The 243,793-nt window shown below is 40.2% G+C and overlaps 4 protein-coding genes across 24 annotated transcripts; 2 read left to right on the top strand and 2 right to left on the bottom strand.

Annotated features, from left to right (window-relative positions):
• The first annotated feature begins 9,139 nt into the window (after positions 1 to 9,139).
• On the top strand, positions 9,140 to 108,445 carry SEMA4D (semaphorin 4D). Of its 7 annotated transcripts, none has more exons than XM_075019936.1 (21): positions 51,165 to 52,246; positions 52,479 to 52,575; positions 64,741 to 64,804; positions 71,457 to 71,852; positions 74,148 to 74,293; positions 75,492 to 75,554; positions 78,025 to 78,123; positions 79,328 to 79,421; positions 80,353 to 80,466; positions 81,410 to 81,561; positions 83,293 to 83,468; positions 83,582 to 83,738; positions 84,527 to 84,749; positions 85,196 to 85,311; positions 89,521 to 89,693; positions 89,921 to 89,964; positions 91,095 to 91,421; positions 93,944 to 94,150; positions 105,195 to 105,404; positions 106,806 to 106,899; positions 107,471 to 108,445. In XM_075019936.1, exons 4-21 carry the CDS (start codon positions 71,759 to 71,761, stop codon positions 107,592 to 107,594), a joined length of 2,613 nt encoding a protein of 870 aa, XP_074876037.1. In that variant the 5' UTR covers positions 51,165 to 52,246; positions 52,479 to 52,575; positions 64,741 to 64,804; positions 71,457 to 71,758; the 3' UTR covers positions 107,595 to 108,445. The 7 variants fall into 7 exon arrangements, with proteins under 7 accessions (XP_074876040.1, XP_074876039.1, XP_074876038.1 ...); XM_075019941.1 differs by having other exon boundaries at positions 51,168 to 52,246; positions 106,806 to 106,903; XM_075019939.1 differs by lacking the exons at positions 51,165 to 52,246; positions 52,479 to 52,575 and adding an exon at positions 9,140 to 9,174.
• On the bottom strand, positions 97,688 to 139,903 carry SECISBP2 (SECIS binding protein 2). Of its 15 annotated transcripts, XM_075019924.1 has the most exons (26): positions 139,775 to 139,863; positions 137,965 to 138,110; positions 135,920 to 136,112; positions 133,852 to 133,981; positions 133,218 to 133,441; positions 132,055 to 132,142; positions 128,926 to 129,074; positions 128,208 to 128,366; positions 124,666 to 124,767; positions 122,370 to 122,492; positions 121,048 to 121,180; positions 120,785 to 120,940; positions 117,688 to 117,857; positions 116,000 to 116,138; positions 115,414 to 115,543; positions 113,415 to 113,635; positions 112,522 to 112,676; positions 111,880 to 112,081; positions 109,289 to 111,070; positions 106,761 to 106,887; positions 105,171 to 106,005; positions 102,672 to 102,815; positions 99,714 to 99,838; positions 98,634 to 98,789; positions 98,223 to 98,451; positions 97,688 to 97,901 (listed from the first exon to the last, which is right to left on the bottom strand). In XM_075019924.1, the coding sequence occupies exons 1-19, from the start codon at positions 139,814 to 139,816 to the stop codon at positions 110,961 to 110,963; spliced, it is 2,772 nt and encodes a 923-aa protein (XP_074876025.1). In that variant the 5' UTR covers positions 139,817 to 139,863; the 3' UTR covers positions 97,688 to 97,901; positions 98,223 to 98,451; positions 98,634 to 98,789; positions 99,714 to 99,838; positions 102,672 to 102,815; positions 105,171 to 106,005; positions 106,761 to 106,887; positions 109,289 to 110,960. The 15 variants fall into 15 exon arrangements, with proteins under 15 accessions (XP_074876025.1, XP_074876030.1, XP_074876029.1 ...); XM_075019929.1 differs by having other exon boundaries at positions 102,672 to 106,005; positions 128,208 to 128,363; positions 139,775 to 139,865; XM_075019928.1 differs by having other exon boundaries at positions 102,672 to 106,005; positions 133,852 to 133,978; positions 139,775 to 139,864.
• Positions 139,904 to 141,761: 1,858 nt separating this feature from the next.
• CKS2 (CDC28 protein kinase regulatory subunit 2) lies at positions 141,762 to 145,228 on the bottom strand. The gene is made up of 3 exons (XM_075019808.1): positions 145,055 to 145,228; positions 143,408 to 143,535; positions 141,762 to 142,189 (listed from the first exon to the last, which is right to left on the bottom strand). Exons 1-3 carry the CDS (start codon positions 145,111 to 145,113, stop codon positions 142,137 to 142,139), a joined length of 240 nt encoding a protein of 79 aa, XP_074875909.1. The 5' UTR covers positions 145,114 to 145,228; the 3' UTR covers positions 141,762 to 142,136.
• A 30,832-nt stretch (positions 145,229 to 176,060) lies between these two features.
• Positions 176,061 to 240,524, top strand: SHC3 (SHC adaptor protein 3). The gene is made up of 12 exons (XM_075019661.1): positions 176,061 to 177,186; positions 197,902 to 197,972; positions 217,080 to 217,143; positions 219,860 to 219,979; positions 223,105 to 223,158; positions 227,429 to 227,480; positions 231,610 to 231,736; positions 232,881 to 233,034; positions 234,021 to 234,117; positions 235,039 to 235,233; positions 237,457 to 237,752; positions 240,396 to 240,524. Exons 1-12 carry the CDS (start codon positions 176,647 to 176,649, stop codon positions 240,522 to 240,524), a joined length of 1,899 nt encoding a protein of 632 aa, XP_074875762.1. The 5' UTR covers positions 176,061 to 176,646.
• Positions 240,525 to 243,793: the final 3,269 nt, after the last annotated feature.

Below are 243,793 nucleotides of genomic sequence, written 5' to 3'. Positions count from 1 at the left end.
GCAGATGACAGCATCCTACAGAAATTGTTGGCCAGGCTAATGCATGAAGACCCTGAAGAGGATGGTCTTTCCCTTCTGAAGACATCAGCAAATGCCATTACAAAGCCCAGAAAAGGGCCTCGTATAATACCACTACTATTTGCCTTCTCCATTTCACTGAAAACAAAATAATTGGGCAAGACTTAATAAGGCCACAAGACAATAATGCCCCCCCCCCTCCCCCAACCAGGACACGGTACTGATAGGCTTAAAATCCCTTGGAACAGCAGTTGGTTATCCCATTTTTTTAATCTGTTAAATAATTAGATTGCATGAAGCTTTAATGATACATGGTACAAGTGCATATTAAGCCACCAGTCCATTGCATTGAGGTTGGAGGTAATGTAGCTCCTCATCCTGGTCTACTCTATCACTGTGACTCTTTTCCTGACCTCCTACCAATGGTAGTTTACTGCACAAACAGGCAATCCAAGCCTGCTTTCTGGATCTATGTTTAGTCTTTGGAAGATCTATCACAACATTTGTGAAAGTATCTGTTGTTCTTGAAAAAACAGCAGGCAACTTAAACCATTTGGATTTGGGCTTGGCTTATTTTTTTCTTTGCTTCACACAGAGAATCATGAGCAGCTCTCTTGACGCTGTTGGCTTTTTCATCATTCCATACTATCTAGTAATTTCATACTACCAGACTTCCTTGGCTGTTACACGTAAAATGATTTCCAAGTGACTAACTTGCAGACAAACAAATGAGGTTGGGCTCTGGACCAGGTAAGGGAGCACCAGCTGGACAGCCCAGCTCTGCATGCGTCTTGCCTCAAAACAATGAGATTTCATGTGGAAAGAAGGCAGGAGCATCTGTATGAAGTGTGACAGTGACTGGAAGGGACCGATATGATACCGATTCCTAAAATCCATTCAGACTGTCTTTAAGCTATTTGTTCAGCTGCAAGGTCATAGGAGAAGTGGGCATGGAAAGCAATAAATACCATTTTCTTATCCTTTGTTGTAGAGTCATGTACTTTTTTCCAATAAAGGAGTGTACACAGTAGACATAGACTGAATACACAATGCAAGCAGACTACTGGTGACTCTAAAAAGCATTGCTTTAAAATGCCTGCCCCTAGGCATATCACACAAAAAATCCCAGAAGGTGGAGACTCCAGGCCTGCCCTAACATTGAAGACAGATATAATAACCAGAAACAACAGGCCTTGAAAGCAACTTCAAAACCCCAGGAAGTCTGGGAGTGAATTTTCTTTATTGCTCCTAATTACAGATATTCCTTATCTTTCTCTTTATCTCAGTGCAAAAATGTATTTTATATGTGAGAAACATATAAATAACAGGCCCAGCTGAGTCATTATATTTTTCTAACGTTCTTTGGTGATCTTTATTTCTCCACCTCTTTTTTTCTTTTTTTTCTTGGCTATTTCTTGGTAAAGATGCTTGCTCCCTACTAGACTTTTCTTTCTCTGCCTATTTTCATTCCTAAAGCCAAAACAAACAACAGTGATTATCAGGTGATAATGTCCTTCATGATTCCTTTGTTGACATTTTTCTTAGCCTATTTCTTATCTCTGTTATCCTAGAATAAAACATTAGTCAAATAAAAAGAAAGAGTAAATATTATGTCACCCCCCCTTCTGGGTTAGTCCTGAGGTGGCTATAGCTAAGAGCACCTGATGATTGAATTTAAAAGTCAGGGTGCCTCAGCAACGATATTTAAGGCAGCAGTTCCGCTTTTGTCCAGCAAATAAGCGCAAAGGTGCAGTACAGCTCTCCCATGCTCCTTCCTGCATCCTCCTTCATGCCAGCAACAAGATTGCGGCAGCTCTACAGCATGCCGAGTAAGGGACTGGTCCATCTGGAAACCCACTTTTTCAGCCAAGGAGGTTTTTAGCCAGATCAGTTCCCTGATCTGAGCTGCCATACAACCTCCCAGGTGTTAGTGCCGGCACGCGAGAGGTTTCAGGAGAAAGCTGCAGAGGGAAGAGAGAACTAGCTGTCTGGGTAACAGACCACTTTAATGTCATATAAAGGGGGTGGAAAATGTTGAACCAAAATCAGAGCTAACAGATTTTACTTAACAGTTTTGCCAGCCTCAGCACAGGTATATTAGTTACCATGGTCCAGCTGATGGATGGCAATGTGCTAAGTGACCATACTCTGCATCTCTAATGTAATTTGCCATGTAGTTGTGTCACACTGTCATGAAATCACGAGACGTAAATGTCAGTGACCAAGAGGCTTTTGTTATCTGCTATCTATCATGTTGTATTACGCAGAAGACTCCTACGAATTTTGGACACCTCCTTTCTTGCCCTAGAAAAGTTCCCTTGATTTTAAAGTGTTACCAACTCAAAACCAAAAGATCACTATAGAAATTGTTCCCAGACAAATGGTTAATCAAATTACTTCATTTGTAATTGAGGATTTTTTTATAGTGTTAATTAACAAAAATAAAACGTTTCAAAATAAGAAATCCTTCAGGATAAAAGCTTTTGGCTAAGGATGTCTTGATAATTTTAAGCACAAAATAAATATTTAATCACAATAACTGAAACTGTTTCCTTGTAAATGGTTTTGATGTTAACCAATAGAGAATTTCCTGGATTATATAAAAAAAAATTCCCAACTTGCTCTACAATAAAACTTTTGCTTCCTCTTCTTCTGTGATTTTTTTTTTTTAACTTCTCTGTATGATCCCACAGTTCTGCAGAAACATGAATAAAGAACTTCTATGTGGGGCAATGTTTTACACAGCTAAAAGATATATTTTGCAGATAGCCAGACCGCTCAGTGCACATTAAATGCAGTAACCATAAGTCTTTGCATTTGTTGTATTTCTGGGGAGACAGAAAGTTACAGATGTGAATTTTGGTATTGTGCACTTCTACTCACTTAGATTGTTATGCAAGGCATAGAAAAGCTATAAAATGTTCCCAATTTCTGCATGCCTAAAGTGATCTTTTGTATCTTTGTAAGTCTCTTGTCAAAGACTATCCTTGGTCCCTTCCACCCTATCTTTTATTTGCCTTTTTGTTATTCTTTGCAACAGAGAGCTGTGTTCCCAAGGGGGTTTTGTTAGTTACAAATTGCTCATATCAGCTTAGAAAATCCCATCCTTTCCTGTACTGTGTGTCCTTTTATTTAATGTATAATAGTGAAGCAATTGGATCCTTTGCTTTTGTTCTCTATACAAAATTAACAGAAACCCAATAGGACCAACCGGTGGAAAGGAAAACCTTACTGTAGGGCAGGAAAGAAATGTCCCTGTAACATCACACTGGGAAATCATGACCTGGTTTAGCTTCAGCAAGGGGGTTGTTATTAGGGCAACTTAGTTCAAGCAGCAAGTTACATCAGGTTTTTGCATTCTTTTGGAGTGAGAAGGACAAGGGATGCCAGCACAAAAAAACACTGAAAAAAAAAGAAGAGGGCACGCAAGGAGAGAAGAGGAGTCTGCTTCACCTTTTATTCATGGTGTATTTCCATTGCTGACATCTCATTTTGCAGGTTCGTGGTTGTCTGAGTGTTGACAGGAATTAATTGGCTTGTGCATTAGTTGAGGCAGATGCCCAGTACAAAAACGGCGGCAAGTACGAGATACATTTTTCAAAGTTAATCTTTTCTTATTAAGGCCTGGACTTGGAGTCTACAGGTTTTAGCTGGGTAATTCAGCTGAAGTTACAAGCATTGGTACAAGTCAAAGAATCTCACCAGCCTTGTGACCCTCTCTGAGTAAAGCGGCATGTGTGGAAAGAAATTGGATTAAGATGCTATGCTGAATGATAAAAAGGCAAACTCTTCACTCACTACATAAAGGAGACGGATCTGTGGCCATTAACTCTTACAATCAAGTTTGTCACCAGATAAATCCCTTATAATTCCATTTCTTAATTTGTATTTGTGAAGTGTGATATGAAATTTCTAGTCTATAAACACAGTTGTGGAAAATATGAAGAAGTCATAGGGTATTGTAATAGTGCAGGCAATAAAAATGTAGGGTTCATATAGGAAGACTGCAAGCTTAGTATAAAGTTTACAAATGTCTCAATCCATTACTGTCAAACCCTATATTTGCTTTTCCTGTGTTAACAACAGAACGGCTTTGTTACCTTTCTGGTTTCATACTGGCCCCACATCAGTTGTTTGATATTGACTTGCGTGAAAAACATGTAATCAGAAATAATTCCTGTGATTGGTGATGACTCCATTTAAAAATTTTCATTAACTTTGATCTTTTTGTAAATGTAATTGCATTTTCAAAGGAGATGAAAAACAATATATTGAGTTTTAGTTTCTTCATTATTCTTCATGTACTACATTATTAATGTTGCCTCATTGACCTTGTCCCTTGAGGCAGGCACTGCTGACACCTTTTTTATTATTTTTCTCATTAATAAACATGTTGTGCCTCCTCCACTAGCCCATGCACTTCTTCCACTATGTAGAGTGGATAAAATGTCTTTTATTATTCGTCATCCTATGACTGTTGATCCTATGTCTTTCCATGCAAGCTTGCTATGAAAAGACCACTTGAGTGGTTAGATTCTTCATTTTGTACCCATACACATCACCTTGCTGTTTGAATAAGAATTATAGGCTCCAAATTTGGACACTGATAAGTGAAAACTATTAACACAAAATATTTGTTTGAGTTGTTGCTATTTTGTATAGGGGCAAAGCAAGTCAGTAATGTAATTTACTAGTGAGTTCTCACTGTAAAATACGAATGCTTACACGGAACCAGAATGAGGGGAATTCCTACCACTTTTGCCATCCTTCCCTAGATTCACCCCATCCCTCATTCCTTTAGCAAAGTTCTTATCAGGTTTTTTAGTGAGATTTAATGGAGACTGGACTACAGATAACTCTTTTGTCCATTGGTTGGACACTAACCTACAGTGTAGCTCCAGTAAATCTGTTATTTGGATTAGGAAGTAAAAAGAAAAGAAAGGAAAATATTCTCTGTGGCCTTTATGGGGTTCTTGGCCACTAGAACCATCAAAAGAAGAAAAACAGACCCTCCTCTCCCATGTCATCCAGCCATGCACTTCTGTGCACTACATAATCTAAATCCAGATGCCTGTGCAGCACCTATTTAGCTCCTTCTCCTTCTGTCTTATACATACAGACACGTGGTAAATACAGGGACAGTTTTAAAGTCTTAGAGTGTATCCTCAACATAATTGCCATGTTTATCCGTAATGATATAGGAAGTGTTCAGACCAAAAAAAAAACCCCACAGGATTAGGAGATAACGCCCCTTAACTATTATAATTTAGTTCCATTGCCTCTGTAATTGCAAAAGTGAAGGCAATGCATTTTCTCTGCCTGATGGGGAAGATACAGAACTAAAAGGGCAAGGTTTTATCTGTCTGTAGTTCTGCTGCTGACTTACTGTATAATCTTGCACAAACCACTTTGAGCTGTTGTGTATCATGTTGCTAGCTAGGATAAAGAGTTAATGGTGTTTTTCCTACTCTGCAAATAATTTTAGCTCTATGTCAATTTTAGTAGTTTCATAATGTTAATCAACATTAATTTACTGGACAGTGCTTTTAAATGCCTTTTGTGTGCTTATTTTTCTATATTAAGGTTTCCAAAACTGTTTTTATTGTCATGGCTGTAAAGTGCATTTAAAATCTGTATTTTTATCATGCTGTTTTCTCAAGATTGTTAGTTGAAAAGGTTTTTTTTTCAGGAACGCATGTTTGTTTTCCTCTAGCACTGATTGAGATGAGTGGCAAATGATCTAAAGAGTCGTGCCATCATAGCAATATAGCAACAAAACAGTATAGCTTGAAACTTTGACTTTGGTTAGAGTTGTTCACATAGTCACATTCATTCAACACAACTATTTATTCTTTTATCCTCTCATCCATTCATTCTCTCACGTACTCTGCTACTGACCTATTCATTGCATTATATATTGGTCTGCAAACCTCCGGGCACGTTCACTGCCCTTTTCACCGACTTACTAAATACCTACCACCTGTTCACTCACTCACTCTTGGACTGATCTGCTCCCAGCCTCAGACCTGGCTTCCAGGCCAGCTTTGGTCTTCCTCTCATTCCCTACTCTCCTCTGGTATCTTCTACCCTGCAGCTTATTTCTTCCTTAGTTTAATTAAGGAGTTCAGGTTTAAGAGCACAGTCAGTTGTTACAGCTTTAGCTTTTTCTTGCTTAATTGCTGCCTTTTTTTTTTCCTGGCACAGATTTGATACAGCTTGCCTAGGCTTTAAATACCCATGTGTATATTCATCCCTCAACATGATTTCTGAACTAGGTATATTATGACTGAAGCAGTCTTTACATATTATTACTTCACAGCATGCATTATATGTACTTTCAAAGATTATACTTTATTATGCTTATAATGGAGGTTTTTAAAAGTATGTTTCATGCTTATCTTTGGAATACCCATTATGGAGTTGCTGTGGACATGTATTAATAGCTGTTCATTATATGATCTCATTGCTGCAGCATGTAGTATCTGAAAGATGACAATCTTTTTTAGCAAAACAAATTCAGTTATAATTACTGCAAGGACCAGTGTTTTTAGCCCTACACCACTAGTTCACATACAATCCACGCTAATGGTACAGACCTTTGAAAAACCTCCCAAATTTGTGTCCATCATGTCTCGGAGGCCATTTGTTTTTAAATCCTGTCAAAGATCTTACTTACAATGGGAACTGATAGGAATTTTCAGTGGTGCAATTTATGCTACCTGCTACATGTTCCTAACACTTATTGTTAGGGCATTTCCTTTTTCTCAACAAATATCTGTTGGTGATGACGCATTTTACTTGAAAGAAGATCCTGAATGTGACTAAGAATCTGGTGCTTGACAAGATCCAAATATCAATTCCTTGTTTTACCTTTGACCTTTCAGTCCGTGATACTCCACAGGTTGTACTGGGCATAGAGATTGAAAACTATGCTGTACAAATGAACAATATAATTCTTAAAGGTTGCAAAATCTAACCTGGGAAGAGACAGCAGAAGTAATGGAACTTTTGTCTTGGTGTTAGCCTTTGTTCCAGTTCCTTTCTGCTACTCGGGGGTTTTGGAAGCTGGTGCAGACCGTAAGCTCCCTGGGGAAACCTGACAAAACCCCTGTGGTTTTCCAACTGTATGCTAAGAACTGCCCTAGCCTAGAATTTGTGCAATGCAAAAGAGATTGAAAAAGCACCTTTGTTTCTTCCCTTGGAATATCATTTCACAGCTGTATCCCTCAGGAGATGCTTAAAGTCTTGTCTACTCTAGGAAGGTTTTGCTGGTACATTAATAACAGCAGCCAGTCCCAGAAGAGTTGCAGCTTATTCTTCTGCTGGTATAAACTCCAGCAATTCTCCAAATAAAATATGATAAGGATTTTTTTATCCTGCTACTGTATTCGCACTAGGGATTTTCCGGCATGGCTTCAGCATTTGATCCTTCTTCACGCTCCTGGCAGACGCGGGTAAATTGTTGGCAGTGATTCTCCCCCTTCCCTGGCGTCCTGGGCTCCTCCTGCTCCCCGCTGCTGTTGCCTCCCAGAGCTGGGTGTGACTACTTGCTTCGCCCTGCCTCCGATCTAATGTTTTGGTGGTGTGTGACCCTGTTGGTTGTTAATGGTGTGATGGATGCTGGTGGCCCAACGTTAAGCCGGCCTAAGTTAAATCACCACCGTGAAAATGTAATGAGGGGAATTCACTGGATTCCCCAGTGTTTTCCACACAACAACAAACTGTTCACTGGCTGTGTGCTAATATCCTCCTTCAAACCCTACGGTTTCAAATACCCTGAAATATCAAGGTGGCCAGGTCTTGCCTTTCATGTAAACTTTCTTCTTCTGAGGTTATCGTCATGACTCTATGTCTTTAAGAGGCTCTATCTCCTCAATAATTTCATTTTGACAGTATTTCTCAGCTATAGCTAATGGGAATTATAGAGACTAGAAACTGACTGTTGTGTTATTGTAACAATACATACATATTGTGTAGTGCTGGAATTAGAAGGTCAGCCAGTAAAGCAAACGCCAACATCTGATAATATTTTGTTCAGCCTTGCTTAAACAATGTCTGTTAACCGACCTGTCGCAGTCAAATGACATTGAATATCACCTGTTCGACAGCAATAAAAAAGCCCCCGTCATCCATGTGTTGGTTCATGTCATTCATCAGAAGAGTCACCACAGGCGTGCATGGACATGACGGTAATCAATAACTCATCAGTGACTCAGCAGAAGCATCCTGGCTGAGATCTGTGCCGTCACTGACCTATTTCCTTTTTTGTGCCAAGCTGCTCCTCCTTTAATATTACTAAGCAGTCACCTACGCGGGCCTATGCTTTAAGGTACAGTAATTCCAGTAACGTTTGCTTTCAGTATAAATCATCTGTATTCCCGCGGTGCCAAGGATGGATGCGATTTGCGCTGCGGTCTGCAGCGAGTGGATCCATCCTGCCCGAGACGAGACGGGGCAGGAGTAGGACCAGGGGAATGGGAACGGGAATGGGAACGGGAACGTGACGAGCAGCACTAGGTGCGAGGAGGCGAGGCAGCTCTTGCATGGCCCGATTAAATTGCGGGGGCATCGCATCTGCTTTCGGCAGAGATGCCTCAAAACCTTTCCAAGCCACGCAGCCCTAAATCACAAGGGAGGAGCGGATGCGCTGGCACCTTTTTACCAGGGGTGTCCTCGAGTGGGCATCATCAAACTCTTGCCCTCTGCGGCCGGCGCCTGCTGGCATGCTGCCGTCCATGGGGGATGCGCTGGGCAGGGAGGGGGGGGCGAGAAGGAGAAAGAGTTTATTGAAAAGAGGGTGGCGCAGCCCCCCCCCCCCCGATCCCGGCCGAGCCCCGGCGGTGCGGGGTCAGCCCCCCGCGGGCGAGCGAGGGCCGGGTCCGCCCCCCGGGCGCCGCGCGGCTGCGGCCCCGCTCCGGGCGGGCACCGCGGCCCCGGACGCCCGCCCCTTGCCGCCATACTGCGGGGCAACCCAAACTTGTTACACACGGGCACCAACTCCTCCTCCTCCTCCTCCTCCTCCTCCCCCTCCTCCCGCCGCCGCCCTGCCCCCGCCGGCGCGGGGAGGAGGGGGCTGCGCCGGCCCAGCCTACCGCGGGGAAGGCGCCGAGGCGGGCAGGGGCCGGGGCGAGGGGAGCGCCGGCGGACCCCCCGCAGGTAGGAGCGCCCGGCGGGGCGGGCTGCGCGCCGCCCAGGGCCGGGGCAGGGAGGGGGGCGGCGGGGGGCGGGAGGAGGAGGCGGCGGCGGCGGCGGCTGTGGAGGAGGAGGCGGCGGCGGAGGGAGAGGCAGAAGCAGAAGCGGGGCGGTCGCCGCTGGGGCGAGCGTCTGGCCGTGCCCGCCGCGCCTACTCCCGCCGAGGTGGGTGCGGGGGCTGCCGGGGCGTTGGGCGGGTTCTCCGGGCAGGGGGCGGGGGGGGGGCAGCAGCAGCGGGGCTCGGGTCTGCACGGCGGCGAGGGGCCGGGCGGGCGGTGCCGGCGCACCTGCGGAGCGGGGCCTCCCGCCGGCGGGGCCGAGCCCGCCGCCGGCTCCGGGAGGGGGCGCGGGCGGCGGCGAGGTGGGACCCGGCGCGGGCGCTGGCAGCCGCCGCCAGCGGCGCGGCCGGAGCGGGGCGGAGAGGAGGAGCCTCCCGCAGCGAATGAGCGAGGGCTGGCAGGTTTATAAATGTGCTTTTTCTCCCACCCCCAGCAAGCCCCGCTGACTCCGGCGGCGGCTCCCTCCCTCCCTGCCCGCCCGCTAGCCGGCGGCGGCGTCTCCCCCAGGTGCGTCCCGGGGCGGCGGGGCAGCGCCCGGGCCCCCGCTGCCGGTCCCGGCTGCACCTGCCGCGGCGGCGGGGCCGGGCGGGGGCCGGGGGTTCCTCCTGGGGGGGGTGTGTGTGTGTGTGTGTGAATACGGATGCCAGGCGTTTTCTGCCGGGCGGGAAGCGGCCCGGTCGTCTCCGCGTAGCCAGCGCAGGTTGCCATTGGTGTGCCCGGGCCCTTGAGGGGAGGCTGCTGTCCGCCGCGAACCGCCGTCCCTTGCTCGGCGGGTGGCCGGGCGCTGTACTGGGTGCTCGCTGTTGGGGGGCCGGCTGCGTATGTGCTGAAGAGCTGTTATCGGCCGTTCTGTTCCTCAGCCGTCAGGAGAGGGTACGTCAGGTCTGCACAGAGATGCAGAGCTTGCAGGGGGTGGGAAAAGTGACACAGGAGTTTCCTGCCCGTTCGCATTTGCCCTCCAGCTAATTATAAGGGGGTGTCTTCACCGCTTCGTGGAGGTGTGGGCTGTTGGCGGTGTTTTCTCCGTCTACAAAGCCACGCAGCATCGGTGTTCAAGGGAGAAGGAGTGAGGGGGTGAACGCAGTGTTTGTAACTTCACTGTTGCGGCTCGTTTCTGTGCTGTGACTGCCATTAGCAGGGAGGGGAACAGGAGCTGGTTCCTGCCCTGGTGTGGGAGGGAACCTGGTGGATCCGCAGGTTGAAGGGCCTTTTCATGTCTGCTCTCTGGTTTCATGCTGAGACATTTTCCTGCCTTCTTCTTAACCTGCTGTCTTTATTATCACGTACCTCCTGCAAGGAGATGCTTCAGCTGAAAAATGTGAAACATCAACTTTAAGTCTATGACACCCAAATATTTTCAGTAGGCTCAGGAAATCAATGCAGTAGTAAAGCTTGGTGTTTTTGTTTTGTTTTGGTTTTTTTTAATTGAATTCCTACAGTAATTAGTGGTAGGCTTTTGACTTCTTTATGACCATCAGGGTCAGAAATAGCTACTGATCTCATACTCTTTTTTGGATACCTATACGGAGGTTTTGTTAGAGAACTGTTTAATGACTTCTTTTATTAGAAGGAGTGCGAGCTTAGGCAGTTATGCAAGTGCATCTAAAGGAAGCTGTGCGGATGGCGTATGTGGAGGCCATGCCGGAGTGGGAGTATCATTTACAAACTGGGTTAGAAAGGGGCATTGTAAGAGAGAGAACCAGTAGCTCGCGTAGTGGGGCAAAACACTGCATGTACCATGTTCCCTGCTGTGCAGGGACATGAACAAGTACAGTGTGCTGTCTGGGATGAGCAGGCTGTGGATGGGCACCCCTAATTCTTTCAGGTAGCTGAGGTGAGGTGCAGGTGGCTCTTTTCCACTGAAAGCAAGTGAGTGGCAAGGGAGTAGGTTTCTGCAGGTATGTTCAACAAGGAAAAAAAAAAAGCTTTGTAAATGTGAAGCTGGATTGACAGATGAAGTCTGAGATTTCTTGGCCTAGAAAGGAGGTAATTCAGGCTCCCCCCCCCCCCCCCCCCCCCCGCAGTTACTCTGTGTACCCTTTGTGATGGTCAGGGATTGCTACAGAGTCTGCTGACAAAAGCTGCTTGCATTCATACCTACCAAAATAGGTCTATATCTGGTTTTTTTGTTGTTGTTTGTTTGTTTGTTTGTTTTCAGAAACAAAAGCTATTGTAGCTGGTTGGGGGGGTAGCTCCTTCCACAGTGAATGAAGCGTTTGATGTAAGTGGATTTCTTTGAAAACTGTAAGACTGATTTCTAGACTTTCGTGGAGACTAAGTACAGGTGAGCCTGGAGATTTAGTTTCATGTGCTGTATTGCCTTCTCTTTGCTGTTGTTACGATTCAGTCCCCTCTCCTCCCCCAATATAAACAGCTATTACATTAAACATTTGATAATCTTTTGTTAACTTGCTCTCATGGATACGGCTGTGCCCTGCCATAAGTGTGTAGTGTTATACCACTTAGAGGTCCTGCAAGGAGGAGAGGTGGTCTGGATGCTCTGGTGCTTCCCTTGCTGGCCCACCTCCTGAGCAGCTGAGCTTCAGTATATTACCTGCTTCACCCAGCCTCTTACTGGGGAGGAGCTGGAGACCTCTTGAGAGGATCTGTAATCTGCCCAGGGCCACTTGGCTGGAGTTGGAGACTGCACTGTTCTCACTCTGCTGCAGGCTCGCACGGTCTCTCCCAGACATCTTGGGAGGTGCGCGTTGAGTAAACATTTTGATGTTAAAATATGTTGTCTTAGATGTTTTCTTGCAGTGAAGTAAGTGGGGGTCTCTTTCAGTCATGCCAAAATTAATTCTTTATCTGGGCTACTAGCATTAGCTCTAATACTTGCATGTGCCCACCTCGTTTGCAAAAGGTGTTCGATAAATTAGTAGATGGTTGTGCCTGACTCTGATTCTAAGGATGACTTTCCGAAGTGGACCTCTTATTTAAATCAGTGGAAATAACGATGACAGAAACGCTCCAAGATTTTATGTTATCTCTGAACTCCTCACGTGTTTTGTTTTAGTTTTTGTTTTCTCCAGGAAAAATGGAATCTCAAGCCACAGTTCTTGCAATAGGGATTTTGTGGATCGGAAGAAAATAAAATATTTCCCCTGAATGCTCAGGGATGAGGTTATATATCCCAGTTTTTGCTCTGCAAAGGTAACTTGAAAAGAGTAGTGACAGGGGAGGCAAGATGTAATTGCCAAGGTTGACTAACATTTCTTGTAAGCCTTTAGTGCTTCTGAGTGTTGGATCTTGTAAATATTCATGTTATTCTGTGCTTTAAATGAGTTGAAAAGTAGTTTCTGAAGGTGCATGACCATGAAAGTCTTATTCATGAATAGACGCTGATCTACTATGCTTCCCACTAAACCGAGGTTTAATTACTTGTAGACATGATTGAGAGAATTTTTCACAATGTTTTACTTTTAGAAAAATGCATGAAACAGTCATGTATTCCAGGTAGCATGTGACAGTAAGGATGGAGACTTAAAGGTAACAACAAAAAGAAGCAAAGCAGGTCATAACTTCCCTGAGTTACCCTTTAAAGGTTCCTTTTTTCACACCCGTGTATAAATTACTGTGTTGGAAGTTTAAAATGAGAATTCAGATTTTCATTATTGTGGTAATATTAAACAGTTTTGGGTTGTTCTTTGTTGTGCCTAATACTCAGCTGGTGTATGCCATGTTTAGTTAGCTGAAGAAAGGTGTGCCCAGTTGGGAGGCTGTATAATAAACAAGGAGCTGGGAAGTGCTTTTGGTTGGTTTACTTAATTTTTCTTTCCCTGAAGCTTTCCCCCTTTTCCTGTCTAACTGGTCATTTCTCTGATGATAAAGTAGCATTTTATAAGGTTGTCTTCATCTGGCTTTGCATAGTCCTGTGCTTGAGTGTCTAAGTACATAGGTTTATCAAAAAGAATGAGGAAGGTCCCACTTATTTTACTGCGGTTTTGAGTTTTGGAAGGTGAAGTGGCTGCAGTGTAGCATACAACTGGAGCATACAAGAGGAGCCTGTGAATGCCAAAAGAATGCTGCTGCTGCTGCAGCTGCCATTTGGAGAGTTAAGTCACCTGTGCATTGATGCAGCTGTACAAGTGAGGTGGAAGCTGTTTTAATTGGTTTCCTTCTGATACGAGAGTTTTGTCTTTGTTTCTTGGATCAGTTAACGAAAGGAAAGAAAATGAATTTTTCTGTTCCCACAACTGTTCAGTTGCAAGGCAAGAAGTAGCACCTCATATTTCAGGGTAATGTGTGCCATCATCTTGGATGGGGAGGTTACAGGTCTTGCTGTCCAGAACTGGATTAACGGAGTCTTGCATTTAATTGTGTTCTGGCCAAAAAGCTTTTGTAATCTGTCTTTTATCTACCTCTAAAGTTCTAGGAATGCAAAGGGCTGCTCAGCTTTCTGCAGGTACTGCTGCAGCCAGCCTTTGCTGTGAGGAAGGTTAGTGCCTGTAGTAAGAGGGGTGTTGTGCTCCACTTCTGCTAACATAGGGTGTCCAGGGGAGCTGCTGCTCTGTCCCCTCCTGCTCCCTCCCACACCAAGCTGTGCTGCAGCAAGCTTCTGGGTGCGTGGACATGTTTCTGAAAATGGCATGAGTAAATAAGAAAAAACTTTTTTTTGATACTGTTAGTATTTTTTTTATGATGGGATGGAGGAGAAAAAAAAAGGCTTTTTTCAGTGAGGAGGCATGCATGTTGTTTGCAGTACTGTGACTCTGATTTTTGACGAGTGTTTTTAAAGCACCAAACAGCAGCCTTTACTTCAAGAGTATGTTCTTACAGTGCCTGAGGGGAAGACAAAACAGATGGCAAATTAATAAAAACTCGGGCTATAGATGTGAGCAGATAAGGAACTTTTCTAAGGACTACAAATAAAGTTAACTGAAGCCCATGTATCAAGGTTAGAACAAGTTTGTTGGTAATATAGAAATAATATCCACTTTACTGTCTTTCCCTCCTCTTCCACATATTTCTTTTTCCCTCTGTTCATGTACAGCAGTGAACTCATAATCCACCAAGCATTTTCTGCATTGATCCTCTTAAAAAACTAGTATTAGCCTATATATGAGGCAGGCCAAAGAGGATTGAACACTGTGCCGCAAAATTAGTACCTGTTGGCCTCATTGCAAGGACAGGCGGGTTCCCTCTCTCCAAAGGGTGCTTTTGGTGCTGTGGTACAGCGTGGGCTTGAGAGGAGGACAGGTGATGGTGCACTGCGAGGAGCTTGATTTGTGTGTTCCTGTGCAGGGTTGTGTGTGCCGAGCAGGCATCCAGGTGATGGAGCGCTGGTACAAAAGTGAGTAGGGAACATCTGGCATTAGCAGACTGGGAAATCGTGACGTCCTTAGTGCATCTGATTACTCCGTGGAGCTGGGAGAGGGAAGAGGATATGCAAAGCAGGGGAATGTTTATGGAGATGGGCATTTCTGCAGGGAAAGCAGGCAGGGGAGTAGAAACTTCTGCAGACGTTGTTAGTTCTTTGCTGGTATGCAATGGAGAGACCAACTGGTGTCTGGAAGCTAAAGCGGGTCTGACACGACTGCAGTGAGGTGAGAGAGGGTGGGGAAGCTGCTGTTACCCTGTGTTTGAATATGGCCTGCCAGCTCCGGACAGATTTGCATGTGCTGCAAATGGGAGAGCTGGAGGAAAAGAGGGAAAAATGCATGAAACGTGATTATAGTTCTTGCTTTGTTCAAGAGTAGTTTTCAAGGGCAGGATTTGACCATGTTTCTGCTGAGTTTTTCCTCCTTCCCCCAATATAAAGCAGGTATTCTTCTTGCCCCAGATGATTGGGTTTTATATGTATATGCTTAGTTGTGCTTGATATTTTTTTTTATAAACAAATGATGCTCTATGAACTTTGTCATTGTATATACAAAGAGATGCATAGAAAAGTGGAGGCTATGTTTTTTTTTCTTTTTAAAGAATGTTTTTGTTCTCATTTCCACTGAAACAGATAATCTGTTATGATTGGTTGTTACTGGAAAAACAATGCAGCATGTAGGGAAGAGACCTAGAAATGTGAAAGTTCTTGGATTTGTATTTGAATTCTCTCTCAGTGTAAATTTGATGCATTCTGGGGAGAACGGAACAATATAGACTTTTTTTTTTAAAAAACAAGGTGTGCTATGAATTTGTGTCTTAAATCAGGTCACTGAGGTTGTGCTTGGCTTTGCTTAGGTTTGTTGTAGTTAAACTCCCAAGTTTGAAATGCTTCAGAAGGAGCTAGCTGTCTTTTGCATTGTTTAGCATAAAATAGGCTGGTCAGAGTTTGTGTGAGGACACACTAAATTTGGTAATTTTTGAATTGTAAAATGCATTATTGTACCTTCCTGGTTTGCAAGTCACATCTTGTGACAGTAGGAAAGAATAAACAGGCTATGCCTTGTGGTGTTTGGGACTGTCATATGTGCGTGGGTAGCACTGGTTTGTTCACCAGAGTTATAGTAACTTGTAAGAATGTATATTGATATATTTTAGAGATACCCTTCTCTGTGCTTTTACCTCATCCAGTAATGCTTGAATTTATTCAGAAGACATTTATTAAATCACATTTAAGAAATAAAATCCCAATTGTTAATGCAAGCAGAACGCTTGCCTGTTCAGTGAAACTAGATGAGATTCCTCTTGCTCACTCGAGGATATAAGGAAGACAGAGTTTGTGGGGAGAGGCTATACTGTTCATTGGACCACCTGATATAATTGGGAAAGCAATGGGAATATAGAGAGGCTTTTGGACAATCAGTCTTTTCCCAATCTAATAAAATATTTATCATCCTTCTCTGTAAGCCCTATCTTGGATGTTCTTGCTAGGCTCTGCAATTCTTGCCAGACATTGTGGTGTGGGCCATGAGATATTTCTTTGTGTAAATTTGTACTTAATTTGAGTATGATAAGAATTGTCTGCAAAGCATTTGAAAACAGAGGAGCGTTCTGCACACAGTAGTTAAAATAGTCAGGGCCCTGACCTTGCTAGCAGGTTTGTGTGGGGGGAACGTAGCTGAGGTTGGGGGTATGCATGCAGAGTTTTACCTGTAGGACAGGGGCCCTGCGCAAACATACTGTCCTGACCTCTCAAAAAAACTCAAAACAAAACAAACTGCAGTAGTAACAGGGCAGTAATACTTTAGTTGGTCATTTTGCATGTAGAAGTCTGCTGGAGCAATGCTGTGCTCAAAGCTTTTTTTTTTTTTTCCTCTTCCACATCTGTTGTTTCTTTTAACAAAAAGCATGTAAAAAGGCCAGAGGCAAGAAATTATGCATTCCTGTTTCCACTCAGCAATTGCATAATTACTAAGGATTTGCTAGAGATGCATATGTATGCGCACACAGGTCCCCTTCTATGTTTGGCTGTAGATGTACCCTACCTGAAGGGTCCATTTGTCAGAAAATTAGTCATTCATCAGAACTGTAGTTGTAAAGAAAATAACTTTGATAGAACTAATATCCCCCCCCCCCAAGCCCACCAAGAACCCGAAACAAAACAAAAAAAACCCCAACCCGGCAAAGCCACTAAAAAGTATCTGTCTTTTGCTAAGGAGTAAGAGTTAACCCCCCCCCCCGTTAAAATCTAGTGTTACTTAGGTGAGAGAATGGCTACCTCTTCTTGAAATTATTGGGTTTGTTAAAAATCTGCAGTTACATGTTCAGATGCTTGGCCTTATTGAAGTAAGCTTACTATTCAATTGAATCTGACTAGGTTTTTACTCAGTGCCAGTGAAATTGATAAACTGCCTTGAAAGGAGATCCTGATTATCTGCTAGGTAAGTGAGACATAGAATGGCCTTTTCGTTTCACTTTTGCACAGGAATTAGTTGTGAGGGATTATATGATAAATATGTAAGATGGACCTTTTCATAGGCTTAAGAGCTTTCCTCTCTGTGCAATTCTATCCCCCCAAAGAATCTAAAAAAACCCCAAACCAACCGATATGTATTCATTCACAGCATATTAATTGTTTAAAATATTTGACTAGCTATTTTCAGTGAGGGTGGATACTACTGAAATACTTTTGTCTTAAAATATGCAAATAAGCAAAGTAATTCTAAGTGTATCTTGAATCTCATATTTTATGTGTCTAAGGGATTTATTATTACAATGGCAGAGAGAGTGTGACATAAATCTTTCATACAAACACATACGGCTGCATGAATTAAATGTGTGTATTTGTATTTGCTTACAGAATTAAGATGTTGATAAGAAGACATTCTGAAATGGTTGAATTTCCCTGTTTGGAATTGATTTTTTTTTTTTTTAAAAAAAAAGGATCTGCTTGCATCTGCTCCTACGTGCATAGATTGATTGTGCATCAAATGGTACATGCTGATATTCAGGAATTCCACTGAGGTTTTTAAGAACTTCTTTTTCTTGCTTTAGTACTGACAGCCACCAGGGGAAAAAGTAGCCATTATTCAGAGCCTGTCTTCTGTTCTCTAATTTAATTGTTGGCTTTTATGAGAGTTCAGTTCCTGTTGCTGCATGTCTGCCTCTGTTTTTCTTTGTAGCTTCATCTTCTGGAACAGGATGCAGATTTATTATATGTCAGTTGTTTTGGAAAAAGAAATTTCTCAACAGATTATGAAATGATGCTTTTGATCAGGTGAAGCATCTGATGGCCTTTGCACCCTCTGGTTTCTGCTTCGTGTTTGCTGAGAAGACTGTACACATTGAAGATCGATTTGCTGCTGTATGAAGGATGGTGCTGAAATAGGGCTAGGAGCGTGTCTGGGAGAAGGGACGAGTGCAGCAGAAAATACGTTGAGCAGGAGTGGTTAATGTTTGTCTGTGGAAGGCAAATTGAGACAGCTGTGCTAATTTCTATGCAATAAATGGGCTTTGGGAGTCAAAGGTGTTAATGTGACCCTGTCATTACATGGCGCTCAGTAGTGAAGGGAGCTTTGAGGTTCCCACAGAGAGATCTTGGGCTGCATATTTCCATGGCAACCACCATCACTTACACATTTACAACCTTTGATTAAAGATACAAAAAGGAGGGGAAAACCTTTTAAACATTACAAATGTAAAGCTTTAAGTAGATCTTTCATTTTAACAATATCCCTTATTTACATTCCTTGGAGTGTGGAGGTTTCATAAGGAACGCAGCTGTCCTTTCCCCATTTGGTAGACTTTGAGATGACATTTCGGGGCAAATGTGATGTTCTGGAGATAGCTATCTGACTTTGATCATAGCTGCGCTGACATCACTCCACCAATTCACTTTCTGTTTATTTACATTAGTGTATTTTGTACCAAAATCATACTTGAAGTCTATTACGCAGGGAGATTTGTGTGTCTGATAAAAGAGTTTGTGGAAAAAACCTAATTCTCTGTTGAATAAAACTTATTTTTAAAGAGGAGGAACATGAGGTATACCCTAAATTATAGTCTCTTAAGCAGTACAATGGCAAAGCCTTATGCTCGTGGGGAGAACAAGCTGTTCCTGCAGAAACTGAGGCTCTCTGTTGGCTTGCAAACTGTGTGGAAGGGCATGTTTATGCTTGGTGCATCTTCCCATCTCTCCCTCCTCTACCCCACCTGCGTGTTCTTCAAAGTATTTTACTTCATGCTGTGGTGGCCAGGTAGCAGTGCTGTGAAAGGAATGCTATCCATTCAGGTTGGGTATTTTTGTGTCTAATGCTCATGTGCAGCATGTTGCAGTTTCTGGGAATTTCTCACTGCTGGAAAGCAATGGTATTTTGGAAGCAAATTGATGAATTTTCCATTATATTTTTCTGTTGTGTTTTTTTTTTTTTTCCCCACCTGCCACTATTTTTGAATCATCATTGGGGAGATGGAGGAAGTAATGAACTTGCTAGTGGATTTCAGGGTTATGCTACCAAAAGTTGAGCTGTAATGTCAGGACTAGCACAGTGGGAGCTCTGAAGAGAGATGAAATAAAGCTGTATTTCTTCTGTGCCTTTACTTTGGGCAGCTGAAATCTGGTTTTGGATTGGACTAGTCAGTACTGACTGTAGGTGAGGGCAGAAGTGGCTGGCCATGACTGACTCAGTGAGAGAACATGACAATGTAAAGGGCTGTTTTGCTAGCGACTGTATGCTGAATTTCTCCAGCATTTCACCATCACATCTCTTCTTTCAGAAGGAAGAATTGTATACATACTGCTAAGCCTAATGCCTGGTGATTGGTAGTTTAAATGGACAGGGCTGGCTACGGTTGCCAAAGTAGGGAGTTTTAATGCTACAGATGTGTTGTTCCATCTGAATTTCTAAGGCTGAGCACACTGTATGGTTATTAGTAGCCTCATGTGCTGCTTCTCCTGGGACTGTGAAGGGCCCTTCATGCTGCTCTTGTACAAACCCTTAACATTCCTTGAGAAAGTTTTTTAGTACGGAAAGACCTGGTTGGTTACTGTGCAGAGTTCATAACAACTATGCAAATGTGACTGGAAAGTTCATGATACTGGGATATGTATAAGGATGTCCTCCATTATAAAAGAGAAGGGGGGGAAAAAAAGGAAGAAAACTTGGAGGAAAAATTAAAAGGAATTGTGAAATACTTTTTTTTTCATCCAGGCTCGCTATGGTTATTGGTGCTGTTATTAATCCACGCAATTTTGGGTTGGGAATGGTTTTCAGTAGCTGTTGTGATATGAGTAAGTACTTCTGGCTACCCTGTGAAATAAGAGAAGTAACTGCTGCCTGCTTGGGATCTAAATATGCTTTTGAAAAGCAGCAGCATACGGAGGTCAGCCTGATGTCAGGACTGTATGTCAGAGGGACTTCTTGGCGTAGTTACAACATTTCCCACCATTTTCATGAATCAGAAAGGTGGGGTTTGGGATTAGTCATTGGGGTTTTTTTTTTGGTTTTGGGGTTTTTGTTTGTTTGTTTTTTTAAATAGTCAGAGGATGAGGCATTGTTTGGGAACTTTTGTTTTTAACCAGAGTTGAACAACTGCATTTTAACGATGAAGCAACTATTGGATCAAGTTGCCTTACCACCTGAACACAGGACATCATGTGAGTGTATCCAGTTACACCCATGAAGAGGGTGGTCATTTGTCTTCTGATGGAACAATGCTCTCAGTGAAATGCCAAAGTCACAAACCCCCTTTCTAAGGTGGTTTTGTTCTCATGGTTACTCATCAAAGAATGAAAGCTGTGAGGTTTTTGTCAGCTCCTGTGATGGGGCAGCAGAGCACTCCCATACCTGTTGTATGGTGCAGAGTGGATTGTGTCAGTGCTTGAGGAAAGGAAACCTTATTTGTTAGCTTGCTTCTGTATCATTTAAAACTAAGATTTTAACTGCTATATTAGGGTCCTGAAGACTTGTTTAGGAGCTTTGTGAGGTTTTATGTCCTGTTTAATCACTGAGGAATAACAAGAAGCAAGCTCCAGATACATAATACTATTTGCAACTTCCTAAAAGGCAGATGGAGATGTGGACAGGTGTGGAACCGAGTTGTCAAAAATTAAGGATCTTGAAAGCGCATGTTGAATTTGGAAGATGGGCATGTAAAAAGTGGGACGGACCCTGATGATCTGAGCATGTGCCTCCAGTTGGAAAGGTGCTGCGGCAGCTCTGAACTTGTGCGTTCAGAGTGATGTCCGGGGAGTTTCGGTGATCAGTTCGTCCAGATCCTGAAGTGTCTGTCTGGATAAAGCTCAGCTGGCATAGGTACGTACGTAGCAGATAATATTGTAGCCTTTGTTCAGAATTTGCATGTTTTTATGTTGGCTTCTGAAAAATGCTTTAATGGTTTCACTAAAAAGAGCAGTGTGGATTTTTAATGTAGTACTTTCATTACAGCCACTAGCACTGTGAAAATTTTTGTTTAGATGCCATGTAGGGTTGTGATTGCTGCAGTGGCTTCAAAAGCTCTTCACATGACTTTAGTAGTCTTTTTTGAGACCCTTCCTGTCGTGTTGAAAGTCCTTTGTGATTACATGAGTTCAAGATGTTCAAGCCTTGACTTTTAAGACTTCATGCACTTTAAAATTGTGGATGTGGTATTAATACTGAGATGCTATATTTAGTTATCCAGGCAAGATGCTATATTTAGCTATCCAGGCAATATGCTGTAACTTTTTTTCTTTACACGTTGCCACCTGTGAGTGTGCCTTCCCTTCACAGATAGAGGAACCTTTGGTTAGGGTTAAAATTAATCAAATACTGACAGTAAAGCCATAAGCATTTTGTAGGCCATGCCATCTAATAATGGCATACATTAAGATTCTTGTGGGAAGCAAGAAAATACAAAGTTTTACTGCTGAGGTAGTGACAATAATGATGCCTATTGATTTCAGCATGCAAAGAGGAAAAATACAGAGTTTTGAGCCACTGTGTTCATTTCAGCAAGTCATTTTTTGAAAATGTATTGGTGGAACTATTTGTACTGTTGTGAACCAGAACACTGTCAGGTGGGTACTGCCTGTACTGGAACAAGCAACTTTATTTTTTCCTGAATCACCCTGAGTATAGGAATGTGAAGGCCCAAACTGTAATAAAACTGGATGATTATTTCTTTTCACTCAAAGTGAAAAGCTGTAGCTAAAATGAAATGTAGTTTTAATTCTTGATGTTTCCTTTCCTTTACTTTGAAGCAGTTGATAAAACCATTCATACATTGCTTTTAGAGACAAGTATATTCCGTGGGACTTAGAATCAGGCTTTATTAAAATTAACATCACTTTAGTCTAAATTTTAATATGAAGCAGCTTAGATATGTACATGGGTAGAGCAAAGCTGGTATTTTAGTTAATTTTTAGTGACTAGTATTTGTAGGTTATGTAAATCAGGTTAGATATGTAGCATTTCTAACACCTAGGACAAAGAAGAATTGTACATAAGGTTTGCTTTTTGGCTGCCTAAAATTCCCAATGCTGTCATGTACAACAAGTGTACACATAGCCGTCTGTTCTTTTTGCAAATGATGTGCTACAGATAGCCATATTGGCACAGATTTTCCAGACTCATCATGCTGAACCAACAGTGGGACGCGTGCCAAAGGGTTAAGTGTGTAGAATAAGAGGCAGGGCAACGCAATATCCAGCACAGCACCAGCGGTGTAATGATCGTCTTTTCTGGGGCTCTGTTGTGATTTGTAAAGCTTGTGCAATAATCTTTCGAAACCTTGTATTTATATTACTACTTTCAGTGCCTGGGTTTGCAGCAGAGGCAGGGAGTGGGAAGGTGAAAGCTGTTTGCTTTTGTAAAATGCACAGCAAAACGCAAAGTTCAGCAGAGGCTCTGACTCGTTAGCCCAGCTGTTGGCCAGTGGGCTACTCATATGAGTAAAATACTCGTGCTTGTTTCGGGATCTGGCTCTGTGGCAGGTGGAAATTGGAGTTCATGGAAACAGCCAAGCGTTGGCTGCAGCAGTTGCGGCATGCTTCTGGACTTTGGCTGTAACCCCCTGCTCAGCTCTTTGGCAGGAGGACAGAGCAATGTGGTCTAGAGCCTGAGGTCAGCTACTCAGGCTTTTACATCTCTGAGGTGCGTGCGGAACAGCCTAGCTCTGAAATTGGTAAAGGGGAAGAAGCTGTGACAGCAGTGAAGACCGGTAATGAAGCTTTCCGCTTCTTGTCGTGGCCATCTGTGGAGTTGAAAACATGTCTGTGAGCTTTAATCTGTGCTGTGTAATGGCTGTCTTGGTACACAGAGGTCATGTAGGCGTGCATCGAACAGGAATACATTGATTAATCAAGAAAGCGTTCCAGTGTGAACAGGAAACTGTTAAAAACGTGGGCTTTTCAGCAGCGCTTCTCTGTCTCAGCTCTGTCTACTGAAATAATGCAGTTTATTTGCTTCTTGACTTGAATGTTTTAAGCACTCAGCAAAACTTGCATGTAGTCAAGATTTCTGTATCTACGTACATTGCTGCCATGTTTTTCCACTTAAGTTTCTTAAGGTGCCTATGATCGTTTTAAGGTTATAAAGCACTTCTTATTTGGGATATCCCAAAGCAAGAATTGCTTTCTCCATTCTCTAAACTCATTGCTTTACTTCTAATACCTAATTATATTTGTTTTTCAAACTTTGTGTGAAGAGATTTAAAGATTTTTGTGTGACTGTGGTGTGGGATGGACCAAAGGCAGTTTAATCTTCTACGGTTGATGAAGACGTGAACTTTTAAAAATGTTTGGGAAGCAGAGAAGAAAGCAAACTGAATCTTTGAGAGGTTGTGGAGGAGACTATGAAGGCTCCTGAAACATTGATCCCAACAATCAAATGCTGTCTAATATAACTAAATTCGGTAGTTGCCTATGTGTGGAGAGGAGGGACTTGAGGGTTGGGACAGGACAGTCTTTGTCACTTTCTCAATTAATGATTTCCATTTCCTGCAAATATCCAAAAGACTCAAGTGTAATTGATGGTTTTATGATACTACCAGGGCTGTTGTGTTCTGGAGGCATTCGAGGGCACCAAGAAGAGCTTTGGTGTGTTAAGAGTTCATGGTATATAAACACCTGTGGGAGACACAGTCCCTCCCTCAAGAAGTTTACAGCCTAGTTTGAAACAAGGAGAAAGTGAGCCTCAGGGAAGGGGGAGAAGCAGAATTTGGAAGAGCTGGTTGAAGGTAACTTGTGTGGTCCTGCTGCATCCAGTCACTGAGCTGTGCCTTTGGCTGTTGTATCTGAAAGTGATTTCCTGTAAGTCTTGCTGCAGATGTGGATCACAAATGCGTGGGGGAGAGAAAGAGGGCAGTAGCTGTTAGTTTATTGAGTAAGCTGCAAAACGAAATGGGTGCAGGGCAGGGAATATGAGTGTCAGCCACAGGTCTGAGCTGTGTGGCTTGGTGTCAGACTTCAGGAGTGGGTATCTAGTAAGGGGGCAGAGTTGGGAAGGATGGAAAACTGGATAAAAGGAAACAATTACGGGATTTAAGTGTCCTCACAGAAAAGATGATTTTGGTGGCTCTTTGAGAATGAGGATAGTGAGGATCATGTCTAGATTTTCTTTTTCAAGTAAATGTGTGATGTGGGGAAGAGAAGGTGACTTGTTTTGAAGGAATACACCTGTGCAATTTGTAGATGCTGAGGTTCTGTTCTGGAGTGAAACTCAGGATGTGTCACTGATCTGATGAAAGCTGAACTTTGTATTATTCTGTTTCACACATTTCCTTCTTGGTATACACACTGCAAGTGTGTTAGCAAAGCTCACAAGCATGTTTTTTCTCTCCATCGCTCCAATTTATTGGGAAATAGGTATCTAGTTTTATTTTTGAAGGTATTTCCACAGAGAGGTAAATTTGTCCCATTTTGTAAACCCAAGGAAACCTACTGATATCCTCCTTCTGCCAGGGCACAAGAACTTGCAAATCTACTGCTGCTTATTATCAAGTTCACAATGTGATAAAAATTTAAAGAGAACACAATTGATTATTGCTCGTGTGTATGTATCTAGGTATAGCAAATGTGTTGTGAGTTCATTTCTACAAATGGATTTTCCCTGAGGTTTGCATGCAGTCTGTGCTGATTGATCCTCAGTGATAGCTGTATCGATAAGCTAAGTCCTAATAGGCAGCTGGTATAATAGTGTGAAGTGGGTTTTTGGAGGGCAGCCTTATTGGAATATGGCTCTCATTAGAGGAGAGCACCCCATTTAAAGTCATTTTAGTTATTGATGTAGCAGTAGTGCCTTGTGGAGACAGTGCTATTACTCCAGGGAGAAGGTGGAAATGCCTCACATCACTCAGCTGTCCTCCTGCTGATTAAGGAGTGACACTGTCCAAGATGCCTTTCAGAGGCAGGCAATTATTTTCAGCTGGAGAGATGTTAACCAAGAACTGAAGCCTTAGGGAAGGAAAGGGTGAACAGGGCTGGAGAGGGGTGGGGGCACTCACAAAACACCTAGCGTTTATTCTGCTGCTTCTGAGTATTGGTCCCTCTTTAGAAAGCTTTCACCATTTGCATGGTGAAGCATTTCTTGCTTGCGGCTGACTGCACAGAGCTAAGTGTTCTGTTTCATATTCTTATTTTTACACTTGCTTAAATATAAAACAACTTAGTGCTAACTTGCATCCTACTGTATAGTTAGTGAGACCAGCACAGATGCTTCTTATTCTTGCTACTCTTTTCAGATAGTATTGGGGGTTTGGTTTTGTTTTTGTTTTAATATTGATCCAAAATCTAGTTTTAAGCAGCAAAGGGATTTATATCCAGCAGGCTGCTGCCATGCAGTCATTATTTTTGCAGCAGACTCATTAGTTGATAACAAAATTCAGGCCATTGCCAACTGCTCAAGGCAACCTTTTGCTACAGTCTTTGTAAGAGAGCTGTGAGAACAGCCATGCAGCTTGGGTTGCAGGTAAGAAATTAATTTTTTAGATATTTTGCAAGGCAGTATAAATTGAAAGCTCATTTAAAGATTCTTTATCAAGTAAATTAGTTGTCATAATAGAGAAAAATTTAGTAGGAGCAGAAAATAATTGTCTTAACTTGTAAAATGCTGTAATCTAGGCTCCAAATGAGAGAGGTTTATATAGTGTTGTCACTGTTGACTGACCGATTTCATTACATCATAACTAATAGTGAAGCTGTTTGAATTACTCAGGAGATTGAGATTTCTTAAACTGACTGTGAGTCATATTGCCTACATGGAGATTAACTGTAAGTGATTTTATGTGTATGTGTACATTGGAAGGGCATCTCTTTCTCTGACTAGTCGTCTTAATTTCTGTAATAGCCTTGGTCCAGCCTCAGAGTAATCCGATACACACAGGTAGGTGTAGTCCCTGCAAACAGCAACGCCTGAGCGGGTGCCTCAGTGGTGTTGTGAAAAGACCTATTGGGAAGCTGTCATCTTTTGTTGGTACGTTGTATATAAATGTACTGTATGTTTTGATTGCCATACAGCTTAAATATGAAGAATGAATGAAAAACCCCTCTGATGTGTGTATTATTTAAATTGTAGCTGAGCAGGCGGCTGCTTTGTTTACACTTTGAGCCTGCAAAACTGTAGTTTGAATCTTGAGATCTATTTTGAAGTCATCAGATTTAGGAGACATCAGACTTTGAAGTGATCTGTGTTGGTGTATACAGAATAATCTGTGTTTATGTAAGTAACTGGCAGTTGAATATCAGTATTTTTTTCCCAAAGAACAGCCATATTGAAGTTGGAAGAATAAATGGGGCGGATGATGGGGACAGGGACAGACCTCAGTAGTGGTTGTACTCTAGAATGTAATACTGGGTTTTCTGGTTATTGCTATTAAATCTTGCTGATGCTTTTGTTTTAATAAAAAACTTAGGGTATGTACTGCATAATTAGTATATGCTTTTTCTGGTTTTGCACATTTAAAATCTAACTGTACCTTGATTATTAGCATCACTGAAGCTCACTTGAATAAGCAAACAGAATTCACTCCACGCAAATCCAAAATCAGTAGGGTGTTGTTTGCAAATATGTGCAAAACAAAAGGCAAACCAAGAATAAAATCTGCCTTTTAGGAAACATCAGAATAATCTTTTATGCTTCTGAAAGTTCTCTTTTCCTTAATAGCAAGAATCTATTAAAATACTGAAAGGATGCTGTTATATTTTAATGACATTGATGCTTTGTCTAATAAACAGAGAAAACAAAAGGGGATGGGAATCTGTGAGCATTTTGAGAAGCTAAGAATTTAAGTAGAAACTTGCCTTATGTTCAGTTAAGAGTTTTTTTTTTTTTAATCTGTTGGAATGTTTCATTACCTTGATCAAGGTCTAAGTGAGCCTATTAATTCTTAATTAGTTGTTTTTGTTGAGTTTGGTTAGGAAAGGAAAATTGAAACTGTTGCACTAAGAAAAAGAGTGGAGTGAGAGAAACGAACCTTTGTCACTTTGGGTTGTTTTGTGGTGGCTGGGCATGTACTGCTGTCTGAGGCTTGAATGTCTTGAAATGACTTCTCCCCTCCTATAAAAACATACGTGTGTGTGTGTGTATATATATATTTATATCTGGGGAGATGAGCAGATGGCAGACAAAATAAGAGCTGAGGATGTAGAGTGCAGAATGGGGAAAGCTTTTATATTAAGTGAGAGCATGGCACAAGAGTCAGATACCTCTCTTGAGGAAGTCCACTTTTCTTGAGATGGGATTTATTCCTGAAAAATGTTGTGACTGAGTAGACGGTGGCCATGGGTCAGGGTGCAGCAAGCACAGGACAGGTGCAGGCAGGAGAGCAGCATTTGGCCTGGAGGTGGTAGGTCCTTCAGAAAGAGTTTGCTCTTGTCAGGCTTTTCTTGGTTTTGGTTTGGCTTTCGGGGCTGCTGGGAGATGTGGTTTGTTTTCATGGGTGCAGGCGGCTTTTCTCTGTGCTCAAAGTGATTTGAGAGGGTGGTCCCATCTGCTGGTGGGAGATGTGCGTGGTACAGACCTGCTTTTCTCCTGAATGGCTGAAAAACTGACACACGGCAGTGTGGCAGTCCCAATTTTGGGGAATGGTAAGCTGATACTTTTGATCTGGAGTAGCTGTCTTTGGTGCCTCACTCTGCGGTTGGTGCTGGTTACCCCATTTTCTGTCTGGGTATGTAGCTGTGTCTGCTTTTTTTTTTTTTTTTTAGCTAACCAGATGCCATATGATTGGTGTCTTGTGTAACTCACTCTTTCTAGGGCCTAGTTTATTAATGCACTTCAGTACAGAGTATTCTGCCTTTGCTTTTGTACCTGTCCATTACATTGTAATTAGTTTTCCCCTGAGCTTTGCAGGTGCTGGAAGCCAGGGGCAAAGGTACCAGGCTGCAGCGTGGCTCAGCAGGTCCTCTGCTGACCTGGTGGCAGTGGCTGCCGCTGTGGGAGCCTCGCCAGGGCTCCTCTGCCTCTTCTCCCAGCCTGCCTCCAGACCGCCCGCCTGGTGAGTACAGACACCCCAACGGGGCTGTTACAGAGGCTTCGCAAAGGGGCCCGCTGGGCCGCCCAGGGTGTCAAGGAGTGAGCCGCAGTGAGAGGTAGCAAGGAGAAACAAGTGTTCCTCACGTTAAAGCTGTGTCCCCTTCCACTGCTTCTCTCTTTTTACGCAAAGCACGTTTTGCTGGAGCATTTATTTATTTATTTTAAACCCACAAACCCTTGTATTTGCAAAGTATTTTTCATGATGCAATTTCTATTTGTGTACAGAGAATTACTGCTTTTTAGTGGCAGATTTGTGCTGTAAGTGAAAGCTGAAGAAATGTAGTTGCAGATTTGGAGTGGACAGTGTTCATATTTCCTTTCTTCATTACTCTGTCAAGAGCTTACTAACGAAATGTGGCTAACCAAGAAGTTGGCATCTGCTATGAGAGAGGGTGAATGGGATAGGGAAGTATCAGTTTTATGACTTGGTAGTGCAGTAAAACTTAGCAATTTCAGCAATTCAGAACGATCCTGGCAGTTTCACATTGTTTTACTGCATGAACAAAGTAGCTATTGTTCTTCTGGTTGTTGCTGTTTGCCTTCATCGGTGTAAAATAAGGTCCGCAAGAACTGCTGTGAAACTAAAGGTCTCCTTTGAAAGAATTACAAACGTTTGGGATTAGTCCGGCACTGCTTCCGCAGGGTGAACAAGGACCAGATGGGAGTGTGTAGCACAGCATGCCAGAGCAGGAGCCAGGGGTGCATGCTGGCTTTTGGAGTTAGGATGGCTTGTAAAAACAGTGCTGACAAAGTCGCCCCATTGCACTAGCTTCCAGAGATGCAAACAATCAAAGAGGCTTGGGGAGGGCTGCAAGGGCTGAAGTGCCACATCTCGTTCCGCCTCTGGGAAAGCCACAGTATAACCAAATACAAAATGAAGAAGTTTGTTTTTAAAAGTTTTGTGGGACTTTGGGTGATAGCCTCGTGGTTGTGAAACTATGCGGATGGCACAAATCTGCAGTTTGAATCTTACAACTGGAAGGAAAATTTTCAAAAGGCTTAAAAAAGTAAGATGCTTAAATTTGCCTGAAAGACCGAAGTAAAATAAGTGTATAACCTGACTTTCATGCTTGTTACATTTTCTCCTTTTATATTACATGTTGCTTTAAACTTTAAAGGCATCGGTCAATTAAAAAAGTCTGTACCTTTCTAAAATGTTTTTTAGTAAATATAACTAATTATATTATTAATATATATTGTAGTACCTAACATATAATATATATACTAATATGTATTATTATAAGTAATTATAGTAATTACGTTATTAATCATGTAAATACAAATTTTCTTGTCTGGAAATCTAGTGGAGGACAGGATCCTGAAGGGCCCTATTTGCTTGAAGTTCAGATGTTATTCTGAGGATGCATGAGGAACTTCGAGAAGAAGTAACAAGTTATACCTGTTTCTTTGATTTGAGAAGCTACTAGTTACAAGCTCAGGAATCTTACACCTCTTATTACAGGATCTGCTTTCTTGCTTTGGATTTGCGGGTGACAGAAGCAGACAAAATGTTTCGGGAGGTAGTCAAGAATGGAGAAGGGAGGCTGCTTGAGCTCGGTGCCAGCTGATAGGTTTTGTCCATGTTTCTAGGTGATGGAGATTATTTCCTGAGGGGACCACCCATGCCTTCAGAGGCTTGAGGCTTGCGGGGCTCCTGTGGAGCATGTTTAACTGCATGTTAAGAGTAGCACTTCCACACCAGGTACTAGATCAGTGGTCCTGTCTGCTTGAGAATTTGCCGTCTTCTGGAGGGAAAGACTGGCAGGGGAAGAAAGACCCTTACGTTGTGCTGGCCCATACTGTTGGCTTCAGTCTGGTGGATGATTTCCAGAGCGATGGCTTCTGCTAGTGTATTTTCAGTAACCCTTCAGCCCATGTGTCTTCATCAGAGTAGCAGTAGCAGCGAGAGCACAAATGCTTTGGTTGAATGATAATTTGAGCAGAGAAGTGTGGTACCAAGAGAGATGAGACAGTTCCTCCAAACCATTGCTACCATAGGCAAAACACCACATACTGCTGCTCTCCTTTTGCTCCAGACTGTCCCGATGGCTTCAGATCCTGTGTCAAGTTTTAAGAGAAAGTTTTCTGAGGTCTGGCATGCATGGAGAACACACAATGTCTTGAGGCTGAAATTTACCTTCCCATTAATTTTGATTTTACAGTCTATCACTTTCCTGGCCTACGATGGGATTTTTCTCCACATGGGATTTCTCATGAAGGCTCTTAATTATCATGTGCAATTTGGGGAGTTCCCTTTGCATTACCTTCAGCTGATGTTCTGTCATTGTACTTAGGTTGTGATTTATATTGTGTTATAATTGCTGTTTATGAATTACACCTGCACTGTGCTAGAGTTTGTCTAGAATTTGAGAAGTAAATGGCATAGCACAATGTAAGCAAAACATACAAAATAAATGTGTACTGAAACACTTCCTTTGCATTAGTATGAAATGTCTCTCAGTTAAATATGCAAAAATATGCAGAGAGAACACTTGCAATTACGCCATGGAAGTTTGAAGGAGTTAGTATGGAGAACTTGTATTGAAATGATTCATGGCGAATAAGAGCAGACTTAGAGGAGTGCGGCTTTGTGAAGGAGACTTTTTAAAATCTACGTGGGATTTTTCAAAGCTGTTTATACAGCCAAAGAGAAATTAAGAAGAGTTTTTTCAAAATAATTTTCAGATAGTTGACTAAGTAGAGCTTTGCTCTATAATGACTAGATTTTATGTTTCCAAAGCATGTATGTGCTGATGCTTGGGTTTAGCTTCCAACTTGGTAATGGATCGGGCAGTCATACTGCGAAAAATCTGTGCTGTAATGAGGAAATTTTTTTGTTTGTTTGTTTTTGTGGAAAAACAGAGAAGTGTATTCAAAACAGCCATAAGACTGATGGCTGCCTTGGTCTTTGTTGTCTTTCTCAGAGGTCTATGCATGAAGTATTTCTGAGTCCTGCATGGGATCGTGAGGTTTTCTCTTTCTAAGGCAAGAGCACTCGGAGCTGTGGTCAGGTGAGCGGGGTGCTGCCCTTAAAAGGGGTTATGCTGCAGAGCCATGCATGCTACTGCTACAGGTGTGCTGCAGCTTTCCTTGCTTCTGGAGCTTGTAGCTACAGTTGTATTGTAAAAATACTCAGCAAAAATGTAAAAGTTAGGAAGAATCTTGATAAAGCCAGGCAAACATCTTGGGAAAACAGTTGTCTTGTATCACAGCAGAATTACAGCAGCTAGTATCCTGCCTGCCTCTTCAGTGCCTCCTCTTTTGCCTGAGACAAGAGGGTGGTGAGGTGGGGTGGTGAGCTTCAGCTTGTCTGAAGTGAAAAGATAATGTGGTGAAAAAAGTAACCCAGTACTTCCTGAAGAAAAGCAAATTAAAGGTGTTACCTTAGCCCCTAAGTAGCATGGACCTCTGGAATGACTGGGTGAAATTCTGTACGGAGCCCTTGAGTTTGTCCACTACTCTCATTTTCCTCATCCAGAAAATGAATCTCTCCTCATTTTTTTACTAATGATTGCAAATCCTGTACATCGTCTTATTTCCAATGGTTAATTACTCTCCGCCTTGAGAGTCTGCACATTTTATTGTTGATCTTCAGTTTCTAGCTGCTGAATCTTTTCTCTAAGCTCTACGTTGCTTGTATATTGCTTAGTCTGTAATTTAAAGTGTTGTTTTTTTTTTTTTTTTTAAGCAAATGGTTTACTGTTGAAAATGTGATCTCTGGGTTTGGAGAGGTGTATAAATGTCTGTTGTTGATAGTGTTAAAATTCCAGAATACAGTGTCTCAAAGCTGGAAGTCTTCAAATACTGTAAAATGAGCTTATAGGAAGGAATAAGTGACAAAGCAAAATCAGTAATAAGTCCTGGTTGGTTTTTTTTCTGTTGACTTATTAAATGTTTTAAATACAATGCTAAGTAGCTCACTGCCTAAAAGCACAGTTCTAGAACAATAAAACTGATTATTTGGTTTTAAGTAAATTATTAATTTTGCTGCTTTTACCTTTCTCTGAGAGGGTTGGTGGGAAGGATGGATGATTGTGTTACTGAGTGGACTAGTTAAATAACCTAGGCTATTTATACTGTAACTAATATTGATGCCAAATAACTGGGAATTAATTTGTTTTTATTTAGTGTCAGTAGAGAGCTATAGTAGTTGCATGCTATATTAAACATGAAAACAGTGTTTAAATACAGGTGGAGTAGAAATTTCTGAACAGCAAGTGCAGCAAAATGTGACAAACTTCTTGTTCAATTAATTGTGTGTTGGTAAGTGTACACTAACCTGTGAGCTGGAAGCTGTGTGGTGTGCTGCCTCTGCTCCCTGTAAAAATATAAGCAACGTGTGCCTTTAGCAGACTCGGCCCATGTCTGCTTTAAGTCATACTTTTGCTAGCAAGGGGGAGCAGGGTGTTTTAAAGAAAAAGCAAGCCCCAAGGGGAACAGCAGTTGACCTGTGATGGGCAGCAGAGGCTTGAGGCAGCACGCTGCAGTCGATGGTGCCTGTGGTGGATTTGGGTCCCCAAGAGAATTAAGGTGGGGCAAAAGCTGCTTGGTGCATTGCCTATAGGTGTGCTCTGGCGATGAAGTAGACCCAGCAGGCAAAGTCCTAATTCTGGAGCAATAACCTCTTACTCAGTTTTTCTGTAGTATTGATTTTAGTACAGGGAACAGTTGCTCTGCTCCTGATCATATTTTGTTTTCTTTAAATTGATCTTATCTTGAAGCATGTTTCTGAACCTGGGACCAACCTTGGTTAGTTTTTGAAAAGCTTTGCAGAGAAATATGTATAAAATCAATTTAGGAGGAGGAAACCATTGCTAGCAGTTGTGTGAAACTGTTCATGCAGATGATGCTGACTTGCAATGAAAACATGGACTCCTGTATTTATATCCTTAAGTTCATGATGCTGATGTGCTTAAGTGGTGATTCTCAGGAGATGCAGTCTCAAGTGTTCCCCTTCACAGTAGCTTTTTGTGACATATAGTCTGTTTTTCAGTGCAATTTGCCTTGACGTTTACTCGAGTAGGGTTTTCTGTTGAAAAGGGTATTTCAGCTATCTTATCTTAAGGTTTACAAAAGAATTGCCTTTAATTGCTCACACTGAAGTGCTCACCCCTCCCCACTTGCACACACTGCCCATGAAACGTGTTAATCCCCTCCCGCCCTCCCCCCATTGAAGAAGCCTGATACATTTCCTTTTGCATTAGTTAGGCCTTCTGGGAAATACATGCAGAAATAAAAGGCTTTTCTATAGCCCTTTCTCCCTCAGGAATGCATAGAAACCAGCTCCTTGGATCTGGTCCACAAACTTGAAACTTGATTTTAGAAAAAAAATAAATCTATAATCCTGTGCACATGTTACTGAGCAAGTCCTAATTACAAATTGAGTTAGAGGTATAGGATCTCGTAAGATCTCATGGTACTTTAAAAAAAAAAAAAAATCATGTTCCTTATTTGCAATATCTAAGTTGTGCTGAGGTTTGTTTCCAAAGCAGTTATTTAAAACTCTCTTAGCTTTGTGACCTTTGTTTGTCCCTCATCTTTATTAGCAGTGTGTACACAGACAGTCTACATAGGAGAGGCTTATTTTGTTTACCAAGATTACTCAAGTATGGTGGTGGTTTCTCAACTACCAGTAGTACTCAGACAATTTACCCTTAACTCTAGCAAGAAGTGTGCCCTTTGCCTTGGGATAACTGTGTGTGCATACTAGTTACACATGCATGAAAACCCACGAGAAGAGGAACTGCAGGTTTTTACAGTGATATTGCTGTATTGATAATTAATATCAGTACTGTACCACAGGCAGAAAGGCCAGGCTGAGCCTGGTGCAGCCTCTACCCCTCTGTGCACTGGGACCTGTAGGAATGCCTGCAGCTTGGGGTGGTTGACCATCATGTTATGAATGACCCTGAGCTTTGAGCTACCTGTGTGTCTCGGTGGCTCTGGGGGCTCACAGGTGCTGCGCCGTGTGAAGAAAGACCTCATGAGGAGCTAACTTGGGGTTAGCCATGTTGGCATAGTGATGCTGCCTGGGCAGGGAGGATACACAGTGGTGGGATGGCTTGGGCACACGGCTTGTCCGTGTCGTTGGGCATATGCTGGTGTCTGTGTGCTCCTCCTCCTGCTTAGAACAGATGTCAGAGTGGCTTGAGACACGTGAAGCATGAGCACAAGCTCTTATTGGCAGGACAGCGTGATTGTTTGCAGTGTATGCTTGCCTGTGGCTTCATCTTTACCATGGGCAAAACCAGAGCTGCCTTTTTCTCCACCATGATTGTATGTATTATTATTAAATGTAGCTTGAAAATTGCACAGCAGACTGTTTTATTGTGAATACATATGCAAATATGCAGTGTCACTGCTTACTCAGTAGACTGACTCGAGAGCAGCAGTGGTGGTGTTTTGCGTGGTTCAGGTGGTCATCGCATTCGTGGAGGCTTGTGCTTCTCAATGTTGGTGCACCGCTGCGGTTACATGTGCCAGAAAAGCCAGCCTAAACTTCTTTTGCCAATTCCCACTCCTCTTCCTTGCTCCCATGCAGCCTTTTCAGAAGTGGTGATACAGTTGCTTGGAGGCCTGATGCTGCGCCACATCAGTGCTGCTTGCTGATGGTACGGCCCCACCAGCAATGAAGCAGCTCCGCTGTGGGGGCAGGAGCTGCTTCAGCTGGTTTTGCCAGCAAAGAGGAGTGTTAGTGAAACCACGGTGTGATCCGTGCTGTGGTGAGCTGGAGCATGAAAATGGGCATCTACAAATTAGGGGTGAATCTGACTTGACTGAAGTGACAGTTTCTTTCAGCTGATAAAAATATTTCATAAATACTGGCTTTCTTTCAGTTGTTATCTAGTGTGGAATTTTAGGTCATGTTCCCTGGCAGCCACCAAAGGAGAAAATTATTTTAATTCCACGCCTCTCCCCGAAGCAAGAGATGATAATCTCTGTGATGACAGGTTGTCAGGTTATCTCTTCTATTCCCGCCCCCCCCCCCCCCCCCCCCCCCAAGTTTTAGGATGGAATTGCAGAGGATGGAGTGTAGGATACCTGTTGTACAATATCCCCCTCTTTTTGATGCCAACATCTTTGCCTCACAGCTCGGTGATCTCTGCTCCTTGGCTTCCATTACAGCTCAGTTTAATAACAGCAACCGGCACCCTAATGTCTTCTGCTGACAGTTTCTTAGAGTGGGCTGTGTATTTCGTGTTCTCTCTGATTTTAATTTCAGGTTAGCAGTTAATCTTGTTTTTTCAGGCACTGGTTTTTGCCCTCTTGTTTTCTCTCAGTAGGTGGCATTTTGTTCTGCAGGCTGTCTTGGTTTAAAAATGGGCCTTCATTGCAGAGGAGGGCTCTCCATAAGGTGACCAAAGGTGGTGTAATCTGGTCTGTAGGCTTTTGGGTACACTTTCCAACACTGACCTACTTGCTGCGATTAATGGCTTTGCTACCAATGAATTGGGGGATGTTTTCTGTATTTGTGTTATTGTCACTGCGTGGTGCTTTTTCGCAGCTCACATTCTGCTGCTTAAGTAGTTTCCCCAAGATGTAGTATGCTGCTTCCAACCTATATTTTTTAATTATGTTGAGCAAGTTGCTGATTTTAATAGGGAATAGTCATTCAGTAATGAGTTTGCAGGCAGTAGGCGGTGGTTTGCTACAAAACTATGTTGCTTTAGCTCACCCTTACATGACAGTTACCACGCAAGTTTGTTGGTCCAGTTGACGCAATGCTGGACTACATCCTAGGTAAGAAGGCTGAAAGCAGAACTTTTTGTTTTAATTTGAAAACTGCTAACTTTCTGTGGATTGATATACTTTTCATAGAACCACATAGTATGTGAATATAGCACGTGGTTAATCTTATTTGGGAGCATTGTTTCCTTTTGAATGGTGGAAAAATTCTAAGAAAAATGTGTTGGAAATCACAGCTGTTTAATGATGGGGGTCTTAATTTACTCCTTGATTTGAGGTTTTTATTTTTAGGTGTATAGGAACCTTTCTGCATCAAAACTTGCATCATAAATGATGTGCAGCTTCTTCTCTTCAGTCATCTTCCTGAAGGAAAGAATGCTATAGGCATGATGAGTCTTGAATCTATTTGTTGAAGAGTGCCTGGAGAATAAAATGTTCTTAATCAAGCTGAGTATGTTTATTTAGCACTTTAAACTCCTAATTTGCTGGGTTTGTATTCTTTAGACTGGTTTTATTTCAAATAATGTTTGTCTGTGGAACAGCTTTTGGGAATGCGGAATGTACCTTCTTCTTCTACAAGGGATACAGAGTTGTTTTGCATTCATGGGTTAGAAGAATGTGTAGATCAGCTGGGTTTCTTCAAAGCTAGAACTGGGTAACAGGGCTTTTTTATTTATTATTTTTTTTAATTCTAATTAGAAAGCATTTGTCAGTCAGGTTCTAGGTGAAAAACTTAGGCAAGGGTTTGAAGGTGTAAAATGTGAACTGGTAAAAGCTGTCTTTGTGTGCCCTAGGGAAAAGAGTGTTAAACCTCAATGTGAAACAAACTGATCAGTTAACATATTCAGCAGGGATAAGATGCCTTTTAAGGGTCCGATAAATGAGTTGTGTGGTTTAACATTGAATAAAGACCTTTTTTAAAATAATAAAAGTGTCTGATACTGTGCTTCAAATTATTACTGGTAGATGATGGCTGTAGACCTCCTTCCTTCTTCTGCAAGGTATTTTAATGTCAGTCGTGTGGGGACTGTGGCTGTTGCAGCAGTCTTAGCCAGCCAGCAGCTGGTGGCATTGTGTGGCCAGAGTCCTCTGGGGCAGCCAGAGGGTGATCGGGGATGTGAGTTGTGGTGAGGATCTGGGGAGACTTTGACCCAAACTCTTCACTGAACTGAAACGCAGCAGGGCATCCATTAAAGAGGGAATAACTCCTACTGTGATGGCAGGGTCTTCCAGTTTGTATAGTCTGAGGATTTTTTTGAAGAGTGTGGATTTAATTTTCTTTCTAAATTAGGTGTGGAGTTATTTACCCTTCTTGTGTTTGACAGTGACTCTTCTTTTTAATCTCTTGATGTGGATTTTTTTGTATCCCCCTTTATAAGTATGAGGAATCTGACGTAGCAACGTCAGCCCGGTGGCGGTAGGGCTGGCCTCTGTGGCATTTAGGCCCTTCTTGCAGGCATTGAGGGATGGGGAGGAACAGCCGCCATCCCTTCCCTGCTTGTGGCTGGTGTGACAGGAGAGCTGTGCCCCTGCGGTGCCGTCTCCCTGAAATGCCGGCCTTTGTGAAGGGCCGCTGGAGCTGAACGGGGCCGGGACGCACCCGCTCTGACTGATGGGCAGGAAGCACGTTGTTTTTCTTCCCCCTTGGTTAATGATTGAGAGAGGTGCAGTGCTGCTGTTTCTAGTAATTTATGCCTCTTACCGTGTTTTTTCACATCACGGTGTTTTCTGTCCTGAGCACCATCTTGATGAGTTTCCTGCCCCACTGAGCCCCTGCGTACTCGTCTGCTCCCTCCCAGGTTCCCACTGCCTGCCAGAGGGAGCAGGCCCTCAGCCTCTGGGAAGAGTGAACTCCATCTTTTGCCCTCCCTGTGGTTTTGGGGGGAACGGTGTTGCATGGCGCAGTTTGGCGTGTGTGGGGAACGGCTGGAATGACGGTTTGTGGGTGTACGGATCCAGGCTGGCCTTCCATCCAGCACAGGGGAAGGAGAGCAAACCGAACCCTCTGGTGCAGGGCTTGTTCCCTCTGGCCCGGGCAGGTGAGACCGTGTCTGTCACAGCAGCGTCAGTGGCCTGTGTGCCCCTTCTCATGTCGGTGAAGAGCTGTGAATCACCTCTTTGTGTCTGTAGAAATCGGATTCATCAGAAATGGCATCAAAAAGCAGGTTAATGACTGAGATGCCTTCTTGGAGGATTCATATTTGGTACCAGGTGATGACAGGGCCTGTTGTGAGAGCTGGGCTCTGTCGCGTTTGGGTAACAGTGCTGTTAATAAGGTTTGCTTCTGTGTCATCTGGGAGTATTCTTTGTCCAAACTGACATGTTTTTCCTGAATGCTAAGTTGTGTTATCTGGGCCATCAGGTTTCTGCGATTTGCTGGGCTCACTTATGAGACAAAATTGCATTGGATTTTATTTCTGCTTTTCCCATTTTGGTGTTGCTGAGCTCTTTCTTGAAATCCTTTGGGTTCTGTAGCCTATTTTTTAAGTATGTGTTTTTACCTGTATTCTTGAGGAGCTTTCTAGAGCAGACACAGTAGCCACTACCTTAAATCCCTGTGGCCTCTGCTTTACTGATGCACTGGAGAACTGAACCGAGATGACGTCGGTTACTTCTTAAATAAGTCAAATTCTAAACAAAAATGCTTCCCCAAAAAAGTCACCAGAAAGCTGACTGGTGGAAAACACAATGCCTTTTCTCTTCCCTTGTTGTCTCTGCTCTGTTTTCCTCTCTGCAGTCAACAGAGAGCTCATGTCTGGGAGGACAGGGGCTGGGTGCAGTGGTGGCTGGGCTGGCTGCGGGACGGGGGGGCAGGTAGGGCTGTGTTGGGGGGGCGCGTTGCAGCATTGGGCAGTGTGGCGTGGGGGGACTCCAGCCCCTCTGGTGTTGTGCCCTGGGCAGCCCTCCCCTCACCTTCCTGCCTGTTCGTACCCACCCTGAAATTTTAATTTACTTCTGTCCATGTAAGGTTTTGAAGGTCAGCAGAGAGGAAAGTGTTGGGATTCTCGCTGCCTGAAGAAGGTACGTGCAGATGGTAGTTAATCAGAGTGATTTCTGCTGAGTGATGAAGGCAAGAGGTTTGCTGGCTTGTAATGGATGAAAGGGGAAGAAGGAAATGCGTCAGAAGGTTTTAATTTCATTTTTAGTAATCCCATTTGCTTCCCTGCCTCTTGGAAACATTTATGTATGGTTTATTTAGCTGATGGGAATAAGAGGATGAAGGGTTTTTTCTTTGTCTTTTAGCAATACAAGAATTGGACTCAGGTTGAAGAGAAGTACATGTATTCATGGTGTGGTCAAAGTTGGATCATGAGAAAAATCTGTTGTAACTGTCTCAGTAACTTGTCCTTACTTAGGCAGAAGGATTTCTGCTTCTTGACTCAGAACCCGTGTGAATTGGTATACTAGACTCAAAAAAAGAATGCATAAGTGCTCTAAAGCTTACTTTTATGCTTCTCCACTCTAGGAGTGTTCCTTCTGTGCTGATCTGGTTGAAGTTGCATCACTTAATGAAAGATCTTGGTGTGGTGGAAATAATAGCTAATTAAAAAAAAATAATCAAAAAACCCCAAGAGATGGCCTTACCTATGCCCCTTGTGTTGTAAAACAAGAGTGTCTCTGTCTCACAGATTCTGGAGAGTAAATGCTTGCTGGAGGTGTCTTCCTTTCAGTAACTCTAGAGCTACCTAAATTGACTTGACATCAGAGGAGCCCAGTGCTGACAGTCCCCAGAGGCTGCTGGTCTGAGTTATGACTTTTCATTCTGAACCTGGTTCCTTTGGGAGGATGAGGTTTTGAACAGCCATTGACCGAACATCTCAAAAAAAAGATTTAAAAGCCACTGCCAAGGACATATTTGAAAGTTTGGGGTTTTTTTAGTGTCTTAGCCATTGTGGACTGGCTCTGTGTACCTTTTTAATCTGTGGTGCTTGTAATGCATATTAGTTTAGCTAAGCTCACAAAAAAGCTGGGTTTAGTCTCGTTCCTTTGTATTGTTTGCCTGCGGACAAGTATAGGATATTACCAGAGTCCTGGATGGTTGATAAGTGCTAGAAAATATGCTTATAGCGGGACAAATTCAAGAAGCACTACCTGTATAACTTACCAAAGAAAGGTAATGGGCATAAATTGATAAATACAAATGGGGGGGGGCTGGGGGGAGCGGAGGAGGGAGGGGGAAGGGGAGGTTGGAATTTAGTTCACTCCTCAGGGTGAGGTATGTAGGACCCTGATATTTAGAAGCTGAAGGCAGGCATTTCAGACCAGTAATAAAGCACACTTACGTAACAGAAAAGTGGTGATGGATTCTACCTCTGCAAGAGCCTGTATGTTGGGGACTGTCTCCTTTTCTAAGAGCAGAGTTCCACTTCAGCTGACTCATGGGGGGTTTTAGCAGCCTCTGTCACCTAGGAGGGCAAACCAATTTTCAGTGACAACGTTTGGCTTTGTAGCTGCATGTTTTTTCTGTCTGTATTTTCCCTCCTGTAAATGCTTAACCTGTATTAATTGTTCTTTGTGGTTTTGTTTTGTTGCTTACAGGTTTCTCCCCCTCTTAATTCATAGCTGTTGTATTACGTACCTCTGTGTTTCAGCTTTAGGCATCATTTCATCTGTACCCTAATTTGGAAGCAGAGATATTTGAAAGTAAGAGAAATGCTTGTACTTGGGCAGAATTCCAGCTTACATCTACTCTTCTAATTTCTTTTGGTTTATTTTGAAGATAGTGGTAAGGCATGCCTTCATAAACTTAGGGTCATAAAAAGTAATGAATTTTAAGCCATTATTTAAAGTCTTTGTCTGTCATTTTCTTGAGATTATCACTTAGAAGCACTTGACATCAGCCAACCCAGATCCATATTGCTAATTGAAAAACATTTTCACCCTGGCTCATTACATAACCTGACACTAACAGACTCTGATAGAATAAATTACTACTATTAGAGACCCTTTACTTGTCTTAACCTGTTATTTCTTTTTGTTCAGGGTTTTCTTTCTTTGCTCATTTCTGAAGCTTTGGACATTCTTTCATCTGTTTTCCTCTTCTCAGGAAAATTGGGATCAGAGTATTTATTTTGCTCTTTTTAGTTGGTCCGCACATTATGTCAGCTGTGATTGCTGTTTGTAGTTAGTGCAGTTGATAAAACATAACAGTTAGAAACAATGTTTATATGAGTATGAATCAATTTTTGTTTTTAAATGTGTTGCACAAATCCATGGAACACCACCACAAGTTCAAAATCCCCCTTATGTTCCTTTACCTTCTTCTGGTAAGTGTTTTGCAACTTCTTGTTATGTCTGCTTTTTATTGAAGAATAGCTCTGTTGTATCACAAATGTTTTGGAAGAAGTGGATATCTTATTGTTTGAGACATTTGTCTCATTCAAATGTCAAAATATATTTTATTCATATGTTTGAAAACTTGCAAAAGAGCACTAAATGTGACAGCTTGGGAGGAGGGAAGGAGTATAAACTGTCCTTCCTTGGGAGGCATTTTGTGCTATCTTTTCTAGCTAATGGTAGTGGCTAAGTGGTATGATATTGAACTTAAAAAACTGACAGTGCTTATGAAAGGGTGCTGTTCAGTGAAAAATTGTAATAGAGAGATTTTAAGGTTGTTTTTTTTACTAAGTTTTCACCTCTTCTTTCAGTGCAAGTTCTTGTTTGCTGTTGTGTTTGTCGAAGCAATACTACCTGCAGAAGTTCAAGTCCTTGTTGACTGTACAACCGTCACCTTTTGTTCTGCAGTTGAATATGTAAAGAAAAGACTAACAATGGTTTCATTATGTGATGGCTCCTGAATGCACTGTTGCCTGATGGGCAAAGAAGCATCAGCTTTAATTAATGGACAGTCTGTTAGTATGGTTTGTTTGAACTGTGCGAGCAGGCCCATTGCTCAGTGATACACTAACCTACAGGAATATTTAGTCCTCTGCCTTGGCAGTCTTTCAGACTGGTGTATGAATTGCAGCATCAGAAATCCGCTGATAGAAAAGTTAGACTCGTGCCAGTAGCTGTGAATTATGATTTATCTGCTCTGAAGCTCCGCTTTTGAATGACAGGCTTAGCATCCAGCTTTCCTGACAGGGAAATAAATGGGTACCATCCACCCTTAGTTAGGGTTTTAATCACAGACCTCCTGTTTCTACTTGTCAAGACGGTAGTACCCACCTAAACTGATGTAGTAACTATAATGCTTTCTCTGTGGGACCCCCTCCCTGATGGTGTACATTTATAGTGAGGTAGACATACCTTTTAAAACAAAGTAGCGCTTATCCATTACTCGGGTGCATAGCATGAAAAGCAAAGGTTAATGAAATGCCCCTGTTTGTGAAGGTCTTAGTTGTATGTTAACTTTTGCTTTGGCAGCTCTAAGCTTTCCTGACTGTTGCTGTGGAAGAAAGCAATGTTTTCTGTCTGCTGCAGTCCTGCTGGCTATACTGTGTGTCTTGGTCAGTCCGTCACTGTTCATTGATCTGGAGAGGGCAGCCATTAATTACTCATTTCACTCCCTGTTTCTCTAGCAGTTTTGCATTTAGGATTTTCTGATGAAAATAACCAGTGTAACTTTGATAGAGTGAGGTGGAAGTATTTGATTAAGCATTAATTCATTTAAAATCAGTTTATTTAAAGTTGTTTCTTAAATAACCGTGTCTTTCAGATTGATTTTTTTTGTTTTGTTTTGTTCTTGCACTCTTTGCTTGCTGCCTGAAGTTGAATCAAGCTGAAGGCTCAGACTTGTGTAACTATAATGCAGATAGTTTGCATGTTTGCTGTACCAATTGCCTTGGTTTGTAAATGATCCTTTATGGTACATTTGCAGTCTTCAACATGTGGCAGGTAAAGTTTAAACATGCAAACAGTTGTTGTTCATACTTTTCTGTAATACCCATGTAGTGAAACCAACTTGTGGTAGAAATTGTACTTGCTAAACTTGTGGTTCAGGGGTTTATCTGCTCTATCTCACAGCACTCAAATGGCATTTAACATTCTGAAGTCAGTGAAGTTGGAAGGCAAATAAAAGTAAACAGGCTTCAGCACAGGTGACTTGTCCCGTTCTCTTCCTCCTCAGTGGTCCTTTTTGGGTCCTGCTACTGTCCATTTTGAAGCGTTATGTCCCTGCCACAGGCTGCTAGCTTTCATCAGCATGGAAAATGAAGAGGGCTGTGGGAGAGCTGCTGTTCAGTGATTTTGTAATCCTCTGTGAGCAGCTCAAGTCAAGGCTGGGGGTGGGAATAGAGTAAGAGAGGCCAAGCATCCCCTGTGCACTGCCACAGAGACAGTCTTTGGAGGCAGCTGAAGCCTGCACTGTCTGTCCTTGTTTCAGTCCTTTAAGTGGACTTATCTGCGGTAAGTCCTGCTGTTCTGAACTCCAGATCTTCTGCTTTTTAGTACATCTGTGTTACAGGCTTTGATGTGTTGTTGATACTATTGTAGATCAGAAGCCTTTAGCTGTGTGTGGTGAGTGTTTTTCAATGATGCTCAGGTTGGTGTTTTCGAAGTGGACTCCTACCATGTGTCACAGAAGCACAGCTTGTGCATTTGCACTTGTGTTTATTCAGTCCTCTGGCATCAACATGGAGCTTTCAGAGCCTGCGTGGTCCAGCCTTTCTGTATGCTTCTCACCTTCACTGGAGTTCTAACACAAGTTTACACAGAGTTCAAATAAAATAGGTTGGTGTTTGGCAGCGTTTTCTCACTTGGTTAGCAAGAGTGCCCTAGGAGCTGTTTAACTCTGTGTGTGCTGTGAGCCGAAGAGGCGTGCTTCAGAGTTCACATCAAGTCTCTGGTGCAAGTGCCAGAAGGAAAATTATATACAACAGAGTCAAAAGATACCCTAATGCAAGTACAAATTAAGGAGACAAGTGGATCAGTAGAAAGCCCAACTTGTGAGGAATGCATTAAAGATGGTTTGTTCCATGGCAGCAACTGGTCTGGTAGCTTCCAATCTATTTTCTCTGGTTGGCAGAATTTCAGTCAAAACCTTAATGCTTTCCAAAACTGCAGTTCTGCACAGTGAAAGAGACCAAGCATATTTTCCTTGCAAATCTGCAGTTAAATGAGCTTTTACTTGTTTCCCTGCGCTAGTATTAAAATTTGTCTGGCTGTGCAGTGAGCAACATTCAGAAACTGATCTGGCTGCAAAGTGGCATCTCACAACCTCCATTTCTCCCCATAAAAGCAAATGGTGTAGTTTTTCAGCTGGATAAGTTTCTTGAACCAGCAAAAACTTTAGTATTTTTATTTATTTCTAAGAACAAGGGAAGAAAACCTGCGCACACCAAGCTTTCTGCATCTCTCGTACTACCATATAAGTTACATATTTTCTGCTGTTCGGGTGTCATTCCAGGCGCTATCAGCCTGGTGGCTGTATAAAGTCTCCTGTGAATTTTTCTGCTGGCGTGCCTGGTCCTGTTCTTCTGGTCCCTTGGGTGATGGTATTCTGCCCCTGGTTGTGGAGGTGGAGAGATCGTGTCTGCTGCTCGCAAGTCTCTGCATCTCCATTAATGCTCTACTAATATTTGTTCAAATTCTCTTCCCTGTCTTGTGTGACACACTTCAAACAAGTGAGCTTTGGGGCTTTTCCAACTGAGCAAACTTCAAGCAGTTGGTACTTTACAACCTCTTTAATCCTTGATAGATAATGCTACTCAGACACCAGACCACAAGGGGAAGAAAAAATTTGCATATGCAGATGTGATTCTAGCACTAGCCTGGAAAATAAGTTTTTGCTTAAATTGTTTTTATATATCTCAGAAATATATTCTCCAGAACATGTCCAGTCTGAGAAGTACTAAAACAAGTAGCAGTATGGGTTCCTGCCTTAATCCTTCTAGCTAGGATCCCTGGTTAAAAAGGAAATGTGTTTGTGGGAGCACTGTTTCTCTTTTTGCTTTGTTGGTAGGGAAAGGCAGCTGTCTCCCCAGGTAGTCTAGGCTGGTACAGTATGCAGCAGGGGATGATGCTGGGAATTTCCCTTGCATGTTAGAAGAGGAAGAGGAGTTGGATGAAGGTGCTGTTTGAACAGCAGTTTGCTAAGTAGCCACTGACTAACAAGCACAGATTCCTGTGCCACCTTTGATGGGAGGATCTTTTGCTTCCCTTTTGCACAGTGATGAGATAAGTGGTTTTGGCTGCCTGTTTTCTGGCCTGATACCAGGAGTTTTTAGGGACTGTTTCGTGGAAATGCAGGGCACAGTGTCATGGATGCATTTGCAGTGCTGATGTCCAGATGATTTGCAGCAAGGCCCATCCTGCTATCTGTCTGCCAGATGTGCCTTACCACACAGAGGGTGGGGCTGAAGTGGGTCAGTTAGTAAAGCTTTTGCCATCAGGGCACAATTTCTCAGGCCAGTGCAGAGGAGGAGGGGTGTGTATGTTCATTTGTTTTAAATCAGTGAGTGTAGCAAACACCCTCCTTAGACCATTTCCCTCTGAATTACAGGGTGGTTTTGCATCTTAGAACAGGAGATGCTGCATGTCTTCAACACTCATGGCATCCAGTTCCTGTTGGTGCTTTCTGCTTTGATTTTCATGAACCTCATGTTTCAGTCACCCAACACATGCAGAATGAAGAAATGGCACCATTTGCAATGGGAGAACTAGTTTCTCATAGAAGTTGAGTTTGGGGCTTATAAAGTCCTTTGGTAGCTTTGGGCTAATTTGGGAGCGGTCTCTGTCAGCCATGTATTATTTCAGATGAGTTAGCTGTGCCTGTGACAGTAGCAGCATGCTTGCTTTTGGACAATCCCAGCACTGGAAAAAAAAAAATATTTCTTAGTCACTGCAGTACCATTTCTACTTCTGCATTTCCCTGGTATGAAATCCAAATATTACAGCCTTGTTTTTGTTGCTCTATGAAGGTGAAAAGGCCAGATTTGGAAGGCACACTTTTTTAATGAATACAAGTCAAGGACTGTTTTTTATTACAGAGAAATCTGGGAGAAAAAAATCAAGATGATAATTTTTTTTCTTCATGCTACAAGAGGCTTGGCTCTGTGAAGAAGCAGCTATTTGACAAAATATTCTGAAGTATGAGTGCAGAACTGGGATTTTGTCACTCCATGCTGCAAGAGCAGAGCAACTGTTCACACTCAAGTTTTGGTGTGGAATTTTGCTGAATTTTTTATAGCAGTTTTACTCTGATTTTTTGCCTGTCCTGTGCTACTGCTGTAACTCTCCTGGGCACCAGATGATTACTGAAATTTTGAATATGCAGTCTTACTATGTTAGATATGACTCCCACTGAGAAACTATACCTCTTGAAAAGTGCTATAAAAAAAAAAAAACATTTGGAAGAGAGATTCTTCTCCCTTTCTTGTCCCCTGCCTCCCAGAAAGTCTTGCTGTGGAAACAGTGAAACCCAAAACATGAATGTTGTGTACTCAGGCTCTTGGTTGTAGGCTCTGCTGCCCTACAAATAAAGTTCTGTGTTTTTTATTATGCTGCTTTTAGTTTTTTGCTGGTTTTTTGGTGACGATGTTTTGTTTGTAACTGAACACAATGATTAATTGTGTTTGAAAGTGATATAGAAGCACAAGGCAAAATTGAAGGCTCCATTGTGCTTGGTACCATGATGAATGTATTTTCTGTTCCTAGATGACTTGCAGCACTATTAATTTCAGAGTCATCTTGGAAGCACAACGAAGCAGGTTATTACCTTTTTGAACTTGCATTGTGAGTAAAGGGTATATTTTTCGGTTGGAAAAGCACACTTAGGCTTATTTACACTGCCAGGTGCAGCAGAACCTAATCCTGTGCTGCAGTGTATCTCCTTGAAAAATCATGTTTTAAGTCTACTGCCAGAGGGGTGCTAACAGACGGGAAATTGGAGAAATGTACCTCTAACTATGGAGGTGTTAAAAGTCAATATATTGCGTATCTCTATTCTGTGTAAAAGCAGTAACTTCATGTAGGAGACGTACCTGTACTCAGGGTTCGTTTTTGCCTGGTTGTGCCTCTTCCAGTACTCTTACCCCATACATCCCTGAAGGATACGCAGCATCCTGTCAGCTGAAACTGGCCACTGCAGGTGTGTGGCAGTTAAGTCGTATGACAGCCCTTTCTTATAGTCTGTATAGCAGTTGTTTTGAATCTGTATCTCTGGGTTGGTATTTCACAGATGGGTTGGATAGAGTTTTTGGAAACTAAATGAACATAAGCTCTTAAATTTCTTGGTTATGCTTATATGAGGCTGTAGCACTGAGGTATTTTAAAATTGTGGATCAGATAGTTAGCTTCTGTGGTTTGACATTTGTTGACTTTACAAAATAACATATTCAAATACTTAAAAACAAGCATTGCAAGATTCAATTTTATATGCGCATTGCAATTTACTGTTATATTGCCTTTCTTTAAAATACAAATATTGCCAAAAATGTTGTAAATAATATGATATCTGCATATGATATATGTAGTTACTGAAGTATTTTAATGTACGTATGACCAACATGTTTTCAGTAATGCTTCTTTCTGCTTCTTGCTTTGCTTTTTGCAAAGGTTGTAGCCTTGGGATGCTAGCCAGGCTTTGAACTGTAAAAAGGAGCATAAAGAATGCAGGATGTTTTTAGAATACTCAACCACAAGCAGATGGCTTCATTAAATTCTCTTTAGGAGCAAGGAGAGCAGTTGCTGCTTTTGGAAGAAAATTGGCTAGAGCAACTGCTTTTACATTGCGATCCCAAGTCTGTGGCAGGTAACAAGAATATTTGTACAACAATTTTATGTAAAGCAATTGGTCCATGTACCTTCACACAATAGGTGCAGGAGAGTGGTGCCTCTATTCTGTAAATGGATAGGTACAAATTAGAACAAAAGATTGAATGTTTCATCATTAAACTTCCTGTGCATGTTTTAAATTTTGGGCAGGGGAAGCTCTGCTAGTTGCTTTGCTTTTTACTCCTCAGTCCCAAACATTTCATGTAGTTCTGTTCTTTGCCATAAAATCTTCTGTTTGTTTTACTTTTTTGCCTTCTTTCCTGGAGAACACTGAGGAAAACTACATTTATAACTAAGTGTAGTTATAAATGACTCGTGAAGGAGAGTGGTATACAAAATGTAGTTTTCTTCCTGTAGAATACAGAGACTTCTGGCAGAAGTGTATCAAGAGTCTGGTTGCTCAGGGTTTCAATGTTCTTGGCGTGGATCAAAGTTAAGCATGGACAATGTGAGCAAATTTTTGCTTTGCTTGGACCTAAGCTGTAATTAGGTACTTCATGCTCGATTTCCTCCCTACCATTTTGCCCTGAAAGTTAAACCTAAAACTTCTGAGGTTTGCGTCAAGGCAAATACTCTCAAGTTGTGATATCTTTTTTTGAGGCTGAATAGCCTGCTAAAAGCATAAAAATATCTCTTGGTCTTTGAAGATGGGGATGGAGTTGAGGAGAAGAATTTGAAGCTGACTTTTCTTCTTGCAGATGAGAAGTCAGAGTTGTTAAAAAATGTTGTACCTGTTAAGCCCTTTCAGAGTCATATGTTTCCTTTAATTTGTTGTTTTTAAAATTAGATTTGAAGGCAATAGACCTGGGAAGCAGGGAAGACAGTGTCCTGCTGTAATGGTAGATTTTATCGGTATTGATTATTGCATATTCATGCTTTTGCCTGTGAAATGCTTCTTTATTACAAATTAGATATTAGCCTGTCTTAGTAGCAGAGGAGGACTGGTGGGTCTGCTGCTGGTAGGTCTGAACTCCCATGTTGAGGCTTGTCTGTTGCTATATGGTATATTCTGGGGAAGATTTGGGCTCTCACCAAGCTGCTTGACCGGTTTCAGCTCTATGGTCTGTTAAGATGGTAATCTGTGACGGTGACATTGAGATGCATTTGGTGTGTGAGATCACTGAGAGGGGAATGCCTTTTTCTATGAAAGTGGTTGTGGATCAGTTTTTTTCACCATATTGAACCAAATACTTCTGTGTAATAGCTGTGCAGAGATTTGTATGTGCATATTTAGACATTTTTATAACATAGCAAGTCCATGTTTTTTTTCCCCAAGCTGCTCTTTAAGGGTAAATTTGTAATGTACAATGTATTGCAGAAACTGTCTGAACTAGACATCATATTAACCACTATTGCTGCAGGAAAATTTGTGCTTAATTAGAATCAATACATTTCACAATGAGAGGAGAAAATGACCTTGTATTTGGCAGGGTGAGTTATTGGTGTGTTATTGGCCTTGTTCTGAGGTTTTCCCTGTGTTTTTCTCACCCTGAATTCTTCTGTTAAGTTTTGTACGTCTATGATACTTGCTTTTAAAATACTATATTTTGTGTGTGTTCTCCAGAACCATGTGGTACTAAGAGGAGCTGGACAGTACTATTATTTTGATAGAATTATGTGAGCAGACACACTGTAAATAAAATTATGGCCCTAGTTATCTCACACCTGCCACTATCTGTAAGACAAACTTTCCGGACTTACCCTGGTACACCTTTATCAAACCTGAGGGTCTCTATCAAGGCTGTAAGTGGAACACTTCCCCCCCCACCCCATGGTGTATCGGGTATTTTCCAAGATGCTCAGGATTGGCAGCATTTTTCACGTCTCATTTCTCTGCTTCATCTCCTTGTTGCCGATGGGTGCAGCAGTGCTGCATAGGGGCAAGGGGACCCTAATGGGCAGGTGTTTTACAGCCCAGGTTTTATCCCATTTTCACCTTTTGTTGAACAAAAACTGAACGTTGTATAACTGTAGTTGTGGTACATCAGTGAGTTTTAGCAATACGTGCTACCAAAAATAGTCTTGTTAAACTCCAGGCCTTGCACGTCCTCTGGACAGGATTTCAGTCATGCATTTGTGTCTGTCTTTCTTTTTTTGATGTTTTGCAAACATCTCACAACAAAGACTGCTAAGCTATTCGGACATCTGGGCTGAATCACATCTAACCAGCTTATGTGAGCAAATGTTTCTACCCATTCACATAGAGAAATGTTAGCTGCAAAGCCTGGGACGTTCTACCACAGAGATGAATGGCTTAATGTGGTTATGATTAACTAGATTCACTCAGCTTATTCTGACTCTGGCTTTTTCCTGTGGAGGCAGAAATGATTGCCACTTATGCAGTGTAGGTTTCTTTGATTTTTAGACCTGTGGCAATACTCTTACTTTTGCACTTCCTCTGTTTAGCTTTTGCCAGTCATAGAACCTTTATAAGTGGAAGAAAAGGCAAGACTGCAGACCTATTGCAGAACAGGCGCTTCTTGTGTCCAGTCAGCCTTCATTTGGACCAAATAACACACAACGTGTGAAAACATCTTTTCTTGATGATGATGATGTTTTCCTGTGCTGGTGGAGTGAGTCAACTACCACCTTCCTTGAAACTGGAGCCGTAATAGTGGCCTGTATGTTAAAAAGATAAAATGTCTGCTAAGACCATAGTATAAATAATCCTCAGTTGGAGTTACAGTCTGCCTTGTTTTCAGAGCTTTCCTAATATGCAGCAAAGGAAAATGGACTGGAGGTCTCATATTCACTCCTGCAGCTCGGAGCTGGTTGTCAGCGCTGGAGGTCATAGGTAGGAACAGCTTTACACTGCTCTGAGCCGCTGCAGGAAGCAGCCCAGGAGCGGGGCAGAAGGAAGGCCAGCCCTTCAAGGATGCAGCCTTAAGTCATGGCTTCATGTTATGCTTAATTAAGTAACTGCAATTGCCTGTTCCTTGTTGTGTTTCTCCCCTCCCCAACCTTCTGTGCCACTGCTGCTTCCCTTCAATGAGATCTTAATGATGATGGGACTGTAGGGTGTCCTGGTTAAATGTACTCTTTGCCTTATTCCCCTGAATTAGCTTTCCACTGAAATAGCTTTCTGATTTTTTTTTTAATTATTATTTGACTTTACTTTTTATCCCCACTATACCCTGTGGCCATTGCTGCATGGTGCATTACTTGCCGAAGCAAGCCATGCTTATTCTGTTCTTGCATTGCAGTGTTCTCTTCAGTGCTGAATGCAAATCCTGCTAATTAGCAAGGAGTTGTTTACTGTCCAGGTGAAAAAATTGAGGCAGTTTTACACTAGCTTCCTCAAGTCCTGATTGACAGGCAGAATCCACTGTGTAGGCTGAGAGTCTGAACTGAGGCCTATGCTCCCTGTCCTGGGTGCTGTTTAAACCCTGGCCTGACTATAGTCTTGTCTGCAAGAGTTGACTGATACTTAACTTTCGGGCCTGTAGACTTGCCTTATCCTCCCTCTGCTGGTGATCAGCCTTCTGCAGTCTTATGGATATAATTGTCACAGCTGGGCTTTTCTAAAAGTGACATGTCACCCTTACTAATCCAATAGAGTTTAATCTTTTGGACTACGAGCAATTGACGTTATTGAAATGGGGTTTGACAATAATATATGTTCTCTAAGCATTTTTATTTTCTATTTACTGTTTAAATTCAGCAAACCAACAGCAGAAACAACGCCATGCTCTTCTGCGGTACTCTGGAGCTCTGAAGACCTCTTCGTTTGAGAAACAGGATTTGTGTTTTGGTCACATCTTCCAGCTTGCTGCAGTAACACATTGAAGTGTTTGCTTCATCTGCTTTAATAGATCACTTTAAGATTGTGTAATCTTACTTGTGTCAGTTTCACAGTTATTGAGGGCAAGGAGTGGAGGACTGGAGGAGTTTTATTTTATGAACCTTTCATCTGGGAAATGTCATCCACCTCTAGATTTTGTAGTGCCTTTGTCCCACTCAGGCAGTGAGGTGATTCAAATGATCATGTGTTTATTTCTTGAATGCGTCTTTGCAGGTGTCCCAGAATAGGCCACGCACTGAGAGACAGTGCATCTTGTTGCTGTCAGTCTTAAAATTTTTCACCTATCCAGGAGGCAAAATGATGAAACGGGACCCTGCGTAGCAGTGGGAAGAGTTGCCCACCTGGCCCTTGGCTCTTCTGGCAGTGTAGGCGCTGGCGTGGGGCCCTTGCTTGTACCTGTGTCTCTCACTTATCAGAGGTGTGTAGAGCTGGGTTTATTTAGGGCACAGGGGAAGTCTGAGGATGCCGTTTTAGCCACAGCTCCTTGGGAAGCAGATACCCTGCCACTTTAGCCACTCCCCTTAATGTCTGTTATAATGATGAGTTGAGAAGAAGGTAGATGATACCTGCTCTTCTAAGGTGGTGACAGAATTTGATTGTTGCTGCTGGGATACCTTTGCATGCAGTGCAGCGTTAGTCTGTTTGATTTCCATGTGCAAGCTGTTAAAGACCAGATAGGGTGAAACTGTGAGAAGAGGCACTTTTTCAAACCTGCCTGTATTCATATGCATAAGACTGAGACTGTAATGTCTCTGTTGATGGTGTTTTCTGATTTTGCTTGTAAGTACTGGAAGTATGATGACACAGCCCCATGGGAGGCATGGGTCATTGGGTGCAGTTGGAAGAGCCCCGTGGTGGCGAAGGAGTGGCTGCTGGGATGAGACGGCTCCAGGAGACATGGAGGAGGACAGCAAGTGGCTGGGAGATCCTTTCAGATGAGAACAGTGAGCAGTGGGAGATTCTTGCAGGCTGTGCTGCCAACTTTTCACCCCTTAAAGAGCCAGAAAAATAATGTGTATTAAACTTGTTTTCCCCCATGAAAACTTATGAAGTGTCTTAGGTGTAGGAGAAAACTATTTGGTGAGTGACATAAGCATTAAGATGTTTAAGCTGAAAGTGGTGCAAACTGTGTGGTGCAGACTTTCACTGAAAGGTGCAAATTGTAATTTTTACAAGTGACACGACAATCCTCGTTACAGTGCTGTGGATCTCAGTAGGCAGTCTGCTCACCTTCTTTCTACTGAAGTTGCTGAAGACTTCTCAAGTCTTCCTGGTAAGTAAAATTTTTCGTATTTGAACTGTTGTTCCTGTGCTCTACCAAGACGAGCCTTTCCTTGAGTCTATCATGACACTTCTTTTGGCTTCTTGAGCCTGGCTTTCACCGGGAGCCTTTGCGTACCACGGGAGCCTTTGTACACTGCAGGAGCTGGTGGGGCTCTCTGCTGAGCAGCTGTTTTCCCAGGCATGGTCACCTTCTCCTGGTTATGCAGTTACCATGTCCTTCAGAGGTGAAGCAGTTGATCCCAGGCTTTTAAAAGCACTCTTTCTTAGGTGTGGAACTGCCAACTGCACTGGCACGTGTGAGGGAAGGTTAAACCTAACACGTCTGTGAGAGCTGGAAATGTAGCAAAGCATTGGGCAGGAGATACATGCCATTGAGAAGTTCTGGGCCTTGGATGGAAAAACCCATCACCCCTGGAGTGGTTTGAGAGACTTAGTCAGCAGCTCATCTTGGCCAGGATCTGACCAGATTGTCTTTAGGGCATGATTTCTCAGGAGGTGTCCTGTGAAGCCTCACTCATGTCAGACAGGAAGGACTTCCGTAGAAAATCCTGTAAAAAAATCCTGTAGTAGGGAGAATGAAGCCACGTATTTTCATATCCTGAGAAGCTGCAGGCAATAGGAGTTGTTTGGTTCCCTGTGCTTCAGGAGTGGTGTGGTGAACCTGGGTGAACATCAACAAGATGAAGCATTTCACGTACGTTACGGCAGTGATATAAATCTAATTTTTTAGCTTTCCGCTAGTATGTCATTGTCTTGCAGAAGGTTAATTTTGAGCAGTACTTTCAAATGTTAACGTTTAAATTCCTTATTTAATGCTAACAAAAAGATAAGTAAGCAAGGGCTTTTTTCCTGCTGAAGAGTGATGTCAGTTCGTATCATCCACGACTACCTGCAGCATGATAGTGTTTTGCTAGAAGTCTTGAGGGAGGGGTCAGCTGTAGTGAAATTGCATAATCATTGGTGGTTGCTTAAGTGTTGGATGTGTCACTTAAATGTTGTATGTGAAGATACAGTCTTTCAAAGCATGTTAGAATTTAAAAAACTTTAACCTATTCAGATATTTTTTAAGTGGCATGGCTTAAAAGAGCTAACAATAAAATGCACGGTACCCACTGTGTTAGAAAGAGAAACTGTCCGAGCATAGATGCTTGGTTACCTATGTTTTTTCTACAGAATGACTGTTAGTTTTAGGCTTTCTCAGAGAGGAGTCATGGAAGCTTTGGGGTCAATAAGGAGCGGCTTGTGTTGTGCCTTGAGGTGTTCAGTAGGCTGGCCTTCCTGGTGGAATTCTCAGACCATTGCATGCAAACCAGAGTGCAGTTTCTTGGGTGTCACTGAACAGCAAATCTGTTAAAGACGGTAAGCTTTTTTGCCAAGCAGAAATACGTCTGCAGCCTTTAAGAACACAGAAGCTTAAATGAAGCTTGCTTTTTAAAATCTGCTGTAATAAGTGAGGACCATCAGCAAACAGTCTGACAGGTATCTTAGCAACAGAAATAATGAAAACTGTCATTCGGTCTTTAATTGTGGAAGAGCAGTAGGAAAACAGCTAATAAATGGTTGTTAATCTGGAGTACTGATATTCAGCTTGTAGTCTATGTACTCCTGGGTACCATGGATGATTTCTAAGAGATCTGCAAAAGCTACTTAAGAAAAGCAAGCTGATGGTTAGTAGACTTAAATTCTCAATGCAAGTCTGCACATGCTGTAGGAACCTTGAAGATTAGTGTTTTTCAATTTCTAAGAAAAAATTTTCCAGACTTAAGTCTAAATAATAGTTTGCTGGAAAGAAGACTGTATACAGAGACATTCCTGTGTTCATAAATAAATAACATTACCTAGCTAAGCTCATATTTCAATACTGGGGCATTGTTTTGCTTTGCTGTTACATACTTTTGCGGTAGTTTAAAGCTAATATTCCAATGAGAGAAAACTGGGGGAAGCATCAAGGGAGAGCGAGAAGGAAACTAATGCTTAGTAAGAATCATTGTTTTGTTTACTGTATTAAATCTGCCCTTACTAAAAACAAAACAAAAAACACCAAAACAACCAAAAAAACAGCCAACCAACCAAAGGAAAACAGCAAACCTTCAGCAAATGAGCGGTGTAACAGTTGAAGTTTAAACTTAGGAAATAACTATATCCACAGAGAACTTTGGACTTAAAAGTTTAATTGACTTGAATTAATATGGAATGATGATTTTGGTTTTTTTAATTAGAAGTGGCCCATTTATTTTTACAGGCTGTATAGGGACTTTGGTTTGTTTCTTGCTCTGTTAAGTGTGCTTTGGAAGAGAAGTGTATTTTGCAGTGCAGAATGGCGCTTGGAGTATAGACAATGACTGTATCTTCTTGAGTCCTGTCTTTGCCTCTTCTTGGACATGCAGCAGGAAAAGAGGACTAGCTTTCTCAAGGTTGTTCTCCTTTTTCTTTGTGTATCTTTTGGTGATGTGATACCTGTAGCTGCCAACCTCAGAAGGTTATAAAGGGATACAGGGAAGCAGCTAATAGCTTGAGCACCTCTACAGAATGGTTCACAATTCACATTAATTGTCATTGAATTCTCTGACATATCTCTCTAGGCTGGGATTAATTTTTGCATATGGCTGAGCTTAACCCAATTTTTCCACTGTGACATTTGAAGTATGAAAGCTCTGAGTGGCCTGAGGTTGGGATCTCTGGTTTGAGGTAAGACGTGGGTGACTGCTGCTGCATGGGGAGGTCAGCTTTGCTGAGGAAGACTTTGTGTTTCACTGTTGAGCCCTAAACCTTGAAGGAAACATAAATCTTGTCTTGCCTCTAATGCTTTCATAAAATTTTACAGTTCTTTTCTGTAATACTAAACCCCTCAAATTTAGCACTCAAGGACTGGAAACTTGCAGTAATTACCTGTCTTACCAAAAAACTTTGAGGCAGAACCTCTATAGTCTGCAGCTCTCACATCTATCTTTCCCTTTCATACTGTCCTTAATGATTGTGCAAACAAGATTCTTGAAAGTTAATCATCAAGAGTAATAATGACTCTCTCTGCTACATTTCATTTGGCGTAAGAAAAAGCTCATTTTAGGCTTGGCAGGAGTTAAAATCCCAGTAATGCTCATGAGAATGTTCTGCAAGCAAAGCTTCTGTTAATCCCGTTCCTGACATGCTCACACATAATTTGATGTGAAATCTGAAGCACTTACACTGAAAGATCTGCACCTGTGTTTTTGAATGTAGAGAAAGCGGTAATACGGGCACAAACCAATACCCAGTTACTAGCTAAAGGTCAGAATGACCTTTGGATTGTTAATATCAATACAAGGGTTGTATTGAGGCAGGAGCAGATATGATTGATGCTCTACAACCTCATTGAGTGGATGTAGCAACACATGATAAATCACTGCATTTGTGTAAGTTCAGTCAGAGTTGTTTTTTCAAACTCTAGAGTTAGTCATAGCTAACTGAGTTGTTGCTAACCAAATTCTGCAGTGAAATGCCTATGTTTGTGCAGAACAAAACTTGTTAAACTTTCTTGTAGCTGCTGGTATGTATAATTTATTTGTATATCTTAGAAGTGTGCAGACTCCTGGCTGTACACAGTTTAAAAAATAGCAAAGGTTAGTGAGTGACAGTATAATAATCCAATGATGATTAGTAAAATTCGTGCCCGTGCTACTTATGGAAAGCACTAACAGCTTTTTTCAAAAGTATGGTTGTGTTGCTTTTTAGCATTAAAAATGCCAGGGTTGTAGAGGTTTTAGCATGGAAAAAAAGGCAAACTCTTTTCTGAGCTAGCATAACCTTAAACACAGCAAAACCCCAAATGTTTAAAAATGCTTGCCACTGAAGCTGTTTGCATTAGGTATTTTTGTTATGGTGAAATTATGATTTCTTAAATTTTCATGCTATTTTACTGTATTTCCACGGTGCTTGCCAAGAAAACAAGCTATTGGAGATACGCCTGTCAAGATCTGGAGTATTTACAATGACCTTTGCAATGTGGTGTGAATTCTGGATTTTGACCCTAAACCTGGTATATACTGATATGCATGGGGTTGGCTGGGACATGCAGTTGTCCCATGGTGCGTGCTCTTTGCCAGTCCTTCAGAGGCAGCTGAATATCTTGAATATGTGAGTAAATGTAAGGGTAACACGCTTGTGGCCAGGGTTTAGCTGATGCGAAGGAACTGTAGTTTGTTACTCACCACTGGCAGAAAAAAGTAAATTGTTTTCATAATGATGCTGCAGCAGGAAAAGAGCAATGTTTACCATTGGGGATGTAGCCCTACCCTGGGGTAGTTCTGACTTTTGTCTTTTCAAGATCTCTTCCAGCAAGCAGTCCTGCAGAAAGGTCAGTCACCTGGTGGGTGCTGTGCAGCATCAGAGGGGAGAAATGCATCATGTCCATCATGGGCCTAATCCTGGACAGGCCTCACTCAGTCCTTCAGGGTTTACTTTTTCAGGCCAGGATCCTCAACTCTTCCTTGCTTTTTCTTATTTTGGTTCTGAAGTGAGGCTGTGAGGATGGAGAGTGAGTGTAGCGCTTACTGGACTTCCCACTCCATTTTTTTCACCAAGGGAGGCTCAGACTTCATGTCTCCAAAGGTGTTGCACATATATTGCATCTGACACAAGCTAGCACTGCTACTGAAAGAGGGTTTGTGGATGGATTTATACTACCCTGACCTCCCCCCCCCCCCCCCCCCCCCCCCCCCCCCCCCGCCCAAAGTAGCTTTTAACCCATGGAAGTTGATCACTTGACTCCCGTAACTGCTTGCACAGAGGCACAAATTTGGGCTGGGAGGTGGGCATGGATGGAGACCAGGGGACACAAGTGGCCAGAGGTAGCAGGTAGGCAGGACAACTTAAGTAGGCAGGCTGCACCCCTCATAACTGCAAGGGGGAAGAGCAGTTATCTAGCTTGTTTCCTCCAGCCTTGTTTTCAGAATCCAGGGGTTAATTTTTAAGCCATTCACCCTGGCACACTGCTACATTTCTGATGTGTGTCTTAAAACTAAGATGTTTGCATAATTCCTTATCAGTGTACAGTTGCTGTGTAGGACCTATAAAGCCTAAACATGCTGTAATTAAAAAAGAGTATGGATAGAAGAGCAGGTTACCACATACTACAAGTGGAATGCTGCAGGGGAAAGAGGAAGGCAGCAGTAACCTGGTGATAGGTCAGGTGTGAGAGCTAAGCATGTCAAACTCTTCTCATGTCAGTACAGGGAAAACTGCATTGCTCCTTGGTGCTGTTGGTGCTGTGGCTGAAAATAAAACTTGACATTTGTTGTCTGAGGGCTAGATACCAAAGGATGGGAATGAAAGGTAAAAATGTTTCTACATTTCTTCCATTAATATGGGGATGACCTGAGGGGAAATTATCAGTTTTAGTGGGGCCTTTTTTGTTGTTCATCTTCAACCTGTAACAGGTTCTCAGTGGAAGTCAATTTAGAAACTCAACTGGTTTTAGTTTGAGAAGGTTCCCTGTGCAACTTCCATCCCACAACTGGTTGATGGGGGAGAAGGAATTGATGTGCTGTGTAACTCAAAATGCCCATCTCCCTGTCTCATACGGAAATGTGAGTGTTGAAACTTGCTGCAGAAAAAGCAGCTTACAAGAACACCACCATCTGTATGGAGGCACTGGCTTCAGCTTGGTATTTAGGAAAGAGAATTGACAGCACTTGATGGTGACTCTTCAAGTAGCTGCCGTACAAATGCAATATATTTTTTTATTAATCAAGAAAAAACCTGGCATTTCAAAAGAGGGCTTTACTGCACCGCCTTCAACATATGTACATGCCTGATGTAGAAAAAATTGCCCGCTTTTACTGTTCAGCCAGCATGATTCATGTTAAATGCAAAGCTGCTTCTATGTAGTGGGCAGCAGAAGCAGCTCCACGGACTGACAGGTGAAGCACTGGGAGCAGCAACGCTGCCATCTCCTTGCTGCATCCAAAACTGAAAACTCAAAATTGCTATCGCAGGTCCATTTGCCAGTTGGATATTGTAGTTCTTTGTTGCAAATTAAACTGGGAATGTGATACAGGAGGATTCAGGAATGTATGAATTTCCTGCAGTGAGTTCTGGTTGTTTTGCTGTCCAGCGGGCATGTTTTTAACATGATATGAAGTATCACCCTAACCAGTCTAATGACATTCTCATTCTGTTATGACTTTGTGCAATTGGACAAGAGAGAGAGGAAGATAATTTTAAAGGGGTGTGTGTGATGAGGGAGTTCTAATGCATGATCAGTAAGATAAAGATATTCAGAAGCAGAACAAATTTTACCTGTGTTCATAAGTCAGAGATGTCCTTACATAATTTGTAAAGCTTGAGGAAATCCCTTTTTATAGCTTTTTGTTTGGTTTTTTTTTTTTGGACATGAACGGTTTTGTTTTGTTTTTTTTTAAAAAAAAGAGTAAATTCCACCTGTGAATTTTAATTGTTTTTTAATAGTAAATACCGCTGCAAGGTTCAACTTCTGAATTTCATATAGCCAAACATAGCAAAGTTTTGTTTTTGTTATTTCTCCACTGTTTTGAATAACTTGGTTCAAATCCCCTACTTCAGCAACCTTGCACAGCTCCCTCGGGGAGGCTGTGCTGTGACTTACACAACCAGGGAGCTGACTCTCTAGCTCCTTGAACTGAAGTTGCCTGTTTTCTCAGCACAGAAGCCTTTACTCAGGATGGTAACCTCTAACAAGGTTTCTCTTTAGTAAGTTGCAAAATGTCTTGCTGTGCAGGTTGGAGAAGTGCTGTTTTTTAATCTTGTATGCTGAGATGAAAATTGCTCTTCCTTTTCCTTGTCCTCCGCCTAATGTTAATTCGTTGGTGGTGGTGGTGAGAAGAAAAGGGCAGTGATTCTGACATGCTTTTAAAGGTTAAGAGCTGTCTTTGCGTTTTGCTTTCTTGGTGTAGGTGCCCCTGAGCAGTGCATGCTGTTCACAGTGTGTATGGGTATGTATAACTTAATAAGCTGGGTATTTTCAGTGGGCAAACTGGCTGAGGTTGTTTTGGTACTGAAAACTTTTGCTGTGTGGACAAGGTGGCTTTTGTATTTGTGTCTTTTGAGAGTGAAGAAACTTCAGGGTCTGGCACCTGTCAGTAACTGGCATAATTTGTTACACTGTCTTGAAAGCCTGAATATGTTACTGAATAACAGGGTTTTCCTATGCTATCATGATGGTAAAATACTCTGTTCTTTATGTCTTAAAGACTGGCTTCCATGTCTTCTCATTGCCTGCATTTTTTTGGAAGAGGCCATGCATTTCTCAAGGCAAGAGAGAAAGAAAAATGTCCAGACAACATTGAAAAATGCTAGATAACAGAACACTGTGAAGTAACACCTGGCTGTTTTGTAATCTCAAGTTCAGATAATTCTCTTGAATATACTTAGACTATCGCCTGTAAACAGTGGTAAGTGCAATTCGTTGAAAAGCAATGAAAGGTGTTATGTGAAAGTGACAAAAGGTGATCTAAGCTCTTAAGTTAGTTGGTATAATACAGCGTGTTGATTTTAGCTTTAGTTTTTCTGGGTTGCTGTATTGTCATAGTGAATATGGAAACACATGACATTCATTCACTTCTCTTTTTAATATTACGAGGTGTTTCCACATAATTGGCAGCTGATAGTCTTTTGGGGAAGACACATCTGTGAAGCAAAGCTTGTAGTATAGAATTCCTGGTTGTTGGTGTGGTTTTTGGTTTTGGGCTTTTTTTGGTTGATTTTTTTTTTTTAACCTCTTGATTTTCTTGTAGTGTGCTTCATTCATTCTGTTAAAGAACATTAGCCAAAAATACAGGCAGAATTTAAACTTTGTTTTTTGTTATTTTTCTTTGAATACTTAGAGTAAGATTTGGAGGCTCCTCTGCTGTTTCTTCTTGCCAGGTTTTAGCACCAGCAAATAATTTTCTGGATTACTACTTTTGTGATAGGAGAAGGAGACCTTGTAGGATAATAAGGGATGATGCTTGTATGGTGAGAGGAGAGATAATTGTCTCCTTCGTACTGACCTTGTTGAAGTAAAAATGTGTTGAATGTGGGGATGCTCCCAGTGACCTCTGCTCTTCAAAGACTGTTGTTTGTTGACCACATAAAATATTCTAATGCTGCCTCTGAAAGAACATTTGCTTCCCTAAGCAAATGCACCCTGTTGCGAGTACATATAAATTTTACATGTCCCTAAAGTGGTCGTTTAAAGAGTTCAACCTGAAGCCAAAGTACTGGTATTTCCTATTTTCTTTCTACAGTTGTGCATCCTCATTTCCTTTCTCTAGTGCTCTGTGGCTCTTGGTCTTACACAGTTGTAGTGCTGGTGCCCTCTGTCTTTATTGGAATTTGAGTCAGAACCACTACCATGTTTTTTATTAAAATTTTATTAAAATAATCTTTTGTTGATATTTGCATAATATTGTAACTGAGATGTGAGGAGTGTCAGGGTGGCAGTGGAATTGAAAGCTGAAGATCCCAGTCCAGTTTGATCTAAATTAAAATGACTGTTTGAGACCAAAGAGGGCTTTACTGTTTTGTTGCTCCAAAACCTGGTTTAGCACAGGCTCTGCTGCGGGTTAAAGCTGATGTGCATGAAGGCAGGCCTGAGGCAAACCTATCTTTCCTTTAACTTAACGTTTAGAAAAAGTTGGGGGATGTTGATAGGCCAGTAAATGGTTCTGTGAAATAAAGATGTTTTTATGAGAAGTGAAGCTTCACAGGTGGGAAAGGGGGAAGAACATTTGTGGCTTTGCTCTGTAAATACTGTAGCGTATTTGTTACTTGACTTTCTTCCCCACAGTGTCTTGCACAGGTGATTAGCGGATATCATCACCAGTCCCACTGAGAGAGGGTGGAAGCTGTGGAAAAAAACACTCATAGCATTCACAGGAATGTTTTTAGTGTGCTGTCTGTGGGCAGTGTGTACAGCCTTAGTTATTCATAGCTATATGTTGGCTTTACCTGTGGCTTCTGTACAAGCATTTAAAATAGTTTTTCTAAAAAAACTAGCACATAGAGGTTGTGGCTGACTTCAGATGTGAGTAGCAAATATACCTCTAGTTGCAATCATCAAGGTATTGATCTGGAAATTGTATTTCAGTAAGGTTGGTGAATAGTGCTGTAATACTACATTCTTGAACTGAAAATTTGTCTTCATGGTCTCCCAGGGACTTCTTTGAGTAATGAAAATTCGCTTATAAGCTAGTATTCTTCTGTGTTTTCTTTCTCCTTCTTCTTATTTAGAATCCCTAGGACCTGGTTACAGCAGGCATATGCTTGAACAGAGGATTAAAAGAAATGTTTCTGATCTGGATGGTAATTGATATGTAGAAGGAAGTAGTACAAGTTATATGGTGGTGGTGGCGGCGGGTTTTTTTGGTTGTTTTTTTTTTTAAATACAAGTGGGCTGTGACAGCCAGAAGTACCTTGTAATAGATTTATGTGCTTCTGAATTTGACAGATCAGAAGAAAGTCCTCAAATAAATTAAATATATGCAGACACACATATATGAAGGATTGTGGCTCTTTAATGAAAAATTTCCTTAAGGTGACTATCATGTTATTCTACATAATATATTCCAGGCTGTCTTCTATTTATAATCCAGTAGGTGTTTTCTTTCATCTTTGAGGACTTAGTCACAGTTGTCAAAATAATGAGCTTTTTGTGGTGTAATTTTTTGTTGTTCCTGTACCCTCCCCCCCAAGCTTAAGTAATTGTTACCAGAAGAAACAGGGTTTTTTTCCCTTAAGTTTACACTGAAATATGGTTATCCCTCTTAAAACCCAACAGCATGTAATGTTTGTTAGGGAGCTCCGGCAGTGCTCGCTTTAAAGGATCACCTGGGAGGCTTGGGTCAAACAGGAGGACCTGAAGGGTGCCTGCAAGCCTGCAGTGCTTACATGGATGTTAATTTCATACTCAAGACCTGGTTGAATTAAAGGGTTTAATTATGTCGTAGCTTTTGGCAAGCTGTGAGTTGTTACTCCTGTGTGTAGTGTGATTACAGGTGTTGTCCAGACAGGCAGCCAGTAGCGGTGTGATCAAAGGAGAAGAATCAGCCACTACTTGCAAACCACCCTTCACCTGAGCCCAGCCGCCCTCACACCCAATCCCATGTCTGTGGACTTCTCTGCCACAAACACCAACGGTTCGCTGCCCATTCCCAAGAGGCAGACCGAGGAGGGATGCACTGTTCTTGGGAGCCGAGTTCTTGAGCTGAGGTGCCACAACTTCAAAGTCCTTGCAGCTCTTCTGCCTCTCCCCACCTCTGCAGAGATCAAGGGGCTGGCGGAGAGCTGGCCTGGGCTCCAGCCACCTGCCTGTCTGGCTTTTGGGTCCCCAGTGGCCTCAGACCCTAGCTCAGAAACCTGGAGCCACTTGTGAAAACAGGGAAATCTCCATGACAGGCTGTTTCTAGAGCTAGTGAAGTCTGCAGGTCAGCTAATGTGCTGCAATGGTTTTTGTGGGCAGTTGGACCCTACTCTAGCGGTTTATTTAGATGCAAGTGCTTAGTTATAATGAAAGTCCTTGTACAAGCCATAGGCTGCTAGAAGTCCTTTCTCAGCAGAGGCAGAAGAGAATTTTCTTTTCCCCTTAAGGTACCTACAACTAAAGTGGATGATTATACCTTTGTTTGCTCTGCAAGCAGTAAGCCATAAGGAAGCACACTGGGATCTGAAAACTCTGGTTAGCGATAGTGACTGTGGCGATCAATGGCCTCTTGTGGCAAGCAGCAATTTTTGTAAAATTTTAACTCTCTACTTAAATATTGAGTAGCTACAACCATAGAGATGACTGGTGTAAGCTGATTCATGGAGAGCTTCATAATTGGTTGGATGATTCACAGTTTGCCTGCTCTGTTTTCTCCAGCAGAATGAAAGGTAGATATTTTTACAGCAAAAATAAGTCAGTTATATCCTGCTAGGGCTTGTGAAAAATAGCCAGTGGATAATAGCATAGATGGGCAACGGATTTCCATGGGGTGTCTTGTTGAAAAGGCATTGTGGGGAGAGTCAGAGTAGATTCCCCTATGTATAATGCAGAAGATCCAAAAGATTTTGAAAAGATTTTTTTGTAGGCAAAAAGTGGGTGTAATGTACCTGTTTGATACCTGCTACCATACTGGCAGCCACAAAACATGCACTGTACGTTGTACCTTTGAAAAAAAAATCTGTATAGGCTCTTGCTTTCTGTGCAGACATGCAGTATTGATCTGTTTCTCTTAACTTTGTCTGGCCTGTTTCTTTTGGGGCCTTCTGTCTTGTGAGCCTTTCATGATAATCTTCTGGATCAAGAATGAAGTCTTCAGATGTGCAGTGGAGATTTTTTTTTTAGGTGTACTTTCTTTCCATTTGGATCTGTGGGAACCCTCTTACTGTTGACTTACTGAAATCCAGCTCAGACCCGTGGTGACTTGCATTTAAAAGACACTATCCCTTCAGGTAGCCCACACCCTTCTAAAAGCAGTTGGGCGAACAGTTTGAAGTATGTATGCTAAATACAAGCTGATCTAACAGTATTATAAGTCTGCATATTTAGAAGTATGTTACCTAGAATAGTGTTGGGATAAATGCGTCTACCCCATTGTGATTGGTGTTCTCTTTTGATTACACCAAAATAAATATGAATGCATGAGGTTTCATCGTAAATATGCAGATACTCTTGTTCTAAGCTTGTGCATAATGCAGTCATTCAGTAACGCAGGAGAGTGGTGGAAGTGCTCTATATTAATTTAGTAAAGATAATTTGTGGGGCAGGCTGGTGCCTGACCTTTCTGAGCTTTCTTTGTACATCCCGTACCAGCATAAGGGGGTCCCAGACTCTTACCGGGATCAATAACTGCTACTCTAATGCAAATGCTGAATAATTTTGTACTGAGTAGTTGCCGGCTAGCTTGGAATAGAGGGAATGAATTGAGTTTGAAAAGGGCTGGTGTGCATGCTTTTTATCAGGACGGCTTGATAGTTTTTTGTGTTAAGTGGTGCATCAGGATCTTGGCTTGTTGGATGCAAATGTGTTGGTTCTGGTTTCTGTCAGAAATGGTCTGCCCTGGTAATCTGGGAAATAAAAGCCAAACTTTTGTGGGAGGATTTATTATAATTCCCATATCAAAACTTGCCCTTTGGGTTTATGTGGTAATGATGTCAAACCCTGTTTCTTATCTCTTTGCAGAAAGGATGTGTTTCTGACAGCTCCCCAGCTCCAGGGGTGTGTGGGAGGCTCCAAGGGGCGGCAGGTACGTACAATGAAACTAGGTGTATCACCACCCCCGCCCCCTCCCTGCCGCACGGGGTCTGTGGTGGATTCGTGGTGGCTGTATTACCGGTGTCTTTGTTAGTAGAGCAAATAAATACGCTGCAGGAACACTAGGGACTTAATTCATATGGAAAAACATAAAATAAGGATTTAATGATAAGCTCAATTTATTACTTTCTTTTGCTTCAAGACAAGAATACTTCTCAAGAAACATCAGAAAAGGGACTTTTTTCCACTCAGAACATACTGTATGTTTACCTGTACTTTAGTTACCACTGAAAGGTCCTGTTCAGGATTGCAGCTCTCCTGTGTTACACAGTTTATGTGTGTGAGGGTGTACTGGGCTTGCTTTCAGAGGTGTTTGAATCTTCAAGAATATTGCAGGTCACCTAGGATAGTTTTGTTTTTTTTAAAAGCATACATGCCTGTTAATTTAGACATGGAGGTACTTTCATGAGTGCTGTTAGTTGGCAGTAGGCATCCTGAAGTAACTTTGATGACTGACTGAGTCCTATGAGCTGGAGAAGAAATGAGGAAGAAGCTGAGCACTATTTTTTTATTGTGAGAGTATGTTTAAGAGGTAGGGGAAGATGGACTTGGAATTTCAGGGACATTATTTATTGGTCATTTGAACAGTTACTACTGCAACACTGACACTGTCACAGCCCAGGTTCAATATCTGGGAGAATCCAGTGAGGCAGAAAAGGATTGTAAAACATCTGTCCCCTGGGCAGCTCTTGAATGCTGGATTTGGGATGGCTCAACATTGAAGTTAGCAGAAGGTACTGGTACTGCAGCTGTGGTTGAGTCCCACTGATCATCCATGTAGTTTTATGTTAATAACTTCTGTTAAGCTTGCTTCTGTTCAGCCAGGCTGAGGACCCACAACAGTGCCTACAACCTCTGAGAGCTCAGAAGTTGACTTGTCCAAGGCCAGAGTTCGCTTTCTTTTTGTTAAAGAAAGACAAAGTAAGCAGAAGCAAACCCATTTACTCTTTCCTGTTGCTCTTTCAAATTGAAGGCTAACATGATATTTCTAACAATCCACCCCCAATAATCTGAAAAATAAGAATTTTAATCTTCTATTTGTCATCTTGTAATCTTTGCTTTGGGGGGGAGGGGGGCATAATATTTTGTCATCTTGTCATTTTTGCCCCCGAAAAAAATTGCATAGTAGTAAATGAAAAAGGAATGTGAGTTTAAAAAAAAAAGGATTTCTTCAAGTATTCCACAGAAGATTATAAATATTCTCTGCTTTAAGCTCAAGCATTAATTTCCTGAGCACTACTTGATGGCATATTTATCATGCAGAATTAGGAAGATATTGAATTTCGGCCTTCACATAAAGTTTCAGCCTAAAACTGGGAATTTCAATTTCCTCAGAATTTTTATCCTCTTTTAGCACTAGTGCACCTCCTCCAGCAAGCTCTGTGGTGGAGGTAAAGACCACATCAAATTATCCTAAAAGCTTCATCTAATTTGTAAGCACCTAGCAACTACAAAGTATTTTGGTTACAGTTTGAAAGGTAAATAAGCCCATGCTCTACATGTATGTTAGTCATAAAGGGCTACTAGTCTGCTAGTTTCTGCCTCAGCAGAAAAATTGGTCCATACGTATTGTATAATAACAAAAAGATTGTAAAAATGTTTTTCATGAGATGGTCTAAAAATGGCACTGAGCTTGAGGTTTTGAAAGGGTGAGAACTAAAGCGAAGGATATATCTAGCCTGTCCTCACTGGTCTAAAATAAATGAACTATGTAAATAAAACTCAGCTGTCAGAGGTAAGCTGTACACTTCTTACTGTGTAATTCTGATTACTTAGAATACAAGCATTGCTAACTTCTATTTTTGGAAACAAAACTTTGGGCAAATTGAAAAAAATCAGGTTTAAGCAAAATCTCATAGTTGGAGTTCTGTGTTTTTTTATGTATGAAGCCTTAAAATCTTTGTTATCAAATAGGCATCAGTAAACACTGAAGCAGGTCTGTATTCTGTTAAAGCTTTCAAAAGCCTTTGAAGAAAGTTATTTTAGGAGAAATTGCAATTTATGCCCTCTGACAGATGAATCCTTTAACCCACCCCTTTTCTGCTGGAGGAAGCAAATTGCTCATAAATTTGCCTGTCTCCACATATTGAGCTTCATATCCGTCATCATAGTAACTTAGAAGTTTTCCAAATGCATTTTTTGGTTTTTCTTTGTTTGGTTTTTGTTTTTTTTTAAATCTAAAAATAACAGAGTAGGCTGCCTGGGAAACCTGCCATGTTTTTTTGCTCCTTGTGGCAGGAAAGGAGGGTGCCTTGCCATCAGTTACTGCTTACTGTGAGGCCCTTATTTGCTGTGCCTGGACAGCAAGTGGTATGAAAGTGATTTCATGGAGTGGTAGGGAAGTATATATGTTAGAAGGTCTTCCTTCTAGCCCAAGGGAAGGTGGTTGTTAGTCTGGCAGACTCACCAGGGCTTGCATCACCTGTGGTCATGTAGTTGTGCACTGCTTGTGTTGGGGAGGAGGATGTAGCAATACCACAGATGGGAGCATAAGCACAGAGTAGGTGGGGGATTGCAAGAAAAAATAACCCCCAGGAGGAGAATAAAGTGCAATACAAAATAGGAGGAAAACAATGTGGACACTTGGTGTGCTTGAGGAGTCATGAAAAGAGTGACAGGATTAGGCCAGGAGGGCCAGTGTCTGTTTGGCTTTCTGCAAGGAGAGGCAAGATACTTTGTGATGCTAATCATCATTTCTTGGGAATTGCAAGGATCCTAGCCATAACGCTGACTGCTGTGTGTGTGTGTCAGTAAACTCTCATATGGTTTAAACCTTCATAGAGAAGACAGATAGATACATTTAGCAATTTGTGTAATACTGACCAGAATTCAGAAGTTGCACAATGCAACTAAGTATTTATTAGAAAAAAAATATATTTCAAAACTAGGCTTGCAAAATTGGGCATTTCCTAACTTTGAAATTCCAGAATTTAGATAGCTTGTGCAAGTATTGTGCGTACAAAATGCACACTTGAATCCAGCTTTACCATGCTGACTGGGGAAGAAGACACTGACCTCTGGGTTTTTGATGTTGTGTTTTATTAGTGTTACATATATATAAAAAACAAATTTGTACTGTTAAGGGTTGCTGAATTGACATTGTGAAAGATGAAATTTTATGTTCCTATGAACCTTTGTGCTTACTTTGCCTCTGTGTCCTGGAGGATCAGAAGGATGGCAATCTTCTTCCCATTGTTGGTTTTTCAGCTTCTCCCATTGCAGGGCTAGCATTCTGCATTTTTTTAGAAGGTGGACTGGAGCACTGTTCCTTTGATGCCCACTGACACAGGCAATGTGAGAGCCAGATGTTTTTGGACCTTGGTAACAGTCAAGATGTGCCATCGCAATGCCCTGCTTTAATAATTTGTGCTAGTATTCCCTATTAGCACTTAGGCAGCTTGAAATTTTTCTTTCTAACAGTTTTGATTTTCTGTCCTTTGAGAGAGCAGAAGCTTGTCTCTTCCTGTTTCTCTGCCTGTACACTAAAACTGTGTATATCAATGGGAATGTTTACAGCTCTGAACTTCCAGCTGTGCTCTGCCAAACTGGCAGGAGCTCTGTTGATTGTTTCTTCTTCTATAGTTGCCCTGGTTTTGGTCACCATAAATACAAGCATTATAGAAAACTTGCATATGCAAGTAGTGTATGTATTATTTTGCTCCAGTTCAGCATTATACATTGATTTAAAATAATGATTGGCAGACTGTGTAAATTAAAATTACTCATTTAAATTTACCTCAGAAAATTTCCAGCAGTTTTAGAGAACAGAAGGGTAGACCTGTGGTCACTTTAATTAGAGTTTAGTTATGTAACCAATCATTTCAAGTTTCTATCTGCTTTACTTCTTAAAGGTTCATATTTTCAAGCAAATTGTGGTTCATTTTTAGGAGTAAAACATAAAGCATTAGGAGACCTAACTTTTCAGAAGGCAACACACTCAAATCTAATCAAAGCCGGTGAACAGCGATGGAACTGAGCTAATTTAGAAAATTAGGCCATTGTCTGGGCCTTTTTTGTTGTTGTTGGTTTTTTTTTTTCCTTCTACCCCTTGTGTTATATAAAACCAGGTTCATATTAGATTATGGATGACTTCCCAGTGGATGTCAGTGAAAGAGTTATTCCAGATAATTTTGAGCACGGGGCAGGGAGGAGGAGGAGTGTAATTAAATTGAACGCTAAATTAAAGGACAAGGTCCTGAGTGCATTTTCATCTCTATTTAAACTTATAGGAATGAGAACAAAGTGGATCTTGCACGATTGGGCACATAATGTTCACTGTAGTCTGTCTCACTCCCTTTTTGAGCATGCAAAATTTTACCTTAGATCAACAAATAATGTCCCACAAGTCAAACTTACTAATGTGGAAAAGGGCCTGTCTGTATACCTATATATAGGTATAAACCCATACAGCGGGATTGAAATGACAGATTTCTGCTTTGTGCATCCAGAGAATTGCACACAGCAAAGCAGGCACTAACTAACCCAGCCAGACATTTTGTCTTCTTCAGAAGGTAGTGTAATTTGTTTCAGATTTTGTTGTCATTTTGCATTTTCTGAGGTAGGTGAGCTAGGCTAGGAGTGTAACAATGGCTGTAGGGAGATTCAGCATTTTCCTTTACAAGGGCATAGATTTGCTAATCCTGTTTTAAAGTCCAGAAAATTAGGAGGACTTCAGAAGTTTTATCTGGAGACATTTCTACTGCATGGTATTGTACATAAATAATTGCATATTGCTGGGACTAGTACTGAATAATGATATTCTGGCTGTCTCTCTTTAAAAAAAAATCAAGAGTTAATGGGGAATTGATTATTATGTGGAGTCTTCAGTAAAAAAAGGTGGCATGAAAAAAATAAATTAGCACTATGTAGAAATAATGGCTCAAGGATCTTTACGCAAACTACTGTTCTCCCCCTTGCATTTCCATTAAAATAACATTTCTAAACTGCCTTGAACTTAATCAGTGAAATACTGTTCACTCTCTGTAAAGCTGTTTGCCTCAGAATACATTTGTGTGATACCTTGTAACTCTGAGTGGGCACTTTTTAAGGTGTTGGAGAGCAAAACATGGAATTGCTTATACATGATGATAAACAGGAAGGCTGCAAGACAGACAAACAAGCCTAGTAAGCTTAACTGTGAAAATATGATGCCTTAAAAACAGAAATTATTTATATGATCCATTACAAACAGTTGGATCTGATACAAAGTGCTTACCAAAACTAAAAAACAAACAAACAAACAAAAAACCCCAAAAATTATTTAAGTCACAGTTTCAGGAAGTTGTGGTTTTGTGAGGGTTTTTTCTTAGTAGACAAAAGATTGGTAGGAATAAAAGAGTTTTAATTTTTTTTTTAACCTTGCCTGTGATCATTTAGTAAAGCAGGTGTAAAAGCTTCTGATGTCTTTGTCCATCTTCTATTCAACCACGTTACTTCTGTGTTCATAGTGGATCTGCTGGCTGTACTGCCCAGTGGTTCCTTGCCTTTGCCTGCTTAAACCCGGGGCCTCTCCCTCCCAAAGAGGCTATCAGTATCACACCTGTCATTAGAGACGTTCTGGCTGCAGCTTCGCCTTAGTTTTTTATTTCTGTCCTTCTCAAGAAAGGATTGTGGCGTGTTTCTTAGTAGGGTCACACTAGTGTCTCAGGCTATGGCACGGTGTAAATCTAGCACCTTCTGTGTGCTGCTGCAACAGAAAACGTACTTTTCTTACACTCCCCTCCCCCTTGACTATACAGCCCTCAATTTATCCATATGCAGTAATCTAGTCATTGATAAATGCACTTGCTTCTCCTGGTAAATACTTAAATGAGTCTTGACCTAGGAGTGGTTGTAGGAAGATGGGAGCATTGGAGCCTCATGGAAGATGGTGTAGAAAGCAGTGAATGGTTTTGTTGATTACTGAGGACAGAGCCCTTTCTGGACCTGAAGAGTAATGCGTGGCTCAGAGACAGAGTGACTTTCATAGGACTATCTATTGTTTTAATATTTAAGCGTTTTCTCCCCTTATTTTTGTATGCAGTGCTTTTGCTCTTTGTTTCTGTAGCTGTATTTCTTTCTACCCCTGCACGTCTTGAGTGCATTAGTGGCATGAAAAGACTTTGCTAAAAATGACACTTCTGTTTGTAGGATCCCAAGGATGGGAGGTGCAGCAGGTTTGTGTAACCGATGCTTAAGATTAATGCAGCACTTCTCATGTCCTTTGCTCTCTGAACTTAGTCATAGTGATTTTTGTTACCTTTCTCATTTATCAGAGCGGTGGGATTTTCTTCAACTCACTATTAAAAGTAAGAAAACATGTAAACTAGAGTCAAAGTTTGTGCATTAAACGTAAGTGACAATTCAGAATATTTATATGTGGCATTCTAGATTGAAATGATTGCTTTCAGTTATTGCCTATTTGTCATGTAATGTGCCGCTGGTTTTTAAGAATCGTATTTTCACCAATTAATGTACTCTTTATCCAAATGAAGCTGTGCAGACAGCTGTAGAAGCATTGCAAGATCAGTGCATATGATATGCTATTTTTGGCAGTACTTAGTTTGCTTTCTTTTCTACTTCTTGCTCCCCTCCTCTCTACACAGCATCATTTATTTCTGCAACGAAACAGAAGAATGCGCTCAGTCGCACATCTCAGCAGCTCTGCAGCCTGTGGAGAGTGTGGGCAGTCTCTGTATGCAGCATCCTGGAAAATGTGCATTGCCTTGAAGAAGTGATCTGCTGAAAAGCACGTACTTGTACAGTTGTTCCAGCCTGCCTTGTTGCACTGCTCTCAACGTCTGAAATGCCTGGTCTCTAATACTCCCTGGGATTTGCATTTCTTCTGCTGAAGAAAAGCTAACTGCTGCAGTTATCCAAGGAGCCCTGAAGAGCAAGGACACTGAAGATGGCTCTGTGCGCTTTTTATGCAGTTTGGGGTTTGTTACTGAAAGTGACAGTAGCATTTGGCCCAGTACCAAGGATCACTTGGGAACACAGAGGTAAGAAGAGAAACTTAAGTAGTGTAATATGGGACACTGCCAGAACCTTATGGTTTCTGTGGGATCTGAAACCTGTTGAGACTGTATATTCTTCCAGCCTACTTGCAGTAAGTTTGGTCAGATGTTGCTGGCTTTGCTCAGCTTATGAAGTGCTTAAGACCAGAATATTCAAAAGTGACTCAGACAACTGGGTTAACTGATTTCAGGTCCTTCAAGCAGTTCTGAAAACATAGCTTTGTTGGAATTTTGAATTTGGCTTTCTTAGCTGAAGGATCTTGCAGCTGAAGCTTGCTTCAAGAGAAGAACCCAATAGATGTATTTTGTTTTAAACAAATTATTTTTACTTTGAGTCTGAACATATTAGCAAAATGTACCTCTCCAGCTAATAATCTTTTGTATGCTTTTTCAGACTGAGATGTATTTTGACACTAAGCCATCCTGTGCACTAACTAAATCACCAGGTGAAGGAAAGATAAGCATTTGGCCCTCTTGTGACAGCATTATATGGTGTCTATGGTTGAAAAAAATCTTTCCCAGAACACCACTTTCCCTGCATTTGAAGCTGCAGCAAATAATCACAATCTCCCAGTATAATTAGCAGAAGTCAGCAAATGCGACGCAGAGAGGAGTAATAGGGAGCAAGGACTAAAGAGTAGTTATTTGCTGCTGTTTGTGAATATATACACCCCCCACAGGCACCCTACCCCCCCACCCCTGCCATGGGGCATGGATGCTTTGGGTTTTACAAGGTTTTGTGTTTGGGTCCTCCTTTACTACTAGTTAGTTAGCAACAATTACTTACCAAGTGTGCTGTACCAAATAAAAACAAACAAGTATATGGGCAGTATGAAGAAGCAGCCTTAAATAAGGATGTTAAATACTGAGCAGTCATAGTGTAGGAAAAGACAGATGGAGATTAAGAATATAGTAACAATAAGCTGATTTGAGATGACTGTAGGAGGTGTTTTTCCTGTTGATTGGTATAGCAATTAGTGAGTTGCTGATGTAGCTTTTCAGAAAGAATGATCTACACACCGCTTGTAGTTCCTGCTTAGACTCCTTGATGCTCCTATCTTGTATAATAGTTAAAATATTACAGTAAGTTGCTGTTTAATGGTATTATGGTAATGCACTGCAGACCCACATCCAAAATACTCATAATAAATGGAATTTCTTTTCATTCCTGCTATTTCTCCCTGTCTCTGTCTGCTGAAGATTATTGCATTTAAATCTGGGAAGCCTACTTTGAACAGGAGGGGGAATTTAGTTCAGTGGAGGAATGAACATGTGGAGTTGTATGAACTAGTTCATCCATTTGGGGAAAGTTTTCCTGCCAAGTAAAAGATTTTAAAATGACGTTCTTGAGAATCTAGTTTAAAATTAATGTTTCCAGAGTATTATAGTTGAAAATGTGCAATTTCTAATGTTAGAACTGGGAGCAATAATACATTGTTTTCTGCCTGTATCTTAAAAAGCCATGCTTAATCAATCTTGTGGTAGTCTTTCACACAAATATGGTCTCCCAAGCTTTCAGTCATTTTTCCATTATGGTTGTACATGCAGAAAAAATATTCTTGTATATTAGTCATTTTGTGTCATCTTTCTCCACGCCATTCTGTTCCAGTCTGCATGCTTCCTCATTCCACTGCTTTACCCCTGTGTCTCTCTTTTTCGGTCATGTTCTTCCTTTTCATCTTGATTTTCCCTCATGTTATTTCTATCATGTGCTTTTCATCTCTGGTCCCCACTTCAAAATCGGCTTATTGGCCCTCTGTAAATGGTTCTTTTTTAGCTTGTCTTCTTTCTGCTATGGTAATACGCTGAAGTGTCATCTTTTAAGGTGCAGGATTTTTTATGAGATTTGTTTGGGGCAGTTGCAAGGGATGTGGTGACTGAACTGATTTTCCATAGTAGGTGGGTATGTGGAAAGGAAAAGGTGAGAAAGGACCTGACAGTGGATGTGTAAAATGGAAGGTTAGAAAAAAGGGGAATAACAGGTAGGAAAAGAGGAAGGAAGATGTGAGTTATGGGGATCACTACAAGAGGAGTTATTTAGGCATTTGAAATTGGACAAGAGCAGGGACCAGTGATTTTGATGTTAATGATGGGAGCTGCTGTTTCTGCTGAACCAAGCTTCTGAGGGGTCTCTCATCTGTTACATGGGTTGTCCAAACTAACCTTTGTTGGTTTCAAGGTACACAGCAGCTGTTAGACAACCTAGAAAAATGACCCATAAACTTGACCCTAAGTGATTGTGTTTCTTCATGTGGTGCTATTTTTCTCTCATTTCAACAGAGGTCCAGCTAATACATTTTCATGAATCCGAAGTGTCAAACTATTCAACCTTCCTGTTAAGTGAAGACAAAGATGTCCTATATGTAGGAGCCAGAGAAGTGATCTTTGCATTAAACGCAGTGAATATTGCTGAAAAACAGCATGAGGTATGCATTTTAATACATGATCCTCCATGTAAAAATCATATTCCAAAGTTGCCTTCATTTCCTGATATCAGTAGCATGGCACTTTAGGTGGTACGTATCTAAAAGAGAAAATACTTTGTGTGGACTGCTCCTGTGTTATTTCTGGAAGATACTATAGAGTAAAACATGCCATCAGATGAGAGGAAGAAAGGAGAAGTTGGGTATAAACAAGTAGTTAGAGGTCTCCTTGGGTATTTTCTTCTTGGGGACAGGATGCTGGACTGGAGGGACTTTGGCTATCATCTGTAATGGTGGTTCTTAAACATTTTTATTATCAGTAGTGGGCCATCTCCTGTTAATCTGAATGGGAAGGAAAGTTGGAGCTTGCTCAGGAGTGGCAGGCTGGAGACGTGCTTCAAACAAAATGAAGGCCCTGTGCTTTTGGTTTCAGCTTCTGTTTTGTGTCTCTAAGTGCGTCTGCACAGCAAGCAGTGGTGCAGTCAGGTCTGATCCAGCTTGCTCAGAAGTATTATGGATATGCTGACGCTGGTTTCTCAAAGTAGATTAGCCCATACAGAAGTCTGCTAACACTGTATTGCTTCCAGTTCTTCCTGGGCTCCTGCTTCTCATCCCATCAGCAGTGCAGGCTGACACTTAGACATGCAGCATAGAGTCCCACCCAGGATGTTTTGGAAGATGTTTATATGATTTTTAATCTGAGCAAAATGTTCACGGGTGGTGGTGGGCAATTTCACCAGCGTACAAAACTTGTTTTATGAGTGCACGTAACTGTCAAAGTTGTACTTCTCTGTATAGTGTAAATTGGTCCAATAAGTTTTCTTTGACCCCCCCCCCCCGAAATGTTTTTCATTCAAGTGTGAATGGAATTGAGAAGTACTTAAAATTGAGAAGTACTCTACAGTTGCATTTCCCTAATGCATATGGTAATGGAACTTCATTAAGCAATTTGAGGGGAAACATCATGATGAACCCAAAAGATAATAGCAGTGGTTTAGCCCTGCTTTAAGGCACGTGCATTTGGAAGTGTCACCTCCCCAGGAAAGAATGCCTTTGAACCTTTGAAAGCTGCTAGCAAAATGGCTTGCATTTACTGCAAGTAGTCTTACGATTGCCTTTTTTGTATTTTGCTGCAAGATTTTCAGACCTTGCATTGAATTAAAGTGCTTTGTGCCTTTTTTTGGCTTGTTTTTTCACTTAGTTGCACTGGAAGGTCACAGAAGATAAAAGGACTAAATGTGCAGTCAAGGGCAAATCAGAACAGGTATGTACTTCTGTTGAACTTTGAGAAAGCTGTTATATGTTTCACTTCAAGAGGAGTGATGTTAAAAGAAGAAAGGCTCCAACTGTTTGAAATTAAAATTCCAAATAATCACATAAATTCTTTAATTAACTTGAGCCCTAGAAACTGCAGCATGCTTAGTTGTCTTTTTTTTTTTTTTTAATTCTTGGTTCATTTCTTGCTGGTGAATATTATTTGAATGTTTGAAAATCTGAACACACCCTGATGTGTGCTTGATGTTACAAGTTTTTCCATTAAAATGATAGATCAGTATTACTTGCACTGAGGTAATTGCTAACAACTGTTGTGTTCTGTTATTGCAATAGTTCCTCCCCAGCATTTGATTTTAGAAACTGACTGATAATTTTGTTTGCTTTGCTTTAGGGCATAGGGTTTATTTACTAGGCCAGGGCTGTTGCACCAGTGTATTTTTCACTAACTACAGACACCCTTATTGTGGTGCTCAGCAGATGTGCCCCTTGTGGCAGCACCTTGCTGGTGTGACTGCTCAGACAGCTCCCCGGCACCTGAGCAGCCTGATCTCCTGCCGGCTCAGCAGTGCAGGCTGCTCAGCCCCTGGGGATCCCTCGGTGTTTCTGGGAACCGCAGACTCCTCATGACTGCCAGCATGCAGGCTGGCTTGCTTATTTTGCCTTTCTGTGGAGATTGTTTACTTGAGGTGGTTGTATGTGGACGTACCTTTCCCCTTGTGTAGTGCCACTTCATTTAGTGATACGGTAAAGTGAGGGTTTGCTGGGGAAGACTGATGGTCAGGCTTTCAGCACAGGTTTGAAAGTCGAAGTCTGCAAGCCCTGTGAATACAAAAAGCAGTCCTACTGTATGCTTGTAGGGATTTGACACTGGTGTCCCCGAACCAGCAGTCTGTTTGATTCACACTATTATAAAACCCCATATGTGGCATCCAGGGCTGATAGACATCCTGGATTCATGAGGTTCCTTGAGGTGGGAGTGGGTGCTCTCTGCCTTGGCTTGATTTACTGCCTTTTCTTCCACTGACAACCATCAGTATATTATCCTAAGAAGAGATGTGGTGGGTATTTTTAGGGCCATTTCCTCCTTGTCTGCTTTGTCAGGATGCACTCAGAGAGTGTTATTTGTGTTCTTCAGGTTCAGTTGTGGTTACTGGCAATAATATTCACACATAGCCACAATGAATACGAGAGATGTGAATTTCTTGCATGTGTACAGTTTAGTGGACAGTGTGTCCATCTCCACCAGTCCTCTGCAGAGATTATTGGTGTTAGTTAGAAGGGATGTTAGACCCCATAAATAGGTACTTCACTAGACCTCCAAACTTCTCTTCCTTTTTTTTTCCCCCCTGCCCTCAGTTTAGCAAGTCACACTTACTACCAGCCATGCTTTTTCCTCACTCTACTCATAACCTTTTACTAGCCTCATTTATGTTGTAGCTGTGATGTTTTGCGTAGTGCAACAGTTCCAAAAGGGTCAAGGTATTAAGCCACTACTGCTATTTCTTACACTAAAGTGGGCAGTCCTCTCCCCCATCCATCACCACTATGCTGTTTAGTGCCAGCAAAAAGCATTTATGCAGCTGTTCAAGGACCTCATCTGGCAGAAAACTGGTTTTGCTCCTGCCCCCAGTTTTTTGCCATACTGAACTCACCATGCAGCCGCAGAAATAAGTGGTTTGGCTCATAAGAAGGAAGAGTAAGTACAGTGCTTATACTTGCTTAAGTGGTTTATGGAACTACAGTACAGTGGTGGTATCTGGCTGTGTACCAGCAAGAATTAAGGGGTGTTGTTGATACTGTTTTTTTTTCTCTTAAGTGGGTGTTTAGAGTTGTTTTTCTTGGTTATTATTCTGAAACTTTATGGTATCCTTTATTCAAGGCTTTGCTCAAACTCCTTGTTCTATTTCAGAGTGAAAGGAATTAAGAGGTTTCCTTGGATGAAAGAGAAATTGATATCAAGGACTGAAAAAAAAAAGGACAGATATAAGTGACAAAGCTATGTAGCTAATTTAATGGTATTAGAGGTTTCTCTCTTAAGAAACTACCTTGACCATCACTTACTGGTTTTGATCTAGGCTTACAAGGAATGATAAAGTCTGAAACTTACTCCATGTTTAACTAGTTGTTCTGATGGATTGGATGTGGCTTTGGAGCTTGTGCTTTCATGAAGTAACTTGAGATGCACCCTGCTGAGTGTAGGTACTTGGTTATGCTACCCTGATAGGTATGCTGAGGCAGCTGTGCACTACTGGCTGTAGGAAACCAGATGCTGCAGGACTAGAGCTCCTGGAGATTGTAGGGAGGTGGTATTCTAGTGGTGACTGTATCACCCAGCCTTACTGGTATGGCATAAGTAGTGGCAACAGATGAGCTGACAGCACAACTCTAATTGTTTATTTATATTGGAATGTGGAAGCTGTGGTTTATCAGACCGGTCCTTTTCTCATCCTCTATTACAGACAGAGTGTCGTAATTATGTGCGTGTCTTGCAACAGCTGAACGATACTTTCCTCTATGTATGTGGAACTAATGCGTTTCAGCCGACATGTGATTACCTGGTAAGAATGTACATATGTTTTGACCCAATAACAACTGTAACTTAAAAGCAGCTCACGTAAACGATGAGTTAATCTCCATTCCCAAAGACTGTTGCAATTTCAGTGCAAGTCCTCTATTTATTACGCTGTCCCACAGTAAGGATAGAGTATGGAAATAAACTGTACTGTTTCTTTTTGAAAGCGCTTGCTGAATTACTGATTAATCTTGTTTAACTGTGGATTTACTTTTTCTTAGCTTTCATAATTCTTTGTGTATTAGCATGTATGTGCGTTAGCATAAAAATGATTTCTAAAACTGAAATTGCACTCTTTGCAACTTCCATCCATTACCAAATCTCCCTGAAATTTCTCAGATTCCTGTCTCTGCTTGTCTTGTCTCCTGGCTATGCCACAGTTTCACAGTGCTGAACACTTCAGAGTGAAGTCTTGGCGCAAAATCAAAACTTGTTGCTGACTCTTGTATTGTTGTCCTTATTGTGGCTCTTAACAGTACAGAAATTGAGAAATCTTGTAATTGTTTCTTCTTTTTTGAGTCCTGTGTCTGCAAGTCTGCTTGCCATCATCTCTGGAACATTGACAGAAGTCATTGCCCTTAGCCTCCAATGTCATTACACAGTATAACTGATCACTTCCCCAGTACTGTGGCTACAGTTCTCCATTGTCTTCCTGATCCTCATTCCCTTGGTTTTTAAGGGATTTATAAAGTAGCAGCCAAAGTACTCTGCTTCTTTTTAAAATTTAGTTGGATTATAACCCATCTCATGAATTTAACATAATCTCAAAAATTGCTAAATCCAGTTCAGAAAGCTTTCCTAATTTCTAAAACTCTCCATTTTTTGTGCAGGCTAATTCAGTAATTGCCAGCTCTTTCCATATATCAGTTAACTTCTCTGCCTTTCCTGCTGTCTGGCTTTTTTGGGTGCTCTTTCTTGAGGTCTGTCTGGATTTAACTTTGTCTTCTGTTCTTTTCTGCTCCCGCCCTCACAAATCATAGGATCACATTTCCTCTCTTGTCTGCTGGATTCTTAAGATTTTCTGAACATGTATATGCCTTTTATAATCTTACAAAAAATGCTTCTGATGCTGGAAGTTGATGATATAGTCCGTTATTTATTGTTACTTTTCCAGTTACCTTTGCACGAGTCAAGTGGCTGAAAGAAGTGCTAACAGTTGTTTTTGTGGTTTTCAACTTAATTTTTTTCAGAATTTAATTTCATTTGAACTTGGAGGTAAAAATGAAGATGGTAAGGGCAGATGTCCATTTGATCCTGCACAAAGCTACACATCTGTTATGGTTGGTAAGTTCAGACTTTGGATACCTCATTGTTATGTATAAAAATGTTTGATCTTTTCCACTGTCATTCTCCAGTCTCTCAATATCAAAATAGCAGATTGCATCCATATTTTTACATCGTTACTGTGTATCTAGACAGACATTAAAATACTTATGTTAATGTATTTTTTAAAAGGAGAACTTAAAACTCTAGGTTGTTTCAGAAGCAGCTTTTAAAATACTATTTTAATACTATATTTGCAGGTGTTTAACATATTTAGTCCAGGTAGTCTAAATGTGCTTTGACTGCCTTTATAGTATCAGTTACTGTAATTTCAGTAAGTTTAACAAGTAGAATTTTTTAGCTGTCCTGAAGACGTATCTGTGAGACAGAATAAGGAAGTAAGATATTTATTGCGAGTATATTACTGCATGGTTAGACACCACTGAATCTTGATTTGGTTCATGGCTGTACCCTGGTGTGGCAAATTCATAAAAGAGAAGCTCAAAGTAACACAAAATAGGAAATGAGGAAAAAAATGAGGAAAAAAAGAACACACTCGCTGCATTGTTGCCTAAATTTGTAAAAGTTGAGTTTGAATACTGGTGGCATAGAGAGTAAAATAATTACTTCCAAAATTTCTGTGGCATTTCTTAAGTAAATTTGCATGTTTGTACATAAACTGTAGGTTTACACATAAGTACCACAAAACCAATGCTGACTTTTGCCAGTTGCTTGTGTTAGAGCGATAATAAACCCAGCTGTTGAAGTGTTAGCCTTGAGAATGGTTAGCAGAATTGTAAACATAGAATACATGTCTGGGGCAATTTAGAGGAAATCCTTGTTTATCTTTTCTTGTGGGAAGTTTAAATTTACATAGTCTCCCCAAATACTTATCTACCCTTTTTGGTATCAGTGCATAAGAAAGTCTAAAATATTTGGTTTTGTGTTAAAGATGAGGAGCTTTATTCTGGGACGTCTTACAATTTCTTGGGAAGTGAACCTATCATTTCACGGCACTCTCATCAGAGCCCTCTGAGAACAGAGTATGCAATACCTTGGCTTAATGGTAAGTGGGCATGAGAACTGGCCCAACCAAATTGTTTTTCCTTCTTCAGTGTCACACTTAGAGAGTTTAAGTTTGTTACCTGGGGTAAGGAGCAATTGTCTAATATCTCAAAGAGAATGGCTTTTGTTATACTGGCACACTCTGACATGTGAGTGTGTGCCCTCACGTCATCAAGAGATTTTATTTTGAAATTTCAGTATTTTTATCAGCATTAACAATGAAAACAGCTTCAAGACATATAAGCTTCAACTTGACATTGAAGTACTACATTTCATTTTGTATCTACTTGTTCATCCTTGCAATAATGCAGCAAAGTTATGATATAGTAAGGAAGAGAATGGTTTTGGTCTGTAACGAGTTTTCAAATTGAGCTGGTCATGGTTCCTGATGATTTTGGTTCCTGAATTCCAAAATCCACCAAGTTCTGTGAATGCTCAGAGGCTTGTGGCTTTCTGCCAGAAAGGACCAAAATCATGAAGTTAGCAAATTCCGAAAGATGCATTATGTCCAAAGAGTACAGGATACTGAGTTTTGTAATACATGTTGTAACAATACTGTCATTTTTAGTGTTTCAGCTAATAGATGAAATAGAGGAGAGGCAGGCAAGGGTGGGTGCCTTTCCAGGCCCATTAGAAAACCACGCTTGAGTATGGACTGAAGAACGTTGAAATAATGGGGTATCAGACCATAGAGATCTCTCAGATATCTTAGTGCTTTCACATAGGGTTTATGGTTTTGATTTTTTTCTGTTTGTTCGGTTTTTTTGGTTTTTTTTTTTAAATGCTGTTCATATTATGAACAGCAAACTGTAGGCAGGTCAGTGACTGGAGAGCAGGTAAATGCAGTGTGAGGTTTGGGTGAAAGAGGACTCCTAGAGGGTCTTTGAGGAAATAAAGTTAGTAGTCTCACATATGATACACAATTCTTCTCTTTGTGTCTGTAGAGCCCAATTTTGTTTTTGCTGATGTGATAAGAGCAGATCAAAACAGCACAGATGGAGAAGATGACAAGATATACTTCTTTTTCACTGAAGTGTCTGTGGAGTATGAATTTGTTGGAAAACTGATGATTCCAAGAATAGCTAGAGTGTGCAAGGTGGGCCGTAGTTCAATTTACTTTTACTAATTCAACTAGAATTTTGTGTGTGTGTGTTAAAAAGCATTTATTATTGTGGACTTATTGCCAGTTAAATGGAAGTGGTCAAACTTAGTGAATCTTAGTGAATCAGCAGTTTCAGTCAGTTCTTCAGAACTCAGAAAGCCTAATTGTTGCTTTGGGAACAAATACTTAATTTAGTTTTGCACAACAGTGAAATTTCAGTACATCTGAGGGTTCTGCCCACCTCTGGGGGGAAAAAAACAACCATCACAAAACCCAGCAACAGAAAAAGCCTCTCCCCTGGCTTTCCCTTTTATTTTTTTTAAACAACTTTTAAGTTTTTGAGTACAGCTCCTTGGGAAGAACTGACTTTGGTTGGAGCCGAGTGGATGGGATGTTTGTCAAGTTACTTTCAAGTAGCTGTATACAAACAAAACTGTAGCTGTGTCTACAGCAGAATAGCTCTTGACTGCAGTGTAGCAGATGGGACTTCCATGAAGCTGTTAGAGCGACCAGAGCCTCAAGGAAAATGGTCACCAGCAGCCTAATTCTGTCACACTTGCTGTGTTTAAACCTCATAGGCTGGTTCACATACATACTCGGGAGTATTGGTTAAAAACCTTGCTGATGAAAGAGGCTTTTTCCAATAGAAAATGCTGATTTAACAAAAACTTTTTGAAGTGGAATGTATCAATTTCCTCAGGATTTTTTTTCCAACAGGAAATTTCTCTAGCCGTTTCATTTTGATGAGGTTGAAATGTTTTATTTTTACTTTACTGTTTTATATTTAAACATGGAAGTCAAAACATCAATAACAAGTTAGTGCCCTTGAGATTTCCATTAAACAAGCAGCTGGAGGCAGGTTTACATGGGGCTTATTATTATGGCCTTCTGCCCACTGACAGCTCGTGCATGCTTTAAAAGGGGAGTATTGCAGAAATGAGAGTTTTATTGCTACTGGCTGTTTGAAATGGGAATCAATGGCAGGTTGCAAATCTATAAGCATTTATACTTAATTGTTTTTATAAATTGTGCAGATTTCTTTAATACTTTGCATAACAGCATTGGATAATGAATGGGAAATACTAATAATGTTCAAATATGCCCTGCTTTTTGAAGAGAAGTAACACAGCTACAGCTTGAGTATCAAATATTTTGAAACATTTCTAGTCAATGTATCTTCACTTCTTTAAGCCTTGGTACTGCAAATCCTTAATAAAGGTGGTAACTGTTTGCAGTATTAAGCCATTGCTGCATTTCTTCTAATGAAATTATTAATGTCAGGCAACTTTAAGTGCATATTGGAACATTAGAATTTAAATCACAGTTTAGATGTCACAGAACAAATTCAGTGTTGCTTATTTCTCTTAAGGGACAGTATAGTAGTTCCATTTATGTGTTCTAATAAGCGGTTTTTTTTCATAAGGGCACACTGCTCAATTTTTCAAGTGTTGCTGAAATATGGTTCTTTTATAAGTATCGTATCTCGCCTTACCTCTGTGTTGATAGAAACCATTCTGCATTTTTTTGTTGTTGTTGAATCAACTGATTTCCCTGCGGCTTCCTTACTTTTCTGTTTGTGAATGTGTTAACACTTATTGATGTTGCTGTAGATGAAATGTTAGAAAATAACAGGTCTCAGTAATTTCATGCTGTATAGCATGGTTCTTAAATGCAAAAATGCTGCTAATTCTCCTCACAAACATGTTTTTATTTTTTAATATCAAGAGGGACCAAGGAGGATTAAGGACCTTGCAGAAAAAATGGACTTCCTTTCTTAAGGCCAGATTGATTTGTACCATCCCTGATAAGAATTTAATTTTCAATATCATCAATGATGTTTTTATTCTCAAGTCTCCAACTTTGAAGGAACCAGTGATATATGGAGTCTTCACTCCGCAGCTGTAAGTTGTAGAGCCTTTTCCTAGAGAAGTACTTTTAATCTCGGTTGGTTACCAAAAAAAGTAATAATTACTCCTATGATTTTTTTTTTTTGTCTTTCATCCTGAACTTTTAGGAATAATGTGGGGCTGTCAGCAGTGTGTGCATACAATCTATCTACTGTAGAAGAGGTTTTCTCAAAAGGAAAATATATGCAGAGTGCTACAGTAGAACAGTCTCATACAAAGTGGGTACGATACAATGGGGAAATTCCTAATCCTCGACCTGGTGCGGTAAGTTTCTGTAATCTTGGAGCTAATGATTAGTCTCATTTTTAATGCTCAGGAGCAAAGAAAATAGAAAATATTAGGTAATCTACTAAAGCTTAATTTTAATTCGGCCTGATCTGGATACTTTTTGTTGTAAAGACTTTGTAGAAAAACACTCAAGTGATTTATTCTGAACTTTGTATCTGGGAATCAAAGTAGGGTTTTTAAATTTATAATTGAGTTATTTGCTGGTTTTGTATTTTCATCATTTTGTCCTGATTTTCTAGTGGTGAAAAAGTATACACTAGGCAACATAAAGTACTTTTTAATTCAGATGAGCAGAAGTATAGCAATTGTTGGATTGTCTCCGTAGGTTCAGCAAGTTTGTCCAATGCAGTGCCTCGCTCTGCAAACTAAAATGTTCTTAGTGCTGGGTGTCTTTCACGCTTTTCTTACTTTTCTCATGTTCCTTGCGGTCATCTTGTTGCTATTGCTGAATGAGGGGATAGTTAAAAGCAGTTAAGAAGCATGAGACTCCAGAAAGAATATTTTCCTAAAATGCATTTTGGGCCTAAACAAAAATGTAGTCTGAAGCTCAGTGATTAGTACATCACAGAAGCCAAAGTGCTGTGAGACCTGAGGACCTTCCTCAGTAGAATGAGTATAACGTAAAGGTGTGCTTACTGGCCAAAATAATGCAGAGAAGAAAACACATATACCTGCTGTTAATTGTCTCTATTTTGTCCAAGTAAATGATGTAATTTGTCTCTTTTTTGGTTTGTTTCTTCCTCCTCCCTCACCACTGCTGCTAGTGTATAAACAATGAAGCCAGAGCATCAAACTACATGAGCTCTCTGAATTTACCAGACAAAACATTGCAGTTTGTTAAAGATCATCCTCTAATGGATGACTCAGTGACTCCGATGGGAGACAGACCTCGACTAGTAAAACGAGATGTGAAGTATACCCAGATTGTAGTAGACAGAGTCAGAGCACTCAATGGCACCATATATGATGTTATGTTCATCAGTACAGGTGAGTTCTGCAAAACACTTTTTTTGATGATGCACTGATTCTTTAGGCTGAAGTAAGTTCTAAGAGAAACTCTTGAGATTGCCATATTTACAGTGCTTTTACACCAGCTGGTGTTTTCATTAACAAGTAAGGGGCCATGGTGAGTAAGTGGAGAATCTTGCGTGCTTTGCCAAAGCATTGCAGGAAAAGAACTGCAGAACTGCAATGAGTGCAGCAAAAGCACGTGTAAGGTAGGACCTAACTGGTCATTCTTTGTCCCTAAATTGCTCACAGCTTCTTACAATGGCAAATTTAATGGTTGGCATTGGCACAGAGTTGTGTGAAGTCTTTAGCTGAACAGCAAGCAGATTACTGAGACAACTTACAGCAATAGTGCGATTCCGTGCCCACCCCCCCTCCCTTTTATTTTAACAATCTTACTTAAATACATTGTTTTATTGTTTCAGATCGAGGAGCCCTGCACAAAGCTATCAGCTATGAAAATGGAATGCATATTATTGAAGAAACACAGCTTTTTCCAAACTTCGAGCCAGTCCAAACTCTCTTGCTTTCATCCAAAAAAGTAAGTGCTATAAGCGTCACACTCATTTTGCTCTTCCACAAAACTTTTTAGTACTACCTTGTAACCTGGTTGTGACGGAAGATGACCATCACTGTACGCAGAGCAAAAAGCTGCATCTGTAACTCCTCGCTCGGCAGCAATATCGCGTATTGCCTGCTGCATTTCAGTGTGTTTGGTAGGTGACAATCTTCTGAAGGTCTGTAGATACGGGGAAAGTGGTGGGGTGGGGGCACAGGTGTGCAGGTCTTCACTTGGATTCCATGTGTAGAGACTGAGTAATGTGTTTCAAGGTACCGGTTTTCAGACCAGCAGTAGTGTAAAATTCTGACCCCTTGTGGCCATTGCTAATGTGTGAGGAAAAATCCTTGGGTCTCTAGCAGAGGAGTGGTACATCTTTCTGAGGAAATAAACCTGAGAGAACAGTCCTGCCTAGCAGAGAGACTCATAATTGTGTAACTAATTGGTTTCTGCTGTCCCACATCCCACAGGTTCCTGCATACTAAATGTATTGTGAGAGCCGTCACGTTGGTGTGGCTGGGGGTGCGGACCTCTGGTGAGGTCCTGTCTGCCCAGCAGGGCACCTGCTGCAACTCCAGCTAGGGGACACAAGCCTTGCCATGGGCTCCAAACCCAGTGGTTGTTCTGTGCTGTTATCAGTCATTTGGTTTTGATCTTGGAGTGGTTTTGTGACAGCGGGAGGATAATCACTGTGTGTACTTCATACACAAGTTAGGCTTCTGGCCCTAGTTATCTGCAAATTTGTGAATATCTATGAAATTATTACCTTAAGCAGTGGCTTGTAGCATCAGACCCCTCAACTGGCAAAATTTTTGGGTTTCTTAAGGAAAGAATAAATCTTTTGAAGTGTCCGGTACTAATACTAGCATTTAGTAGCTACCTCGTGATTGATAAATGCTCTGCAGCTAGGGATTTAGGAATACTGCCAAGATACCTTAGAAACATCTTTTATTTTTGTGTGATATTTAATAAAACTTTGCATGCCAACATGATCAGCTCAGTCGAAGAGAACTTTATGCCATAATTCTTTCAAGCTCATCTTGCACACTTATTTGTCATTTCACGCTTGTAATAGAAAGAAGTCTTGAGGACAGAGTGTAGTTTTGATGGGCAAATGAATTCAGTGATTAAAACTTTGGTGCTCATAGATTTCAGTAAATAAGTTTGTATTATTTTTGTATGATGCATCACACTGGCAACTTTAAATATGTGTATACATATGTGTGTGCATATATATGTGTATATATATATATATCTAAAAAAATTAAAAAATGTTTGTTGGTTTCTTCTGCTCTATCTGCAAAGCCTCAAATGCCTTGCTTTGACAGGAGGTTTCAGCATTTGCCCTGTGATAGAAGATAATGATAGATAACTATTCTAATAAATATGCTAATGCCCATTCTTCTAATTGTGGGTAAATTTGGGGATCATTCATACACTGGCTTAATTCCGATTCCCCCATTTTTGGGGAGTGGAACGGAAGGGATAGGTGTTACAGCCTGATACCAAAGACACATGATCTTGCAGTTTCAGCACACTCTTGGTAGCCAAGGTTAGTGTAGAAATGATGGCACTGAATTCACTCTGAATCCAGGTGACACGTTCTCAGTTCTTCAAGAATATCCTGAAAGGGTGCAGTGTGAGACATGGCATAGGGGCTGCACAGGAAATATGCTGTCTTTTCACAGAGAAACTTCTCTCAAAGCTTAGGATTGAAACAAAACGCTTCTTTGTGCATGGCACTGTGGAGAGTAACATCTTATATCTTCTGCAAGGGAAAATTTCCATCTTGCTAGAATAGCTTTCGACACATAAAACTAACACCCAAAACTGAAGCAGTGCTGCCCAGTACATTCCCATAAAAGCAGTGGCCCTTTTCAGCAGCGAGGAGTTAGAGGTTGGGTCAGGTGTCAGAGTCATGAAAGCTGTATAGTTGCGATACCACCCAAGCAGGGATTACTTCTGCTCCCCAGCATGAAAACACAAGTTTCTACCTCCTTGGACATCACAGTAGCAATCACAGTCTGTAGCTACTGAAGTCCTTCATAGAGCTGGTATTGTGATATGTGTAGTGGCATCCCGTAGTAATAGATTAACCACGAGAGGGTAATAGTTGTTAAGCCTGATGGTGGGCTTCAGATCTCTCTGGAGTCAGAGTCCTTTCTGTACGCTTTGTTGCAGTATCCCCCAGGCCCTTCCCATATACTCTGCCCTGTTTGGAGCGTGGTGGGCAGAGTCAGATGAGCCTACAGTAGATCCTCATAACTCCTGCTTGACTGAAAGATATGCTGGGATCTTTTAAAATGGTCTGCTGTTGAGTCCTCTGAACTCGATGGATATACCAGCTGGGAACCACACTGAGACACTACAGCCCATATGCAGTGTTGCACTGTTGGCTTGGATGTTAGCTAGTAGAGCACTAGAGAGGTGAGCCGTGCTCAGTGCATTGGGGGAGCTTTCTGGCAGAGTGGGAAGCTTTTCCTAGAAAGTTGTATGTCTCCAACGCTGCAGACTTCCTTCTGTGGGCACTGCAACGTAGCCCAACACTAACCTAAGTTAAATTCCAGCATGAAAGACTGCATTTGAATGTATGTTGCTGAAGTTTGTTTCTAAGTCTTATCTTCCAGCAGTGCAAGCAGATTGTTTTTTGATGCAGTTTTGTCTTTCAACTTCCAGTATCAAGAGTTTTCTTGAAAGCTGTCTGCCTGCTTCATATATGAGATGGATCCAGACTGATTTGTGCTTGGTTTGCAGCTTCCTCTAGAGACTGCTGTTAGTCAGAATGCATTGTTCGTTAGCTTAATTTTAAGACAGACTTCCTCATGATCATTGCATTAAAGAGACTAACCTGTTCCGAGTTCTCGTGGCAAAACTTCCTTACAACTTCAGTGAAAGAGTGCCAGGAAGCCCCCAAACCTAAATTCAGCCCCAAGATGTCCTGTTAGTTGTTTTCTTGAGGCTGTTGCTGATGTCAAGACCAAAAGTCTGCACCACAACCATGAGGTTTTTGAAGAAATCTCTACTAGAAATCTTTCTTGGATATCTACCCATCACTTTGTGACTATATTCATCCTGCCGGAGTCAAGCAGTCTCACTGCAGATATGACCCCTGAGTACATTTCTACATACTGAGATTAGTATGGCTGCAGTACAGGAAAAGCCACTCTGTGCTTGGATCTGGCTTATTTGCCATGACAGCTGTGGTAGGGTGCTGATAAATCCACTCGGTATTCTGCTCAGGATGAAGCCAACCCACTGCCAAGGTGGGGTGTGCTGTTCAGCTTTCTATGCACAGCCTCTCAAAAGGACTGGACGGTCGGTCACTGGTGGTTTTGGGTTGCAGCACAGGCCCCTTTCTTGAGGCTTTGCATAATTTTATGTAAATTCACAGTGTACCTTTAGCCATTAGTTTCCTTGAGCTTTGAAACAGATGAGTGAAATAAGGCAGCTGCCTGGCTTTCATGAGAAGGATGTTTGGAATTAGTGTGGTCTTTTCCTGCTGTGCTCAGAGTGAGACTTTTTGGGGATCCTCAGCAACAGTGGGTCAAACAGCCGTTCTGTTTATATCCCCCTTTTCCTAGGTGTCATGCCAGTGCTGTTTCCTTTGGATACTAACTGGTGTTCTTCCTTGAGTAGTAAATAGGCAGCTGCATTTGACTCTTGTAAGGCTGATGCTGATGTGGCTGCAGAGACCCGACTGGTAGAAGAGCTGAAGGCAGTAGGGCTGCTTTGGGTTAACAGGAGCAGGAGCAGGTCCTACATACAAGCAAACCTTGCCTGTTAAGGCTAGTGTGTGCCTGCTGCAGCTTTATCATGAGCACAGGCTTGCCTTGCCTCATAGGAGCATTGTTGGTGCATATGTATTTGTGGAAAACTGTGTGATAAAGCCATAGTTAGACATGGTTGCTTTCCATTCTCATAAACTGTAGCTATTTCAGGTTTTTGTTCGTTTTGTCTGTTTGCACTTCCAGCATTGCTGAATATTTTCAAGATAAGTTTCCTTTCCTTTCTAGAAAAAAAAGCTAATCAAAATGCTTATTCCCCTCATGCTCCAGTTCTTACAAACATGGTTGTGTGTATGCAACTCTTTACTGCTAACATTTAAACTGGTTCATGAATTGGATTGTTCAGCTTTGAAAGTGATTGGCTGTGGTTTTTTTGTTGTGCTTTTTTTTTTTTTTTTTTTTTTAGGGCAGAAGATACCTCTATGCTGGTTCAAATTCTGGTGTGGTTCAGTCGCCAGTGGCATTCTGTGACAAGTACACCACTTGTGTTGACTGTGTTTTAGCAAGGGATCCTTACTGTGCTTGGAAACCCCTTGAAGCTTCCTGCACTGATATTTTTAAAGAAAGTGAAATTGAAAGGTAATGGTAGTCTTTGATTACTTTACAGTTACAATCTGTATTACATCAGTCTTGCCCCTTACGGATAACAGGCTTTTTTTTAAGTGAATGTTTTCAAATGCAGACTTTCCTATCTATCCATGTCTGCTTGTGCTATTTTGATAAGATGAATTGTACTTAGTATGAGAGGATGGGTAGGCTGTAGGAAACGAGATTTGAAGTTGTAATACTTGGACTTACTTTTACAGGAACTGGATTCAGAACATAGGTGGAGATGCATCATCTTGTTCTGGTGAGTTAGTCTTTGAAGAGCTGTTTCACATGTCTAGGTGGAGTAGTGAAAGAGTTGTGTTTAGTTCAGCTCGGTGTTTGTGATTATCTGGACATTCATTTCGATTTTAATAGGTATGATATTCTGCTTTTGAATATTTGAGCATCTGTACAGCCTGCATGTTGTCTTAAAATGTCTGTGTTTGTATATATTTCAGTGTGCAGTGCACAAACCCCTGAAAATGAACAGGGGCAACTCAACAGCAACTTGTGAATGAAAGCAATATTTACTATAAGTACTTATAGTGCAGAGGGCTCTGTCTCTGTGATACAGCATTTGACATTCTGCTGTGAGCCTTGATAAGTGCTTGGTTATTGCTGCTGGATCAGATGAAATGATCCTGAAAAAAGCTGGTTTTATGGTGAGAGGGGAGAGGGAGTCAGAACATGACACAGAGCAGCTGAAGTAACCTCCATAGTGTTTTAAGGCAAGTAACTACAGGTCCTTTCTTTATAGTGTGTGCTGCTGCCACTAGATCAAGGAGATCTTGAAGAAGAGTAGTGTTAGAGATTTGTACTGCAGTAAACAAAGCTCTTAAGAGTTTGATTTACTCTGTTTCTATTTCTAATCCAAGCAGAGCATGGACCTCCATGAGAGTTCTGCTTGTTTTTTTTGTTAATTTATGGCGCTGCATTGTGGGTGTGCCGTAAGTGCTGATGTTTTTTTAGAAGAGAGTTTGAGTAACAGCACTTTGTTCAGTTTTTCTTGCATACTTTGTAGTTGCTGATTTACTTAAAATGCACTAAGTGCATATAAAGTGATACCAAGTTCAGCATCTTGTCTCAAACTATGACTCGTCTCAGATGCATGCTCAGTTGTGGATCAACAAGGTCTCATCTTTATCTAGAAGTGGAGGCTGTCTTAGAGTTTGAGGTGTCCTGTCTGTTAGTCTGTCTTGATGTCTTGCACGCAGCTGTAGCTTGGTATTTCACTGAGATTCTTGCATGCTGTCATCTTGATCTTGTGAGGTAATCTGAATGCTGTAATCTCTACGTTTCCGTTAAGGCTATAGCACAGTCTCATGAAACTGTACAGATGAGAGCAAACGGGAATCATTGCTGATACTCTGCACATTTATTTTGATGTTCCAGATAAAGTAAGAGAGAATTCCCTACAGCATACATTCAAGCATGGGAGCACAGCAGAACTCAAGTGTTCTCAAAAGTCCAATCTGGCACAGGTAGTTTGGAAGTTCAAAGACGATGTGCTGAGAGTGGAGAGTCCCAAGTACCGTCTGCTGGAAAAGGCGCTACTTATCTTCAATTTATCGGAAGGAGACAGCGGTGTTTACCAGTGTTTGTCAGAAGAAAAGGTGAAGAATAAGAAATTTTCTCAAGTGCTGGCTAAGCATGTTTTGGAACTGAAAAAGATCCAGCATACCACGGTGGGCCCTACCACAGCAGCTGCACCAACAGAAGGTAATAGCGATGTGCCAAAAGTGTCAGCTGTATCAACTGAGGGGTCTACTGCTCACACCTCGACCGCTCATATGGTACCAGAAACGACAGCAAGGGTAGTAACAAAGCCCATTGGCCCTGTCCTAACAAGTGCAGCCTCCAACACAGAGCTCTTCAATTCAATTCCTGACGCAGTCCCGGAAAAGACAATGTTCCTCAAGTCAAACGATAACTTCCTGTTGATGTTCCTCTTCCTCTTCTTTTTTATTCTTTTCTTGTGCCTGCTCTCCTACAACTGTTACAAAGGGTACTTGCCAGGGCAGTGCTTGAAATTCCGCTCTGTCATGCTGCTTGGTAAGAAGAAAACAAAGTCAGATTTTTCTGATTGTGAGCAAAGTGTGAAGGAGACGCTGGTGGAACAAGGCAGTGTCAGCCACCAGAGTGGGGAGCAGCCAAAGCCGGCGCATGACACCGGCTATGAGACTGAGCCTGACTGCGGGAATGGCCAGCTTCAGCCTGGGGATTCGCAGGCATCCCGAGAGGCCAAGGCCAAGCCCTTTGATGTCAAGTGTGAACTCAAGTATGCCGACTCGGACGCAGAGGGGGACTGAAGGACCCAGTCGTCCATTTCAGTGGTGGAAATCAGCTGTGGTCCTGCAGCTAGCTATCTGAGCACAGAGAGCGTGGGTGTCACAGCTGAGCCATAGCGGGGATACATGCTTAAGCTGTACAGCAAGCCAATTTGCTTTCAGATCTCGCCAGATTAGAGAAGTGGTGTTCTTGTCTGCAGACCATAGCATCTCGTGTTGTAATGTCTTTTTTTTTTTTTTTCAAATGACCAGTTTCAGATCACCATTTGTTCCCAGTTTTTCCCCCACTGAGCGCTTTGCTCTAGTGAACAATTACTTGCTTGTTCTTCAGCCCTGTTCTTCCATAGGATAAAAGTAACTTTCTAATTCAGTTGGCTTTAAAAAAAAGTACTTCAGTCTACACATTTTAGCTGCCATTAAAGAAAGACCTAGTTTCATTTTAATTCCAAATTGGAAATTAAGTTTAGTTTATCAGATTGGTAAATTATAGACTTTTGTCCAGATTGGGACATTTTTTTTCTTTGCTTCTAGTGATTATTTTTAGTTTTATGCTTTGTGTTTTGGCACACTAGGTCTCTTTAGTTGGTTAAAGTTAATTTTTTTTAACTGCTTTTTAAGTATCTTAAATTTTAAGGTATAATGGGGATAGCGTTGGCTCAATTTGTGTAAGACTCTCAGGGATAATCTTGTTTAAAGGCTTTTTTCTTTGCTGCTTTCTAGAAATTTAGGTACAACAGTATCAGTACAAAACATGGAGTAAGTGGGGGATGGGAGGGAGGAAAGAATAGATTTAGGAATGCTTTTTCTTTCCTTTTTTTTTTTCTTCTTCCCCCTTAACCAGCAAGCTGGACATAGTCACATTCTATTTTCTATACAAAACTGGATTTTTTTGCTGGTTTTGGGGTGGGGTTTTTTTGTTGTGTTTTTTTTTTTTAATAAAACAGTGCAGGCAAGCAGCTGTCAGCAGTGACACAGAGGTTTTTTGCACTGTGGAAGCAAAACAGGAATCGAGAAGAATTAACTACAATAATTCAGCTAGTGACTCGCTGGAATGGACTGTTAGCATACAGCCTGATGACAAAACATTGCCGATTTTTCTTCTTTTTTCCAGATTCAGAAATAACTCAGCTTTTTTTTTGTGACAAATCTTTGCAGCGTCACCCTTTCTGGATGACATCTTCCAATCTCCTATGCAACTGGAGACTGAAACTGGAGCTGCTCAAACAATCAGTCGTTTGAACTGTTTATGTGAATCATGCTTGCAAACGTGAAAGCGTGCATTTGTTCTCAGCCTGGTTCACAGCAGCACTGTTTGTCTGTAAAAGCATTTTGTGCGGTACAGTCCTGAAGAATTGTTCCTCTCACTGCATCTTTGTGTAAATATTGCTAGAAGTAGAATACATTTTAACAGTAAATAGCAGTATGCCTGGGCTGCTTTTCTATGTTGAACTTTCATGTGAACATAATTTAGACCATCTTAGTGTAAACAGTTTATATTTTATAAGATTCAGTTTGGTTTTATTTTTCTATTTTTAATTATGTACATATAACAGAATAAATATTAAAATAAATTGTATTATATCTTGACTTTTGTGAAACTTGACACAATGACACTGCTTTCCATATTGCAAGTACTAAGGTTCCTTGTGGTTTCCGTTAAGGGGAAAAAGTGAAAACTTTTGTAAATGATTTGAAGCAGACTGTCTTCTCAGCTTTAGTTGAATGGCTTATAACCCGGGGCGGGGGAGCAGGGAGGGATTGGAAGGTTGGAAAAAGAAACGTGGGTGAAGGAGGAAAGCGCTCTTCTCTAGGCACCTAGGGACACTTCCTCTTACCCTTATAAAGTTCATTTGTCTTTTTGCATTATTTCTTCAGCGTCTGATGTATTTCTTACAACTTTTTTTCTTAGTACCCTCTTTTTTTTTTTCTTTTCTGTCCTCTTCTGTCACACAGCCTCATCTCCTATACCTTTCCCTCCTACTGGTACCTCCTTTTTGTCCTGTGTGGGAAGTGATTCACCTCCTTCACCCACCAGTACCCAGCCTGATGTTTGGTCTAGCACAGACCCTGTAAAGGTCATGTTGTTGCCACCTTTCTTAAGTGACCAGGCACAGCATGTTAGTATCCAGGGACCCTTTCACCTCTTCTGCCAAGCCACAGGTAAGTTGGAGGACCCCTGTATAAATCAGCATTTTCTACATTAAAGATTTAGATACGTCGCCATGTACTGTGTATGTTTTACTTTTTTGATGTCTAAAAAAAGAAAGAAAAAGACCATTTGGGGATGTAAAGTCAACATGCTGTTACCAAGAATCTGGCACTGTGAATACTGTGCTGTAAAATGCAGGCTCTGATTTAGCAGCCTACTTTAGTATATTAATAGTCAATTGATTTTATAGGCTCACTTGCATGCTGAAGTTCACTGAATCATGATTGCATATGGATGTTTAACAGGTTAAGTATTTTCAGTTTCAGTATGTATGCCGTTTAAAAAGTACACTTCTTTTGGATTTGAATTTAGTATATTTTTCTGGACCAGGTCAGTTATTCCTTTTTAGTCTTAACTTACTTCAAATGGTAGAGTACTTCCAGTAATGACAACATGCATTTTACAAAGAATACATTATCTGGGGTGTACAGGAGAAGGACAAAGCTATTTTTTCTATAGAAATTTAACATTTGTCTTTCAGCTTTTGTTTGGATAGTAGTTGCCTGTTTAAGCTAAGTGAGATCTAATGGATCTAAATAGGTTCTTAAAATGTAACCTTATTCCTTAAAAGAAGAAATTATAAAGATTAATTTTAAAAAAGTAGCATTGTTTCATATTGTTCTGTCTGTTAGTCAGAGTGTGTTAGTGTGACAGGGAATCAGATCAAAATGCATAAATCTTTATTAGAGTAGGTCTTAACAAAGGCATGATTTGTATTTCCATGGCTAAAAAGAACCAACAGCAGGATCGGGGTTCTTTCATAGAATAGAATCATAGAGTCATTTAGGTTGGAAAAGATCTTTCAGCAATAATTTGTTCACTGTTGCTATCAGCAATTCAGAAACTTATTGTTGTCTGTCATGAAAAAAATTGTAGTAATAGCGTAAATAGCACAAAGCATTTAAATAGTGTGATAATCGTGCTACAGATCTCAGATTTGTTTTAAAATTACTTTTTTCATCCAGCAGTGTCTGTTTTAACATGATACTCATGTGTTGCTTTTATGAAATTGTCAGTAATTGTAATTGCCTTGGCAGTGAACTTAAGAAAGGAGGAGCAGTGTCCTAAAGTCAGCATGCGGAATTCACTCCTGAGGAGGTAGGGATGAATTGTGGAAGAAACCATAACAGGAATCAGACATCCAAGAGGTGCAGTGATGGTGCAGGCAGGGGTGAGATGAGCCAGCTGTGGAAATGTTTCCAACTTCTCTCAGAAAGCAGTGAAGGACTGGACTTTGTGTTACAGATGTGGCTTTTACTCCCTTTGGGAAACAAGACATTTAGCTGATAGATCACACCCTTCTCTTACCCAGAATTACAACTTTATTCTGTTGATTTTAAAAAACCCAACCAACAAAAGCAAACCAGCACACCAAACTGATCTAGATCTTTTGTATCTTTCTGGGACCTGCACGTGAGAATGTATAGATTTATCCTGGGTGGAGGGTGACTAAGCAAATGCTTATACTAGGAAGCTCTCTACTTGGATTTATTCACGTTCCTTCAGTGCCTGTTGATGTTTCTGTATATAAACATAGCTGTAATGGAACTTTATTTCCCTCAGCTATGAATATAAGGTAAAATATAAGGTGTTCACAAGGAGCGGGAGGGTTAATGAGACTGGCAGAATTAAATGTCATACCTGGTCTGCATAAAGGATATGTTCTCAGCAGATGTATGATGCAAATACATAGATTGCCACATCATCCAGTCAAAAACCTGAAGCTTATTCTTAATTAAGTTTCTAATGTTATTTTTATGAGAACTACTGAATCTCTTCCTCTTTTAAATTGTAAATGCCTGTTTCAAGCTCTCTGGAAACTCAGCAGGAGCTGGTGAGTTCTCTTGCTCATCTTGTGCTCATCCCACATGTTTTAACCTGAAAGCTTGCCTAAGGATAATATTTTACAACCTTGTAACTGGCTGATTTCAAAAATGTTAAGTTAAAGTGGATACAGCATAAACAGCCACTTGTCACATACAGGTGTTGTTGGGTTTTGTTTTTTTTTGTTTTTTTTTTGTTTTGTTTTGGTTTTTTTTTTTTTCTGGAAAACTCCAGCTGTTCCTGAAAAGGAAGGCATACCTCTCCTTTCACAAAGTTCCTCCCTTTTTCTCTCTACTCCCCTGAAGAGCCTCACATCTTCACATTTCTCAAAAAAAACCTGTCTGCTAGATAATGCACTGGCAGACTTCAGGTTTCCTATATACTTTTTCTAATAGAACTCTTCTCTCTCATTACAGAATTTTTAAACTCTTTAAAGGCATTTGAAGCAGGCTTCAAATAAGTTGAACAAAACCTACACCATCTGGTGCAGGGGAAAGGCAGTGAGTTGATGATGTATACATCTGCTTTATAGTTTCTCTGTTGTGCTCTGTTGAACTTGGGTATGGTAGAAACAGGCTCTTTCTAGCAGTTTTAGTTCTGCTTAAAGATGCTTTACTGACACCTCCTCCCCTAGCTGTAGTATATCCTTGACCTTAACTTCACAGATGAATGACATACTAGAATATTCTAAGTGCTGAGCAACAATTTAAATGCATTTATAATCAGAAACAGTGCAAAACATTATGTTTTATTTGTATTTCTGGCTTGCAGATTCAGACTCTCAGTGTCCATGATGTCAGAAGTCTTACCTGCTCCCTTAGTTTGTCTGAAGCTGGAGTTTTTCCATAATGGTTTCTTAACTTTTTAGTCTCATTAAAGTAACCCCTGGAGTGTGAACATAAAAATTCTGCAGACTCAGCAGTATACTTTAAAGGAGTTACTATTTCATGGAGATACTGAGATGGGTATCTGGTAACATCCACGTACAATGCCTGTTCCCTGTGGATATGCTATTTTAAAGGGAGTGCAAGAAAGCTTCCCACATGCATGCGGGAATGCAGGAAAAGATCTGTAACTCGCAAGAATCAGAATCGCAAGTGATTCACTACAGTTTTTGTCTTTTGGTGAAGCCTGGAGTTGCACTGAAAGGTGTGCAGAAGGGTGGGGAAAATGTGACGCACTGCACTTCACACAGTGCTGCTGCAGACTGAGTAAAACTAGACATAAAGTGCCTGCAGAGTGAGTCCGAGACAGAGTTTGCCCAGGGCTGTGTCTGGGGGCTGGCTGTACTGGTGTCTCCAAGTGCTTGTGCAACACGGGTCGCAGCAGGAGGGCTCCAAAGTCCCTGCACCCCAAGGTGTGCCCGATTTGCCTCTGGGAGAAGGTGCTCATCTCTCAGAGACTGACCTACGCACAGAAGTGAGTCAGCTTTCTCTCTGGAAGTGGCTTCATAAGTCATTCCTGTGTGAGGTTTTTTAGATAATTGCATCACCCGTGGTGCCTGGGGGTGCTCTGGTTGGTTGACCTGGTGCAGTGCATTAAGAGCTCAGTCAGGAGACGCATGGGCGTATGCAGCACCCAGAGCAGAATGAGCCTGCATAGGAAAAGTACTTTGTGCTAGACAACGAAATGTTTGTCTAGGACTACAAATTACAGCATTTAAATGTGTCTTAAAAGGGAGTTTACTTTGGTTGTTAACTGTATTCTACTTTTACAAGAACACAAATACCAAATAGCAGTATTCCGTGGACATAACACTTGTGTCTTATCATCAGTTGCAGTTTTCCAGCTTTTTTTTCTTCCTGTGAACTGTTATATAAAATAATGCCCAGAACATCTCTTCTTCCTGCCTTCGTCAGTGTTTCTTAATAATTATGCCTGTGGACAGATACATCATTAGTTTTTGAAACCTGAAAGTGGTTTAACTTGTAGCCTAGAAAGGAAAAGCTCTGCATCTCCCAGGACAATTCAATCCACTGCACAAATATTTTAAAACTTTCTAAAATAATTTTTAAATTTTTATGCAGTACATTTGGAGATTTCAGTGGTGATGCTTTGTTGAAGCAATACTCTTGACTTTAATCTGTATGGTTGCTTAGTAATCTGTGGTTGGCTTATCTTTATCCTCATGAAAATGCTAAATTTGTACCCTGTTAAACAGTTCCATATCCCGCTTTACGAATTAGCTTCTCCACCAACCTTTGGAGTTTTATCCCAAGCTGTCTGCCTGTGACTCAGTTTCAGCCTCCTTGGCTACAGTACTCTTGACAGTAGCTGTAAACATTTAATTTTGTAGTTTGTACCACTTCTTCCAGTGATTTCTGCACTGACTGAACATTCATCACTTAAAGGCATCTTGGCATGATAAAACCATTCCTTTGTGCAGATCTCTGACATGCCACTTGTTTTTTTATTATTTGAGATGCATCTAGAAGATAAGTTGAAAAAATACGATTGTTCCTTTAATACATTAACAGCAAAGGACTTAGAAGACTTAAGATTATAAAATAAAGTAAGTATTGCAGACCATTTTGCATAAAAATCACAGACATTAAAAGTATCCTTCTTGTTATTTTAGATTGCAGTATCTTAGGCCTGCAGTAACCTTACCTGAACATTGGCACTTCTTTTTTCAGACATCAGGGCTTGCTGTGGCACTCTGACATCTAACTCTGCATGCAAAACCAACAGCATTAAACACCTTTGTTAAGTTTTGGTGTTACCTTGGCTCTGGTGGCTTCCTCCATAGTAACATCTGTAAAACAGCTGAAAATTAATTTCTGTAAGGATTATGGGGTGGATGATGCACTCTTAAATTCTGGCATCAACAGCAGATTTAAAGAAATTTCTGTAGAAATTTCTTTTGCTGTGCAGTTCTATATGTAAAGGTTATGGTCAAGCTAAGAAAATTGTGGAAAGGTGTGCAGGAAGAACACACACACACATACACACCTCCCATTATTTTCTTGTAAGGACTAGAATAAGATCAATGTAAACATAACTTAAACATAAGGCACGTCAAGTTAAAAAAGGGGAGATTGAGGAGGAGAAGTAGAACCAAGAGTGTCTTATTAATTCTTCCTCAAAAGATTTCATTTTTTTTCTGCTGAATTGAATCTTACCTTGCACAGTGTCATACACTGAACATTATACATACATTATATATATACATTATAAAAGGAGAAGATCCAAATGTAATTTCTAAATGACTTCTGGCATGTGTCCTCTCAGGAGAGATATTCACTTTGGTGTTACTTGCTTCTATGTACTATTTGCTTACAAGGTTTTACTTGACCTCCCAGCTTAGCTTTTTTCCTTCTGAATTCAACATAGATATTTAAACTGTTTTTCTCCTGGCCAATATGCAACTGTGATTCAGTAATGTCTCATCTTGGAGCAGTACACTGGTACTAACTCCTAAACCCTGGCTATGATTGAGAAGCTGGATTTCCCAGTGCTGCCTAGTGAGATATGATGGGTTTGGGCTGGTGTTGGAGTCTCTGGAACATAACCATGATTTTATGCTCTTTTCCTCAGAATTTCCTGTTACCCCCGCCAGCCCAGTTTGCAGACTGACTACCTGTACACTTTTGTCTTCCACACAGGAGCTACAACCTGTAGACTTGTAATAATTAATCTCTCAGTATCATGGCTGATAAACTGGGTATTGATTTGGAACATAGTTCTCACCTTTTTTTAATGGTTTCAGCAGAATTTGCTTAGTAGAGCTGCTTCAGCGTGACATGTGCATTGTTCCCTCAGTGGTGACGAAAATCTCATTTCCATCTCTTCAGTCATCTTCCTGCTAGATCCGTCTGGCAAGCAAAGGAGCAAAAGCCTTAGCTTACGCTCTCTTTAGAGCAGGAGTGATTTCTGGAGAGCACATTACTCCCTAAAATGTGTTCTCCAATTTTCTTCACTTTATTTTAAAACTTAATGTAGTAGCCTTGTTAGCCAATACGAGGGCCCAAAATAACTAGTCCCTGGTTCTAGCTTGCTAGTGTTTCATTTAATTATTCTTCACAGGCAATTATCTGGGTTCCAACTGCAAAACCTTTTCTGGGACCCGCTTGGAGAATATCTAAATAAATGCTGTTCATGCTAGGAAGCATGGGCAGTTACGAATTGCATCTTCATCTCATAGGCAAGTCAGCCATTTTCCCAATCTGCTTTTAAATTCCACTCTGAGAAGGCAGATGCTGTGTCCTACTTTGATCTGCATGCACTGTGCATCGCCTCTGCTGGTGACTGGCTACTTCTTCCAGCTTTTATGTGGTTTGCATTTCACAGGAAGCACTTCCTGCTTTTAATCTGCCTTAATAAGGCTGCATCAACTTGTGGTGTTGATGTTACACAAATGGACTAGTAATTTAATGAAGGCACCAGGTTTTTGAAGGAGTGTGTCATGTGTTTTTCAGTATGAATGATTTGGTGTTTGAAGTAATATTCTTTGTTGGCATTTCAGAGAGGTCTGTTTTCCTTGGCTTAAGTATTTTTTGTTTTTTTTCCATTGCTGTCAAGCCATTTCCAGTTTATTTTCTAGAATGTATTGTGCCCGCTTTAAAAAAAACACCACCAAAAGCAACCACCAAAATGCACAAAACTACACAAACCCCCCAGTTATCTGAGATACAGGCTACCTACCTTGTGCACTATTTTTAGAAACCTACAAAGATGCTTTCTCAATTTAAAGATTCTTTCTTTCCCCACTTTTCCAATCTGTTACCCTCCTGATTGCTTCATTTACTATTTTTCTATTATTTTGCTAGGTTGTCAGCAATTATGACTCAGGCTCCTACCACTCAAACTGTGACCAGCCTTAAATCTTAACTTTCATTCATGTACTGGGTAGTGCTGGTGGTTGTTTTCCATATTAATTATTCACTGACCTTCTCCTGGGCTAACTTTGATCTCTGATTTAAAACAATCTTTCTGCACCCAGATGATAGTGTCTTTTTAAAACTTAATCCCTGCTCTGGATGAGAGCTTCCTCTATGATCTTGGTTTTCTGAAATCTGGGATGTTCAGTTCAGTAGCATTCAGTACAAGCCAAAGCTGCAAGCTAGAGAGCAAGCATTAAATCCAGATGCCTTTTTTTTTTTTTTTTTTTTTTAAATCTGCTGCATGTATGAGCTTTGGAAAGGGTTTTGGTGTGTATTGGGGAATACAGGGGATTTTCTCCCCAAGCCTAAACTTCCTGTCACTGCAGCTGGCCTCTGGTAGCAGTTCTGTGTCTAGATTATAGGATTTTGTGAGAAAGACTTTTTGTTACCCTGCTAGAATTTCTCTGTGGGATACCTGTCAGTTACCTTCACTGGATTTCACTTTGCTGTCAACTTTCCGAGATTAGTTTAGCTGGTGAAAGCTTTAAGACATTTAGGCTTGCTGATCTTGTTTTACGCAACTTGCCTTCCTCTGTCTTGAAGTGTTTCTCTGAATAATTTATAGGGAAGTCTTGTTTTAATGTTACCCTTCAAGAACCATGTTAAAAATGAGGAAATGGTGTGCTAAACCAACACCAGTGGGGTAGCACTTCTGAGTGTTTCACTATACAGCTTCATTGGGTGGCTTTTGAAATGTCTACGCAGCTCTCCAAGTTGCAGCATTTGGCAAAAGGAGCTAGCTTGGCCAGTACTCCCTCTTGCTCCTCCACCCCAGCCTTATGTCAGTGAGCTCTACTTAATTCCTAATCTCTTGCTTTTAAATTAGTACCTCTAAGCTTTCTTGAAAGCCATATGTCTATTAGGATTTGATGCATATATGGCAAATGCTTGATTTGGTACAGTTTAGGAGGGCACATCAGCATCCCACTCTGAATCTGTAGCTGTACACTTCAATTCTTTAAATCTGGATTTATTTATTTACGGATTTATTTTAACCTAAGATGGAATTTACACCAGTAATTCAGTGAGTACAGTTAGACTGTGGGTAGAAGTTTTCAAGCAGCTGCCGTGGTTTAGGTTTTTAATGCTATCTATGGCTGCTGAAATTTTTCCTTGTGGAAAATCTTCAGGCAAAATCATCTGGTTACTGAATACATGGTTTGTGCAAACCTACCTGACTTGATGTATGTCAGAGAACCCATTTTGCCAGTGGAAACTACCCGGGCAGTACCTGGGCTGTTACTACCCAGGCAGTACCATTTCACTCAAAATGCTGGAAGCAGAGGTGTAGAAAATGAAACCTATATGGAAAAGTAGCAAACACTTCCAGACACTGGAAATTATGAAGGGCTTATGCAGAGAAAAGGGGTAGTTCAGACAGTGCAGCAAGGCTTTTTATTTTGTTTGATAATTATTAACCTTTCCCTTTCTAAAATCATTAAGGTGGTGAAGTTGATTATTAATAATGTATTTACTGAGATTGAAGCAATGTTTTCAAAGTTAACTGTTTGAAGTATCTTTCATTGTTGCTTAAACACAGCTACTTACATACGTAAACTGATATGCTGTTTAATTCTCTGCTTGAATATTGTTTTAATAAGATGACTTTTTTAAATCTTTCAAGCATTCTTAAAACGGACGGCAAAGTAAGTAGATCAAATGTTTTAGAAATTTGTATTTTAAAGTTTGCACTAGACATGTAATTAACTTGTATTATAGTAACAGTAGCAAATGCAGAGTATATGTTCATATTAATTTCCTTTACCTTCAAAAAATACTCCTGTATCCATTACATCAGAGTCTGAATTTACCTCACTCTAGAGTTCTAGAAAATTTGCATTTAACCAATGTGATTCAAAGTTTTTGCAGATGAAACAGTTTCACGGTGTCCTTTTTCTATTGCTTAATCCTGAAAAGGAAATCAAAGTAGAGAAAGTAATAGCACAGTCCCTGAAAATCAGGAATAAACTGCAATGAAACATGAAGATCAGTAAAAACCCCAATGACTGGTGCCTGAACCTAGATTTTGCTGTTGACTAACTTGTAGGAGTGGGGATGAGTGTGTCTCTCTGGGGATTTCCAGTGCTTCTGACTGCACAGAAAAAAAAGGTAGGGTAAAATTGCCCAGTTGCAACTTCTTAAGGGGCTGACCTGAAACAACACAGCTTGCAAAATTTCCCATATAAGGAAAATAGTTGGACTTCAGTCTTTCAGTAACAGGAACAATTGTGATCTTTAGCACCAGAAAATGGAGGAGGTTCTCTGGTGTGAATAATAACATCTGAAATAAGTCTAGGGAAGTGTCCTGTACTGAACATGCCACTTACTCACATGGACCTAAAATGGCATTTTTCAGCCTAATGATTTTAGGTAATGGCCCTATTCCCATGGGTCAAGGCTTGAACTATGGCAAATAAGACTTAGGAGCTTGTGGCTTTACTTGAGCACCTGGCTTTTAGCTTTACAATGCTACAGTAGTAACTCTTCTATGCTTGGAAAAGTTCATCCTGAGGTTTGTGCCACAGCATTCCCTCTTACTGATCTCCACTGTGGTCAAGTTGGTCTTAAATTCTCCAAGTCAGCTTGACCGCTGTGAAGACTATCGCTTAATTTTGTTTCTGTATTAATGCTGTCAGATTTATTGTGGCATCTGTTAGAAATTATAATCCAGAGTGTTTTTTTTGAAGGTAGGTTTCTACTCTTCAAAGCCTTTTTTCTTTTTCCACTTAAAGATTTCTATCTTTCTGCTGTGCTTGTATTTACTTACTATTCCTCCCATTTGTCCAAATTCCAACTTCAGCATTAGTTTACTGAAATAATTTGTCCCTGATTCCAGACTTCCCATGATTTTAGTGACATGTAGCCCATCTACTGTTAATTGTAGAATAAGTACAATCATCCATAAGACACTATTTTTTTTAATGTGTGCTAGGCTAGCTGTTTTCACTTCAGCATATGCTTGCCCTTTCTACTTTGTCAGAGCTGTTGTCAGTCCTTCTCAAGAGATTGTGCCACTTCCCCCCCTGCTTCCTTCCCTCAGAGACAAACACTACCAGACTTTAACTAGATCATGTTCTCTATCATTCACCTTTACTTATACTACTAATTTATGTCTCCATATTTGTAGTATCTCGGTTTATTTCCAAACAAGTTAAGAATTTAACATAATATGCTGAGAAAGTGCACAGATACAAAGACTACCTTGTTTGTTTGTTTTTTTTCTCTGCCTGCATGGCTGTCTAAAATTTAATTAGTTTTCAGGATGCTAACCTAGAATCAAATCTTTTTCTAGAGAAAAATGCCACATTGATTTACAATCTGAAATACTTACAGTAAAAGCTGACTTATGTAGTAGATTACCTGTTCTCTCAAGACATACTTGCAAAAAGTTTTTTTTTTTACCCCAAATTTCCCTTTATCTCTTCTCTTGCTAAGGCTAGTCTGGATCCTAGGCCCCAAGGGAGAAATAGGCATGTTTTAAACATCGGAATTACTACAAAGTTCTTAACTTGGCCTAGATGTCTTCCTTTTTAATGAAAAGGCTCTGATACTGCCAAGTATACTTCAGCCAACCTTACTAAGTTTCTGGGAACAGCTGTTCTGTCCTCTGGGCTACTGTCAATCTCTTCATTTATTAAAATTCTGTCCTTGCAGGTTAAGACGAATAATAGCAACGAGGCTAAAAGATTAGATTGCTCTTTGTTGTTGATCCAAGCTTCTTCCAAGTTCTGTCTTGCCTAATTGCCTACTGTGACTAATGGTTCTGTGCTTTTTCCAATTCTGCTTCTTTCATTATTAGTTCCAGCATCTTTGATGCACTGAGTTCTTGAACTTGTTCCCCTCCTGGCCTTTTTTTCAGATTTTGCAAGGCATGTCTCAGATGGTTTCTGCTTTGTACCAGAAGCTAGCTCGATCAGCAGTAGGTAGCATGGCCTAGCTCTACAGGAAATCATATTGACAGATAGTGCTGATGTTCATCATCTCCTCTATCATGTTTGTGGTTTAAGTTCCCCCTTGTGAGAATCCAGACAGAATTGCTTTATACATATGAACTCACTTACAACTTTGGTTTGAACATAAATTATCAGTGCTAGATCCTTTTTATCCCAGATTTTTTGGTACCCAGAATTTCCGCTAAAGAAACCTAAAACCCATTACAATCAATCATTTATGCTTTTGAGCCTAATCGTGAGGTCTTAGGCTCTTGGGGTTTTGGTTTTGTTTGTTTGTTTGTTTTTCAAAGTCTCATCTTGTATTTTCTTACAAAATAAGCTGACATTCTTTACAGGTCCACATGACTCCTATTTTGTCTGGAAGAAGAATGGACAGAAGATGAAGGCATGCATCACTGAGCAATCTCATATGCTGTTTGATGGCAGAGTGCATGTCCTAAGTTGGGTGAAAGATTCAGTATCAGAAAATACAGAATACAAATGTTCATTCATCTCAGAAGTTGGGAACACAACATCAGAAGTGTTTATCACAGTGGAAAATAAAGGTAGGATGGTTTTGAATGTATGCCATGTTTGGCCTGACCCCGATACAAACAAAGCTTTGTAATTTTCACCCATAAAATGTGCATGTCTGAAGATGGTAACTCCTGCTTCCTGTATTAGTATCCATATCAATTGTTTATGAAAAGGTTTTACAGCCATAAAAATTCCTTCTTCCACCCCATCCCACAAAGGACTAACCTGCAAATTAGCAGTTATGATCCAGAAATGAAACCAAAACTGCTAAACTAAAGGACACAAATTGGAAGTCGGATGAGTACTAGAGAGTTAAAAATAGGTACTCTGCCAGAACTCTACAGGGTAATGTAGAAAAATTCTTTAATGCCAAGGAAGTGAGATGGTAAAGAGAAATGCCCACCACCCAGGATTTTCAAAAATCAGATGATTTGTAAACCACCTGTAGTTGGGTGAGGTCAGTTCACTAACTTCAGCAAGCTCTGTGAGATCTTCGGCTACCCACAACTGACTGCTGCAACTTGAGCATCATTTGCAACTAGCTTTTGAGAACTTACCCAGGTCTGGAGAAGGTCTGAATAGTCTTTAAAAAGACAGCTGGAGCAATGAAGATGATATAGTATGGATTTTCTTGCCAGGGTGAAGGAAAAATTAATTAGCTGGCTAATAACAAACACAAATTTGTCAAGAACAGCTCAACCCTTCTTTTTTCAGTGACAGAAAAAAGCAGCAGGAGTTACACAAGTTGTCTTGCCATCACTCCAATAACTTTGAAGTGTGTCTTGGAAGCAGAATGAAGAGCATATCAATGAAACTATCGTAAATGTAAAACAGAGAGGGGCCTTCACTATGCTCCAAAAGCATTATATATACTGTTGCTAGTGTCCTGACAGATAAATAGAAAATACATTGATGTATATCAACACCAGTGTTACATTCTGCAAGTAAAACTGGCAGACAGAATTAGAATTTTATCAAGATGCCGTAAAATAGCCCTTCTTAAGCTCTCAATGGAAAGAATAAGTAACTACATACCATTACCAAAAAATGGGGAAATTGCAAACTGGACATAGTCAGCTGTATCGTATCATTCTTCGCCACAGGCTTGGTATGATCTAAGTGGAGCATTCCTGTGCTTCTTAAGAGTTCAAACCCATCTAACTTGTAGGTCATATTTTCTAGACCTCGAATCACAGAATCTGTTTACTCTGGAGGCTATTAGGCTAAGTTTGCTACAGAGGGGAAGAGACATGAGCATCTGAGTAGTATTGCTTCCAAATAACGTGAGAGAAGGTAGAGCAAAATGAAGGACAAGGTGGTGGCTCTTGTTCCTTCTAGCTCAATCCTCCACAGGAAGTATTGCAACTGAACAGATATCAACTTACTTCATCATTATGTAGTTATGTAATCATCCCATGTACAATTCTCAGATGGTGCTGGTCAAGATGGATGGGCCAAAGAATTTAATATCTGGAGAAGTGCCATCAGTGAACATGACAAGATGATGCAAAACTGGAGGAAAACGTGGGTAAGAATTTATGGAAAAGATACCTCCTACAGTGCTTTCTACATGATGCACTACAGTCCCAATTTTATAAATAGCCTGTGATGCTTCTGCAACTGAATGTATTTATATAACAAAGTGATCGGTGTTCCTGTACTCATCATCATTCCTGACACTCAGCAGTAAAATCTGCTCGATCCATGACATACATTAGTTATGTCAGCTTGCTCCTTCAGTCCACTAGCCAAGTGCTAATCAGTCAGTAGTTCTCATCCTGCCCAAAACAGTTAAGTCTGTGTATACTGAATATAGTAGATTAGTTTCACCATGTCTGTAGACTACTTGGATTGCAGAGACTATTGGACTTCATAAATGGTACTGTCCATCAGAGTTGGCCTTCCTTTAAAAGAAGGAGTCCATACTTAGCTTTTAATGTTTTTCTCCAACAGTTAGAACAAAGATTACTTTTGGTAACTTTGGGATACAATACATGTTTGTTGCATGTGGAACAGTTAGTATAGGCAAGCTTTAAACCCTATTTTAATTTTTAAAGCAATATTAACACATCATTCTGAATTTTTTCTTCTTCAGGAAAGCTGCAAGAAGAAAAATAGCCTCTAATGGACAAAGGAACAAACAGGCTAGGAGGAGAAATGTATGCAAGTTAGAGTACCCAGTCCTCTTATTATCACAGCATTCAAAGAGGTATTTGTGAGTACCAGTGCTGGCATTAACACTGATATTCAGGAGCATCACCTGAAGCTTGAGGTGGAAGAGGATATCCTTACTGCACCAAAGAATAACTAAGTTACATGCTACAAGAGAGGCCACCCATCCCATGCTGGAACTATCTCTGGTTTTCTGATGCCAGTTATTTCACCATAATGAAGAACAAAAGTGGTCTCAGTAAGACTTGTGCTGCTCAAACAATGTAATATGATGTATGGCTTCTGTTTTGAGTTCATTAAGCAAAGCAGTTAATTTTGGGCTTGAGGATCTTGGCATATGATTTAGAGAATAATAATATGTGAATCATGTTTATTTAAAGGCACTTCAACTCACCCATTTATTTTCTTTTATTGTGTTTACGCTTATACTCTGTTCCCAGAGTTTTGAAAAGCATTCCTTTCTGGTGTCAGCAAGTTCATTTGTTCAAATGTATTTCCTTTGGTAATGAATTTTCTGTACCATATAAAGAACTTCTGACTAATGCTCAAAATACAGACAGATTACAAAATACCCAAGTTAAAGCAGACTCTTCAGTTTTTGCAAATTATTCTTCTATATTTGAGATAACTGTGGTAACTTTAAAAAATTCTACGTTGAATGAATTCTAACACTATTCCTAGTGAACAACTGCAGATTGAAAATGTAAGGACTTGCTTAATCCACAGTGAAATTGTTTTACTGCATTGCTGTTCAGAGTTTTGACCTGCATCTAATAAAGAAAAGGCTGAGGCATAATTCAAGTTTTCTGTCTTATCTTCTCAATGGTTTTCAACAAGCTGGAAGCATGTAAGATTCCACCTAAGAATCACTGTATCTTGAGTCCATGGGGACAGCTGCTTCCAGCAATACCAGAAAGCTTCATACTTGTCCCTAAATTATCCCTTAACGGGTAAGATTTAAATTAAATAATTTCCCACATAGAGTAAGGAGAATGCTTTCTTCAAAGACCTTCCTGAGTGACCAGCCCCTTTTTTTTTTTCCAATACCAGACCACCTTGTGGTCACACATGCAGGGTGAAAATTCTTACACACAAACCCATTTTCCCTACTTTTCACATTGGTAATCATAAATTTAATGCTGATGCAGACTTCTGACACCAATGTTCAGAGGGAATTTTTTCCCCATTGTGTTTCTCTTATGGCTAAGGGACAACTATCAAAAGACTTTTCTTGAATTGTCCCTCCTCTATTTGTTCAATAGGTTTGGAGCAGACTTAAGTATAGTTCTCTAGTGCTGAGTGGGAAGGTAAGGCTTTATAAGATTCAGGTCAGATTTTAAGAAAGATGAGTAGGCTTTGCCTTGCCTCTACAGCAAAGTACTGCAAGCAGTAAAAAAAGATTGCCAGATCTCTTGTTTAGCTCAGCTTTGTGAAAAAACATCTGTGTAACAGAATTAGTGAACACAGCTGTGACACCTTACAGTGAATTCTTCTGCTACATTCTAAGAACAGGAGGTAACTCGCCAAGATTTTGAACAACCTATAACGTTTCTGAAGTAATTTTTCCATGCTCTTCTACAGTAAAACAAAATAGAAAATATAGTAATAAAATAATAATAAAAAAAGCTGTTAATGTGATCTTCACCAACTGGTCCCCATTCCATGCAGTGACTAGGTTTAGGAGTTGCAGAGTTTTGGATATGTATCAAAGTGGCTCAAGTACAAATAAATCACAGCTTACCTCTGGATAATGTTATCTGCTGGCCAAAACCATCTGTCATCACTGGGATCCTTCACCCTCAATTTCCACTTAAGATTAGAAGAAACTAATACAAAAACATCATCATCATAAGTAGTGACCAACTGTTCATTTCAGCCTAAGGTTGGCTTCCCTCACCAATTTTCTTCCTCAAAACTGATATTTCAATCATCATTAAATGCCCACCAGAAGAGTTTACTTAAGTCACAACCACACTTTATAGAATCAATATATTGTAACAGATTTTATACAATTTACATTCTACAAAATTGTTTGAATTTCAAAATTATTTAATTATTTATCACTTCTCAAGGCAGCTACTTTCCAAAGTATTGCACTACAAATGTTCAATGTGGTGAAGCACTTACAGACATGCTTCAGTGATGCTAGCAGCAGCACATGGCATCTGTATCATCTTCCAGAACAGTTGACAGAAGTTACATGTGCATCCTCCAATTACTGTCTTTACGCTTGCCCTCTTATGTCTGCAACTTGTAAATAATGGCATTTATACAGGACATTACCACTACGGTGCTCCACCACCATTATAAGCACATTTTGTTTTTAAAATTTTATTTCCTATAAGATACAATTTTTATTTCCTGTAAGATAAAAATTTTATTTCCTGTAAGATACAAATTTTCCCTACCTTAGATACAAAATGAGATTAATCAAAAATTCTTACACATACATACCAACACAAACCCAAACTGAAGGAATGAGGAGTCTGTTCGCATGGAGAAGGTACAGATAGGATAGCAGGCTGGCATGTTTGCTGTCCTTCAATATCTTCTAACTTCGAAGCAAGACCTATGATAAACTAGGCTCAGTAGCATCAGAAACATCAAAGCAGGACCTATGATAAACTAGTCTCAGTAGCAGCAGAAACATCATCATTACACACTCAAATCAACTTTATAATATTTCTAAACAGAGCATTTTCACTTCAGAAATTTCAGACCTTTGTAGTCCATGCTCTCTCCTTTATACCTGCTGTATGATCCTAGAAGAACAAAATATCACACAGAAGAGCTAACTGGGAACTTTGTCATCATGGCCTTCCTTAATTAGTTTCAATCAAGCTGCCTGCCGAAAATTAATTTCTTGTTGACTGGAAGAAAATTACTCTGATGCCAGCCTGCCCACCTGAGCAGGTTTATTTAGAAGAAAAAACCAAAACCAAGCCCACTATCAAAAACCAGTTAAAGTTCTTTAAACAAGTTAAAAATAAAAAGCAAATCCCTGCAAGCCCCAACGTTCTGGCTCACAGAATCTCTTCCCAAATGAAATTATCGTTCTAGCAAGTTCTAACACTAACTAAGTTAGTGTTAGCAAATTCTAATCACTAACAAATCAATGCTAGTCCATAAAACCACTGAAGTATGCCAACCACTGAAGTATGCCAGGCTCGTTCAAGTGGTTCAGGGCTAAGACAATTTGCTGTTGTCATCTGCTATAGTAATCAGCCAAATACATAAAATGTAAAAGCATTAGCCAGTGCTTCATGTGCTGCAGTGTGTATTTTGATTAAATGGATTCAGAACAGTTTACCTGGCTGACTTCATATACTTCTCAAAATTATTTTATTTTGCTACCCTCTTCCTAGGGGGTCTAAAAAAAAATATTAAAGGCCCCAATAGAATTGGATCTGGATTTACTGATGCTCTTCTGAATTCACTATCACCATGTCAGCAGCTGCACTCTTTTCCAGTTCCAGTGCATACGGGTTATACTCTTCTTCAAGTTTTCTCTTCCAGATTTTAACTAGGGAATGTTAGAATAAAAAGAAAAAACAAACAAACAAAACAACAAACCGGTTACTGTATAGTACTTGATGAAAAACTTTAAAATGAAAAGTCACACTGATTCTCTACCTCCTCCTCCAAGTAAGTGCTAAGTAAGCACATAGGCATATTGGCATGTACTCCACGTGACATCGGCTGACGCATGAAAGAATACTTTAGGAGTGATGGGATCCACTGAGGTCCTTGTGTCCAGCCCCCTACTCAAGCAAGGCTAACTCTGAAGGTGGATCCTACTTTAAAAAAACTCAGAAGTTTTCAAAACTTTCAAAGTAGTTTTAAGTTGCCTAGTATCAGTGATAACTGTTGTTTCTGGTGACTGTACAAGCAGAGCTGGAGGAACATGTTTCTACAAGTGGAAGGCCTTTACAAAACATGAACACTTTTGGACAGGAAGATGCATCTTAAACAGGCTTTAATACAAAACTTAAGTCCACCATGGCTATAGAGTATGCACTTCTAGAAAAAAACTTGGAGGATTTTTTAACAAATAGAAATAATAACGAGTTCTGTTAAACCTCCTTGGACAAAGCAATGAGTACCACCTGCCATCAGTGGATTTCAGAGAGGAATTTTCTCTAAGACTTCCTTAGCAAGAGCTGACCTCAGGTTTTTAAAATTACAGGGACAGGGGGAAATCACAGAAAAGCAGAATTTCCCTCCTTACTAACCACTGAAGTGTCAGGTGTCATTTGTTTCAGTGAAAATCGTAGAATTGAAGAGCACTTTTTGAATGAAAACTGAACCAAAACGAAGCCAGCAAATACTCACTATAATTTGGTACATCCTCATCAGAGTCCTTGGAAGATGTTTTAACAGTTTCTGATAAGCCATTTTTTTCATAATCAGTGGTCAAGATGCTGGGTTGGGTTTCTCTTAGTCCTCCTTCAGCTTCTTCCTCTAAAGCTGCTATCATATCTTTGTAGGCCTTCCTGGCCTCTGTTGTCAGTTGTACCATCCTATGAAAATGGTCCTGTGCAAATATAAAATATTAGGAGACCTTAAAAGATATATTAAGTTTCAACATCTCCACGAAAATCTGTAATGAATATTCCTTATTCAGAACATATATGTTCATATATAAAAGTTGAGCAGCTAAGTATGTATAAAGACATGAAAACTAAACCATTTATAAGCATTTATAAAAACACCAAATTCTCTTGGAATAAAAAATCTGGAAAGCGATTGAGATGGAGGGGCTGTCAGGAAGAGATGCCCAAACTACTGTTTTGAACAGTGCTGAGTGGCTGTACTTCTAAAGCCACAATTTTTTGTATAAGTCACTGACCTGAGATAAAGAGTATTAAGTGTGCAAAAGCAAAACAAACAAACAAAATCTTAAAAGTTTTTCCCCCCCCTTACAGCTAAAAAGTAAAGCTGGACAAAAAGATGAACCTATGTATTTCAGCTTACCTGAGCCCCATCATAGCTAAAAATTCCCACCACGCTCACAGGCACTGCTTTGTTCACACAGCGGCCCAGGGCCTTGCGATTTAGGGCAAAAACAAATGGGATATTCTGTTCACAGGCGCAGTCAATAATGTTGTGTAGAGTCTCATCCAAACCACCTGGAGCAGACAACAGAATTAGCAAAGAATTATACTATTCAAGCTGATTCTAACTAAAGGACAGTACTGTTAAAAGACAGCAAAAAATACCCTACGATTATGAGTGCGTTTTGAAATTACAAGAGTTTATTAGGAAAAAATACATGGATCTCAGTAATAGCATTAGATCTCCATTTTTAAAGGAGAATTTGACTTTTTTTTCTCAATTCTTAATTAGCAGTATCCTTAGACTGCTACTATTCCATATTTTATGTGTAGTATAGTCTAATCTAGTATTAAAAAAAAGACTCAGCTGCTAAGAAATTATTTAAAAGTTAATAGAAAGTAATGACAATAATGACAACAAATTTTAAACAAACTATCACTGACAACTTATTGTCAATCTGTGGCCTAAGAGTCTGACACAGCAGGACTTCTTGTGGTGGCACAGCTGGCACTAGTAACCTTTGTCTCTCCTCAGCTGTGCCAGTGCAATCTTTTGTGCAGCTGCACTGCAAATTGATAACTAAACAGATGCTCATTTCAGGTAACTTCCCCCACCCCAGATAGTCTTGACTCAGCTCACACTTCAGCTGTACAGCACTAAACAATCTGAAGAAAGAAGGCATCTTTCTATGACTGCATTTCAAAGGCTACTCAAATAAGTTCCTCCAATAATAATACTGCTGCCAGCATACGGAGTCTGCTTTTTTACATTTCTTTTATTAAACCAACATGTTTTTTTTAAAACTTAATTACCCTTTGACTGAATCTTTTCACAGTTAGGAGAGATGATGACACACTTCAGTTTTTTCAGCTTCAGATGTTTCAAAACTTCTCTAAGACCCATAACAAGCCTGCGTTTTATCTTGGCCTTTACTGGGTCTTTCTGATACAAGCGATCTTGGAAACGAACCAGTTCTTTTAAGAGATCTGTCACACAACTGTCAACTTCTTTACTAAGTACCTGGCTGCAATAACTGGAAGAAAGAATCAATTAAATATTAAACCCCCTAAAATCACAAATATGTAACACATAAATATGTAATATGTAAAATAGAAACAGTTTACATTCTACACTATGTCTTTGTCTTTTTTCTGTTTCCACTCCAAACACACTTGTTATACACATGAGAAGAAAAATTTACTTAAGATTTTTCTCAGTGGCTGAGAACTTACAGAAAGTTTTGTTAACTTCTGGTATCTGACTCCCCTATCAAACTATACTCAGAATACATGCACATGTACAATAAGCCTATATATACATTTTATACCAATAAATATGTATGTACATGTTTTTCTGTTGAAGCATTTTTCTGAGGGCATTTATTTTGACCTATATAAATCAAAGTACAGCAACCAGAGTATAAAATTCTAAGTTATTTCTACAAATACAAGGCTACTTATAACAAAGATGGAAATCTGGATCAAATTCCTCCTCCCCAGGTTCCTATTTTTTTGTCCATCATCCTATTTCACTTATCAAACTACAGCCTTGTGGTGTTCATAAGGAAAGGATAAAACCAGATGTACTTCATCCTTCTAGTTTTCCCTGGGAAAGATCAGTGTTCCGAATTATTTTTTCCCCCATCTTTTATACAAAGAATCGTTCAGTAAAGAAGAGTCTCAAGAAGAAAAACTAAAGATATCTCAACTGCACAGTCAACAGAAAGATGCCAAGTGGCAAATTCACATAAGATTATGAGAAAAGATCGCAAGATCTATCCTGGATCTTAGGGATACAATTACCTCCAAATTTTATTGAGGTTACAAGAGTTTTTATTTACTATTTCCAGTTGATTTCACCAAGTCTCAAAGACAAGTCTACGAAAACACTGAAAACCTAATCTAAAGACACAAAATATTTGAAGCTTTGCTGAATGCTCTACATCCTGTAATAGGTAGGACTGAGTTGCCTGGTACATACTCAACCCATACTGTTTACTTTCAGTAAAACAGTGTTGCATAGACACAAATTAAGTAATTTTTAATGCAATGAAAAGTTAAATTAGAGCTAACACATGGCATCAGGAAGCTAAAGAATGGCTGTATCAGTATTAACCATTACTATAACATGAACTGCAAAAAGGCCGGTGGTGCCTTTACAGGAGAAAAAATAAAAGTTAACACACTGCTTACCTAAAGTAACTGTTATAAACTGTCATGACTGGATCTCTGACCTCTTCACATAGAGTAATGACTATTACTTCTTTTATAATGAAACATCTATACACATCTGTTTAAACAAAACTAAAAGTGTTTGCACATAATAACCCATAAATCTTCCCTTTATTTCTCTCCCTAGCCACAACAGGAAAATGTCATCTGGCTAGTCACATTCTTTACATCTTTTCCCTTTGGTCTGGCAGCAGAAAACCAAAGTACACACTAAAACTAAGTAAGGTGTACTACTCTTTGTCTTAAATCTTAAGGTGGAACTCCATTCATTTAAAATAAGGTACTTATACTTTAACAGCAGCTCCTTTTCCTTCCTTAGCCTCTAATGAATTTCTGATCATCTTTTTTCCTTCAAGGAACATGCATTTTGAAGTGAGAATTACAAAAGTGTACAGACTATTTCTCTGGGTATCATGTCTTTCTTTATGTGTCAGCTTACAGAAAAACTGAAAAAAAAAAATTTAGAACCTTCAGTCTAAACTCAAATTATTGTTGCACAGTGCAATTAACGTATCTTGTTTGAAAAATGCTGTATTGGTGGTACTGTGGAAAACCAGATATCAATACAATCAATACTTACTCTCTAAAATTCCTACTATGGATTTTTGGAAGACTAAAGGTTAGCTGCTTTGAAGACGTAGAACTTTCTGTTGAGTCCTTGATCCCTGTGTTCTCCAGAAACCCTTCAGCAACTTGTGCTGCAGGAACAGCTATCATGTAAATAAAGATATTTAAATGAAAAGACAGACCAAAAAGCACTGTGAAGAGACTAACTTGTCTCTGCAAGAGATACTTGACATTACTTCAATATTACAACAGTCTGTGGTAGTAGGGGAACACGTCATACATTTCTTTATCTCCTCTTTTTTATTATTGTACCTCTTTTTAAATAGATTCACAGAGAGATGTAGGGACTCTCATAACAACATATAATAAATCCAACAGGCATAAAAGCGTGGAACAGTAATCAGAATCCCAATTACTCAACTGCATTGACTACAAGCTTTGGCACACTTTAAACTCTAGGTAAGCCGAAGCTGAATCTTAGAAAATTCTGAAGTTACAGTTTTCCTTTGGCAGTATCTGGTACACATTTTTGAAAGTACTAAGTGTGCTCACTCTCAAATCTCCATCTACATATGGTATAGCTTTCTCTTGAAAGATACCTGCTTGACTATCATGTAGAAGCATTTCATCTTCAGTAATATTTTCTGTGGACTGACAAATATTATCTTCATCTTTTGGTACTGCTGTCTGTTCTAACAGGTGTTGCTGTTTTCGTTGTTCTCTTTCTTTCAGAATAATCTAGAAAATAGATATATAAAACCCAAATCAATTCAATGTCATATAGATAACAAAGCAGTTTCTCTTAACAAGTGTTTACATACAGACCATTCATAAAAGTTTGGCACTATCATTCAAAGTTTACAACATTTGGGTTTTTTTTATTTGCACATAAAAGGAAGGAAAGATATTCCCTAAATCTACATAAAAAAGGACTTTTTCCTTGATTATCAGTGTCTGGGTGGAGAAAATAATACTAGGGATCAACTACAAGGGCAGAACTAAAGTTAAAGTGACAAATTGCTTCAATGCAGAGAAGCAGGTGAAAAAGTCTCCCTCTTTAACCTTTCTTTTTCAGACTGTCAATTTGTAGGACTTAACTTAAGTACATATATATATACACATGTATATGCACAGTTACTCTTCCCCCTTATTCCCCTGTTAAAAATCTTGAGTCAGTCTAATAGATTGCTGTCTCTGAATTTGCTGGTTGAAGAAAAAGAAGAAATTACCATGGATAGCTAAAGCATGTAGTACACAGAAGGAAGTAAAGTAGGATGTAAGCTGGATCCAAACACGCTACTGTAGATGAAAGCAACAATCAGTTTCCTAAAACTCATCTTCCCTCTCTGCTTTCATAGGTGCTAAGAAACAGTTATTGTATATATGACCACTAGCTTAGCTAATCTACCCCAAATTTGTAATTAACTATACCACAGAAACTAATTGCAAAAGTAAATTTCTCCATTTGCATTTGTCAAAGATGAACAAACAAAAAAAAATAAGTTCCCTACCATACTCAGAACACAGGTATTACACAGACAAAGCAATCTTTGTCTTCTCAAACCTATTTTGGAAAATAGGTGGCGTGAAGATAGAACAGCCAGAAGACACAGTAATTAGTATCATCCCCCAGAGTTTGTTATATGTTCTATGTTGTTTACATTGTACAGTTCTCAAATTCAATTAAGCAGAACAGAATAACCACTAAACTACCTTCACTAGCTCCACAAGAATTCTAGACCAGAAAGTGACCAGCGATGAAGCAGTATCTGAAAATCCTCTATATAGAAGACATGATAGGAGGCAATGTGAATGGGCAAAGAGGGAAGATACAAGAGAAATGGCCAGGTGAATCTAACACTAGTTGCTGCAGAATCAGCTGAAGTTCTGGCTTGGAAGAGCACAGAAACATCAAATACTACCTTTGTTGGATCCATTCTCCCCAGTCCTGCAAATAAGCATATCTTGTCCAAACCAAGTAAGATTTCTTTGGATGTCCCCCTGTACCAATGATGTGTGGACACTTTTGTAGTGGCACTTCTTCAGCTATCAAGTGATTTAAGTGAGAAAATATAGTTTGGGGAAATTTGTATATGCTATTTAGCGAGACTCCCCTCTTCTCCCCCACACCCCCTCCCCTTTTTTAAACCAAGGAAAGCTAAAATTGAATTTAGACAAGTGGACGCTGAGATGCAAATCTCCATACCAGAAGGTTTAATACACTCACAGAGTAATACTGAAGTTACATTAGCCTGTATTGTACTATTTAAGGTAAAAATATGAGCACCTTTTTAAGAGGTGTTGGTCTCTTTGCTTTAGGGACTTCTCTCTGTTTCCCTTTCTTTACCAAAGGAGCGCTGGAATCCAAAGGGTTATGAGGCATCTTTCCTTGGTTTAACCGGTGACTTTTTGTGGCTGTAGCAGGTTCTTTAGAAAGCAATGGTATGGCACCACCAACTGAGATAAAAAAAAAGTCTGCATCATACAACTATAACAAATACCTAAACTAGAATCCAATGCAAGTTTAATGACTGGATTAGAGCTAGTATACACATACTAAATTTGTGTTGTGTTGCTATGAAGAATATTTATAAGCAATCCTGTGTCATTAAACAATGTTACTTAATAAAGGTACTCCTCCCAAAAGACTGACATGTCCTCTACTTTTATTATACAACTAGAATCACAAGCTCTGTCCCTGAACTCTCAAAAGCAGAATTTGGCAAAATACTCCACTCCAAGCTACCTTCAACACCATGCCATGCCAGCTTGGTAAACCTTCAGGAATCCCCATGTTTCATGGCAATGGCATTTCCTCCTCCACAGATTCTGTGCTGCGTTAAGATAAATACTGAGTTGCAGTATTACAGATTTTAGATTTAATTGCTGTAAATAGTCTGGAGCATTTACCCCTACCATTTGTTACACCTTAATGATGTTGGATGAAGTTCATTTGCAGATGGGTAATGAGTAATGCAAAGCTACAGGTAAGTTTCTTCTGCTTAACCAGCACAGCTTTCAGGAGATGTTTACTTGCATTTTTCAGAGGGTTTAGAGCACATAAGCTTTAAATGACTTGTTAATTGCCAGGTCACTGAACCTGGACCTTCCAAACCATGACCTCACACCCTAAAAACTACTCTCCCTTTTCAACTTGCTATCAGTAGGAATTGCTGTATCCTGTGAGAGCACTTTGTCAAACTTCAGTTACCTGCAATATAAACCAGGTTACATTAGCAAGTCAATGAAGAGGATGACATAAGTATCAGTGTGTCCTGGTTTCAGCCGGGATGGAGTTAACCGTCTTCCTAGTAGCTGGTACAGTGCTATGTTTTGAGTTCAGTATGTGAAGAATGTTGATAACACTGATGTTTTCAGTTGTTGCTCAGTAGTGTTTAGACTATGGTCGGGGATTTTTCAGCTTCTCATGCCCAGCCAGGGCACCTGACCCAAACTGGCCAACGGTGTATTCCATACCATGTGACGTCCCATCTAGTTTAGGAACGGGGAAGGGGGGGGCAGTGATTTTGGCCGCTCGGGGACTGGCTGGGTGTCGGTCGGCGGGTGGTGAGCAATTGCCCTGCGCATCATTTGTACATTTCAATCCTTTTATTACTACTGCTGTCATTTTATTAGTGTTATCATTATCATTATTAGTTTCTTCTTTTCTGTTCTATTAAACTGTTCTTATCTCAACCCAGGAGTTTCACTTCTTTTCCTGATTTTCTCCCCCATCCCACTGGATGGGGGGGGAGTGAGTGAGCGGCTGCGTGGTGCTTAGTTGCTGGCTGGGGTTAAACCACGACACAGTGGAACGAGCTTGACACCTTTGTACCTCAGGCAACCTCCCTCCCCTAAAAAACACCTGAAGTTTCCGGCACTTCGTCTTAAGCCATCTTCATTTAGTGATTCCAAACTATTTATATGCTGATCCTCCAACACCACATACAGTATTATTAGCATAAACAGTTTACTCCATAAAAATGCTACACTGCAACTTTTCTTTTTTTGGCTCCATGTAACAAAGGCAAATTCAGAACACTGCCAAGAACATTGTGCAGTATGTTAGCACAGATGGCTACAAGAATTGAAGCTGGATTTGAAGCAATACATAAGTATACATCCTGCAGACACATGGTATTTCCTTCACTGTGTACCTCATCTCTTAATTTCAAATTCACAGAGTTCTCATGTTCCTGAACGTGATGGCTTTAACAGTTTGTGTCATTTTGCACAATTGATGCATTTCCAAAATGTAATTGAAATTAAAATAATTACTGCTTTACTATGCTGTTCATCCACACATTATTTACCAAATGAAGTAGTAAGTGGAATAAAATAACTTTGTTTGCAGTCACACTCCTTGCCCTTCTTTTTCAGTGTGCTTCTCTTCTGGTTACAGAGATCAGCACAATGAGACTTCGCAAACTAAAGTTACATTTTGGTACACACCAATTTAATGGGTGCACTGAATGTTAAAAAAATTATAAAGCTGAGGTAACATCTGCCTTATACTTCCAAGATATGAACATGACATATCAATTTTTCTTCTGCAGCAGATTCAGACACAGGCAATTTAATATTAGAAAACAGGTATTGTGACCCATACCTTTGTGCTCCACCATCTACTCACCAATCCATGCACTGTGTAATTTTACAGAAACAAAACTGCTTATTAGCACCTCTGCAGCATTGAGTTTGACTGACTCAAATGAAAAAAAAGAGATCAATGGCAGAATGAGAATCTAAAAAAGCATCTTACAAGTTCTCTCAGTTAGTGAAGGAAAACCTCAACAATGCTTGGTATTTTGACCTTTTTATTTAAAAGATCAGCTATCTCATTAAACATTGTGAGATGAATTCTCTCATGATTAGCTGTCTTTCTGAAATATTTTTTTTAAAAAGTCTTTACTGAAACAAGGAGAGAAATTTTATCATTATTGAATTCTAGCAAACATCAGGCTTCCTTTTGCAACATATACTGCATTAACGTAGCCAAAACTAAATTTTGACCTACAATGAGAAAGACAGTGAGCTATTTGTTTCTGCTTCCTGGTTATGCATCCACAAGGTCTGAAACATTCTCTCCATCACCAAAACCTAGCATTTTGTTAACAGCAATTATTTCACAATTATCAGGCATGACAGAACTCATCCTTTGGCTTGGGCTGATTGACTCTTGTATAACCCCTGTTGTTTGCAAAGGAGCTTTTTGACTCAAGTTACAGCTCTAAGATTTCTAGCATCACAGGAGCTTAAGAAAGCCTTTGTTACTGTGTAGCCCCTTCCTGCAGGTTCAGATCACAACAGTAACACACATATTTAAGACAAAGCAAAAACCTCCACAAACATTAGTATTTTCGTCAAAGCTAAATTTCAATTACCTTTCATATTTATATAAGGTATTTTTTTACAAATTATTGTGCTGAGGATTTTTCTTTTCCCAAGTCTTCCTCCAAACAATTTAGATCGCCATGCTTTTAAAATGTTTTTTAAAAGAACCTTTATTTTCTCTTGGATCTTGTGAACTGTGCTCTTGCCTGCATATTCAGAGATCATTACAGATCAGAAATCAAGCCACATTTAACATTTGAATACTTAAAAACAACTCAAGCTGAAAGAAAGGAAGTTTCATTGTAACCAATACCTGAAAGCACCACAGGTTTAGAAGACTGTTTTGACTTCTCCGTTTGCTGCTTCTGCTCCAAGACTGCCAGCATGCCACCCAAATCCAATTGCACGGGAATTTGACTCTTCTTACCGCTGCTCCTGGATGTTTCCTGAACAAGTTCAGTAGCAATTAGTAATGCTCTCCATTTCAGAATGTAAAGACCGTTATTTTGTATGGTATGTAATACACTCTTAACATCTTCATCCACGCGACTTCTGATTTTTAACTTGATTCAATGAAAGTATTTTGATCTTTAAATACACATCAACTTTAATGTGAAAAATAAAAAATCAGAAACAGTTCAAATAACTTCTGAATAGCTACTGGAATAAAGCATAGAAGTATAAAGTCTTTAATAAAGGAGGTGCTTTAGGTCAAGCACCCACTTTGGTCAGGCTGCCACCTATCTTTGAAAAAGAAAAAAATGCTTACCAGAATTGAAAGGTTTGTTAAAAGTACAGAAAAACTACTCTCTGAATATTCCAGGGTATTGTAATTGCTATACACATATATCATGTTCAATGCCTTATTAAAAAGAGAGGTCATCATCTTTAAGCACCACCTCCTCATAAGCAGTAATCTTTCTGTCTGCTATGAAAAGGCAAAAGTGGTGTCCCACACTTTGCACATTTAATGACTGAGAATATAAAAAGATTACAAATGAATAGTCTAGCAAGACTACAAAAGGGCAAACTACTAGGGCAGAACATATTAAGGAAATGACTCACAGATTTTGTACTTTTAGAAGTCTTATCCTGGAGGATCAATTCATTATAGCTCCTGTTATAATAGGGTTAAGGAATGTGATCTCCTTCTGAGCCTAGGATCTCATCTTGCATCACAGGTATGCCAGACCAACATGGAACTACTTACTGACCTCACTGTTGCTCCATATTTCTCCTCCTTGCCCCAAGCTAAGTGGATCTCCTTGCCTCCTTTTCTTAACCTGGCAGAACCACTTTCAAGAGGTTCCCAACTCCTTAAGACAATCAGTTTGGACTACATTTATGCCATGATCAAGTAAGACAGATGAAAGAAAAATTCCTGATATCTGAAACTCGCAGACATTAATGAAAAGCTAGTATTTTTCCCTAAACACTGTACCCCAAACTGGGGGTTACCAATTACTACCACTGAGTGCTTCTGATTAAGAGAATCTTGTCACTTATCTCAAAGTATGAATGACAAAGTAAGAATACAATTGCAGATGAGCTTGGACTTACATCTTATATTTAAGTATGCTAATTTCCTTTGTCACTTTGAGTTGCAAACTTCTTTTCAAACGTGAATTAATTTACCTGCATTTTCTTTCTTTCTAACACAGAAGATGAAACTTGCTTCCCTGCCAGTCCATCCACCACCTTGGGAGTTCCATCCAGTGTGGGAGACCTATTATCCCAAGGCTCTTCAGGGAGATGGATCTTTGAAATTTAGAGACAAAAAGTGACAGGGAGGAAGAGGAAATATTAAGACACATGCAAAAGTGTAAAGTGAAAATGATATTAAATTCAAATGGAGCATAGACAGTGGGATTGAGCGCACCCTCAGCAAGTTTGTGAATACCACTAAACTGAGTAGTACAACTGACATGCTTCAGGGAAGGGATGCCATCCCGAGTGACCTTGAGAGGCCTGAGGAGTGGGCCTGTGTGAAATTCATGAAGTTTGACAAGGCCAAGTGCAAGGTCCTGCACCTGGGTTGGGGCAACCCCCGGTATCAATACAGGCTGGGGGATGAAGGGATTGAGAGCAGCCCTGGGGAGAAGGACTTGGGGGTACTGGTGGATGAAAAGCTGGATGTGAGCCAGCAATGTGAGCTCACAGGCCAGAAAGCCAATTCCATCCTGGGCTGCATCAAAGTAAGTGTTGTCGCGGTCGAGACAGACAAAATGACAAAACAACAAAATTTTGTAAAAGCAAACTAGTGCAAAAGCCTTTAATTGCTCTCTTTCTCTGTTCCTTTATACTCTCTTTCCCCTTAGCTTCCCCAGATGTGTCTCTTTCTTATCGGTTCAAAGTTGTTATGCTGTCTTATCATTGGTTAACATTTGCACAGTCCATCACAACTCAGCTCCTCTGCCAAAAGAACACGTACGCCTTGTCTTGCAGTCGACACTGCCTGAAAACTTGTTTATCTTGCAGTTCTTCTTGTTCCTGTTTGTTCTCTCACAGGTAGACTGGAATCTTCTCAAGGTCAAAGCCGTCCCATCCAGGGGCCTCAGTCCAGCTGAGGTCCCCCACACATTGTGGCCAGCAGGTCGAGGGAGGTGATTCTGCCCCTCCCCTCCGCTCTGGTGTCCCCCCACCTGGAATCCTGTGTGCAGTTCTGGTGTCCCCAGTACAAGAAAGACATGGACCTGTTAAAGCAGGTCCAGAGGAGGCCCACAAAAATGGTCAGAGGGCTGGAACACCTCTCCTATGGTAAAAGGCGGAGAGCTGAGGTTGTTCAGCCTGGAGAAGGCTCTGGGAAGACCTTATTGTGCCCTAAAAGTATGATCATTTATTGGCTGCCATACTTCTTAGTCAGACTTATGATTTCCTTCTTTTTTTTTTGGAAGAAAAAAAACAGCAAGGCAGCTTCATCTTCAAATATCTGTTACAGAGGAGTATGAGTGGCTTAATGATCATGTCTCTACAACTTACATAAGCTTTGAGAGGTTATATCCCACTTAAGCCTACAAAGCTAAAAGGTTTCTCTCATTTGAGGTGCAAGCCTGTATAGCACTTTCTTTATAACAAATCTGGTTTGAGCAATTACACTTCCTTTTGCTGCTCATTCCTCCCCATCAATGCAATTTACTGTCTCAAACAAAGCAAACAGGGGTTTTGGTTTTCTGTGGTTTGGTTTTGGTTTTTTTTTAAACCACTAATATTCACAGTGAAACAAAACCAAGGACAAAAATTTCTAGCAGCAAAACTAGTTTTGAAGAAACAGAAACCTGGAATTTCACCTTTAGTATTTATGTTATTTGCTTTGCAAAAGTAATCGTATTTCCAATGCTTGTGATATGTATATGGGATTCATTCCCACATTGAATGAATTTCCAAATTAATCCTTGGGATTTATTTCACTCATGTAAAACAAAAATGGCTTGGATTTATAATTGATGTTGGACTCAAATTCTTACACTTGCATGGTTTGAGAACAAAGTGTTACGCTGTTCAGATGCCCTTGAAATTTGATTATATGAACAAACAGGAAAGGCAGAAATTGACAGTCTTAGTATTATTTTTATGAAATGCAAAATTAAACTCGAACACTACCTGTACGAAAATAAACTACATAAATACAATTCCTCTCAACTAACTTCAAGCACCCACAACAGAGGTCTCTCTGTCAGAATTAACAGCCCAGAGTTTAGGCAGCAGTTCAGAGACCAAAAAGGTATCTCCCTTGAAATGATATGAATCTACTGAATACAGTGAGTAGCTCTTCACTGTCCACAGAGTACCTACGGGGATTGCCATGGGCAGAACCCCACATCATAAGCACCTACATCTAGTCAAAAGAATTCCACCTTTAGTCTCATTTAAAACTTGCAGTCTTTTCCTGCTTATTTTCTTAACATTCACATAATCTTGCAAGATTACTTACTTCAGATTCCCTTCTGACAGAAGGAGTAAATGATGATTTCTGAGATCCTAGCCTGTTTCTCCTGTCAGAAGCAGCTGCCAGATCAGGAAACTCCTCAGCATCCTAAACAAAAAAATGAGAAGATCATTTCATAAGAACTATCAAGTCCATATTCTCAAAACTGATTTTCCTACATTCAAACGATTTTCTCCCTGCTTATCAAACATTCATCATAATTTCTTTCACTGTACAAAAATTCAGAACCCATGTGCAGTGCCACCAATTCTAACCAGCACTACAATGGTTAAGTCATCTATGCAGCAGCTAATTCAGGGCTGAAAGAGCTTACAAGAGAAATGCTTCCAACACCAGCTTGTTATTGCTGTCAGCTGATACAAATAATTAGAGGTAAATGGCTCCTAAAGGAGTGTATTTCAGATCATTTAACAGCCTTGCAAACAACTTCCCTCTTCTTCCAGTACAGTCTCCAGCTGTGCAATTCTGCCTTAAACATGCAAGTGGTGAATAACAAAAAGGGCAGGCAAAAGGGTAGTAACTCTTGACTACAGTATGGAAATAAACAGATAAATCACTCAAGTGATTATGTAGGTTTAGACACAAAAGTAAATTTTATTAGCAGAAGATACATTATCTGGACTCCAGATTAACTAAGTGCAGACAGGTTGAAGCTTGCTCTACACTGGTCACCTTATATCCGCTATCTCAATCATAATGATCCTGATCCACTAGCGTGGTTTTCATTCAGTTGCTTCTCCTCCCACTTTCCAAGAGGCCTTTTTAGCAGTGATACAATACTACTGAACACACCAACACTTCTTCTGCAGCCCAAAAGACTTCATTTGAACAGCCCAAGCTAGGAAGCTCTAGCATAAGGACAGACGCACCTCATTCAATGAACTATTTTTAAAGAAGCTTGGAAGTATGACAAAAGACAACTGCAAGAAAGGGAAAAATGTTTCATAAACATACTCTTCCAGCTTAGGGACACCTTGAACCACAGGCAGTACCTTCCATTTAAATAGCCCTCACTAGAATAAATTTTTATTTCAGTCTGTCCAATCACTTCTTGAATTCATATAAATTTCTGGCATTTGCAACATCCTGTAGCAACACAATGTCCTGGTTTCAGCTGGGATAGAGTTAACTGTCTTCCTAGTAGCTGGTACAGTGCTATGTTTTGAGTTCAGTATGTGAAGAATGTTGATAACACTGATGTTTTCAGTTGTTGCTCAGTAGTGTTTAGACTATAGTCAAGGATTTTTCAGCTTCTCATGCCCAGCCAGGGCACCTGACCCAAACTGGCCAACAGTGTATTCCATACCATGTGACATCCCATCTAGTTTAGGAACGGGGAAGGGGGGGGCAGGGAATCGCTGCTCGGGGACTGGCTGGGTGTCAGTCGGCGGGTGGTGAGCAATTGCCCTGCGCATCATTTGTACATTTCAATCCTTTTATTACTACTGCTGTCATTTTATTAGTGTTATCATTATCATTATTAGTTTCTTCTTTTCTGTTCTATTAAACTGTTCTTATCTCAACCCAGGAGTTTTACTTCTTTTCCTGATTTTCTCCCCCATCCCACTGGATGGGGGGGAAGTGAGTGAGCAGCTGCGTGGTGCTTAGCTGCTGGCTGGGGTTAAACCACGACACACAAGTAATTAAAATCTACCAGTCAGCGTGGAGTTAAACCTCCTTATATTTGCTCTTAGCTCATCACCTGTAAGAACCAGACATCAAACAAAATTAGGAGAAAGATCAAATAATTTCTTTTTTATTTCCTTGTCACTTCTGATTCCCACTTCACTATCTATTTTACAGACTGAGAAGACCTAGTTTATTCAGTCTTGCCTCCCACAGAAATTGCTTCATACCTTTGATTATTTTTGAAGCCTTTTGTCTACCTTTTTTAGTTCAAGTATGTATATTTTTTTTAAGGAGTGGGGGAAACACAAGAAAACAAAATCCATGCTATATTCAGATCAGACACATCCTGGATTTATGTATTGTCACAATCCATTTTGTTTTCTATTTTCCTAATAATTCCCAGCACTGTTTGCATGTTTGACCAGTACTACTAGCACTGACCTGGTTATCGATAGCAGCTTCGATTTTTTTCCCCTCAGGTAAAATACCTAACTCGGGGCCTATCACTATGTATGGAAAAACAGGATTGCTTTTCCCCAACTGCATCCATTTATGCTCATTAACAATGTCTATATATGAGTGACTTTTATAAAACTAGTAAGCAATCCAATATATTGCTCCAGTGAGCTGCACATAGTAGAAACTTCTTAAATCTCCTGGGTGCCCAGAAGTTGTGTGTGTATGATCCTTTTATGCTTTTCTATTTCAAGAGCATCTCACCCATTTTTCAAACTGATGAGCCCACAAGCATTTCCCAGTAAATCAGGAGGGTCTGAATGCTGTCCCCCACTGCCACAACAGATCCTGCATCCACATCACAGATTTCACTGCAATGCCTATGTCCTGTTCTGTGATTCTATGCCATTTTATTCCCATTTTTGTCTTCAGTAGTACCATTGCCTTCCTACTATTTTCCACGACTCCTGTCATTCTCTTTCTGTTTAGATGGTAAGTCATTCACAGGTCAGACATTCTATGGCAGCATATAGTAAAAACGGGGATGTTCTCATGAGGTAAAGAACCTGCAGATCTTTAATTCTACCCATAATTCTCTAGCAAAGAGGTCTGTAAACAGTCATTTCTTGTGCTGCTCCAGGACAATGAACCATACAATGAAAAGAATGGGTAGCCACAGTTCCGCTCCATGTTCCATGTTAAAATGTACAGAACAGAAGCCAGCCAGGAAGGCTGTCATTTCAGAGACTGAAAATTACGTACACGAGATCAAACATATAAATCAACACATGTATGTAGTGCTATACAATACTGGGCTTTCAATGAAGCACTGTTAAACCATGGACCATACAACAATTCTCTAATGTGGGAGAGTAAAGCCTTCATGATACTGATACACAAAAGTATCAAAATACTAATATGCATATTACAGCTATATGTATTTGAAAAAAACCTGGAATTAACAATCAGGAATGTAGGCAGTGACAACTGTGTTACATAGAAGTTGCTTCCAGATGTAAGATGGGCAGAATTTTAATACCAGTACCACATTCTTTAAAACTGTGGCACACTATGGTACCCAGTATATTCCCTGTCCCTTGTGCACTTTGCTTTCTGCAACAGTTGTTACAGAATATTTTTAATTTAGGAAATTTGACTTTTATTGTTATGTGTTAATATCCAGACTCTCAAATGCATCATTCCAATTTTGCTCCTAAGTCTCTTCTGCACTCCTCTGTGCTCAGTGAATACGTGGCAAGTCAAAAGGCACAACTGTTCCCTACCAGTAACTTCTGACAAACATCTCAACTGAAACGGACCTGAACCAATATTCTCTACAAATGGGATTTGAACTTAAATTTGTACAAAGCTGTGTTAACATCTGGTCTTCCAATACACTCATAACACTTAGAAGAAAAATAACAAAACTCTCTTCACTATACCTCAATCCTTGGTGGTTCCTGTACTTTAGTAGGTCCATTTTGAGGTTTCTCTACATCAGTGGGTGACTTTGGTTTTTTCTTCTTTTTCTTCTTTTTTTTCTTCTTTTCTGACCCTTCTTCAGGCTCAGTTTCACTAGCATCATTTTTTGTTTCTGACTGCTGAAAAAAATCACAAGGCGTGACCATCAGAAATTGATTTATTTCAATACCACCTACCAAAAAAAATGCAAGTGACCACACTTAAGCAACTACAGGGTATCTTAATCAATCCAGGCTAGGACATTAAATGAACAAGGAAAATGCAAGATCTCTTAGAAATTCAGAGCTCCTGCAAAAACTCTTCATTTGAACCACATTGCATGGTTATCAGAATGTATCGGGACCACTGAGATTTCAATAGGAAATATCCACCCAAATAAGGCAACAGTTCCATGTTTCATGTCTCATTCTGAGGGTCAGGAATTTGAAAAAAGTCCAGCCTAAAAGTTGGAAGTTTGTGTTGCTGGAGTAGCACTGTCTTTTTGACATCTTGTTATTCTTTTCCACTACAAGAGAAGAAAAATTCTAATAAGGACAAGGTAACTTTTTATTACTTCTTACAAGCTACATTAGAAGTGGACACTGTGCAGAGCCTAGGAAAAAAATGACAATGTCTCACATCAAGAGACACAATCACACAGTGACAGAAATTAGTTTAGAGCAGACAATTCTCAAGTACCTTTGCTCCACTATCCTGCTTCCCTTTGCCTCTGGAAAGACCTTCAGATGCTGGTGATGACACAACTTTCTTTGGGGGCTGTGAAAGTACCATAGCCCAAGACACATGTGGCTGAGCAGAAACATCTGCAGGTGTTTCAGGAAATGCCACTGGGAAAAAAGTGATATACGAAGATGTATCAAAAATATTTCTCAAGTATTCAAAAGAAAAAGGATCTGTAATGAATTAATCAACAACTAGCAAATAGAGTAGCACCATATTCCTTCAGAGGAAGGACTGAAATAAGACACTCATACAATTAATTTCTCCAGAAAGCTTTCTAGAATTTTAACTATTCTATATATTGTCCAGCACTATATACATGCATTTAGCCCAATTAAATTATAATTAGAAATCTATATTGTGACATCTATCTACATACTAATAATTCCATGCTAATTTTCTAAGCTACTTTTCTTTAAAATAATGAACTTCTGCTATACTTATTTGCAAAATTCCTTAAATATTTATCTCAGTCATACAGTTTTCACATACAAGGCCACAACAGTATTTTCTACTTCCTAAAAACCTTCCAGTTTTATAGACATATGTACCAGCTGAAAGACTTCCTAATGTTTCTCAGTGTACAGGAATTTCACCTGCTACCACTCAGAAGTATCAATGTTTTGAAAGAACTCACAATTAATTTTATAAGTATTCTTAACACACAGCAAATACAGAACAAAATCTAAATTTTTCTTTAAGAATGAGAAAAACTTTCATTGAACAACTAAATAGCATTATGGGTTTACATGGCAAGGTATTGGTAGTGGGGGGAGGCTGCTTTGGTGGCCTCAGTGAGAAGATGGACACTGCCAGCCCCAGCCAGCTCCAAAACAGATCCACTGCCAGACACAGCTGAGCCCATCAGCGATGCTGGTGGCATCTATGTGATAACATATTTAAGAAAGGGTAAAAAACACTGTGCAGGAGTTGAGAGGGAAGGGTAAGAAAAAATGTCAGAGGAACAACCCTGCAGACACCAAGGTCAGTGAAGAAGGAGAGGGAAGAAGTGCTCTGGGCACAGCAGCAGAGACTTCCCTGCAGCCCCTGGAGAAGACCATGGTGGAGGAGCAGGCTGTCCCCCTGCAGCCCTGCAAAAGAAGGAGCAGCAGAGAGGAGCTGTTATGAACTGACCACAGCCCCCATCCCCCTGTGCCGCTTGGGGCAGGAAGAGGTAGAAGAGTCGGGAATGAAGGAGTAAAGATGACCCTGGGAAGAAGAGAGGCTTGCAGGAAAGTGTTTTTAGTTCTGTTTTTGTTTCTCACCATCCTACCCTATTTTTAATTGGCAACAAATTAATCTATGCCAAGTCAAGTCTGCTTTGCCTGTGATGGTCAACTGGTGAGTAATCTCCCTGTCCTTATCCTGACCCACAAGCTTTTAAATCTTGTTTTCTCCCCTATCCTGCTGAGGAGGGAGAGAGAGAAAGCAGCTAGGTAGGAGTCTGCCCACCAGCCAAGATCAACCCACCACAAACTGCCACTTTATTCTGGCGGATAGGAACCAAGGACAGTGTTTAAGGAGAAAACATTATCAGATGACTTTAAAGCTTCTGGAATCACTTTATCTTTGGAGGGCCCCTCAACGCACTTCAGCAGGTTAACCTGTCCTTTCTGAATCCTTAATAAAATTAGTGGAAAGGTAAGGACTGAACTGTCCAGACTGGTGTGTGTCTGTGTATACACAGAAATCCAGTGAGAGGCACTGTCCTGGTTTTGGCTGGGATAGAGTTAATTTTCTTTCTAGTAGCTGGTATAGTGTTAAGTCTTGGATTTAGTATGAGAATAAGGTTGCTAGCACACTGATGTTTTTAGTTGTTGCTAAGTAGCGTTTATACCAAGCCAAGGATTTTTCAGCTTCTCATGCCCAGCCAGCAAGAAGGCTGGAGGGGCACAAGAAGTTGGGAGGGGACACAGCCAAGGCTGCCGACCCAAACTGGCCAAAGGGGTATTCCATACCATGTGACGTCATGCCCAGTATATGAAGTGGGGGGAGCTGGCTGGGGAAGGGTAGATCACTGCTTCGGAACTAACTGGGCGTTGGTCAGCAAGTGGTGAGCAATTGCATTGTGCATCACTTTTTTTGTATATGCCAATTCTTTTACTATTGTCATTTTATTATTGTTATTATTATCATTATTATTTTCGTCCTTTCTGTCCTATTGAACTGTTCTTATCACAACCCATGAGTTTTACTTTTTTTTTGCCCTGATTCTCTCCCCCATCCCACTGGGTTGTGGGGGGAAGTGAGCGAGCGGCTGCATGGTGCTTAGTTGCTGGCTGGGGTTAAACCATGACAGACACTAAAGACAATTCAATGCATAATGCATGTGATGCCTCCAAGACAAAGTCCTGCTGAACAGAACCTTTTTTCAGTTCTGGATTTAAGTATTTCAATTAAATTTAAGTACTCACTTGAAACAAGCCACTTGATAGTTTGTGGAAAAAGAAAAAGAAAAAGAAAAAGAAAAAGAAAAAGAAAAAGAAAAAGAAAAAGAAAAAGAAGTTCTGCATCCCCACACCCAGACAACAGGTAAACAAAAAAAAGGGGATATTTCAGCACCACAGTTCTCCATAGCTCTCCTTCCTTAACAGACTTGACAGAAATAACATATGCCACAGAGTAATTTTTAGGTACATACTAGACTTGAGACTGCCAGCTATTTAAAACAAATCTGCTTATCAAGATGGATCAAGTCTCTACCTCTCATTTATTCTTGAAAAAAATCTGAAAACAACTCAACAGACTTCCAATTATCAATATGCATTACTTTCTCTCCTCTTAAACAACCTGGTAGGCAACTACAGCAACATTTGCCCTTGAGCATGAATGAAACAGAGAAGGAAGATAATCCCAGTTTTTATCTGCTGATGAAATCTATAAGAAAGAATGAGCTAAAAGTGGTCATCTCATTTGGAAGAAACTGATACAGCTTTATTCGTTTGTTTTTTTCCTTTTGTAATGAGCTTGCTGTTTAATTCCTTTCTTACTTTACACATCAACAGCTTCTCAGAACACCTTAGTTTTCCAAAGTGATGAGATGCAAGCAGTTGAAATACAGGCAAATAATTTGTCTGGAGCACTTACCTCTACCATCAAATGAAGAGGGAATTAAGGTGGCTACCGTTTCATCTAAAGTTTTTGATGAAGCTTTGCTTTCTGCAGAAGTATCTTCCTGTAAAATAGACAGTCAGGTATCACAAAAGTAGGATTAAAATCACTGACCTAAACAAAGCTAAACATAAAAAACCCCATAACTTAAAAAATCCTCAACCCATGCACAGATAAAAATGTAGGGAATTTTGTTGCTTTTCTTAGTGGAACCACCATTTCAACTCTATAGCATTACAAAATATAAGCAGATGCCCCTGCACTGCTGTACAAGCAAGATGATGCCTTCTTACATTTTAGAAAAGCATCCAAACAATGATTCTAAGAACTAACAAGAAAAAGTGTTAATGTTCCAAGCACATTAAGAACAAAGTCCATCATCAACCTCAAACTAGCAATGAAAAAGGAAATTCAGATGACAGCAGAAAGGTCTTTTTTCCATCACAGGCAGTTTTCCACTCAGAGGCAATGGAAATATTATGCTGTTTGGATCCTTCAAAAACATTAAACTTTAATCACTGTTGAAAACTGTGATTCATTATACGTAACATACTGCTGAATGTGTCAGTATTGTACTTACTAACAAATAGGGAACCAAGAAAATCAAGAAGAATAAAGTTAAATGCTTACGCCTTAACAATATTTTTTCCTCCTTCTGGAAATCAGCTTCTCATTTTTATTCTTCAGCACAAAGCAATTAAGTACAATACTCCAAATTTTTTTTTTTAGTCTGTTAAAACTATTGGATAAGTGACTGCCTACCTATTATTTCCAGGCAAGAAAGAAAACAAGAAGCTATTAAGAAACCTCAGGAACATATGTGCTCCGTATAGGCAAGCTAGAAGTCTAGACCATAGCAGTACCAATCTAAATTCTAACTATACTTAGCTTTCCCCTATCTACTGGCAGCAGAGACAAGGAAAGAATAGTGAGAAAGGCTAAAAGAGTAGATCTCAACCACTGACACCACCATCTAAAAGAACCATAAAACCTCTACCTCCAAAACTCCTTGCTTGCAAGGTACTTAAACAGGTCTTAAACTACCATACTGAATGAAAAATACTTGCATTCAGAAATGCCTGAACTTTAGACAAGTTTTATTTTTACGAAAAATATGCAACATGAAAGCATCAGCTAACCTCCGTATTCAACAAAAGAGACATCTGTGGTTGACTAAGGCACGCAATGTTACTTTCCGCTGCACACACTGGTCCACTTTTATGCTGTACATTCAATATCTCACTGCTTCCCAAACTCTGTGACTTGTGGAAATCCAGAATGGTAGCTTCAAATGTGGGTACAGGAAGAGACTCTGGTTTTGGAGTTTGAGTTGACTTCTTGTTTGTAGTTTTATTGAACCTGTCTGAATAAAGCATGTAAAGTCTACATAATTAAACTTGCTTGTGATCATTTCTAGTTATGTTTTACCTGTTGACATAACTACAGTAATCATCACAAGAGCTATTGCTACACATAGCTTATATTAAAAAAACAACCTACCAATTATAACCAATGTGCACACACAACACTGACTCAACAAGCAACCTTAAATTCAGATGCTTGTTTAGGAAATTTTTCATATCAGTTTACAAGAATTTGTTCAATCAGCAAAAAGACCTAAGTCACCACGCCTCGTCAAAAAGTCACACAGGAAAGAAATCCTGTTCCTTAATTATTCTATATTTAGAAACATGGTCACAAACTGAAGGATATAGCACAGTCAACCATTTTATGTCTATTCGATGTGCTTCTAACCAAACGACACATTTGTACCTGGCTTCACAGAATCTCTGCTGCATGCGGAGGTCTGGAACGAAGTCCTGTTCACAATTCTGACAGAAGAGTCATCTCCATCATGCCTTTTCTTGTCTAATTTTTTCTCACCCTCTTTTGATCTCCTCTGCTGCAAGTATTTGTGACATTTAGTTGATTTTACTTGAACTTTGTAAAGTCATCAAGTTTGCCTTAACTTGAGTTACAGTTAAGTACCTCTGCATCTGGAGCTTGACTATCAAGTTAATACAACATAAGTAGTTAGTATACCATAACCACAAATAACCAATAAAAACAGGACCAGCCAGTTAGAGATTTGTTATTTAATTTTATCTACCTTGTTAACTGTGCCATGTTTAGCACATATTATAGCCCAAGCAAGAGGGATTATATTCCACAGGTTTCTAGACAACTGTACTTTTAAGATCTCATTATCAGAGCATTTCCAATAGTTCAAATCATCCAGCCCTATCTTCTAAAACTGAGTTTCTTCTAGAATAGGGCTAAAATCTTAAAAGCATTCCAATATTTTGTCTAAACTACGTATTATGGGCAAAACTAGGCAACACAACATCCAAAACACTTCGAGCAGACAGAAAGTAATTAGAAAAAATACACCTATATGATCCCAATAAAGGAAACATTCACCTATACTGTCAAGTCCTGAAAGCCTTGTGATTCTTGCAAGAAACAGCTTGGCAGAGCTGGGCTCAGGTATCAGTACGGCAGGCAAGGAACATGCACTAGGCTTGCATCTATGCAAAGTATAATGTATTGACCTAGACGAGTGGCTTAACTCCTTCTGATTACAGAATGCTGGACTAAATTCAAAGTACATCTGGCAGCAACATTATTTTCTTGGGTGGGAGGCCAAGGCATTTCCTGACATCCAAAGCTAAATTATTAAAGCTTTAGGAGATGTGATCAAATGAATGCAAAGCTGCAAAGATCAATCATTTCTCTTCAAGCTCACAAAAAAATAAATGATGGGGAACAACAACAAAAACACTGTCAAACAGTACACAGCTCAGGCCAAGCCCCTACAAAGACCAGAGAACTCCTCCCGGAAGCTAAACTATGTTTCTTTGTATTACATCACCTGTGCTAACACTAAGCTAATAATCTCCCCAGACAGCTTCAGTGTTTAATTTTTCTCTTAGCAAGAAAACTACTAATTTTAGGTCTCTAGCCTTTGTTATCTTATGTCTAGTAAGGCATGCTTAGGACCTGATCTTACAACTTCCTCTACACAGGCTTGACCACAGTGAAGTTACCAGGTCTCTGCCTAGGGAGTAAGGTCCACCAGAAGGATGTGACTGGAGAACAGATTACTTGAACCTGTTGGAAACAACAACAGCCTTACAAATACAAGGGACACAATGTCTAACCACAGAGGGAAATGAGTTAATAATACATTTGATTTTTTTCCCCTGATTTTTATATTTTGAGGAGTTTGTCTATTTTTTGTTTACCAAACTTCTGTCTTACTTTTGACTGAAAGAGAACATATCTAACATGAACTTTTCTTCCCTCTCCACACCAATACAAGTTCCTACTCTCTTATGGATTGTTTTCTACCTGTGGCAGGTCCTGCAAACCCTTCAACAACAGATATGGTCTCATCACTTATCAGCCACATAGCTGATGACAGCCACCAGGTCTCTCTTAACTCTGGTTAACGGAAGCTGCCACGGGGCTCAAAAAAAAGCCCTTCCCACCTCCCCCCAAGCCCAAATAGTGAACAAAGGAAAGCATAGTTCACAAATGAATGGTCTTTCCCTCCCCCCCCCAGATGCTGCTTTCTGAGGAAAAAGAATTGAATTCCCCTCATGTTCCAAAAACGCTGCTTGAAAAATTGTATATATTTGAACTGTAGAATTCCATGAACTTTTTTGAAATCTGAAGTTTGGCACATTACTACCATGCTCTTTAAGTGCCATTCATTATCACTACAAGAACAGAGAGTGATTATTCACTTTTAAGAATGAACCAAACATATAAAAGATTGATTTAAAAGAAAAATTTAATTTTAATTAAAAAATTTTAAAAAACCCATGTATTTGCTCACCTTTGAAAGATTCTTACTCTCTTGTCTGATTGGATACGTTTGCTCAGCAGATTCACTGACTATTCCTGAACCATTACAGTGTGTTGAGTTGTTAGAATGATATTGTGAGCCAGCTACAGGATACACATTTGAAACAACATCAGGTGAGTAAGAGCAGCTGGAGTATTCACGGAAGGCAGGATCTCCCAGAACACTATGTGATGGACATTGAGAAAGAGATGACAAGTCATCCCAGGGCAAATCTTCAGCATATACTTGTTGCCTAGATAAACACATCATTCCCTGGCTGAAGAATTTGTTTAACAAGAAAGCTCTATTTCAAAAGAGAACTGTTCCATGTTACTTCAATTAAGTATTTACTCTCCCTTATAGACTGCTTTAAAAATAATTAATTTTGTTTTGGGAAAACATGCAGTTTAGCAAATACTTTAAAACACAGATGTTATCTGTTTCAAAGTTTCAAAGCTAGTCTGCTTTGCAGTTACAGTCCTCATTTCTGTTTAAGGTTATCAAGATTCTTCATACTTATTTTCGGTAGGCTTTTTCTTGTGAAACAAATGAAAAGCACAGTATAACTACATGATATGCATTAAATACTTGACTGCAAAAATACAAACATTAAAGAGTAAAACCTGTCTTAAAATGCCATAATAACAAAGTAGAAGTACAGCATCTCATGGGGTATAAGACATGTACGAACTACAACACAGAAGTATAAGATAATCATTAACTGACCTGCATTTAACCATCACAGTTTATGAAAACACAACATGTCTGGGGCATGCCTTTTTCTTTCAAATGTATACTCAAAGTTCCCTTCCAACTTCCTCCCACACTTTGTACAGAAACTATATGCCACGATCCGAATTTGATTAGGGAGAAAAGAAATTTCTCAGCTTAAGTTGCATTTAGTTTTTAAAGCTGTTCACCATGAAGTGGCCAACGTCTGAATCTTGGCTATATAATAAAAAACAGAGAAACTTTCCCATCAGAACAAGAGACTTCAGGTAACACATTTCTTACTGCCTGTTGCAATTCTGATAGACTGTAGTCAAAAGAACTCTTACAATCATAGTTTACGCTCAGAGAAGGAAAGTAACAAATAAGAGTCAAAAAAAATAAGTATGGCTTAGTCCCAACAAGGCAAAACATTCATCAGAATATTGCTGCTGTCTGCCTTTTTTTTTTTTTTAATGCTAATGCTGTGTTTTTTCTAATGCATAGATTAGGCTGTACTCACCTCAATGTTAAATTCTATTACAAATCAAAATGGGTTGAAAATACTGAGATTTCCTGTAGGATAAAATGAAGGCCTACAATGAATGTGTTTGCTAAGGCTCTAACTGAACTTGTTAGGAGGCACCAATAACTTTGCAGTAATTGCAGTCATCCAATGCTTCAAGTTCTGAGAAGCTGGAAAGCAACTAGAGAACTATGTAACATCACAAGACTCGATTATTTCCTGTCCTACTATGTAGGCTTTTTTCTAGCTTGCTCTGGGATTAACAATACTTTTATGAGTCTATCACGAATACCTTTTTTTTTCAGGCCTTATTAGAAAAAACCTTTTAGAAACCTGTAGCATTCTTACTAAAACTGCCTTTCTGGGGATGCACGGGTTCTGGAGAGGAGATCCAGGAAGAGCCCCATACATTATTTAAATGTTTTACAGCATGAGAAACCTTCTTGAAGGATCTTCCTGTTCCTTTTATATGACTATATTTACCCCAAACTTGTCATAACCATTCTTCCACCAAAGGACTGGATTTAGCTCCTTCCAGACAACAAACAAGCCATTACAGGCAACAAATCCTCCTTAATGCTCTGTAACAATACAGGCGATTGGGAGCAAGAGAAAAGGTACCAGATATATGCCCAAATAATATAAATGCAAAAACCTAAATCATGAAGACAATGCACAAGCATTTCTAGTTAGAATATTAATGTATCAGAGCTTTGACTTGACAAGAGTATTCAATGTCCGAAACTGGAAGGTTAAAATCCACACCCCCCCTCCAAAAAAAAAAATCAGAAAATATACATACTTATCCAAAGATGGTTCCTGAACAAATGGGTAGCATGTAGTTAAGTACCTAGGAAAGACACATGCTTCTGAGGGTTCTGACCATGCCACGGTTACCGCTGCATGTTTTGGAACAAATGGTTTGACCTCTGCTGACAACTTGATGCCCTGAGAAACAAAACGTTTTTTGGCTACGTGCATTTGGAGATTAATGTTGCAAGTGAAAAATACTCATCCTTGTGCGTTTAACTGTCATAGCAAAGTGTTAGTTTGGTCTCTTCTAACAAAACATGCAAAACAATAAAGCTCACCAAAAGACAATGGAGGAAAGAGGGAGAAATAAAACCAAGGCATTCTAACAGAAATGCAAATGCTCTGGAAAGTTACTTAATAACCACACTTATCATTAAATACTCACAAAGGTCAGTTACAGATAGGACAGAGGCTTGCTTAACACAAGATGCAGTAAACGCTAATATACAAAGTCTTACTTTAGACTGGAACAATATAAGCTAAAACTCATAACATACGCTAGCACTACCATAAAATCAGACTCTGGAAGCATGTAACAATAATGGCTTTGTGTAGGTCTATATTTTAAGGTAGTCTGTCTGAACGAATAATTATATAGCCTTCTCATTTCTGGCGCAACACAGATCTATTAAGATGGATTTTCCATTTGTTCTGAATTACCATCCACTTAAACTGGATATGTACATATGGAAGGACACTGAAATAAGACTTGAAGTATTTACTGCCTTTAGAGCGTTACACAGCTTTACTCACCCTAATACATGCCACAAGTCAATCCTATAGCTGACTCTGTTTTGGGGGGTAACTGACACACTACATGAAAACTGGGATTTTTTCACTTGTCGAAGCAAATTTCAATAACTGAGTGACACACAAGGCTTTTGAAAATATTTGAACAGTAATTTCAATGCTTGAGCATATAAACTGGACTCCCTGCATCCTCTAGTAGCTCTGCAGTCACTTGTATCATAATCATTTGAAGAGCTCTGGCAGCCTAAAGTAAATTACAAATAACCGCAAACTCTTCCGTTTCTGAATTTACCACGCAGATCCAAACACACAATGAACATCCGCTGTAACAGTGACAAATAAAACGTGCAACAGGCACAGCTGAGTACGCTAATGTATGAGAAACGCATAAGCTTGGGAGATAATTAAGGCAAAGCATCGTTGAACAACTACTGGGAATACCTCATTCACTGAACACGCACTGTACCACAGGAGGCGACCGTGACTGCAGGCTCATCGCTAACTTTGAAGACCCCCGGGCCTGACCAGGAGGTTGAGTCCCTGTGCAACGCAACGCCACCGTCACCGGTCAGAGTTTGCGCACCCATCTTTAAAGCGACCGGGACGCCCAGCGGTCCTCGCAGCAGACTCTCCGCTCCGAGCAGGACGCGGTTTTCACGCTTGAGCTCCCTGGAAGCGATGACGGCGCTCCCCCCCCCCCGCCCCGGGTGCTGGGAAGCCCCTCGCCGTGCACCAACCCGAGCTGCCCCCGCCCCGGTCCTGCCCTCCCAGAAGGAGCTCCGCTCCCCTGCCCTGCCCCAAGGGCTGACTCAAGGCGCGGGGCGCCTCACCCGCCCCGCCTCGCCTCGCCGGAGGTCCCGCCGGAGCGCTCGGCCCGGCGGGGCCCCGCGCAGCCGCCCCTGCGCGGGCAGGCCCCGGGGTGGCTGCAGGCCGAGGCGGGCCGCCCGCCGCTCCCGCGCCGGGCGGGGGAAGACGGCTCCGCATCGCCGTTAGGCGGCGGGCCGGGAGGGGAGGAGCGGGGGACTGCGCGGAGCTGCCGCCGCCCTTACCTCGCCGCCTCGGCCCGAGCGCGGCCGCCCCTCCGCTGACATGGCGCGGGCGGGCCGCCGCCCCCGCCCCGCCGCCCCCCGCTTCACTGCCACCTCGGGCTCGGCGCAGCGGCGCGCCGCGATGACGTCGCCGCCGAGGGAAGGGGGCGGGGCGGCTGGATGCGGAGAAGGGCGGGCGCGTCCTGCGCCGTCCCGGCCCGGAGGCGGGGAGCCGAGCCGGCGGAGGCGGGGAGCCGAGCCGGCGGAGGCGGGGAGCCGAGCCGGCGGAGGCGGGGAGCCGAGCCGGCGGAGGCGGGGAGCCGAGCCGGCGGAGGCGGCCCCGGCCCGGCAGCTGAGGGAAGAGGTGCGGACAGCGCCGGGGGCCTTGCCCCACCCGAGGGCCGATGGCCGCCCCCCCCCCCCCCCGGAGAAGGGCCTGGAGAGCATAAAGGTCGGCACTTGCAGGCGACAGCTCAGCAGAAAGCCTTTTAAGGACCACCAGTGGCAGCGGGGCATCAAAAGACAACACCCGGGACGCTGGTGCTGAAGCCCTGAGGAAAAGCACGGCTTCAGCACAGCTCAGCAAGATTTTTGGCGATGGTTCTTCTAATGAAGGCATCTGCTTGACGCCCGGAGAGCCCCACGCTGAGGGGTAGGCGTATAAAGTCTTGCACGTCAGCACCGAGAGCCTGTTACAGACCATTTGACCACCACTGATACAGACATCTCTAGCAACTTTAGAGGAAAGACCACAGGGGTTATTTTTCTCACCAGATGTGGCGGGTTACTTACCTCTGTCCATCATCGTAATGGCCTTAATCACAAGCACGCATTACACAGGGAGAGCCTGTACTTTGTCAGTTAAACTACATGCAAACCTTCCTGTTGTTGTTGGTCTTCAAAGTCCTACACAAGCTGTAACACTAGCTTGCATTTGAAATGAACCAGACACAACCACTGGTACTATACAGAGTTACCCCAACACCAAATATACTGAAGCACCTTTTTAAAGAAAATCTGATCACGTGGCTGGTAGTATAGTGTCCCAAGAGGCCACAGTGACCATTTTGATACAATCTGTTACTTGTCAGATCAAGTCCATCCAGCAGCTTACCTTTGCTGGCACATGGCTTCCTAAAAAAAGGACTGAGCAGAATTTCACTTTTAGCCCTGATCTTCCATATGGTGAGGAAACTGAGTTCACACTGTCCTACAATCAGCAGCTGCTTTTGTCAGATGAAATGCACTCAGCTTACTTTGACAACACTTCTGCCTACACAGAGTACAAGCTAGCTTCCCAGAAAAGACAGGAAGCAAGACAGGAATCATAAAAATATCTCCATCATATATTAAGTACTGCTTAATACCTTCAGACAGGTTTATACCAAGTCATCACTGAATACCCTGCATTGGAAGGGACCCTCAAGGATCAGGTCCCAACTTCTGACTGCACACAGGGCAACCTCAAAATTAAACCATATCTTTAAGAGTGTTGTCCAAACACTTCAACACCAACAGGCTTGGGGCCATGACCACATCCCCACGGAGCTTGTTCCAGTGCTTGACCACCCCCTCAGTGAGTAACTTCTTCCTAACACCCAATCTGGACTTCCCCTGATGCAGCATTAAGACATTCCCTTGAATCCCATCACCGGACAGGACACCCCATGAGAAGTAGGATGACAAGTAGCCGTTGCAGAATAATTAATCCCATTATAACCTACAGCTACAGAGTCCCATAATTTGAGCATGGCAGAAGCTACTCTGAGTATTGCCTACCACTGCCAGCTTCCATTCCATGTTGCCTGCAGCTCCCAATTCAAATCAGGGTTAGGAACTTCAGCCTGTAGGACAACACAACTCTTGCAGAGAAACAAAAGAGGTTCCCCAAGTTAAAAGTACCTACTTCAGAAAAAGATTAGCATGTTAGACGTGTTTTGTCAGGTGAATTAGAACTCTGGACACTTAGGTTTTATAAAGCATCAAACCCAGTTTATTTCTTTATGCCTACTACTGAACAAGTGAGGCACTGGATTTGAACATGCTACACTTCAGCAGAACAGCTGAGTGCAAAATTTACTGAACACAGGTAACAAGTGATCCTCTAGTCAGGACATGCCACACAAAGTTTAATTAAAAAAGTAACTTAAAAGCCAGAGGCACTTACAATAACAGTAAAGAAGATATTCATCACTCTTAGAACAAGATAGCAGCCTACTTGGAATTGCATTTGACTGAGCGTTGTTGCTGTGAATAATACAGCTCATGCACAGGTATGGGTGCATGTTTTGTACATTTTAAAGTATTCACTGAATACTACCAACTTATATACACTCATATACATAGTTCCAGAAGATTTAAGAGAAGATTTATAGACAATGGTTCATTTCTGTTCATCCTTTGGAAGAGGTCTTCTGAAGAGAAGAATATGTGGTTCTGTGGAAATAAAATTGAACACACTGTCAATCTGTCCCCTAAGTCATTACAGAGATTTCTTCCATTTAAGTCTTGAACAATAGTTGAAGCTTGCTGTCAAATAATAAACAGATTAATATGGCCCCATATGTAGTATTAACAGACCAACTTTGCAGTAACTTTACAACAGTCAAACAGGTGCTTTTGAAAGTTTTATACTGGTTGGAAGTATCATAAACTTAAGACACTTGCAGGAAGGAAATGCTGGAAAAAACCAGTATTTTTAGTTAGTACTGATACTAAGTCTGTCTCTCCACATTAGGCTATTTGATGAGCTTTGTTACTGTAACTTAAGACTAACAAACTGCTGATGCTGTGCTTGTTAGGTACATAGTGTCAAGCATCAACAAAAGGCACTTCAGTTAATATAGCCAGCTTACATTATTATTGATCTGACTTAATTGTAAACTCCTCCACAAAAGCCTGAATTATTACAGGTGCCCAAGTAAGGGAAACACTGGAAGGTTACACCAACTCCTTTACCTCGTTCTTCAGAAACTTGGAACTCCACGCTGCTGCAATTCATCTATCACCAGTTACTACTGACAAGCCTGACAAAAAAGTCATCTTGAATGGCTGTTTTCAGTACATCCTAGTTGGCAGAGTTTTAGGACTTCACATCCCATTAATTGAAAGACTGGTTTTAAGTGCTGCTTTTAGTAGGCTGTATAACTAGAGTTCAAACTATACTGTAGACTTTTCAGAGCATTAATACAGGACCTTGTCTACATGAGCATCTATTAAGTTTTTGTACAGAAAGTAGGTGTGTCAGCTTTATGATTTAAAGATATGCTGCTACACAAATTTTGGTTCAGTCACTGGGATACTAACATTATTCAAGAGCTCACAAGAAGCCTATTTCTAGAGGCAGAGGTAGGGAACAGTTTTCCATCTGGCATGTTTTGTCTAGTTACTGGTAGACCACACACACCAAGGGCAAGGCTAGCATTTTGCAGTTCTGAGAGCAGGATGTGAACATTTAAAATAAAGGCCATAATGTTGTCTTTGCTGACAAATGGCTAAAACAGCAAGGAGAAAAAGAGGAGCCTAAACACTCAGTAGTGAATTCCAGCTGGATTCCACAGCAGGAGTAATTACATACTACACACTTCAGTTGAGCACCAAACAGTTGACATTTTAGACTCTTTTGTTCATCTAATTCTGTTCAGATGTGCTTACCTGGCTCATGGATCATATAGTGAACCCAGCCAAGACTTTGCTGAACACCAAGTCGTCTCCACTCCTCTTCAGACATTAGATGGGATTTTGGCACTTGTTTTGAAAGTTCTCTTGGCAGCATCACATGCCTGTAGAAGTTTAATTATTAAAAAGATACTACATACACCAATGCCTGTGTACACCAGAAAACTTGCACAGACCTACATTGAAAGACAGTAAGCAAGTTCAGTTATGAATACCAGCATTCCCTATAAAGAAGCCTAGGGTGCTGACTGACAAACACCACACAAATTGGGTTATGAAGCAACTGTCCCAGAACCCAGTTTTAAAATCACGTTGTCTACTAAACATTACATCTGTAATGCAACTGTATATTGAAACAGTCAACCTACTTCCTAGAGGATATTAATGCCCCTGCATACTCTAACCATGCTACTTCTGTAGAAGTATGTGTTGCTAGCAATTGGCCATCATATCAGCTATTTGAAAAATAAGGACTTTGGGCTTTTAGAATGATTGATAAAGTCACTCTCTGTATTTTGCGTTTGGTAACCAACAGTATATTTTCCACAGAGACGAGAGTGCTGATTTAGAAAGATGGCACACTAACACCACTTAAGAGCCTGATCTGTCAGCTGAGGGGAAACATACAGCCTGCTCTCCACATTTGCAAGCTCCTTTACCACTTAATAGAAAGCAATGCATTCAATCTTGTTTTCGAGATCGTAAGAGTCAGCTGGTAAGAGGGACCCTCAGATCTCTGCACAGAGGAAGAAAAATCCCGGTTTGTAGTAGGTGCTTCCAAGTAAGGCTAGGGGACTGAACTTCAACAGTATCCGTTGCACTCCGGAACCGACTGGTGCTACAACACAGCTTTGAAAACTAGCGGATAGAGCACCGTCTCGAAAGCTTGACAAAATACATTTGTTAGTACTCTTTTGACCTGACCTTATGAACCGCCTTCAGAGCTGACGCGTTAATCAAAATGCACGCCTCGCCCACACTCACAGCTCGGACCGAGGCAGTACAAGGCCCTACTCTCGGCTGCCTAGGGCATTCCGAACGCAAGGGGTTCGAGTGCCCCGTGTCAGCTCCTGAGGGCATCCCAGGGAGGGCGGCGGTAGGGCCCGAGCCGGCCCCAGCCCTCCTCGCCCGGGGAGGGCGGATGGGGCCGCCCGCCCCCCGCGTCTCGTCGGCAGGGGCCGAGCGCTCTCCGCCGCCAGCCCCGCCCAAACCCAGCTCCGCCGCAGCCGCTCCGCCCCAGCCTCCGCTGCTTCCTTCGGCGCCCGCTGGCTGGGGCTTGCGTTGCCGGCTCACCGAACGGTCGTCCGGGAAGGGCCAGCCGAGAGCAGAACCCCCATCACCCACCCGCCCCCGCAGCTGGTGGAAAGGTGGACAGCCACGCAGAAACCCACCACGAAGCGGCACGGCACGGCGCGGCGCGGCCCCTCCCCGCGGGCTGGGAGCCCCTCTGGCCCCAGGGAGGCCGGGGCCACGCTCACCGCCGCCGCCGGCGGCGGCGCTTACTCCCCGAAGGCGTCGCACAAGCCCCGGGAGAGGCGCCTGCTCAAGCCGCCCCCCCTCCGAAAGGGCCGGCAGGAGCCGCCCTTCCTAATGCCTCCGGCCGGCCCTCCCGCAGCCTCGTACCGGTACTCGTACTGCTCGTCAAAGTACTTGTCGGAATAGTAGATTTGCTTCTGGGCCATGGCGAGAGGCAGCGAAGGCGGCGGCGGCAGGGGCAACGAGCGGAGCAGACCAGCTCTTCCCACGGGCAACCGCGCAGACTAACCGCCCGCTTCCTTCCGCGCCCCTGCTCCGTTTGAATCTAACAGCTCAACTCTAATTGGCGCTGCCGGGCCAGCCAATAGCGTGCCGCGCTGCCACGCCCTCCGCGCCGCCGCGCGCCGCGAACGCTCGTCCTCCCACCAATCGCGGGACGCGTTACCTAAGGGGGCGACGGTTGGGAGAGCGGCGGGGCGGGGCTGGGACGCGTGCGCAGGGGCGCGGTGATTGGCCAGCCGCGGCCGGGGGCGGGCGGTTCCAGCAGTTTCTAGGCCGTACGGAGTGTTGGGAGCGGGGGTGGGGGGAGGTGAGGCGTTTGTGGCCGTTAGTGACCGGTACCCTGCGCGTGTCGTCATCTGCTTGGCTCGGCCCTTGCGGCGCAAGCGGCTGCGGTCCCGGGTGTTCGGCGGAATCGCTGATGGCAGGCAGTGGGAGGGAGCCTCCTCCGGCTTCCTGATAAAGCTTCGGGTTTCAGTTAAACGTGTGCCGTGCCCCGGTGCTGCTCCCGTACCCCATACTCTGCGGCCGGGGAGGGTTTGTGGACTCGTGGTGCCCTGGGCCACACAAACGCGGCTGCTCCCCTCGCTTGAAAGGCTGTAGCATCTGTCACACCTAGCGTGCTACTTGCTCTGAGTGCTGGCAGGAAATAAACGTGGGGTGCAGGTGGGTTCAGAGCCGTGTGGGGTCTGTGGGCAGGATTTCAGCTTACAAACATCCTCACCCAGCGACACAGCACTGTAAATAACTTTCACGGTAAAGCCTAAGTCGCAGCTTGCCAGGACTTGACGAGGCACTGCAGTTCCGAGGCTATGAACGTTACTTTTGGCATCAGGCTTTTTCAGTACATAAATGCTGAATTCTGTGCCTTCCTAAACTCCAGTGGTAGTTCTTGGGTGTAGTTGCCCTGTGATATGACATAAGCTTAGTGGGAATGTTGCCAGAAAGGGCGATCTCAATCTCACTGTTGCTTTCTTCTTCACGTTCTGTGCCCCTTGCCTACAGTGTGCTGCTGTCTCTCCTTGTTTGGCCTCTGCAGGAAGAGAAGACTAGTTTAATTTTCTACTTTCACAATGCTACCAGAAATGCAGGTATTGCCTGTGGTGATGTAATACATCTGTCTGAAAACTGTTTTGATGGGGGAAAAAACCTCAAAGTCATGTGAGGCACGAGTGCTGACACACACGCCTGGGTAGGGATCATTGCTTTTAGCAGTATTGTTTTTACTGGTACTGCAGCCTCATGTCTTAAATGCTAAAGTTTAAACCGTCTCATGCCTTATAGCCGTTAAAAGGAGTGCTCGTCATAATCTAGCAGTACTATTTTTTTCTTAGCTGGTCTGCATCTTAAGGCATGTTGACACAGGTCATTCACAGGCAAAACAAAGCTCAGTATTTTCGTACTGGTGTAGTTAAATATGTGAAATTCCTTTCATTAACAAAGATCCTCAGCAGGAATATCAATCTCAGTATAATTGTACAAGTACAAGCCACCTGCAAGTTTTCTAAGGCATTGGTTGGATTATTCAAAACAGACTATGTTTTTGTTAGCTTAGTTCCGGGCAGCACAACTGTTATTTTTGAATTCTTAAGGCAGAGAGTAAACAATAATTTCTGTTAGGAATGGTGTTGTGTAATAATGGAAGGAAAGCTCATACTACCACAACAAAAGGGTTCGGCTGGACGGAAGACGTTTCATCTGTGCGCCTTCTTTGTAACCTTTCAGCTTATCTCATGCATATTGAACATAAGAGAAAATTGACCTTTATGGAAACCTATGTGTACACCTCCTTTGAGTTCACTCAGAAGTGAAAGCCTGGAGTCCTTTTAAATCAACTTTTCCTTCTATTGCAAATACTCACAGCAAATCATAGTTTTGAAAAGGATTAAAAGGATTCTTAGGCAGATATGCATCCAATTCCCTTTGAGATCCCTCAAATTATTTTGAAAATCCTTGTTACTCGGATTGAACAACTGTATTTGTCAGGCAACTGGTAGAGCTAACAAAACTGACATACTGGTTTTAGTAATCCAGGGTTGAGCTATCTTATTTAGTACCGAAGTGCCATTTCAGCTTCTTTCATAATTTCTTTTCCCTGGCAAGACTTAAAAAAATTGTTGAATGATAAATAAAGCAACAGTACCAGGAATTTGTTAAGTTCCGCTATTAAATCTTTTTCCTAAAATGAAAAACTTAATATTAGGGATATTGTTTGTGAAATTACTGAAGTAAAGTAATAAGCTTGCTAAATGGTTAGCTTGTTAAATGGTTAAGCTTAATAATCATTTCCAGGCACACGGACGACAAGAAAAGCATGAGGCGTAGTCAGCATGGATTCACCAAGGGGAAGTCACACTTGACCGACTTGTTAAACTTCTATGATGAAATGGCCTGACAGAGCCAGGGAGAGAGCAGTGGTTATTGTCTACCTAGACTTCAGTAAGGCTTTTGACACCCTCTTCCTTAACATCTTCACAGAGAAGCTGTTGATGTATGGGCTGGATGGGCAGACAGTGAGATGAATGGCCGGACCCAGAGGGTGGGGATGAGTGGTGCAAAGTCTATTTGGAGGCCAGTAACTAGTGGTGTATCCCAGGGGTTAATACGGGGTCTGATTCTGTTCAAAATCTTCATTAATGATCTGCACAATGGGGCAGAGTGTACCCTCAGCAAGTTTGCAGGTGACACGAAAGTGGGAGGAGTGGCTGAGGTACTGGAGGGCTGTGCTGCCAGGTGTACGGGCTGCAAAAACAGGCCGAGGTGAACTTCATGAAGTTGAACAAGGGGAAGTGCAAAGTCCCACACCTGGGGAGGAACAACCATAGGCACCGGTGCATGGTGGGAACCCCCCAGCTGGAGATCAGCTTTGTAGAAAAGGCCCTGGGAGTCCTGGTGGATACCAAGTTGAACATGAATCAGCAATGTGCCCTTGAAGCATAGAAGGCTAGTGATATCCTGGGTTGTATTAGCAAGAGTGTTGACAGCAGGTTGAGGGAGGTGTACTTACCCTCTGTTCAGCACAGGTGGGACCACTGCTGGAGTGCTGTACCCAGTACAAGAGAGAGATGGACATACAGGAGAGAGTCCAATGAAGGGCCACAAAGGTGATGAATGGACTGGAGCATCTCTCCTAGGAGGAAAGGCTGAGAGAGCTGGGATTGTTCAGCCTGGAGAAGAGAAGGCTCAGAGGAGACCTTATCCATGTATATAAAAACCTGAAAGCAGGGTGCAAAGAAGACAGAGCCAAGCTCTTCCCAGTGGTGTCCAGTGACAGGACCAGAGGCAATGCCCACAAACTAAAACATGGGAGGTTCCTCCTGAACATCGGGAAACACTTTTTTACTGTGCGGGTGACGGGGCACTGGCAGAGGTTTGCCCAGAGAGCTGCTGGAGTCTCCATCCTTGGAGGTCTTCCAAGCCATCTCGACATGGTCCTGGGCAAGGGGCTTGAGCAGGGATTTCAGACCAGATGACCTCCACAGGTCCCTCCCAACCTCATCCACGCTGTGTGATACTGTGTGAAACAGGGCTCTTCAGCATTTCCTTCAAAGTATTGTTACACACAAAGGCTGTGGCAGTCACACTGCAAAGAAGGGAATAAAGTGTTCTGCATCCATTGTGGAGAGAACAAAAATGCTTAAACTTTGTCAAGGCAGCTTTGGGGTAGGCTTTAGGAAACTAGAATAAGAACATTTTAAAGAAAATTTTGGGAAAAAAACCCACATCCTGCACGAATGTTTTAAGTCCAACTGGTCCTGTCTGTGATCAGTGATTTCTTTGAGGCTTGCTTTCTGTGGTTGTGTCAGTTATGCTTTCCCATTGTAACTTTTGCCAGTATTGAGCTGTAGAACAAAAGTAATTTTTTTTCTCCAGTGCTCTAGAATGACCTTTTAATTTGAATTTTAATACATGTTCATTTTCAAAGAAGTTAGTTTCTGGAATTAGGATTATTAGGTGGTGGATCTAGATCCTGACTCTGAAACTTCTGAACCAGGTCAGAAGTGAATGAAACCACAAATACCTACTTTTATTAAAGAGAAAAGGTGTTGACTAGCTCTTACCACACACTCATGCCTCAGCATGTTGAAGGCATATATTGAAGCATATATCAAAGAAGTTTGCCCCAGTACAGACCAAAAAAAGTTCTGCATAGTCTCAGGGGCATAGGTCTGTTAGGAAAAACACATGAGCTGCTCAGCTGGAAAGCATGCTACTGCTCAAAGCCCTGTCCAAATAGCTGTTGCTGCTGAAACACAAGATAAAACTTTAAAATGGCAAAAGCACGAAGAGAATATTCTTGAGCTTCTCTCTCTGTCTTCTGTAGCTGTTATGCAGGCGTGTATAATTTTGAATAGCAGTAATCTGCATTCTATATGAGAACAGCATGACTGTAGTCAGCATAGAGCCTCTTCAGGACTAAAGATGGACTATGAACATGTTTTTGGGGATGGTTTCATGCATCTAGACAGGAGCAGATTTAAATCCTCTGTGTAACCTGTTGTGTGTGACCAAGACCATCCACAGAGTTATGTGGGCTATGATAAATAAAAATCTGTTATAAATGACGGCCCGTGTGCACCTTACTATTGCATATACAGAATTCAGGATGTAAGTTACAGTGGATAAAAATGTTTTCCATGCTTTTTGACAGAAGGGAAAGATGCAAAGTTTCCCATCTGTGGTGTGCATAGCAGTTTCTGATTATAATTCTCTACAGCTTTTTCTGTTCATTTCTATGAGACATTTGAAAAATTTAAGTTACATGTACCTTTACTGAGGTTCTGTTTTCAAACATGTCCTTATAAAACACTAATGTTGGATACTTGAATGTGTTTTCCTGAATAGAACAGCAAGATCACAGTCAAGGAACCTTTTGTACTGTCTTCATGAGTCATAATCATATACACAGTTAATAATTTGTGAATAATTTGAGTGTGAATCACATTCATAACAAATATTGATGAACCGCTATCCATGCTTTTATATTTTTAATGTTTCCTATGGGAGCAAGGCTTAAACAATTGTACTCTCTGTCAGTTTTGATCATCAGTTAGCTTTTGAACCTATTGGCTTGTTCGGTCAAACTTAACAGAAGTGTTGATAAACAAATTATTGCAGGTTTCATGATAACAGGTTGCCAGATAGAGCAGAAGCACTCTGATGGGGGACGATGTTATAGTTAAACTCACACCTTACTAGACACCAAAGAATCTACATGAGAAAAAAGACTTTATATAAATGCCTCAGTGGTAAATATCCTTCAGCCTTTGGTGCTTATGCCTTCTGAGACAGTAAAGCCATTCACAAACCATGAGTCAGTAGAAAATCAGTCACACTTAGTTCTGATATCCAGTAAACTAACTTTTTAGTTGACTGTGATTCTGTTTTCTGGCTTTATATGGTATTTGTGCAGTATTTTACAACCCCAGTGATCCTCAAGCTACTGATCTTACAGACTTGATCAGGCTACTTATGTGTGTAATATGAACAACATTTGTCTTTGCAGACTTGATCTTCAAAATTCGTTCACCTCAGTTTAGATACTTAAATTTGGATTTATTGCCTTACTCAACTTGAAAAACATTTTCATAAGCATGGAGTTGTTTGTGTGCTAATTAACTTCCCTTCAGTTAATGAAGAAAATGGGTTATTTTTGTTTTGTGTTTCAGTGCACACAAAAATGTGAACCAGGTCTTGGAGAGACTAAAGAATGATGCTATGTTTTGATGGTTTAACTGTCTGTAAATAAGCTAGTGTAAGTGTTGAAAATAAACTAGCCGAATTACTGAGGATTTCCATCTGAGAGAGGATAAACTGACTGGAGAAATAGAGCCAATTATGATGCATGCTCTTTCCAGTACCTGCGCTGGTTCAAGAACTGCATTTTGAAGGTGTTCTTGAATAAATTACTCCCAAGTCATAGAAGAGCCCAGCTTGCAGGGTAGGGGTAGAGATACAGAATGTCTGCAATCCGTTCAGATCCTTGCAGAGCTTGGAGGCTAGTGTTGATCTGTCTTGTTTCATTGAGGTTTAATTCTCTCTAACTCTCTTTCTATGGATTTTCCTGTGAAAGGAGTGATCAGAGCCTTGTCTAAAGACTACAGCTCAGATCTGAAAAGGAGCCACAATGAAGTATTCCCATGTTAAACAAAATCAATAACGCTGAATTTAGCAGATGATTTCCATAGCAACCATTGCTCATATAACAAATTCAGGATGATACCCTATAATGACTAGAGAATCAAGCACAAGAAGATGCTGTCAAATGAGGCACAGTCCTGCTCAGGTTTTTCCTGTAGGCTGCGCAACACGCCAGTATCTCAGAGACCAATGGCAAAAAATCTGCAGTGGAATCTCAGAGTTCTTCAGTTACTGGATATTTTTGACACGGTGGTTAAATAGTTTGAGTAAAGGTTTTATTTAAACTTAAAAATGTCAGTGCTAGACCTGTGAAAAGGTCCTTTTAGCCAAATGTATCTTTGCAGCTTTCTATAATGGATGTCTTCCATAACAGAAGAGTGCAAGAGTCAGAGAATTATGTGATGATACATTCCCAGATTACGCTAGACTCTAGGGATTACTGATGAGGGATTTCTTTGCAAATAACAGGCCCAGGTGGATTTTTGTTTCATGAATTTTCCAGTCATCTTTGGGCCAAAGATCTTGGGTTTTGTATTGGAAGAGCCTGTGAATGATTTATTCATTGTCCCAGATGTTTGTAGTTCCCAGAGGTAGAATTTATGTACTAGAGGATTATAGGCTAGGATTTTGAATCTGACCCCAATGCATAGACTTTTTTTCTCCTCTCCCCTTAGGTAAATATTCCTTATTGATTTCTGTGAAGTTACTCAAATGTTTAAAATTAATCACTTGTAAATTTTGTACATACACAGGAGGGAAAGCAAATGTATGTGAGCTGAAAATACATCTGTTTGCAAGTATTATAAAGCCTTTTAAGGTTGCTACAAAATGTTGCTAAAGTAGTAGAAGATGACTGAATTCAAATGAAATTGAATGGAATCTGAATAAACCATATATATACAAATAGTTTTTCTTATGGTTATTGTAACAATGTAAGGTTTAAAAGAGCCACTGGAGGGCTCACTGATTTCATGTGAAATGACAAGCTGGTCTTTGAAAGCCAGTACTTGCATTTTTTGGCTAAAATGGTATTAATTGGTGCGCTAACCATTTGAAGAAGACTGGATGATAACAGAATTTTTGCAGATAATGAGCAGAGAGCACTTATATTTTCTTAAAGAATAACACTGTTATGATTAATACCTGTGTCACGGTGTGGGAATATTTACAAAGGTTTGGAAGTTGGAAGAATCTAAATGTCATAGAATAAACATAAAGAACCAGAGTTCCTGCCCCCTTACCATAAAAGTCTAAAAAGTCATCCTGTTAGGCAGCAGGATTTCCCCATTTTGAGGAGCCACCCACAGATCTGACAAATTTTCCCCTCCCTCCTCTGTTCTGCTGGTGACACTGAAGCCTTAGCGATGAGTCAGGCCCAGGGCTGTGGCCTTTTTGAACTACTTGGTAGAGCTGGGATCAAATGCAACACATTTAATCGCTGTCAGTTTCTTCTGATATTTTGAATCAAGTCTTTCTTTCATTGCAGTTAAACAGAACATAGTTCTCAAAAACTTCGGGAACAATGAATTCTGCTTATATATTCTAATCTTTTTACATTTTCCTCAGCCTGAATTGTTCCTTTGTCCTTCAGTTTTTTAATAATCTTTCTTGGATATGTAGATTATCATCCTATCCCTGATACAATAAATGCAGATAAACGGTTTAAATTCAGTATTGCCATCTTGCTTGAGTTCACAGCACTATTTACCTCTCTTTTGTGTGATAAACATGTGCTGAACAAAATACACTGCTCCCGGAGTGATTTTGCCAGTCATATGTGGGGTAAGCATTCTTTCTGCTTCTGTGAGTATGTTTTATCCCAGAACTTCACTAAGTCTGTTACCTTACCTTACTTCATGGAAACTCATCTGATTTGTTTTTCTCCAGTGGTCATTTTCAGTTCTGCTTATTTCCAGATACTTCCCTTGCACTAAATAGCTATTTGAATTCTTTCCCATTATTTTGAATCCTGCATTTTGCAAGCTAATTGGTTTTTTTAATCCCTGCTTATATGTCCCAAGTTTTAGTGTTCCTAGTGACTCCTTTCTTTATTTTAGGTACTAGAACAGTCATCTGTTGCAAGGGGTACACGGAACTTTGAATTTGTCTTGGTGGGTAATCCTCTTTTATCATTCACAATTATGTACACATATTTTTAGTTTCTTAGTGCTTTACCCACATCTTCCTAACAATCAGCTTTTTAGTCATTCATCTAAAGAAAAATATCCACCAGTTAAACCCTCCCATTATACATTACCATGCAGTACCTATACAGAAAATATTTTAACAGTTATAACATAGATGGGAAGAAGATTCTACCTGGAAATAAATTTTGTCACAGTCTGTCTTTCCTACTGCTTAGACTAAAAACATTCATCAAAATCACCTCTGCATTGCATTTGCCCCACTCTTGCTGTTCATGGGGCCATGTTGCAAATCTGATATAAAAAAGAACTTCTTCAGATGACTTCACTTCTAAAACTGGTGCATGTTGGAAATATGCTCAGTTTGAAACCTTGTCCTTTTTTTCCCAGCTGTATCCCTTTACCTAATGAAGGGGATTGCCTCTGCCCCAAACTGTTCCAGTTCGAAGAGCATAGGAGAACATGCCTTTTTTCAGTTATCCTAAGAATATCCTTGACTGAAGTCTGTCTTGGCCATACTTGAATCTTACATTGTTACATACACATGTATACAGGATTACCTTTTAAAAAAAATAAAAGTTCAGTAAATTCATAGAAGAGAAACACAGGCAAACCAATTCAGCTGGCTTTACAGCTATTAAAACTTAATGCCTTTTCTTGTTTTTAGCAGCACATCAGCAGTGTTGTCATGGATACTGAGCCAGGTCGTGTTTTGCCAGCTTACAGATGTGCTAAAAATGGGATTTTCCCTTCCCACCTGTTAACCATTCTTACGGACTTGATTGAGGGTATCCTGAAGTCAGTGAAAAGTCTTTGGTCATCTCAGCATATTTTGGACTAGGATGTAAGTAAGCAGTAGAATGCGAGCAAACATTCTGTCTCATAATAGTTGTCAGATATTTTTTACGTCTTATTCAATTTTTGAAAATTAGATACATGTTATGAGCTTTTTCTCATGCTGGAACACACCGAACTTGAAGCTTCTGCTGGCTTAGTCTGGTAGTGCAGCTCCTGCATCTTGCTATTCCTCCCATGGTAACCTTATCATCACTGCAAGAGAGGCGTGCGGGCTCAAACCGTTAGGTCTCAGGGCTACCTTTTGGGAAAAATAATTTTTTTAAACTTTTATTTTGGGGCATAATGTTTGCATCAGAGGTTCAAAATACGGACTGACAGCAAATTTGGAAATCGTTCTCTTACATTGTTGTATCTTGGGATACTTTCATCCATGCCAGGGCTGACCCCAGCCTGCACTGCAGCTGGCTCCGGCCGGGCTGCGGCCCCTGCTGTGTCGCAGGCATGCCTGTGCCTGGGCAGGGACCCTGGACCTGATGGCCGTGCTGTCACACTGGGCTCCCCGTGCCCCTTCCCTTAGGCAACTGTTGGTCCTTGCTTTTCCCTGACACTACAATTTTTCAGCTGTATCTTAAAACATAATACCTCCTTTTTTTTTGTCTTTTACCGGAGATCCAAACCCTGCCAATACTGTGTGCCAGCTTACAGAGGGAGCTAGAGGGATTTCAGTTTCCCCTTTCCCCCAACTCCTTTTTCCAACTCACCCTCCCCTCTCTGATGCTGGAATCCCCTGCCTTTGCAGCGCAGCACCGCCACTCCTGACTCACTGGTCCTGCTCATCCTACCTGCCGTCCAGCACAGAGCTGGAGTCTGTGTGACTCTCCCCATCCTCAGCCTCAGGCCAGAGGCTGTATGATGGATGTGCTGTATCTCAAAATACTGCTGGTACCTGAGACTTTGTGAATCGTCTCTTAATTTTTTTTTTTTTTGGTGTGAAATTCCCTAAACTTACTGCTGGCCATGCTGATTTTAATCTTGGATGAAACAGTAAAGGCTATGGAAAACACTAGCTTGATTCTTTGTGAAGACAGAAAAATATTGTTAATTTGTCTGTTTACATGTGTTCTGGAATTAGGTGTTTGGTGACAAACATTTGGCAGGGGGAGGACCAGGGATGTGTAAGCTTGATTCACATTTTTAACTGAATCTGCACTGTGGCTCTGTACACACATCTATGCCCATAGGACGTGCCTGCCAGAATGCGTCCTGGGCTCTCCATCCCTGTAATGCCCAGACTGAGGACTGGCCAAAATGTGCCACAACTTTATTTCCTGTGGAAACTGTGGTGGATTGTGGACGTGGCTTGCAGCCACATCTTCACTGAACTGTAATCTGTGAGACACAGTTGCCATACTCATCCAAACCGGGCCAGAGCTTCCCCTTTCAGCCTCCTCAGCTTAGATAACTTGCCTTACAAATCTGTATATTAAGACCATTGCTAGGTCTTTGGTATATGTAGCTTTCCAACAGAGTATAACTTTAGTCTCAAATCCTGCAACTGTCTGTGGAAAGAACTGGGATAAATATTGTCACTGCAACTGCAGTATGGTAAGGATATAAATCTGGAACTGTAGTGTTTAAAAAAGACATAAAATGCATGAAACTTTGAGAATCTCCTTGGGTTTTAGACTTGCAAATCTATTTTGGGACAATACCAGAAACAAAACCGGGAGTAAGAAGGGTGTGTTTCAGGATACCAGGTAAACTAATTGTTGCCTGAGATTGAGTCACAGTTTTTTTGGTTCAGTGTTACAAAAATGGCTTACAAAAATTACTATGCTTTGGGTAGACGGTGTTATACTTGGAGTTTGGGTCTTGACAGATAGAAAACATTTAATTTGATTTTGGAAGAAATGGATTTCAAAGACATTGTGTTGTCAGGTCTACCATTTTTTACGTGTGCATAATGGCAAAACAAATCTGAAATGAGTCCCCATCCTTTGGAGGAATTCAGATGACACTGGTCTGTTATTACTATTATATATTATTATCATATATGGGGTGGGTTTGCCACAGAAGGAAGATTAAATAGTAAAGGGTAAACTCAGACTCATGATCCAGCCTGAAAGCAGGAGATGGAGTTCTTGCTCCATGGGCTCCAGTTGGCAGAAATACGCAAGCACAGTATAGTTCCAGATGTGTGTTTTTTCTTGTGACATGAAAGGCTGCATATGGGATAAATACTCTGGCTTGATCATGCTCTGTTTTCTCCGGCTTGATACCAGCTACTAATCTGCTGCTGCAAGGAAACTCTCACTGAAGATAGGGCTAGTTTGTTTTTTACGGGCACAAGAGCAGTCTAAACTTAGTATAGCTGGTCATCTAGGTCTCTGGTGATAGAGATGGGCTTTCATAAAGACAAAATTAGTATATGGTCTGAATTGTCCTGTAAAAGAATCTTGTACTGACTTGGAGAGGAAGCCTAGGCAGGTTAACCTGTTGTCCCTCATTAATCCTTACGCATATCACTTGTCTTTTAATGACATTGATCATTGACATCAGTAGTTGGGTGCTGGGCAGTGAAGCTTAGACTTCAAAATTGCTGGTTCACACCTGGAGAGCTCTTGAAGTGTATTTTAAGCAGCAAAATGTGTTGCATGTGTGAAATACCAAATTGCCTCTCATTAGGGACAGACACTTTTTCCACTGTCTGTGTATTATAATTTTTTAATGTGAAATATATATAAATAACAAATCTATGAAATCTCCTAAAATAGAATCTCTGGAATATTTCTCCAACATTATTGTGCATTTTTGTATGTCTTAGTTATGCCTGAGGAGTCTGAAAACTTTCTTCATTTTGTCTTATAGCATAGCAAGCGTTACCATGGTACCTTGTAACATTTTTCCAATCAGCAGATGGAGCCACAAGGGGAAAAAAAGATTTGAGTGAAAAATTTTGGAATGGAATAATGCTAAAATAAATCCTTTATAAAAATGCTCCATATGATTGATGATAAATTAAAGCAAACAGTCCTGTAATGTATCATCTGTTAGTTAAACATGTGCTCTCATTTATCTGATCTGCACATAACCAAAGTCAATTACTGTAAATTAGTGACAACTAGAGGTGGCCTTTACTTAAATTGACGCTGTATCCCCTTATTTAAGCCCTCACCCTAATATTTGAAAGAGTAGAAGAAATTAACCTTCAGGATGTTTAATATTATACTTTCTCAAAAGGTAAAATTAGAATAGAGCCATTGGACTGAATGGGGGAATCAGGAATGTGGTGATTTAAGATTTTCATAGAGTTGGTTTGTCAATGCAGTCAGCTGCTTTCTGGAGATGGGGTGGGGTGCAAGAGGGAAAAGATCTTCCCAAAGGATATTAAGTGGTAGCAAGACTCCTCACCAATCCATTGAAGACTGATAGAGACACTTAAACAAATCCACAGTTTACCCAAATTTTCCAAAGCACATATTCCTCATGACTGCCAAAATATATCACTTTGCCCTGTTTCAGAGTGCTTTACTGAGTGTGGGTTTTGTGATGTTTCCAGGAGATGAGCTAGATAGTGAGGCTTTAAATATGTTTAAATATATTGCTTTTTTTAATATAGTCAATCATATGGTTGAGCTTTTATAACTGAAACATACTTGTTGAAGACGTACTGCTTTATCAGTATGGAATGCTTTGTATGCTCCAGTTTCAACTTGTCACAGGATAAGGATGTGTTTTGCTCCAACTGTTGTTCAAGATGAAATTTTTTTTAGATGAGAGTATATAAATTGCAATATGGATTGTGCAATCCAGTAACCAAGTGCTGAAGTTACTCTACTCTGGCACTTCAAAGAACAAGAGAAGACAAGAGGAGACAATAAGAGGATCAAATTATTTTTGTCCTTTTGTTTGCTTCACTTTTATGGTGACCAAAATAAGGACATGAGGGAAGAGTCTGAAGCTCAGTCTAAAATCAGCAGTTCTTCAACATGTATTTTGGCTCTGTCAGAATTTTTCCTGCTGCATGAAGCAGATTAAAAAGAAGAAGCTGGATATTTTGCAACACTACAAATGTAACTGCATAAGTGTACCTCAGATTTTAGCTTGGAAAAATGATAGCTTGAACCTTACTTTCCTTGGTGATTTGTTTTACATTAAGGTGCTGTTGCACTGGCTATTAATACTGTATCTCTTCTGTGAATGAACAGAGAATTTCAGTATTCAGGGTGACATCTTTGGAAGCATTAAATGCATATACAAGCACTTTAAAATGGCAGAATGTAATTAGAGCCATGAGTTTGACAGTAATTCCTACAAAATGACAATATTTTTCACTGTGCAGAAGGCAAAACTAAATTAAATGGATGTTGTTAGCATCTGGTAAGCATGATTGCAGTTTTTTTGAGATGGTTGGATGTCATATTTATGGCACTCTGAGTGAGATCTATAGCTGTGACTGATTGTGCCTTACCATTCAATTGTTGCATCTCAAATCTGCCCCATTTATAACTGGGCATTATGGAGGATGCTTCTTTTTGCAGCTCCAAAATATGAGGGGGGAGGATGTCAAGTTCCCTTTAGTCATTCAACCAGGAGTGCTCCAGTGCAGTATACATACAACCACATGCTCAAGACCTATTATTTGGGAAGGCAACTGTCTAGTATTTTCCCAGTGCAAATAATTGCAAGGGGCAGAATAGGTTCCTTGAATTCAGTTCTCCTCCTCCATTTAAGATTAGGAAAAATGCTTTGCTGCATACATGACAGATTAGCACACATGTTCCCTAGTGTTGAAAGAAGATTCATGATTTGAGGTGGTATAGGTGTGGGTTGTTTGCATAAATTCCATGCATTCTTCTAGTTCTCCATGAATTTCTATCAGTGGCACACTAAAGAGTATGTATGCATCATAAGGGTAAGAATATCTTCATTTCTCAGTCTATAGGCCAAAATGTGTATTTACTCAGTTACTACTTTCCATACATCACAGGTATCCTTTCAGGATTGTTTAGCTCTATGTGAAGCCCTCTGCTCTATTGGATTTTCTCGGACTGCAAAATTTCTGTTTTCAGGCAGTGTCATCTATAGTGGTGTTACGGTCCATGACACATGTCACTGAAATATGAATAGTGAAGATGGTGATAATTAGAAGGAAAATAATGGTAGCAGGGTCCTAGTTTGGTTTTAAATTACTCTAGATCTAGATTCTGATTTGCTGAGTTTAAAACAAGCCTTCTGAAGCAAATGAGAGATTCCTGTAGTCTTGTACTATTTGCACATTGTTGCTAATTAACATGCTTCACTGGACTTAACTGGCTCCTCAAAAATATTATAAATGAGAGAACTGTGTATTTGCTTCCTTCTGACCTTTGTCTTAGATATTCTACAAAGAAAATCCTATCCTAGTGAATAGTGAGCAGTAAAAGATTTAATGGGAGAACTGAAATATCATCCTATTTTATACTTGCATGAAATGTATTTTTATTCATTAATTTATTCATTTATATATTACTTCACCTCCAAAAGGTTTGTTATTTTCTCACAATGCAAGTATGAAAATATAGTACCTCTTCTGAAATGTTTATAATGTAGTATCTGTACACATCTGCAATAAATTCCAATGAATGTTGTGGGGCCCTGCACAGGTAAAAAGGTCTCCTGCAAGACTTATTGTGGAGTTGCCTCGCAGATTGTCATAGGATGTAATAAAGAAGGAAAAGTTGCATGACTTCTTTTTTCCAAATAAAGGCTAGTATATAGCATATATGACAAATTCTTTGATATACAAAGTAAATACCTGGTGTCTCTTATGTATGATGTTCCTAGAATGCAGAAACTGGTAATGAGGAAGGCTCTGTAGGTAGATTTTCTGAGCAGCTGTGATGGCATGTAGCCCTGAAGCTGTAGGAATATGGTTTTTGTCCCAGGAGATAAGCTTTTTTTCTGAAACAAAGTTTTTTAGTATGTATGGTAACTTAGCAATCAGAAGATAATTATATGCAAAGATGTTTAAAATTCAACTAGGTTTGGTTTGTTGGGGGTTTTTTTTCCACATTTGCTTGATTCTATTTTTACAGTCGCACTCCATGGTTTTGTCTTTATTTAGTCAACTATATTTGGCTCGGAAAATGTATCATTACATTATATACACTGACTAGATAGCTTCTGTATTCACATTTTTAAATTGTAGATGGTTGAAGTGGAAAAGGCAATAAATGCCCTTATTTTTCCTATTACCATTTCCAAGACTTGCTGTATTGTCCTGTAAAATTGTTTAACTGTAACTGTCAACAAGTTCTTTGTCATAGATTTTGCTTTTTGGAGTAAAAATGATAAATGATGATACCCTCCCCGGCTTCCTTTCACTAAATAGCATGTGGGACGGAGCAGAGGTTTCAACTGTGAGAAAACTATTCAAAGTATTTGAAAGTTATGGGTATTTTTAAAAGCCATTACGTGGACAAGCTGCTCGCCCACCTGTAGTTACCAAAAAACCCAACTCTGTTGTGCTAGTCTTCTAGAGAATAGATTATTACTTATTTGCCACCTGAGGAAACAGGAGGAGAAAGAAGGAAGAATTAGTTCTTTAAAAAGATACTAAATATGGAAGGACTGATGGTTAAAAGGCCACTGAGTTGCTTTTCACAGAAATGGCTAATGAGAAGATTGAATTAGGGAAGAGAAGTATACAGCTCATTTAATGCTTAGGTGGAATTTGTTCTGAATGCTGTTCAAACATTTGAACTGCTAATATGCAGATAGCTTCAGTCTGAATTACTGAGCAGGCATTCACTAAATGTAATTCAGCTGCGGTAAAATCGAATCAGCCTTCTACCGCTGACTATCTCTTTCCATAGCTTGTAGAGAGAGTTTAGGATGGCTGGGTTTCTAACTTAAGCCCCTCCACTAAGTGCCTAAAAGTAGGTGTGTTGAAAATGGACTTAAGGGATGTGCCACTTAATGACAAAACTAGCTTTGAACCTGGAAACTCCCACCTGCAATCCGTGTATGAACTTGTCAGAAACATGTGCTATATATGGGTGGGATAAAAACAGTTATGCTGTTTATGGTCACGTTGCATTTCTGCTGAGATGCAATAATTATACTTGAGATGGCTTTCTGTGGCTATTTTAAACACACTGAATTCTCATGGGCATATCTGAACTTTCCAGGCAAACATTCATAGATCTCATTCATCACCTTTATTTGTTGCTCTGAAAAGACCTGTTTGTGTTGGTCAACCTCTTACTATCTATTAGGAATTAATTTTTGACAAATGCCACAAATGGCAATCATGAATTATAAAAGCTACCTGATCTTAGCCAGCTTTTTAAAATTGAAAATCTTTATCTTCCTTTTTTTCATCTGTGCTACTAACATTGAGAGAATATCCTCTTTGCTGGAAGCCAGATTTTTGACTACATATTTTAAGGAAGTGTCAGCAGTGCCCTTTTCCCCAGTCAGTAACCTGTTTTGGGCTAAGCCCTGAAATGAACCTATCATGGATATGACTAGGATTTTATGACCTGGACATAATAAATAGAAAATTACTCTTGTGTTACTTTTCCATTCCAGTTAATAATTTTGCAATTTTGAAACAGTAGGGAGAGGTTAATATTATATTCTTTATTAACATTAGGAAAACTATTTTCTTCTGAGTAATGTCACACAGTTGTTAATATCATACAAATGTGACCTTACCTAGAAGCTCGGTAAGCTTGGATCCCAACATTAATAATGCTTAATTATATGATATGATTTATCACTATGTTGATTAATTTCCTTCAAAATGTAAGGCAAATGTTTTACAACACTGGTAACCATTAGTACTACATCATTGGGACATAGGACAATTTTATGTTCTTTTGATTAATTGTATCTCATGTTGTTCTATTATAGCAATATATTTTTGTAGTAGGGATTCAGTGAAGAGGGTGACCAATGAAAAGCACAAAGGACAAACTTTGCCATTTTCAATTTGCTGTTGCAAATTCTCTGCAGCACTCTCCTTAGCTTTAATGCAGGTGGAGGAGGAATGACCTGTTATTCAAACTTCCATGCTGATTCTTAATTCTGTATCTGATAGCGGTGCTTTTGAAAAGACCATTCTCATCTATGAGAGCTTTTTCACACTCTCCAAGTATAGCAGTAGGATATTTACTTTGTTGTGGTTTATGAATTTTTCCAATAAATTGTTTAATGCTTTGTTACAGTTTGCAAGCAGGGACTGTTCCTTTCAAAGCAACAAATATTAACTAGGAATATACTGCTTTTTTCTTTTTCTTTTAGCAAACAGGCTTTGAGAATATTTTGAAGTCTATGTTAAGAAACCTAGCTGCCCTGTCCAGGGCAAAACCCCCTGCTTTTCTTAAAGGACTTTGGTATTTTTAAGTTTACCAATTCTTTCTAAATTAAACTTGTCCTATTACAACCATTAATATGTTTCCAGATTTCTGCAGAGTCTCTTGCTAAATTATTCTTCAGATAAGTTTCTTGTCTGATTTTTTTCTTCTTCTTCCTTCTGCTTTCATCTACTTCCTCTTGGCTGCCTGCATATGATTTTTCTCTTTTCCTACTCTTAATCTGTAAGTGAGGACCTTCATTCTTTTTCTAATGTGTATCCATTTCTTCTGCAGATACAGCATTTCATTACCCTCCCAAGGAAGGATATTTAAATAACAAGGTTTGTAGTTTTTAAATCTCCTTTGACTCTTTTTCAGTTTCTTTTTTGGTTTGTAATAAGAAACTAATTAATTTCCCTCATTCATGTATGCTTTAAAACTGTGGAGAGTGTTTTTGGATGACTTCTGTCTTCCATGTCAAAATAAAATGAGTTTTTATTCTGATAACATTTCAGACACCCAAATTTGTCATTAGGGAATTCTTCAGCTTTCAAGTCTTTCTATAGGATCATTATTTTTCATGATAAATGAGAGTTAAAATCTTCATCAGTTGTGCCTATGCTTGGATATAAGATATGAAGCTGTAACATCTGCTACTAAGAATGATGTAACTGATCTGGTATTTAAAAATGCCAGAGCGAGTAGGTAGTTGTGGGAGATGATATGAACACTTTTAGCAGGTGCCTTGCTTTCCAGTAATCATGGACCTTAATATGGGATTATAGATACCTGACTTTTTAGCATTTATTGGTTGATGTTTTCACTAGAATCTTGTTTGAATTTCACCTTTTGTATGTGGTATACAAATATTCAAGCACGTAAACAATTACACTTAACAGAGTAGTTAACAGGCATATGAGGTATCAAGCCAAAGATAGAATTCGCGGTGAGTAAACATGGGACAGAAATAGGAATGTGAAGGCGCAGGAATCTATTTCACAGCAGTGAGTTGTTCTTGTGCTTTAAAAACCCTTAGGAACACACAACAGGTTTTTTTTAGCTTCACAGCTAAGATTGCTTTGCTGTAGATTTTACACTTTTCAGTGTTCACTTTATTGAAATCTTTTGTTTTAAAAGTTTTGTACCACAGATACTACAATGCATTGCATTTGTTTTGCTTTGCCAATTAATGAATACTTTTGTTTGTTGTTTGTTACGGCTTTGTTTTTTTCATCTGGAAATGATCATTAACAACATGTGGGAGATCTAAACTGAAGAGAAAGTGAAAAAGTCATTTCACTTTAAGGCTAACATTTGCTATTTTTATTGCACCCAAAGAAAAAAATGCTACAAGATAAAGTATTTTGCTGTCATTCCAACATCAGTCATAAGAGCTATAGCATTAACCAAAGGCTGCATATACACCTACAGAGTAGCATTTTGCTCTTGTGTGCTGATACCATTAGAGTCCTCTCCTCGTTGCCTCAAATGCAATTCAGTTCAGCACTGGATGCTGCAGTCTTCTATTGTGGTGCAGGTCACGTAGCAGTGAATGAACAAGATTCCATGAATAATGTGCTTTTTATTCAGCGATTGGATAAAAACGAATGCCCTCAACACCTACGTACATCCAATCTCCACCACTTCCTGTGTGCTTATTCTTCCTGAAGCTTTAATTATTTATTCTTGGAGAGAATTTGACAGTTATAAGTAGTCACGACTCAGTAGATTAACCCTACAAACACCAGAACCTATCTCTGTATCAAGTACATTCTAATGTCTCATGGAATCAAATGTTGATTTTGAAGTGATATGGCTCCCAATTAACAGAAAAAAAATTGGCATCCCTAAATGCTACATATTTTTAAATCTAACATTGTCTTTGATGAAATTAAAATTGGTCTAGTATTCCTGCTAATTTCAAGAGGTAGTCTTTAAAGACTGAAGAGTGTGATATGCTCGAAATACTGACATTGGCATTCTGCAATGAGAATCAATTTTCAGAAGAGAATGGTCAAGTAATGGGGAAAGCAACATTAGTTAACAAGCCTAAATATGTGCATAGTTGCCCATCAGACAGTATTGCACAGTGATGAGAAAAAAATTGAATTACATAAGAAGTCTGCTGATTTTGCTACTTGGTCTGTATAAAATGTGTTCAGATTATAGCAAAACTTTACGCATAATAGGAGTTAGTATATCAATATACATTAAGAGATAAAGAGCCTTAGAAATAAACTGCTTCTTTATATTGGTTATTTAGAGAGAAAGGGAGGGAGAGCGTGTGTGTGTGTATGTGTATATTTGTATATAAATATATATATACACTTTGTCTACTTGATCTGAGTGCAAGATCATCAAAGAAACAGTGAAATTATTTTTCATGTGAACATTCTGTTTGCTAAAAATACTTGTTACGTGGCTGCATTTTAGAAGCCAGTGCTAGAAAGGCCAGTATTAGACTACATTGCCGCAGCTTGTTTTTGCTAAGTATGTTGTTTCCTCTGCCCTCCACTCTCCCTGGTAATAGTGCCCTGCACACACTCAGAATTTTTTTCATTCTTCTTTTAGGGAGGGCTTCCACACTTTTATATCAAAATTAGAAGTAACAGCAGAATATTGTTTCCCCTGAGGCCCATAATTGGGATCCAGACAAGCACAGATAAATTTGTGTATGTTTTTACTTGTAGATTGTACCCTTGCTCTCTTGAATAATGTTACTGTATTACCTGACTGGACTGCATGAATCATAGCAGATGGGGGAAAATCTGTCTGTGTCATTAGGCTGCATAATGTAGGAGTATGCCCAGCACTGGTAGTTACTAATGGATTGATTTAAGCCTTAAGAGTTATCTAGAAAATCTACACCCGATACAGACCTTATTTATCTCCCCATGCTAAGAACAGACTTGAAAGTATAATGTGAGGTGATTTTGGTTTGTGCTTTTGCTTACAAACAGTAAACAATTGGGTGACTGCTTATAGTAGCAATTTACCCAGAGTTGTGACAGCCTCTCCAAATTTTTAATAAACACTAGGTATTTTCCTTGAAAGTAACGCAGTGGTCCAGTGGAGAATGAATTCACAGAAGACAAGTTTGCTGTGTTACGTGAAAGATGAGAGCAGATATTAACAGCACCTCCTTTTTACCTTTTTTTCTAGGAATTACTAGCTGTAAATATTAGGGTTAAGCTTATTTCAAGCCTGTTGGTAAACTGCAAATTGCACAGTGTTTTATTTAGTGCTATTGAAATGAATGTGCAACTGAACACCTGGACCAGTGGTTGAGATTTGCCAAAATACTGCGAAATCCCGAGTTCTGTATTATAATTAGTGATAGTAATCATGATCATGGTGAGATGGATCTTTGATGGATGAACTGAACTGGTTCTAATTGCTTTAGTATGTGGAACTTGGCAAACTCAGATTTTAAATTTCTAAATGTTAGCATGAGAAATATTAACTGAGATAACCATAATAAAAACAAGTGCACCAAAGTACAGCGATGTGCTGAGGTACTGTCAAGTGATTCTTTTAAGCATTTACGACACGTTTATCCCAGTCTGCACGAAGATACAGGTGAAAGGTGGGCTGGCATATTTTGTGAGATAGATTGAGGGCATATGAACAGTCAGTCTCAGGATTTCAGAGAAAGGAGAATGTGGTCTGAAGCTCCAAACTTATATTAGAAAATCACTTACTCCTAAATGTAAACACTGCTCTATGGCATAATACAAAGTCTTTTTGCTCCGATACAATGACAGCAAAACAATTCCTGCTAACCATGTGGATTATATTGCTGATGTCTTTGACATTATCTGTGAAGTTTTGCAATACTGGTAATATCTCTGGTGATATGTAATATTGGTGACATTTTATAGACTGCTTTCTTTCAAAAGCACGAAAAGCCGAAGCAGCAATTGAAATAGGGTTGCTGGTTGGTGCAGTATGCTTCTGAACAGATGAGAGGCAGGCAGGACATTGCTGCCCTCTTCAAAAGGATTAAACTGTGGTCTTACTTTCTGATGGCCCACGCTCACTGCTTGCTGCCATAACATGGCCTTGCAGGGACTTCGATACAAGTTTTTCATTCTCGTTCCCTCTTTTAGGTGTGACTTTTGTAGGGTAGTGATTAGCCCGTAGATGCTAATGCTCTAGAGAGAGTTGATGTGCTGTGTAGAAAGGAAAAGCTCCTTCCAGCTTCTTTTGCATCTTGGACAGCAGAGGGCATGTGTTAGTTTTGTGTGACTGAAAGTTTATGGCGTGGAGTGGCTGGCTGTGTACACCATGAAAATGTTCTGCGTGCTGAAAAGAGTTACAGAGATGTAGTATAGAGCAGTTAAGTATAATTTATGCTTTTTTGTGCATATCGGAAGTTCTTTCTAGCAGCATATTCTTTTGCTTTTTCTTAAAAAAGTTTTGTTTTGGCCAAAAATGTTAACATTAAAATGGTATTGGCAAGGTAGGAAAGACTGTTAGTCCAGGAATGTAACCATCTACCCACACATCACTATACTGAAAACTTCTAATATCTTCCTTTTCTCTCACTTGACTGTCATCATGGTGGTCTGTGAACATTCATGTTGGTATTTGAGTCACTGCACAGGAGACAGACGTGTATATTTATTCTGATATAAAATTTTGTGCAGTAGACTTATTTTGGCATTAACTGTTGAGTTTTTAGTTTAATTGTACTTAAGGATTTTGTAGCCACATGGCAATCCTAATGCTTGTATCTAAACAACAGATTTCTGCCAGTTTAGATATGCTGGTCAGGCATATGTTGGTTAGGTGCTGTGCGAAAGCAGGCTCTTAGTATTTACACAGTGTTATGTGCGAGATCATGTTTTTATTGGTGTAGTTTCTTGCACTTGGGTAGACTAGCAGCTTTAGTAGGACAAAGCACCACTGTGGCATTGTTTTAGTAGTCCTAGAGAGATAAAGTGTTGCTAATAATATCAAAATAAAATACCAGTTTAAGGGTAATTGCAGTCCATGGTGGTCAGTAACAACTGTTAGAGAAGAGGCTTAACAGGTTGCTTCAGTGGCACATTATAATTTCCTAACAGTATAGATTCTTACTCTTTCCTATCACAGTCAAAGTGAATAATAACAGCAGACAATCAACATTTATACAATGCTAACATGTTGACTGTAATGGTAGTGTTCAGTTAGTCTCGCAGATGTGCTGTTGCTTAAACTTGTTGAACTACCTGGAGATAACAGCACTACTGTTGCCAGCAGGTAGTAAGGCTGATTGTTTTCAGTGCAACTTAGTAGGATTTTTCCTTCTTCTTTACTTATTGCCATAACAGGCCTTCTCAGGCCATGTGGTGGCTTCAACGTGCCCTTTCCTTTTCTCCCTTCTGGAACTGGGAGCTGGGGTCAGTGTCTCTGCCAGGGGCAGTTCTCCTCCACCTCTTCGTCCTGGCAGCAGGGCTTCATTGAAGCCCAGGTCTCAGCAAGTACTGTGCAACTCTGGAGTCAGGCTACCAATGTACGCATTTCTCAACAGACCCTCATAGTTGACATTTTCTTCCATTCTGGGGTAGCTCTTCTGACCTGCATATCCATCACATAGCTGTGCTTGGCCAGTGGGCTTCAGTTTCTGCTCGTCTGTTCAAGCTCTGGACAAGTTATTGGCTCCAGCCTCTCTGCTGTACATCCTTGCTACATGTCTTTGTTGTTACCAAAATCTGGTCCTAGCTCATGTGCCCAAAGTCCTTTGGAGAACTGCTGACCCTCAGAACACCAGTAGCTTCCATCCTTTCTCAACCTTAATTATACTAAAGCTTTTCAGGGGCTTGTCCTGCTTGAGCAAACAAAACATTTTCTGAGGGGACCTAGAGAAAGTCACTATATACTTTTGTTATAGCAAAGAAATACACAAGTTGCTGTGGATGACAGTAGAGCAGTACACACATCTTTGTCTCCATTCCTCTGCCACTCTAAACATTTTTTAATCTTGGAGTCCTTTTTAGAGTGACAGATGCTTGCCTCCCTTCTGGTCTGCTTCAATGCATGGACCTTAAGACAGTCATCTCATCTGCAGCTGTTTTACTTCTTGGCTTTCCTTACATTACTAGCAATGGAATTTGTAAACTTCAGTCCAGTTAAGCAATCATTTAAACAGCTATTTAAATCCTGCCACCCACCCCTGCTTCATTACAGGGTCTTTCACAGGTTGGCCACCCTGTTTGCTATACCTATTGTCGTATATAGGTAGTCCGACTCAAATGTAAGGAAGGCAAGGAACCTAACTGAGAAAAGAATACCTCCTTAATACATGCATGCACATGTGCATGCTGCGCACATGCACATATACACGTGTCTGCGGATGCCTCTTCTGCGTGACTGTACCCATAAAAGTTAACCATCACTTCAGGTCCGACAACAAGCAGCATTAGCGTAAACAGGTACAGTGACTCACACCAGCAATTTGCACAAATAATGCAGAAGTACCCCACATCCTGAATTCACCGGGATGAGTGCTGCTGCAAAGAACCCTCCACCAGCACTGTTATCCACTGCTGCAGAATTGCCAGAATTCTTTCAGTACAAACGATGATTGGTAATGGCTTTGCTATAAATACAGCACGGCATGTAACTCTTTGTTTGCCAAGAAAATCCATATGCTTTGGTGGTACGAGTTAGTGGGTTGTGTTTCAGGGTGTAATTGATGCAAGTGGGTATTCGGCATTTGTCCTGGCCTATGCAATTAATAAATTTCCTCTCCCTCCTTACAGTCCATGACCGCTTATTCCTACCCTTGCTCTGCCTTCAGTTCAATTTGTTTAGTGAATCAGAGTCTAGAACTGATCTGGTTGAAATAAACAACCATTTTATGGCAACACAGTAAAGGTAATGGAGTCAGTGACGGGAGGGGGAGAGCAGGCTGAACCGCTCTGCTACTGCCACCAAATCTCTACACATACTGCCAGAATTTTGGTCTGATGTGCAACGTAAGACAAAGATGGCCATTTATACTCTCGTTTTTTCTCAGTTCTTATCATTTTGATTATATCCTTTTAATTAGGGGAGGGGGAACATATGGATTTGGGAAAGTTCGATATTTTTAATGGACTGCTGTCTGCTCAGACAAGGTACAACTAGCCCTGCCTGATGCCAAAAGCTACAAAAGAGAGCATTGTGCATTCCTTCCCATCATCCTTTCCACTTCTGCTCTTCTTGCCAGTATTTAGCTATCCTAATAAAGAGTAAGTACTAGATTACAAATCTTCTCATGGTGGTAAAACACATATTTGTATGTATACTGTATATGTAATAAATCATTTTTTCATGTATTTAAAAAGGAAAAAATAAATCAATTTACATTTTCATAAAAGTAAACATACTTTTTGAATGGCAACCAATGAAATATCATTTATTTTAATAACCTATACCTCACAGGTATATTTCTACTTTTTAATCAGTTTGCCTAAGAAATCTTGTACAGAAATTCAGAAACAATTAAAATTCCCAGACTTGCATTTGGATTGGGAAACCTGTGATAAAATTCCACTCCTATTGAAATCAATAGGAAACGTGAAGTCAGAACTTCATACACAGTTTTTTTTAAAGCAACCTTGCAAACCATTCCTAGGAAAATAAGATATAAACAGAATAAAAAGGGAGTACAGAAAAAACCCTACCAAAACCCACCAGAACAAAAATAGACACCTTATTACAAAGTAGAAAAGAGAACAACTGAATTATTAAATCCATCTCCTGAATAAGAACCAAAAAGACACTGGGTTAACAATTAAGTAAACGACTGGCTCCCCATCAAAGGAAGACAGCAAAAAGAGTTCTTGCATAATTTGTCAGTGAACTAGGTTGCTATTTACTTTCTCCTCTGAATCTCCAGTTTTCCTGACTGTTTAAAATAGAATCATTTGGAGACACTTGGATGTTAATGCATATATGCCCAGAAGAACTGTCATTTCCATCAGTATGAGTGCATCAGACCAGAGAGATGGTTATGGGCCTCTTATTACATTACTCACAATACATTACATTTTTCAACCATGTTTGTCGACACAGAAGAAAACATGACTGGGAGGTATTTCTTTGGGAAGCAGAGTTCCTGTCTACGGTGATGCTCCAGCTGGAGGGTGGCTCCTGGTGCAGAGGGCTGGCAGTAGCTTGGGACAGGGAGAAAGAGGAAGAGTGCCTACAAAGGGCTGTGGCAGGTGCAGGCAGCCACACAGACAAGGCTGAGCTTTAGACTGGACTTGGAAAATACAGCCCTATTACACAGCTGCTACTTCTCTTTCTCAGCTCAGGAGCTGGCTTAGAGAAAGGAAGAATTTACTGTAAAAATTTGGGTTTTCGTAAGAGCAAGTCCCATGTTACAAAGTTGATTTAGTGCTGGTTTGCAGATTTTAAAGCACTCCCCTGTCTGATCCTGCCTTGCAAAAGCTTAGCGTCGTGTTCAGATTTGGGTATTATCTCAGATCCATCTTTACTCTGAACTTTTATAGTACGTTGACTTTTAACAATAGGCCCCCAGGAACCACTAATGGAGCAGAAGGAGTTACAAGTTTCATTTTCTTCCAAATATTTCATGTCATATTTCACAGGGTAAAAGTGTCTTAAGATGAAATTGTTTCAGTATTTTCAACTAACAGAAAAAACATACTCCTTGTTTAGGGTCAGCTTCTGGCTCAAAACCTAAGCATCCACACAGAAATTTGTAGGAGTATTTCAGACCTTAATTTTACATTCCACTGATGTAAATTAAGTTGGAAGTTGATCATTAATGATTAATGATCACTGATTCTGAATGGTAATACTTCCAACAATGTGGTTTTCCAGAGAAATAACTTGCAAAGCCGCAGATAATGCTCCCAATTACTGGCGCAACCCACCCTTAGCAATAAGGTTGCCACGGAAACAGCAAAACTCTGATTGGGTGAGAGAGAAGGGGCGAGAATGAAAGGGAGATGGGGGCAATTTACAGCAGTTTGTTTCTTTTTTTTTTTAATAAATCAACTAGAATTTGTTTAACTAGTTTTGGGGTTTTTTTTGCTAGGGAAGAACCATAGCCTTTGTCTGCAGGCTTTGGGGTTTTTTTGTTGTTGTTGTTTGGGGTTTTTTTGCACAGGACAGTAAGCTGAGGTCTGACTCAAACACCCAGTGTGGAAAAAAATCTAAATGATGTGAGCCCAGTCTATGTTTTTTCCTCCAAAATGTTTTGAAGGAGAAGTATATAGTCATGGCTCTTTTTAATGACACTGATGGAAACTTCAATGCCTTTCAGTATTTCTATCAGTTATGTGATGAGTCTCCCTTGAAATCACAGGAGCACGTAACTGAGCTCTGTGTGCAGGTATCTCAGAGACACAGGGAAGACAGAATATGATGTATTTAAGTATGTACAAATAGAAGAGATAAAGTTATTTAGAATTTTTTTTCATTAAAATAGCTACATACCTTAAGAAGGTTAGATCCTAATGCTTTTTAGCTTGTGTTGATGTTATCTTGTTTGTCTGTAACTACATCATCGGAGGTTGTCTCACATAAATAAAGCTGGATTAGGCTGATTAATACATGGATAAGAGATTTCTGGTATATATCTAGCTCTTGCAAAGAAAGCTGGTATTTTCCCTTCTCAATTAACTAATCAAGAGGATAAATGTCCCCACAGGATATTAGAAACCTTTGTACTACTGAAACGCTATCTTTTTACGTGACCATTTAATATCACAAATTGACCATTTGTGATATTAAAGATTCTGCAAGATGTTTTACTAAAGCAGAGCATTAACACTTGTGTCTATCGTATTACAATGTGAGGAATAGCATCCTATTTGCTGATGGCTTAATGCTGCATCATAGCGAAGTTAATTGTTTAGGGCATGTAAAAAGGAATGTCAACTACAATGGCCCTATGGCTACTTTTTGTGTAATGCAATTAAAACTCATAGCAGCATCTATATTTAAGTTTGTCTGACATATTCACTGTTTCTTATAACTTAGCTAACCCAAATTCAGTTTGGAATTTTTTTTCCAAAGTCATTGTCTTTCTCATGCTCATTTTTTTAAATTCAGTTTAGTCCACAAGCAATTTTACTGCCACTGGGCAGAAGCTGTTGAAATGCAAATAGTCTTTCAGCAGAATTTTAACAGTTTCTAGCACTTGTTTGAATAGAGTACATATTTAGCCACAGTATGTTACTGGAACTAGATATTTTTGCCAATTCTGATTATATGATTAATATTTCTCTAAATATGGGTCACTGAAAGTCACCTTTTTTGCATTCAGGAGAGTTTCTTACTACAGGTCATGGAACTTAGCATTTGTGCTGCCTGTGCTTCTTCTTTATGGTGATCAAACCATATTACCTAGTCTAGCTTGTGTATTGACAATGTCTCCTACCTTTGCATCTGCAGCAGTTTAAATCCTTTTAAACCTCATCCAACAATGGAAACCAAAATGTAGTTTCTCCCCTTTCCTCCCTTTAATTCTGCCCCCCAGTTTCTTTTTTTTTTTTTTCCCCTGCCCTTTGCTGTTAATAAAACTTACTTGCTTCTGAAATATGGACTTCAGAGGTAGTTAAAATACAGCAGGAAAAAAGGAGGCAGCTAAGGGTGAGCCCCTGAGAGCTACTTGGAGAGAGAAAGGGAAGAACAGTCACATGAGAGACAGACTGCATCAGGGTGAGAGGAGGATCCATGAGAAAACAGAATTGAAAAAAAACACAGAGAAAAAAATATCCAAAAAAGAGGGAATTGTCAGAGAAGCCAAAATTACCAGTAGTCCATAAGAAATGCTATACTTCGTCAGAGGCAGTGTACTCCCCCTCACTGTGTATGTGTTGCTAGGCTTGTGTATTATTTTGCATTTATCAACATTGAATTTCCACCTGCCATTTCATTACTGACTCAACAACGAACTCCTTGTTCCATGGCCATTTATTACTCATGGTGGCAGTGTCTGGCTCATATCCCTGCAAAAGGAAAAGAAAAAGGCTCATTTTCAACTTGGATCCACTTTACTAGCTGACCTAGCATAGGTACAGATAGGGAGATTGGAAAGAAAGAGCAGTTTGAACGTCTCGCTGTCAGTAGTGCTATCATGATAGTTGTAACAAGCTTGTTTAAGGCTAGCATGGTATAGTCAGTGTGCAAGCTACAGGAATGTTGTTGGAAATGCCTAGAATTAACTAGATCCTAATTGTAATTGCAGTTTATGCCCATTACATGGTCTCCTAATTTCACTCATTATTTCCTGGAGTTGGATTTGAACCTGCTGCCTGTAGGGCAAAATTATTTACCTTTTCTAGTCTCAAGAACTATAGAAGGCAAGGTTTTAAAATGTTCAGTTCTCTCAATTTAGGGCCAGATTTGTAAAGGAGACCAGTTCCCAACCAGACACTGAAATGAGCACCAGATTTCAAGCACTGGGTAATTCAGTGGCTATTATTCCTCTGCAATATCTAATGTCAGGTTTCCAGGAGAGCTCAACATCCATCGGATGTCTTGGTAGCGTTTCTGTGTCCAGTGAAGCAGTGTCAGAAATCAGTCCTTTTGCTGGTGCTCTGGGAAGCTTTTATCCCCTAGCTCTCCCTCTGCCTCTCTTTCAGTGGGCTGATGATCATACTGTTTTTAAATATCTACTCTGCTAATAGGGTAAGTAAGTATGTGTGGTTTTTTCCAGCAGGTGTTGGTTTGGGTTGGTTTTGGTTTGTTGGGGTTTTTTTTGTTGTTGTTGTTGTTGGTTTTTTTTTTGCATGGGGGTGTCTGAAGGCAGACCTGTAAAACCTGTGAATCTGCTGGTGCACAGAGAGAGCAATCGAACATCAAACAAAACGCGCACATTCACGTTCCCATCCTGGATGTAAATGAACCGGCTGAATGAACCCGCCGGGGCCGAACCCAGAGCCGACCCCCCCGTCTCCCTCACCTGCCCCCCCCGCGGACAGCCCCCGCATTTCTCCGGCCGCAGCCCCTCGCCCTCGGGGGGCTTTGCGACCCCCCCGCGCCTGCTCGGCACCGGCTGCGTTTCCCGGTGCTGCCGCAGAAGAGGTGCCGCCCGCGCGCGGAATGGGATCTTCCACTATTGAGCGAGGCTTTGCTGAATGAGTCATCGGAGCCGGCTGGTATTGGCTGGGCTGGTGAGCACCCAAGGGATTGCCTGGCAGAGGCTGCGAGGCCTCGCTTCATTCACAGAAACGTGGGGATGCTAGCCAGCCCTCTCATTCACAGGCACAGAATCTCATTCACATTTTGCAGTTTCGCTAGCCGCTCCTAATGAAGAGAGCCATTTGGGAGCAGTAGGGTTTTCTGGGCAGTAGAGACACGTAAAAATAGGCTATGGTGTGTATATTTGCTGTTGCTATGCTAGGAAGACGAAGAGAGGAATGAATGCTGTGTGGATGCTGTAGCAGGTTCGCAGTGTGGTGGTGAAAGGCTATTCTGCAGATCACTAGAAACCTGCTTTTACACTGACTAGGACACTGCCATTGCTCATCACTGCTGGGATAAGAGGTGCTGACTTAATTTAATGTGTCATGAATATACTAATTAAATACCTGTGTTGGAGCTGGCTGTTTCACTGTATTTGCACTTCGTGTACTGCAGCTTTTAGTCATGGGAGAGGGAAGGAATTCCGCAGGAGTTTTCCTTTAAATTGTGCTGCGGTTAGTCATTTGTTTAAAAAATAACTTTGCACTATGCAACTTCTCTGGTCTGAATTTGTTTATAATGCAGTGTATTGTCCTATATCCAAAAGATATTTTTCAAAGAAGATCAATTTATAGAAAAGAGCCATATGGCTTGTGATGGGCATTGTGTATCACAATGCTGTACACATTTTGTATTTTTCAAAAAAATGTAGGAGAAATGAAATATCTGTTTTCTGCATGTTTTGCTACTTCTCAGATAAAGTGTTTGTGGCTGACATTTGTGCTTAATAAGACCTGGTGCATTTTTTTATTTTTCACTGCAGGATGTCAGTTTGCTGCTACCTGGATTTTAGAATATTCTTCTAGGGTTTTTTTTCAGTTTTTCAGAATTAAACTAAACATTGCAGTGAATTGAAGACCCTCTTCATGTTTTTCTTCGGAGTGAGTATCAGTGGTGAAAGAAAAAACATCTGTTAAGCCTGTTGCTGGACATCAGAAAAATACTTTTCTTCACACATAGGTACTTACGTAATTCCTTCATTAAAAGAGAAGGTTGTTGTGGAGTAACAGGGGAGAAGGATTTCTTTCTCTGTCAAAAATTGGATGTAACACTTTCCGTGAGAGACAGCATTGACACAAAGGCACTTGTAAAGTCTGTTAGGCTGCTTTTGTGGAAGAAAATGTGTATATTCTTTACTTCTGTCATCTGTTCTGAAAACCTTCAAGGTGTCTGTGTTTTTGGTGGGGGGGTATATATGTGTAAATGTTATCCAGATATTTGCTATCTAATTGTGACTTCTTTATATATTCACAAATATGTGAGGTGGAAGAACATTTAAACAGAAGAATAAAGTGTAGTGTTTCGTAAGGGCTGTTAATTCAGTTTTTAAGGTAATTGCCTTTGGTACCAAAAGGGTGGTGGTGGTGGTGAAGAATTAAAGGTTGGAAGGAAATATCTGTTTGAGAAGATAGGAAAAGGAAATTTGAGAATTGATTGGTGCTAGTGTGCTGTAAGTGGGTGGATGGTTTTTTTTTCGTCTTTTTTTTTTTTTTTTTTTTTTTTTTTTGCTACAGGAAGTGATTTGCAGTGTTCACTGAGCCTTTTGTTGAAAAGGGTCCTTCTCATTTGTGTGAGTCATGCTTTTGCTGTGAGCGAGTTGGCAGCTCTAAGCAGGACTGGGATCTCTGTCACAGAAAACTGTTACTTCACCCAACCTTAACGGGGAACCATAAGAATTTTCTTAAAAATATACCTTTTTTTGTTCTTCCTTATACTCTTTTCTTTTTTACCCCAAAATCCTGTTATCCATCCGTGTTGTTATGAATCGCCTGCTATGTTAGTACAGGCATCTCCTGTGTTGGCATCAGATTTGCCAGAACATATGCAGGAAACCAGATAGAAGGGCATGCTTCAACGTACCAAGTATAACCGCTTCAGGAATGATTCAGTGACATCAGTTGATGATCTTATTCACAATTTGTCCATGAACAGCAAGGTCTCAGCAGTTGCCACGACTTCAACAACACCTTCATACCTGGTCTCGCCAGAGGTTCTCCGCAAGGACCAAGAAGATGGACCCACCACCCTGTGCACCCTCATCCATAAAGTGTCCCACTTGAAACTCTCTAACACGGGCAGCCTTTTGGGTATCAAAAACCTCTCCTCTGCAGTAAAGGAGCTTGCTGTGTCCAAGTTGCAGGGAAGCTCAGGTGCTTCTAGCTCAGCAGCAGGGGCTTCAGACAACACATGTAACCTTGTCTCTGCCACTTCGTGTTCTCAGCAGGACGCCAGCAAGATGAGCATGGGGAAAAAAACAGGGTCAGAGGAAACGCACCCGGGAGGTGAAGACTGGAATCAAAGTAGCAGCTTTGTCAGTAAACCCTCTCGAGGATGGCTGCACTCGAGTGAGAAGATCCTGGGACCTGGTGTGACGTACATTGTGAAGGTTGGTCTGATTTCTTCCATTCTCTGTTTTTATCAATGAAAAATTCTCTGCTGGTTTTGATGACAGGCTAGACAGGCTGAAAGGATCTCTATTTGTATATTCCTTTTTTTGTGCATAATGCATGGTATGTAAATGCAGGAAGGCAGGGTTGGGAAGCTGTGTTAATTTGTCAAATTAGAGCAAACCTGCAAATAGGTTCTTTGTCAGATAATGTTCTACAGCTGTGTAAAAATACTGTTCCTAAGCTAAAAGCTGGTTTTCTTACTTTCGGGGTTGGGTTTTTTTTCCTTCTTCTGAAATTCGGTTTTCAGTGTTATCTAGCATACTGTATATATCATGGATACATAGGCTTTCAATATGTCTGGTGCAATATACAGGAGAAAAGAAAGACTCCTTGACGTGTGAAAAACTGTTAATCTTGCATGATACTTCAGTTTGAAAATACCTCTAAGGACATGTGTGTTTTTAAAGTGAAATTATATTTGAAATCTTAGAGCAGTAAGGCACAGAGTGCAATTCTTACCATGTTCCACAAATAGAAATACTGTTGTGGGTAGAGCAGGAAAATGCAGCTTGTTTTACATAATGAGAATTCAGCCACCTTAAATGTTACTGCTCTTTTCAGTTTGTTGATACAGCATGTCAAGAGCAGAGAATCCTAAGATTACAGGGTAATATTTCCATATGCTTTTAAAGTATTTTGAAATGACCTATTAAATTAGAGCCTTTGAGAGAAGGGTATGTGCAGTTTTTTTTGTGGTCAGGTAAGATTCTGGTTACACCTTCCAGCACAGTGTGCAGAAAGTATAAAAATAACATTATTGTCTAGAATTTGTTCTTCAGTCACCATGTTTTATTTGCCAAGTGGCTTTTGTATCTTAAGTGTTAAACTGTTTTGTGGCAGACTATTAATAGAGGTCTATTTTTAATCTCATCTTATTTTGGGTATAAAAGTCACATTGTGACTTTATATCAGGATGCTTTAAAACTGAGTGGCAGCCTTGTTGCTTAACTCTCACCAGTTTTTCTCAAGTCTCAGTATCAAAAGCAGAGTGCATATTTAACAGTTGGAGCACTAGGAAGCAGTTTTTGTTTCTTTCTGTTAGTGGTGACGGTAGATTTTGCAAGTGATGGTAGACTGAGTAAGTTGGCCAATTCAGAGCATTATTGAAATTGTACTGTCTTTTTTACTACTCTGAAATTCACTGGATCTACAACAGAGTCAGTGCTACCTTTCAGAACACAAACTGCTGCTCTGTTACTGTTCGAGAAGTGTCTTGGTAAAAATAACCCACTGATGCTAGATGTAGTGGTGTTGAGACGCTGTTGTTCTTTTGCACGGAAATATTCTGGTTAACGGAAGGTCATTTACCATTTTCCCATTAGCTCAGGGAACTCAACTATTTTATTTTTTATTTTGCTTAGGATGTTGTAAGTAGACAGATAATGACTATGAGAATTCGCTGCTGCTGTTTGTTTTACCTGAAGTGATCATTATGAAGCAGAACAAACACAGTATTCATTTTCTTAATTTTTTCAGAGGTTGACCTTCTGTATCCTAGAGGAAGGTGATATCCTTGAATTGAAAAGAGAATTAAAATTAAATAGAAGTGGACTTACATTTGAAGTTAGTAATTAACCCATATCTAACACTGATAGTAGAACAAATACTTTAATTAGCACAGCTGGTGTCAAATACATGAAAGTGTATTTATATCCATTATGTGTCTCAGAATTTTCAAAATAAATCATTAACACTATACAACTTATATTTTAGTTGTTTGTTAATGTCATTAAAATGTATGGAATCTAGATTATTGTTTCTGTTAAAAAAATAGGGTGATATCTTTAACTTCATGCTCTCTGGCATATAGAGTCACAGAACAGTGCTCTTAACTGTAAAAACAAAGGTTAAAAATAAATATCAAAATTGGTGGTAAATGAATGAAAACAAACTGGTCCTGGTTAGTTCATAATTTGCCTGTTCATAAGTATCTCAGAATTTTCCTCAGCAACTGCAGCATTCATATAGATAAGAATAGAAGTGCAGTTCCCACATCATTAAACATTGTTAGTTCCCAGGGCTTTTATACATTCAGACCATCAAATCAATACATAGATAATGTACACTGAAGGGAAACATTCCTTGGATACCTCATGGCTATATTGACTATCTGGGGGACTTGTACCATGTTTAATTAGTACCATATGCCTTGCAGAAAATTCCACATGCCATTAATTAAATGAGACAAAAATTAGATTTGTTATTAACCAGCAAAGCTTTTATCATTTTGTGTGTAAATGTGCACTGGGTTACTATTTTCTCATTAATCCACATTCAAAACATGAAATTATCTATGGGACAGGGTAAATTGTAACCACTGGCCAGTTTGATAACTCACATTGGAATCTTCTGAAGTAAGAGACACAAAGTTCCTATATGCGATGTATGACAAATCTGTAACTTTACCGCTGTCCCCACGTTTTCACGTTTTACCCATTTTTTAAATGGGCAGTGTAACTCTAATGCTTAAAAATGGGTGTAGGATTATGGTAAACAGGAACTGTGTTCTGATCTTCATGGTCTGCTGTGATGGAATTATTTTCAGCCATAAAAATACTGGCATTTTCTGTATTTTTTTCTCCCTGTGGATTTCACATTGCATTTTTATCTATTATTTTAACAGGAAAATTTTCACAAAAACAAAAAAATATTTTTGTAACAAGTTGGACAATGACCATAGCCGTATTAGGGACATTAAGTGGTGAGGTACTAATATTTTACTGAACACCACTGCTGAACAGTTTAACAAATTATGGATTAATGAAAAAAAATGAAATAGTTTGCTGTGATGGAAGTCATTGAAGAGCTCAGTCTTTTCCCCACAGAGGGACTGATTACTATAGGGAGTGATTATAAGTGTTCATGTTGTCAGAAAAACAAATACATGTAATAAAAAAGTGTAAAACTGTGTAATGGAACAGTAGTTAAATGTTTCAATGAAATCTGTTTCCAATGATAAATGTTTACTGATGAGTTTTAGTTGGGTAATGGCATAGACGTTTTGGGTTTTGTTACATTTAATTAAGAGCACAATCAACAGTCAGGAGGCAAATGTATGTCTGTCTAGGTGACTCGTGGTTGGGTTTTGTAACAAGTGTTGATGCTGTCGTGGTTTAACCCCAGCCAGCAACTAAGCACCACGCAGCCGCTCACTCACTCCCCCCCCATCCAGTGGGATGGGGGAGAAAATCGGGAAAAAGAAGTAAAACTCGTGGGTTGAGATAAGAACGGTTTAATAGAACAGAAAAGAAGAAACTAATAATGATAACACTAATTAAATGACAACAGCAATAATAAAAGGATTGAAATGTACAAATGATGCGCAGGGCAATTGCTCACCGCCCGCTGACCGACACCCAGCCAGTCCCCGAGCGGTGATTCCCTGCCCCCACTTCCCAGTTCCTAAACTAGATGTGACGTCCCATGGTATGGAATACACCGTTGGCCAGTTTGGGTCAGGTGCCCTGGTTGTGTCCTGTGCCAACTTCTTGTGCCCTGGCTGGGCATGAGAAGCTGAAAAATTCTTGACTTTAGACTAAACACTACTGAGCAACAACTGAAAACATCAGTGTTATCAACATTCTTCACATACTGAACTCAAAACATAGCACTGTACCAGCTACTAGGAAGACAGTTAACTCCATCCCAGCTGAAACCAGGACAGATGAGCTTAAAATGCTGTTTCTCAGAAGTTAAAAACTAAAAAAACTGAAAATACTATAGCATAATTTTATATCCCTATGTACAGTATATCTGGAAGAGCTAATGAGCTGTAAAACCACAACAGTGGTATGGAACAGACCTGGGCAAATCTAGTGTTAAGAAACAGGTATAAAGATAGTGTCTGAAAGATAGGAAGGAAAAAGAACTTCATCTAAAAGAAGCTCTGCAAGCCAGGCAAATAATATTTCAATGAGCAGCACATTAGATAATTTGCTATAATATTAATAATTTAAAGAGTATAATCCTAACTACAATTATTTCTTTAATGTTTTAACACTTTTATGTCTTGGGAGGGGATAACAGCGATTTACATCTCATGAGGAAAATAGACATCTTCCGTGAAGCTGTTCAAATGTATCACCAAGTAAAGGCTTCAGTTCTGCAAACATTTCTGCATTACACTGTTTATGGGAACATTCTCATTGAAATAATTGAGGCTACTCCTGTATGCTGGAAGTTAAGTATGTGCTTAAGGATGAACTGAATTGCAGTGTTGCATGCTCTTACTGCATCCTTTTATTCTGTACTATAGTATTCCCTTCAGTGTATATGCAGGGCAGCTGTGATTTTAGCAGATTTCTGCAAGTAGACACAGAATTTACAAAATTACTTTTCTCTTTAGTGGCTAAGCCAGACTGTGAAGCACAGCCTTAAATGGAGCTAACATGGTGGAAACTGCAACATTATGCGGCCTTCCCGTAGAAGACTTCAGGGGTCTTTGGAAAAACCTTTCTCTTTTTTCCTTTCTGTGCTAACTAGAATTGATTTGTTGCTAGTTTCACGTAGGAGCAAGATACCAATGCTTTGTGGCTTTGTGGTGGTACTGTTTGCCTAGCTGTTTGAAAGGTATCCAGCGTAGCCCGTAAGAAAAAAAGAGGGTTTCTTGCTTCCTTCTTACCTCTTTAAACAGACATAAAGTAAAATTTACATTCTACTTGTTAAAAAAAAAATAAAATAATATTAACGTTACAGCAAGACTTGTTAGTTTCTCTTTTTGGTCAATGTTAAATTTCTCTTCATTATAGAAGAATTTGTGCAAGGTTTGTTTGTTTGTTTTCCTTTTTAAATCAGATTTAAATTCTGCTTCTGTCAGTCAAGCTGCAGTAGCATTAATGGTTAATCACTCATAGTTTGACATGGCCTGAGTAAAACCATACTCGGTAGTATTTCGTGCATGTGATTCTAATAATAAGGAACACAGTCTCAAAGTGTCCTGCTGTAATGAGGTTTGCATGTTTAAGAAGTGGGTTGTGTGTTTCAGCCATATGGTGATAATAGGACTGAATATTGATCCGTTAGTTCAGAGTCTGCTATCTTCAACCCAAGTACCCAAACAGTGTTAGAGCTTAAAGACTCATGAAACTGGCTTATCACCGTGGATTTTAAAGCTGCATGCACGCACGTTAGGGGAGAGAGAAGGAAGTGACAAAGACAGCATTGGTTAATCCCTCCTGATATGCCATATTCCTTTGCAATCAGTTAGTATTCTTTGCATTTTCTTTCACTGTTGTTTGGGCTATGAAAAAAAGATATTGATGCCTGTTGCTCTGTCGAAAACCTGTATTTTGAGCTCCATGGATCTGAAACACTGTGGGTCTGTTTTACAGCCCACTGATATGAAAAGAGCATTTCTCACAGAAATTAAATCAAATCCTATAGGAAGAAATCATACAGTAGAGTCTTTAATTATAATATTATTCTAATTACATAACTCAAGTACTATTACTGTACATTTGCACACCTTTCGTAGAAAGCAAAGCATGTAATGATTTCAGTGCTGAAGGATTCAACTCTCAGCATGAATGTCTGTTCTGCAGTACATTTGGAGTGTTTGCAAAATGCCTTGGAAGCTTTGGCATAAATTCCACACCTAGGGTTATTTAATGAGTGACACAATTTGTGCACTATTAATGTTGATTTAAATAGTTAAACTCAGAACTGTTTTCATTTAAAGCCAAAATTATACAATCCTGCTAGTTATTTACAGCTTTAAAATCCACTGATGAATTTAGCTCATTGGTTTAGGAGGTAAAACTGCATTCAGCCAGAATTCCTTCTCTGTTTTTCCTTGGAAATGGATTTATTGGTTTCTTTACTTGTCTTCAAATAATGATTACAGTAAGAATACCATGTGCCCAAAGTAAATATCTGCTGCTACAAACATAAAGAAAACACACACATGGACTGAGATCTTCAGGGAAAACCAATGCCTTTCTTGGCTGCTGGAGACAAGGCACTCCTTTGTCCCAGTAACAGGGCACTCCTTTGTCCACTAGCCACATAACCCATTGAGGAACCTTGTCTCCACTAACACACTAGCTATACTTGTGCTGCAGCCTGGCTTCATTTTATGGTAGAAAGTTGAAGTGAATGCACAAAGTATCAATATTAAATTTTCACATTGTTTGCAATGGGAAAAAATGCAGCTCTGCCCCGGGACCGTGCCAGAGACAACAAGCCTTCCCAGCTACTGACACTCTTTCAGTGTGATTACTCCCCTAAGCAATGAAACCAATTCCATAGTCATAGGGGAAGAGGGGATCAGTATTGCTTCTCTGCAGCTCTACATAGTCATGCAATATTCATATTTCATTTGATTCTATACATTTATGATAAAATGTGATGCAGCTCTACCTTTGGCTGCTCCAGGCAGGTCTGAGGCAGAGACTCTCCATTTAAGTTGTGATGGAAATAATGATGGGACTCAATGCAACCACATTTCCAGTCATCACTTGCTTTCAGAGGGGGATTTGATGCAATTCAGTAAGGGTAAGCTAGAATGTTTGTTTAATAAGTGATAGATATTCCCCTAGATTTTTCAAATAAGTTTTCAAAGGGCCAGGAAAGTTTTCAGTCTCAAAATGTTGACTCAGACAATCCAAGTCACAGCTAAAAGTTTAAAGACTGAAAAAAGCCCTTTGAAATTAGACAGGAATGGCAAGCAAAAAGATAAAAGGTAAAAATAAACAGGGTATAGGGAGATGCAAAGAAAATGATGTGAGGTAAATAGAAAAAGCTGTCTAGGCCTTTTTTCCACAGCGCCATCACATTATATTTGTTGATACTGAAATTTTTGTCTTTTTTTGTTATCTCAGAACAAATCCTGAAGTTTGAGACATAAGTTGACCAAATACCTGAAATAATAAGGACAAGACTGAAAGAGAGATATTTCATCTTAAGATGTTGTCTTATCTTGCTCAGCACCATTTCCATCTTTCTGGATATGTTGTTGTACTAACGTGCCTTTATTCCCATTTTTGGCTCTTACTAGCACAGGAATTATACAAGGGAGTCCATGTCTCATTGGACACCAGCATCCTGACTGTCATTTGACACTGTTTACCTCCGATGAAGTAATTACCAGAAACAGTAATTTTTTTTCTTATAGACAAGCTGCTTTAACTAACCACAGGACATTTTAAAAGTACCCTGAACTTCCCAAGAAATTAGAATGTTTCAGAAATACCACCTTTGCCACCAAATGCAGGGGCCATGTTTTGTCGCCACATGTTGAGTGCAGATGCTACAGTGTCATTCTTTTTTACCTACTTTTTTCTAAATGCTGAGCAGGAATTAAGAGAGAAGGCCAGGCGAATAAACTGTGCAGAGTCTCCTTCTGAAAGGAAAGGATTAAGTGTGAAGCTGCACTGCAAACACCACAATAAACTGTTAAAAACATATCCGCCAAGTGTTTGGAATCTACCCAAAGTCTTTTCTTGGGTCAGAGACAGAAACTATGAAGGCAGTCCCCAGTGTGGTCCTCCTGTTCCTAGATGACTGTTATCCGTAACAACACTCAGGCATGATAAAAACCTTCAGAAATAATGAGCTTTACAAGGGCCTGGTATGAAATCAAGCTGCACTGGCAGATGCATTGAACCTGTTTCTCTTACAGCACTTCAGCAGCATTAAGAAGGCAATGAAGTCTGGCTCACTCTACTCTAGGACTAATAATAATGTTAATAAAACCTAGTTCCTACGGAACACTTGTTGTTAATAGATCCTCATGCTCTACAAAGTGATGTTTGTTTACAACCTTTACTACAAAGTACTATTTAATGCAAAGTATCAATCTTTCGATTTTACTGAAGAGGAAATAAAGATGTAGAGGATTTAAGTAATTTGCTTGAGGGTGTCCAGGAAATGATTTACAGAGGTGAGACTTACATAACACCTAAGTGCAGTGCTCTTCCACCAGACCCAGCTGCTCTGTAAAGTTGCTAGAGTGAAGGTCTGCTGCTGTAAAAGGTCTCTAGCTGGCTAGGCAGAATTAGCAAATCAGAAAATATCTTTTCAGTTTGTAAACTGAGTGCCTTTATGACAGAAATTAGAGTAGAAATTTTGGAGGGACAGAAAGACAGCCTTTCCCAAGTCAGCAGATGCTACCTTTGAATCATGGTCTTCTGTGATGCACTTGTAATAGTTGTCAAAGGTCACCAAGGACACAGTGCGTGCAACAGCAGACAGGGAAAATAGAAGATTTACTGTGAAATGCATACCTAAAAATGTTTTGTAAAAAACAATAAATTGTTTATAAGCTCAAAGTTCATATGATGTATGAATGTTTTGCAGGATCAGAGTTTTGGCGAATACCCTGGATACAGTGAGATACAAGATAGGTTTTGTTCATGTTAGAAGCTTAGTCTGGTATATGTTGTGAGGCTGAAGTGAGCAATATTTATGAATGCGTTTTTTTAGATCAGCGTTATGAATTGCAATTCAGGTTGCTCAATGATAGGCAGAAAGAGTAGTAAGTTATGAGAGACGTCTGAAGAAGTAGAACTGATGCACTGCCTGTAGAGTTAGGTGCAACAGGCTTTTCAAGTTGAAACAAGATTGAGAGTACTTAAAATACTCTTATTTATGTAGTGTAGATTACCTGTATTTGAGACTGTTCTGTAACCATTCGTTACAGTACTAGTTACACTGGATAAATAGCCTGTACATGAAGCAGGCCAACTCTGGAAGAGAAAACTTAAAGTACTGATTGTTGAATATGTATCTTTCTGTCATTTTGAACCTTTTGTAAATCAATCTTATAGTCATAAAATAAGCAGAAAGCACTAACTAAATAGAAACATTATATGAACCCACTCTTGCAATATATTGATTTCTGCCAAGGAGCTGGAAGAACAGGGCTGCTCAGTGTGGGGGCACAAGCTGGGAGCTGTGGGTGCCCATCCTGCTTTTGGGCAGTGATGGTGGGGAGGGGTCCCAAGCCCACCAGAGCTGCTCTGCTGGGATTCTTCATGGCGTTTACGCTGCAAGAAGACGTTTGAGAGATTTTTTCATGCTTGAAATCCATCCTGGGACATCTCTCACCTTATTCCTCTGTTCTGCACATTGGAGGTCATCTTTTGGGCACTCTTACTGTGAACATAAGTGACTATAGCTTAAGCATGAGAAGGTAGAGGTTGATAAAGATTAAGGAAAAGGATGTGTTTTAATTGCTGGATTCTTGTGATGAAGACCAGAGGTACATGTAGCATTCATATAAAAAAGGACTCCTTCTCCCTCCCTGTGTGTTTTGGATTTTCAGTGTTAAGAGTGACGGGTCCTTCCTAAATCACACCTCCAAATGTACAATTTTGAAAGTGTAGCCATACAGCATTTCAGATACTTAGCATAGGTTTATATTCGGCATAGTGGAAAAGCACCTGTTAGATCTTCCATCTTCTGGGTCTGTGCTTTAATAATACTCCTCATCAAGCAGTTCTACTTAATGACTGAGGTAGTATAAGTTCTTTAATAACTAGTTATATTTACAGTGTCCATATTTACAGTTTCAAATGTCTAATTATAATTTTCAGCTATTGAAGCATAATGTTTTGGCTGCAGAAGCTTTTGCATGTTTGTGTTAAAGGAATTCTGATGCAGAACATAAGCTGCTAGAACTAATCTGCATGGTGCTTTAAAGGGGAATATATCTTAGTGGATATTCAAGGTAGCAGGCAAAACAGTCTGGAAAGTGTTCAATGAATTAAAGTATGCAACTGTGAAAATGAAACAATCTGTGATACTGCAGTGCATAAGTGGTTCACACTGATTAATATCACACTGCAATAATTGCATTCACCTGGTATTATATATTTTTAAAATTAAACCTCAAAAGTATAGAACTACAGATTTTTCCAATTGTAGCCTTTTTTAAAGAAAACTTTTGGCACATACAAAAAATTGAGGCATAATGCAGAATGTGTTTACATTTAAAATAATAGTATAAATCATTGACCAATGTGTGCACTTCCGATTCTGGCATTTCTGAGTTTTTGCATGCAAGACCATACATCTGTAAAGTAAGAACGTAAGAAATATTGTACATGCAAAACTACTGATACGGGATTTTTGTGGAATCTTGTGAAAGCCCAGTCCATTTAGCATCTGTACTGTGTGAATATTTTTTGAGCATGATGTTGGCAATCTTATTTCATCCACATGCGAGTGAGAAATAAGAAAAAGGTATTTTCTTTGAAGATGTGTTGTTTCCAGCCCCATTTGAGATGGAGATTAGAAAATTGTCAGAAGCAAAATTTGCTTCCCAGTGGTATCTTTCCCCTTACTAGCAAGAAATGAGACCTTAGAGTTGACTTAAGAAATTGCTTTTCGAGATAAGATAAAATATATTCTTCTTCCCCTAGCTGAATCCTTTGCCTTTTTTTTTTTTTAAGGAGTTCTGAATCCCTACCATATGATTTGATTGTGAGATGCGGCTGGAATGCTTTCACAGGGGAGAAATGTAAAACCACTATTAATATCTAGTGAGAATTGTAGATGTATCCCAAATAGAATGGATTCTTCTTTTCTTATGGAGGTTTATGGTATAGACTTTTAAATTGTTTTCTTACTGGTAAGATGCCCCATATTCTTATGTTGTGTGGAGATTTCTACAGCTATTCCTGTCTGCAACTCTGATACCGGAAAAATAGAAAAAATCCAGTTTATTCCAGTAAAATCAAGTGAAAATGCATTCTATCAACAGAGGGAAACTATACTCTGAAATATGGTGAAAATATTGCATGTTGTCACACAGCTTTTCTACAGATACCTTCTCTCCCCAGCAACTGATAGTATTTAGTCACGTGAGGTCTTCATCATACTTCACAGATGTGTTAACAGACATGGAAAGTATTGCTCTACCTTCTGTCCTGATATGGGTGGCACATAAGTATATTTTCTTTTGCAAATGCTGTGCTCTCTCTGTGCCTCATCATCAGCAAGATTTGGAGGTTCATATTTTCTCCAAGGTCTCTTTGGTTATATGAATCCCTAGCTACTGAAGAAGAACTTTACAGGTTTTCTGATCTCTGTGGGAGAAAAAGGAGTAACTTATTTTCATCTTTTTCAGCGTATTGGCAAATCTTGCTATCTTTTTATGTATAATCATATTTGCCAGTTTGTTGATAGAAATATACAGCTGCCTGCTGGAACTTTAAAATAGTTATAAATATTTATATACTGTGTTTCAAAAATAATAAAAAATTATCTTTTTTTAGACTTAAGGATTCTTGGTAAGCATTCTTAATAACAGTGGCACTGTATATTTGTGCATGCTTGAAGTAAATATATAGGATTTCAAGGTCAATGTATATATAAAAATACATACATGCATATACATAATATATCTAAAATAAAAGTAGGTATATATAAATAAAAATTATTTTTTGTCATGTTAAGGTGGATTGATTCTTTTTTATCGTTTAAGCAGCTCAGTGCAAGGAAGGCATGTGAAATAGAACAATATAGTTGCCTGCCTTTGTTTAGATGCTGATTTTTCTACTGATAGGGGGTTAGACTTAGGATGAATTTATTTAGATGAAAAAGTTTCACAGCCTTTCAGTATTAATTAGTCAATGCTAGGCACTTTGTTTTATAGCTGATCCCAGAATCCCTTTGGAAGTTAGTCTTGTTTTACTTATGACTGAAAACCTTTATGAAAATCTTCAGGAAATTCACTGTAAAAGGATTTACATGATGAAAGCTAGACGTCTAGCAAATATGCAGTGACTCACAGTCATGCAGTGAAAATTTTAAAACGTGACCTTTCTTTTTATTATTTTGTACTCTGGATGCTGAATAAACACTGTTTCTGTTTGGTGCAGTGAATCAAAATATATCGAGGCACAGATACACAGAGAAAGTCTTACTTACCTGCAGTCTCTTATGAAAATGTTTTGTAACTCTACTATGCTAATTAGATCAAGAGCTTATGCAGGTTACCTCTTTTACCAAAATAGTTTAATAGTGTAATTTTAGCAGCATTCCTGTTACTGAAAATCCAAGCATTCAGTTAAAAAAAAAATAGAGAAGCAATACATTGTAAACATCATAAGTTGCCAAAATAGCATTGAATTATACTAAAAATAATGTGTCAATTAGTGAATCAAAGTATATAAATCACAGAAGTAATTTCTGGGAGGTACTGATCTCATGCACAAAATACATATGTGTGCCTCCTAAATCCCTATATTATTACAGTTGTGCACACCTGAGCCTTGTGTTCAAATACAATAAAGCAGTTAGTTGCAAGAGTAAGCTAACGTTCACCAGTTGAGAATTGTTAAAGTCCGCATACATAGGAACATTTGAAATATTTTTATACTACAGAAGCCAGTTATTGTACAAGAGGACATAGGAAAGAGCTAGGTGTTGGCCAAAATTGGAGGTATTCTTGGGAGAACTGTGTTCTCCTCTCACCTGTTATTGAAGAAGCAAACCACCTATTTCCAAGAGAAGTACAACTGACAAGTCATATCCATCATCATTTGTACTAGTTCAGAAGCTTTGTTGGTTTACTTGTCTCAGAGAACAATTTGTGATGATAAATTTACAGCTGAAGGGCCAAGGCTTATTTATAGTTGAACCCCGAAGAAGACTTGGATTTAGATTTTCCGTTCCATTTCTATTCAATCAATCCTTACTTAGAGTTTTCTGTCTGGATTAGAACATGCATTCTTTAATGAGAAAAAAACCTTTGGGGGAAATATTGATTCACTGTAAAGCTCTATACATGATTACTTACTGGTGTAAAAATTACCAACTGCAGAAGTATGAAAGCACAGAAGAGTGCCTGTCTGTTTTTCACGGCAGCATATGTTTATGACACATTTTTGGTGTTACATTCTGACAATGTCTAAATATAGGGCTGTTTCCTCATTCAGAACAAGGCTGCCAGTGTTTCTTTCATGCAGGATTGCTGCTCCCTCGAGCAGGTGTGCTGTTGTGCAGATGCCGGGGAAGCATGGGACAGAGGTACAGAGCGGCTCCCTCAGCATATGTGGGTAGACCACAGTCATCAGGTACCCTTGGAGATCTGCCTCTTCCAGTAGTCCTGAAGATGTGTCTTGCCCCAAGGGGAGGGAAGGGCAGGAGACTATGGCATGGCTGGGAGTATAACACTCATGTTAGGTGAGATCTCAATATCGTGTTACTTGATAGTGAAGCAGAGCAGTTGAAAGCAAATATTTATATCCCAAACTACCAGACAAACTGAAATCTCTAGCAGCTGACTTAAAGCTCTATGACTACTGCTCATACAAATTTATTTCTCTCTGAATATCCAGTCTTGCTTCTGCCCACAGCTTTTTCTAATATTGTAACTCACCCTACATTAGAAATGTCACAGAACTAATCTTCCATTCCATCCTTCTGCTTAAAATATCCAGGTACACGGACATAAATCTGCACGGTTGTGTGCATGCAGGACCTTCTTCCCACTGCGCTATCTGATCAGTTGATGGTAGCCAGCATTTGCCAAAGGCTGCCTTTTCTGCCCCTTGATGAGTGCTTTGCGTTATCAGCAACACCTGCAGTGAAAGGGTGTCCTGCAGACTTCCGTGGTGTCAGAGTTTGGGTGGGATGTTTGCCACAGCAATGGCAGGACAACATACAGCGGTTCTCCTCTTGCTAGGAAAAGGTTGCCTGAGGTTGGCAAACACTCTCTTGGCACTGGGCAGGTGTTAAGGTTACAAAAACCCAACCAAACAAAAAAAAGTTTATTGCACATTAGAGTGCAGATCTTCAGAAAATGCTGACTTTTTGGTGAGACAAAAAATTACCTCCCTATAGTGCTACTTTTTGTTCTAGTTTGGCTTCAGAAGTCATTCCTGCTCTCCGGTGACCTAGCTGACTGTTGAGTCCAGAAAGTTTTACTGAGCTGCGACCAAGATCTATGTACCAGTCAGGTAGCTGAGCCACATTCTTAGGTCAGTGACTAGCATCATATGTATAAAGTCCCTTTACATATACTCTTTTTCAGTATTTAAATACTTATTCATATTCAAAAGATTTCAAGTGTAAACTCAGCCTTAGGAGCTTCCCACAGTCTTAGGTCCTCATAACTGCTCATGACATCAGCTCATATCCTACCTCATCTGCTTTACTGATGGAATATGCATGACAGCTTCAGTCTTTGCTATGTAGAGATGTCTTCAGAGTACCCCTTCTTCTAAAGTGATCTTTTTATTCAATGTGAATTCAAAACATAGGCTGCCTCCATATTTAGCCTGACTAAATGAACTGTTTACCTGCTTTGTAAAGGTTTGAAAGTCTTTCTGGGAATGGGTGAGAGGATTTATGCTTTTCAAGCTGCTGTATATGCACAGCATATTTTATATCAGTACTACTGGAAACAAAATTTTATACGAACTTACATGAGTACTGTAAATACTGGTCAGTGTGAACTGTTATTAAAGACTAAGCATTATTTAGCAAATGATTGCAGTTAAAGGTAACTGTGCTTAAGATGATAGCCCCTGAAGAAGCTTGCTGAGTTTGTGGGTAACATGCATGCATCCCCATCGTTATTTAGCACACTCTCCTTTCCTTTCCTTCTTTCCTTTTTGTTTTGCTCTGCTAATGGGAAAATCTAGGTGAAAAAGAACTCAGGAAGGTCTGTTTTCTATGTCTGGGCCATTTGTTGTCATCAGGATGAGGAGCCACTCTTTCTTATTAGGAGGACTCCCACAACTACCTGGATGCAGAGCTGTGCCTCCAGACCCTCTCTGCCTTTCACACAAATCTGATGAGCTGGCTTGGTACAGGGGTGTACACACTACGTCAGATTCCTTCTTGTGGAGGCTTTATGTCCTCCTTGTATAGGCTGCATGAGTAAGGATAAATTTGTCTGCAAAAATGCCAAGCAGTTACGTTTCCTCCTGAAGATGTGGAAGGAAAGGTCCTCCTGCCACATGCCAATATCTTTACAGCCTTCTGTGGAAGTGCTTTACCATAGGGTAAGGGAGTTTGCTATGGGTAACTGAAAGTATAATTACATATTTCAGATCCTAGGTATAACTCTGTACCTAGTTTATCTTAAAAAATAGCAAGGACTGTATTGCTACTGTATTTCTTCAGACAGCTTTTTGTCAATGACTTCTTTCTGCCTCTGTTAGTGGATGGATAATATGACTGGTAGACTGGCAACTGCCAATCAGAGGGTTATTTTGTGGATTGGCAAGGATTTTGTATTGCCAGATGTGCCTGAAGTATTTCAGAAAAATGTATTTTTTTCTCTTAACATAAGAGTTTAGTGTTTTTGTGAATTTGTAATGCTTCTAAGATTCCACTGTCTTCACAAAATTAATAAATATACTGCTACAGGATACTATGTAGTTTAATCAAATATGTATAACTATGCTATGACCTCCTTATGAAGTAAAGAAGCAAATGTATGTTGTGATAAGCTATCTTATCTTTTTGTGATCTTTTCTTGCTGATTATCTGAGTTAAGTAATTTGTGGTGCATGTCTCAGTCAAATTAGTAAGGTATTCAAGGTAATAAATAAATGTTCAGTTAAAGCAGAATTTTAAAAATTAGGAAATATAGTGGCACTTATTATTTTTCTTTTACTTAGTTTATTTTATTAAAGGGAATACCTTCTGATTACAGTTCCTTGTTAATTATCAATTCTACAGTCTCTGCCTATGACTTGGGTTGCTTTTGTGCTTTTTTCTTCTCCTTTTCGTACATCAGTATGGATATTAAAAATCCTGACTGCGTCCACAGTTACTTGTGGACAAACTTACTATCTTGAAGTCAAGTCCTGGGCTGTTACTATTTTTGTATTATGTCCTGCTTGGTAGGGTGTATCTGGGCTTCAATCTTAATATGATTTATGGTAGATGGCAAACTTGAAAATAAGTTGTAAGTATTGTGGAACATTATAGAACTCTCAGTGCTCATTTCAGAAGCCCCTTTGGCTGTTAATGATGATATCTGAAGTTAGAAGGAACTGTCATTTTGATGCATAAATAAATGCATGTTACAATAGAAGCAATATAATCTGAATTTGAAATAAAAGCTCTTATTCTTAAATAAGGGAGTCCTCAACTGGAATTAAGTAGCATTAGTCAGTTCATACTAACTAGTCATTTACTTTAAGGGTGTACTCTAATTCTGGACTAGCTCTTTGGCTAACAAGAATAAAATGGAAAACAACAACAACCCCACAAAAGCGAACAAAGTAATACCCCCCCCCCCAAAAAAAAAAAAAAAAAAGGAATAATGAAATATAGGCATATGACTTGAGATACACATGAGGAACAGATGCAGCAAGTAAAAAGATGCTCACTTTTTCACTTGCCAAGTAAATGCACAGCCTAAGCCTGTGGGTGAGAAACTTGCAGTGTATTGACCAGTTTATTACAGGGTATCTTATAATATGCTTCAGAGATTTCTATTTTCAAAAAGTAGATCTACATACACCACCCAAAACCCCGTGAATCTGAATCTATTTTTTGAGCCTCCTAGGCTATTATCAGCAGCTATGTAACGTTAGTGCAGATTTCAGATACATCGATATTTGAAGGCACTAGCTAATTTTTGGCTAACAACGCAAGTGCTTGTCTGTTTGCTGATGTAACCATGTTATCTCTTACATAACTTGCACGAGGCTATGTGTCTTGCAGGTACAATCTGCAATGTTGTGAACTACTCAGATTTGATGATGATCATCCAGTTACACAGATTAAAACCAGTCTAGCTTAATGTGCTAAGAATACCCATGCAGTTTTGGTGAGCTAATGATACTCCAGTAGTTCAGACTCAGAGATCAGGAGTCCTTATTTTGTTTGAGAGTACGTGATGGGCAGATATTCTTGCTACCCGTGTTCAGGGCAGGCACTTATCTGCTATTAGACATGCATATGCCACTCAAGCGTTCAAGCATTCAAGCATTTGTCACTCCAAGGTTGGACTGCTGCAGTGCTGTATGGGGCTACATCTTGCTACATTTTTATAAAAACATTTGCTGCTGTTGTTACTACTAGCTTCTGAGTCAAACAATGGAAGATTTCTTCCAGTAACTTGGTGTTTTGAAGAGCTTGTTAGGAAACACTGAACAAGGTTGTTCATTTTCATGGAGCAAAAAGGCACATCTGACAGTGACTACCCTCATTTGCCTTTTCTCTTCTCTCCAAGCACATGAATGCACTCAGCGCTCATGTGTTGAGCTGTCTGTTTCTGACAAATGTTGGGAGAAGTCAATACCCTTTCTTGCACAGGGTACAGTAAAAATTTTTAGTTGTTAAACAAGAATTTTCTGACTGAGTCACAGAGAAGACAGAGGTACTTTAGAGAATATGGAAAAATCTTCACCTATGGGATGAACCAGAAACTTGGGATATATATGGCCACCTCTTACATACTAATAAGGATGTTGGAACCTCATGCAATGAGAGAGATATGGTCCCAGGAGTATGTGGCACTCTGCTTTTGGATTTATACGAGCTTCCTGCAAGGTGCTGTTTAGCATGCAAAGTGCTAGTTATGAATCTAAAACTTCTGAATGGGAAGATATTCATTCATATGAAAGACTTTTTCCTTCAGGCATAGTACCATTCAATGAAGGTATACAAGCTGGAAACTCATTCAAATATCAGAAAGTAGGCAGAAGGCAGAACGTTACCTGAGAGAGCTTGGAACTGGTAGTCCCAAATCTTCCTACTTCAAGGTGGGCTGCACCTCGGTATATTTGTTTCCTGAGCAATGAGAGGGAGGATGGTAGTGGGAGCTCATAAGTATCACAGTGCACAGTAGATGATTGCTTAGAGTATACATTAAGTGCTGGGTGAAGAGGAGCTTTTTTAGAAGTAGATTGTTTTATAACTATATTTTAAATGTGTCATAGAATGCCTAAAGCAAAAGATAGCATTTCTTTTTAATCAGGATATTTATTTGTTGAAATAAATGAATAATTTATTTACTTGCTATCTTGGTTGTATGTCTCCTTTCTGTGGATCCTTGTCAGGATGTACTTCAAATGGATATTTTTAGAGAGCAATGTTGGTCTTGGGGAATAATTGAAGCATAGAAGTAGGTGAGTTATATGTCCCTGTAGTTGGCCTTTGGACCTTTTGAATGTCAGTTTTTATAGTAATTTCGTTACTTGCAAACATGCCGTGGTGATTAAGTGTTCACATCTTTTATCCCAGAAAATCAGTTGCCATCTTTGCCTTGATCAGTCAGGAATACTGCAAACCTTACTATGTTGTGTTCAACTGTCTCTGTGCTATACATAAAACAAGTACAGGGTAATTTTTCCATCTGACCTTCCTTCAGTCTGGTTTTGTCTCTACTTTTGTTGATGCAGATCAGGTAGTATGACTCAAAGGAGTCTAAATGCACGCCTTCTAAGTATGTTTATGGGTATTTGTCTGATTATTTGTGTGTTTATTTTGACAGTGACTTGTGTGCACATGTGTTTGTGTATTTATTTGCACGCCTGCATGTACTTGTCAAACTACCTTCCAGAGTTTGCTTCTAAAATGTTGGATCTGATTCTCAAACTTGTACAAGTACTTCGCTTTAAAAGACTTGTGGCAAGTGTAGATAGGAGAAAGAACAAGTTCAATCCAAGAGTGTTTTAGTATTGAGTGGTCTAAATGAACAGGTTGATGAAATAATGAAAACCAAGTATTCCAGTAATAAAAAATCACAGGGGTACCTTTGAACAGTTATACTATTTACAGCTTATTTAATTATAAAAATATCTCATATGAAATAAATATTTGGGAAAATTTATCTGTAAAAGCATCCTACAACTAAAACAAAATGACACAAAAAGAGTACAGCAAAACATCCTTCATTGCTGTATATTGGCATAAATTAACTGACTTTAGCTGATTATCTCAATTGATGTTTAACGAACTTCATCCCCAAGCAAATCAAATCACCCTCTGAGATACTTAAAAATAGAGTTAATGGCTCAACTTCCTGCATCAGAGCATGAAAATCTTGTTCTAGATGCTTTAAGTACTCAGGGAGAAGTATATGTAAAATAGGAATCTACTTCTAATAAGGTATGAGGGTTACCTAATTTTGCAGTGGTAGTGGAGTGATGATAATCTAAACAGCTTGAGAGTATGACCCTTAGTTTGAAAGCTTCATATGCCAGGATCTCTACAGAGAATACATTTTCCGTGAGGATTTTACAAGCTTTTCAGATATATAAGATTGCAGGAGATTTCTAAAAAATTCTAGGAAATCAACCCTTCCCAGGAACTGTGGGCTATTATAATCCAAGTTTCAGCAATTTAATGAATAGGAGTCACCTGATATTCCAGTTTATTTTGTTCAGTGTTGTAATGACTTCAAAGCATTTGATAGCAATAAATTAAAAAATCACGGACATGTGAAAACAAACTAGATACTCCCTCAGCTTGTAAACAGTTTGTCACATGCATGTTTCTATAGAAAAAGCATTGCTGAAACTCTAGATAGTACAGTTACTGGTGTAATAATTCTCTAATTAAAAGACCATTTTTTCAGTATAAATAAAATTCCCAAACAGACACAAAATGGTGGCCTCACTTGATTTTTTACACCAGTTTCATACCCAAATAGATTGCATTATGTATCTGTATCTGAGAATAGATATAAAAACTGATATAAGACTGATATAAAAGCTGATATAAACCCACAATGCTAGAATAGCATTATCGGGCTCATTATGTAAAGACTCATCCCTGTTTCCCCTGACTTTCAAAAGTCAGGTATGTGGTTGAATACTAAACCTACATGCAAGATACTGCCATGGCATATGCCACTCATGAGTCAGTTTGTACAAAGCCACTATCCAATTATCTGACAAGAGCTGTAGCTGCATGTAGGCTTTAGCACCTGTAAATTATGCCCACTTTTGGAAGCAAGTCTAGAAGATTCACCTGAGTTTTTCTCAATCCTGTGATAGATACTGTTATATTTTAACATATTTTCTAATGGTACTCCCTCTTTTTGATAGAGATGCAGGGCAGAAATCTGGGTCAATAAGTCTGGTCTTTTCCTAGTTACTAGCTAACCTTCATGTCATTCCTCTGTTGAAGCCATCTCCCAGCATGGGTTATTAGTATATTTTGTTAGCATTTTCCTATATCTTTATAGTAGTGTCACTAATGAAAATACTAAATCCCATCTATCCCTGAGCTGGTTATTAAGGAATCCTCTTTGGATTGCTGGTGCTCTTTTCATCTTGCCCTGCTATAATTTACCTTTTTTGTTCTAATGAGGCTTAGTTCTCTTCCTCTTAAATAAGATTTTCATGCTGATCAGTGCTAGATGAATTTCCTTTACCACACTTCCTTTTCCATTAATACTATTTTTTACTTTGGTTAGCTTTATATCTAAAATGGAACAATTAAGATAGAGGAAAATTAAAAAGCACATCAACACATTATGAACTAGGTGTATTACAGTGATTAGATTAAACGTAAAAAGATAAGTTGAACCAAACTTGAGACTTAAATGAAATAAAATGTTTATGGAATAAATCTGTGACATACAAGAACATAATCATAAAAACCTACCTGATACATATGATAAAACAAATGTAAAAATAAGAATTGTACAATGCCTTTTAATGATTAGCTGCATTTTCTCCCAGAACTCAAGAATAATTATAATATCTTTTCCAACTGTTTCTTTTTCCTTACAGTACTTGGGGTGCATAGAAGTCTTACGCTCAATGAGATCTCTTGACTTCAGTACTAGAACACAGATTGCAAGGTAAGACTTTGTGAAAGTATGTTTTTTAAAGTAACTTCTGAATTGTGTCCCCACAGTGGAAAGGCCAAGAAGATGGCAAAACATGTAGTAAATAATTTTTTGATATCATATGTCCACCTTTTAATTTTGCTTTTAAGGTAAATCTTTCAGCTAGTATTAATATAGCTCCAACAGGGCTTAAGGAATATTTTCCTCATGGTCTTTTGATGTGCCAGGAATTGCTTTAGAAAATTTTTGCCTGTTTGTTATGCCAAATAAGGCACGTATCTTGGTACCAATCTCATGACATTTAAGCCACTGAGAATTACAATATGCTTAAAATCTACAATGCATTTGTCAAAATTAGTCTAGGGAGCTGGTTTGGAGCAGCATTTTTATAGGTTTTTGTAGTAATTTCTTATGAAAAGGTGTCAGATTACAAATTGGCTGTACAAAGGATATAAATGAAAATATATCACCACAATGGTACCAGAGACAAATGAAAGAATGTTGTCTTTTCCAGACTGTATGTAAGAAGCTTGTATTAGGTTCTTTTTACAATTATTTTAAAACTGTCACAGTATTTTTGCAAGAGCTACATAAGTACAGCACTGTCCTAAGAAGTGTCCATGAATAATTTTTTTTCTAGAAGAGTATTTTCTGAGAACTATAGGAAATAGTGTTTTGCAAGCATTTTCACTTCAAAAGCTGAGCTCATTGATTTCAGAGGACTGTAGCACTGACATCTTCTAGCAACTGGAGACCATGTTTTCAAATTTGGGCATTGAAATAATGAAGTAATCCTTTCCAAAGGAACACACATAAAGTGGTATGACTGGATACAGTGCTTGCATTTCACCTCTTTGAGGTGTCTTACAGTTGCTGATGGTCTATCATAAACCATTTGTCATACCATAGAGAGCTAAGTATTTCTTTTATTAAATGGGAAAAATTACTTATTTTTACACTGGGCTGCCAATCGTGTGGTCTATATGCATTGACTTTGAGTTACACTTGCATATAGCAGCTTTGAATTGGAGCCCGTAAGTCCTCACAAAATGTTAATCATTAATTTGTCAAGATACTGCATTGATGAGGGGTGTAAAAGCACAAGGACACGTAAATAACAGAATTCAGGTTTTTGGGCAATGTGGACTATGGGGACATCTGAGAATTTTACTACTGTACTTTTTTAAATTAATCTTGTACATTTCTGTGGTATTTGCAGCAGTGACCTTTTAAAATGATTTCATGTCTAAGAAGGCTTGTAGTTCTAATGCAGGTGGCACATTTGTGTTTGCCACTTGGAAGTTAAATCATACTGGCTTATGAAACAGTTGTGATAAGTTATTGTTTTTGTATTCTATACCTGAAGGTGAACTGAATTCGGCTTTATTTTTCTGCACGGTCTCTTTCACTACATGTTTTCGTTGGAACAGTGTTAGACTTTTTTATTACCTAGCTTAAAGGCACAATTCTGCCATTAATACTTAGGTGTGTTTGCTGATCTAAAGCAATATGGTCTGCACAAACAAAGTATCTTTATCTTATAGTTCTTTCAATACAAAAGTGAATCTTGGCTTTTACTGTGAAACAGACTTGGGTTTATATTTTTTTTCTGTTGAAGTTATAGCATATTTGACTACATGGTGGGCATTTTCTTGTCTCATCTTCCTCTGACCACATCTAAAGCATGTGATATTTTTTCAAGGAGGAAGCTGTCTCTTCCTGTTTTGTTTGTTATTTTGCATTTGCAATTTTCTGTTTATTGTAAACCAATGAAGACTCATCATTCTGATCATGAAGTTCCTGATCTAAAACTTTTTTGAAAGTAGGAGTTTTTAGGTGATTTTTGGATCAGGATCTGGCATCTTAATCTGCATTTCATTAACTCATCTGGCTCTAAAAATCCTCATATCTTAAGTACCCACATGTTTTGACATGTAGCATTTCACATACAAGGCTATTCTTTATTACGAAAATATTATTAAGGTATTATTAAAATTCACATTTGCTGATTAACTTGCTCGTGTGCATTAAGAAACATAACATAGGCCTTAAGGTATGCACTGAATTAATAAGGCTGATGTTCTGATATTACAGGCACCAATTCCCTTTTAAGAAGACACCAGGCACCAAATGGTCTGTGCAGCCCTTTGATTACAAATAAAATAAAAGCACCTGAAAGTTACATTTATGTCTACTATGTCATACATTTATATTTAGGTATGTCCATTGCTGATTTCTCTGCAGCCTGCCACCAGTAAGAAAACTGTCCATGTAATGTCATGGCTGGTGATGGAGTGTGACTGAGACTTGGGTCCGTAGATCTAGTAATGTTAACTGTGCCTGCTCCAGCTGAGGAACCTAGAATCACAGCCGCAGTAAAGCTTCTCAGTGCGTGGGGCTGTGTAAACTTCTCCGTGCTGTTTCCCACAACTGGAGAAACACATGTCAAGGCAGGTCTGATCCCTTTCTGACCCATAACTTTATAAATTGATCCTACTGCATGCTTCATACCTGTTTAATCTGTTATTTTTTCCAAGACCTTGCAAAACCAGTCATAGGAGAAAGTGATCTGTCTTGGGCCAATATGACTTCTGGTGTTACGTGGTATTTACTAAGTATGATTAAAAAACAGAAAAGATGAGCCAAGTTATCTGATTTAGTGTGGAAGTCTGGATGCATCTCTTCCTAATAAACACACATCGTGCTTGACACACACAAAGCACTTACTCCCTTTCTAGCACTGCATCACATCCCTGTCCCTGCGTGCTTTCTTACCTTTGCTTTTTCTCCACATTGCAGAGCTCAAACACAGGAAGTCAGCCATTAGGAATCCTACATTTGCCTTATTTCTGTCTTCCAGTTATTGCATATGTCATTTTACCTTTCTGCTAGCCTTGAGAAGGAACAAAACCCCAAAGTAAGATGAGCAGCACCAATTCCTAGAAGAAAAATCTTCTGTGGCTCCATCATGGGAGGGAGAGATGTGTAGTCTTTGGCTCTGCTGCAAATTTTGGGTGTTATTTTGGAGAAACCATTAGCCCCAGTCACAGACAACTGTGATTAAATGAATTAGTGCTTGTAAAGGGCACTTAAATTGTTGGGTGAACTTTTAGAAATTACTTAAAAATTGGGCTAAGATTTCCAGTTATCTAGTGAATTAGACACCCATTTTAAATAAGTAAATGGGAAAAGTTGTCCAGATATTTTGCATGGCTTTGAAAATCACAGCTGTTATAATTAATACATTAGGAAAGCATATACATCATTGTGTATGTATGGACCAGTCTGACAAATGAAGAACTGTGACTTCAACTCCAGGAACTGGATTGAAGCCCCAGCGTAAACAGTTTGGCCAGTGGTCTTTCCTTCCTTGTCAGTCCTGTGAAAAATCAACCTGTGCCATCTAACGCTGTTGTACCTAGCCTATAACTTGGTTTTGGTTTGCTTTTTCACTTTTTGTAAATTAAAATGCTAAAACTTGCAGCAATACATTTATCTTCATGTGAAAGCAGTGAGCAAGCACTTCCACTTGTCATACTCCTCATCAGACCTTAACGATCTTGGTGGTGCCTGACAAAAGGTATTGTTCACCTAATTTTGGATCTGATTTGAGGAAAAATGAACAGCTATGTACAATTTATAACAGATTTCCCCCTTTATCATTACATGTTTGAAGTCTCAAGATTCTTTCACTACAGGAGAAGTAGGAGAACTAGAGTAGTATTAATCAGCTGTACTGTATTTATTCTTTTCTGTAATGAATGTAATGTCATGTGAATTCTTGAGCAAATAAATGGATGTGCAAGCCAAGGGTCAGCAGTTATGCATAATGATAAATACAAGCCAGATGAATCCACATGTTGCATCATTAATTATCCAGTGCTAATTCTTGTAACACTTGTGAAGTCAAGATCACTTTCTTGGGCAGCAAGACGAACAGAAGCATTTCATTTTCAACGTAGTGGAGGAACAGGAGGACTAGCAGGCGAGACTACTGAGCTAACTGCAGGTGACAAGTGGTCCTAAGTTCTTCTGAAACCTACCATCATCGTCACAGAAAGGGGCCACTCTTAAACTTGTGTGGCCAAGCCCTTTGTGCCCTCAGGCTGTTTATTAAAAAAAATTAAATAAATCAGGTAAAATTATTTTGCAACACGTGCAGCATTTGCAGTTCGTATAGTATGTTTGTGTGCTTATTGTTAAATCTGTTACAGTGTAGTGAGTCTTCACTACTGTGTTGTATGCATGAGTATAGTTATGCACTGGTTTGAATTAGAATAATGTTGCATGCACTGTTTGTCCTACAGCAGTGTCTGGACTAAAAGGCTGCATGTTCCTTGGTATTTAATTGAATGCAATCAGTTAGTTTACTGCATGCAGCTTCAGAAAGTCACACCTCCCCATGCTGAGTAAAACATTATACTGCATGCTGTGTTAATAGCAAGTAGATCAGAGGACTGAAATACTTTGTATCAGCAGTGGACCTGAATCCAGACTCTGATCCCAATCCTCTCCATGAACTCTGTCAGGCTGAACAATTTGAAAGAGATTCCTCTCCAGATTTGGGGCCTGAACTTTATTAATCTTGAAAACCAAATCCATTTACGTCAATATCCCAAGCTTCTGGAGGGGAGATGATGGAAATCCAGATTTTAGAGCTGGGTTTGAGTCCAGTGCTAAACAGTATGAATGAAGTTCAGTTGACCTAGTGTTTCTTTCAACCACATCTGTATTCTTTGCAGAAATCCACTGTCAGCAAGCATCACTGAAAAAAGGACGGAAGACAATGAAAAGGAAGAATGTTTCCCCTGTGATTTTTGAAGGTGGATAGGTAATGTGTTATCTGCAGTGAATTCTGTATTCAGTCTCCTCCTTAATGTGCTTTCTTGCTTGGGAGGTGAGTGTGGTTCACCCCTGCTTTCTGCTGTATGGACTCTGGATGTGGGGTAGTGCTTAGGGGATGGCAGAACACGCATACCCACGCCGCCATCTGGATACACAGGTGTATGCAGGGAGGGGTGTGAACAAGAATCCTCTTTCCTGTGCACAGTTACTTCAGGGCCAAAGCTCTGGGAAGCATGAGGTGCTGACTACTACTCAGTTCAGCAGGAAGCAGGATTCTCGAAAGTGAGTGGGGACATCCTTATAATTCATACAGCACACCTCTAAGTTGGGCAATGAAAGCTATAGTGCCTGATACTGTTAGAGAATAATTTACATTTGCTAGTTTAGCTATCATTAGCACTGAAATGGGTTAGAATAAATAGGGTTTTGTATGCTTAACATTGAAATCTTTCACTTCAATGTAGTATTAGTGGGGAAAATGTTAGCTAGTATTTGGATTAATTCAACTAATATATGGTAATGCAAAGCCTGAGTGTGAGTAGTTAATTGAGCTTCCCCATTCCACTTGCCTTTGTGAGAAAGCAAAGAGCCTCTCAGGGGGAGGGGAAGGTGGAGAGTTGAAAGCCAAATGGTCAGGGAAGCAGTTACGGGTATAGCTGTACCCTGCGTTTTCAGAAAGCTGGTGACTCCACGTTGTTATAAGGGGCGACGAAAAATTGTACGCCAGCCCACGGATAATCCAATTAAAGTTTATTAAAGCAAGCGACAAACAGGCAAAACAGCGCTGGGCGGCCGGGGAGTCTCCGCTCTACCAACGGCGCACGCACCCCTCCCTCAGAGTTCCCTTTTTATAGTTTTTTTGTTGCCAGGTTAAAGTCTAGGGTCCGGGCTCACGTGGGCAATTGCGCGCCCTGTTGCTGGGGGGGAGTCGAGGGATGAAGGCTGTAGTCTTCTTCTGTGTTTCTTTGTTATCTGGAGCATGCGTACTTTAGAATACACATCTTGTCCAGACAGCCAGACATTGTAGCTACAATGTTTCCAATCGCACCTGTCTGCAAGGGCTAACACTGCCCTGCAAAACGAACACACTGTGCAAGGCTTACAGAACCGGTTTGATTAACAAATACATATAAAATAAATTTATCACAATCCCCCCTTTTTGTTTTCATCATTTTGTTGGTCAAACCGAATTACAGTTTCTTGTCTCTTTCAACAACCTTGGCTTCCCCTAAGTACTCACATTGCCTTCTCAATAACATTAGGTACTAATCCAACAATTCTATTTAATGTAACAAACTTATTATCCACTGACTTAGATATAAGATTGAGAAAAGTGGTGCCTTCTTGGTGTTTTTATACATTTAATTTGGTTTTTGGTTTTATTCCCCGAGGGAGATGGAAGACTTTGGGGTGGCCCTGAGGTTATTGGGTTTGGGAGTTGTGAGTCAAGGGGCCTCGTGTGCCATTTCTGGAGGTGGTTCATCAACCTCAATCCCCACAGCAGTACGCCTCTGCCTTCTCTGCCTACTCTGTTGCTTAGAGCAGCGAGGTGTACCATCTTCTCGGCAGCAGTCGTATTCTTCAGGGGAACCTCCTTTGTCCACCTTGACTTATAGCTCTCTTATCTTTCACCTCCCAGACTCCACACCTCACTCTGGCCATAGTTCGTCTGCATGTTCCTGTTCGTAATACCCATAAGAACAATGTGTCCACCACTTTTCTCTACAGAGTTTACACCTGTAACATACAAAGGGATAACATATACAGTTAGGATCTTTACAAAAGATAGTCTCACTCATCCGCTTTTCTTCGGAACTTAATTTTCAAACTATCAGGGTCTCTGGTCGCCTCCCAGTGAGAACTCTGAATTGGTCCTTTGATTCTGCTTGCATGAGTCCACCCTCTTTCGACAGTCCGGACTGCAGTATCTGTAGTAAGCAAAACAAGAAACGGCCCTTCCCAACAGGGAGTTAGAGATGATTCTTTCCAAGCTTTGATCAATACCTTATCTCCAGGCGTAATCTTGTGTATTGCAATATCTAAGGGTGGCCTCTGCACTATCAGTCCCTTCTTTATTAGTTTTTGTCGTCTCTTCATGAGTTCAATGATATACTCTTGTAAGAATTTTTCTTCTACCTTTGGGTGTTCAATTGGCATTTCTAGGTCATAAGGCATCCCATATAACATTTCAAAAGGAGAGATCCCAGTATCTGCTCTGGGCTGTGTCCTTACATTTAATAGGGCTAAGGGCAGGCATTTTATCCAATTCATTTTAGTTTCGATGATTAATTTAGTCAGGTGTTTCTTAATTTCTCCATTCATTCTCTCTACTTTTCCTGAACTCTGTGGATGCCATGGGGTATGATATTCCCATTTAGTCCCTAAGGGATCCAAGGCCTCTTTGATAACTTTGGAGGTAAAATGGGGTCCCCGATCTGAATCAATTACTGCTATGTTTCCATATCGTGGTATGATGTTTTCTAGCAGTACCTTAACTACGGTTTTTGCAGTGGCTCGGGCTACAGGAAAGGCCTCCACAAAGTGGGTCAAATGGTCCACCAGTACTAGGAGATATTTGTATCTGCCCACTTTGGGAAGTTCGGTGAAATCGATTTGTATTCTTTCAAATGGTCTTTTAGCCAGTTCACGCCCTCCCGGTACTCTTTCCCTGAGCTGATGCTTATTTACCCTTTGGCATGTTAGGCATTCTCCAACGATTTTCTTGGCTATATCATGTATCCCTATACACATATACTTAGTTCCGAATTGGTCTACCAATGCCTGTATTCCCCAATGAGTTTGCCTGTGAAATTCTCTCATTATTCTCCATGCTGCCCCCTTTGGAATTACTTCTCTTCCATCAGGGAGAAACCATTTCCCTTCCTTTTCAATAACTCCTGCTTGTTTAAGTTTCTCCTTTTCTTGAGTGGTAAAACTCATGATACCATTGGCTTTTATTTGAGTCTGTGTTTGTTCCACTTCCCTTACAATTAGTAAGGTGGCTTTCTTTGCTTCTTCATCAGCCAAATTATTTCCCCTTACTTTTTTATTGATACCCCTCTGATGGCCTTTTACATGTACTACTGCAATTTGTTTAGGTCCTCTTAGAGCCTTTAGAGTCTGTTTTATCAAGGCCTCATGTACTAAGCCCTTCCCTTGAGAGTTCACTAACCCTCGTTCTTCCCAAATTTTGCCAAATGTATGAACTACCCCGAATGCGTATTTAGAATCTGTAAATACTGTCCCTTGTTTATTTTCCAGTAACTGCAAGGCTCTTAGTACTGCATATAATTCACAAGCTTGGGCTGACCACGTCGCATCAAGGGGGCCAGATTCTTTTACCTCTAGGGTGGTCCCATCTATTATCGCATACCCTGACCTTCGCTTCCCATTTACCATTCGTGATGACCCATCTACAAATAATTTTAACCCATTCGGTAGTTCCTCTTCTTCCAAATCCTCTCTAATTTTGGTTTGGTGTTCTATTAATTGCATGCAATCATGAATTAAGTTCTCGCTTGGTTCCCCATATAAGAACTGAGCTGGGTTTTGCAAGCTAGTTGTTTCAAGCTCTAACTTGGGAGAATGTATTAGGATACCCTCGTATTTTAGCAGCCTGGCATCAGTGATCCATTTATCTGCCTTCTGCTGTAATACTCCTCGTATGTTATGAGGCGTATACACTTTCAATTCTCCTCCTAGAGTTACTTTCCCAGCTTCCTCAACTAAAAGGGCCGTGGCTACTATAGCTTGTAGGCAAGTAGGCCATCCCCTACTAACCGGATCTAATAATTTGGAAAAATAGCCTATGGGTTTCTTTCTTCCAGCCCATTCTTGGGTTAATACCCCAAAGGCTGTTCCTCCCTCTGAATTCACAAACAGATAAAACGGTCGTCTAATATCGGGTAAACTCAACACCGGAGCATTTACAAGGTCAGCTTTGAGGCTTTCTAAACTCTGTTCGTCCTCCTGAGTCCATTTTATTAATCCTACCCCTACTAATTTCTGATACAAAAACTTCACTTTGCTGCTATAATTTTCAATCCATTGTCTACAGTACCCTAAAAGTCCTAACAATTGCCTTATCTGTCTCTTACTTGTTGGTGCCTGGAGGGATAAAATACCATTCACTCGTTCAGGATCTAATTTCTTAGTTCCCTTACTTAGCCAGTGTCCTAAGTATTTTACTTCCTCTTCAGTAAACTGTAATTTAGACTTTGAAACCTTTAATCCCTTTTGGCCTAAAAAGTTCAATAACCTAATGCTCTCATTTCTAACAGCCTCTTGATCTTCCCCAGCTAACAACAGATCATCTACATACTGCACTAAAGTCACTTCTGGGTTTGATTCAAAAGTTTCTAATACTTGTTCTAGAGCTTGCCCAAACAAATTTGGTGATTCTGTAAACCCTTGTGGGAGTACAGTCCATCTTAACTGTTGTTTCCTATGGGTCTCAGGATCTTCCCACTCAAAGGCAAAATAATCCCTACACTTCTCCTTTAGAGGACAGGCCCAAAATGCATCCTTTAAGTCTATTACACTATACCATTTTAATTCAGGAGAAAGTTGACTTAGTAAAGTATATGGATTGGCTACCACTGGGAATCTAGTAATAGTCCTCTTATTCACCTCTCTTAGATCCTGTACTAAACGGTAGGACCCATCCAATTTCTTTATCGGTAGAATGGGGGTATTGTGTGGTGACATGCAAGGTTCTAATAATCCCTGCTGCAACAACCTTTCGATCACTGGTTCTAGTCCGTATCTGCCCTCTTGTGACATAGGATATTGTTTGACTCTAATTGGAATTTCCGGGTCCTTAATAGTGACTTCAAAGGGAGCAATGTCTAATCGTCCTACTGACTCCGGGGTATACCATACTTCGGAATTGATTTTAGCTTCATCCTCTGTTGTCAAAACACACAATTTTACTGTTATTTCTTTGTTTTCTATTTGTAAGTTAATTCCCAATTCAATCATTAGATCTCTTCCTAATAAATTATATTCTGCTTCAGGTATCAACAAAAAGGATCCTATTCTAATTTGAGATGGAGTTTCTATTTCCACTCCTTTTATTATTGGTACCTGAAACGGTTCCCCTTTTGCTCCTATTACTTTTATTTTCTCTGAGGATAGTGTGCATCCTCGGGGCACTAACTGGACAGTAGATCTTTCTGCCCCAGAGTCCACAAGGAACTCTACTTCTTGATGCTGGGGACCCAATTTTAATTTTATCAAGGGCTCTGTTTTCCTGGGGGTCCCCAGCAAATAGAGCCCCTGACCCCCCTAATCTTCCTTAAACATTTGTTCATCCTGTATACGTTTTCTGCAATTCCTCTTCATGTGTCCTTTCTTTTGACAGTAGAAACACTCAACCTGTCTCAAATCCTTTATGTCACCCTGACTTCTCTGAGATCTTTCTTTTCTTCTCTGTCCTTCTCGGACAGCTGCCACCAAAATCCTTGCCTGCTTTTTCTGAATCTCTTCCTCCCTTCTCACATACACTTTCTGAGCTTCTCTCAACAGCTCATCTAATCCTCGCTCCTGCCAATCTTCCAATTTTTCCAGTTTCTTTCTAATGTCTACCCATGATTTCGCCACAAACTGAGTTTTTAACAGGGCTTGCCCCACCGGAGTGGCAGGATCCAGCCCAGAATAAAGCTGCAGATTCTTTCTCAATCTCTCTAACCATTCAGTGGGGGTCTCATCTTTCTTCTGGTGTTCACTGAATGCTTTGTTAATATTCTGTCCTCGGGGAACAGATTCCCTAATGCCTTGAACAATTATAGTACGCAGATCTGCCATGTGAGTTCTATGTTCTGCATTCTGGTTATCCCAGTTTGGCCGCTGTAGTGGCCATTTAATATCTGCGCCTGGACCATGTTGGTGTTGCTGATCCCAAACTCTCATTCCTGCTCTTCGAATCATTTCCCTTTCCTCTACTGTGAATAGTATACCTAAAATTGCCTGCAACTCTTCCCAGGTATATACATTAGGACCCAAAAATTGGTCTAAACTTTCAGATACTCCCAAGGGGTCTTCTAAAAGGTTTCCCATCTCCTTCTTAAATTCCCTTACATCTCCGGAATTCAAAGGCACTGACACAAATCCCATGCCGGGTTGTGGGCCTCCCATAGCTATTTCTCTTAGGGGGTATAGTCTTTCCTCTGACTGCTCTTTCCTCCTAGTCTGACTCCTTGTTATTCTCCGAATCTCCTCAGGGGAACTAGGAGGGAACAAGTCGGGGTCTGGGGCTGTCGGGAGAGAGGAGGAAGGGGGGGTTGGGTCAGGCACGAGTGCATGGGGAACATAAGGGGGAGGAGGTGTGGGAAGTTCTTCGGAGTTTTTAGTTTTTTTCCTATGGTTCTTTTCACTCAGAGCAAACACATGGATTCGGGTATCTAATCTTATCCATAAACTAGCATATTCACTCTCTTCTAAACTAAAGGGTTCCTTAGAATTTACATATATGTTTAAGGCCTGACATATCCAATCCTCAAATGTCCCAAAAACAGGCCAAAATACCCTGTCTCTTCTGATTTGTTTACCACCCCACACCTCCATGCAATAATATATCATCTTTTCTATGCTTTTGCCTTGACTAAGTGGCCAGTCATCCCAATGGGCAATCATTAATCCTAGAGGGCCATCTACCTGTATGTCGGGTAACCTCACCTCGGCCCCCCCCTCCATGGAGTCAGAAGGCTTGCTTTTCTTCTGCCCCATCTTCCGAAGTGCCTTCTCACACACACACACACGCGCCCCTCGTTCGTGGCTCACGCCCTCGCGGGCAGTGAGAACCGCACTACAAGAGGGTCCGCACTCACTTCGCCCAGTGAGCTACTAAGCCCGGTGGACGTCTCGTTCGTGCACACTTCGGGAAACCCACCCCGACCGAACGGGAAACGCTTTCAATACTCACTTAACCTGGAGTCTTCGTCCGGATCTTCGTGCACAAAAATTATGGGGTACTGCAGTATTCTTTTGCCTGCTTGCCAAATTTAGGGTTCGGAGGTAAGGGTCTTGGAAAGGATATCGTCCACTCCGGGGCCATCCAAGGATGGGGCGCCTCCCCAGAGTTTAGATTCCGAACCAAGTTAACCTTATCCGAGTCACGGCACCAAATTTGTTATAAGGGGCGACGAAAAATTGTACGCCAGCCCACGGATAATCCAATTAAAGTTTATTAAAGCAAGCGACAAACAGGCAAAACAGCGCTGGGCGGCCGGGGAGTCTCCGCTCTACCAACGGCGCACGCACCCCTCCCTCAGAGTTCCCTTTTTATAGTTTTTTTGTTGCCAGGTTAAAGTCTAGGGTCCGGGCTCACGTGGGCAATTGCGCGCCCTGTTGCTGGGGGGGAGTCGAGGGATGAAGGCTGTAGTCTTCTTCTGTGTTTCTTTGTTATCTGGAGCATGCGTATTTTAGAATACACATCTTGTCCAGACAGCCAGACATTGTAGCTACAATGTTTCCAATCGCACCTGTCTGCAAGGGCTAACACTGCCCTGCAAAACGAACACACTGTGCAAGGCTTACAGAACCGGTTTGATTAACAAATACATATAAAATAAATTTATCACAACGTGGTTCTGCAGAAGCAGAAAGACCAAGGCAGAGTGGTCTTAACATGTTTTAAATGCAAATTGCAATGCAAAGTTAGCAACTGCCTAGCACCTTGGAAACAGAGATGCTCTCAAGTTCTTCTGCTAATAGCACCTAGCCACTTGATCACACAGAGAAAATAAGGAATTTGAGTGTCTTTCGTATGTCCAGACAGTTCATCACCACTGGATGGTCCTTTTTGGCAAATACAGCCTGTATGTTTATAAAATGTCATGTATCTTATGGTGTTATTCAAAAGGGCAGTGTTAGAACTTTAATCCTCTAATAAAAAAGAGGTTTTGTAAGATACCTATCTCCAAAGTCCTTTTTTGGGGCACGAAGCCAATTAGGGGTTACAGAAAAATATTTGTTAGACTGAAGTTTTTCATTTTACTTTTGTAAGGTTTCCTATGCCTTCCTTTGAAATACCTGCTATGGGCTACTCTTTGAGAGAGAAGATGCTATAGTAAATGACCTGGGGCTGGACTGAGTTTGAAGGTTACTATGATCCTGATTTAGCAACAGAAGACAGTTTTCATTTCTCTCTCTCCATCTCCCTGACCACTACTAGGATAAACAGCTAGAGACCAGGCTGAGTGGAAAATACCCTGAAGGTCACAAAGGAAGTTAAAGGATTGAGCTATCTGACAGATCTAAACCTTCAAGTACATTTTTCTTTATTTTTTTGGTATCGTTGACTGTGTTCTTGACAGATGGAGGGTTGTGCAGAAGGAAGGCTTTTGTAGGTGTGCATTCAACACCAAGGTTTTGTATACCCCCATTTTATGTTCATAAAAGCTGCAACCAGTATCTTAAGAGGTTTCCTCTTTGAAAGGTACCCCAAATTTTGGACCAAGATTGTCAGAGTCTAAGTTATGGTTAACTGCAGATATATATGGCTGTGTTCTCAGCAGTGGAGGAGCGGCTGTATGCCTCTGTGGCATTGTCTGTTGGGGCATACATTTGCGATAGCTGTAAGGAAAAAATGTGTATGTTAGCTCCAGTTTTGCCAAGCACAAATGTGACTGTCTGTGCATGCAGAGTGAAGAGATGCATCTAAATAAGATGTGGTACTGGATAATCACTCTACTTTTCTAAAAATAAGACCATTGTTCAGGACTACTGTATTAGAAGTCATCATCAAGATCAGGTAGATTTCTCTGTTACTGATGAATGAAATAGAGTTTCTGAAACTTACTTGCATGTTATAAAAGAAGGTACAGATTGTACTGAAATTGCAAATATTCCTTAAAGTTAGATAATCTATAAATACTGAGAACAGAGCTGTCATTGAGCATAGCAATGGATGAAAAGTTTCTTTGGCAGTAAAAGCAAAAGAGTCCTCTCAAGTGCATTGACTTCTGTTAGCAGATTGATGTAGGTCTCATACTGAAGTTGCAGGAGCGTAAGAATAACAACCATTGGATAGATTGCATACTACATATCTAATAGCATGTGGTACTCTATGTCTAACAGTTGTCAAAGCCAACTCTTATACTGTATAAAGTTTATTCAATAAACCAAAAATGAAGTTGGCCAGCTTGCTTTCATTTTCTGCTTGTAGATTTTCTACATGTGAAAAAACTCCGTTTCAAGAAACAAAAGGAGGAGCGGAGGGGAAGAAAAGGAGGAATCATCATCTCCTTGCTCCACGAGTGACAACAGCTTGCGTGCCACATCTGCTGATGTCGCCTTATTCCACAAACCTTTTCTTCCAGGCTTTCTGTCACTTGTGCGGTCAGGAGAGGCTTCGCTTCAGTCAGGCTGGTGTGACAAATGGCATCGCTGGGTCTCTGCGCCCCTTCCTGGGGGGACTCCCCTGCAGGGGTACTCCCTTGCACGGTACTCTGAATTCGTGGCAGTAGGTGCATCCATGCCACGCAGTTGCCTCCCCTTCCTGTCCATACTCTATGTTCTGTTTTCCTTAGCTACTTCTGCAGCCTTACATCTTCCAGACATGGTCAATTTACCAGTTGACGTTTAAAATTCCATAAACAGTAATATACTGGCTTAGTCTTCAGAGCCAGCGAATATCCCTTGTGCTACTTCAGACAGCACATGCACATTTTGACTGTTTTGTAAATGAACAAATAATATTTCAATTATTAAATGTATTTCTAAAAATGTACTTTTGTTCTCTGTTTTTTTTATTTTTATATTCAGTGTAGACTTTGTTTCTCCTCAGCAAATACTGGTACAACACTTGGTAATGATTTATAAATTATTAAAAAAAATAGCAGGACTATAATACTGTTAAGAAATAACTGGGAGCCTTCTGTACAATTCTTCTAGACAGTCATTCTTTCATTTACAAAGTCCATCTTTTGGTGTCTGTTTTTTTAACCTATGCTTTGGACGTGGCAAAGATAAACTTGGGAACTGTGGGATACTAGAAGACATTAACAAGAGAATATTGGTAGGTTTTAAGTCTTCTCATACAAAACATTTCAGGCTAAAAACTAGTCACAGTTTCTCATCTCAATATTTGAGATGGCTATACTTTTTCCAAATATGTTGAGAAAATCTGTGCAATTTGTATGTGCTGTCATTTTTCTGAAATGTGAGTTCCAGAATTCTGTTTTTTAATCAATTAAATCATATTAATTAAAAACAGCAACAACAAAACCTAGCATCACAGCCAAAAAAATCTTTGAAACCACAAGAAGGGAGGGTATTTTCATGTGATGGTGTTTCATAGAGGAACAGATTTGAGCTTCCTGAGTGGGCTACTTTATATAACAGTCAGAGTAAAATATGACTAAAGCTATGAAAAATATCAAGGCATTAGCCTTTTTAATGGAACAAAATGGCAATGTAAAATGTCTTTTTTTCTATCTCAGAGAGGTGTCAAGTCACTTTAAAGCAGAATAGGTCAGCCTCAGAAAATGCATGTTGGTAATTTTTCACTGGATACATTTGCGTGCTGAAATTATATTCAAGATACACAACATGTTTTGTGCCAAGAAAATGACTCCACAGTATGACCATCTGCAAAGCAGAAAATACTCTTGGACAGATTTGGAACTCAGCATGTGGTCCCTACTGCAGACAGTGCAGTAGCTAATTTTACAAGAGATCAAGATAACTCTACACTGGTATTTATCTGAGCCTAGCTAATGAAACAGCATGTGGCTTAGAAAGGTGTAATATGTGTCTGTGTCGAATAACTTTCTTATTGGAAAAGAAACAAATGTAGTCACATCTAACTTTTCCAAACTCTGTGCAATTGTTTAGCTGTGCAGGTATGTCCAGAACTTCTGCTTTTGCCTTCCTTAGACAAGCATTTGCACGCACAAGTCAGGAAATGGCACTCTCAACCTAGCAGCAGTATCTATTTCTGGGGTTGATTTGTGGCTCAGGTGTTGTGCTGCAGAGGCATTTGCAAAATTGATTTGCTGCAAAAAAAAGCTTATATCTGCCCTGTGTGCCTGGCAATTCAAGCTAGAAGGAAGTCTTTAGGATGTCTTTGCCACATCACCAGGTTATTTGTGTAAAGACCCCTCCAAAAATGATCTAGAATATTCTGAACAGAGAGATCCGGGAACCTTCCCCCAGAAAAAGTGGATGTCAGTGTGGTGGCAGATATTCAACCATCGTTTTTCTTCCTGTTTTCATCAGGTACTTCTTTAAGACTCCCTAACTCCCAGGTGGGAAAAGAACTGTGCCTTTTGTTGCAGGTACAAAAAGAGTTGCTGCCAGGTCACTCTGACCTTGCCTAGGCAGAATCGCTCTATGAATATCTTTTCTGAAGTTTGCAACATTTTCACCAAAAGCATTGGTAACTTAAACCCTGCAGTTGCTTGAGTACATTTAGTATTCACAGAGTTTCAAAAACCAAAGTTAAAGGCATTGTCAAGTTCAGACGTCCTGCCTCATCTGACACGTATGTCAACAAGCCGTCACCTTTCTCAGGTCCTTCCCCTCACTTCCAGTCTTTCTGCAGACTTTAGGAACACTGAGTTCAATAACACTTGAGATATTTTGCTAAAAGGAAGACAGGTAGTTGGAAAATCTATAGCATTTTGTTACTGAGGGAGAGGATGTATATCCTAGCTTTTCAGCTGCTTGGTTCTTTCCCCACTCTGCCGAAGCAGGGCGTACAAACAGCAACGCAGGCAGCCTTGCCAGCTCTTAGCCCTGGGCTTCAGCCTTTTCAGCGGGTGCATTTCCTCTCCTACGCTCAAGTGGCAGTTTTGATCAACAAGGTCCTTGAGTTAGATGGGTCTATTAAATAACATGCTTTATGGCTGATTGTTAGGAGCTGGCTGTCAGAAGAGGTAGTAGCAAAACCACTACAAATTCCAGCCCTGCACCAGGAAAATAACAAGCTTATTAATGTTTTTTTGCCAGGTGCGGTGGGCTAAAAATTCCCTTTTCTTCCTACCTGCTCCATGTTGCTGCTAGAGGGAGAAGATGGTGGAGGCAAACAGGAAGAGAAAGGAGTTAGAGGTGAATTTATCCTCACAGTTCGTATCTCTGAAACACAAATCCCTTTTGTGAGAGGCAAAACCTATGAGGGGTCTCAACTGAAAGAGACAAGGACTGCCACAGGCCTGGACTTCCCTCCCCATTGCCTCCAAGGGATTTGGTTCAGTACAAGAAAGAGATGGGGAAACCACAGGTTTGAGCCCAGTAGCAAGGCTGAGGGGGTGGCTCTGTATAACATCATGTCTGTTTGCTTTTCCTGAGTCAAAGAAAAGAATTTTTGGTGAAGAAGAAGAATATTACTTTTTCCTGATTACATTGACAGGAGTAACCTATGTCTCAGTACCGTGATGATCACTGTGTGTGATGCTTGCTGTGCTGTATTTCTAAGATGCATCAGGACTGCTCTTTTAAATCAACCGATTTTTACTTGCTCTGTAAGAAAAGTTAGTAGCTACTTTTAACTATAACACTTGTTTGGAGTCAAAGCAGCATTGTGGTAAATGTGGGAACTAAATGCAAGCGCTGAACTGTAAAATGGAGTGCGGTTGTGGCCGTGATGGTCTGAGGGCATATGCAAGGCAGGGTTTGTCGCGACAGGTGATTTTATTAAATGAGCAGATGTAGTTGGGGAACAAAAAAAGAAAAAGACAAGCTATGGAACAAACAAGCTCTCCTTTAGACCTGAAGAAAGGATTGTGTGCCTGAAAGCTTTTTTGACTATCTCGCTGTAAATCTCACGGTTCTTCAGAATGACATGACTTTAAACCTGCTGCAAGGCCTGTTCCACCCCCGCAACCACCCACCCTCAAAAAATAATAAATTAATACAATTCTTTCAGGTGATTCAAACTTTGGATTGGGCCTTAGGTAAAAGCACCCAAGGCATAACTATATAGTTATTACTGATTGCAACCAGATAAATCTGTGACATTTACTGAGCCATTATATGTTGAATGCTGATACGTATATGACATTTCTCTCCTGACTCACTTGTTGATCCTGTGAATTCACCTAATGCGCAGTTGAAATATCATCCTGCACATGGCATAAAATTAAAATAATTTATGTTTTTATCAAGGTGATGTTTTTAGGTTTTGATTATTTTGACTCTTCTTTAGCTTGTGGTTCATTGTCTCCCATTCTGTATATTTTTTTGCATAAAATACATGTTATTTGCATGTTTTTAGGTCTAAATATAATGTGTTGTTAGTCTCAATCCATATTTAAAGCAGTTAAACCAGGTTAGGAGCTGTCTTTACTTGTATCTGTGCAATGGTTCTGTGTTGCAGTATCAACAGGACAGGTCTGTTACAGCTGTGTAGCTAATGGTCACAGGAGGGTCTCTGTGTGCATGGGAGCAAATTCTAAATACTGACCAGACTGACTATTCAGGTAATAAGTTGTTAAATACTGAAAGGATCTATAAAATTTGTTTGTAGTAGTATGATTTCAAGAGTTTTTGTAGTATATGGTTACTGTCCTATGAGAGAGAATGAATTCAAATTAATTTTCAACATGCATTTCTTTCATTCAACTTCAGTGTGATGGGAAGAATGAAAGCAATATTAGAAAACTGAAGCAAAATGTTAATGGCATTAATTTTGCTTACAATATGTGACACAGGGCCACAAATAGATTATTCAGATCATATTGAACAAATATAAATTAAATTTTTTTACATCACATGTGTTGTATACAATGTGCATATTACCAGGAATATCTTAGGGTTCTGGTATTACCTAAAGCCAGGTGGTTTTGCTCTGACTGGAAAAGTGCATAGTATAGTAGTGAGAAAAAATGGTAGTTACTACCCTTTACATTAAAAGAAACATTTTAAAAAAAGGTGTAAAGCAATGTTGATTAAAGACATGTCTTATGATCAGATTCCTCATGGCTTAATAAGGTACAAAAATGAGACTTGGAAGAAGGTATTAAGAAATATATTCTAATTTACAGTAAGAAAAGGTCTTTTTAATAGTGTGAGAAAACATTTTTATCCTCTGTAGTTTTCAAGATACTCTTCCTTACACTAACATTGACTATTTACTATCTTCTGCTTCACGCTGAAATAATCTAAGTTTGAATGGCACCTGTTTTAGCCTTGAGAAGACAGTTAACTGACCTGCTAACTATCCTTCCTTGTGAACAGAAATATGGTATGAAGCTGTTCTCTCCCAGTGCATTTTGAGTATAATGAAGAAACCCACACATACATTTGCCATGAAGCTTTTTTCTGTCTCTTCAGGGAAGCTATCAGTCGTGTTTGTGAAGCCATGCCTGGTGCCAAAGGAGCCTTCAAGAAACGAAAGGTATTTTTCTTTTCTTGTAGTGCAGTTGACAGTATTTTCTTAGTTCAACACAGATGAGACCAGGCACAGCAGGCAGGTGACTTTAAAGCAGCTTTGAGAATTGCAGATCATTAATCATTTAAAGTATTGGTTGTTTTCACCTGCTGTATGTTGCTTCTTGCCCTTTTGGTCAGGATCTGCTTTTATAGGTGTCTAGAAGTATGAGTACCTCTAAGAAAAAGATTGTGGCTTGCCTTTATGTTCCTACTGTAGAAACCCCCTCTTCCTTTTCTTTCTCTTGTAGATTGCAGGCAGAAGGCTTAAAACAAACAAAAAGGGATGCCTTTTCATAAAATGCATGAGTACATTGTGGAAATAGGTGCTGGAAGCTATTGCAGAAGCCAAAAATATATGTAGTTTTGAAAGTGATTAGATCTGTTCTTGGAGCATAGCTCTACTGGTGACATTTAATGAGTTTGGAAATGCCTGATTTCTGGAAATGGAGAGAACATACCAGCTGATCCTCTGTTTCCTATGCTCTTTCCATAATCACCTGTGGCCAATGCTCAGTGGCCAGCACTGATGGTGGGTCCAGTGGGTCTTGGCCTGACAGGGTTATTACCATGCTTTTATTCTTATTTTTGTGGTAGGAGTTAGGATCTGCAGGCAAGGAGTGGAGGAAGCCTTGGCTCAGCTCCTGTACTCATGGCTCTCAACAGTCTTGCACTGCCTGCTCTTCCAGGGGCCTGCTAGCAAAGCTGGGGTTTAATGCTAACTCGAAGGGAAGGAGCACAGAAAGCAGTTCATTCTAGCCCTTGGATGTGTTGTTGGGTGCAGGAGGAGAAGGGCAGGTGAAGGAAAAGGTCTGCCTGCTTCCCCAGCTGCTCCACCATCTAGGCAGGATCCCACCAGAAAGGGATGGGATGAAATGCCACTTGTCTGCAACGGAGAATCTTCCCCTCATAAAAAAAGGCATATGTGACAACATATGTCACAGAGTAATTGGAAATTGTTGCAGAAATTAAGGTTGTGGTTTCCCCACCACTACCACCAAATTTATCTCATTGGCATTTCTAGGTTCTCTGGCTTTTGTTTTTAAACTTGAAAGTAAAGTGGAAAATATCTTTTTCCTTGGAAAGCAAAATGATGCAAAGTATCATTGGAAACGGAGGTTAAACAGAGTCCCAGGTGCCTAGTGAGACACCTTGCTGTATTACTGGGTTTAGAAGCAATGTTGCTTATCAACTATTGAAAAGAAATAGTGTTTTTAAAATAAGTGTACTGGCTAAGAACAAAATTTGCCCAGCAACAGAATATCAGATAAATGTTAAAGACAGGTATCTTTTGCCAGCCTGTACTTTCACCATGTTTTTGCCACTAGTAGCTTATGAATTTGGTTAAGATGACATGTATTTCTTGAGGGCAAGTTTTCATGCTTTACCCATGCTGTGGGTAGGTGATCGTTAGGCATGAGCTGGGAATCAAGAAGGTTTAAGGAAAGAAGAGAAGCAAGAATATTCAAAAGGGCTTGTTTTAAATAGAAATTAATAAAGTACTAGCTCTGTAACATGACAAAGTTAAAATATTGCAGCCCAAATGTTACATAAGAGCAGTATGTAGGTAGTGTGTTTTTAATCAATTAAACAGAAGGAAAAGAAGTTAAAACTGAATATATGTAGGCTTAAAGGAGTTAAGAAACACAAGTGTCTCCATCCTGCTAGGGACAATGCTTTCCAAGCTTCCAGGCAGCTTAGGACAAATGCAAATACAGTGGCAGAAGAACACTGCCTCCAGTCACAGCTTTGCTTTTATATCCTAATGATCAGCGTAAATATTCACCGGTGCAAGTACAGCAAGTGGAAGGACTTGGTCTGTTATTGCTGGGCAGCCTGATTTTCTACAGGCTGTGGTTACCTGAATCAGGCTGCTGCCATGCAGCTGTGTGGTTCCCTGTAGCTGTCAAAGGTGAGAAGTTTGTAAATTTTGCTTTGGCAGCATAACTTGCATTGCTACAAAACCTTCTAACATCTAGTAAAAGGCCTACAAAAGTTATCAATATTATTATATCCTCTTTATTACATTGCAACACTTTGTACTTAGTCTCTGAGTTAGGAGTAATCTTTAGCTGCATGTTGTACCCCAGCATATAGAGGTTTTAGCCTATGTCTGGGCGTTTACATACTGCTGAGAAGTTTACAAGCATAATGACACTGTGTATCCCCTTTTGTGAGCATCCCATGAGTATCAGTGGAGTCCCGCTTTACATGTGGGAAGGGGGTAGAGCAGTCAGTAGATCCAGAGCAAACAACAGATTTCTCTTCATGAGTTGAAGCTGTTTTTACAGAATAGGAACATGCCATTTTAAGATACTGACCTAAGGCATTCATCTTAGTCTGCTCACTTGGTCCCTTGGTGAAGATGAGACTTCGCCATCTCACAAACTCCCTATTTTGTTAGGACAAAAGTGGATTAATACCTGCCTAGCTGCTGCTATTATCATTATTATTGTTATTATCATCATCATCATCATCATCATCATCATTATCATTCTTATGAGTAGTAGTACTAGTATAAATGAAAAATTATCTCCAGAGGAAAACAGCTGTTGCAATGAAATGATCTTTGAAAAGTCAGCAACTTTTTAGAAACCTTTAAGATAACAGCTAATCCTGCATACAATGAAGGTCATCCCAATTAAACAGAGAACAAAAATGTGCTTTTTCCCCTCATCTCACAGCCACCAAGCAAAGTTCTTTCTAGCATCCTGGGAAAGAGCAATCTTCAGTTTGCAGGAATGAGCATAATGCTGAATATCTCCACTACCAGCTTAAACCTAATGACTCCTGATACAAAACAGGTGAGTGTAACTGCCATATTAATTTGTGAGGCTTTTGATGAACAGCCTACTGCACAATTATTTGTTGTCTGCCAAAATATTGAGTTGCTCAAAGTTACTACTCCTCAGTAATGACTACAAAATGAAGGAAAACAGGATATAAAGCATAGTAGGAGTCATTGTTTATTCCTGTATTCAACACAGCTTTGATGCATTATTTTCTTCTTGCCATGTTTCAGGTACCTTGGTTTTGCTCTTAAAAGACCTATGACATGAAATGTCATTTTCTGGTTGTGGGAGTTCTTGTTGGGTACAACTACAAACTTTCAGAGTGTTAAGGGATGCATTTGGAGTAAGTAACTACAGGACTGAATGTGCATCCCGAATTTTGTTGTCGTTCTTACTATTTAGAGCCTTAAAGGGCAATCTATTCCTGAGGCACTGCTAAAGATACAGCCTCAGGGATTTTGCAGTGCAATGAAATGCCAGTCTTACGGAGACACAAGGCAGACTTTTTCAAGCAGCCCATTTTTTCTTCTTCATTGTGCTGAAGGTACAGACAGACTTCGGGGAATCTCTGCAGTGGATTGTGAGTGATGTATGAGATGAGAAAAATCCTTGCTCAGGGTATATATAAAGAGAAAGTAGACAGACATGCATAGTTACTGCTGTGCTCTTTGCTGTGAGGCACATTCTGTGTTAGGGCATGCAACTTTCTGCCCAGATACAGCTAGAGAGAAAAAAAAATATTCCTGCTTTCCTTAGGAGCCTCAGGATTAAAGAATAAGGAAGAATACATACATTGTCTATTCAAAAGCTTGCTGTTTATTATTATGTTTTCATTGATTTATCTTCATTCTTATGCTTATTTAGAAAATATCATAATCTTCTGCAGGGAACACTGAGACTGTGGGAGCAGCATTATGGCTGGTTGCAGCAGTTTGGAGCCTTATATGGAATATACACAGCAGTGTTTTTCATAAGGACAGTTGCCCCAAGTCAGAAGCATAGAAACTTGATGTTAATTAGATCTACTATGAAAGTGCCAAACCCTGAAAGTCGCCTTGTCTTCAGCTGACGTCATGGTAGAAATGAAGTTAAACTGATTTATCCCAGGGAAGAATCCTCCCCAGATATTTTGCCTTTTCTCTGAGTTGACAAAACTGTTTATCTTCCTCTCACATCATTCTTTTTGAGATAGACTTGGTTTGGGTGCTGCAGGCCTAGGAAATGTCTGGTTTCTCAGAGATCCCCAGTCTGGCTATGGTCTCCATTGTTCCTTGTTTGTGCTAAGCATTTGATTTGAAAGGAAGCATGGCCCAACAGTTCTGCCCTTTGAGGCCCCACCCAGGAAGATGGCTGTGAACTTCTGTAATAGCCTCTTCTTCTCAGAGGAGCTGGAAGGAAAGAAAAGACAAGACAGTGTTGTTGGCCCTTGGGGCAGCAAGAAAGCAATTGCATGGATCCCTGCACAGCAGTTTTGTGAATATGTTAAGCAGGCATGGGTGGAAGATAATTTTCTTTTGTTTTGTTTATTTGTTTAAAATGCAGATTTGGATAGACTGAAATGTGTCTAAACTATGTGCCAACATTAGTGAATTGTTTCATTTTAAGCAATGCAAGGCATTGGTGATTTGCTATGCTTTGTTTCAGTATTTGGGGGGGAATACCCCTACCTCAAACTAAACTAAAATGTCTAGCAGTGGAATTAAAAAAAAAAAAGTGTCTGACTTGAACTGATGGTTTCAAGCACTTTTCAGTTTTCTTAACATTTGGAAAAATAAGTTTTGAGGCAATCTGAAATTATTTTTTTTTTTTATGATGCTGAACTAAGAGAGTAGGTTATTTGCACAATTTGAGATAGTGACAATATTAAATGTGTAACAAATCTTCACTAGTTCATCTCTGTTGTTAGGATCACTTCTTCTTTATGGGAAAAAGAAGGAAATCCTCCCTTATGACTAAGGGAATGACGGTTCACCACTGAACACTTAAAAATTAACCACATCTTCAGAGGCTGCTGTGGGACAAGCAGGCGTATTGAAAATGAAGCAGTCTTTACATGAAAGAAGCACTACAAATAGTTGTCAACTCTCTCTGACTTAGTGAAGCAGCAAGATCCAGGGAAACTCATGTTGGGCTTTTTTCTTTCTAAGGGAGATAGGAAAGTTCAGGTCTTTAAGATGCAGGATGGGGAAAACAGCCCAGAGAATATCCTTTTAGCCTCATTTTTTTCCAAAATGGTTTTCTGAAATATCTGGTACCCTCTTCAAAGTGAGCAATTAAGATCCAAATTACTATTATCACTTGCTCTGGGGCACTAAATAAGGGGCCTGTCCTGTACCAGACAAATTCCTTGGCATGGTTTCTGTGACTCAAATGATCAAGTGAAATTTTCTTTCAAATGACCTTTTCTTTCTCGGTTGTAACATGATTTCATTATTAAAAGATTTCATAAGTTAAATCTCAGAATAGCAATGGAGCAGAGCTGTTCTCCTTGTGTTAGAAGTTCATGACAATTTGTCTCTTCCCAGAGAAATATCATATTAGTTCAAATTGTACATAAGCAAATTGAATTTCAAATGCCCTGGAGTACGCCTGAGATTTTGCCCACAATGCCACATTGCAGCTGGACTCAAAATTCTGTTCACATGTTGCAAACATGTTGGTGTTTGAAACATAAAATGACACAGTGGGTATTGAAAGCAATATTAGGATCCTTAGCTGGTGTGTGGATTGGCATGATTTCATTGATTCCACCAGAGTGGCATCAGCAGAAAAGTATTTTGATGAATAGGACCCTTTGCTCCGTTCATCACTATCTGTAACAAAGAAAGCGAGCTTTAGCAGATTAAAATTTCTCCAAAGATACTGTATGACAGATCTATATGATTCACTGGAGTTCTGAGCACATATAGCAATTTTGCTGTGTCCTGCTAGGTTTTAAAGAACATGAGAATAGATACATTCATCCTTAAATTTGTTTATATTATCATGCTACTCTTTGCACTTCTTGTAGGTGAAATACAGAGGTCATTTTGATCTTGGTTTTGGATTTTCACCCTTACACAAACCAAAAAAGAAATCAAAAGGGTAAACTGTAAGAAAACCTACTGACTCACACTTATTCTTTCTGATCCATACAGATCATAGCGAATCACCATATGCAGTCTATTTCCTTTGCATCTGGAGGTGATCCGGTAAGCATTTCTTTAAAGCTTTCCCCCACATAGATATTGCTTTATGAGGACTGTGTGACAAAATTTATTACACAGCTTACTGAAAGAAAAATATAAGCGCAATAGCTCCTGTTTCTTGTTTCATAAATTCTTCTTGATTGTTGCCATCAAACTCTTCTTGAGGGAAACGACTGACAAGCAGTCATAAATCCTCCTCTTTGAATGACTGAAACAAAAAGTATCAAAGGGCTGTGAGCATTCATATAATAACTGATAAGCAGGGCTCTGTTTTTCAGAGTAATGTAGTACAGTCATATGGTTATCATGTGAATTGTTGTCCTGATTGTTTTTTATTTTGTGCTTTTTACAGTAATAGACTATGTTGCAGTTATATTTATAGCAATGCATGCATTTATTTTTTTTCTTTTTGTCTTTAAGTCTGCATTGAGAAGACTGTGCTAAATACTGCCTTCAGGTATATTCGCTACACTCAATGCAGCCTGAAGACTGGCTTTCAGGAAAAGCCCAGATCTTTCCTTGTTGTTTTGCAAAGCTTTCAGATACACCTACACATTTGGTTCATTAGATCAAAGGGCAGAGTCCTGCTTGTGCTTTTCCCTGTTTTTATAAGCAGTCCATCCAAAAGCATATTAAATGTGTTTAAAAAGTATTTGTCACCCAGGAAGCAATGGGAGAATTGTAAAACAGGGGCATTGCTCACCTCTTACCTTAGAGGTTTGAAAGCTTTTAAGCCTAGATTAATTGAATGAGTCTGCCTTTTCCTCCATCATACGATTATCTGTCATCTATCAGTCGTGTAGTACAAGTAAGGCAATTTCTAGCCTGCTTTGTGAGTTAGTTCTCCCAGTTCAACTCTCTTAGGTTGAAGATCCTTGGCACTTTCCCTTTTCATTTCACTATCCTCTGAAAACACAAAGGCAAACTTCAGTCTTAGTGTAGCTGTGCTGAGCTCAGTTCAGTTCAAGAAGGGAAAAGGACACCGTATCATAATAATTTGGGGAACAAAAAATGGATCAACAGCAGTTTTGAAATAGAACAGATTGCAATAGATGCTGTAAATGAACAATTCCTGAAGTGGGCAGAAGAGTGATTAGCACAGCTCCTTGCCTCCGTAAGAAGATTCTTCGCTCTCCATCTGCCATCCCAAATGCTAAGTCCTGGAAACACCATTGCACACTGCCCACTGATAGAGTGATTTACCAGGAAAGAGGAGAGGAGCAGCAGTAGAGATTGGATTTGGAGTAAACAAGCTCTTCCAAATGTTTTAGAGAGATAAAAATCATGCTACTGAGTCAGTGAGCTACCAGAGAAATAAAATTGTATGGTGGAAGGGAGCCTGCAAGAGACAGTGAAATTGTAAAGTTGCATTCCCAATAAGACTGCTGCGTGATGATCTCATTCTGGGGATGGAGAGGGTACGTATGAGTATCTAATGATGTTTTACAGGCTTGTCTCAGTGTTTTAGTATCTGACACAATTTTAAGTCAAAAGCTTGTTCATAAAGCAGGTGGTTCCTTTGTCCTGCATACACACGGAAGAAGACAAGATGCAAGGATATGATTTAAGGCATAACTTTATTAACCCATCTGAGGGTCATCCAGACATAACTTTCATCAGCCATTAATGATTTCCACTTGATGGAGGACTGCTACCACCAAACCATATCCCTCAAACACAGCTGGGCACCAGCTGATTTTTTTAAAATCACATGAGATTTAAAATGGAGGGAGAAATGCCATACTGAACTAGGAACCCAGATCTATGCCCACGTTTCTTCAGGAAATAATTCCCTTATTTTGAATTTTGAAATTTGGTTCTAAATAGAAGTGAGACTGCCCCCCCCCTTCTCACCGCATCCACTTTTCTGCTCTGGATATCTGCCACACATTAGCGCCAGCAATTAGCTTTGCAAATTTCCTCCTACTCCCTAAGTGTTAATTACCTTCATCATTCAAAATATATCCACTGGAGAAGTGTTCCACAGTCTTGGAGAACAGCTTGAATACCATATATATTTTTTGCAATATTCCCCTTTGCAATGAGTCAGACAGTTTCTGGCTGTGTCAGTACATGGGAGCTTAAAAATCTCTCCACCAAATCCTTTTACCCACCATTTCAGAATAATTTTTAGTTCACTTCCAAGTCTGTGTTCTGGATCTGCTTTAGCTCTCTTCAGCCCCTCCTTATGATACACTAAACAATTTTCATCCATAGTCATTTCAGGTGGCTGTTTCCAGGCTGCTAGACAAGACATCTGTTTTTGAAGATGCCTGCTGAAATTTCAGAGAGGCAGATAAGGCAGGTCTCTCAGAGGTTCCTGAAGGCAGTAGTTTTTCAGTTTCAGCCCTGCCTCCAGTTTATAGCACCACAATGCTATTTCTTTGAGGTGAAAATTATAGCTTATTCATACTTGTCTTCAGTCCTTGAATATCAGGGACCACTTTGGTGCATCAGCCCAGCCCTGTATAGCCTTTTGATGGGAGTCTTCTAATTTAGTGGAATGTGAAATGTGCCCACCTTAGGTCCTTAATGGTTTGTCATAGCTTGAATCTGAGAGCTTTAAATGAAATAAAGAGTTGGTGGTTCCAGTCTCTCACACCCACGCTAGCTATGAGACAGATACTTACTCAGGCATAACTGCATCCATTACCTATGTCTGTACTGGTAAATAAAATTATCTGTGGCCTGTTTTCTGGCCCTGAAACTAAATAGCACAGTGCAGTTTGCGTCCACACATTCATTCTCTTCCCTCCCAGTGGTCTCTTGGAATTGATGCCCAGCATCTGCTGGTGCCTCAGAGAGTTTCAGAGCATGGCGTGGGAAACCAGCCACAGCCAGACAAAGGAGAGTAGCAACAATTAAACAGTATGGACAACTGTGGGACAACTCTCAGGCCTTTACCTTGGCTCTGTTTTATTTGCTGCTGTAGACATACCCACTTTTCTTGTGCCCTTACTTGTTGATATGCATCATCACTTCCACTCAAGTCATTGCCCAGACACTATGTCACTGGGTGCTTAAGAAATTACTGGACAAAATGCTAGCGCTATTCTTCTCTGCTCTGCTTTTTTTTACAGACCAGCCTCAGCTGTGTCTGAGTGCCTTCCAATAGTGCATTAAGTGATATGGCTACACATCTGTCACCAGAACCATGAATGTGCTTCATCGTTTCCCTTGCCCTCTCCTTAGGAGGGAAACTGCATAGACATGCAGCACAGTGATTTGTTTTGGGTGGGTCATGCTGGTGTGTGCTTACACTAGAGAAAGCTAAGCTAAAGAAGTCTGTTCTTTAACTGAAGATTGATGTTTGTTATGACATTGGATCTTGACATAATTGTCAGTGGTCTTGGATCAGTCACCTGAAAAGGCTTTGGGTAGATCTATACAGCCATCTGTAGTGTATCCTATATATACTTCAGTTAGGTTTAGCTATACCTGACTAGCCAGTCCTGTCAGCAAATATCAGATCTAACCAGATGTGACTTCCTGATCGCATCAAGGATATATGGCATTTTCCGGATGTGCCAACAGGCCTCACGTTTCCTGGAAGCACTGGCCTTTCTGTTTCATCTGCACAGTGATAAACGTCTGAACTGCTTGTGCACAGGAGCGTGAGGGTGGCAGGAGAGCAAGCAAAAAATCCAGAAAGAAGGTGTCAGCCTGCTCTTGCCAGAAAATCCACCTGGCATGTGGCAACGGGGATGGCTGGGAGCAGCCCATGGGCTGGGTGAGAGTGTCCTGGGATGCTGCTTGTCACAGCCAAGCAGTGGCTGAGCACCTCTGTGCTGTATGGCATTGTAGTCAGTAAAGTGAACACACCTGCTTGTCACACATGAATAAATGCTATTGCTCAGTATTTCTGGGGAGCAGGGCTGTTACTCCCACTCTTTCTGCCACAGAACCAGTTGATTATTCATGTTCTGAACCAAAATCTCTGGGTAGTTTGAAGATGAGGACTTGTAATACTACTCTCTTCTAAATGAGGCCTGATCCAAATCCTACTAAATTTGTTTAACTGATTTTCAAAGGCCTTGGAAGAGATTTTTAAGTTTTGCTGGAATAGATCACACTCTGGAGAAAGCAAAGGCGTGGGATCAGTACCAAAATCCACAAATATTTCTATGGGGTTTAACTAGTATACAACTGTAGAGCAAAGCATGTCATTTGAAGGTCTACCCACAGGAATGTGCACACTCTGGACTGTGATCTTTTGCTACTATCAGTGCAAAGATTTTTTGTGTTCACTGTAGATATCTTAATTTTTTGACAGGATACAGCTGACTATGTTGCATATGTAGCTAAGGATCCTGTTAATCGGAGAGGTAAGTGAGAAATATCTATTTGGAATCTTTTTTCCTTTGAGAAACATGAATTGTTCATGGTAAAATTAAGTTGGTTTTTTTTTTCCCCACAGAAAAACACATGCAGCCCAATAAAAAGATTGCCTTTGATAAGGTCATGGAAAGATTGTGTAGCAATAAGGAACAGCCATGCACAAGTTCCTTCTCAAACTTGGAACAGGTCTTGCTTGTAGTTCATCTCCAAATATCACTTTGATTCTCTTAATCTCTTAAATCAAATGCTCGCCTTACTTGGCTGTGTGAGCTTCTAGGCAACAGCTAACTCTCACCTACACCCAGTCACTATACAAGAACTAAGCAGTCCTCTGCATAAGTCCTCCGATGAGGTGGCTGAATCTGTTAGGTCTTCTCAGTACATGCCTAATTATTCCTGGCAGAATCAAATTCTTTACCAAACAGTGAGCTTTTGAGCCAGCTTGCTGGAGGCTGTAATCCTCTTTCTCAGTGAAGTTTTATTCAAGGTTGTATAGCTTTGTGAGTGACCAGTCAGGAACAGGGAAACTCTTGTTGCTTGTCTTCAAAGACTAAGATCCAGTTCAGATTTTCAAAAATAAATCATAAAAAGTGTAAATTACAATCTGAAATAAGAGGTACAGAAAACATTCCTGCTTGTAATGCAGAAAGCATCTCTAGGTCTTAATGCTAGACACAAAGTATTATATAATGTACCTGAGAATCTATTTATTATTCATAGATTCATAGAGGAAAAAGGACTAGCTCCAAAAAAAGACTCAAGCAGTTCCAACAGGATTTCTGCAGAATTCAGACACTTTAACTCCAAAGTGCCAACCCTGCAAACCCTGAGCTGCCACCTTACCATGGCCACAACTAATTCTGTATTTTGTCATCTTTAATGGTTTTAGATACCTCAGCAATCTGCTGTGTCCATGTGCAGAGATCTCCAGACTCGAGAGTGTTACCTTATAAACAATACCTGCACTAAACATACTAATATGCTGAATATTAGTGAAACACCTAGAAAGCTTATGGGGAGTGGGAGACAGGGAGATAGTCCAGTTCTTTGTCAAGCTAGTTATGTTCCAAAATCATGTGTCCCCCATTAGAAAGGCTCTGGCATCAGACTGTAGCCTGTATGGTGCAGAGCTGCTGTCCGCCCTACCTGCTTCAGCAGTACCTTTCTGCTAAACCAAAGACTGATTTAGTTGTTCTGAGAGATCTCAGTGGCAATGTAGTGGACCAGCATCGCAGACCAGACTTTTGCACTGTAGGGTGTGGAGGAGACCTGTGCTCTGTTTCCTGTTCCTGTGTGAGTGGATTTTACATAAAAACTGTTTCATGGACTATATTCCTTATATTTAAATTGAATGTATTTAGCCTTAGCTTCCTGTTGCTGTTCGTGTTGAGTTAGTCCATCCTACATCCAGGAGTCGTCTAAGCAGCTGGTACTGTCTTCTTGTGGTGTATTTAGTTCAAGCATTTTCTTTAGGAAAAGTTTGACAAAGTGAACTCTGTAGGTGTTCAGCTGCAGTGCATGTCCTCCATCCTTCAGATAATTTCTGTTCTTCCTTCTTTCATTTTTCTGCATTGCTTTAAAAAAGGTAGATGATGCCTGTTATTGTTTGGAGTAATCTAGTATTAATGTCAGCAATCTCTAACAGACGCTGCACCTTCCTTGTCATTAGCTGGTTTCTCATAAGCCCTTTTTGCTGCAGTGAAGCACTATTATCTCACGTGAAATTCTTTCACGCTGTGATCTTTAAGCCTTCTGTGTTACAGCTTTCCATGGGAGCTTTCCCCAGTTGTGTGTGTATATCAGTGGTTTGCAGATCAGTGACTTTGTAAGTGACCAGTATTAAAACACTTTTTTTGGTAAGGTCTAGTTTACCAAGGGATCTGGATTGCTGTCTTTCACCATCACTGGCCATTCTGTCAGTCTTTGTGTTATCTGCAAGTTACTTTAGAATTGAGTTTGAATTTACTTCTGTATCTAGTAAAAATGTTACTCTTGCTGTTACTGACACTAGCACCGATGCTGTAGTGTAGCTTTCACTTGCATATTAGACTCACTTCTTCTCAAGGATGGAAAAGCTCTTTTCATGCTTTATATTCTGGATCTAGCAAGCTACAGGCTGCCTGTCTTCTGCTGTAACATTCACAAGAAATCATCTCTCTGTGAGCCAAACCTTCTCATCCTTTTACAAGAAGCACATCTCCTACCTGCTGAAAGTCCATTCACGTATCCAAGGAAACAGGTTACTCATTATGTCACCTACTGAAACTACTTAATGACTCATACTTCATTTCAGCTCCAGACAGGTTTAGCAGTGAGCAATATAGCCTCTTTAAATCCCCATTCTAGTTATAGAGTGCAAAAATTATAGCTTTGTTTGGCCTAACTGCTTTTGGTCCATGTTCATGGAAGTAAGTCTGCACCTTATGTGGGAGCTGATCATTCACTGCCGCTAGCAATGGTGCAGAAGGGGTAAACAGCAAAGATCCTGCTGCTAGCCAGGGGTGTCTGCCTCTGTCTTTGAACACATGGAGGTCCTGTTTTTGGCTGCCAAATCCACTTTCAACATGTGGCTAAGGACATTTCCTCTGAATCAGGCATTGCCTCAGCATGCTGGTCAGCACAGCAGATGCTGTAAGGTGAGAAGAGAGCATCACTGGATCTCTAAACCACTGTTTAGCAGGGCAGCACTGTGACCGGTGCCATCTCATGCTACGTGAGGTGCTGCTGCTGCTGACAGAGACACAGCTTGGTGCCCTGATCATTCCATACCTGCATAACTGCAGGTTTCTTGCTCTTTATTCTGGCCTCTTCAGAAGTCTGTCCAGCAGATCAGCCTCTGAGAAGTCATTGCTAAACCTTCTTAGTCTCCCTATATTGCTTTAACTAAAATTATGTCAAACAAATGTAATGACCAACCCTTATTTGTAGGACACTGGCATCCAAAACACTTGATTCCACTGAGCTGGACACTGGCCATATACTAACATGCAGTTTTTCAGCTGAAGAATTTATATTCAGGTTAATAAAGCAGTCAGCGGTGATAGAAATTACTAACTTTGAACAAGGTCCCACTGTACTGCAGCAGGACTTTGAGAAGAACCAGGGTTTCAAATTCAATCCAGGCTCTAGCCAGTAGGCCATGTGCTTGTCCAGCACTGAGTATGGAAAATGAACTTGTCTAGGCCTTTCTGAATATCACTGAGGTATTGTTCATTCAGATCTTTAGCTTTCAGCTCTTAACACCTATCTATGTTCCTGCAGTGTTAGGTGAAATCTGCATGAGTTTGCCTCTTTATGTTGTCACATAAGATGATACCTCTAAGCCACTCTCTTATTTAAAACCAGGACAGATTTGGCTGCTTAGACAGCTGATAAAGGTTTCTTGGTCTCCCATAGGAAGAGAGCTTGTATTGCCAGTCTCTCTCCTTACTGCCTCTGTCACAGTGGGTTCAGAAAGATGGCACATGGGGGAATGCTGGAGTTAACCAGGGTCCTGGCTGCATGGTCCCCAGTGGTCCTGCAGTTTGCTGGAAGTGTCTCCATACAGATAAGCAGGAAAAGGTACCAGCCTCTGTATTACTGGAATCAGGTCAGGGCCTGGGATCTAGGAATTAGCTTAGTTACTGTTCCTCCCTCAGCCTGTGATTTGGGAAATTCTGGAAGCTCGAAGTGAAGAGCTTGCAAACTTGGGATGATTAGACATAAAACTGAAGTGGTAATAAAATTGAGGAAAGCAAAAAAAGCTTTTTTGTTGCTACCATCTACTAATATTTTTGTAATTTCAATTTAAAGCTTATAATTCTCATATAATCTATTGCATTCTGGTAATAACAAGTGAAATTTTATGAGATTTCCTGTCTTTATGGACTTGTTAAAATTGTGGAACTGATTTGTGGTCTTGCCTATTGCAGTTACACACCGGAGAAATTTTATTTAGCCTTTAAAAAGACCCCATTGCCTGAAATTCACTGTGCCAGAATTGGGTTTTATTGAAACATGGACACCATGAATAGGGCAACTATGCCTGACATGTAGGTGTTTTGTCGTAAGTCAGTGCATCCCACCATAACATAAACAAGGATTTGCATGTGCATGTGTCAAATCTTTTTCATTTAGCTTGTCATGTACTGGAATGCTGTGATGGCCTGGCCCAGGATGTCATCAGCACCATAGGGCAAGCGTTTGAGCTTCGATTTAAGCAATACTTGCGATGCCCCTCTAAGATACCTACTTTCCATGATAGGTGAGTACAATTGCAGAATACTGCTAAAGGATCTTTGTTAGCTTTGTATTTACTTAATAAAATGTGCTGTGGACAAAGATGCTGGAGGTGGACAGGATTTAAATACGTGAAAAAGATTTCTGCTGAATTAGCAAAGCAGTGTTTGCCTAATGAATATGAAAGGAGCACAGTCATTTTAAAAGAATGGGCTAAACATGGATTTCACAGTGAATTTATTGAAATGATCATGTGTTTTCTGTTGTAGTTAGTAGGCAGAGTTGTATGGCTGAGAATGGATGTTATTTTTGTGGCATTTCCTCATTGTTACTGTCATAGCAGCTCTGTCAATTTAGATGAAGTAAGCTAGAGTTGCTGGGCTTCCAAAATGACTATTGATGTTTTACTATTTCTGATATTAGCCAGGGTGAAGTTTTTAGGAATGTGATGTATTGTACACAGGCTTTGACTGCATTGTTCTCTGGAGGATACAAAATCTGTCTGCTTGTATATGTTTAAAAGGCTGGGATATAGCATTCTGTTTTCTTTGTTGAGCTGTGTTTTTTAACATGGATTGCTATATGCTTGCTAACGTTAGTATAAATCCCAGTGAGCTGGTACCCCGTGTAATCTCTTATATCAGAGTAAAATGAGTGTATGGTGAATACAAAATGCTACTATCCTAATCTGTAAGCATTCTGTACTCACTTCAGGCTAGTGGAAATGACTGTTAAATGTAGACTGAAAGCACAGATCCAGTCTCTTGACTTTGTGAAGTTCTTCCAGATTTATATCGGTGAGAGAGCAGCCATAATTAAAGACAAAGTTTTGGAGCTCAGTCAATCAATCAAGTAATAATATTAGAAATACTACTGTAAGGTTAAATAAAATTGTTTGTTAATGCAGTTTATAATGGTCTTTAAAGCGAAGTTAAAACATCCTTTACTCAGCATAAAGAATTTCATCCCCTGCAAAGCAGGTTTAGATTAGTTTGTCTAAACAGAGAATCTCTGCTGCATGATCCATCGTTGCTTGCTGACTTATAATGGTACTGAATTGTCAAAATAATATGCAATAGTGATCCCCTGACAGGCAGTCTTAACATGCTGGAAGTATCTGTAAGTGCTTTGCAAGCAAGGGGAAAAATAAAGCACTCACTTTCTTATAGGACGCAGAGTTTTGATGAGCCATGGATGGAGGAAGATAACGAGGCAACAGAACATCCTTATTACAACAACATCCCAAATAAAATGCCCCCCTCTGGCGGCTTCATGGATGCCAGGCTCAAAGCAAGACTTCCCACTGCTGCAGATACAGCTCAGGTCAGTGCAATTGCATCCCTGCCCTCCTGCTGATGGATCCAAAATTTTTACAAAATGTGTATTTTAAGATGGATACATCGGGACCATTTATAACTCACAGCTCTTCGTGTGTGGCCAGTTTCCTTTTGAATGGGCATTGAAGATCTAGGAGGCAACAAATTAGGCAGGTTCAGAACAAACAGAAGGAGGTGAGTTCCTCATGGTATTAAAAGATTACACAGGTTCAAGGAAGAGAAATCCACTGAGGTTTACTATGTTTGTAGAAACCATGTCTGTTTCAGGGAGTTATCAAATAGTGCACACTAACTGGGGAAGATTTGGTGCAGAATAATTTAAACAGTCTAGTGCAGTCATTGCTAACAGTTCATTATGTTAATAACTCCGCAGTGATCTGTATTCAGCCAGGTTCCTAGGCAGGTTTGCCACCTCACGTTGAACTGAGGTCAGCTTGGATATTTCTACCAGTGTTGCTGTCAACTGACTCCAGTATCAACGTAGCTACCTAAGAGGAGTTTTCAGATCCAGCACAACTCTGCTTAAATCGAGAGGGGCCTTGTCTGTAGACAACATCCTCCCTTTGGTACCTGAGTGCGTACCCTGGTACCAATCTGAGTCTTTCAGCTCATGCTTTGGAGGATGCTGGGGGTGTCTTCTTGTCCCAGGTGTGTTTCTGTGGAATGCTTTTCCCAGGCATGCTTTGTCAGGCTTGCTATGTGAAGACAAATGTACTACAGGAGATGATGCATCATTTGGGGTTGCGGGCGTTAATGAAAGCAGGAAGCAGGGAAGTTTACATGAAGGTCACCGGTAATATCTTACTCCTACACAAATGCATTTGTGAGACATATATTCTGACACCATGATGAATCGGAAATGAAGAGTGGGAGTACACAGAATACAGCCAAGGAAATTGTCAGAACCACTCACAATGTATCTGAGCATTTTAAAGGTAATTGAAAATTTCTCTGCACATGTGTCCATTCTAGTCTGCAGCAGGAGTGGGAGGAGAGCAAACCTATTACCAGAGTCGTCACTTAGGAGACAAATTCATTGAAGACTGGCATCATTGGCCTGTTAAGCAAGGTGAGTTTTGCTAGTTTTAGCTGTAATACTGCAGGAGGTCTTGGCTGGGCAAAGCACATGAAAGTCTGATGCCTCAAAGTCTTAAGGCAATGAACTGCACTTTGTTGCTAGATTCCCTTTGTCTGAATTTTAGTGTTGATATCAGTGGAAAGCATTTGGTAATTACCTCTGAATAAATTATTAAATGCACACCTTCACAGAATCTTATCTTTTGCAGAGCAGTTCAGAAATAAAGTTGCCTCAAACCTTCAGCTCTCTAGCTTGCCATGTCTTAAAATTCCATGGTATTTAAAGACAGGCTGCATGGTCTGTTCTGAAAATCTGCCCCACTAGGTTATGCAAGATGGAGTTTCCAAAGGAAGAGTCTAAAGTCAGAAGTTTTTTTAAAATGTGGAGCAATGCATTTGTTTGCACATGATCTCTGCTCCACAAATAACAAATAATGCATAATGTTCTTTTTGTGGTTGTCTATTAATTTTAAGCAAATGACATAAAAATATGTGTGAAATTTCACCCATCCACCTTTACGTGACAGCTTTATTGTGTTTCTGGGGAAACTTTCTTTTCAAATGCTAGAATATGTTATCTCCTGTTAATCTGCACAGGTTTGAGGATTTTATTGCATTTCTTCCTCCCATGACTCCCCAACTGAATATTATTTTTTGAAACTGGCAGTCTCTATTTACAAAAGTTTCCTTTCTTCCTGAATAATAACACCCATGCCCCAGCTCTCATTGGAACACAGTTCTGAATCCATTCTTAAAAAATTTTTTCCACTAGATCCTGCATTTATTGACTTTACGTCTCCCATTCCAGGGAATTTTAAACCTGTGGTGATGGGGTGTCATGTTATTTGCTCATTATAACAACACTGTTCTGTCAAATACAAAAAAAGAAGAAAAAAAGTCTTGAATTTTCTAGGATCTCTGGATATTTGTAGTATGCCGGAAGGGAACTCACAAGTAACCCCAACAACAGAGATGCCAACATATGTAAACACCCAGCATATAAACATAGAAGCTCTATTGGCACTTCAGGCAGATGCTGAAAGTACCTTCAGTGGAACAGCAGATGATACCAAAGAGAGCAGCCCAGGAAAGGATCTGTTTGACATGAGTGAGTTCCCTTCCTATTCACTCCCTTTCTAACAAGCGACCCAGTATGTTTATGTATGTGCATTAGTTCTGTATAAAAATAATTTTAAAATTCTCAGAATTTTAGTATTCCTGGTGGAATTATGGTGAATTTTAGAATTCATGGTGGTTTTGTACTGGACTGAGTTAAAATAAGGGTGGCCGAAGATTTGAATCTAGTTTGTATTATATCTGAGTTCAGGTGAATTGCAGTCTATGTTATCCTTAGCATCACAGGCAACTAGGTCAGAAGGAAAATAAATGAGGAGGCTTGTCATGCAGGAAAGTGAAGGAGTGAATGGCTGGAGAATTAGCTCCAACCTGTCCTGTGAATATGTTACTAGGAATTCAATGCATACTACAAAAACTGTGCAACAAGGAAGCTGGGAGGGAAATCAAAAGGCTGAGTTATCCTTTGCTCTGGATAGGCCTACTGTCCTATCTAGCTATCTGTTCCAACTTTGAAGTCAGCTTTTCTAAAATCAGAATCATGGCCATAGCTGTAAAACAATGGTTGTAATTTGATGTTGGTGCTACCAATACATGTTTTGAGCCTTGAAGAGATATTTAACAGGTAATAATGGGGAAAGCAGTTGCACAGAAAGTTTTCTTATTTTTTCTACTCTTCCTACCTCCAATGAACTGTTGACACATGATTTATTTAATTCAGTTCACATAATTAAAAGGCAGTGGGACAAAGCAGTTGGTGCCTATATGTTATTTGTAAAATAACATATCTACATTTCTGTTATCTCAGTATACATAAAACTGTCTTCCTGGCATGTTTTGCGGAGATATGGCTCTTATTTCCACGGCTTAGGGAGACTTTGTATTGAAAGAAAGGGGGAGGGAAGAAAATTGAGAGAGTATCTATCTGTGAGTATAGATTTGAAATGAGAAAAGTCTGCTGTCTGAAATCAGGGATGTTAACCTTGATTTTTAACATGCCATGCCTTTAAAACATGCACATATTTAATTCTATTTTATACGCATTCTTTTCCTAAAAACAGATTTCTCATCTTCCAGCCTTCATTAAACTTTATTGACCATTGGATTATCACGGAAAAGTAGTATTAGAAAACGAGTTAACTAGCCCTAAGTTAGTGGTTTGTTGAGCTAAACATGTGTTGGGCTTAGTGCAGACTGCAATGTAGTGAATGCGTATATAAGCTGGTTTTAAGAATTAGCTGAGGTATCAATAAGCTGTGATGGCACAGTATTTACCCTATTTCTCCGAGCTAAATTAATCCTCTGTGGCCCCATGCAAACATGGCTGTGTACTCCTTGCATCTGAGCAGACTATTTAGAGCTGGTGTATTGCTTCACAGTACTGCTCTGCAGATGTCCTTTTGTAAATCTAGTGGGCACAGAACAGTATCTCTTTTTAATATGCACTAGTTGGCCAGATGAAGGTCTTGCAAAGGAAAATAGCTTCCAATAGGTCAGTACAGCATTTAATGAAGCATACACTGACCTATTTACTATTTTTGTAAGACTGTTGGGATCTGTAATGACACATCTTTCTATTCCACTCTACAGAAAGTAACACTGAATTCAGGATTTAGCTGAGGTTTAAAAGATTCTTCCCCGAGGCTGATTTCAGCTTGGTAAATCACGTTAAAGGTGTTAGCCTGTGCCTGTGTTGCAAAGTCCTCTTCCTAGGTGGAGGCTAGTGGTAGGCTGAGTGGTAAGGGCAACTGATCCCTTCTAGACATACCCTTGGGCTGGGGACTCAGTAATGGAAAATTTTAAAATTAATATATTGTTTGAAGAGAGACCAGATATGAGTATAATGACATTGGGTGCCCATATTATGCAATTTATTTGAAATTAAACTGTCTGACATACCTGGCAAGACAAAAGGAGACCTCTGCCCAGTACCAGGACATATTAATGCAACTGTTGACAATAGCCATTACTGAAATAAAATCAGTCCCTTTCAAAAGCTCCTGCCAAGGTTTGCGCTGATTTTTGTCAGCATCTTTCTCTGCATAACATACATTTTTAACATATTACACTCCTCAGTCTTAATATAATCCATAAATCAGTAGGCCTAGCAGTATATCTTCCCTCAGTTTTATCATAAAGACAAAGGGAAGTGGCTATAACACAGAATAAATCCAGTTAAAAATGACTGAAATATCACCATTTTGTAATATGATTTACCTCTGAATGATCTTGCCCTTCTTTCTATTTCCATAACCAGAACCATTTGAAGATGCCCTCAAGAACCAAACGTCTGAGGCTGCACTGAGAAAATCCACCTCCACGGGATGCACCAGTCCTCTTTTATCCAGAGCAGCTGACCGGACTGTAGTTGAACAGCTGAGTACAGAGCCGTGGTATCAAGGAGAAATGAGCAGGAAAGAAGCAGAACAGCTGTTAAAGAAATGTGGAGACTTCCTCGTGAGGAAGAGTACCACAAATCCCGGCTCCTATGTGCTGACAGGCATGCACAATGGCCAAGCCAAGCATCTTCTTTTGGTGGACCCAGAAGGAACTGTAAGTGCTGACTCCTCAGTAATACAGGAGGTTTCTGACTCTGCGTATTTTCTCTAAATGTGTTTAACCCTGTTTACAGCTTATTCACAACTGATCGTAAGTACAGCCCCATATCTCTAATATGCCATCACACCTCTGATTCTCTCCCTGATGCCTAGCAGAAGGCCACTGCATGATTTCTGTACATTGCAGGGAGCCTTAGGGACCTGATTCCCTCCCAGCAAGGTCAAGGTTTGGCCACAGCAGTACAGTCTTAGTCAAAAGTGCAGCTAAGCCACTTCTTTAGCCTTCCTGCTGAGAAGCTGCTGGTGGCTGTGCAAATTTGGTCAGCCTGCATGCCAGCAATTTCCACATGACATCTGTCATCCAGGGTATGGACCAGGCCCTCTGTGTTTTCCTGCATGTAAGCCCAGGAGAGAACTGAGGTAAACCTGCTCCATCTCTTTGCTGCCCAGGGACTCCCTTAGTCAACAAAGGGATGCTCCCAGCAGTGGGATGGAGAGGGCAAGGGAGCTCTAGTTTTCTGCAGCTGTCCTCTTGTGCTTCTGGGGAGGCTTAGTCTCATCTGAGAGAATGAAAGCATTGCCACATGTTTTATTCTTGGCTCCTGGTAGCTGAGAGTGAGCAACTCCTTCTCCTCTGTAAAAGACAACTTTAGATGACAAGCCCCAAAGTAAATTGAGAAATGCCTGTAAAGTTTTCCTGTTGGCATCTTTTTCAGCTGAGGAACCTGTGGCAGAATTATGCCGGTCCTGCAGAAGTTGTAACACTGCGGTGAGAAATGCCTGTGGTACTTGTTGTAATCACATTTGCCACATGAGGCCAGTCAAAGAATGGTTTTGTACTTTTTAGGTGCCAACTGCCTTGTCCTGGGCTTGACCAGGACACCAGCCTGGGGAAATGGCTCCATCCCTCTGGGGACGCTGCCTCCTTCTGCCAGCAGTTTTGTGACTCCTGCAGCAGGGCCCCCTAATTCTCCCTTCAATGTAAACCCACAAAGTGCTGTTACAGGCTACTGCAAGAAAAACAATGCTGTGTGACATGGCGAGTGCACAGATGCTATGTGCCATTGGGAACTCTGCTGCTTTGCTGACTGGCATAGAGTACTCGGACCCTGTGAGGACTCCTGGGACATTTTCCTCCTGCAAAGGATGGAGGTCCATCTGTCTGTCCATCGTCCGTCCCCCCCCCCCATCTTTTCTGCACTGCCTCTAAGTGCAGCACAAATTTGCTGACCTCCTTGTGTAGAGACCTGCTCGTTCTCTGCAGCTATCCCCTCCCTCAGCTTACTTGTGATGTGCCATCATGGCCCAAATGGTTCTGAAACTCCTTGCTCAGGAGGCACTGCTTGAGAACAACAGCTTTTCAGCGGCTGTATTTAAGTTAGCTGTACTGTCTATATGATTTGTGGGACTCTGACACAGCTCCAGAGCAGCCCTATTTGCTACTTGTCAGAGCAGAGAATTGTCAATAAAATGCCAATGTGTGGCCAGCCGAAGCAGTGCGCCAGCGGCTTGCATTTCTTCCACGTGGCCTTGGCATGATTATTTGTAAAATGATTCACACAAAGCCTGCCTGAAAATTCATTTCACACACAGATTTCCCAGTGACACGTTACAGCTCTTAAGAGTGTGTTTTCAGAGCGGAGTTAACTGTCCAATTCCTTCTGCTCTCATCCAGCTGAAAAAAAAAAAAAAAGATCTCTAGTTCAGGCAAGGGATGCTTAAAATGGAGGACTGCAGGATTTTTGCCGGATTTAGAACTAGGGCTTGAACTCTGTTGATGACAGAGCATATTGCTTAGGGTGAGAAAATCTCACAGAGTTGAATGGACTGAAAATGTGTTAATCTAAATATAGATAAGGAAAGTTACTGCTGTTTTAAAGATATCTTTTCATTTTGAAAATACATCTTTGAATAATTACAGAAAGTGATGTTTCAAAGCAGTATGTTTCAGAAATCAGGAGAGCATGCTGGATTTCTTCAGTGATACAGCTACATGTGGAGTAAGCAGATAGCAACATTCACCATCAAAGTTGTTTGTTTCTTTTTTTACCCTGTGACATCCTGTGCTAAGTTTCTAGCAGTTTTGCCAGAACTTAATGATGAAGACTGAAATATTTCAAACAAGGTGCCCACTACAGCATAAGCTGACTTTGGAAAGTTTTAACAAAAGTTTTTCTCGCTTTCTGAGAAAAGTTAAAGGAAAATAGATGACACTTCAGAGCAGTGCTCACAGGCTTTTTCTTGAGGCCGTGTAGAGCCATCCCAATACAAAGCTTTACACCAGCATGACATTCGCTGAAGAGGACCTCTGCTCTGCCAAGAAGACAATTTGATCTAAAAATCTGACTTATAGTGAAACAAAACGTTGTACAGGAAGTTTTCAATCAGACCTATTCAGAAAGTAATAGTAATAGACTGGCCCATAGGCAAATTACCTGTTTTGGTAGAATAGAGGGAGTAAGAGACAAAACAGAAGCAAAACTCCAGAAATGCCTAATTTCCACTGATTTTGATGGGAGAAGGATCAGTCTCTAAAACATGATTAATTGTGTTATTTTATTCTTAGAGAATTTTAGTGCGAAGTTAAGGGAAAAAGTATTTTTCTCTTAATCTATCTTCTTGCATCCTTTTTTTGAAGGTTCGTACAAAAGATCGTGTCTTTGACAGCATAAGTCATCTCATCAATCATCATCTCGAGAATAATTTGCCAATAGTTTCTTCTGGAAGTGAACTCTGCCTGCAGCAGCCTGCTGAGAGGAAACACTGACTCCGGATAACTATTTTAGTTTTTGTAATTTGCAAGCTATAACTGGTAGAGATTGCAGATCTGAAAAAACATTTACATTTTAAAAAAATGCATATTCACATGTATTTCACCACTATGTTTTCTTTAGGTTTAAGAACCCCCATTTCACATGGTACACTTGAAAATTCTCAATGCTTTATGTAGACATGAAGTCACAGCAGAAGGCTTTCTTAAAAAGTAGTTTCAATAAAATTGTTCAGATTCTCTAATGTGAATATTGATAGTGTATATATACACATTATATATAAATACAGTATATATTTATATTTTTCAAGTCAGTCTGTTGACAGTGTAGAACTATCTTCTGTGCCATGTGTTTTTACCAGAAGAAAAATGCCAATTGTGATTGTCCAGATAAAAATAGAATTCAGCAGTCTCAATTTCTTGAGAAAATGAATATTGGGAATCTTATTTCTGATTTTACCTAAGAAGCACAACTATGGGGATTACAGGTGGATTATGCAGGTTAACTATGGAAGGAGTCTGAATTCAGCTATTGGTATTCCAACTCGGAAATTTAGCATAAAATGTTTTTTTAGGAGTGTTATTCAGTGTCACTGATATCAAAAACATTTTATCTTTCTGATGTCAAATTTGAATTCTTATATGATGCTACTCAAAACATTTGTATCTTGCTTTAACAATGATTTGGTGTGATCTCTCTGTGTACAAGGTGTGTGCATTTGATTTTTCTAATGATAATATAACAATATGCTGTACTTTAATTTATTAATTTGAGTGCTAAGGTTGTTTATAAGTAGTTCTCTGCTTATGGTGAAGATCTAGGTGTCCTTGACTACCAGTCTCCAATGAGATGTTACATAACGGTTAGGCAAGTTCAAATAACTTGTGTTTAATAGGTTTAATGCAAGATGTACGTGGTTGTTCAATGACATATCTGAAAAATCTTTTCTTCTGATAAACAGTGAAAACTATCATGACTCTGTTGTCAGTTCTGCAAATGATGCCATTTGCATTTACCTACCAAAGCATAACTTCACTTCGGCCTTCAGCAAGTGATAGGTATTGCAAACATACTGCTTTTCTCTAAATATCAGGTTGAAAAATACACATACACTAAAGATGCCTTTCTGGCAGAAATGTCCTTGGCTTTTGGTATTGGGAAATGTTTTAATGAAGGTTTGTACTATTCAAATGCAAGCACTATATGAAGTTATTTTCCTATTTTATGAGGCTTATCAAGAACCAGATTCAATAGACACAGTTTCCGTAAAGGCAAAGTTTGTGTCAGAAACAGGATTTAGCCTTCAGCATTCCAAGGTCTTCTCTAGCACCAGTATCTCAAATCAAACCTTCAGACTTGATTCATAAAGGCCAAGACTCAGCAGGATAAGTCTAGGTTAAGCATCTCCCTACACTGAAATAGTCAATACTTAATTCTACTTAAAATTAGATTTGGTTTTAAGAAGTTGCTAAGCTTAAAAATTTGTCAAACTACAACCAGACTGACTGAAGCATTCCCATAGAATACATTCAGGTAGGATCATGATATTAAAATTCTGAAATAATTTTCTTGTACCTTCTGCTTTGAAATATGGTGAAATTGCAACTTGGGAAGTTTGGTTTTGGTTGATCCCAAGAATGAAAATGATTGAGGCACCTAAGACTAATCATACGATCTGTGCAATAAAACCACACTTGATTCTGTAATCAAGACATTCAGAAGCCAAACTAAAACACTAGTGAACCAAATGCTTGTGATTAATTTTATTGCAGATAGATAGTTATTAGTTGATATTTCTAGGTCTGGGTGGGAGCTGAGAGCAAAGGAAAGAAATGAAATGCTGCATTGCAACCCTAATTAGTATGGCACTGAGGTTAGTGGAATTCTTAAAATTTGGGTTGTCCTTGTACCAGGTTGGAAATTGCAAGGGAATGTGAGGTGATCTTATACTCCAAAGCAGTATCCATCAAAATGACTTTATTTAAGAGCATCCATGTCTCTCCATATTCCAGTTCGAAGTATCTCAGGTGCCACCTTTTTTGTCATATGTAACACTTGTCATTCCATGCTCCCTATAGCCATGTTTCGGAAAGTTTTAAGTGTGCTATCACTAACTCTAAGAGAAGGCCTCTTTCGTACTTTGAATGTTGTATATCATTTCAGTAAGAGCCAGGTGCCTAACTCCCTTAGGTGTGTCAAAAATCCCACCTGCTGCCTATGTCTGTTTTGGATTAAATACCTGCTAAATACCCTGTCAGTGTATGCCTGGAAAAATGTGACAACGCACGGGTGTATGAATGAAGGTACTAATCATACACTGAAATAAGCACCTAAAATTTTTTACCATTGTCCTAGCTGTAACGTTAATAACTTAGCAGTGGCTTAGCTGCATGTTTTGGAAATTAAAGCAGGTGGCAAGGAGACACAAAATGAAACAGCTTGACAGAAATATTAAATTCCGCAGACTACATTTCACAAACTCTGCCTCCAGAAAAATGTGGCTATTTTAAGATGCTCTGTCAGCACAGCCAATTTGCCCAGCTCAGCACACCCATTGATGATGCAGAGGTTACACATAGCTTGATCAGATGCAGTTTGGTCCTAGGTAGTGGTAGCACCTTTGGGCTGTGGCAGTGCCCTGCTGCCGCAATGGGCCAGCAGATCCTGTCTGGCCAGGTGTGATGATCCAGAGGCTTTTCTAAGTCACTGGGAACCAAATGATCTCAAAGCTGTCCAGGAAGGAGGGGCATGTGGGCCAATCAGTGCTCCTTTTGTGGATCCTGCCATTGCTTTTTGTCACTGTTACTGTGGTAGATTTGGCTTTCCCCTATATAAAAATGATATAAAAACTGTATAGCCATTTGGATAGCAGTTCCAGACCTGTTGCTGTCACAGTCAAAGACCATTTTACACTGAGCTCAACAAGAGCTAATTCAACCTGCTAGAGAGGCAGGGTTCATTTCTGTGAGGAGCCAACACTGCCAGCAATTTAAGACATGTAGAAGTTATGAGATAGATAGGCTCAAATGCTGTGCGATTGGCTGAAAACCAGACAGCCGACAGCATAATAATTTGAGCCTTTTAATGTTTGCCGTTGGTTTTGAGTCCCCTCACCTTTTCTTTGTATTCTCTTTTATGCAATCCCAAGGGCTAGACACTTGCTGGTGATAATTCAGTACCATGACTTCAAGAACTGGGATTTTACTGAAAGAACAAATTTGCTAGACTCAATAGAAATCACTGAGATTAGACATATTATGGTCTC

Source organism: Buteo buteo, chromosome Z (genome assembly GCF_964188355.1).
Source record: "Buteo buteo chromosome Z, bButBut1.hap1.1, whole genome shotgun sequence".
NCBI lineage: Eukaryota > Metazoa > Chordata > Aves > Accipitriformes > Accipitridae > Buteo > Buteo buteo.
Note: the sequence above shows the minus strand (reverse complement) of the source record. Positions and strands in the feature narration are given on the sequence as shown.

Coding starts and splice junctions, on each gene's coding strand:
- SEMA4D (XM_075019939.1), top strand. CDS start 71,759: ATGGCTCTGTGCGCTTTTTATGCAGTTTGGGGTTTGTTACTGAAAGTG. Junction 89,965..91,094: donor AGATGCATCATCTTGTTCTG/GTGAGTTAGTCT, acceptor TTGATGTTCCAG/ATAAAGTAAGAGAGAATTCC. Junction 94,151..105,194: donor CCTCTTCTGCCAAGCCACAG/GTAAGTTGGAGG, acceptor CATTCTTTACAG/GTCCACATGACTCCTATTTT.
- CKS2 (XM_075019808.1), bottom strand. CDS start 145,113: ATGGCCCAGAAGCAAATCTACTATTCCGACAAGTACTTTGACGAGCAG. Junction 143,536..145,054: donor GACGAGCAGTACGAGTACCG/GTACGAGGCTGC, acceptor AAACTTCTACAG/GCATGTGATGCTGCCAAGAG. Junction 142,190..143,407: donor CTATATGATCCATGAGCCAG/GTAAGCACATCT, acceptor TTATTTCCACAG/AACCACATATTCTTCTCTTC.
- SHC3 (XM_075019661.1), top strand. CDS start 176,647: ATGCTTCAACGTACCAAGTATAACCGCTTCAGGAATGATTCAGTGACA. Junction 233,035..234,020: donor CTGCTGCAGATACAGCTCAG/GTCAGTGCAATT, acceptor TGTCCATTCTAG/TCTGCAGCAGGAGTGGGAGG. Junction 237,753..240,395: donor TGGTGGACCCAGAAGGAACT/GTAAGTGCTGAC, acceptor CTTTTTTTGAAG/GTTCGTACAAAAGATCGTGT.
- SECISBP2 (XM_075019921.1), bottom strand. CDS start 139,816: ATGTCAGCGGAGGGGCGGCCGCGCTCGGGCCGAGGCGGCGAG. Junction 124,768..128,207: donor AGGAACCACCAAGGATTGAG/GTATAGTGAAGA, acceptor TTTTTTGTTTAG/GATGCTGAGGAGTTTCCTGA. Junction 120,941..121,047: donor TAAACCTGTGGTGCTTTCAG/GTATTGGTTACA, acceptor CTGAATATGCAG/GCAAGAGCACAGTTCACAAG.